At 41.2% G+C, this 249,334-nt stretch overlaps 2 protein-coding genes and 2 long non-coding RNA genes across 8 annotated transcripts; 2 read left to right on the plus strand and 2 right to left on the minus strand.

The window, feature by feature from the left end:
* Positions 1-455: 455 nt before the first annotated feature.
* LOC116787332 (sulfotransferase 6B1-like) lies at positions 456-8,669 on the minus strand. The gene is made up of 7 exons (XM_032688857.1): positions 8,423-8,669; positions 7,420-7,604; positions 6,228-6,354; positions 3,598-3,692; positions 2,350-2,536; positions 749-903; positions 456-515 (listed from the first exon to the last, which is right to left on the minus strand). The coding sequence occupies exons 1-6, from the start codon at positions 8,565-8,567 to the stop codon at positions 785-787; spliced, it is 858 nt and encodes a 285-aa protein (XP_032544748.1). The 5' UTR covers positions 8,568-8,669; the 3' UTR covers positions 456-515; positions 749-784.
* LOC116787333 lies at positions 6,951-47,659 on the plus strand. 5 transcript variants are annotated; one of them, XR_004357250.1, is made up of 7 exons: positions 6,951-7,069; positions 9,054-9,175; positions 10,009-10,279; positions 11,242-11,506; positions 12,366-12,501; positions 45,412-47,004; positions 47,223-47,659. It is a non-coding gene; the product is annotated as an uncharacterized LOC116787333 (long non-coding RNA). The 5 variants fall into 5 exon arrangements; XR_004357249.1 differs by having other exon boundaries at positions 45,412-46,136; positions 46,288-47,659; XR_004357248.1 differs by having other exon boundaries at positions 45,412-47,659.
* A 2,437-nt stretch (positions 47,660-50,096) lies between these two features.
* Positions 50,097-53,444, plus strand: LOC116787134. Its single transcript, XR_004357180.1, has 3 exons — positions 50,097-50,761; positions 50,926-51,067; positions 52,207-53,444. It is a non-coding gene; the product is annotated as an uncharacterized LOC116787134 (long non-coding RNA).
* A 58,541-nt stretch (positions 53,445-111,985) lies between these two features.
* ST8SIA1 (ST8 alpha-N-acetyl-neuraminide alpha-2,8-sialyltransferase 1) lies at positions 111,986-234,942 on the minus strand. Its single transcript, XM_032688244.1, has 5 exons — positions 234,698-234,942; positions 204,679-204,823; positions 170,665-170,774; positions 165,898-165,990; positions 111,986-121,136 (listed from the first exon to the last, which is right to left on the minus strand). Exons 1-5 carry the CDS (start codon positions 234,940-234,942, stop codon positions 120,650-120,652), a joined length of 1,080 nt encoding a protein of 359 aa, XP_032544135.1. The 3' UTR covers positions 111,986-120,649.
* Between the last annotated feature and the right edge of the window lie 14,392 nt (positions 234,943-249,334).

Genomic DNA, 249,334 nt, shown 5'->3' on the forward strand with positions numbered 1-249,334 from the left:
GGAGCTGTTGAGTTCTATTGCACAAGGACTGTGAAGCAAAATGGTTCTCATAAAAACACTGGAAACAGACATTTTGCAGAAAGAAAGTCAAATGGAAAAAACCACTTTTATAATTGTCCAACATATGCTGCAGAAATTTACTTGGATTTATATCAGCTGCATTTAAAACACAAACACTATACAGTATCTAACCCAGAAATAAGTTACGTCAAAGAACTACATATTGTAAAAAAAAAAAAAAAAGAAACATTTTTGTAAACAGACTTCACTATGGATTGTCAAATACACAGCTGCAGTTTTCAACTTCAGTGTCAATAACAATGTCCAGTAAGATAAGCAGTTCATAAATCATGGTGTATTACAGAAGGAGTGCGTCTGGGGTGAAAAATTTTGGTCATTTTCTTATGAAGTTTTTTAGACTTTTTCTATCTTGTTTTTTACAGGTTCCTGGTTTTTTTTCCATAACATCATGGGTAAAATTCCTAATTCGGATCTAAGAAGTCTGTTCATATCCCCTTGGAGCAAAAAAAAAAAAAAAGATTAAGTAAATTTCGTTGTCAAAAAATAGGTCTGACACCTGACTCTGTAAAACCATATACATCTGCCCGCTGAGAACTGAGTTCAGCTCTGTCATTGTGTCAGAATTTTCCTCTCCTCAAAATCCCATGTTTACAATCCTTTCTATTGGAAGCATTAAAAACTAAATGGGAGTGGCCATTCAGAATTTCCCACCAGTTGCTCTACATACATTTGTTGATAACTGCGTATTGTTCTTCACACGGAGTCAAACTTCATAGATGAAACATTTTGCCATTTTGCTGAGTTTCATTTTCTCGTTAAATATCTCCTCAAACCTCCTATTCTGCTTTGGAGTGAAATGGTTCTTCCAATCACCAACAGCACCTAGGAGAGCAGGAACAGAAAGAACAGTGAAGCTAGCAATATTTGAAGCAAAAAAATTGTTTAAAGGCAGCCCAGTTTTGTTAACGCTGTAGTTGGCACAGATTATTAATATATTCTTAACCACAGTCTCTGTGGTAGGTCATGACTGTGAGTTGTTTTACTGATCTGGCAAGACTCTGGTGAAAGCAGCTGGGTTGTCATCCATAAAGGCTGTTAAACCCTCAGCCTCGGAGTGGATTAGTGCCAACAAAAGTGGTGGATGAAGAGCAGAAGGTTTCCAAGGTGAAATTAGAGCTCCTGGTCATGTCAGCAGGGAGGCATCTTGCCATGCCTTAGTTGTATGTAGTTAAAGGCCTCTGCCTGGGTTTTTTCACAGTCAGTAGGGGAAATCATAGAATCATAGATCCCTGTTTGGGTTGGAAGGGACCTGTTCCAGTGCCTCCCTACCCCCACTGTAAAGAATTTCTTCCCTGCCCTCTTTCAGTTTAAAGCCGTTCCCCCTTGTCCTATTACTACCTGCCCTTGGAAGTGAAACTGTTGGGATTTTTCAAAATTTTCAACGTATCTTCATCAAAGTTCACTGACTTAAAAAAATGTATCTGTTTTTTTTCTTTTTTTTAATGACAGGTTGTATTTTGGCATTTCTTTCAGCTCATTGGTAAAAATGTTCTGAATTAACAGAAGGTACCATTTCCCTATTTATTAATTGAAACAACTCTTGGTTTTAAATTGTCAATTATTGTTCAAAAATCAAGTAAATAAATATAATCAAAATCCATGTAAACATGATGGATTTGGTTTTACTTATTATCCAAACCTGAGGAAGCTTCTGAAATGTCAGAAGCAAGAAAACAGCTCCTGCAGATATCTTAAAGTCACATCTGAACTAAACACTGTGGAAGATTTTCCTTGGATTCCAGCTTGCTCAGGGTCTGAAGGCTACCTGTGACCATTCTTTTGTTGTTGTCATTGTCAGCATATTCCTTTCTCAGGAATATTTCCATAAGATAGGAGGTGATAAGAGCAGTCTTATTCAGGAGGAATGTGTCTTGCTCTTTATTTTTCTAGTAAACTAAGTGACCTTTGCAGGTGGTGTCAGAGGAGACACATTGTAAAAGACTGAGGTGGTCAACTTCTAGATAAAAAACCCCATAGATAAAGAGTAATGCTGAGTGAACCTTTCCTTTTGGCTCAACAGCTCCCACTCCTTGGAGCAATATTAGTCAGGCTGTTGTTCTAGCTCCTCTGTGCTTCTCTAATATAAGTCTGCATTTGCAGACAGAGAACTTAGAAAGAAAGTGATTTTTAAGGGAGCTTCAAATTGAAGAATCCTGTCGTTGCTTCCTAGGGCTGACCCAAGCACCACGACACTCTGGGAAAGACCTGGTCCTTGGCCTCTGCCTGGATTTCCACTTCTTCTGCTGTGTTAAGAACAAAGGAACTTACCTTTTCGGAAAATCAGCTTCCTGTTGGATGTCAGAGCACACACAGTGTGACTGGGATCACTGTTCTCCTTTTCTGTGTCATTTTTCATCTCTGAGAATGAGGACTTACTGCAGATGTCTTGGATATCTTTGTCACTGGCGTTTAAACTCAAGAACAAAGCAATTTTCTTTACAACCTTAGGGAGATCCTGAGGTACAAGAAAAATAAAGCTTTTATATTTCTAAGCAGATTATCAGACTTTTAGCTAATTTGAAAAGGATCCTTTTTATTAGATAACAAGTTTGTCACACATTTATTTGCTTTCAAGCAAGCCAAGTATGTAATTGGACTGTGCAGATGACAGGTACAGTAAACCTGATTCCCCTCATACCCATACTCACAGAAATGAATAAATACTGGGTATGTCATACCAAACACAGTTATATTCCCAAATTTACTTCCAGTTCAGATAAAATGTTCTCCTGTCTCTCAGAATTATTTCACTAGGAATAGAGAAATACTCAAAGCTCAGCTTCTGTGTAAGTAGCTTATTTCAGTGGAGGTGACGTATCTAGAGATCTAACAGGTGACTCAGAATACAAAATAGTTTGTTTATATTCCTCATCTTGGAATTTTCGTGTTCCCAAAAAATGAACAAACCTATTTTAATAGAAACACTAGAGAGTGTTTTCTATTCACTCAAAAATTCATTCTTTGAAAGCTAAGGTCTTTTACTTTCTTTTTTTTTTTTTTTTTTTACTAAGAACAGCAAAGCAGTGTCTGCATAATTTCCTTTCACCAAACTGTTTTCCTACCCTTTCAGTCTTTAATTTTCTTGTTTATTGGGAATACAAGTACCACAAGACTGTGAGTAGTTCTGTTGTCTTACATCACTTTTTGAAAATTTCACTGGAAATGTCAGACATAGCATAGTTAATGTGTGGCCCTCAACAGATGTCCTTGGTCTTTCCATAGGACCAAGAAAGAGGAACTTAAAATTTTCCCTTATAGCCTGGAGAAAATTATGTAATATGAGTCTCATTCCTGCATGTAAGAAAAGTAACTCTCACAGGATTTGATATTTATATAACTTGTGCAGTCAGAATTAGTTCACTAATATAAAATTCTATGCAAATACAAAATATGCCCAAAGACATACATTCACATTTTCCTTCTTTCTCCTTTTTCATTGTAATTTCGTCTTTGATATTTTAATGATGCTAATTTACAAGTAATGCATTCTGAACCAAGTGCAGAGAGCATATTTACCTTCTTCATGTCTTCATAGAACAAAAATAGGATGTTTTTGTCATCTTCATGTTCTTCCCAGCTTAGGAAATGATCAAACCAGGATCCACAGACAACTGAAAAGAAAACCCATGTAAAATTCATTCAGATAAACTTCATTCATAAATAACTGTGGTGGTACCTCACACATTTAGGGGAATGATCCCTTCATAATATGTATCCCACATCCCTCTAAAACAAATGCAATTCTTTGCGCCAGGTGACTCAAACTTACAAAAGTGACATCCAAAGAGGTTACCATTCTTGTTGGAATTCTGAGATACAATTCTGTAGTAGAAACAGACTCCAAATCTAAGGAAAGGCCAATAATGAAGGAAAATGTACCCGCCTAACAAGATCTGAGCATCTCAGCAAATGACTGCGTGTCTGTGGTCACAGCTAGAAATATAATCACTTCACCAGGAAGTGAAATAAGGACTCTCTTAAATGGAGCACACTGTTGTCAGCTCTCTTTTGTCTCAGCAGAAGGGAATCTGTATAATTTTTAAACACCAAAGGAGGATTATGTAAAGAACTTATGCAAATACATCATGCAGCCAATAAAACAGATAAAATGGTTTTATAACTGAGTCACAGTGCTTGTTTTGCCTGAATGCTCCTTTTCCTGGACCATGGGAGGACAGCTAAATTTCATCTTTCTTCTACAAAACAACATTCTGACCTTTCCAGCTGAAAGGGAAGATGAAAGCCTCTTTGTAGGGCAATGAGAAGAGGCCTCGACAGAGCAATCACAGCCTGTGATTCTCCCAGACTGTGACTTTGCTTTTTTAAGCACCACCACAACAGCATAATCTTGTAATGACCAACATTTTGGTTGCAAACTGTGAGTTATAATTAAGCATTAATTATAACTAATAATTAAGCTGAATGCTCCAGTCTGTACCCCTCTCCAGCACATAAAGCAGCTTCTGAGTGCAAGGCACTCCACTCTGTGCAATTAGACCCTGCTCTCCTGGTCAACTACCCTGGGCATGTGGCCAACAATAGCATAGCCCTGTTGGATTCAGGAGTACAGCATACAGCCTTGGAGACTCCAGGGATGGCACCACAGTTGTCTCTCTGTGCCCTAACCCTTGTTTTCAGTTGATATTATGCAAGAGTACTGCAGGGTTTGAATCAAGCAGCACAACAGTCTTATGTTTTTATTAGAAGTGAAAATGACATTCAGAGTGAAATTAGAAGTGAAAATGACCTTTTCCTCCACATCGCCTCTTACCTAAATTTCTGATGTAACAAACATAATTATTTATGCCATGGGCAAGGACTCAGAAAATAGAAGGTGGCTAATAATTTGGAGGTAAATGGGAGATGCTTTTATAATTTAATCATAAAATCACAGAATGATTTGGGTTGGAAGGGACTTTAAAGATCATTTAATTCCAACCCCCCCACCATAGGCACAGACATCTTCCACTAGACCAGGCTGCTCAAAGCCCCATCCAACTTGGCCCTGAATACAATCCTCTTTTCTTTTTTTCCACTATTGTATGTTCAGAGTTCATACTAAACAAGCCAAGATCCTGCAAATCACTGAAGAACACGCCTTAGGCCTGCTCTGATCTAGGAACACAAGATCCAAGCCCAAGCCCAGAGAAGGCAGTGAGCAAATTGACTTCTGGAGCTCTGATGTGAGCCCATGATGACTGCAGTGGCACTTCTCTTTCAAAGTTTTCAAGCTGATCAATCATTACTGCTGTTATCATCACTAGGGTGACACTTTACTCCTCAAAGGACTAATAAAACACTAAAAATGGGAGTGGATAAAGTGAACAAGGTCCTGTTGTTAACTTCCATCCCACCACTCATAAAAATCTCCCTCCTGTCCTTGATCTTCGGACCCTGCTACTGAGACAACACATCAGGCAGAGTTGTGTGCAGGAGGGCTTTATGAACACGTCCAGACTCCTTTGAAGGGCTGCCCAGGGCCGGCTTCAAGACTGGGGAAGACACTAGACTATTGGTGCAGCCTGGTAGACTGTGCCCTCCCATGCCCTTTTCCTGCACTTGGGCACATGTAGGGCCGGCTGAGCTCCTTGTAAGAGAGCACCCGCCCCGCCCAGGACAGGGGCGGGCTGTAGACAGCTCAGCTACGCTGCATCTGCTCGGAGGAGCTGGGTACACATACCTCCCCTATCATAGCTTACACGTAAATTATTGGGGGGAAGCAGTCTGCTACTGAGGTTCACAAGTCAAGGCTGGAAAACTTTTGACACGGGGCAAATCCGCATTGGAATCAACAAATAGTCAGGGGTTGCAGGGTGGTCATGGAAAGAAAAGAAATCAGAGTCTTTTCTGGGAGAATAGGGTTTTTTTAGCAGGTGTGTAAAGAACAGCAAGAACCTGCAAAGAGCACTCGTGCTGAAATGATGCAGCTGCTTATCAAAATGTCTCATTGCAGGGCTGAAGAGAGCATCCTATTATTTGCTCTTGTTTGGTTTGGCATTAGAATTTATCCTGACACTCCCAGTCCCCTCACTAATGCCACATGAATAAGGAGTTCAATAAGGAGTTTTCACACAGTTCACATTTCTTAACTCTTTCTGTGCATAATAAGCTAATGTAAAATGCAAGGAGAAAACATTTATTCTTACCATTCCCTTTTAAGAACATGTCAAAGAAAGTAGTCCAGGTATCTACAGTGGGAAGGTTTGGGTTATCTCTGTAGTAATGATACATGGAAACAGCAGTGTCTTTTGGATTTCTGCTGATGTAGATCATCTGCAAATGAAGATGATATATTTATTAATGATAATATCCTTCCTTTGTTTTAGAGAAGCTCTGTGTGTAAATATTGCATTTTCACAGGCAGTTGGCAGTGTCAAACCCCTTTCCTTTAGGATTCCTCCTTCAGTGACCATGCCATTAAATTAGAAGTGTATTTGTCTCTTCTTAGGCAGGAGTCTGTAGTGGTTAGTAAACAATTCCATGTGGAAAGAGGTGTGTTTGCCACAGCTGGGTAATGTTTACATTTTATGAAAGAGCCTGGGTTAACTTTAACTCATGAGTCAGTTTACTATCTCATACATCTCATGTATGAAAGCATTTACTAATTAACATTCACAGGACAGCTGCAAAACATAAATTTTGGCTTTTCATTCAAATTTGCTTTGTCCCAAAAGTCTGTATCTGAGTTACCCTGAAATTTTAGATTTTCATTAAAAAAATCTGAGACCCAGAGCTTATTTTTAAAGACCTCCCACATTAGCATGGGAGGAACTGGTCTAGTGGAAGGTGTCCCTGCCCACAGCATGGGGGTTGGAACTAGATGATCTTTAAGGTCCCTCCCAACCCAGGTGATGCTATGATTCTGTGAACTCAAAACTGTGATCTGAGTCTGCCTCCCATGTTTCAATTCTCTTTTGTTCTCCCAAAATCTTTATGGGTTCTTCATAAAGCTTCAGCAGGAGGTGCATTTTCAACTCCAGTACAGCCTGTAAGTACCCAAGATAACTATTTTCTAAGACACTAGGAAATGAGGCCATGAGAAACCCTCCATCCCTAATGAGAGATTTATGATTGAAAGGTGTTGATGTTCTATTTTGTATGGTGCCTGGTATACAAATCACCCCATGAGAGCAGTGGGGCAGGAGCAGAACCCAGTCCCTAGTCCAAGTCTCTGCTCATGCTGCCTTCGACTGCTGATCAGCTGTGTCTCCAAAATTCACAGCAAACCACTTCTGGAAACTGTAAATCATTCAAAAATTATTAAGGATCAACAGGACAAGATATACTCCTAATAGACACTTAACATGTCTTACAGCTTTTATGTAACTTTTGCCTTACCTTGCATTTCTTTTTCTTAAAATTTGGAGGTAACATGTTGTAGTCTAAGTGTGTTGGAATGATTCTCTTTGTTGAGAGATTATTCAGCTCCTCCAGTTTGGAAATGTCTCCAAATTCAATGGGAGATGTTATTGTAACTTCAGTATCGTAAAGCTTTGTTATAACTCCTGCAAGCCAGTGGGTGCCTGCAAAAAAGTAATTTTAAGAAAAATAACAAACAAGAAGAAAAAAATATTTATTATCGAGAGGATATACAAGACATGTATTTTTCATATGGAAGCAGATTGCTAGTGAACAAATGATACCTCTACTCCCCCAGATTCAAGAAACTTTACATGACTGAATAATTCCATTGGCTCCAAATAAATAAACACTTGAAAAATTAGGGTTATAGCTGAAGTACAAAGTAACTCTGTGAGAAGTATTAATAACAGTACCAAAAACAACCTCATTAGATAAACTGCTTGTCAGCTGAGAGGTGGTTATATTATTTTTATCATTTATTTTAAAATAACTTGTTTTGTTTGATTGGTTTTTTTCTTATGGTAACTTGAGTCTATATATTTGGAAAGTACTGATTAAGCTTCCCCTTTGGTATGTGCTTCTCTGTGCAAGAGAGGCAGGTGGAGAGGAGATAAGAAATTAATAAATCTACAACCAAGAGCCATACAAATAACTTAATACAACTCTTGACTTGCTCATAATTGAATATAGGAAGTCCTCAGGAAAATCTTTTGAGTACTGGTGTTGCTTACAAGTAAGGAATATTTATTTGCATTCCAATATGAAAACATCTGAGATTATTTTCAATTACAGAATCAAAATGCAGGTAAATGGCCCGTATTTCTTGTAATTTTAACATTTACTGACAGCATAATATATTCACACACTCAAACATCCTTTCCTGTTTCTTCTACACAGATATTTCCCAAATAGTTTAAGCAGAGAACATGAAACACACAACTGAGACTTACTGCAACTAACATTTAAAACTAGAACTTACCTGATTTGGGATAGGAAACCAAAAGGACATCATCTTCTCTAGCATCAAAAGTATCCAAGGATTTTAAAAGTTCTGGAGAAGACCTGGTGGTAAAGGGAATTCCCTTAAACATGTGTATGAGTTCTGCCTCAGTGGAGTTGGACATGGTTGCTTAAGTCTTGGATTCCTGCAAATCAGATAACAAGGAAATGATGAGGATTTAAGAGGCACTTCTTAGTCAGATGGTCTGAAGTGACAAATTGAGACTGAGCAATATAAACCTCATGCTTATATACTTCGCTACACGCCGTGAAGTCCTATCAGATATTGATTTTTCCAGTAGTTGATAAAGGCAACTGACATATTAGAGACAACTTAATAAATAACTGAAATGCAGAGTCATGAAAAATGCACGTCGTTTGCAATTTATTGGCTGTCCAGATAAAGTTATGAGGTAATAGTTAAAAAATAATTCTGGAAAATAACAAGAATGGATATTATATGTTGCCTTAAAATATGCTTAATATGATTATACTGTAAGTTATACTTTGTTGGAAGCTGTATCTTAAAATACTTTTTATTAATACAAAAACAATGTCTTATTTTATGTGAATGAAGTATTTTTTGTTTTATTCTGTCAAATATACAACAGCCTGAAATTTCAAACCTGCAAATCAATTCCAAATGCTTGGATCTTGTGAAGTTAAGCAGCCAGTGTTTTGAAGATTTTTCTAATTTCAGTCTGAGGAATCTTAAAACCAGAGGCCCTTAGAGGTAATACAATTTTTTAAGATGTCATATGTCTCCATAAGAAAATATAGACAGCAAAAGTCACAAACTTAAAATAGATATTTAACATTGGCTTGAATCCTGCTTATTTCATGCCTAGAAGTAGTTGGAGACTTTTAAATCTTTCCCCAGAATATGCAGATTCATAAAAATAGAAGCCACTTTCAGGAAAGAGGCAATTCTCCATTAATTACCTGGTTTCAAATGGCTGGGGATATTTTTGAAAAAGTTTGAATCTGTGGAAATTGTCATTAATGTTTTAAACTGAAAGGTCCATTTTTATTTAACCTGACCTTAAGCATTGTGAATGCATCACAGTAAAATAAATAGCTTAGTTTTGAATCAAAACATTTTACAATGCTTAGTATTTTTAATTTTCCTTTCAATGGCCACAATTTAGTTTATTCTTTTTCACATTCTTTTCCCCAAACACCAAGTGGCTTCACTATTCCTACTGAAAGCCTCCTACGATGTATTCAGCTGAGACCCTTCAATATCTTCAACTTCATGCAAATCTTGCTTTAAAATGAAGCAAACTTTCAGGAATTTCCCGAGTTTACCAATGTTCCAGTTCTTTTTTTTTACCATAAATAACAACTTGGGTTTGGTCATTGGAGCTGACTACCAGATGTATTCCCACAATACCTGGTAAGAAGTTAATAAATAGACATACACTTCCAAGAAACACCTGAGCAGTGAGGATTACTCACAAGGAGTAAGGGTAGTTACCATCTTCTGTACTTGCTTCTTTCTAATCCAATGTCCCGAAAAGCCAGACATATAAGATTGATTTTTCCCCTTCTTTCTTTTATCTGCAGTATTGACAGCCTGCCATCAAAGAGAAGTGATCTTCTTGCCTGTATTGCCTGTAAAGTTGCCCTTAGACAGTTGTCACCTGCAAAATGTGCCCTGTGCCATCAGCAAACTGAGTTCCAGTTGCGCAGGGCCAGGGGGGGTTGAAATCATGGAAAATATGCTGCAGAGAAATGTTCCCTATCACTGGGGGTGAGAGGAGATGGAGGAGTCTTTCCAGGAGGTGATCAAGTGAGTCAGTGAGGGTACAAGAAACACTTGGATACTGGTGATCAGGTAGGAGTTCTGGAATCTCTCAGTGCTGAGGAGCTCAACATTTTCCTCTCACTCCCAGACTGAACACCTAAGCCATTGCTTCACACCTGAAGGCGTAAGTCCTTGAAAATCTATGCTCTGTCAACAGATTTCACTTGGGTCACTTCAGGTGTGCCAAGCATGTTCAAAGACATAAAGACACCTGTTTCCATGTTATCCTGAGTGTCTGTATTAATCTGAATACAGAGACTTCCAAGGTTTATTTTGACGTCATCATTCCTGCCATATCCGTGTCGCCCAAGCTAGTAAAACTTTATTACCTTGACCTGGTAGAAATAATCTTATTGTAAAATGTTTTGCATATTTACTATGCTTATTCCCTTTCATTTCCTCCTGCATTCCTGTTATATTTTTAGTCAGCACATTTGCCTAATCTAATGACTTGGACCTGAATTAATCATTCACAATAGAAATTGCTAAGGTGTAAAACAGAAGTGATACAGTAGCCAAGAAAATTGCAATTGTTTTAACTCATCTCAATTACTTTCTGTACTAGCTTATCTTTTCGGCATGTATAATGGTAATCCAGGGGAATGAAGTTGAAATTTCTCCTTCTCAAATGCTACCTATACCTGAAAAATAAGGCCCATCCCTGCAAGGGGACGGTATCCTGAATTGCAACAACTTATGGAAAAAGAGAGTATTCAGTATTTTGCAGGAAAAAGCTATTATTAAAAATATGCTAACTACATTGCCATAAAAACCACATAGCTACATTATCCAAAAGGAGCACAGTTTTAAAGAAGACCATGCCAAATTCTTCGTGCAACTTTGATTTTCTTCCTTATTGGTATCTATATCTATGTATCGCTATATATCTATTTATACATGTATATATATATATGTAAATATATACACACACACACGGATTCCGGTATATAGTGCCTGATATATATGTATATATCTCCTTATTTCTGCAACAGGTTCTGAGGAGGTTCTTCCAACCTCAAGCTGTCCTTGTCCTGGTTTCTGGCTTGCTATCCTCATCAATGGAGTACACATGTTAGCAGCAGGTCTCACAGGTATTTTCTGGCAAGACAGTCAGTGCTAAACCCAGAGTTTGGGGGTTCTCCATGATTTGAACAAAATACAACTGGGCAGTTGGACTCTGCACTCCTGGGCTGCTTCAGTCCAGCTCCTCCTGTCTCCACGTCTGACTTACCTTCTCCCATCCATATCTTTGTCTGGGTAAGTAACTCATTTCTGTTGCTTTAAATGACTGAAAAATTTGACTGTTCTCTTCCTGCTTCTAACCTGCAACCTCCAATTCAGGATCACCATCCTGAGGCCAATCTGTGTTCCCCTCCAAACACATCTTGTTGCCCAAATCATCTGAAATCATCAGGTTAACTAAAACCCTCTAACACTGCCTTTTTAGTGTTAATCAGTGAGGCATTACTTTATTCTTAGTCAGGAGGTGTGTGTGTGGCCGACAAAATTCTGGCCTCCACACAGACACTGATAAAAAACTTGTTAACCTATTTATACATTTTTAGCAAACAAATTAATGTTCAATGGTTAAAGAGAGTTCGTTTATCAAAACTTAAAGTTTCAGTAATTTTCCCAAGCTGTGTTCCCACAATAGCAGCTTATGACAACTTTGCTAAATGCTAACTAGAAGTGACTTAAGACTTAACGCACTACTTATGATTAATTAAAACAACTACTTAAAAAATTAAAAAAATAGAAAAATTATATCATTTCAAGCAGTCTCAGGCAGCACATACTAAAAGATATTGTGTCATTGTGGAAAATATGCAGACAAAGTCATATGTGTTGGCTACACAAGTCAAAATTTGGATGTACATCCACCGGGTTCTGAATGTTTTTAGCTAACACTGTCAAGCATCAGGTTTATCATTTTTTGAAATGTCCTAAAGCTATGAAATATTTCAGTCTTGTCATAATGAATGGAGAGGTAAAATTGACATGGCCAGTCATAGGGTTTTATTGCTCCAATGCTCCACCAGATAGAGCAGATACCTGAAATTAATAGAAGTTATGTGTACAAAGATTGTCCTCGTGCATCTGTGTAAAATTTATACAGAGGCTCTGCAGCCGTGATGACAGAGCAACATCTTTCAAGACCATTTCAGAGCAGAATATCAAATATAGCTGCTGTTACAGAGGATGCAGGACCGATCTCTGAGACAGAAGTTCACCTGGGAAATCCATGGTTACAGGTAAGCTGTGTAGTCCCCCAGTCTCTTTTCAATGCCTCCACTGTGATCTGAACACAACAATCTTTTCTGTAGGGATCACACTGTCCAACCTTTGCATTCACAGGATCACAGAATGGTTTGGGTTGGAAGGGACCTTAAAGATAACTCATTCCATGCCCCTGCTGTGGGCAGGGACAACTTTCACTAGACCAGGTTGCTCAGAGCCACATCCAACCTGGCCTTGAACATTTCCAGGGATGGGGTAGCCACAGCTTATGGAACTGTTCACATCCCTAGATACCTTTTTGTTCTCTGCTTTGGTGCAGTGACTCTTCCTGCGCCCCACAACTCCTCATTCCGTGGAGAGGGATGATGTGATTGCTGGTCCTGACACATACACTGAGACCCCACCCTTACCTTGGTGCACATCTCGGGCCACCTCCAGAATCATCCCCTGAGTCATTTTCTCTTTGGGATGTGCTACCATTTTAAACCACTTCTGAGATTTTCTGGGAGTCTTACCGCCCCACTGCAGACATCATAGTGTACTGTGGGGAAAAGGGTGATGGCTAAGAACTGAAATGACTCCAATTTGTGGTTGTTCCAGGTGAACTGACATGTCAGTTCCAGGTTGTCTGGTGAACTGACATGTCCTTAAATGATAAAGAGAAAGCATTTAGCTTTACCTGGGAGAACTGAAGAATTTCACTTCAAGGATTTCAATGAAGTCCCTACTTATTTTAATGTTACAACTGCAGTGTCTCACCTAAGTTTATGATCAAGAGCTATTTAATAGAGACAGCCTGCAAAATGGTTGGATGCAGCATGAGTGCTCAGATTGTTTGGGAAGTTAGGGCACCTCAGTGTCTGGATGCTGACAGTTTAGGAACCTAACCCTGGGCTTCTATGTGGTTCTGAAAAAAATCTGTTTGCAAACTGGGTGTAGAGCTCACAAACACATCAAGATTCATAGTAACTCTACCTCGGTGTACTGTGAGCTGGTCCCAGCTATCAGGTGGTGTGACTCAGCCAAAACTGCTTCACTGGAATTGGCACTGGATTGCTTTACACTTCCAACAGCAGTTCTCTTCCTGGTAAGCTTTGTTGCAGTGTCTCAGTGCTTTCAGAGAGGCCTCTCTTCATTAACCCGTAGCTCAACACTAATCAAGCCGTACGAGCTAACAACTCTGATTTCAGAAATCTCTGACTTCACAGGCACTGCAACCTGTGGCACCTGTGCCTGTGTTTAATACTCTGGGGGAAGTCAACAGTATGTGCAGAGTCATGTTGCATTTATGGCATGTCAGACTGTAAAGTTCTGTGACCTGCCTTTATCCCTCTCACAACAAATCATCGCCTGCAGATATTCTGTGCCACGTCCACGGCTGATGCAGCCAATCATAACCATCCCAGAGCTGTGCCCCTTGGAGAGCTGGCAGGCAATTGCCACCTCTGAGGTCACTGATATCTCCCCAACGTCTGACCTGCACATTATGACACCTTCAGGGCGTTCACACATATTTAATGAAGACATGAAGGGGTGGCAGGGGGAGAAGTGGCAAAACATAAAATCGAATGAGGATTTTAACCTTCATTGGTCTAAAAAAGATGATGCTGCATGCATGCAGGAGGGCTCAGCTGGGTAGGCCCTCTCCCTAGTAAGTGTGTCAGGGTGGGGTTGCCTAGGGACATTCCTAGGTCTCCAAGGTGAGAGGAGAGGCCATGGAGGCCTGAATTATTCTCTGCTTATCTTTATTGGCACAGCTAATGTGGAGGCTTATTGGCATGACAAAAACCGATGAGTCACTAGCTTGTGCTGGGGCACCAACACTTCAAGTGATTCTGGGAATTTCATTGGTGGCTTGAAATGGTTCCACCTTGTTTTAATTTGTTAGGATAACTGGATAGAAATTGTCTGATATTTTGAAGCATACAGACAACAAAAGGCTAAGGTATTCTGTAGGGAGCCAGGTAAATTCCAGAAAAAAAAAGCCTTTTGATATGTATGTCCTTCAGAGATCTACACTGTGTGGGACATCACTGGATGATGCTATCCTGTCAGTCTATACACTGCTTTTAAATCCAGCACCTAGCTAGCCACAGCTACCTCTGGGAAGGCTTGTGGGCCACAACCAGTGGAAGCGTACCAAGGGGAAGAGGAGCATAGGTGTCCATACGCAGTGAGACAGTGCCCAGCATGCGGTGGCTGAGTGGCTCCTATCTGCAGTGGAAAGGTCAAAGGAAGTGTCTAAATGTCCTGTTCTTAAGAAGCCCCTCCACAGCAGCTGAGAGGAGTCTGAGATAAACACAGACACGGCATATCAGACTATCAAGGACTTGTTATCTTACCTATGTCATTGTGGAGAGGTAGGGTTGTTTCCTTGTGCCCAAGATATGGTTTGCAGCACCCACCACCCTGAGTTACAAATGCATTCTGCAGTCCCAACCCCACCTTCAGTCTCTCCTCCACAGAAGAGAGCTGAACCCCACAGGTTGGGATGCCCCCCTCCATCTCTACCTTCCCACCTTGCCTTGGTCCTAGTTTATTTTAAGGTCCTAGATTATTTTAAGGTCCTATCTTATCTTAAGGTCTTATATTAATGTTCCTTATTTCAAGGTTCTTTAAGGTCTCTCTGTCATAAGTTATTAGGCTTGAGCTGTAAAATGCTACAGGAAAATCAGAAGATGATAGAGAGGAACTGGGAAGCACCGGGAAGAAAGGTAACTCCTTCCCAGCCAGCATCAGTACAGCCCAACCTTCCCCATAACTGTTAGTCAGTCCTGGACAAACAAATTAACTCCCAAGTCCAAATAGAACTTACCTATCTGGTATTTATAACAGCTTTCTGTCATTTGGAATGGAAACAGCAATTGAAACACAGGCCAGATCCAGACTGGATAAGTGAAACACGTATTTCATGCCAATTGTCTGATTTTTTATCATTCAGTGGCAGTGCAATATTCTGCAAAGTTTATATTTCGCCTCTCTTCTTATAAGTTTGTTTGTTTGTTTTTTTTTTTAGTACGTTCTTGTGTTATATGAACTCTTTAAGCACAGATGTTTTATACAGGAAAGAGAATTCCTTCTGCACACTTGTCCTCTCTGGCAGAGTCAGATGTAGTTCAGAACAAGGGAAGAACAAGTCAGGATTCTCTGCCAACACAGCGTTTTACTCAATACTGGACAGAGTGAAAAAAACCCAACACCTTTTCGTGGTTCTAATGAAAGCTTTCAAAACAGATGTTTTGCAGTTGCCCAGATCTTTTTCTAGGATGGAGCACAGCTCATGACACTTTCTTCCCATCATGTGAGATATCATTTTGGTTTAGACTAAAAGGTACAAATAGCTCCATAGTTCCTGTAGTCTAACCACAAGTGTAACATACTATACAATTTCATCCAGTTGTACCTGGTCACATGTCAACAGCCTGTTGCACACAATTATATTTTCCATCTAGTCATGTTTGAAGTCTTCATTCAAAAGAACAGAGAAGTTCACTTCAACCATTTCTTTCCTGGGAGATAATTGCTATCACTGTTATACCTGTCTCACTGCTAACTTAAAAAAGGGATTTTTCCAAATGCGAACAATCATGAATCAATCTACCTTGTTTTTTCTACACCTTTCTGGGAGGTGCTGAAATATAAATGGCTTAAAATTCTTCATCTTACCTGAATTTTTCATACACGCCATCGTCCTAAGAGAAAGCATTACAACCAAGACTTGCAACATACAGTGCAGAAGACTGAATGGGTTCCAGCCTCCCTGGGATTCATTTCCATCATAACACTTGCACAAAGCAGGGACAAAGGGGGAGGATGTCTGTGTGTTTGGGCAGCAGGTTGCCATGGGGAGTGGGCTGCCAATAGTCCAGGTCCAGGGGCTAAAAGCCTGCTGCACTCAGATACCCCAGATGTGATCAGGATCCTTCTGGGCTAATGGAGTGCATGAATCAGGACTTGCACCAGTCTAGCCATGCTCCAGAGCATGCACTGTCTAGGATAGAACTACCCTGGGAACTACTTGCTGGAGTGTGTCCAAAGAGGCTGGAGCATGTCCAAAGAAGAGCAATGGAGCTGTTGAAGAGCAGAAGTCCTTTGAGGAGCAGCTGAGGGTCCTGGGGCTATTTAGCCTGGAGAAAAGGAGCCCCAGGGGGACCTTATTGCTTTCTACAACTATCTGAAAGGATGTTGGAGCAAGGTGGGTGTTGGTTTCTTCTCCCAGGTAAGAAGTGACAGGACAAGGGGAAGTGGCCTCAAGTTGTGCCGTGGGAGGTTTAGATTAAATTAGTATTTTAGGTGCTCAGAGCAGAGATAGATGCTCTCATGAGTTTCCTTCCTACCTGAATTGTTCTGTGGTTCTGTATTTCAGAACTCAGTGGTAGGACCACTGTTGAAACACACTCCTTGTTTGTGTAAATCCAAAACAGGTGTTTTCACCTGATGAATGTTGTCTTGATATATACAGTGTTCTGTGGACAGCAGGATAATGTAAGTGCAAAACTTCAGTAAAATAAATGGAGTTAAGGGATATTGATGGGATGACTGACACTGCAAGATCATATCTTTCTGAGTCAGTCTTAAATGCAAAATTTCACCTAAATAAGCAATAAAAGAATAGTTACCCCCAAATCCAACTACTGTTCTACTTAGGTTAGTTTTTGTTTTCACTATCAACTACTTTTTTTCCTGCAGAGTACCAGAAAATCCAAAAAGTTAACTGATGTGGAGTGGAGCTGTCTTCCCCATCACCACTAATGAATGATCATTTTCAGCTCTAAAAATGTTGGGTAAGGCCTCCAAGACCTTATAAAATTGAATATAATTGAGGAATACTGTATTATTTGCAATAACACCATAAAACCCATGATGTAACTTAGCCGAAATAGTTATTCTTGTCTTAACATGATTAAGAGATCAGGATCCAAACCAGATTAAATAGGAAGAAAACCTTTAAACACTGCTGGGCCCAAACTCACATCAATCTTTAAATTCGTGGATCCACATTAAGACCTCCTAGATGTCATTTGGGTCCCCAGGATTAGCATTTCACATTGACTGTCTCTCTTCCTCCAGAGTTATCTTGCCATAAAAAATTGTGTGATTAAGATGTAGCATGGGGTTACCTGTTAGTTCTTTATTATATTATTCTCCTTGTTGACTCACTGGCTTCCACACAGCTAGCCAGCTTCCATAACTTCTATTCACAACAACACCTTAATTACCTCCCTGAGTGCATAATTTCTTCAGATGCACTTTAATCAGCAAACTTTTTAAAAATTCTCTCATGCTGTCAGCCTAGTAATAACTTCATGAGCTATTTTATTGTTTTCTGACGAAAAGCAAATGCTTTTGAAGACTGACAGGTTAAATGCAAAATTGAGCAAATTGGGCAATACATGTTTAGAATTCCAGCTGCTTTTCACAAAATTGCCCTCAATTTCCTGCATTTGCAGATCATTATTTCTTATACTTCTAGTGTTCTGTTATTATTTTTATACAAAGAGAAGAAAATGTAGCTGGTTGAAGGATAAAAAAGAAAAGTTAATGGAAGAGAAAGAGCATGCAGTTTATTTCTCTATATGGGATTGCAGACAAATTCCTAAAATGATCTTTAAAATAAAATACAGACAGCAAATATAAATATCAAAATATAGACTCATATTTCTTCATGTTTCAGGCATATCCAACATTTTCCCTCAAATCCTTATACCTAATTAAAAAACGTCTCTTCCTTTTTTGCATGAATGTAACTCCAGGATCAGTCCTGTGTTTTGTCTTTAGAAAATAGGAAATAATGTTGAGTTTACTGGGAATAGTGTGTTTATCCATGGATGGCAGGATCTGGATTTTTCAAAACTAGATCTAACTGAGAGAAAAAGAGGTTTTTTAGGGTAGAAATAAAAATACTAAATGTTATCAGCTGCATAAATGTGACTTTGCAAAAATTCTTGATGGCTGAATGTAAAATGAAATAATTATGTGCATGACTTATTTAAATGTGTATGTAGAAGTCACGCACATATATGAAAGACATGACTTTAGAAGGTGGAAATGAATATATAAATATGTGAAATGAATATATGTAAATGTAATCTGAATTTTCTTTTGTTCTTAAAATCAGAGAGCTCTTCAAATGAATATTTATGATGTGTGCAAAACATCTTACGAAGTTATTAGGTTTATTTCTTTCCTTTATGCTTGTAAAGTGATTAATCCTGCTGACAGTGAAAGTCTTAACATCATAGGTCTGCCCTCATTATCAGGCAGCACAACAAGCAGTGACTACACCACTCTCATCTGATGAAGATACTCTCAAATCTTCAAGCTATTTTTCAATTACTTTGGTTGCTCTTTTGATGGAATGTGAAAGAGAAGTGCAGCAGAAAAATGGTGCAGCCAGCCAGTGTCCTGCACCTTAATGCAGAATTAATGTTTATGAAATTTTGAGATATGAGTCTAGAGGTGTACCTTTTGTGCTGGGCATTGTGGCCCTGTTTGGCTTTAAATGAGTAGATAAGATTTTGATTGGTTTGAATTATTTCTAAATGGACACTGGATTTGATTTATGGTATTTACTTGTTTAGTGAACAGAGGCCAGTTCTACCATTTAGGCATATTTCTACTGATCAGCAACAAATAGGGTAATAGACATTCCTTCTTTTATAAACATATAAATTAAGGTGTGGCAAACACTGGGGCTTCAGTGCAGTTCCTAGTCTCCCAGTTTTTAGCTCTGCAATGTGATAATCCTAGTTTTAGATAACAAACATTATGAACAAATAAATACCAAATAATATGAATAACAAACCCAGTCTGTTTAAAATTCATAAACATGTGTTCGTCTTCTGAGGCTGAGCAAGTGAAGTTCTCCCTCTGGCCTGAAGCTGCCTGCCAAGATTTATTGTGACTACCTGACACAGGTAGTTCTCTTAGAGAACATCAGTAGACTTTAGCTTTGCATCTCAGTCTCAGCTTTTGGTATGGAGCAGTGCAAAGAACAGCAAACCCTCTTGCCCCAAGCCATCTGACACGTGTTCGGGGCCTCACAGGGCCTCTGGTCTTGTCTGCTCTGAGGGAAAAAGGAGGATGGGTCTGCACAGAGACACCCAAGTTCTTCTGGGAATGTGCTTCTGATTCTGGTCTGCAGGCAGCCTGGGAGTCAGCTGGGGAAAACTGTCACTTCTTCCTTGTTCTACAGTAATTTCCCCTCAACACACACTTCTCCTTCTCTTCCTCCTTCCAGCACTTCTTCCACCGCTCCCTTGCTGGTCTGGGCTATTGAGCTATTAGTACTAATAGTAAAGACATTAAAAAAAAAGCTGATCTTTGCTGACTGACACTCCTTGCTGCTGTATAGGCAGGTCACAGCCAGTGGGTTAGTAGAGGGTACAAAATCAGGCACTTAATAGCTGCTGCATCTCTCCTTCTGCTGACTACTGCTCTCTCCCTTCCCTCAACACTTCTGAAAGATTAAAGACCTTGTATTCTTTCTCATGTGAGGGAGGTAATGAGAGGTGTAAGACCCAAAGACATACAAGACAGTTAAAATTTGTCTGGAGGTCTCAGAGAGGTGTCCAAGACCCCAAGGCTAAATGTCCCAGCCTATTTATCCACGAGCAGGTCCAGAGTCACTGGAGGTCTCCCCCAGATGTCAGGCAACAGCACACACAGGCTGTGGGCTTCTCTAGGTAGCAGCACATGTGCTGTGGGCAACGAAATGGGATCAGTCTACCTCCTTTCTAGCCAGGAGACCTCCAGATTTCTGATTGGCAGAGAAAGGGAAAAGAATGGTTAAGCCATGCCCCTACCTTGGGCAGATGCTTCCAGTCCCTTTCTCACACTTGAGACTCTCCCCACCAGCTCATGCAAGATCTCCCTTTCAGATCCACCAGTAGCTTTCCCCTCATTCTCATGTCCACATCAAGCTCAGCCATACCTATTCTCTCCTGCCTTCTCTTTCTGGTTAGCTGCAGTTCTCTCTCCCAGCTATTTTTTTCCCTAATCCTTTGCCAATAAAAGTACACCAGTGCCATCTTTATTTTTTTAAATGTTTTGTGTAGTTGAAGGCATCTGGACCTGACAGCATTTATGGCCCTTTCAAACAATACTGAAGATTATACAGTATTGAAAATAATACAGAAGCAGCTCTATCTGGTTTCTACCTATCATGCTCAATGTTACCCAAGTGCAATTTACATCTGATAACATGACTTAGCCCTTTGAACTATTCAAATCATATGTAAAACAGCCTAACCAAAACCCCCTTAAAAAGTCTTCCTGCACACATGCAACGTGAGCATTTTGCACGCACGTACCCAGGCAGCTTCGGTCTTTTTGGATGTCACTATATTGGTAATGCCTCAAATGTGCAGAAAATAAGAAAATTGTGAGTGTCTTAGATTTGGGGACCATCATAAAAACTCTGGAGAATAAGAAACATTGAAAAAATGCTTTTTTTTTTTCCTTTTTTTTTTTAAAGCGGAGGGATTGTATTGGAGAAACCTCTAATTTAAATGACCCCATTTTTGGCTTGTTAGCTTTACTCTACAAGCCATTAATATGCAAGCAAACGTCAAGAGAATGAAGGATTTAAAATATTTAGAATTGATCTTTAAATTGTCTTTTTGTCATATGCTGTTAATATTAATGATTCTCCCCTGTGATACAGGGTCATAGGTAGGATGATTCTGTGCTCGAAAAGAGCAAGACACTTTTAGGACCTGTGTCTCATACAGAACATAAATCCTGTGATCTGGGCTGCTTATTTATAGTTTATCACCTACACTCTGGCATGCACAGGAGGCAGCCCACAGGAAAGTCTTAAATTCACCTGCAACCTGACAGATGATTTGCTGTAGTTGGTATTTTATTAAACCAAAACTGAGAGCAGCCGCATGACAAGACAAATTCTCCTCTCATGTCTGCTTCTACAACCTTATTATCCTCTCTTGGCCAGTTGTGTTTAAACAAACCAAAGGAAACAAGGGAAGTAAAATGAGCATCTAAGCAACATTATTTCGATGGATTTGCCACAGATCACATATTAAATTAGTTCCTGGAGGATGCTGCAGCTGCTACATAGAAGATCAATCACTTGACTTGCATTAGATTTGACAGCTATAAATTCTTTTAGATGCATGGTCTGATGGACTTAGATTAGTCTCCTTACAAGTGAAACATCAGACATCAATGCAAGATTAGGATAATTGTCCTAGTCGGCAATTACAGGGGACTAAGAGAAAAATGTTCATATTGGGTAAGTGGGTATATTTGAAAAAGAAGGAAAAAACCAAAGTTAAATATTGAAAAGCAAAAATACAAATATCTGAGTTACTCCTTCTGCCGTGATAGACCACAGCATGATCAGACTCAGAAATCCAGATTTCTTTGCTATTAATTTTTGTTTGTTTGTTTGTTTGTTTGTTTTCAGGGGGCTTCATTTGTTTTCTTACTTATCTGAAATGCATTAAAAGCTTTTTGAGAAGCCAACTGATCAACTGTACTAGGCAGATTTCCAAAGCAGAGGCATCTTCTAAAGCCTATTGAAATCAAAAGAAAGGCCCTCATATTCATCTGGTCCGATGTAAACACATTTTATTTGGAGACCATCCCCTATAATTAGCTGACTCAGGCTGTCTGGTCCTTTAAGTGCTCAGTCCCATTGAGCTTAATTCTCTTCCCACATAACTGTAGAACCATGGAATGGCTTGGGTTGGAAGGGACCTTAAAGATCATCCAGTTCCAACGCCCTGCCATGGGCAGGGGCACCTTCCACTAGACCAGGTTGCTCAGAGCCCCATCCAAACTGACCTTGAACACTTCCAGGGATGGGGCATCCACAGCTTCTCCGGGCAACCTGTACCAGGGCCTCGCCACCCTCACAATTCTTATTTCCGGTAGAAATTGTTCAAAGCTTCTAATAGCTCTTTCAGGAAAGAATCCAGCCACTGAGTTTTGGGTAATAATAAGGGCTGCGGAGAAAATAAACTGTTTAATGAAAAAAAGAAAAAGAAAATGAGAGATAATTCTTACCCTGGTGTTTTTTTTAATATCCTTTAAAAAAAAAAAAAAAAAAAAAAAAGAACCATTACAAATTTTTCTCTGAAAAAAAATGTGAACTCCAACCACTTACTTGCCAACAGCTGGGTCAGGCTTATATTCACATGAATGTGGAGTAAAACTTCTTCAGCTTCTTAAAAATTGGTTCAGATCTTTAAGTAGATTGGCCACTCTCTTACAGTCTGATGACATTTATACTGGAAAGTGCATATTTCTCTGGACTGTTTGGGTTTTGACATGTGAGGCAGAATTTTCTAGCAGAAAAAAGTCTTCAATTATCTAGCCAGCTCCATTAACATCTCCAGCACTTCTGCCTGATCACTTAACAGCATCCCCAGCTGTGACCAGTATGTACTCACACTACTTAGCACAAATGGTACTCACAGTGCTTTATAAACGCTGAGCTCGTGAGGAATGAGGGTGTTTGGAGTCTGGGCCATTATCTAGTCAATCTCTGCACAACCTTGTGGGAAGGTCTGTGTGTCTTTTTCTCTGTTGGTGATGTTCATTCTGTTCTATTAGAGCTTGATTCTGGTCCCAGAGAAGTCTGTGGGTGTCTGTAATCCTCTCTGTGGCTGTGTGATCCCACTGGTGCTATTTCACACAGCTCAGAGGCCATGGGATGCTGCCACAGGGTAGTTGAGCTTGCTTAAACTGGATGAACTGAGGTGTAGTGAGGTAACAGCAGAAAAAGGCACAGGTGGGATTTACACAGTGAATTTCATGAAGAAATGTTAAAAATGCATGGAATCTTAAAGAGATTATTGCCCAGGTGTCTTCACTAAGTGAAATCTCCTAACAACAACCCTAGACAAGAGACTGAATTTATTTAGACATTGACTGAAGGGTGGAACTTGTTATTAACCTGTACTGCGTGTGAGCCATTGGTTGAGATGTGCAAATCCATTAATCCCTTAGACTGTTCAGTCCTTCTGGATGTATTTTTGATTTGTTTTCTAGTGAGATTTGTTGCTTAAGAATTCAGCACCTGTTGTTTGGCTTTTTCGGTATCTCTAGATCAAATCTCTACCAACCATCAGAAACCTGTTTAACTAAGTTTGGCAGAAGAATTTCCACTGAGAAAAGAGAGAAAGTGCAATCTTTTAACGAGTGGGTATTTTAGTAGGGACTGTATTCCAAGAAAATTAATAAACCCAACCCAAAACTATAAAAAATTTCAGGTGCAACATTCTCCATTCCCTGGGTAGTTACCTCTTAAAGATGCCAGGAGGTGCATTAATTAAGGTTTTATCCCAGATCATAAATAAAATTTAGCCTGAGGATGGGGAAAGGACACAGAGCCCTTTCAGCAGCTTAATCCCATCTCAGCACTGGTGAGGCCACACCTTGAATACTGTGTCCAGTTTTGGGCCCTTAAAATCAGGAAACACATCGAGGTGCTGGAGCTTGTCCAGAGAAGGGTGATGAAGCTGGGGAAGGGTTTAGACATGAAGCCATGTGAGGAGAGGCTGAGGGAGCTGTGGGTGTTCAGCCTGCAGAAAAGGAGGCTTGGGGGGACCTTATTGCTCTCTACAACTACCTGAAAGGAGGTTGTAGTCAAGCAGGGATTGGCCTCCTCTCCCAGGCAACAGGCAATAGGACAGGAGGAAATGGCCTCAAACTGCACCAGGGGAGGTTTGGGTTGGACATCAGGAAGAATTTCTTCACTGAAAGGGTTAAGCATTGGAAGGGGCTGCTCAGGGAGGTGTTGGAATCACCATCCCTGGAAGGGTTCAAGGAATGACTGGCACTTAGTGTTATGGTCTAGCTGAAAAGGTGGTGATCAGTCAAAGGTTGGACTTGATGATCCTGGAGGTATTTTCCAACCTTAATGATTCTGTGATTCTATTTCAGTCTTCTCCCTCTGCCCATCATAATGTTCCCACTCACTTCTCTAGCACCTCCAAGGCAAAGCCAACTTGGCAAATACGGAACAACGACTGCAGCAATCAGAATGCATTTACAGTGGTGTTTTAAAGCAATTATTGAACAGACACTTTGCCAAGACCGACTTTCACATAAAAGGATAAAGCTAATGTATGTTGGTCAGTTTTTGTGGCTCTTACTGTAAGCATCCCGTGACTTAGTCTCTTGATTTTTTGGACTTTGTTATTGATTTGACTAACAAAGGGTTTTGGAGCTGATCCATTACTCCTTAAAACAAGGCATAATTACTAAATCCCAACTCACAGCCTGTTTCTTGTTCTTAGTTTTCTGTCCCCCCACTGCCACCAGTGTACCTTTTGTGTTCAGGCAAATGAGAAGACAATTCCTACTGAAAGTGCAAATGTTTCTCCTTGCCAGTTCCCCAAAATGTGCCAGTACTGAGTTCCAGCAAGGAAGTTACCAGATTTTCCTAACCCGACTGAATAATTTTAAAATATATTATGTGTATCTGCCTATCTATTTTTTTCTTAGGACTGAGACATAATGGAGACTAGGAATGAGGGGAGGATATTTTGACTGATAGAACTGAAGAAAGCGTCGTGATAATAATGGAGGTGTTAGGGAAAGGTATAGAAAGTAAAGAAAAAATAGGTTAGAATAACAACTGAATAAAAGTGTTACTGGCAGAGGATGTGTGCAGAGAGAAGAACATGAAAACAGGCATGAAACAGAAGTACCTGGGAGAGGAGAATGACCTGGGGGAAACCATGCCTCTGAGGAAGAACTAGCCTAATCAGATAGATTACATTAAAGCACAGCAAATCTGGATTTGCCACCAATCCTTTCATGTAAGTTCTGTCTACTTACATGGTACTTTTTGAGGTTATTATCTTTATTATGTGTGCAGTGGGTAACACTGTAGTATTCCAGTTGCAGCTGGAGCTGCTGTGTGCAGCTGTGGCATATAAATGGCAGAGGGTATAAAGCTGGCAGAGGGTTTGGGAGATGTATAAGGAAAAGAGAGAGCAGTCAGCAGTGGGCAAGAGGAATGCTTTCAGCAGGCAACATGCTCAGAGGGCTTGCAAAATGCCATGAAAATAAAAATTCTGAGGTGTGCTCAGCCCTAGCCACAGGGGAATACAGTGTCAGTGATATGATGGAAGACAAATGTGTGATTCCCATTAACATTACCAAAATACATGCAGCTAAGCGCCCCACCTAGAGCTCCAACAGCTGGGGCTAACAACATGGATAATTTCCTCTGTCTGTTCTCATATGGTCCTGTTTGGTTGACCTGCTAGAAATTCCTAATTGAGACATCATCTCTGTAAGTAGATGGAGCATTTGTGGGCACAAATGTCAGATGTGTTATTATTCATGCAAAATCACTGCTGGAGGTAAGTCATTGCAAGCAAAGGAATTACAGCAGGGAGGAATTAGCCCTGCAGTAGTTAAAATATCTATTTATACAGCTGTTTTAGGTAGCTGTGCATTATGTAAAATTTTGTAAGTGACAGTGATGGTGACATTATAGTGAGAGATGAAAGGAACAATACAGGCAATTTAGCTGTATTTATGACCACAGGCATATGGGTCTCATTAGCTAAAGTGCAGTGAGATTTCCCTCCATTTAAAAAAAAAACCCAGTAAAGTCAAAATTATAGAGGGGACTATTTCCTGTTGTAATTGTCAAACCAACTAAAACAACACCAATACATAATTTATGAACATACAAACATTTACTTTTCTGGCAAAAACTTAGCTGAGTCAGTTTTTTTTTTTTATTTTGGGGAATATCACAGTAGTTTTCTTGAGGAAAAGGATTGATTCTGTAATCTGCTATGGTGAAAAGGGCCATTTTCAAATGAAGAGCAAGGAAAGTCCTTCTCCTCACCTTTATCTAGTCACTGCCCAAGCAAAACATTTTGGAGAATATTTGAGTTTTTTGCATTCAAGTCGAACAACCTCCCAGTCAGCCCCATGTGCAGCTGTGAACTGGTAGGTTTAGCAGTCATCTCAAAGATAGATTGTCATTAAAACATTAATACCTCTTTTCTCTTTTTGAGCTACTGTACATACCTGCCCTCTGAACTGGGATGGCTTTTCCTTTGAGGCACATTTCGAGAGAAGTACCTGCAGTGACAGTGTGCATTGCTCAGCCTTGCAAAGGGAATTGAAAGCAATCAGAGAAGCACTCCTCCTACAGTAATCCAATTCCTTTAGTCACAGCATCCTGGAGGTACCCTGATGGCTAAAGAGACACTTCTCTTCCCGGCTCTCACCTTGGAAAGGTTTTTGGAAGGGCAGTGCCATCTGGTGCCCTCAGAGTAGGTAAATGGGCATCACAACTCTGTCAAATCTGTGGTACAACTTGCAAAGCTCATCCCTGAGCTGCAGACACTGAACCAGCCACGCTGGGCTGACAGTGAATTTGAGGACCCCTTTCAGGATGCCATCAGTCTGTGATACCAGCTATGAACTGCTGACCAAGGCTATGGCCACACAGAGCAAAGCTCTGGATGGAGGATTTGCTCAAATGAAGAAGTGTTTGATAGTTACCAGGTCATTGGCAAAAGCAGATGAAATTTCCATTGAGGTTTCTCAGAAGAAAATTAAAATTTATGTTCATATTCATCGGGACAATATCTTCAGCATATAATTTTCATACAGCCCTTGGAAGTATGGAAAAGGTCACCTTCCATCCACATTTTTTCTGCAGAAGCTCTACATGGAGATAATATTTTAATGATTCTTATCTTGTTGACCGTAGGCCTCCAGGAGAAACACTTTTTGCTTACTCAGACTGACTACAAAGTGAACTAAAAGGAATCAAAAAATATTGATTCCTGAGCAGGAAATATTGGCAGCTTGCCCACATCTCGCAGCTACACCTTCAACACGCTCATTGTAACCTTCATTTTACCTTGTGCAGAAACAAATGTATAGCCTGTCTCTCTCTATTTGAGAGAGCAGTGAGGATGCCAGTCTGGAGAAACAAATATCCTGGTTACACAGCCAGCAGCAAGGACTGCACATTCTCTAAAACAAATTGGGATTTGAATAATCAGGGTTGCTCAAAAGGGAAAGAAAATGAGAGGGAAAAAAAGTAAAAATGTGATGTGGAAAATGGGGTGTGGGATAACGTGCAAAATATATGTAAGCAAAAGGAGGCCATACAAATGGACTGACGTGAAGAGAGGGAGGTGCAGAAGCTCAAAGCCTTTTGCAGCAGTTCTGCAAGCTCCCTTCTCAGAATTTAGCAGGTAGACAGACATAGGAGAAGCAGCATTGTAACATGAAATTCGACAGGCAGCTGCAGAAAAACAGGTGATGGGTTGGTAAGAGTCGGAGTGAGTCCAGAGGAAGCCAACAAGATGATTACAGGGTTGAAGTATCTCTCCTATGAGGAAAGCCTGAGAGAACTTGATATGTTAACCCTGGAAAAGAGAAGGGTTCGGGGTGACCTGATTGCAGCCTCAGGTATCTGAAGGGAGCCTACAAGACAGATGGAGAGGGACTATTTACAAGATGACAGGACAGGGGGGAATGGCTTCAAACTGAGAGTAAGTTTAGATTAATTATTAGGAAGAAATTCTTTACTGTGAGGGTGGTGAGACACAGGCACATGTTGCCCAGAGACGCTGTGGATGCCCCATCCCTGGAAGTGTTTGGATGGGGCTCTGAGCAACCTGGTCTAGTGGGAGGTGTCTCTGCCCACAGCAGGGCAGTTGGAATTAGTTGATCTTTAAGGTCCCTTCCATCCCAAGCCATTCTATGATTCCAATTGTATCAGCCACTTTGTAAGAGTGGCTGTACATTATGTATTTTTGTAAAGCGGTTTTGATAATGTGCTGGTGGTACTGTCACAGGTGCTAATAACAAACACTTACCAAAAGATTATATAAATTTCCTAAGCGACCATTATCATGTAAGCTGAACTATCAATGATCCTAAAATAAGAATATATAGAGTGAACTCTTACAGGAGGATTGGAGAGGTTTTGAGTATCCAGGTAAAGGATGAAATCGGTGGCCCCAAGGCTATAAATGGACATTTTGGGTAGCTGAGTGCTCATCACTAAAGGAATACAACTATGAGAGGGACCAGACTGAGAGCCTAACAAAACAAATAACCCTGTAGCAAAGAGGTGTGCATGGCTAGACTATGTTAATGAAGCCATTAGTCATGCTATGAGGATGTTACATCTCAAAGGCTGTGGAAGGAGAACAGAGACCTTGTGGTGAATAATTGTATACATATCCTGTAACTAGAATGTATAAAACCATATTACATATGCCCATAACCATTTATTTTGAACAAAGACATCTCTTAAAGTGTATAAAGACTGCAGCTGTAACAACTAGTCAAGCAAGCATCAATTCTTCAGGATCAGGTGTGCAGAAATGAACGCTCAGGCACCCTGCAGCACTGTATGTTTAAGTATTATCTTACTACCGCTGAAGGGAATTATATCTCTAGTTTAGTAACCAGAGGTTTGGCTGCAGTTTGGATGTAGCAGTATGAGTGAGTAACAAAGTGAAGCAAGAGGAGGTATTACATACACATAAGGATGATGAGCCAATTCATTGAAGAGATTATTTTTTTTTGGTAAGGGAGCAATCTGGGGATGCAACACTACATAAACTTCTGCCACCCAGCCACCTGGGCTGGGCTGGGGCAGTCAGAAACCTGGGCTTGGAGGCCTAATGGAGCCTTGAAATGAAACCTGCCACTTTCTGGGTCTGTAAGAGTCTTGCTTATTTGGATAAGCTAGCATTGACTTAGCTGGGCTGTGAATTTGCTTGTAAATCCATCTTATCCTGAGCTAGCTTCCAGGATGGACTGTGAAGTTGTGCTCAAAAGCTTAGAGGTGTTTGGATTGGAACATACGGACTCTGTAGGTAGAAAACTGAAAAAAAAACCCACTGTGTAAAAAAGTTGGGAGAAGTTATTCCAAAGTCAATATACTTGTGGTGGGTCATATTTCTTAGACTTCTGTCATGTCAATATAATCACATCAGCACCAGTTGCTGCAAAATAATGTAAAACCTACTCAAGCAATTTTTCTTCAGGACCCCCAGAGGCATAAACACTACATTCCTCCCAAAGTAGAGCAGAATTTAATATTTTAATTTGAGGCAGCATTAAAATTTTCAAAGCAAATTGTGCAGGAAAAAAGCACATTTCAGCCCCATAGGACAACTTCCTCCATGTGTTTTGAACATAGGAATTGAAATTCTTTGTTTACAGCATTTTTTGATTTACAGAATTTACAGAATCTTTTGATTCACATTTGAGCAGTAGTACTAACACACCCTGGTTTCTCCTCCATCTGCTATTTGAAAGAGGAAAGGGGGCTCTGGCAAACTCAAGTAAACTACAGACTGCCTCATCTTTGGGGACACTGGTATTAAAATTTTTCCTCTAAGAACCATTTTGCTACTGTTTGGTTAAACATAATTCTAATTCTAACAGACATTTCATTATTTTTGTCAAAAGTTTCTTACCATCCTTGATACTGCTACCATGCTTAGCAGGTCTGCTCTGACCTCAGGAGAGTGTATACAATTCCCCAAAGCTTTTATTACTGAATTGTGGCCTCCCTCCATCCAGGGCCTATCTCTCCCTCCAGAAAGAGGATAAACATCTTCTTCATTGACAGCAGTTCAGGCGCCAAGAGATGATCAGCCATGCACCAGAGTTTTACCCCTCAGAAATATTCCCTGGCTGCCCACACAGCAGATTTATTTGTCGACATTGAACCTCATTGTTTGTGCTTTGGGGCACCCAGCGAGTGCCAGAGAAGTTGAGGACATTTCAATTTCACATCTATCTGTCTCCTGCAGAGACAAAGATTTCAGCAGGAAAACCACTCAGCATTGAAAGAATTAATTCAGATTCTCTCCTATGCGAGCCCTGAGCAAAACAATAGCACGTTTCCTGTAGACAGTGTTTCGTCATGCTGTGGATTTTACATTGGACTAATGCTCAGGGATCCCGAGTTCAGTTCTTGACTCAGCAATTGCTGGGTGACCGTGGCCTTCCCTCTGTTTGCACAGCAGAGGTGATGTGCGGATATCGGCACAGATCTCCTCTCCAATCTGGAGTCAAAGCCACTGCAGAAGGTCATGTGTTATTCACTTCAAAGCAGTGGTTAATGGCAACATGTTATGTCCTTTTGCAGTTAGACAAAGTTGAATTTGGGAGGTTAATTTGGGAGATGGAAGTTTGTTTTGATAACAACAAGGTGAGAGCTTTGCAGTCCTTGCTCCCTCCCCTTTTCCCTACTCCTTATAGAAAGCTCTGTGTATTTTAACTAGATGTAGCACTGATCTAATAAGACACAGAATAAAACCCTGACAAAATAATCAAGTGGAGAGAAGAGAAAGGAAAGAAAAGTAGCCTGAAACTGCTTATAAGTACCTGTCATATTTCTAATGTTTTATAGAGTTCAGTCTTCGCTAACTCAAAGAATAATTCTGTCCTTCATTCTCTTGCAAATTGTTTTCAATATCCCAGTAAGGATGCATTTATTTGGTAAAAATCAGTTACCTAAATATCATTTTAAGCTAAAGCGAGGCCAAGGTGAGAAGAAAACAAAGCATATGTGAAAAGCAGACAACATAGTTTGCAAATTCTTCTGAAAACACGGGAACAAACAGCGCGGTGCACTGAGGTTCATCTTGCCCAACTTTAGTGTCCACCTGAGGGGACACTAAAGCTCCCTCTGTGATAACTGAGAGTCAGCCAACAAGGGTTGTACAGAGGAAATCCAGCATAGTAGCTCTCAGCTGACTTTGTCCATGGAAAGACACAGGCATTTAAGGATGCTGCTCACTTAATCTAGAAGTTGACAACAGACTGAGATATATTGTGCCCTAGAAATGCTAATTTGTCTTTGCTGACCAGGATGGGAACTTGGGGAACAGTCCAGATAGGGACATCTCTAGGTTTAGATTAGACGTTAGGAAGAAATTCTTTGGTGTAAAGGCACTGGAGCAGGTTGCCCAGAGAAGATGTGGCTGCCCCATCCCTGGAAGTGTTCAAGACCAGGTTGCATGGGGCTCTGAGCAACCCGGTCTAGTGGAAAGTTTCCCTGCCCATGGGAGGGGAGTTCAAAGTAGCTGATCTTTAAGGTCCCCTCTAACCCAGACCATTCAATGATTCTACGGTCTCAGCCAGAAAAAAATATGTTGTGTCAGATAATTCCAGCAAGGCCTTCCTGTTGGGCTAGGAACCATTTGAACAATACAGTGAAGCCTCTTTATATTTTACCCTTTGTAGTTCATTCACTCCCAAGAAGAACATACAGGTAATTACTTATAAATGGGACATTATTGTAGGATGACAGAGAAGTGACCACTCCCTAAGGGCAAAAAAAGTCCTCAGCCATATCTTTGACAAATGTTGTGGCACAAACTTCGTGTCATGCAATCTGAATGATGCCTCATGTCACAAGAGTGCTCCTAGTTATAAATCCTGCAAACAGGCTGCTCTGTAAAGAGACACTGGAGCAAGGCCCAAAGAGGTATTTCACAACAGCAGGTCGCCAACTCATTAAGCATATGTAGTTCCAGCTCACTGCTAATGAGCATTTGTAGCTAACAAATGGTTTCTACTTTATTTGAAGTGGCCAATTTAACAGAGAAAGTGCACAAACAGCGCTCACCCCATCATCCTAGTCTTAGGTGATCTTTGAGGTCCCTTCCAACCCAAACCATTCTACGATTCCATGGTCTTTGATAAAGCTGTTTGAAGTAGGAATGCCTAGCTGAGGCAGTTGTGGCAGTGGAGGAAGAGGCAGTGTAGCACACAAATCTGTAGGAAATCTGACTTAATTGGTTCTGTTGCTCTTTTGCACGTTTGTTTTAATCTGCAGACTGTCAAGGGAAGAAGTGGTATCACTAGGGTCAAAGAGAATTAAACTCATTAAGTAGTAGCCCTGGCAGTGCTGCTGCCTCTGCACTCATCTCCTTTTGCTGAAAATAAATTCTTTATAGACAAAAAACACTTCCTAGAAGAGCCTTTGTCTCAGCCACATTATTATAAAATAACCCTTTAGCTCAAGAAAGATTACTTACATCTTCTTCTTGACTACCCTGAAATCCCCAGAGAATTTTCCTTTCTCTTTTGTGGGTGAGAATAAGTAGTTAATGACATGATTTTTACCATACATGAAAAAAAGGATAGTCTTCTGCTTAAGGCATGATAAAAACAGCCCATGTTTCAGGTCCTAATTTGCTTCAGATTTTACTACATGTGAGAAAAGAATGAACAGTAAGGGATGCTTGCACCAGGTAATCTTGTGTTTTTCTTTCATAGCAATATCTACATGTTTAATTTCATATAGGAGTTATATGTCTGGATGTGTATGAAATTAAGTTGTGTTTCTGTTATGAATCTATTTATAGCTGAGACATTCAGGATACACTGCTGGATTCTGATCACTCACACAGTCACGTTACATTGTTTGTGCTCCAGGGCTAAAGGAGCATAACTCTAGCTTTAGGAAATATCTCACATGATGGCTCATAGAAAATGTTAATTAGCTTCCTGCAAATACATTGACTTGAAAAGTCTGGGGAAAACTTGCTATCCAGAATTGTGTCCCAGTCTCCTGCATTTCACAGTGTTTGTCTCTCCAGGGTAGTCTCATGAGAGGAGATACATTTGTAACCGAGTCATTAGCAGGGACAGTGACAGATCCCAGCTAGGAAAGCAATCCTATTATTAGGGGAAAAAAATACTCGAAAATACCTTTTTTTTCTAGGTGAAAACAAATACTGCCTGAGTCCATATCTTAGAATCATAGAATCATAGCATGACTTGGGTTGGAAGGGACCTTAAAGATCATCTAGTTACAACCCCCCTGCTATGCACATGGATACCTTTTACTACACCAGGTCTCTCAGAGCTCCATTCGACCTGGCCTTAAACACTTCCAGGGATGGAGCATCCATAGCCTCTCTGAGCAGCTTTTTCTAGCGTCCTACCCCCCAGTCCTCTTGGTACTCCTGAGAAGATGACAATTCCTGTAATGTGCTTGGTATAAGCTCGTTTGTTAAAAGGCATGAGAGGAGGCACAGATGAAAAGGAGATAAGCACCTAAATGAATTGGAAAAAGCTGTTTTCCCATGAATTGCTCTACTGCTTCTTAACACAACATGATATCATCTTGTTTTTATTGGCTTTTGAAGCAATTAGGAACACTGTCTGCTTGTACTAGTTACAGCATATTCTGAAAAGAAACAATATTCCTTTCTGGAAGTGAAGACATCATGTGGATATGAGAAAATCCTGCACTAAATCTGCAGTTTGAACATAAGTTCTGCATTAAATTAATTTATGGTCATAAATGAATGGCTTTAACCCTGAAATGAAAGCAAGAAGCAAAGAATCCCTGTCACTGCATGAACAAAATCAAACTTAAAGTGGACTGATAGGAAATGATACAGGTAAATAATACAGACAAATTACCTGACCTGGATCCTAGAAAATCAGAATTTTATCCCACTGTTTACCACAACATTGCTACAGGATTTGTGGTAAGACTCCAGAGTACAATGTCTATGTAGATTTAGGGGAAGAAGTCCCATTTTAGGCATTGATGTGACTCCAGTTCTTGCCACAGAAATTTCTGTTGTCAGTGTTTCCCAAGCATGTAAATGTAAATGTCAGACGTGCCTGACCATCTCCTCAGTAGGCTTTTGCATTCCCCACTCCATCAGCTCTACATGTTTAGTGAAGCAGGACATACATATCATCCTAAAGGTAGGTGAGTCCTGTACTTTTTAGTCTCTGATTCCACATTTGACAGTATATTTACATATACAGATTTTTGGGACATCAGACTTGTTGCACATGTCCTGTACTTGTTCCCAGAAGGGATGGCACTATCTGCTGAGTCAGTCATGCTGCCTCTACGTACATGAGTAATTGATGGCAGAGGAGAAGGAGAACAACACCAATTTATGGGAGGAGAAATGAGAAGAGTCATGAAAGAAGCAGAGAAACTATCATTTCCACACGCTACGAGGTGGATATACAGGATACAAACCACTAACAATTGCCTTGGAAATCCCACTACTTGTTTTTATTCTGGAACTGGAATAAATGAAGTATCAGGACATGTGGGAATTGCTGGGAATAAAATAGACTCTTTTCTTTCTTTCCCACACTGCTGTTCCCAGATGTTCTTCTCTTTGCTGTTGAAAACTTTAGATGTTTGCACTTGTATTCTTCACCACCACTCAAAAATAATCCTCTGCTGAGGAAACCATCTGTCCTGTTAGGAGGATGGAAACACTGGCCTGATTCTGTGGAGATGGAAACACTAAGTTTCTCTCCATGGATGCACTACATTTCATGCAGTCTTAAGGAAACATGCAATAATTGTCTGAGATCCCCATTTAGTTAAGGCAGGTTTTAAACCATTGATGTAAGATGAATGTTGATGAGTCCATGGGAGGAGAATTAATTCTTAAATTATTCAAACTGACGTTTCATTTAATACACGTTTCTCCCCAGAAGAGCCACATGACTTGTCTCAAACTATCAAACCAATTATCTTCAGAAGAGCCAGAGGTGTCCACTTTTTAAAAAACACATTTTCTCGGCTGGCACCATCCTGTTACAGTCCACTGGCTGATTTAACAGTGTAGGTTCTTCTCCTGTGAAAATACATTATAATTTTAGATATACAACACAGGCAGGACTAAAATGGATGAGCATATGTTTCCTTGAAGGCTGTTTGCTAACAGTAATTGCTTTTGCTTCCAAGAAATTTGTCAGGAACTCCTCTAACACTTATCTTGCAGAGTTATACGGAAAGTGAAAACAACTTTCAGAGATTAGTTTTTCAAAAATGGCATGAAATTCATCAAGTAAATTATTTAGTCACCCAACCAGTCTTAATTATTAGGTTCAAAGCTGGTGGCGAGGAAATCTTGCTGCAATTTATCACACTCAGAAGATAGGTAATATGGATCAGCACCAAACCAGAAAAGCCCCAGTCAAATCAAACCTGATTTAAATGAACATTGTACTTTACTTCTGGATCCAAGTTTTCTAAGGTTCAGGCTTGTCTTCAGTACTACATGGATAGGGGATTGGAGCAGTTGGGTCTGACCTCTGGAAATCCATGTCCATGGCTTTTGGCTCTCTTGAGGGCACTGAGTGAGAGACAGATGAGTCTGGCTGGAGGAGAAGGAGGCCTTTCAGTGCACTGGTACTAAGTCATTTCTAGCTCTGCTTTTCTGTCCTTTTACACACTCACCTTCCACCTTACTATCTGGTAGACATAGTCCATCAGAACAAGAGCCCTCAATCAATGCCTGTAGGAACCTGTAGACAAACCAGATAACTTTAAAAGTTCTTTAGATAAACACAGGTTGTAAAAACATACAGTAGACAGAAGATAAAATACAAATGAGAAGTAGCAACTCTGTAGTAAGGCAAGTACAGACACCAACTGAAAGGAAATATTCATCCTCACTCAATCCTTAAATTGTGATATGATGGCTTCAGAAAGACACATTTCAATATAACTGAAATTTGTCAGATTCCAACATGGTTCTCTTGCTTAGGAGATAGAATTATTTTCATCTATGGGTGGAATTACAGAGGGAAAGTCTGCAGTTTATGCCGTGCAAAAGACTCAGTTATTATTTGCTTAAAAAACCCCAAATGCTCCCTGTATCAGGTCATGTAAGGTGCCAGCTCTCTGTCTCCTGCTCTTCTCCTGCAGATGTGGGAAGGGTAAGTTCTCAGAGCTGTGGGAAAGGGGCAGAAGAGAAATCTACATCCACATGAAATCACAGGAAACTCTGGTGTCTGGTTTTAGATGTCACAAAAGTTCCAGACCGGTAGTCACCAGTTGCTAATTTTCCTCTGTGTTTAGAAATCTCTGTGAGCAGTTTCCCTGAAGAAGGAAGGTCAGGTTACTGTTATCAGCAAAGGGGACCTTGACCACTCTGTGTGAAACAACCACATCACAGCTCAGATAGGAAAGATAACACATTTTCAGTCAATTCCTCTTGTTCAGAAGGCCCTTTACTTTTTGTGCTGTACACGTTGTATAAATAGAATGAAGCGAAAGACTGTGTCCCACATAGGGATGGACTGCAGAGGCAGTGAGTTTAATGAGAGACAGAACAAATGATCACAAATCAAGGAGGGCTGTGCTGACCTGCAGGTGCTCCACTGTTACGAAAACATTTGTCCTTGAAATAAACCAGAGAAATAAACTGTGCTTTTACCTGTTGCCATCTGACACATATAGCTCAATCATAAATAATTAGCTGACGCACCCACTGAACTGCTGTTTTCAGGTCGGAGTTTCTTTCCCTGCTCCCAGGAAAAGCAACGTCAGCATAGTTTTCCAGACTCATGGAAAAGTTAATCCAATGTGTCCCTGTGGGCCTCACATAGTTGTTTCTCTGTATCTTTATTTCTTCATTTTACTAGGTGTCTGGCCCTCCTTCAGGTGTGAATTACAATGGAAAGCACACAAGTGGCAGCACTGAAGCCTGTCACATGAGCTTGGGTATGTGGAGTATATTTTCCCTCTTGTGATGGCCAAGCCATGGCTGTTTTCCCCCGTGTTCTGCAGAAAAGGGAGCTGAATATGAGGGTATCTGAAAGGAGAACAAGAAATAGTTGTAGCCTGACAGAGAAGAGGAAATTAGATAGTTGTTTTTAATTCTTCTGAGGAATGAAAAGCTACCCCCGTGAAGAAATTTCCTATTTCAGAATAGTATAGAAACTCAACAACAAATAACAGACATAGATTAGAAGTCTAAAATCTCTGCCATTTTCTTCTGGAAAGAAACAAGTTTTAAAATAACAAGGAAGGCTTAATTCCCACTTCACTAATAACACACAACAAATCAGCATTCTGTGGTTTCAGTCCAGTCTATTCCACTTCTTCTTCTTACCTTTCTGTAGTAAATTTTCATGCAACACTGCAGATCACTGCTGATCACATATTTTGCTGTATCCTCTTGTTGGGTGAGACAATCACAGTGCTTCAACTTTTTTCAGTGCACAAAGTACTTTCCATGTCTGACTTCGATTAACAGCTGCCCTCTCCACTTTTTTTTTTTTTTTCCAGAAGAACTAAACCTTGTCTGTTTTGTTTACGGAGTGGTTTCCCTCACTAATGACTGAAGGACTCTTTCTCCATTGCACAAACAGTTGGGTAGCCAGAGAAGGCTAATTGAAAACCAGCCAGGAAGAACTCTGCATGAGAAGGCATTTGCTACGACAGGAAATTAGGAAGCTGGCAAGAGGGGGACTGACTTGTTCTGAGATAAAATCCTGTTTATATTCCGAAGTGCAGCTTGGCCTAACAGTTTGACAGCTGTAATTTTCTGCAAGGGAGAAATGTCAGAAAAAAAGCATTGTACCATCTTCAGCTTCAAATCTGAATTTCTGTGCATGGCTGCTCTTGTTCAAGAGGACAAAATCAGAATGAAAGGACTTCTTACTCAAAAACAATACCTACTGAGTAATCAAAATTTGTCATGGCTTTTTATTGCTTCAGAGTCAGTAAATGCTCAGAAGCAAAATGCTCATGTTTTGAAATGGCCTTTGAATCACTGTGTCCTGGGTTTTTCAGTATAAAATCTATGACTGTATGAAACTGTAGATATAATCTGCATATCTATATGATCCTCCAGATTTTTGCATTTATGATTACCCCACTGGACTAGCAATTAGGGAGATTTGGTACAATTAAAATGTGAATGCAATTAGTAAGGATGCAGCTGCTACAGAAACAGATATATCTTCAGTAAATAAACCAAGCAACCTGAACTTTCCCACTATGGGGTTCCACCCACACTGTTTATCAATTTGTTACAGCATCTGCAATAATCCTCAGCAGCTGCAAGTACTGTGGAAACTGGAAATAAACTGGATATTTCCAAGAAAACATAGACACTCTTGCATTACAGAAGCATCAAGATAGCGTTTTCCTTGCCTTCTTCAAGACTGTGGGTTAGATCCAGAAAGTTTTGGCCCTAAAGTTGAAATAGCTGAAAAACCTGAACCTCTGACCATCTCTTCTTTTGTGACCCATTTGGTCTCCTTGACCTCCTGTGATTTTAAGAATGTTCTGAACATAGAATCATAGAATGGTCCAGGTTGGAAGTGACCCCAAAGATCATCCAGTTCCAATCCCGTGTCATGGGCAGGGGCACCTACCACTAGACCAAGCTGTTCAGTACTCCATCCAACCTGGCCTTGAACACTTCCAGGATGGGGCATCCATAGCTTCTCTGGACAATCTGTTCCAGTGCATCCCCATCCTCATAGTAAAGAATTTTTTCCTAATACCCATCCACTGAGCCTCACTTTTTCTTCTATCTGCATTAGTTGCCAAGTGCCTCAGTTCTCCTACCACCTGCTTTTTACCAGGCTTATTCCATTTCTGTCCAGCTCAGATAGGAAGTCTAAAATGGTGCTGACAGAACCGTTTACCAGGGAAGAGCTGCAGGGATTCATTTTAAACTCAGGAGTCAAACATTTACACAAATTGAAACTGAAACTTACTGAGATACATCCTTGTGATTTGTCATCTAGTCATTTACTTGTGTGGAGGGTGCTTATTTTGACATCTGAAGCATAGAGCTTTTCCATCAGGATACTGTACTTCAGTGATCTGAGATTAACCTCCCATGGCCAGGGAAAAAAGCCCCTCAAGGAAATCATCTCTAAGCATCTCCATTTCCCTAAAAGTGCTGTCTGCATGAAGTCAATAGCTGTGCCATTTACTGTATCAAGTACTGAAGGGAGGAAAGAAATGAGTAATGTCTTAATAGCTGCTATCGATGTGGGCTGTTACAAACCATTTTAGCTGCTTGGTGGACTGCAGAGAGAGTAATTTTCTGCAAGGAAACCACAGGATACAGAGCTTTAGGAAAGCATGTTCAAACTCTATAAACTAAACAGAAATGTACCACTGCATCTCCACTGGACAGGTCTAGGAAATGTGAGCCAGTGAGCAGTTTTCTTTTCTCAGTAATTTTTAATTACAACAGCAAATTCTTCAAGTGTTTGACTTACACCACCTAAAGTCTCTCTGCCCACTGACTTTCGTCTGCTCACCCAGGCTGCTGGGTTTAGTTGTTTATATTTACAAGAGAGTTTATACGTTTATTTGCTAAAGTGAGTGGATTTAAGGCTCTGAGTGGAACTGAGGGTACTTGAGCTTCTGAAGGAGTTGTGCTCTTCACTGACTGTTCCCACCTCAGCCTGGTAGTGAAGGGACCTCACAAATCTCCTACCAACAAAAGAGCTTCTCCCATGTTGGTAGAGGATGAAGTTTCTTTGGTTTTTCCTGTGCTAAATGCAATAAGTAAAGACTTACATTAGACATTGAAGAATTAAAAACTGAAAATTAGTCTTTTAACCTGAAAACAGAAGTAGCATATTTAAGGTTTCATGGGTGGCAAAACAAATACACCTTCATAAAAACCAGGATAACAGAATGGTTAATGAGAGTCAGTATGTGGACAGAAGAACAGACACAGCTTGAACTAACGCATTAGATTTTTTTAATTAGACTGAAAGTATGCACATCACTGCTTATGGAAGCTCAGATGCTTGATAGAGACTTGCTAAGCCATATGATATTTAAAAATAAATGTTTGACTATGTACCAAATTTTAATTTTATTTTTCTGCCAGTAATAAATATGAGTAAAAGCCTTATGCAGATCCTGCAGTTGAGTGTTGAATACAACAGTGGTATAGTTTAGCTCACTATATACCAGTCCACCCAAATTAATCTTTTATACATCCAAAAGAAAGCACTTAGCAAGAGATTTTGCAATTAGTATGCCCTATAAACACACAAAACCACTGACAAATTGTATTCCACATCCACTATATTGCAAAATGTTATCACCACAATAGCAATGTAAATGCAGTTTTGGGTCATTCTGATACTGGCAAGTCTATGAACCACTGACTAAATAATTCTTCCCCTGCAGTTCAATGATCCATTAGCCTGTCTGTCCTCAGACAAGAATGAAAAATATACACACAAGGGAACCTGTAGCTTGACCTGGAAAGCTAATAATTACCCTGTATTTGCCAAGCCTATTTTATAGTGTATAAAGATCTACTACTGAAATAACTGTCTTGAGGGAAGGATGGAGAAAGATTAAGTATTATGATCTGTTAAAAAGTTAGGATGGATTTTAAACGATGTTGATGGAAACCAATGATATTAATAAAGCTTCACATTTCAGATATAACTTATCTTTCCCATGGTCTCTAATGCATTGGCTTTGTCACATAATAAAAGGATTGTAACTCTCTGGATTATGAAGTAAACTGAATAATTCATATGAATGTCACTGAGATATTTTCACCACTAATTGTGGTGATCCAATCCTATTTTCTTCTGTCCTGCTATCAAACAGTCATCAGCTAATGGATTAAAATATATGCAGCAAATTAAAATGGTGATGTTACAGACTGTGCACCTAAATTAAAATAAAATGTCTGTAAGGGTATTAAGGAATTACATGTAAGATTAATAACCATGATGACAAAGAGGATAATGTGCTAGTACAAACATAGAGATCAGCCTTCAGTTATGCATGACCAAGGCTATAATAGCATGGCAGCCTGAATTCGCAACAGATATGCCCAAATTTTATTTTGAGGTGTGCTCCAAACCCATCTTTAAAACCAGATTTGGCTTCTTCCCAGACAGCAAGCCATGGCCTACAGGCACAGGACACCACTAGAAGGTGTGTTTTTGAGCTCTAAAGGCCCTTCATGCCCAAAATTGCCACTAGACACAGTAAAATATGTCGCTCCATGTGTGGAGAGAGGCAGCCCAGGAGGCACTTCTGGAGGCTGCCCTTTCAGAGTGGTGGAGAATGAGATCCCCAGTACCATATTGGGACTGGGACTCACCACACAGGCATTGCACAGCTGCCCTGAGGCCGTGGCTGCACACGTGGGTGTGAAATGATTGGGAACAGCATCTGCTGCTTGCTGCTAACAGGAACAAAAGGTTGATGGCTGGGCTGGCCAAATTCTCTAGGTGTTGATTAAAGAGATTTAGAACCCAATTAATCAGATGTGAATTACCAAACTGGGGGAATTTCTGAAGCTGCAACAATTCAAGTGGAAAAGCTTTGATGTATCTTCGCAATACTGCTGTGTCTCCATCTCTCTCTTTATAACAAAAGAGACCAATAAAATTCCTGAACACCATCACAGCCAGGGAAGTCAATTTTCCCCAGCTTTTTATTTTCTTTGGAACATAATATTCAACATAACCAATTCTAAGAACATCCTGTTCTGTCCAGCTCCTGGTGTGTCAGGCTTGCTGGGTAGCAGATATCAACAGGATCATCTTGTCCCTTCTGTTTGGTATTTTTGCCTAAGACATGCGGTGTTATCGTTTAGTGCTTTTTCATAAATCACAAGTACACTACTTAGTTCAAGTGGAAAACATACCCTGCCATGCACTTTGTAGGCTACCACAAAACCTTAATAAAGAGGATTCCTAAGAGCCATGCAATTGCAGTTACAGCTGTAACAGGAGATAGGATGGTCTGTTCACAGGATTTCATAAGGCGAAACAGATTTTAATTCTTACACTGCTTACTGAGTCTGACAGACACACACACAGACAGACTGTGGCTCCCCCTCCTTACATCTTGCCCACTTAGCTACCCTGAATCTTAATTGTATTAGGCTGAGGCTCAACATTTCTGAAAGGAATTTTCTTCAGAGAAAAAGCCAGACATTGATGGCACTTGAGGGCCAGATTCAGACCAGAATGTAGCAGCACAAAGAATAGGCTCTTGGCTTTAACACAATGATTCCTGTTATCTTGTTTGGAATTAAGTTTTTCTCATTTGTCTTTTTTCATCAGTATCTCCTGTTCCTGAGCTACAAATCTCTTGTTTACTCTCCTTCCATCCCTCTGGACACAGAGGTCCCTCCTGAATGCAGTCAGCCACCAGCAAAGACCTGTCCCAGAGCACTGGCATTTAAGCAACCAGGGAACTCAGCAGAGGCAAAAGGTGGCACTACTTGATGGAAACACTTCCAAAAATAGGTAGGCTAAAGAAGGTAAATTGAGAGTAAGGTTAGGACAAAATCACTGAGATTTTCTTACAGCCCAGGCTTAGGCTGGCTTAGTTTTCCATGGTGGAATATTTTCAATACCAACTTGATGTTTGGAAATGCATCCATCACATACAATTCTATGTCATTTAATCAACCTAACAATCTTCTTAACTAGTGGGAAATTTTGCTTCAGCTATTTACTTGAGTTGCCAATTGCATCCTCTCACTTGGTGTTTTATCCCTTTCCTGACTGGCTGAAACATCTAAAACCAGGAAAAAAAAGATTTAGCAAAAATTAGCTTTTATACTGAACTGTCATATATAATCCTGGATATTGGAATCTGTAATTTACACTTAGTTTCGTTGCAGATTATCCAATATTGAGAGGTAACTAAGAATTCAGCTCTGAATGTTTGGCTCATTTTAATGGTCAAGTCTGATCACCTTGAAGGCAAGATGAGTGAGAATAAGCTTCAGATATGACAGCAGCCCGTATTATCCTTGCAAAGCATTCTCTTAAATATAGAAATATTCAAAAGACTTTTCACTTGTGCCACAAACACCAGGATGCACATGCCCACTCATCTGTCTACATGGAATCCCACCCTTATGGATGAGCTAGCAATGAATATATACAACCCTGCACTCTGACTTTTCAGGATTCTTGGACACTGGCACATGCAATCACTTCACATTGGCTGGTGTGGATAAAACTCAGCTCATTAGTCTCCAGTCCGTATGAAACTGCACTTGTTTTCATCAGTTTGCACTAGCTGCTGTCTTTCTTTTTTGGTACTATGCCAGGTGACTATACTACTTGCTTTCCTTTATGTTATGTGGCTGAATCAAAGGAATTAGCATAACATGGCATTACTTCAGTATCAAACATGAAAGGAAAGAACCACTCTCCAAGATTGAAAACAGTCTAATCAGGGAAAAACCTGCAGGTCAGCTTCACATGTGCTTTATCATGATGACCACAGTCATCAAAATACGTCCTGGCTTCAAACTTCTATCTCCATCTCAGTGGATGGTGTGCCATGACTCTCCCTATAGTAACTTACCTTTCCTGAGCAAATCTTGCTGCATCTCTCTCTTGCATCCTGAGGGCAAATATCAGACACTCAAGTTCCTTCCAGGTAGGTGCACAGACACTGCTGCTCTACACAACAGAGTCCTGATGTTATTTGCAGTGTTTTCTGAAGGTGTCCCTTTCTCTATTTGTTTTTCCCCACAGCTTAACTGAATTTCAAATTCCTGCAAACCTCTCCCAGTAAAGGGGATTCAGAGACGTTCAAAGAGGAGTTGGGTCCTGGGAAAAGGAGAACTGGGGTCCTTCTTCACCCCTTGCATGACAAAACTCACATGGCTATAATTTTGGGGGTGGCTTTGCTCTGTGTGAGCATATCACAACAGCAGTGTTGCCACAGCACAGTCCCTGGCCAGAGGATCTTCTCCTACAGTGGTCTCCATAGTGTTTTCCAGCACAGTGCTGTCCTGGGGACCTTCTGTGGGGCACATCAGCTCCAAGTGCCCTGAAATGATCCACTTGACAAAATCGCACTTCAGATATGTAGCACTCCCCTGAGAAGTATTTTAACACAGTTAATTAGTAGTGCTCATTAGTAATAAATGCAAAGCACAGAGATAAACTGTGGCATACATGGATAGGAGATATTTCATCTTCTATATGTTTCCCTAAAGAAAGTACATATCAGTCATATCTGTTCACCAGTGGCAGTAACACACTGTTCTCCCATGCAAGGAAGCTTTAATTGCTTAATGCCTGGGAAATTAAAGAGATGGTCTTATTCATTCTGACATACTGCAGGCAGGTTTGATTTAGTAGGGAAGGGATATCTGATTATTCTGCTGAGAAACGAAAATAGATAACAGCAGAATTAATTAACTAGCATATTAATTGAACAAGTGGCTCTAACATTAGTCTGAGATCTAAATTGAAGTGTATGTGGATGGGTGCTTGAATGAACATCAATTGTCAGGTTTAAGTCTCAAGTGAGATTGGTGGTTCTTTAGTCATCATGATCTGGGGAAACTTCCTTTTCTTTGACTGATGGGGAAATAAGTCTCCTTCCCTTTGTATAAATCCAGTTCTCTGGGTCACGTGCTTATGTGAGGTGGATCAGCCTTTTCGTGCAGAGCAGCCAGAGTGACCCCACTCAAATCAGTGACATTAACTTGTTAATACACAAGGAAAACAGTGAGCCAGAAGGCAGTCCAAATAGGACTGGATGCACACTGTGAAAAAGGACCCCCACTCTATAAAGGTAATTCTGCCTTGAAAACTAAAGCACTCCGATGCTTCTCTCACGAACTGATTGCCTCAGACAAAAAAACAATCAAAAATTATTTGGATCAGGACCAGATTCAGCCCTTGCCTAGTTGACACTTGCATGGAGTAACACAGATTTATGCAAGTAAAGGATTCAGGCCAGCTCCTTGGATTTTGAGAAGGGCTGTGCTTGGAAACTGCTAAGGTTATACCAAACATAGCTATTGCAAATGAAGATAGAGAGTGTAAGGAACAAGACATTCATGTCAAGAGCTTGGGAGCTAGCAAATCTGCTGTTCTCTCATCTTTGGGGTACAAAGGTTGTATTTCTGTCCTATTCTTTGTGATAATTGAAAATGGTCAATTAAGTCTTGTACTGAAACCATTGGTTGAATTTTTCCAGCAAGTTCTTGAGATTACAGAGGTTTTCTTTACCTCCCTGCAGGAATTACCTCCCACACACCCTTATACACTGCAGAGAAAACTTGGTGGCAGAGCTGTTCTTACAGCTTACTTGAATTTAAAAGGCTCTAACAACACTTTTCCCCCATTTTTTTTGCCCCCCCCGTTTTTGTTTTTTTTTTTTTTAGAACTTACCACAGGGAAACAGTAACAGGGCATATCTGGATCTCTGTGTTTGTTAGTGAAGAGCTTTCATGTTCTAAAGTAAGTAATTACAACAGGGTGAGTGTGTGTTTTTTTGCATATAGGGATAAGGCTTTCTTAATAGACAAACAGGAGAAGGATGCACAGCCTAGAGAACTTGGTTCTCTATCAATATCTATGCCAGACTATTTTAGTGACTAATCAGAGACCTGCATATTTAAGGCTGGAGAACACACCTCATTCTGATGAAAATGAAACATGGATATTTTTAATCTGGTTTATACTGAGTTTATTTCAAAGATTAGTTGACTGGGGTTTGTTTCAGGCTCCCTTGAGATTATGTAAGCACTTCAAGTTGCATCCAGATGTGCTATACTGTCATGAAATCTTCATAGAGACAAATAATGGGTATTTCTGTTACATCTTGTGTGCAGGTCACAGGGAGGAATGAATGCCTGTTCAACACTGGAACAGACAACAGAACTCAAGAGATTTTTCCAGTTTACAACTGTCTGTATTTCTCAGAGGCTTTGATCTTCACATAATGTTTGTTTACTCCTGCAGGCACATGTATGTCATATCATAATGGCTCCTATCTGTAAAGACATGTGTCTGTCACTGTCTGATTTTATTCCTGATGAGTGACCACAAGAAGTACTGAGATAGGTGGATTGGCAGGACACATGTGAGCAAACAGCTCAAAGATGAGGTGAGCTTTGTGTGCCCCGCTTTTCAATTCTGCTTAGGAAACAGCACCCAGGCTGACCACGATACCACATGTGGTGAGACACTGTGGCTTGACTCCAAACATGATTTTCCTTGGTGTTTGTTACTAATATTGAGGGTTTTTTTCACTGCAGCTGCAGGTCCCAACCTCACCTGGACATCTCCTGGCAGATGGCCCCACAAGTCACACCACAGGGAAGATATCTGCATGCAAGGATGCCACCTTGCATGTACAGTAAATGTGCTGGGGGTAAGCAGAGCCCTTACTTTGCAAAGGTCACAGTCAGAGGTTCCTTGCAAGGGCTGAATTCACCAGCAGTTCCTGAAAAGCAAGACTTGATTATTGACTGTGCTTTGCCAAGAATTACGTATCATTATGTTGATTCATGTTGCTATTCTCTTTGCAGCCCATGAGGTCCTGAGAGTCACCCTCCCTCTCAGTAAGAGCAGGGGGGAGGCTCACCTGAATGCCCAGCTGCTGGTCTGCCATGTCTTAGAAGGGATCATTTCCATTCCACCAGAGTCCTGAGTCCCTGAAGGAGGTGCCAGACCCACATGCCTGCCTGCAAGGCTCACAGCAGCATCTTTTAGATGAGAGAAAGGGAAAGGACAGCTAACACTCCCCCACATCAGCACAGCGTGTCCCAGAAACCTCTAAAGGAGTTGCTGTTAATTTTCCCTCCCACAGTCCCCCTGGATAGTGTGGGCACAAGAGTGTGGAAAAAGCTTTCAAAGCTGTGACTTGCGATTTCCCCACGGAGGCTCACATAGGAAGGTTAGGGACAACGGAGGGAAGTGCGCGAGAAGAGACCCTTGCCTGCTCCTTGCAAATTGCTCTCCCATGCAGTTAAGTAAGTATCCCTCTCACGCTCCCCCAGAACAGGGAGGCTATGACATTTTATTTAGTGTAAAGTCACCTGAAGACTTGCCAGCACCTTGCTCCTGCCTCACGTGGCACATTGCTGCCTCTGGTTGTAGGGCTGTGCTGGGAATGCAGAGGTGAGGCATTTAAATTCAGAAAATAAACTTCCCAGGGAGAGGTGAGTGATGCTTTCCCCGGTGATTTCAGAGTTGGCCTTGCCATGCACCCCAGGAAGAGTTGCCACGGGAGCGGTGAAGAGACCACATAGGGAGTGAGAGGCTGGGATCGGGACAGTACCCGGGCACGGGAAGGGGATGAGTGGGCAGTGGTGGAAGAGGGACCTCTTCTGGCAGCTTGTCCACTACTGAGAACCTGGACTCTACAAGGAAAAAAGTGTGCAGCATTTCAGCACACAGCCCTTACTGATAGAGAAAGAAAGAAGCAGCATCTCTTTTGGGACGGTCCCTCCCACTAATGCGCATTTCATGTCCAGGCTGTGCCTGCAGTAAGCCCAGCGGGCAGGTAGGGATGTCTTCTGGCCAAGAAGGGAACCAGTTATCCTGGTGCAAGTGGCCTGTTTCATTGCTGCATGCTCCAAAGAGCTGCTTGCTGTTAATGGAGAAAAGACAGAGGCATTTCCTCACAGAAGGATTAGACTGATTTTTCCTCATGCTCTGCATCCCAGAGCGGTCCAGGGTTAGGGAATGCCCTACAGGAAGGTGTCTGGGAACACTTGATTAGTGGAGAAAATGGCACCATGGCCGAATGACTGCAGCACCTCCTCAGACTGACCCCAAAATCAGAGCGTACCCAGCTGTACCTGGGTGCACCAAGACTCCTGCATGTGCTGAATGGCACCTGCACATCTTCAGCATCAGCAGGCCCCTGGTAACCCCACAAATGCACAGGGTCCCACCTGGTGCATCTGCCATAAATCCAACAAGGACAGGAACAAGCCAAGAGGAAGAGGTGCTTGGTGAGTTCTGGGGATTCAGTATTTTCACACAAAAATGCAAGTGGTGAAGCCAGTTGAAACAGGGAGGAGCCTGGAGGTGTTATATTCTGGCGTGAGGGATAGTCTTAAAATCTCCTTTCTCTCATTCCAGAAGTTTGTTTTTCTGTGACGTGTATATACACATGCACATAGGAGGAACAGAGGTCCTTATGGGTAAAAAGAGCATCATGAATAGAACTGGTCAAAAATCCAAAGTGTACCTCATACATGGGACTTATTTCAATCCTTTTCTTTTCTTTTCTTTTCTTCCCTTTCCTTTTTTTTTTTAATATTTTAATTAATCAGCAGGAGTTATTTGTCAATGGATATTTGTGTGTACAAGCTTGGAATTTATCCTAAATCTATTTTGTGTGCATGAATAAATGTTGTATATACTCCAACATTAATAGCAAGAGGCCTTTAACAACTTTTAAGAAAGATAAGCAAAATTAAAACTTAAGAGAAGACAAAGTATATGTGATTTTTAAGTCATTTCTTTCAGCAGTATTTTATGTTGAAGGCAAAGAAAGTGTTGTGGAATCCTGCTAAAATGCAAAGCTGCCATGTAAAATGCTACATTATTTTTACACCTCATGCCTCCAAAACCTTGCAATTTTTTACAACATGCTGAGTACAATTTAATTAAGAATCTTCATGCAGGGACTGTTGTCAAAGAATGTGCTTTTCTCTGCACGCAGTTGCTAACAGTAAAAAAAGAAAAAAAAAGTATGATCCAACAGCAAGTGGAAAATCTGCAGCCAGATTCCTGCAAAGCCTCTGAGATGCCAATTAAAGAAGATTAAATAAAACAGAATGCAATTTTGAGTTATTATTTCAGAAAGCACATCCGTGAATTATAAAAGTGTCGTTTCCCACCGGAAAGCTGTGGAAGCTGCGTGCCTAATGCAGGCACATTAATGCACTGGTGCCTTCACCAGGGATTGCAGAGCATGAAATAATATTGTTCTGGAATAAAAAAAAACACATTAAGCAAAACCCACCAAAATGATTTAAGAGCAGAGTGAATTAAGCTGAAGGGTGCTGTGTTGAGAAAGAGAAATGCCATGTTGCCCCATAGCACAGGTACAGGGTTGGCCCTGCCTCCCCAACTCTGCCCATTTTTAACTTTGCTTGGTGTGTTTGAGCCCCCCAAACTTGTTAACCACAAGGGTTTGAAAAATCAGCTTCTCACCTGTCCAAAATAGGGCTTACACTCTGAAATTATTAATCCATGTTGCTGAGAGAGAGAATCGGGAGCCAGAAAGAGAGACAGGCATAGAAACAGAAGAAAGGACAGAGGAACATTTTCTGGACAAGTAAACTCAATCTTCCAACACTGGGATCTCAAATAAGGAAGCAAAATCGAAATGAAAGCTTTCCAGTGCTGTTGGAGCACTGAATTCTCTTCCACAAAACTGTAATTGCTGATTTTCATTAACTTGCCATTGGCATTTAAGCACTTTCATCCTATCTTAGGACATCCCTGATAGAACTGACTTTAAACGTGTGACTTTTTAATTGTGTCTTAGCATTAATACTAATTATTATAAAAATACAAACAATAGTTTGTAAAACTGGTAAATACTACCTCATCTAAACCCATTTCTTCAGCACCTGTTTAAGAAAGGGCACGTTAAGAATAGCAAAATTGTTATGACACTGAATTCAGAGGTGAATTTTGATACCTGATGGCACAGGGGACACTGCAGCATTTCATCAGTTTGAATGTCTTTCAGATCTTGCTGATTCTACATTTAAATTTTGACATATTCAGAATTATCCAATGGACCCAGAATGCTACATTACAAAATGCAGGAGAAATCTGTGCAGTGAATGTGCTTTGCTCTGTGGTGGCAAATTTATGGTGCTATATAAATGGTTGATAATTATTTCGTAAGCTACAGAAGCAAAACGTAAAATATTCACACTTCATAGCATACACAATTAAAAAAAAAAATCTAAACACAGGTTGGTGTGAGGATATGCTTTTCAATGTTTGGATTTATGGAAGCACCTCTTTATTTTACACATTACCTGCCTATATGGTGCTCTGGGTGTCTCTGAGAAATTTTTATTTAAAGCATAGGTTATAGGATACCTCACATCTAGAGTTTTAGAACCACCGTTAATTTATTATTGGATCTCAGAGAAAATAACTCCCAAAAAAACATGTACAGATCCCTTAACATCTAAAGATGGCTTATAACCAATACGAATGTTGTACTGAACTTCCACTTGAGAGAGAAAAAAATTCATTTGTAGTCTTGGTATAAAGATAGAGCAATTGCAGACATCCCAAGAGACTTCAGACCAGACATTCAGCAGTTATGAAGTGATGTAGTTTTATATGTGCAGTATGTTGTCCACCATGGAAATTTTCTAACACAAAGAATGACAGGACTCAACTCACTGTGATATGAATAATTCAGTACATGAATCTGAAGGAGCATCTGCTCTGAAGGAAAGGCAAATTAGGCTTATGTTACTTCTCGCTTTTCTTATGAGTAAGACTATTAGGTATGTAAATGTGTGAATTCAAGATCTTGTATCTGTTTGAATACTCACTTCTGTGCCAGAACAATAAGGAACCAGATTTTTGGCCTAAATCTATGCTGATCTGTTTTGATATTGTTCTATCTGGATATAGTAGAGACAAGTGTATAACTCACACATTTTGTTTAAAATAGGAGGAGGTGGGCCAAATTCTGGCTCCCTCCAAATGATCTGGCTGGTACTGAGGCGTATAAATGGGGTACGTTGACTTTTCTATCCTGTATCTTGATGATTTGAATTCTTACTCATCCCATCCAATTATCCTGCCTCCCAGTCATAGGCAGTGACATGTTCAGAATATGTGAATCCAGCCAAAGAACTGTATAGAAAATACGTGGTTTGGCCTTTTTTCTTCTTGCACAGAACACGAGTGGGACACCTCTATGACAGTGCTGCAATGTGCAGGATCCAGTGAGACACGACAACTTGATGCTTAAATGGTAATTGAAAATGGATGAAAACATGAGGATAAAGGACCCTCATCATCAGTCTGACTTCAGGGGAGGTAGGCGGCAATAACATCATCTGACGATTCACTTCATGGGTTTTTAATAGAGCAGCCTATTACACAGTACTCTTATAAAGTACTTACCTCTCTCTATTACAGTAATGTCTCTGTGATTCTGAGTGTTAAAAATACATCTACCCTCATAAACTGGTAGAGAATGTCCCTTGGATAAAGCTTGCTACAAGTCAGGCGCCATACAGTGAAAGTTTTGGTAACTTCAGAAAATACAGACATCAAATGCCAACCACTGTAGAAACCAACAGATGCCAGTGGTCCTGCTCATCAGTAACAAGGAAGACTTTGTTCCATTGCATGGCGTGTACATCAGTCATCACAGCAGCTTCCAGATTACAGAAATGCTTCAGAAGAGAGAGCTGACATCTGTCTCAACGTTCCCTCATCCACAAGTCTCAAACTGCATCCATCACACTAATAAAGCAGTCCACAAGCTGGAAAAAATAACCCCAGAGAACAACACCAAATACATCTGTGCAGCTGAGATCTGGCAAAACCCCAAAAGTCTTGTTCTCCTCACAAATCCAAGAGAGCAGCCACAGGTTCAAAACGATTTCCAATGCTAAGACACAGAGGCCATAAAATCTGAGACTCCTTCAAAAGTGACTGAAACAAAGTTTTCACTCTGTAAGATTTATAATTTGGAAAACCAATAAATTTCAGATTGATTTTAACTTTCAGATTGACCCATAGGGAGAATCCACATAGTCTAAATGCTGTGTCTGATACAAACCATTGGGCAGCTGTGGCAAACACCCATTGAAAAACACCCTGTGATAGATGAGATAGATGGGAAAGAAATCCACAGACTTCATAGAATCATAGAATGGTTTGTGTTGGAAGGGACTTAAAAGATCATCTTGTTCCAAGCCCCCTGCCATGGGCAGGGACACCTTCCACTAGACTAGCTTGCTCAGAGCTCCATCCAACCTGGCCTTGAACACTGCCAGGGGTGGGACATCCACAACTTATCTGGGCAACCTGTTGCAGTGCCTCATCATCCTCACAGTAAATATTTTTTTTCTGATATGTAATCTTAAACCTACTCTCTGCAAGTTTGGAGCCATTCCCCCTTGTCCTTACCTGCTCTTGTAAATAGTCTCTCTCCATCTTTCTTGTAGGATCCCCTCAGGTACTGGAAGGCTCTGATTAGGTCACCCTGAAGCCTTCTCTTCTCTCAGCTGCTCCAGCATTCCTTGTTAGCAAATGCTCTCATGCACCCCGACATGGAGTCAGGATGTCAGATCTGAAACATCTTAAATGAAGACATGGTATTTGCAACACATGGCCCTATTTGGCATCCTGGGTTACATCTGTGCATTTTCTCTGACTCTAAAGGAAAGGGTGAAAGGATGATCTGTGAGGCTGTGTTGTGATCTTCAGTCCCAATCTGTCCCCCTCTCTGTGCTGTCACCATTCCATTTGGACGTGAAGCTGAAGGGATGTATGTGCCTATTAACAGGCAGGCAGAAGCCAGGCTGCACTTTGAACATATGGGACCCATTAGCTTTTAAATCTCTCCCAGAGATTGTCCATATTTATGATGTCCACAAAAGAAAACCCGTGTGCTTGGACATATTGAGTGAAATTGAGACTAGCAAATATGTTTACACAACGGTGGAAGACAAGTAATTGAGAAAAATGTTTAGATAAACGTTTATTGCTCTGACAACTATCACCAACGTTTTTGTACAGAAACCTGGTTTTTATCAATATGTTTAATACTTTCGCTTGTCATTTTAACCAAGGGGTTAAGCAGAGGGCATTTGTTTTGTATGGCATTTAAACAAGATTCTGAGCAATGCTGGAGGATGGATGACCAGAAGGTAAAGTAATGTTGCCCAGTATAACCCTTAAAATAACTCAAACTCAAGAGTTCATAGTCTGAGGCACAGTGGCTCACTAACCTCCAATAAATATCTTGTGGGAGTGCAACATGTGTCTTACAATTATAGAGCAACACCAAGAGAGATCTGTGTCCTAGTTTCAGCTGAGGTGGAGATAGTTTTCTTCCTAGTAGCTGATACAGTGCTGGGTTTTGAATTTAGGATGAGAATAAATTGATAACACACTGATCTTTTGGTTGTTGCTAAATAGCTTTTACCCTACATTAAGGGCTTTTCAGTCTCCCATAGTCTGCTAATGAGCAGGTGTACAAAATGCTGGGATAAATGAGCCAAACTAGCCAAAGGGACATTCTATGCCAGCATATAAACTTGAGAATTTGGCCATGAGCTTCTGGTGGCCACTTGTGCATGGGCTGGGCATCAGTCAGTGGGGAGTGGGAAGTTGTGCTGTGTCATCATTTGTCTTTCCTGGATTTTATTCTTCTCTTTCTTTCCTTTTCCTTACTATTATAATAGCTATTAAACTGTTCTTATCTCAACCCATGAGATTTTTTTTTTTTCCCTGATTCTCTTCCTCATCCTGTGGAGTCAGTGAGGGGGAAGTAAGTGAGTGGCTGTGTGGTACTTAGTTGCTGACTGAGGTTATACCACGACAGTCTGCTGAACACTTTTACTAACTCTGCCTTCCTCTTGGCATGTCTGAAAGGACCAGAGTGGAAACTGGCACCAGGTAATACCTGCACCCAAACACGGTGACATTTCAGTTTTGTATTCTCATTTAATAAGTAATAGCTGCACTCAGTATACCGAGTGACACTTAGAATTCCCTTTGCACCAATCTTGTGTTTCTCTCCCATGACAAGTATCACGTGGAAAATCCTAGGGCATGGATAACCCTCTTGAGCCCAAGTTTTAATTTACACATTGCTTCTAAGGTACTGATGAATGCTTTTCTTCACTGCAGCCTCTTGGTGGCAACAGCATAAGGCAACATTTCTGAAAGTGTACCAAAGTCTACATCTTCCTGTGTTTTGTGGCGGGTAAGACTCTTCACTGGCAGGTCTGGAAGAGAAGGCAATATTAAAATTCTAGCTCCTTGTGCTTTACCACAATGACATATTCTTTTAGTTTTGCCAAACTTCCTTCTATCAAACATACAAACTCTAAGGTTTGCAAGAAATGAGATCTTGGGGCAAAAAAAAAAAAAAAAAAAAAAAAAAGATTATTGTATCCTCATTAATTCTGAAGGCTTTTTAATTATGGTGTTAATTAACCTCCTGTGGATGACCAAAGAAAGTCAGGTTTTCTGTTTAGTTACTAGACCCCCTTTCCTTCTGCTCCCACCTTCACATCCCTGACACCAGTGCCTGGCTTTGACTGTACATGCAGTGTTCCAAAGGAGTTCTTCTGAATGTGGTTGAGGGAATCCCAGATCCTCACCCACACATCCTGGGCAGCTGTGTCAGACAAGGACCGGTGTTCAAGTTGGACAAAGCCATCATTTTGTTTACTGAAGCACAAGCTCTCAGCCCATGTATGAGAGTAACACCAGTGTTAAATGCACACACAACCGTGCTGACAGAGGGTGTATTCAGGCACATAAGTACACTCATTAATATTTCGGGACTGGATTGTTAGTCGCAGTGACCTCTGTCTGAGAGATTGGAGAGCCATCTAAGATGCTGCAGCAATTACTGAACCTCATGTACATTACAAAGCAGCACCTACCTTCGCCCCTTTAATGATGGAGGTAATTACACCTAAAACTACAACAGTATGCCCTGTCAAGCTACAAGAACCTGAGGTTTGTCCCACCCTTACCAAAATATCCCAGTTGTCAGTCCCGACCATTTCCCCCTGTCACCCCCGACAGCAATTGCTACCACAAGCCAAATGAGCTGCCTGGGCAGGGCTGGGATGTGTAAGAGCAGAGCTGATGAGAACCTTTTATTTGACGAGTGGTCTTCACTTGAGAAATAATTTTACAGCACAGTATGAGATTAAATCTCTTGCCAGTTAACTCGTTTCCTACTCCATTTTGCTTGTGGTTGTACAGGCACATTCATGACTTATTTCCTGAACCTTTCAAGAAAAGTGCACTCGTGGAAAGTGGCAGCTTGTGGACTTGAACTCCTTCCAGTGTTCACCAGCCTATTTCAGTTGTGACATTTACACTTAGTTGAAACAGTAAATTGCTATTGATCAGGAAGCATTACCAGCTTTTCCAAAGTGGAATGAACACTCTGGCAGTAAGTTTTTACCTCTGTATTCCAAGGGTGTTACATATAGACATATAGATTGACTGCAAACTCTAAAAAGAAGTTTAACAGAAAACATAAGCTGTATTTTTACTTTAAATTTCTTTTCTAGAAAGACATTAAGATCATAACTTGGTTAGGATTTAGCAGCTAAGACATTTTTATTGGCATGTTTCCAGAGACTTAGAATTTATTTTCATGTTATTTGATTAAACTCCATGCAAGGAATACTTAGTGCTTAGTGAAGACAAAATAATATTTAAAACTTACGGCCTTTTTTCTCGCCTTTCTAGCATAATTTATGTTTTTAAAGCAGAAAAATCCTGAAATACAATTTACTTTTGATTGCATGGACTTCTAGATGTCTATGAGGACACCCAAGCAAAGCTCACTAGTTTCAACTTGGTATACTGCCAAATTGGCACAATTTCTAATTAACGTATTGCACATGGAAAACCAAGCATCCATAACACCTTCTGTAGCTTTATAATCATCAGAGAAATTACTTAAAACTATTGGCAATTAAGTTATTTGAAATTACTTTAATAGCCTTTTCCCCTACAGCTCTCCTATTTGTAGAAACATGAATTTATCACAGTCTTTAGGTGAACTAAAAAAAAAAAATCTTTCCTCAAGACCGGGCTTGAATTTTCCTCCTGGGGGCAATGGGAGCATTTTGTCCAGCTAGGAGTGAGCAGCAAAAGGAGCCCCATGTTTAAGTGACTGGGCTCAACAGTCAGTAAGGAAATCAGCTGTGATACTCTAAATAGCAATTTACCTTCAACTGGCTGAGATTTGGTTGGCCTCTTCCTCTTGGTGCATTGCATCATTACTGACTTCAGTTTATCCCTGCCAGACACTAAAGATGTGGGTTTGGCTCCCCATCTTTTAATTATCTCCCACATGGCTAAATTTGGATTGTGTCATACCCACATACAATCTGCAGTGTGCTGAAAGCTCCTGGTTATTCACATCACCTCTTAATAACAAAGTCAACTGCATCAAACCCTTTCAAGGTGAAGCTTTGACATAGCAGAAACACAGTGCTACAGTACAAAAACTTACCAGGATTCTTCATTACTCTGCATTTGTATCCTTTATGGACACTGATTATTTTTGGCCAGACAGGACTGTAATGGTCACAGCTATGTGTCACCACCCAAGACATCTTACCTAATAATTCCTATTCCAAGCTCAGGTTGAGAAATACTCATGTCTTTCAAAAAAAGCACCTGATCTTGATTTAAAGATGGCAAATGGTAAAAAAACCCGTCCCCTTCCCTTTGCATGTTGTTCCAGTTCACAGTGACCCATACAATTTTAAAATGTACCTTGTGAACAGAACTTTTCTCTCTCAGTTCTAGACACCTGCACGTGGTCTAGACTCTTTATTTAACAGACAGTGGAAAAAAAGAGGTATTGCCAAAGCACAGTTCATCTGACCTATTTTAGATAGCTAAATATTGGCCTAGACAAATCACTTCCTTTTCCTCCATTGGCTAAAAGAAGGTCTAGTTCAGGTGTATCTGCCAGAGGTATATTTACCAAACATACGTTATTGCTATACCTGAATGCCAAGATATACAGCCTCAAGTATATTTTTGCACTGTATGAGTCTACACCTGGAAAGGTGAGTCCCCCTCTTACCTCTGCCTGGACTCTGATTCTGACATGGTTTTAACCAAAGACAATAATTTTGTTTCAGACCACAACCAGCTAATGTCCTCATGCTCTCTCTCCAATGAGCTAAATCAAAGGAATTACTAAACCTCCAGTATAGTTCAGATTTTCAAGCCTTGAAGTCACTCTGGAAGTGTTTTATGAAGCCCTCCCCAGTTTTTCAGCATTTTGGGGGATGATTACTGATATGTGATGGCACTGTGCAAGCCTGATCCCAGTGTATTTGGGTACAGAGACGCTGGCAGTAGGCACCTTGCTGTGGTACTGTGCCTGAGCTAAACAGTCAGGTGACTCAGCCACTTAGTTCAGGAAAATTGTCATGCTGGTGTGACCATAATCATTCACAAGTGACACCATTATCTCTGCATTGCCTTGCCTTGCACAGCTCAGACATAAGTGGATTTAGAAAAGTGTCATTCTGATTTGGATATCACCAAGAAGCAGGACAGAAATAAATTTAGCTTAATACAGCAAATGATGAATAAAAGAGAAATTACAATAGGGAAACAAAACGCTGGACCCTTGATAAACTGTATAATGGGTATTTTTCAATCTGAAGTGTTCCTTAGATATCAAGTGAAGGAGAACACCTTACTAGCTGTAGTTCAAATATTACCTGTAGTCATGTTACTTGGAATACATTTTATGTAGGAAAACTTTTAAACAGCTAAATCTGGAAACATATCAATATCAATTGAGCAACCTGGTACAGTGGAAGGTATTTCTACCCATGGCAGGGGGGTTGAAATGAGATGATCTTTGAGGTCCTTTCCAACCTGAACCGTTCCATGATTCTATGACTCTATGATCAATAAAACTGCAATTACATGATCTGTGTTTATGCAGCAGCTGATATTTCAGCCCTGTACAATAATTACTTATTTGCCTTAAGCAAAATGAATCACGTTCACAATTAAGGTTCACCAGAATGCCAAGGTAAAAGTATTTGGCTTCGATGGGTGTGTTTTATGTGTATATTTGTGGCTCTTAGCATCAGAGGGAGCAAATTCACACCCTGGTAAACTTGATGATTAGGGAATTTGCAGCTCTCCAAACCCGCACATGCCACTAGCAGATGAAATTACACAGAGGGTTGCAGCTGCTGCTTAATTAGCAGGATGATAAATCTCAGGGAAATGTTTGCCCTCTGTATGACAAAACAGCAGAGGCGTGAGGTGGCTGGGGGGGGAAAGTCAATCCATTCTATTAGTGCTTAAATCCTCACTGTCTTCCCAAACTCCTGCTAATGCCTCAATCCCGATGCCTGCCCTGCAGCCTTAGAGACTGCACTGGAGAGATGATGGGGAAAACAGGAAACACTGCAGAACGCTTGAAACAGCTTATTTTGAGCAGAATTGGACTAACAAGATACTTTTTTCCCTTTAAATTGACACACCTTTCCTTTACAGACCTATTTTATTGTGCAACAAAGAGAGAGAAATGAGTGCTCCAGACCTCCTACCCAAACTAGCTCAAACTCTAAGAGCTTAGATCTCATCCTGCAGAGGCCTGACAGCTGCAGAAAAGACAGACAGGAAAACACTCAACAGTGTTTCACTGCAGTATTTACACTTGAGTCACCAACAGTATTCTTCTTCCTTGCCTTATTTCTTTAGAAACCCTGTTGCCTATACAATCATTTCACTCCTTTTAACTTTTCCAGATCATTCATTTAGTCATTGGAAAAGGTTTGCCTTCCATCTCTGCAGAATGAATGGCATTTCCTTGTGAAGAAATTTTTCCTCATCATAATAAGGATGCCCCTGTCAGCACAATTCACTCTTAATGACCACCTGAAACCAGAAGGTACAGAGATAGCTGAGATGTGCAGCAATCTGAGAGACTAATAATTAGTGGCCCCTGCACTCAGTCATTTCTCAGGAAATACTGCTCTGTAACTGCTTAGATGTCTGCATGGGAAGAAATCAGTCTAATCTCATTGTCTGGCTGAGTTTCAGTGGGAAAACCAATTTAGGGTGGGGCTTAAATGATTTTGGAGAGGGCCTTAACTCTTCATTTTTTCATGCTTGATATCTGGAATTCTTTAAGAAAACAACTCAGGTAAGTAACATTTTTCTGTTTTTAGGAGACACTGAGGCCATAAATTGGACTCTGTACCACAGATTTTTTTTTCCTATTATCTCTAATTGAATGGTTTCTCTTTTTGTTTTATGACCTCCAGCTTTTTTCAAGGTCAAAGGTAAACTGTCTCACAACATGAGATTAGTGAGAGTGGCTGAAAGCTGGAGCTAACACCCTTCCTATTACTTTTCTCAAAGGTGCCACACGATACAGGCTTATTCTTTTTTTTTTTCCAACCACCAGCAATAAAGAAATATGTTACATTAGCAGAAGCAGTCACTCATTTTTATATCTGGAGAACAGGGAGACAACATAATATATAACATCCCACACATGTCCTCCTGCTGATGATAATCTTGGCTTGCTCCCATACAGATTGATGTGAATGTTGTGTAGCCCTTTTCAGAGATTAACTAATCTAGAAATGGAGAGAGAGCTGAGTGAGCACCTCAGAAGTCATAATTTATTTGACAAACAGCAGCTCTCTTTCCATTCCTAGTACCCTGCACTCCTGTTGGCATAAAGGGGCAAGTGGTATTGCAAGAATGAACCGAAAATGGAGTCCCTCCACTGCTCTGCTTTCTCCACAGAAGAAGAAGGAAGGAGTAATACCAAAAGAGCAAAACAAGAGGTGTGTTGCCATGACAGCTCGGCTCTCCTATCCACTTAGTAGGCACATGGAGCCAAAGCTCCATGTCATTACTGTCACAAGCTAATGACATCATCAGCCTAACCCCATATTTTGGCAGCCCTCAGAAACCTCTAAGAGAAGAAGTACTTACTTGCACGTATGTCTTTGCATTGCTGTATAATCCACATCACGTCCTTTAGCCCTTTTCTTACTTTTGTTGAGGTGCTGAGATGTTTCATTTCACAGCCATGCAACATCCAAACCAGAACTCAAACCAATGTGCCAAGCTGGCCGTGTTGGTGGCTCCCTAAAAATGCCAGAAAACACCTAATGGAATAGCAGCCTTACTTGTCCTCAGTGGTGTCAGTGGAAATTTTCACTGTGAGAAAATGAAACTACCAACCCACGGATCACAAGTGATTTTTAAAACTCTGAGTTGTTGTTAGAAGTCGTGGTGCTTCCTTGGCTTGTGTATGAGCTCCTGTGAATGGCTGCTACTGATTGAAAATGAGTGAGTGACAAATCCACGAGATGAGCTGAGGTAACGCCAGACAGCTGCAAGGGACCACTTCATGAATAATGTAATTTCATCCCTCCATACAGAGAGTTAAAATGCTTCTAATTGTTACTGCACAGATGGGACCAAGATCCTCTGTGGTTGGTTTGCTGCTCCCTGGAGAGGCAGATCTCCATTAGACAGGGATGTAAGCCTAATAAAAAAAAAAAACAGAATTGATGGCTATTAAAAGAAAATATGTTTTTTCCTTTTCTTATATTGTAATCACCCGAATGATGGGTTGGGTAGCAAAAAATTTAGGGTAATGAAGAAACATTTACCAGAAATGTGCTGCAGTATTTCTAAGGACACCAGCAGGTGCTGCTGAATAATTAATTTTGAATGCATTCATTCTGTGTTACTGCTAACATTGACAGCCATTAGCAACATAAATAACAGCAGATTCTCTTTTGTGGACCAGTCTCTTGTCAATGTTCATTTTAAAAAAGAGTAGGACAGAATATTTTCCATAAAAAAGAGGAAATGCATATATTTCATATTCAAATGTAAGTACACACAGTGGCTTTTTTTTCAGACAGTAATCTTGTACCGTCAGAGAAAATCAGACTCCATAGCTTAACATCTCTTTGCCCTCTCTGACCTCGGTTTTTAGTTTGCATTTAAAAGGCATATCTTCCTATTCAGCCTCTCTCGAGACTCAGGATTGTGACATGTATTGTGCAGCACAGATTAACATGCTAAGCAAGTTTGTTGAAACAAAATTATTAAAGCTCTTTAGAGAAAATAAGTGTGTGAGACAGGGATTGATGTATTGACAGAGCTATCAGCACATGTACAATAACAAAGAGCAGTTAAACCAGAAAATCAACCAGTAAATAGTAGGTTATTTACTGATGTCAAGAAAGTGATCCTTTTCTGTTCCACTGATAAATCACAGATATTTTTCCATCCGGTTAACTGAAGCCCACTGTAAACAAAGAGGGTAAATGTGCTGCCTCAGCAGCACACAGTGATGTATCTCTAAATAGAAAGCAAGGTTGTCCCCTTTAACTACTGTCCCTTATTAACACGCTACGGGGTGCAAGAATTTCTCCCAAAGTCTCTGAGACTGTTTCAGCACAAAATGAAAGGAAAAGTGCAAATTCTCTTGCCCATGTGAAATAAGGAGTGTTTGTTGTTTGATGGAAACATTTTGAGGTTTCTGTGGAGTTGTGCTGAACACCCTGAGACCTATTTCAGGCCATTTTGTTGTATCTTCACAGAATCACAGAAAGGGCGAAGTTGGATGGGACCACAGTGGATTATCTGCTCCAACCTCTCTACTCAAGTAGGGTCATCCTAGAACACATTGCACAGGATTGTGTCCAGACAGTTCTGCAATATCTCCAGTAAGGGACACCCCACACTCTCTCTGGACAATCTGTTCCAGTGCTCGGTCACCCGCACAGTAAATAAGTTCTTCCTTGTGTTTGAGTGGAACTTCCTGTGCATCCATTTCTGCCCATTGTCTCTTGTCCTATTGCTTGGATTATTATTGCTTGGATTAGATATGAAACAAGATTATTATTATCTTGTTTCATATAGAAAGTGGAGAAACCAGGGGAGTAGTTCGTGCAACCATCATCCGCTCAGCTAACCCAGACTATGTCTGACAGATGCCCTAAACCTGGCAAATCTCCTCTGGGTTTCAAAATGGAAAGTTTAGGGCATCTCTACAAGTATATGAGAGGGTGATGCTCCTGCACATCACAGTTGTTCCACTTGCCCTCTGGGTGCCACTTCAAAACCAGCATTTTGCTGCCGCTTGGTGGAAAGCCCCGGTGCCGAGCAGGTGTGTAATGTGTCACTCAGCCAGACAAGAGACTCACATTTCCTCTGGAATGGCTACACTCTCCTCCATTCAAATCTGTCGATGTCAAATCTGTAAATGGTCATTTAAACATTTAATGAATGCATATTAACACAAGATCACAAGATGGCCAGGTCTAACCTTTGACTATGAATGTAGAGATTGACTAAACACAGACCTTTTTGACACGGATCATTGCTTAGGAAAAGCATTAGCAATTCTCAAGGATAGCTAAACTCCACTTTATCTTTCTAACAAAGTTAGGTACAATTTTCTGAATTCTTCCATTCAAAATGGAGACTGGAATTCTCAGGAGAGCAGCAGTGATGTGAATTTGGAGCATTTCAGCTGCCCACAAGGCTGGCACACCAGGACCTGGATTTGCCTTGCTATTTCCTAGCAATAAATATATGAAATAGTCTGCAGCACAGAGAAGAATAAAGGTTTTCAGGACAATCCAATAAATTTGACATTCATCTTATCAAAGCCTCCAGTCCTCAAACATCCATTGGCCTATTGCAGAAGGATTTGACCACAGAGCCAAATCCCAGATGTGAGCATGGTCTGTGTTTGAGATATCTCCTTCTCCTCATCTCCTATAAAAGATCCCAGCTGTCTGCTGAGATCCAGTTAGCAACTCTCTGATTGATTCTTTCTTATAACTCTTATGCATTTCAAGAGAACTGCCACAGGTGTTTTGCTGGTGTGATTAAGTGGTATTTCGTAGCATTATTTTCTGCTTTCTTCCAAGAGAAAGCACAACATAAAATGTTTGGCTTCAATTGAGAAAAACCCTGTGAGTTGAAATAAAACATATTTATACAAACCCCTTGGGAAGCCACCAGCTTTCATGAATTCTTTGTGTCAGTAAACTCTGCAGAAACAAAAGCTTGTAGAATGTTTTCTTAAATATATTGGGAGAGAGGCATTTCTTCTTTTATTAAATAACAGAGCACTACAAGCCCTTGCACCACAAACTAACTGCTAGACAAGAAGAACTCAAAAAAGCTATCAGGGAACATTAGGAAAGAGAAATGAAGTTATGATCAGACCCAACTGAAATGATTAACTTCACAATATTCAGGGGAAAACATTCCCACTGAAGAGCTGGAGATTAATGTTCACCTCAACAGTGCTGTGAAATTAGAAGGGCTATTAATCGAACCTCAGAGGACATTTATGTAGTTTTCTGGAAATAATGCAGTCAAAGGAGTGCAAAGTTCTTCAAAAGTAAAGTTCTACCGTGTCAAAATTGCTCAAAGTGCTTTTTGTGATGCTGGTGGCCCATCTCCCACTCCAACCTAACAGAGAAGGAAGAAATCTAGAGGTGGTGTGTAGGGACCTTCCACCTAGAATTTTAAGGTGATCTTGAAGGCAGGGCTTATAACAGTGATGGTTTGCATTCCAAAAACAACTCCCACAGCAGATATCCAGAAGCTATAGCTGGAATATCTCTGCTGGAGGAAGAAAATAAGAGAATATGAAATTTGCAGGGAAGTTCATTTTTGGTTTTGTATAGGTGAACACACAGGGAACTGGCAGAACTGGCAAACGGAGGCATTCAATGAGCACATGCTGTTGTTTATACTCCAGATTACTCTTCCTAAAAATTATTTGGACCAAGAGGAGCAGGCAGGCTTTGTGGAAAGCTGAAAGAGCATGGAGAAGGGCACAGGGAATAAGATGATTGAGCTGAAAATTAAATTCTAGAAACAGAGCTCGTGGGTCTGATAAACTTCTGTAATTTTAAGACGTAGGCTGCATATGGAAAGGTGAATCCATTGCCATCTGTGCCACACCACATGGACAAATAAGGAACTAGAAAAAGATGAGTCAGCCAGAGAAGAAGTCACTGGGCACATCAACACAGTGAGGAGTCAAATCAAGGCCCCAGCCCCCAAACAGGGCAGCTTCCATCTCAGATGTGTTCCTGCCTCAAAGGGAACAGTGGTAAACCTACTGGGGAGAACTTGTGACAGAGAGGGAAGAGCAATTCAACAGATTAAAAAAAATCCCGTTTTGATTGTTTTCTTATTGATAATGCAAGGACCATTTGTGATGCTTCACAATCCTGGGGAAAAATCTGCAAGATATGTGGCAGAATTGCTTCAACTGCAGGTACAGCTGATCTCACAAACACCTTTAGCCAAGAAGGACTTCCATTTGGAGGAATGGGCATGGATAGATGAGAAAAAGGAGTAAAAAATTCAATGTTTCTGTTTTCAGACTTCTTGACAAAGGATTTTATAAGACAATTTGCCTAAATTTAGTATTTGAAGGATCTTGGTAAAGATAATTAAACAAAATATCAGAAGATAGAAAATATTTTGGCCAACTAAACCCAGTATTTGAAGAAAAATATTCTTTTTCTTTTATCAAGAAAATAATATAATTCCAACTGGAGGAAGAGAATGGGCTTTGTTAAGGCTCCACAGACAAAGCAAACCCTCAGTTTTTCATGCCTTTTTTACTCTCAGTGTGTTGTTATTTTTAAGATATAATATTCTAGTATCCTGCCCTACTTTTGTGCAGAGCATAGTGTTGTAGAATCATTTGGGTTGGAAAAGACCTCTAGGATCATTGAGTCCAACTGTTAATTTAGCACTGACAAGCCCATCACTAAACTCTCAGATCTGCTCTTATAAAACAGAACAGAAACATAATCCTAAAGTTCACAGGCAGGGCTTTCTTCCCATTTTATAATCTCAAATGGAAACTCATAAATGGAGTAGGAGGGCAAGAAAAATTAAAACAGCTGTGAAACACTGTTAGAAAAAGAGCCAGTACAGTTAGTTGTATTTGAAAAACTCATCCAGGATGCTGCCTCCAATTTCTGTTCATCTTCTGAGACAGATTTTAACAATATTTACTTACATAACTGTCGTCCCTTAGGGCACCAGCTGCACTGCTGATTCATGTGAGGCCAAGGTTCACTGAGCATTAGATAGACCCATAATGAGAAGGAAAGATAAATTGAGCCTAATGCTAAGTCGGGAGTGACACGTTGAAAACCACCACTGCCTCCCCAGGGGAGTCATGCTGCCCTACCACGGGTATCCTGCATGAGACACAAAGATGTCACAGCTTAAAAAAATTCCACTTTCACCAGAGCAGGTCTGTCAGCCTGGGGTAAGCTTTACCAAGGAAACCTGCTGCCACCAGCCCCAGAGTTCTCGGCCTCACGTTCCAGGTCATTAGTGAGGGATTTTCTGTGTGCAGCATCAATGACTTTATTCAACTGGTGCTGCATATGGCGAATGTTTCCTAAAGAATCATAGAAGCACAGAGTGGTTTGAGTTGGAAGAGGCCTTAAAATCATTTAGTTCCAACCCCCCTGCCATGGGCAGGGACACCATCCACTATCCCAGGTTGCTCAGAGCCTCATCCAACCTGGCCTTGAACACTTCCAGGGATGGGGCATCCACAGCTTCTCTGGGCAACCTGTGCCAGTGCCTCACCACCCACACGGGAAGGAACTTCTTCTGCTCAGCTAACCTCATTTTTCATTTTTTTTTCAGGAAAGAAAAGGTAAGTGTGTAAACCAAAAGGCTTGCGCAACACTGGGCACAACACTACCCAGATGACACTGAGGGAAGAGGCATTGCAGGTTTATGAAATTCTTCTCTCTTATCTCATTTAAAGTGAGCCTTAGCAAAAGCCCAGTGAAGGGATCAGGAGGTTTTCTATTACCTTTAGAGTGCTGTATCATTCCCTCCAGAGGTTTTAGATGAATGCAGGTGAACGAGACAGTTAAAAACCTCACATTCATAGTAGTAAAGTCAGGGCAAGCAAAGGCTCTCACCCTGATCTAACATGCACAGTGAGGTAATGTAAAAAGGAAGAAGAGACTAGTAAGTCTTAAATCAGAAGTTGAAGGAGAGTGTACACTAATTTCGACTTTAACTTGTTTCTTCAATCTTTTTCCAGGTTAGGGATTGCTCATTAATAAAATGACAATGAAATATCTTTACAGACTTTGAAGAAAACACCGTTCTTTAATCTTAAAAAGTTATTTCCCAAAGATTCCTCTAGCTTAGGGAGGCAAACTCTCCTGGCTTCCCCCATCATAACAAGATCCTCTCTGGGGGCTATTCAAAGCAATTAAAGCCCAGCTCTGATCTGATGTTGACTATAACAGGAATTTAGGAGGTGAGCTTTTGAAAATGCCCTCCTCAGATCTCATCTGGCTGGAGTGTGGAGTTGAATAGACTGTGAAATAGGAGGGATAAACAGAAAATTTTCCCTTGTAAGAGTCCCAAAGGGATTCTTTTATTCCTGGGGGAGAAAGGGGAAAAGGGGGAGAAGAAAAATAAATCAGATTAAAAACCTCACAGAATTGGAGGCATCATATGCAGTGCTTGCCTGGTTATTTCTGGGGATTATTCTCTACTTCAGAACTCAATAGACATTCAAATCAGCTGTAACCAGATTAGTCTTCTCAAAGATTTGTATTACAACTACACCTGGGGGCTCCATCTGTGATTATAATTGATGTAGACACTCTAAAGCTGAAGCATAAAAGAACATTAGACATACACACAAAAAAAAGTTTATTGTCTTAAGAGAGAAACCAGACAAAGGGAAAGAGAAGAAAAAAGGATGAAGAGGGCAAGGATGCACCACAGAATGGGACAGGAGAGTGAAGTTCCCCAGTGCCAGCTCATTGTCTTGACCAGTGGTCTATATGCTGCGTATGTTGGCAAGAACAGTCCCAAGAAATGCTATGTTAAATAAATTACTAATATTTGTCCTAGAGCATTTTCATTAAGGCTGAAGGATATGGGAAATCAGGTTTGGAAGGTAGCATAGGGATAAGGCAGAAGCCTTCATCCATGTGACTCAGAAAACCAATTTCAAAGGATTGAAACTGTCATAGTTCAGGAAACTGGTCAAACAGTAGTCCAAAAATAAAGTAGTCACATGGAGAAATAAGAAACAAAAGGGGAGGGAGGAGCAGAAGTAGCCAGAGAAGCCCTCAACTCCAGTTTCTCCAAAATGTGATAGTACACAAACACATTTTGCTGCTGTGTGGCAGCAACAGCTTTGTTTTTCAAACCCTTTCACTCTCCAGTTCCAACAGATATTGAAAAATGACTGGGAAAAACAAAAATTGAAGAAATACCAGCTAGCTAGGAAAAACTGAAAAATACCAGCTTGCTAGGAATTGAGGGCTTGAAAAATGTCTACATCTCAAAGGCCTTTGACATTCCCCCCTCAGTGTCCCAAATGAAAATGAACCAGAAACTGGACTCCTAACTCAGCTTGGAAATTTTGCCCAAAGACAGTAGATATGAATAGAGCCAGCAGGCTGATGAGTCATTTGGGTCAGCAAGTCTCCATGCAGAGGAAATTAGATGTCAGCAAAGTCATAGTTTTCGACATAGGCTCATTTAAAACCAGATATCAGTCCTAAAAGCTGAAAAAACCCCGTTTTCTGAATAAGCAATAGGTGTCACTGTATAAATAGCTGAAGTCTTTTGAACATGCAAGAATGTGAATAGAGTAGATAAGAGTAATTAACTTATATCAAATCTGTAACAGCATTCAGATGAACATAAGCTTCAACATTACTTCACTCAAACATTCCCCCAGATAAGTCACTTAATGGTTGAGTTAGGGAAATAAAAATTAAAGATGAGACTAAGAGCAATAAAGGCAGCAGACAACTCCTCAGAAGTAAGACATAAGAGAGCACATGAATGAATGGAACACATTTATCTGCAGGCAGGGAAGGCAAAGCAGTCAAATAAGAACACTTGGACAACCAAGTAATACAAAGCAGTGAGCAGACACAGGGCGAGGAAATTCAGAATAAAAAGCCTAGGAAAATACATAGCACAAAGAAAGAGAATGCAGTTGAGATTCTCATGCAGAGGGGCATGTCACAGTAATTGTCTATCATTATGTACAGTAATTTCTTCCCTGAAGAAAAGATTAAGTCAACATAGATGTAAAATAAGAATTTAGCAGCTGGCTCAGACAATACCTGACAAAGTGGTTATAAAGGATTTTTTAAATACCTTACTAGTAAATTATACAACCCACCCAAATACATGGAGGAACAACAAATGTTAAATAAAAGTCATCACAACATGCATTTATCAGCTTGTTTAAGTTGAATTTGGACAAAATAAACAAAGTTTACTCTTTTACAACAAGGAAATTCACTGGAACAAGCTGCCATGCCAGCAGTGGGTAGGGATGTAAAACATGCAAATCCTGTTACCACGACTGCTTCCACCTTCATTGTTCAGCTTTTAAATGATTTGTTGTCTGGCTTGTAACTACCACACCCTCAGGCCCTGTTTGTATCAAGCTTACTGGGACCTGGTGTCCTACTGCCCTGCCCTGAGACAGTACCTTCTTGTCAAATCAGACAGCAAAGCAGCACAGTGCCCCATTTCCAGGAGCAATTAACATTCCTAAACCAGCTGGCTTTCCATGGGAGAAAGGGATGCTTTCCATGCACAGGTGAAAAGATTCACTGCTCCTTTCCATGGTGCTCCTTGCACCTTGAACTATGTTGGCACCATCCAACTAATTGCTAAACTGAGTGAATAGCAACGTCTAGCAAGTATCAACTCTGCTACCCAAGATGGAGTATTTAACATGTGGAAGAGCAGCTTTGCAATATCCCTGCAGTGGACTGTTTTCCAGGCACATAGGGAAAAAACTTAATCCAGCAAACTGCTGCTGTCATTAAAGTCCACAGCAGCTGAACCCAAAGATCAAGGGACACAGGGTTTTCCAAACCAGGGCAAATAAAGTCCCAAGACCTTTATATAACATCAGTTATTTTCTCAATGGCTGGAGAAAAGCAAGATGCTAAGCTTCTTCCTTATGTGCAGATCCACAGCCTAAATGTCTAACTGGTTATCCCTTTCTGCACATCATTGCTGCAATGTGGGAGTTTGAAGTTCAAGCCCCTGGTCTGATTAATCTGAAACAGATATTAGATAATTTCTGAGGAGTCCCTTAGCCAACAGCCTGTAGTGTGAAGATATCCTACATACTTTTTCTTTTATCTTTCTTTTTTTTTTTAATTTATCTTTCTTTATTCTTAAAAAAAAATTCATTACTATGCAAAAAATGGCACACACTGAGATCTCAAGAAAATCCTTTTTTTGGCAAAATATATTGATGACACATTTAAGTTCATTATCAGAATTCATTGGAATTTTAATGTAGCTAACAGTATTCAATCTCTACTGATGTTTAAACGTGTATCATGTAAATATACATGCTAAGTGTATATTTATGAGTGGTTTGAATGCAGTTTTGGCCTATATAAACAATGACACAGATTATTCTGAGACTGGGTGCATAATGAAAAACCAAACTTGGTCTCACAGGCTATATAATATTGGTAGTATTATGAGAAAAATGTTACAAACAAGGAGTTTCCTGCTGAGGTATCCATGCTTAACAATCGTTCATTTACAATGGAGTAGGAAGAAAACATGGGAGAACATTCTACTAACTCCTGGTAGCTAATGCCAAGCTGTTCACTGACAGCAGAGACATGTAACCTGCAGACACAGAGCTCTGCACTGACACAGTACCCAGAGTACGTTGAAGAATCCATCCATTCAGGAGTACAGGACCCAAATGCAGAAAACTATCTCAGTCTGCATATAAACGAGGGCCTTTCAGCTTTTATTAAAGCTGTTTTACTAACCATACCTAAACCAGACAATAGGTACAAATAGCTGCCATGTGGGTAGTGGAATTTCACACTAGTAATGTATCACTGGGAAAAAAGCTCTGGCAAGTGTTGATCAACAAGATGTTTTGTGTTGCTTGTGCAGGAAGATCAGCTATTGTGAACAGCAGCAGCTGCAACAGGAGTCTAGACAATTATTCAGAAATGCTGATTTGTCTTAGAGAGAATAGCTAATCAGAAAAAAATTGCAAGTAACAAATTACTGAAAATAAACAGCAAACTGACACAAATTCATTGTAAGCAGAGGTATCTGAGTGGTGACTCATCTCTTGAGAAAATCTACAGAAACAGGTGTTTTGAAGATACTTCTCATAGACAGCTGATCACAAAATGATAATCAAGAATCTGACATTTCCAATTTTCTCCATCCAAGATCCATGTATGTTTCTATTTAGTGTACTTTCAGTGTTGTTTGCAACACTTTTTTCACTTAGTCTGAGTAAATGACTACAACGAAAAGACTAACTGCAGGTGATGTGAGTGTGGTGTCAACTCTCAGCTTCACACACCATCAGTTACAATATCAGCATATTCATCATCTAAAAGACATTCTTGGGCTTCATCACACACTCCAGTTAACTCTCTATGAATACAAAATCAGCACATAAATGGCTTATCTCAAAAAGCAATAAAATCTATAGGTAGCATTAGAAATAGAGATGATGAACAGCTTTTTATAAGTGATAAATTACTCAAAGTGAGTAACAAACACAATCTGTGTTACCACAATTTTTTAAACCAGCTGGGAATTAGAAACTTTAGTGAAGAGTATATTTTTCCAGGTCACCATTATCATCATTTACTAGAGCAACTGAAACTCCTGTGGTAGCTATAAAATATGCCTGATTTCAGTATTTCAGAAATGTTATGTAAAGCAGCTATTAATATTATGTAACCATTTCAATGGTGCAATGTGATGGAAAAAAACAGTTAGCAGGAAGCTCAATAATGAGTAGTTCATATCTTAAATAATTAAGAAAGCTCAGTAGCAGAAAAACAAACAGGTTTTTGTTTCCAGTGCAAAACATCAAATAGCTTGGAATTTTCATTAAATACCCCCCTCCAAAAAAAAAAAAAAAAAAAACAAAAAAAAAAAAAACCAAAAAAAAAACCAAGAAAGAAAGAAAGAAAGAAAGAAAGAAAGAAAGAAAGAAAGAAAGAAAGAAAGAAAGAAAGAAAAATCACCTCCTGGGAGTAGCACAGAGTTCCTCTCCAAAGTTATGTATTACTTAACCAGATGTTCTATGCGCGATTCAGTAGGTTTATTCTGGGGCTTATTGAAAGAAAATCTGGAAAAACAAGGCTAACAAGGTGCTACACTCCATTCAGGCAGGGCAAAGGTACAGTTTCAGCTTGTGGCTGTCCCCTTGCCCAAGAGCTCCTTTTTGTAGCCACCTCCTCGAGCCCGGACTGCAGATCCACATCTGGGTGTGGGATTCTGCCTGGGCTCTCCAGACCTGCACAGGAGCCACCTCAGTGTCGTGGTGGGACCAAAGCTACACGTCATTCCTCCTCCCCAGCTCCTCAGGACCCCACATGGGAGATGCTGTTTCCACATGGCACTGTAGAGAAGTAGCCACACTGAGCGTGTCTTGAGGGAAGCAGAGCCCAGGGCCAAAGGCCATGTACCTCAAATGGGGGTCACCATCTCACTCTGCCCCACCAAAAACCTGGTAGAGACCTTCAAATGCCCTATATTTTTCTCTCCCATCCAAATACACTCACTCTTAATCTCCAAATGAACCTCTAAGTACAAAATATCCCCCAACACGGCACCTCTAATGGTTTACATATCTTATCCCCTTATTACACTTTTTTTTCTTACATAATAACCTCTAGGTTTTTGAACCATTCTTCTAGACCTACTTTTGCTGGCACATGAATATTTTATCATATTTTTTCCCACTCAGGATATACCTATATGAACCTCTTTAAATAGAGGGGCCCATTCCTTCCTGAAGTATTTTGTTGACACAGTTGTCAATGTCACTTAAGTCAGAGAAAAATGGAAACAGAAAACATCAGAGGTTTAAAATTCTGGGAGGTAAAAAATGCCAGCAACCTGTGGAAAGGAGGCATGTTAAAATATATAGGAAGAAAGGGCACTGGGTATTTGAAAACATAATGAGATCCTACTGGAAAACTTTGCTGACTGCTACTTACAGTGTAAATACACTTCTAGTGATCAACTTACAGCGATCCTATTATATAGTAGACACCTGTCACTGCCCACCCTATACTCATTTTTGTTGCAAGCTTTTTTGCCATCCCAATATTGCCTGAAATGGCCCTCAGTTGCTACACAGCTTTAAACTTAAAAGGTGAACACATAATACTGAAAATCACAGCTCTGCTATATTCAACAGGGATGTGGTTTTCACCCAGACTTCAAAAGATTTTGTGGCACTGTTCCTCTAAAATATAGATATCTCCACAGTCATGGCTAACATGGCCAATACCTATACCAATATCAACACCAACAAACTAATTTAATGAGCCCAACGTTAATATTCATTTCCATTTCTGGGTTTTTCCATTTTCAGGCAGCACTTACTTATTTCCAGATCCCATCGGATGCTTTGGATGCTTTCTTTTTCAGGCATGAGGTCTGAAGAAAAGCATTGCAGCCAGTGATAAAATATCTTGCTAGTCTGTTAAGAAGATGTATTACCTCTGGAAATACAATGGAGTTGAGATGTTGTCTGCTACCCCAACGTTCCTGGAATGGACTTTGGAAAGGGCAGGTGGGACTAAAGGTTTGACATGATCACTTTTCTTCCATGTACTGCAGTAACCTTGACATACAAAAGGCATTTTGCTGATAAACACAGATTGAGCTTTTCCCTGAGCAGAGAGAAGAGCATGGTTATTCTCAGAAGGTGGGCCAGGCCTTAAATTCCAATACCCTTTAGGTCTAAATAAGATGTGCCCTTAAGGAAAAGTTCCCAGAATCTGTCACCCTTGGGGGGATGTTGTTCAGCTTTTCCCACAACTTCTGAGTGCACCTCCCACATCTATTTCTGTCTTCTGTCAAAGTCAGCGCCACTGGGGAACAGCAAAGCAGTCTCTGAAGAGCTGGAGTGCTTTCTAAAAGCACTTCCCAGGCATGCTTCATGAAAGTGATCCAGAAGAAGCCAATTAAGTAAATAAAAATAGTATTGGATCTAAGTTAAGTTAATCATAGCTTTCTCATTGACTTAAAGGAAGAAAGATCAGACACCCACTTGCAATTATCATACAGAATACAAGCGGTGTTTCACACCATCTTCTTTTTAAATCCTCCTTATTAGACACTGCTAAATGTCAATAAGCAGTTTCAGCAGTGTTTTCTCTCATCAGGTAATGTCAACATCAGTACAAAATGATCCATCATGAAATGCACCCTGTTCTTTTAGCCTGACGCTTTGCAAGATCTTACAAAATAGTCACTTGGAACGGCAAGGCAGAACAAGCACAAAATCAATGTAGGAGTGTGTGGCTTGGTACTATGGAGTTTTCTTTTTTTCTTTCTCACAGTTCTGTCTAAATGAATTTTCCTTGGGTTTCCAGTTTTTGCTAACCCTGTTTTCTGGTGTGTTAGGAAACCACAAGTGGGAACAAAGATTTGGGCACTCCCATGTGTCCCAGTGAAAATCTATGAGAACAATGACAATTTAAGAAGAGGAGGAGGACAGGCTGGGGAAGCTGCTCTTTGGGACTGTGACATATTCTGAGTCAGCTCTGGTTGATCTTATCTGGAATAATCGCTCCAAAAGGTGTCAAAAGCCTTTGAAATTCAAACAGACTTTGTTGAAATATGATCTAGAAACTTAAAATAGAGAAAAATTCAGAGCAAGCATGAAGGGCAGAGCAGCCTCACTTCCAGGTCATGACCCCATGGCCTTTTAGGAGCACATAGAGGGCAGAAATGAAGTCAGTATCACTGGTCAAAGGGATGCTTCAAAACCTGGTAGTAGGTTCTGTTAAAAACATTTTCTGACTTCAGATTCATAGCTATCTCTCTGCTCCATCTTTTTCTCATCTGGAAGGGGATTTGTTGCAATTTGTATCCAACTTATGGACATACTCATATTTCTCAACCACTTCAGGAGGTCTCTTTTGTGCTTTCTGTTTATCCAGCAGTGATAAGGAAAAATGCAGGGAACAAAAATGAAAATACAATATTTTATTTTCTGCTTTCAGCTAGACTGTTTTCTACAGGTAACCTTGCTTAGATACTTCAAGCCAGCTTCACGGGGCTATTTCTAAGAGAAGACACTCTAGGTCTTCTAAGAAAGTTATTTCTCAGCTAAGCCTTCCAGAAAAGTTTCTTCTTTTCCCTATCACTCACATATTATAAGCAGAACAAGTAGGTGCAAATGTCTAAAAAGGGCTAATACTAATTAAAGTACAACTTTTGTACCTCTATTTAACTGCTGCCAGAATAAGTAATACACAGGACTCTCATTCTTGGAAGACCTGAATGGACACAGCAAGGTTTAGTAAAGCCAAAAGCTGATAAAATAACTGCAAAACCACTGAAATTCCACTATGCTGAGGAAAATAAATAATCATAATGGCTTCTAAATTTTAAATAACACTTGTTATGTACAGAACTCTGGAGAGGTTAATGTCACAATATTGATATCAGCTGTTACTTCATCAGAAGCCCATTACCAGATGGCAGTAGGAAGGGAATGTGGCTTGCTCAGTGCCCTGTAGCAGGGTATTAGCAGAGCTGCAAATAGGAGCATATCTGAAGTGTCCTAGTCAAAAACTGTACACACTTGGCTGCCCAGCAGCTCATAGAGCTAGGGTTCGTAATTCTGGTTTATCCTTTAATAAACAGAAGCTTTATCCCAGGATTACCAAGCACTATGACAGTAATTAAGAGAGGATTTCTTTAAAGGACAAATGTGAATTAGACACCTGTTAGTTTGCAATAGATGCTAAATGCCCAATTGCTCTCTTTGCCTTTGCAAATCCATTCCGATCCCACAAGCGATGGAATTTATGGTGCTATTTTTCAGCCGGGAAACAGAGTACAAAGCAGAACATGCCCAAAGTCAGCAAGTCTCTGACCTTTACCTGGGGAGGAATCACAGGGCTGGGAACAGCATCCCCTGCTTTACAGTTAGACAACACCTTGCTCCATTAATTTCATGTACTCTTTCCAATCCATTAACTAAAAGAGAGTCATTACCAAGAATGGAAAATAAATAACTTGCACTGCTACTTTGCTGGTTCTAATAGCAGACCTTTCCCAAATGACAAAGCATGATGAGCTGAAAATTATATGCAGAGGTAATATACCAAGAGTCCAGGGCTGGGCCAGATTATAAGGAGGGTACAGCACCATGCAATCTCTTAACAGTTTAGCATAATGCCACTTTTTAATACTGCCACTTTCTAATACCAACTGCTGTAAAGATAGTAATCTGACAAGATGACGAATTCTGTTGAAATGGAGAACACTTAAGCAGCATGATTAAGACATCTAATATGAACCTAATATATGTACATACTCAAACAGCCATATACATTGTCCAAAATCTTCACTTTGTGTAAACATCTGAAGACAAAAGCCAAATGATGCCAGATGGAAATGTAGCTCATGGTGTGGATTTGCAAAACCAGTGTATTCTCATCCCGCCTTACTTCTCCTCAAAACAAAGCAAAGCTCTCCTGATTTCAGGCTGCTCTTGCAGAGGTATTTCGTGCTGTGATCCCTATTTATCCACTGTACCAGCTGCCATGAGTCCGCTCCTTCAGCTGCCTCTTGGCTCTGCTCCAGGTGCTCATTTCCTCTGTCCTCCTTGTGATTTCTTCATGGAAAGGGTTGTCAAGCATTGGAACAGACTGCCCAGGGAAGTTGTGGAGTCACCATCCTTGGAAGTGTTCAGGAAATGACTGGATGTGGCACTGAGTGCTGTGGTTTAGTTGACAGGCTGATGATCCATCAAAGGTTGGACTCGGTGATCTCAGAGGTCTTTTCCAACCTCAGTGATTCTATGATTCTCCTGCCAGCCCCCTGAAGAGCCTCGTGCCAGGTCCCCAGGACACTCCCAAGGCCAGTCAGTGGGTCCCCACAAGGTCCCTTTTCTACCATGCAAGGGTGCAGAGGTTGGATTCTCACCTCCAGGTATTTTACTGCTCTAGAGCACAGCTCACCCTCATTCATGTAATTAAAGATGGTCTGATTTATGTCCTTGAGCGCTGGACAAAATCTACTCTTTCAACCTCAGTTGAAACAACAAACAATCAATACTCATGATTAAAACCAGTCATATATAAAGCATGTTCTGGTCAGCAGATGGCCAACTGTACCATGGTAGGATCTCATTATCCCACCAGATAACCACAGGCAGGTTAACACTGTCACATGAGACAAAAGAACTCTGCTCTGCTGCCTGGACAGAAGTGTTTAAAAACTAAGGGAGAACATATTTCTCTGTGGTACTGACTCACTTCCATTCGGGAGTGCTGCTCTTTGCTTAAAGAGGGACAAATTGAAGACTTAAAGCAGAGAAACAAAACACCTGGAAAAGGCCCAGCAATGTCAAGGATTGATTATTTTCAGCAGAGAGGAGGCATTAATATTTTACTAATGGACAAAAAGATGCTTGAAAGACAACCAGGATGAAAAATTTTCGCATTAGCACTGAATATAGAGCGAGCAGTAATGAGCTTAAACAGCAGTTCCAAAAATTTAGCTTAAACAAGATGAAAAATTTCATATCCATTAGAATAAGCAGCTAAGGGAGGTTATGAAACCAGGGACCATGAAGGTACTTAAAGCTAAATAAATAAGCATATATTAGAGAGAATTTACTGCCACTCTGCTCTGATTTTACTGCCCTGCAATATGCTGGTAAAATAGGATTGAACCTAATTTGTAAATATGAGATCTCCTTAAGTAAAAATAACTCTATCTATCCATGGACTCTAATTGTAGTGGTTATTCCCACAATGGTTTTCATGGAAATAACAGAGATTTTACTGGCATTGGCTTCACATTTCACCTTCCAAAAGAGGAGCCTGCCAGGGACATCGATGGCAGTTTCAGAATCCAGGTGTCTAGTTTACCTTTGGAAGACTCCAACATGCTCATCTTCCCAAAGGCAGGCAGGAATCTGCACCTCTAGACAATCCTGTAGGTGGTGGAAGAGATCAAGACTCTGTCCAGCTCTGTGGGGTTTTAGGTTCGCTTTTGTTGAACTGTGTATACACTACTAAATATTTGCATTACTTCTGGCCTGACAAACTCTCTTCTAGCTGGACAGTTGATAATTGAAACTCTCTGAGGATAATGGAGAGAAAGGTGCAACTCAATCATGAAAATCTCCTGGGGTTTGAACCCTGCCAACAAATCTACCTTAAAATGCAGTGTTATTCCAGGCAGGAATTGGTACTTTTTGGACAAAGAAGAAACAACTGAAGGGAGGTGTAATGGCAGCATTCAAATAAAAAAAAAACAACCCTGCAGCCAATAAGAAGGTAATGGGTTCTCTAAGTCCAGGGGACTTGTTTAAGTCAGGATTCAGAAGCAATGAGCTTACATTACAACAAGGGAGATTTAGGGTAGTGAATATAAAAAATAATTAATCGTGCAAAAAGGAAATCACCAGAATAGATTCAGCAGAGGTGATTGTGGAGCCTGCCTGCCTCAGCAGGCTTTCTAAAGACAGATTAAATAAATGTGCTTTTATATGGAATCATCTAGTTCCAAGACCATCTAGTTCCAAGCCCCCTCCCATGGGCAGGGACATCTTTCACTAGACCAGGTTCCACTAATCCTACCTCTCAGTAATTTACATCAGACTTAACCAAGTTTAGGCACAGGAGGAAAGACTTGTCTCTTCAGATTCCTTTCCTAATACTAACCACAACTTTTTTTTCCTCTCCAAAGCTTTCGGACTGCAATTCTCGCTGTCAAGCCCAAAGAATGTGATTTATAACCCTTGTGTATCCATTATCACACCCACAAAGAATTCAGCAAACTAACATCCAACCTATGAACAAAAGGATGGCATCAGCAACACACACAAACACTGACAGCCCAGTGTGGCTAGAGTGTGCTTGAAGGAAACCCACTGCTAATGCTGACCTGTGCTCCTTGAGTTATCTTCTGGATTAGGATGCACCTGGACTAACTGTTCTTTTTGTGCTGGCTTCAAATGAGCACAGAATTGGCGAGGCAATAATTGGTGAACTTATGCCACTGTCATTTGTTCTCAGCCACACTAGGGCATCTGTGATGATTTGTTTCCTACCTTACACTCCTTTTTTGCTTATCTTCATTAGGAAAGTGCCTGATGGTGGCTCATTAAAACATATTACTTTGATACATGCTGCAGAGATGTTGAACAGCTACATCCATCTTCCCTGGAGACTGCTTCTCCAGCAAGGTTGGAAGACCTTCCTCAAGGTGATAATAGAATTATTGTAATTTTTCAAGGGGATGGGGAGGCAATGTTGTTCCAAGCTAGTCATCACATTCCTTGTTTCATCTGCTCCTGCCTCCCTGCTGCTGCTGGCATTGCCGCCTTCCCTCATCCAGCTGTTTCTGCTTGTGACCCCCAGCAGGCTCCATTCACATCCTTGTCAATCACCATTAGGGAAGCACTAAAAAGCCACCAGGATAAGAGCCCATCATTAGGACTAAGTGTGGTAACTGAAGAGGAAGCTGGAGTGTGGGATATCTCTAAGATGGGACTGCAGGAATGTGTTTTGGAGTTCTGTTTCTTTAATTTACGCTAGATCTGAGGCACCTCCTGGAAAAATGGTGGAAATGAGGGTGGATAAGACTTGAAAGCAACACCAAGCAGAGAGTTGCTGCTGATATGGCCCTTGGGGATAGTTATTCTCATCACACTTAGTGAAGCCAAGTTCTCTGCTGTAGGTGTGTGTGGTAGTGCTTTCCCTGGAGCTACTCCTGCTCTTGGGAAAGTGCAGTGCCTTGGCTAGGAGCACACTGGAGACCTCTGGGGGTTTGGAAAGAGGCAAAACACTATCTGATGATTGTGTGTAATCACAGTAAAAGCTGAGAGATGCTTTTACTGCTTAGCAACGTGAACTAAGGTACCCAAGTCCTCCAGAGTGTAGTAATAGGCATGTGTGAGTGGCACTAGGTACATTATTTGAGTGCAAACAGGGCCAGCACAGGTTCAGTGCAGTGATTAAATATCTTCTTGGATCTAAACCAAAATGTGTATAGGACAGATCAATATTCTCCATCTCAAAGCGTTCACATGCCATTCACAGCTGTTAAAAGAATTTTTATCGGAGAGATGATATAGATGGAAGAAGTATGGTTTGGGTTTTTTTTTCCAAAACACCATTAGCTTGTTTTGATTTGCAATTTTCCATCCATTTGATATGTATAATAAACTCCATATTACCCAGTCGGAAATTGGGACCATACTTTTCTGGCTATCCCCTCCTCTATGAAATCATGGTTCTTTCAGAGGTAATGTAATGGATAGAACTCACAATTCTCCAGCATTTCTATCTTTTTTTTTTTTTTTTTTTTTTTTTAATTAAAGACCTTGATATCCAGTTTCAAACTGGCCTACAGACTTTTATACATCATATTCCTGGTAAGTGAGGGGCTGTTTAGTAACACGATACTAACGGAATTTTCATTTTTTGTATTACATCCATACATAATGGAATTAAACCTTGAAACAATCAGTCAATTTGTTCAGAAGTGACTCTTGGAAATGAAGGGGGGTTTCAGATATTGCTTTCATATTTGACAGTACCATAGTTTTAGTCTCAGTGATTCTGCTTAGAAAAGACAGAATAAGAATCGATAGCTAGGAAAAAAAGCCAGAAAATTTCAAATTAGAAGGAGGGTGAAACTTTGCAAATATTTTCAATAAAAATGACCATCAATTAGAAAGAAATCACTGAGGAAAGTGACAAAATAATTAAAACAATTTCTGGACAGTCCTGAATGCTTCTCTGGAGGGTAAAATTAGCTAAACACATGTTATTTAGGTCAACTCAGATCTCTAATAGACAAAATTTTGCCCTACATTATTCATAAGATCAGATTATGTGAAAAACATTGTAAGGACAGAATATATTATTGATATCATTTACAGATTACAGCTGTTTCATTTACTAAAAATGAAAATTCAGCAACCAGAAGCTAGATCTTGGGGCTGCATTGGAGCGTGTGGTGGGGTGTGTGTGTGTAAGTGAAGCATATAAAATTCCTGTTTCTATTATCTTTCCCTTTGTCTGAAAAGAAACTTGCCTCCTAAATGCCTACACATGCATGTGCTGTTCCTGCTTATTCCTGCAGCTTTATTCTTTTGGCAGCTTTGTTTTGCTCTAGTTGTGACAATAATCTCCTGCCTACATGAAATACGTATTCTGCTTATTGTTAAAATTGTCAGATGTTGAGAAAGGTCCAGCAGCAGTGTATCAAAAAAACCATGCTCCTTGGATATTCAATTGTGTTCTCTTTCCTGGGGTGTTCAAATGCCATATAATGAACTGTCCAAGAAACGCCAGAGTTCATAGGAACGACATTTTAAAAGAAATATGATTCCTTGCATATTTTGGATGAATAGTTCACAGAAAAGAAAAGATAGGATGAGTGCAAAGCTTCCTATTGTAATCAAACAAGTAAAAATTATAGATCACTTTGTTATGCAGCTAAAAGATTGTCTTGTCCCACGCATTTACAGAGGAATGTTTTTCCTACTTGCCTGTGAACATCAGGTTCCTCAGCCTTCTACATTTTGACATGAAGAGGAACATCCTTGTTGATAAACTCTACTAGTTTTCTAATAATCACTCTTAAAGGGTACAAATTTAGTATTGATTTCACTATTCATTTAAATGGGACCAAAAATTCATACAACGGGACTAATCCTCTGACCTATTAAGCTGTAAGAGACAAGGTGATGTTGAATGCTTTCCTGTTCTGGACACCATTTGAAACCAGGGAAAACCTGTTTTTAAATATGGTGAGTTTGGTTTTATTTTGGTTTGGTTTTTCTCCATTTGGAAAAATTGAAGGTTTTTGTCAAACTTGCTTAGTTTGAGAGTAAGAAAAATTGATGAGTATAGATTACTGTAAGGAAAAACCGAAATGACACTTTCTGAATTGTATTATGAATTTCCTTATTTCTCTTTCATTTTCGTTATCTTAACTCTTAAAACTGAGTTATGTAAGTAGCTGTGCATAATAAGCTACTGATAAATCAAAATGGCAACAGGATGTGCTTTAACCAATTAATGTCTTGGACCTCTGTAGAAAAAAAAGAGCCTCATCTGCCTAAATATCAGCAACCCAGAGTGAAAGGTAGGTTGACTTCTCTGCTCCCCCTCCATAAACACAGTTTAAGTGTTAGTGTTTGCCATGCATCAGTTCAGTCATTCTATTATCATCTCTTTAAAATTGTGAAGGTGGCTAATTTGCAATGACTGAAGTTTCGCTTCCTACATCAAAGCCTCCTGTTTGTATCATGATTGAAATATTCTGCTCCTGTACAACACTGTTTTCAAATCATGCTTCAAGGACTTCAGATTACAAAAAAAAGGGCACATTTTGTTCCCTCCAGGGATATTAAAGACTTCATGCCCTGTTACTGCTGTACAACATCCACTCCTATAACAAGTTCCATATGTACCACGCGCATTCCCTGTGACTCAGAGGTTTGAGACCTACAGAAACAATCATTTTACTTTATGAGCTACACAAACACTCACAGTGAGTCCAGAGAGGGCCATCAAGTTGATTAGAGGGACGGAGTAGCTCTCCTACAGGGAAAGGCTGAGAGAATTGGGATTGTTCAGCTTGGAGAAGAGAAGGTTTTGGGGTGACCTAAACACAACCTTCCAGTACCTGAAGGGATCCCACAAGAGAGATGGAGAGAGACTATTTACAAGGGCCTGAAGTGATAAGACAAGGGGGAAAGGCTTCAAACTGAGAGAGAGCAGGTTTAGATTAGATATTAGGAATAAATTCTTTACTGTGAGGGTGATGAGGCACTGGAACAGGTTGCCCAGAGAGGGTGTGGATGCCTCATCCCTGGCAGTGTTCAAGGCTGGGTTGGATGAGACTCTGAGTAGTCTGGTCTAGTGGAAGGTGTCCCTGCTGGTGGCACGAAGGCTGGAACTAGATGATCTTCAAGGACTCTTCCAACCCATGCCATTCTGTGACTCTATGATAAAATTTAAAAATAATCTGACATATTCATTATATTCCATCTGTTATAAGTCTTAGGAAAGTTTAGAAAAATAACAGTGACTTTCTCACACTTCTGTGGTTCAAATCCCTGTTGCTTAATAACTTGCATAAAATAGCATGGAAGACTTATTTATTTTTAGTTAAACTAAAATAATTAAAAGTTATGATAAAGCAATAATTTCTGTGTAACATTAAATGTACTTTCCTGCACTGAGGAGAATGATTCATCTGCTCTGTATTTTTTTCTCTTTTAAGTAGTTTGTTCTATCACTAAATTAGACCTGCAGCTTACAGCCATTTGCAGTGTAATGCAAATCTGGGCTGTTGAAGGCAAGATTTATATGCATAATAATTAGATATCTCTCTCTTCCCTTGGTTTAATTTGGTTTAGTAGACAACTCATATTTTGGTGTCAGAGTAATTGAATCATTACTTCTATTTTAGAAAAAGCTAGTTCTTGCAAAGGAACACACTGATCATAAGGGTGGTACAGTATCTGTCTAGGGGTTTATTTTTACTCACTAATTTGACATCACAGTGCAGCTCTGGCTCTATACCAAGGACACATTAGCAACACATGAATCCCACCTACTGTTATTTCATCTGTACTTCGTCATGTGTCATCTTACCTCTTACTTCTCTTTTGGACACTGGGCACCAGGACCAAGCAAGAAGCCCAAGCAACACTGAAAATGCACCAACTCCCTTAGTAAAAACAAATTTTACACATAGGTCACACCACAGCTTAGTTTCATCTGATGCCAAACAAACAATGACGTTGCCAAAGGAAAGCAATGTGGGGATACAGTAGCAGTATGGAGCTGTTCCACCAGAAAAGCTTGCCAGGAGGACTCTAAACGAGGAACAGAAGATGAGGGGGGGAAAAAACCCAGCACTCATATATTTCTATCACAGGAAATTCCCTTCACTTTCTAACTGGAAAAACAAAACAAAAAAAAGAAGTTATTTCAGCACCTGTGCTGCAGTTTAGCCCCAGCTGGGAACTGAGGACCACACAGCTGCTCGCTCACTCCCCCATCACTGGGATCAGGGAGAGAATTGGAAGAGTAAAAGTGAGAAATCTTGTAGGCTGAGATAAAGACAGCTTAATAGGTAAAGCAAAAGCTGTGCATGCAAGCAAAGAACAAGGACTTAGTTCACTACTTCTCATCAGCAGGCAGGTGTTCAGCCATCCCCAGGAGAGCAGGACTCCATACGAGTTGAATAACATTAATAGACAGAAAGAAGCACTATTGCGCTATAATTGCCTTTCAGGAGCACAAAAACTCAGGAACGGTGGAAAAAAAGAACATTAAATGTGCCTTTGGAGGGGAGGGCATGTGAGGGAACTCTTCAGAAGGCTTTCCTTAGCACAGGGAAGTGCTAAAGAGGTGGTGCAAGATCTCATCATGCAGACCAAAGAGAAAAAAAGGGGGAAGTGGTCAGAAGTAGGGTTTTTTTCCTAAGTGTTTTTAATCTGAAAATGATATCACCAGACTATATTACTGTCCCCTGGATCAGGTCCCCCTTCACTTGCCATTGGAATCACCTTGGACTCCTCATGATCCATGTCAGCCCACTCTTTCATACCTCTCTCTTGCTGCACTATAGCACGTGTACATTTTATCTTCCCCAAATATTTCAGTACCAGTGTTGGGTTCCAAAATATGATATCTGCAGAAAGAAATTTGAGTGGTCTCTGCAGAAAGCCATGGGCTACAGAAGCTGGGAAAACCCCTCTTCACTAACCTTGTCTCTGTGGATTCTTCCTGCCTTCTTCAGCAGGATGTAAAGAGACTCCTTACATGATGTTATCACATGCCCCGCCCGAGCCAGAGAGTCCACATCCTGATCTCATCAGACCTCTGCATAAAACCCATTGTATTCCCCCCTTTGCATGTGTATTCTCTGTATCCCGTGCATTTTGCAGTCCTGAATACCTAATCCCCTCTGTAAAATCCCCTAAGATAAAATGGGGTTTTCCCGTGAGGTAATTCCTAAGACCCCAGGATGCGTCAGCCTGGGTTTTTCACTATTCCTTCATCCTTGCAAAACCCCCCAATTCCAATAGAGTGGATATGCAAACCCCCCAATAAATATGTAAACCCCCTGCTGAATATGTAAACTCTAAACTCTTTAAATATGAAACTGGAAGTCCAATAAACGATTCCAGTTTTCTGCCTCCCCTGGGATCATCTTAGCTTCACTGACCTCCACATACCAGAGACTCGAAGAAGACTTCTGAGAGTTAACTGTAATTTTTCACTGACTATCAGACTTTCAGTTTTGTTTTTAATTGTTAAATTGAAACAATAGTTAGTGGTTAATTCCTTACAAACTTATTCAAGCTTGTCCATGAAAACAAAGACAGATTGGCTGGAGGTTGTCTCCTGAATCAGAACAGCTATAATCATCTGAACCAACAATTCTTTTTTTTTCAGTCTTGTATGTTTTCTCCTGACATGTAAATTCACAAAATACTGATGCTATACTCTCTCTAAAGGAGAGCTTTCATAAGGAACTTTCTGATTTGGAAAATTTCCCACTTCAATTACTGGATTACTGCTACAAAATTTAAATCCCATGCTTGCAACCGTGATTAACAAAGACAGGAAGTTGGGAGCCTTATCACCCTACTGCCTGCTGTCATCTGTGGGGGATCAAAAGACATTATCCTCGCTCAGGATTTCACCATCTGATTAGCTTTCCTTCTCTTGCAGGTCTGTTAAATGACCAGCTAATCAGAACATCAACCAGTGAAAAAGCTATTGACTGGGAGAAGGCAGAAAGGTAATAACAGGATGAAGAAAATATAGCAACAACAATTTATTAGAATTTATTAGAACTGGTGTATATGCAGTAGGAATAACATCAGCATGGGGAATTTCAGGCTTTGTTGAGTGGTGTTAGTTAAATGTTTGATATGTTTCCCAAGTATGTTTTTCACTTGAAATGACAATTAATTTGTGCCTGTTGTTTCCATCACCAAGTGTTTGCTTTTCACAACAGCAAAACATCTGCATTGCTCTAGGCCAAACTAATATGAATTACCAAAAGAATTGTAATTTACCCATTTAGACAATTGCTGTCAACTGTTTGACAGTTGAAAAATTCCCTGGTTTTGACTATCCCAGTAGTCAGTCTTGCACAGCTGACTAATTGCTCCACAAATGATGTGTTCACACTGCATGAAAAAGAGGGGGCATCAAAGAGAGCTTGATTAGCCAAAAAGTAATAGCCAAATACCCCCCATGGGAACAATCAAACCAGCCAAGTCAAAATGTGTCTTTCTGCTTCATCACTGACTCTGTGTAAATATACCATGACTCTGTGTGTGAACATATAAATTCTTGGACAGAATGTCCAGTAGACATTAAAAGAGTACAAAATTGCTTGTGCTGAAGCACAGGCTGCTTTCCAACCTGTGATTTGTGTCTATACTATATGTGTGTCTGCTGTGGCCACGCAGCACAAACTGGATCTAACTTTACACTGAGAAAGAAACAAGCTCAGAGTAACTGTCTGTATTTTTACTTAGTATCTTGATGAGGTTTTGAAGCCTAGTCTTAGTCTATGGAACAATGCTGTGCTCTAAACATACCCATTACAGTGGAGATGACATATGAAATCTATAAGAATATTACTATCACCATATAAAAATAATTTATTAACCATAAGAAGAAGGAAAGAAAAAAAGACTTTTTCTTGAATTGATGTAATTAAGTTGTAACTTTCTGCTAGGATAGAATCCAGACAGTTATGGTTCATACTCTATTAATTCTGAATTTATTACTGGTACAAATGCTTTTGGAATACTTCAAGCTGCTTTGCTGCCCACATTTCAAGCAAGTGAAAATGTAGAAGACTGAGAAAAGCAATCTGGGAGTTGCTGAAGTATTACAACACATTCTGCACATGGTCTTGAGGAGATCACATTTAACATGAGTGAGGCAGCCAGGGCATGATGATCCTAGGTCTGCAGGTATTTCTGTGAAGGAAAATATGTGCAAATGTAGCTTTCTTCAATCTAACAGGCAGGCACAAGAAGATCTGATGAGCTTTCTATTGTCAGATGATGTGAGAGTAGAAATGATGTACACACAGTTTTCAGTGAAATTATTGGAATCATTGGAGTTATTTTCAAGAATTAGTATGGCTCTCACTACCAGACCATCTTTAAAAAGTAAACGTTTTAATACTTCTGCACTATCAGGAACACCAGCTGCCTGCTTTGGTTCCCTTCCAGACTATGAAAGATTCCCTGTGTAACCTTCCCTGACTTGGTCAGTTCTGTCAGCTTTTGAGAGTACAGAGCAACCACTTCCTGGCTGACATTCCCAGTCGACAGCGAGGACTATGTGCTGTTAGGGTAAGTGTAACTCACCTGCTGACCAGGTACCAACCAGCTGGACAAGAGGAAACTTCTGTGTTTTGGGAAAGGCTGATCATTGAGTTGCTTATGGTTCTGGGTGTTTTTTTTTCTTCCCTAGGATTTTGCACCATTTCATGTCAGTGGTCCTCTTTCGAATCCTGTAGCTGCTAATGTCATGAATGCAACAATTTTACTCCACCATTTCACTTTTCTAATCTTGCACAGCTTTAGCCCATGTACTTTTTCACAACGCAAACCCAGTTTTCTCAGTAAGTGTGATCGTGGCCTCACAGCTCTGCTGACCCAAACTGGGCCTCAGCTCACCACCAGCTAGACCTCCAGGGGAGAGGTTTTGCTTCTGCTGGGAGAACATCTTATTCTAGATGGATCCTGGAGAGGAGCTTCACGTGCTGAAGGCTGTTACAAACCACACTTAAGCAAAACATCAAAAGCAGGACTGTACATTGGTCATTACAAGATCCCTGCTAGAGATCTCAGATATTCCTGGTACCTTAGGGTCAGTCCTGGAGAAGCAGAGAACCATGCAAGCACGGGGCGCTAAGAAAACTGAAGAAGCTAATGTGCAGGTGTTATAAAATTCTTAAACTCAGTTAGCCCTTAGGTAGGCAGAAAATCAAGAATTCAAGTGGGGTGTGAACTGTGCTGCTGAGGGATTGAAGAGCCCTGACCTGTTCTGTGGAGCCTGATACAAAGAGCCTGGCCTGTCAGGGGGAAAATTTTAATTGATCTTTCCCCTCTAGCAGAGCTGCAGTGTCACCAGTACAGTGAGGAGCACTGCTCACAACACTTGCACACAGCCTCCACCTCAGATGACACCACTAAAAACCTTTGCCCTCTTATAATCACAGTTTCCCAGGATGAGGTGTGAGACCATTTCCATGACCCTGGAGTAATTACTTAGCGAAATTACTTGCTGAGGCTTCGGTGCATCGACTTTGCAGGTCAGAAATATTGCATAGCAAAGCAGCAGAACACATTCCATAACCAGATGATCAACTTTTGGCTGCTGAGGTGTCACAGGCTGTTCCACTCTGATGAAGGTAGCATGCAAACTGATCCTGAATTTTTATTCCAGCATTGACCTTGGTTCTTACATGGCTCGGACAAGCCAAGCACATAATTTTCCTCCTCTGGGTAATTGTCTCTTCAGTAAAACATTAGTAAGGGTCATCCTAATAAGGTTTGTGGGATTTATCCAGAAGACTTCAGGCTCCTCCTTGGGAAAACTCTCAGGGAGATAGCATGGTTAATGCGGTGTTGCATTTCCCATGCTGTGTTTACAGACGCCCAGGACAGTTCCTAGTTAAGAAATGGCTGTGGCTGGAGATGCAGGCACCCAAATGAACCTCCTCTTCCATCACTTGTGTGACACCAGGACATCCCTCATCCTTGCCCAGTGTATGGCACACAGAGGCTGAATGGGGCACACCAAGGAGGGGCTGAGAACAGCCCTTCCCTGGCAGGCTCCCTACGTGCACTCACCATCCCCAGGAGGGACTGTGGGATTAGGATGGGAGAGAGAAGGATCATGACTCTCTTGATCCTTCCTAATGGGTGAGTGGCCAACAGGGTGAGCAGCCAACAAGGGTCATAGCAAAGACTGATGTAGCCACCACATTCCTCTTGAACACAAGGACTTGTGACCCTCCTGAAGTGTTTTTTCTCCTCCAACTGCCTCCCTCAAAGACCTGCCATGGTCTTGCTCTTTGATCATGTCAGATATTGTCAGCTCTAAGGTCAGCACTTTTGGTACTTCTCTGTGAACAGACACAAAAGGAAAATGTGTTCATTTGACACATCAGATGCATCAGAAACAGTCTCTTTCTTTCATGTGACCTCTGAAAGGTGGAGGAGGTGACCTCTAAAAGCAATTGGCTGAATACATTGAGATCAGTCAACCCTTCTCAAGACCTCTTAAAAAATTTATTTACTTATTATAGTAAAGTGCACTAGAAGTGCCCAAGTTCTTAAACTGTCAATTGATTCTCAAAAATGTTAGATTGATACACTGATTCACAGTGCCCGAGATAGAGTATCTAGAATATATTTTTTATAAGTAAACATCAGTTCCAAGTCATTCTGTCACTACAGTTAAGGAAACATTTCTGCAAGATTCCTTGTTAATCTACAGCCCCATATTTTGCACACAGGTCTCTGCTTATTAGATTTCTGATTTTATTGTAATATATTAGTTTAATATATTTTTTGGTATTAACTGATAATACATACAGGCAGGATTTACAGCCTCAACTTCTATCATTTGAGCATTCAGAAATCCTCAGAGAGGACAGAAATCTACCTCTTCTGCTATTTACAGCTACAGCAAAGAAACCCGAGAGCTCGAAAATTACCAGCAGACAGTCCAATTTCTTTGCAGACTTCTGGGTCAGAAAAATTTAATACTTTACCAAATCAAAAATTCCCTCTTTGCAGGGAGTGCAGAAGCAGGCAGGAAGATTGGGGCCAGCTGGCCCTCCTTGCCCACAAAGGGACCTGTTGGTGTAGTCATACAAGAGCATGTAGGCTGAGAGCAGAGGATTTTGGCACTGGCAGTGGGAGAGGGGGAGATCTCACTTCCCCAAGGAACAGATTCTGAGGATGGAAGATATTGTTTGACATGACTATGGTAACTATGTAATTGTTAATTGCTGTAAGGAGCAAAAAGGGAGTCCAGACTCCGTATACCCCAGCAAAACATTGCCAGTAGAGGTGGCCTAGGTCTACTGGTGAAAATCCCTTACACCAACACCTGTATTTCAGGATAAGAGTCAGGGCACTATCTTACTTTCCTTCAGACCTGTTTGGAAACAACACTCAATGAACCAGAAGAGATTCAAACGCCTGTGTCGGAGACTGTCTTTGCATACAAGACTAAACGTATGTGCCAACTTATTCTGGAAATGAAACCAACAAAACCCCAAGAAACCAAGAAAAAGGAGTGAGATGTGGGGGGGAAGAAAAGAGATGAATGGCAAGACTCCAGGGAGCTGTAAAAATCTATTTTCTCAAAAGTTGTGTCTTGGCTACAGAACAGAGCATGTGGAGGCATGGCATCTATCCTGTAATATATATCACTGTTTGTTGGAAACCAGGAACTAGGTGCTTCTCTCATCCTACCAGCAATGCCTTAAAAAACAATAATGGTTTTCCTTTATAAATTGTGTTTACAGCCTCAAAGTACCCTGGAGCCCCCAAAATACAGCATTAATGGGGTCCTACCCAGCCACCAGCCTCCCACAGAAGTGTTAGTATGTGTATCTGTATGATTTTTCTGCGCAGTGGGCAGGTTGGATGGAGCTCTGAGCAACCTGGTCTAGTGGAAGGTGTCCCTGACCATGGCAGGGGGGTTGGAACTTGGTGATCTTTAAGGTCCCTTCCAACCCAGACCATTCTATGATTCTCTTTGCCTGGCTGTTGTGCTTACCATGTACAACATGAGGAGGGCACTGAACATCTTTCTGTTCATGGAAAGCCAACAAAGCAGCCCTGGGGTCTGTAATTGCCCTCACAAGGCTGCTCTATGGCCACTGTCACATATTTAGAACCATGGTTTAGAGGGAAAAGTAGAACAAATGCTGCAGAAAGTCATTGCTGTGGGGATTCTGTTGCACAGCTCCTATGCAAGAGATAAGGTTTCGGTCTCAGCAGAATAACCTCATAATAGCCTCAAATAAATAAAAGCAATTTGGACCTGGGGGTAGCTTTGATTTCACTCAGCTGTACTGAGGTTACACCAAAATAACTCTTTGCTATTGTTTTCTCCACTTCTGCCAACCCAAAAAAATCAAGGAAGGAAATACAAAGGCTTAGTTGCCCTTTAAAAGAACAAAACACTGCCACTCACATGTCTGCATTCCAGGACTCCTTCAGAGCAGAGGTGGGTTGCTCCAATTCACCTCTTTCCATGCCTCCTGCAGTCCCACATAAGATGCTTCTCGCTGGCAGAAGATGCTGGTGTTGGCAAATGTTCCCCAGAAAGCTGTGTTTTGGCAAAGATCTCCACTGCTCCGTGTGGGAACAGGGCTCTGGCAAGGGCACCGGCGGCTGGCACATGTCAAGAGTTGTAACAGGGCTTGCCAGCTTTGAACAATATCTGGGCACTTATCACCAAGTCAATGTCTGTGCTCTAAACAGCTGGGAAAAAAAAATAAAAGTGACCTGGCTGAGCACAACTGCTGGGTTTGGATTCAGACCAGCAAAACTCATCCCATCTGCAACATGGGAGGGCAGTGTTTCCTTGGGAGCATCGTGGCTGAGGGGAAAATCAAGCTGTGGATAACCAAGAGGTGAGTAGATGTGGAGATACTTTATTCTTATGCTAAGGGCCATTTGACTTCATTAAAGGTGGCAGCTAATTTAGGAACTGGAAGAAGGTAAATTGCAATTTTTGTCACAAAATAAATCACTCCAGTAGTACCCACAGATGAATAGTCATGACAAGCTGCAAAGGCATCTTATGAACAGAATAGGCTTAATGTAGATTAGGCCCCCTCAAAATCCATAGGCAAGAAAAAAGTAACTGAAAAAGTAATTAGTGTTGAAAAGCTTTAAATATGGGAAAATGAAACAAAAATCAGCAACAGCATAAGGAAAGCTTTCTAAAAGTGAAGTGAGAGCAACGACTACACCAGATGCAATGGGACAGGTGCAGGAGCAAAAATACCCACAAATCTGCAAACCAATGTGGAATCATTAAGGAAGGCAACCTGCTAATGCCAGAAACAACAGATCTACTGTTCCTAGTGCGAACCTGGATTGTGCTGGTGCATTGGTGGCCTCTGGGTCATCTGTACACCAGTGGGCACTCACAGTTCCAGCCACACAGAGACTCCAATGCCGACCACGGCGCCTGCGAGACAGTTCGAACCGAGAGCTGTGGCTGCCAGATGGGCTTTCTGGAGACCTGCTAAGAAGTGAGCTGCAGGCTCCAGCCCAGTTCCCAGTAAGCAGCTGTCAACCCTGTTAAATGCCACAGGAGAGGCTGCCAACAGCCAGAGTGTGCACTCTGGGCAGCAAAGCCAAGGACTGGCTGCGACACTGCCGAGACCGTCGAGTTCTCGGAGCACTGTACAGCCTCAGCTTCTCTGCTGCCTTTGGACCAGCTCTCACAGGCTGCTGTTCTGGCATTTTAACAGAAGAGAGGAAAAAAATGGTTACAAAAATTAAGCCACACCTGAAGCGGATTAAAAAAAAAAAAAAAGGGAAAGAAAATAGTAAAAAAAAAACAAACAATTAAAGAGTCTATATAAAAAATAAGCTGCAAAGTGTCAGACTAAATCAAAGACAGATCATGACAGTTCATCTTGGCTCCACAGTAGCGTGACTTTAAAAGAGAAAATGAGTGCAGGGAGTTTTCAGCTTCTCTTTTACTTCCTTAAAAGTTCATCTAAAAGAAGCAAAATCATTCACTAATTTACTTCCACTGATTTTCCCCTGATCTCCTCATGGGAAGGGAATATTCTGCTACATGTTTTACCCTGTTTTGCAAAAAATATTTCAGAGGAGCTCAAATTTATGTGTTGTTTTCAACAGTCTGACATTTCCAAGTCAGTCATTAGGAAAAAATTTCCATCTCAAGTGGATCTCTGTCTTTGAGCCAGCCCCAAGCTGAAGATACTGACTGAAACTTAGAGTCTGATCTGAGAGCCCAGCTGGCTCAGAGGGGGATGTGGAAGAAGGGTGGATCCCTACCTTGCTTCTTTGCTCCAGCTAGGACACCCTTCAACTTTTGCTGAAAGTTACCCTCCTGAGGTTTTCAATCTGTTTTTCATGGAAAAAAAGAAAAGCTACTAGTTAGACAAAACACATTCCTTACTCTAAATCAAAGTAGCAAGCTTGTCTATTCCTCTCAATTTGTAAATTTTACTAATGCTCTTCCTCCCCCTAGTCTAGTACACATCTGCCCCAGAGAGAACAGGATTTACTCATAGTGTTTTTCCTCTTAAATTTTTATCCATGTCCTTTTTTAGAGCATCTATAACTGTATTTTCCATGTCTGCAACTACACGGACTGTAGGAGCTGCTTCCTGACTGCTACTGTGAGTGTGAACAGCATGACTGCTCTAGGAAACCCACGATATTCCCACTGCACCAAAATAGACTACCAGTTGTAGTAACAACTACACACTGCAAGAGATTGCCTTCATCTATCAGGATGTGTTAGATGAATGCCTGTGCAATCCTTGCATATCTAATTGCTCTGCAGAGGTCATCTTAATTGCTGCAGAGAAAGCTTCTCTCTTGTGACAGTTCCTATTTTAATGACTTGTTTACACACTGGAGTCAGTGACTAATGTGCATTTTTCAAAGAGCTTGGTGTCCTATGCTCTGCCCTGGATCCCCCTGGGCAGGGTGGAGCAGGACGTTTAAAAGCCGCTAAAATCCCTTGTTCGCTGACTCTGGTAAGGCAGGGGGTTGTGGATAAACTCTGCACTGACCCAGTTCAAACCAGGTGAATTGGGTGCTGTTCTTCACACCCTGTCTTGCTGGGCACACCTCTGTCTGATGGAGAAAAGCAGGAACAGCTTCAACCCACACTGGTGGATTTCTCCACCTTGTCTCCAGCTCCCCAGGTGCTGAGGTACACGGGCAGGCAAAAGGGCTGTGCTTGCTGCAGTACTAGGGCTTAGCAAGGCACCTTTCTGCACTGTCAGCTCTAACACTGCTACTGAGAGACCTACCAATAGCAGCCTAATTGTGGCCTTCCAGCACCTGAAGGGAGCCTATAAGAAATATGGACAAGGACTTTTTACAGGAGCATGTAGTGACAGGGCAAGGGGGAACAGGCTCAAACTGAAAAAAGGTAGGTTTAGATGGGATGTTAGGAGGAAATTCTTTCCTGTGAGGGTGGTGAGGCACTGGAACAGGTTGACCAGAGAAGCTGTGGATGTCCTGTCCATGGCAGTGTTCAAGGCCAGGTTGGATGGGGCTTTGAGAAACCTGGTCTAGTGGGAGGTGTCCCTGCCCACGGCAGCAGGGTTGGAACTCCGTGATCCTTAAGGTCCCTTCTAACCAAAACTATTCTATGATTCTATGATATACCAGAGACAACAGTAGCAAAGGGGGGTGATTTGGGTAGAATGTATAATCAACTAGTTAAACACTGTATGTAGGACAGCACAGCCGAATTTGCTCTCAGACTCACAACGTTACCTTGCTGTGTCTGAGGTCCATAAAGAGAAAGCCCACAAGGCACAAGAACCCCATGAGTGGGAGCCTATGAAAATACTGAGTCAGCTCTCATGGCTGAGATTGTGGTGCTCCACATCATATCAAGAGGATGTCAAAAGTCAGGCTTTTGACAACCAAAAATGAGAAAACTCCAACCACTCTATTGCTCTTTCCTCCCACACAAACCCCAAATTACTTCACCTCATTTTATCAATGACCCAGTTCCCAAATCTAGATCCATAAGAGCATGAGAGCTTTGCAGATGCTTTTGGTTCACTTTTATCTACCATAGCTACCGGTAACAATTTTCTTCACATTTGCAAAGCAAAAGCTAAAAGCATGATCCATTTCCAAAAACTTGTCTCAACAGATGGACCCAGACACTACACCTATACCAATAAATCATGCCCAGTGATTTCTTCAGGACCCGTGCCAGTGTTGTCCACATCCACAATTAATATAAACTCCTGTCTAAAATGAGAGAGTGGCACACAGAGTACCTTTGGCAATGGTCCCTGGATTATCCTGATCCCTAAACTGTACCTGGCAAACATTTGGGAGACCCCCAGATGGCAAAGGCACAGGATCATGCTGACAGTTTACTTGCTAAATGATTGTGTTCCTGTGCCTGGTAGCCAACCCAGACACAGAGGAGTTTACCAGAAGAGATGCAGCCATGAAGTCTCTGACAATGACAAATAGCGGATCGTAACTCGTCCTCATTTCTCCACTGCATGGGAATCCACTGAGGACAATCCAAAACACCAGGAGCCACTCTGTTACACTACTTTTAGACCCACCTCCTCCTACTGAAACCCAATGCTCCTACTGTAACATTTACTGCTACAATCAAGTCATTATCAGCCAACAAATAGCCTCGCATGTGTTTAGACAAAGAGATTTCTGCATGGCCCTCTGAGTGCTACACAAACTCCCCTCCAGCATTCAGATGTCTGCCAGTGTCAATAACTGTGGATGTTGGTTCCATTAATCACTTTCATGGGATTTGCCCTCCCAGCCCCCTGCATTTGCCAATATACCTCTCTCCTGCAGAATGATAGGAGAGCTCTGCAAGGCATATTTACCTCTTTCAGGAAATCAAAACAAACAGTCATCCCCCCAGACAGCTGTATTTTCAGTAAGTTTGGAAGGATCGATTTTTGCAAGTTTAAGTGGAAGAGCCTGTCCAAGAGCAGCACTGTTCTTAAAAAGTGTAAAGCAGACAGCTGCTGACAACCAGGACCCAGACATGCCCCGGGCTGAATTTGGGAACCGCCCGGAATTTAGCTAAACCACCACTGGTTGCATTTAAAAATTCAGTCCTTAATCTTTTGTTGTCATAACAAAAAGTCAAAATTAGGTATTTAGCATTCAGATTCTCACATCTGAAAAAGGAGATGCCTAGAGAGTGTCATTAACTTTCAACTCTGAACTCAGTAGATGATTTCTATTTCAGACGTGCTTCTACAACACTGCTCAGGTAGCACTTGAGTACAGTTTAATCTTCCTCTGAAAGTCTGTCTTTGAATGCGTAACTGTATAGTAACCATTTATAAACAACAATCTGAGTGTGACAGCAATATTAAAGGCTTACAGAGATGTTGACAATTCCCAACAATTTTAGCAGAAATGTAAATTTCTAGCAAATTCGTTCAATATATATTTCTGGGCAGTTTCATTTCTGCTCTTTTCAAGTCAAACTGAAGTAGGGTTTCTAATTCTTTTGCCTTGAGATTTTTACTGAACTGATCTTGAACTCAGCTTACATTTTTATTAATCCTGTGTAATTTTTCCAGAAATCCCTCTACTCTTCTCTTTAAATCCAAACCATCTGTCCACAAGCCTTAACACAGAATTGAACTTTTCCCTTTACACATCAGATTTATATGGTTCACCATCAATCTGAAATCAGAAAAGTCTGGATCATATTCTGTTTCATTAATTGCATGGCAAAAGCCTTATGAACTATTGGAAATGGATTAAAATGGGAACATGTACCTTCTAATTGCATTATATTTTTGAGACAGACTTCAACAATCATTTCTTAATGAGAAGCAGAAGGGAACAAGGAAATATTGCTCTGGCAAGTTACAAAATAGTAAACGCCCTGCTCTGTAAGCAAACTGCAAAAAGGGGTCCATGTGAGGAACATTTCCAGCAATGCAATTGGTCCTATATTTGTCCATTAGTGAGGCTAAATGCATGTGCACATCCACACGTAGGTAGCAAGAAAACAGAAAGAAGAAAAGAAACAAAAATCTAAAGATGTTGCCCAAATTGTTTCCATACTGGCAAAACACTTCTGATACAATGTCCACAAAAGGCTCTTCCTATGTGGAATTGGCCAGTGACAGGAACCTGTCCAAGCAAATGCTGTCAGTTGCTGGTTATTCAGTTATTCAAGAGGTGAAAGAGAAATTATTATTTAATTTGAACCAAACAGAGTAATTCAAACCAGAAAATCAGCTAGCTGAGACAAAAAAAAAAAAAAAACCAAACAAGTCCCAGTGCAGATACCTTCCCTAACTGCCTACTAATCAAAACTATTCCACTACCAATTTTATGCTGGAGATGATTGTCTATTTAACACCCTCCATAAATCTCATCCTCATTAGCATCTCGATATTGGCCTGCTGGCTCCAGGGAATATGAATAAAGTCTGGCACCTGGGAAAACATAATCCAGCAGTGCAGCAAAGGCTGGGAACTATGTGGCAGGGAAGTCGCTCTGTGCAAAGGGACCTGGGGATCCTCATGGACAACAAGCAAAAAAGCCAACAGCATGCTGAGTTGCATCAACAAGGACATCACCAGAAGAGATAAAGAAGCCACTCTCACACTCTGTGCATTGCTTGTCAGACCACACCCAATACTGTGTTCAGTTTTGGTTCCCACTATACAAAAATGATGTGGACCTTCTCGGGAGGATGCAGAGAAGGGCCACAAAGGTGATCAAAGGGCTGGGAAGTCTGCCATGTGAGGAAAGGCTGAGAAATGGGTTTGTAAGGCCTTGAGAGAGTAAGGCTTAGGGAAGACCTTAGGACCATGTTCTAGTATTAAAGGGTGGCTACAAAGAAGACAGAGACTCCCTTTTTACAGAGAGTCACATGGAAAAGACAAGGGGTAATGGAGAGATTCTGATTAGACACAGGAAGAAAATTTTTTACAATTAGAACAATAAGCCACTGGTGGATTCATCAATGTTAGACATGTATAAGATTCACCTGGACAGGCTGTTGGGCCATCTTGTCTAGACCATGCTTTTACCAAGAGAAGTTGGACCAGATGATCTTTGAGGTTACTTCAAACCTGGTATTCTATGATTCTGATTCTATGAATTAATTCTACTTCTTGGAATCTACAGTATGATCAGATAATGCTGATACAGTAAGCCCTTTTACGTGAGGGCTTTGCAGCTTACTTAGCTGGATGGTGATCAAAATTATGAGGCTTTTTTTGATGTACACAAGAGAAATGGAAGAGTTCTGCTCTACTTTTCAAGTGCCCTGCCTGTATCTCTGCCCACTGAAATTTTCCAAGTGTATTATGACATATATAATTCCTATGTGTGCACACAAGACATTCCTGTGACCAGAAAATCCCAACTCTCATGGTTTTTTTCCTTCTTCTTGAACCTTTCCAGCCCTTATGGGCTTGCAGACCCTTTGCTGGAGTAGTCAGAGTAGCACCAGTGGGAGTCAATAACAACCTCCAGTAGTGGACACAATAGATCAATCTTTTGAAGGCTAATGATGTTATAAAAATACTACTTGTTCAACAAGGCCAGACTCAAAGCCACACACTGAGATTCCTGGGTCTTATCCAAAGTTGCTTCTCAAACTATCCTTGTGTTTACAGCATCTGCTTGAAGTGGAAAAGCACTGACATCAAGATGGGGAGAGCAGCGAAGAAAGAACTCTGGCATGGTGAAGGCAGCACTGTAATTCCTGTACATAACACTTGCTATTCAAGTAATTTGCATTGATTCTTCCAGGCTTCACACAACAAGCTTTGTGCTGTGTTGTGCTCTGCACAGCCTGGTTAGATCCCACCCTGCAGAACCCCACTGCTCCCACCATGTCCTTGGCCTTCCATCCCTCCCTGAGGCCGTGGTAAAGCATTCACAAAGTTACACGGTGAACAAAGCTCAGGGCTGGGATATACCCTCGCTTCTCTATGTACAGTTTATGGCACTCTTCCCTCTTCTCTGTTAAATCCAGATGAGAAAAACTTCCTACTCATAAAAGCTAATGTTTATGCCCTATCTGTACTAAGTTACCACTGTGCTTTGTACTGCTGCACACCAGTGGGACCTGTAAACCTCACCCCCACCCTGGATTTTAAAGTGGTTCCTAAAGCAGCTGAACACCAGGGAATGGTGCAGCTATGCCAGTGAGGGCATTTGTGACATGCCCTTCAGATACACTGCTTTAGGGATGTCCTAAGAGAGGACACACCAGTTCACAGGCTTCTCTCGTGATACCAAACAACAACAAATTTAATTTTCAAGGCTTCTTTTTCTGCACAGAGTATTTTAGATCATCCATCCCTCCCTGTTCCTTGGTTTCGTGTTACTGTCAGTAAATACTGTAGATGGCCAGCCTGTGCCAGGCATTTGTGAAAAAGGTTGCATAATATTTGTTTCCATTTTCTAGGTACATCTGTTCTGAGCTCTGCCTGGTGCCAGCAGGGTTTGCAGAATTAAGCCCTGGGGATCTATAAACTCAGAATTGCACATGCTTTTATAAATATTAAGTTTCATAACAGGCTTATGCAGTAGATAATACCCATCTGAATTATGGATGGATATCAGTATTTGTCAGAAGGGCGATGTTGGCATCATCTACAAAAGCACTTTTTCATCAGTATTGTCTTTCTGTGCTCCTCTTTCTCTCTCCACTGCTCAGTGCACTTGTGTACATGACTTACACCCCTGATTTATTCAGGGTTGCTGATATCAGAAGTTACAGAGCACTAGGATAAAGTGGAGCAATGCACAGTGTAGCACAGACACAGGATAGTGGTAAATCTGAAACTGTGTTGCTTTTCCCTTTTAAGTCAATTTCCTGCATGCCTTATATAGAGGTATTAACTTGAAACTGTTTTGGAGACTTTGCAATCAGACTTACAAATGCAGAAGAGCTCTAAAAAGCCATGAAGGAGCAGCATCTCTATGTGTAAATGTCTGGTTTGCCCAGGAATGAGAAAGAAGACGCCTGAATGTTTGCAGAGGAAGCAAGGGATGGAGATCAGACACCAGAGTTTTAGAACACCAGGCCTCCAGCAGCAGCAGCTGCTTTCCCTCCCCATCCTTGCAGCACTGAGAGGATTTAAGATGCAAAGTCGCTTGGAATAACACATGGGGAGTTTTTGAGGAGGGAATTGTTGGCTGAGGTTGTTTCCAATGTGTTCAGAAGGGCAGGAATTCAGGTACACCATTTTAAAATGAGGAAGATGACACTAAAGAAACATAGTCTGTCCATTTTGTCATGATTTTGTCCTCTTTGTGTTTACTGCTCTCAGGAAAATGGGGAGACATCTATCAGTTTCCTGAGGAAGCCCTAAGAAAAGATAAAATGTGGACTAACCATTGCAGGGCAGGGAGGACAGGCTTGCCAACTCCTTTGACATGCACAGGACCCAGGACCACCCTATGAACACCCAGTGACATAAGGCTGCTTCCAAAAGACAAGGAGCAAAGCCTGTCCAGCACATCCATCAACAGCTCAGAACAATAGTTCTTAATATGGCAGGCCTTGGGTGCTTAGGAGAGCACCACTAATAGAACAGAGGATGGTTTTAGACATTCATTTGCCTTCAGTCACAAAGATCCTAACATGGCACAGGAACCTTCCCTACCCAAAAGTGTTTCACAGTGTGATATCTGACTCTTGTATTGGGAAAAGCAATGGATCTTTTTATCAACAGAAAAAAATACAAACACCAAAACAAAAACCCACATCAAAAAAACCTAAACAAGAGAAAGAGTCCCTAGAATAGCAGAAGAATGATGATAGATAAGATACTGCCTCAGAAAGACACCAAAATCCAAGTCAAGAAGATGAAGCTGAGGCATGATCCTCAACAAAATGAACCTCACTCTAAGTGCTGAGGTGTTGCTGCCAGAGGAGCTCAGACACATATGCTTTCCTGTGCTCTTTATTATCACTACTACTTCACTATCTTTAATTTCTACTGATAGCAATTGATTGTGAGAGACACAGCAGGACTGCAAAAATCAGCTGGATTGTGGTCAGTCCCAGTTACGTGCTATTATGAGGCACCTAAATTGTCAAGTGTCTGTGAAGAAGTTGAATTAAATTGTGTTTCTAAGCTCAGGATCTTGTCAGCCATTGTTATAATATAAAACTGGGAGCAATATATTTTGAAATATGCAATATATGGGATGGGTTTCTTTTGGTGGCTGGGTTTTATTTTTTTTTGGAGGAAGAAGGGAGCAGACTGTCTTCTAAGAGGTCATATTGAATTTCTGCAATTTCTGGCAGTAACAGATCTGCTTTTCATTGGATGATCATTCATTATGAGTTGTATGAATATGAACCATGTGTTAGAAGATAAGGCACTAATGTGTGTGCAACATGATTGCTCTAAACATTGATTTTGATGCACTATATCGTACAATGCTGAAAATTATTTCTGTGCTTTAGATGGATAACTGCTTTAAGAAGCAGCAACAGTGTAAAAGGAATAAAATCAAAGGGACAGGATCACCCATTGTGTTATTTTATGGTTATGTTATCTTTATATTGTTACACAATAATATTTGTATTGTGGTTTCACCTGAACATTCTGGATGAGGTTAAAACACGATCAGGCTAAGTCTAAGGGAAGAACTTTACAGGCAGAAAACAGAAGCACAAAGGGACCTCTTCAGCTCCAGAGGTAAGAATTCAGCACAGACCCTTGGAAGTGCAAAGAAGTGCCCTTGGTAATAAAGAAAGGAATAAGCACTTCAAGGGAGTAGCTCACCTGATCTACTTTAGGACACTCACTGCACTTTTCTCCTCACTGACTTCAAGTGGGTAATCTCAGGGGCTACAGCAGGATCTGGTGAGCTGGCAAGGCAGCTCCAAACCTGCACAAACTCACAGTGCAGCATGAGCATCAAAATTAGTCTTATTTGGCTTAACACCCTCATATACTTGTGGCTGCCTGCTCCAGTTTGCTTGTTCTCTCTCTGTATTTCTGTCCAAAGATCTGAGTACAGACTGTGTCAGAGCAGAGCACACCCTGACAAAATGCTGCTAAACTTCAATATTAACACTCAGATTAGACTCACAACCAGCTTCCAGGCAGGTGCCTGTACAAGTACCTGTGAAAGTTTGCTTAGATGCAGCCAGCAGATAACACCAAGCTAAAGTTACTCATTTACTCCAGCTTTTTAGTTACTCTTTCTCCCTCACCAACAGGTATTGAAAATCATTACATAACATAAATATCAGAGGAAATATACATAGAATTAGATCCAAAAGAACATTCAAAGCACAGTAAATCATGAGGCCAAGGACTTCAGAATTAGAAAAGAAAAGAATTATGTTTGTCTGTGCAACATTCAGCTGCTTTCACTTCCCTTGTACTCCTGCACTGAGTTACACACTTTTTGTTTGTTTTTTTTTTTTTTGCTAAACAGGAATCTCTTCTTTTTACACTAAATAAATAGTTATTTATATTTCTTTTATATTCAGTGCTGTTGCCGTGAGCTTTCTAGAGTTCAGACCAACAAAATAAGCACTGATGAAAGAGTATTTGCTTCCTCCAGGCTACTTTTGTGGCGTTTTTCCCTACAGCATCTGCCTCAGTCTGTCAAATGTTTTTGATGCAGAGCAGCAGCTTTAGCAATGCCTGTAGGAACCTGAGTGGGAACAAGTGCAGGGTGACAGGATGCAAACCCTGTGACCAGTGTGGGGGAAGTGGGCAGGAAGCATCCATAAATGGCAGGGCCCTGAAGGGAGGTAGAAGTTTGGGGTCCAGAAAGGGAGCAAGAGGTAGGAGATGTAATGGACGAAAGGAAGGAGAAATGTGGAGTACTCAAAAAATTGGGAAAGATGAAAGGTCTGAGAGGGATTGGCCAGAGCAGATAGGAGCAGAAAGGGATCTCTAAGGCAAAGGGAAAACTAGCCTCCACCCACTGTGCCCCAATCCCACAAAAACCTGAAGGGAGATGCTCCATCCCTCTGATATCAGTCACCCTCACGCTGTCCCACCAGCTTGTGCCATCAACTGCCCACAGAGGTGATACACACCTGTGCACTGCCTGGTTGTCCTTCTGCATATCAGGCTTGAGCAGGAGAAAATTCGGACTTGCAAAAGGCAACAACGAGGTTCCTCAGGTAGCTGAACAGCCCCACTGAAGAAACAGCAGCATTCTCACCAGGTAACTTGTTTCCTGGCAGGCAGGCCCACAGTATCAAACAAAGTGCACTTACAGGAGTCCACCTGGAATGGAAAAGAGATTTAGGAAGATGTTCTGCCCTCTCTTGTAATGACGCTGGCGTGATGTAGTTGTTCTAATCTCCTGCAGTTCATGGAAAAGAAAATGCAAGCCCTTCTCTTGGCAGTCCCATGTCACAGGGGTGAAGAAACAGAGCTTCACATCTTGTGACAGCATCCTACATCCAGACAAGTTTTAGGATTGACCCTCTGGGACCCACTCTGTCACACAGCAGTATTATTGAGTATTATGCTACTACTCATAGCATAGCTCAGGTTGGAAGGGATGTCTGTAAGTCAGACCTAACTTCAAGGTTTGGACAGGTTGCTTGGGCCTTGTCCAGTCCTGTTCTCCTGGTGGAGATCTCCAAGGCTGAAGACCTCACAGCATGCCTGGGTGCCTCATCTGGTGTTCAGTGACTCTCACAGCAGAATGTTTTCCTTATACCTAACAAGAGGCTTCTCTTCTGCAACCTGTGGCTATTGCCTCTCATCCTTTATGTATTTACCTCTGCTGACTCTCACTCACCTGGCAGGAAGTCGAAGAGCACCTGCATCTTCTTTTGTTCAGGCTGAACAAAGGGGCAGCTGCCCCCGTTCTCTTCGGGTGCTCCCCGTGGCCATACCACTTTTCTCTGGAGTCACTCCAGTTTTTCAGTATCTCTGTTGTACCAGGACATCCAACACAGAATTGTGGAATGGCAGAGTAGTTTGGGTTGGGAGGGACTTTTAAAAGTCATCTAGCCCAAGCTCAACACCAGATGTAGTACTCCAGATGCTGACTCACAATTATTCCACACGGGAAGATCCCCTACCTCGGCCTCCTGGACACCCTACATGACCACTGGCCCTCATCCCAACCACGTGCTGTTGACTTGACACTCAACGTGCTGCCCCGCCGGAGTCCAGGCCCTCTTGCCACAAGGACTATACCCTCGCCTGTCCCTCATAAAACACTTTGTACTCGTCTTTTTCTATCAGCCATGAGCTCTGCTGATGGCTGATACCTCTAACAAATATTCATCCAGACAGTTAATGATTCCAAGAGCTAAACCACAACTGACAGGCCACATGCAATCTAAGACAAAAGTGCCTTGTCACTCAGCAGATCTAAGGCCATGCAGCTGCCACTCATGATTTCTTTTGTTGTCATGTTTTTGTCACTCTTTCCCTGTCCCCAGACATGTCTGGTATGTCACCAAAGGTGTTTTCTCACATTGAGCATTTCTCAGTAGCCAGCCAGCATTTGCAATGCCAATGGGTGGTGGATTTGGAGATGAGGAGCATGAAGAAAGCAAGGGACTAGCGCTGAATGGCAAAGCTCTTGAGTTACCATGGATGGGTTATCAGGTTTCATTAACTGTTTTTGCTAATGATGCATGTTAAAACTGTTGAAGCCTTCAAATTAAATCTTGTTTTTAATAACTTGAACTAAACAACTTTTGAGAGATCTAGATTCTAAAAGGGACTCTGAAAAACACATTAATCCAAGATAAAAAGTGCTCAGTTACGGCACAAGATTGTAAAAGAGAATGCAACAGAACTATTTGAAACTTTGTGTTGTCTCTCCCATGAATATTTCCAGTCTCATCTCCTTACTGGAAAATGTTACAGTCATTTGATTTCCAAGCACTTTATTTTAAAACACTTCTTTTTAAATTTAAACACCACACACAGAGTCTGAGGATGATTCGGCATACACAGTTGTATTTTATTTTTAGTATCATGACAGATAATAGGGATTCTGAATAGCTTTTCCTCATCATCTATAATGTTTTTCTTGTAGTGAGGCTGCATAACACAGTAAAAGAATGTTCCCTTTTTGGGAAAGTATTCTATGTCTTATGAAATATTTTTGCATAATAACATGGGTATATATTAATTTCAACAGGTACATGTGTAAGAATCATCAGTTGTAATTCTAAATAGTGACTACAAAGTTCCAAGAAATAGATGCATATATCCTGCCTGAAAATTATCTAGAATATTTTTATTGTGGTCCTGAATTGTAATTTGGCAGTATATACATGTACTTGACTTTTTTTTTAACCATTTTATAAGATGTTTACATTGCTGGTACTGATTATGAAAACCCTAGTTTTTTTGCTCATTTATGGGTACATAATAAAGGAAAAGTACAAAGTGGATCAAAATATTGAAAATACCATGGTGATCTTTTTGAGAACTGGATCAAATTGTGTTGACAGGGACTAAACCACATTACAGTCTTATCCCTGTTAAATGCCTACAGAATAAAAGAAGTCTGTAGCAGAGTGGACCAGAGCCAATGATTCCATCTCACAGTATATTTCAAGATAATTAAGTTAGTTCTTTTTCTTCTTTACAAAAGAAGCCCATGCAGATCTTTTCACAGAAAGTAGTTGTGTCCTGACATTCTTTCTTTAAAATATCCAAATGGATAGGGCTTGCATTTAAATCTCTCTTTAGTCAGAAGTCTACTTTAGCAATCTGAAGCCATCTCATCAAACCCCAGGGTGTATACAGAAATCAAATAGAACTACTACATTGAAGAGAATGCAAAAACATTCTAATTTTAAATTTTATATTCAGTGGCTTAGGCCACCAGAATTGCAGATCTTGAGGTTGCCAGGGAAGAGGCTAAAAGCTGGAGATGAGCAAGGCCTGATTTGACAACCACTGAAAATAACGAAAAGAAACCTTGTAATTCAGATTCCATGGAATTCTAAGCATTTTATCTCAAAAAAAGAAAGAAGTAGGACCAGAAAAGACTGCAGGGAAGAGCAACAGGGATAATCACAGCCACTGGATGCTTTAATTAAAAGCAACAGCTAAATAGGCTAGGGAGTCCTATCTGGAGAAGGCTCAAAGCCTTTGGGCTTGATAGATGGAGAAAAAGCCACACTGTATGATGGCAAGTTAACTACCACACTGAATGGGCAATACAGGAGGATGCTTTATGAAGTATCAGTTTAATCAAGATGAACATAATGCAGCCTCTCATGGTTGTGGTGCACTTAAAATATTCTCTAACCCGCTATGGCAACACAAAATGTCATAGTGACCTGTGATTAGCACTCAACTGGATGAAGTTTTATGGGCAGGACAATTTTCCCTGCCAGCATTTTTCAAAGTACATTAAAAATATTTTACTTTAATATCTGAGAGACTGGGAAGAATTGGTCCTTTCTGACTGATAGAAGCAATTTGACAAAAAGTGGTTAATCAGTTTGAGAGGATAAGTAGGCAATCTGTAGCAGCAATCACAATGTTTTTGAACAAAGTCCCAATGTGTCTACTCCTGAAATCCTCGACTTGAAGTCATTACTCATGTTACACATAAAAAAATTTCATGGTCATTAGGAAGACAGCACATGCTGTACATCATCTGCTGCCTGATGGAGGGTAAAATCTCTTTGTTGCTGAACAGGTTTAAGCAAACATGCCACAGCCAGCTGGTAGATCCCAGTGTGCAGAAGTCTGATACATCAACTCCATAAAACCTCTGAACAGAGCTAGGTAAAATTGGGCCAGATGGGAATACCTCCATTAACCCATACTCATTAACATCATGATACTTACACTGCAGTTCCCTCTGCCAGCTGGCCTTTTCATTTAGGAGTGTATTTTCTACCAGTCATCCAGATCAAATAACAGAAGATGTGTAGCACTTCTGCTAAAACACCATGAGGACATGAACTGGAAAAGCACATAAAGGAAATAGATACTCAGAAGCCAAAAAGTAACAGCCTCACCAAGGTGTCCAAGCTGGATGTGTGACAGTGGGTTGGATATCTGGGTGGAAAAGGATTTAAAGTGAGATACCAATTTCCTGCATTGGATATACTCCTTTTGTCCCAGCAATGACCTTCCCTATGACACTGAAGCATCTTCTGTCAAAGCCAGATGGAGGAAGTCTGAGGCACTGATACTGTCAACATTTTGCCTTTTCACAGAACATTTTCATACAAGGAATGAATATTAGTGTATCAAGGTTAAAGGGTTAGGAGGAAGAGGCACAGGTCTAAACAAAATACCTGGGATCAGTGCCACAGTTAAGGTCTAACAGTAGCTGCAAGACATCACTCTCAAGTAGCACTTCATCAGCTGAAAGTAAAATGTACCTCCAAGGACTTGGAGATTTGAGCTAGATTCTCCACCTTCCCAAGTAGTATTGCCAATGTGAAAATGTGCTTGCACACAAGCAAGCACCCCCAGCGAGATCTTGCACAGAAACTTCTGCTCACAGAGAGCTGACCTGGCAGAAATCCTCAGAGGCAAGGAGTTCTCATTTTCCGAGCCCCCGTTGACCTCTGTCCCTTCTTGCAACAGGAAGAAATCTAGGGAGTGACCCAGATGAAGATGGTATATTCTGAAAACTAAGAAATATTAAGTGAGATGAACGAGGAACTCTCATTTACTCATTGTGTAGGAACATGACAGGTTCAAATGGCAGGTTTTGGAAAAAGAACCATCATGACTAAAAGAATGGGAGCTTCCATTTTCCCCTTTTCCCTTATCAGAGACCATATTTGCTATGGATAATTATTGTAATAAAATGAAGAGAGAGATGTTTGTTTACTTGGATCTACCAGGCTAAGGAACCCTACTCCAGCTGTCCCTGGAATGCTGAGGACCGTTTCATCCTATATCCTCCATTGATTTTAAAGGGACCTGGGGCAGGGAGGTTTAAAGTCAGAAAGGAAATTTTCATAATCTCAAAAGGAACATAGTGTCAAGCTCCAGCTATCTTGAAGAGGCTTGTGCACAGAAAATCTGCATGTGGAAAATCCAGCTTGAAAAATCTAAAGACATCCAGGCTAGGTCCATCAGATATTCAGATACTAGAACTATCATTTGCTTTAGAAAGTGTACTCAAGGACTCCTACATGGGTTTCAGACTGAGCACTAGAATGTTCCAGCCAAGCAAATGCTGATTGAAGTACAGAATGGGAACCTCTCTTACAAAATACCTGTGTTTCCTTGGGATTTCTATGTGCACCCAAAGTTGTGTTTCTGGGTTGTTCTGGGAAGGGAAAAAGGTACAGGTTCAGGCCCAAACTGGGGCTGAATTCTCAGGCTAACATTAGGTAAACTTGTGTCACTGAGTAGGCTACAAAAGGAAAGGAATTGAGTAAGCAGAATAATCAGAAATATCAGATGAGGGCAATGGATGCAAATCTCAACACGACAACAGACCACACAGGCAATGTAAAGAGGAAGAGGAAACTACTTTGATTGTTTGAACATACTGAGTTTGAGAGCGGGGAAAAAAGAAGAAAAAGAAGCCCCACAAATACTATTTTCATTTCTTAAAATGGAGATATTTATTTGTTAAGGTAATTAAATCCAAATAATAAATAACATAATAGTTATCTTTGAAAATTTCCATCAAAATTAAATGAAACAATGAGCCTGTCCCTTCTGATCATGCTCATTAAGACTCTGCAGCTATGAAAAAAGGCATGGGCTACTATAAAATTGTTATTTGTTTCCATCCACTTGCACAAACATTATAAATAAGACTTTCCTTATAAAAAATCACATGAGATGATTGTGGTATATTTTGTAAAATGTGACTAGAAAAAGACGAGATACTGTTAATAAATAATACATTCAATAACAAAGCAATTTTTGCTATTGAGAGACATCTAGACATTTTGGGGTACAGTCACCATGAAACCACCTGAAAAGGAGACATTCTTCAAAGGAGCACTACACACTACTTGAAAATGAACAAATTCTACTGACATAAGAGAAAATACATTATTGCAGGGCAAAGAAAGATAAACCCTTAGATCTTGTAACAGTGTTAGCCGACAGCAAACATTTGCTACATTGGAGAGTGAATTAGATCGAAGCCCTAATCACAAGACTCTGAACAACAACACACTTTGTGATGTTTTACACACTCCACACAAGTACCTTTGCCCCTGAGCGTGCCAAAATAATGATGATTCAAGATGTTCACCCAAGTGCTCATGTCATTTTGACACAACATCCAGCCTGTAAAGCTTACACACATCATAAATGGTACAATAAATATTACATGCCAGTCACTGGAGGTAAGACAAATCCATGGAATCACGCAACCTCAGAGGCATAATGATTTTCTTATCTACTTCAAAATCACCTCAAGACATCGAACTACCACATTACCATCACATTTTTCAATAAACTGGGCAAGAGAAGAAGGAGCACAAATGAAAGTACTAGAATTCACCAGCTAACACTGACATCTCACATCACATTGCTCCTTTGGAAATACTGTGTGAGAGAGCAAAAATGGCAATTATGCCCAGTCCCTAAAGATACAGGAGACATCTTGCACCTGTCCTACTTGGGCTTTGTATATCAGCATTACTGTAAACCACAGGCTGATCCCAAGTCAGCTTGTTTTATCCAAACACTGAGCTCCTTCCAAACATAGGTTTATGGTTTGGTATCACCACTGATTCAAGCATCACTTGCTTGAGCACTGTACCAGGAGGAAGGCTTGTCCCCTCTCATAGCTTGTCCCCTGGAGACAGGGTCAGCTACAAAGCAGGAGGTCTGAGATGTACAGATGGCATGACAGGGAAGGTGAGAGAAGGGACCTTGCAACTACAGGTAGAGGTAAGTAGAAGCTTTAAAGCAACGCTTCCTAGGCTGCTTGCCTTCAAATCACCTACTTTGTTCCCAAAGCAAAACATCAGGGAGTTGGGATAATCCCAGAGATGAACCAGCTGTGGGTTCCCTGGTCACCTATGGCTGGGCAGATATTCTGGATGCCTGCAGCTCCAACAATGAATGCTGGTCCCTCCTGAAATCACTGACCTCTCATAAATACCTCAATGAGGTAAAAGCAAAATTAATAATTTCGAAAAATCTTTGCCTGGTCCATTTCTGTTCCAGTCAAGCACAAAACTTCCTCAAGTTGAGGCTGTGCCTGCAAGAAATGGAAGGGAGCTCACAGCATTTTAGTTTGCACTTCAGCTTCCAGCCATAAGCAAGCAGCAAACTGTACCAAACTACAGTCACTTATCTCCTGGCACAGGAACAGACTATTGGATTCTGTGGGCAGCAAACATATGGTATGGCATCATCAGTGAGCCTGACTGATCTCCCAGCCAGTGCTGCCCAGTGAGCCCATGCCTGGGAAGAAGTCTGATCTGCTGGAAATGCAAATAGATTTTCCCTTATGGTGCTGGAAAGAAGTATATTTAACTTTAGGAAGAGAGCAGTTTGTCTGCTACCATCCTTATGGTAAAGCTCACATTACCAAAATCTGAGTCTAGTTTTGAAAAGGGAAATAGTTGAAAGAGGACGTGGTTCACTGCAAAACCTGCTAGAAATATCTTCTTTCCATTTCTTTTCCCTTTTCAGTATTTTTACACTACAGAGCTCATACTAATAATCCATGTCATGGACACAACATTCAAATAAAAACACATGCAGGCTTTTACATTCATCATCATCCACATGCTACATTTCACAGTTCATTATCAGAGCAATGTACCACTCTATAAAAACATCACATTGAGGCACCTTAAATCTCCTTCATGTATTTGTTTTCTTTTCTCTTGAACTTTCAGAAACCAGCACTAACACAGGCTAAAGCTAGGTGTCCAGTACGAGTAAGAAACAGAAAGGCAGAATTGCCATGTCACCTTGAACTTGCCAAAACTGGAGAAGATGAAAATGACTCTACAATATTTCAGTTGGTAACTTAGATACATAATTGTCCTTCAACACACCGTATAAAAACAATAATCTAGGTCTCTAAGTAAAAACAGAAGACATTTCTATCCTATGCTCAGGGTGAAATATCAGAATTTACAGCAAACTGCACATTCAAACTTCTAGCTCTTGACCTGGAAGTGGCTAAAGCATGGCACAAAAATGCTTTGCACTGTGTTTCCTTCCACAACAAAGGAAAAAGAACCTTGTTGCTATTTGATTGCTATAGCTGTTGCACTTGGAAGTTTCTTCCCCTTTCAAGAGTGCCCAGACGCTTGCTGGCTTATCCCTCAGTTGATGTCTTGGCTTTGCTGTGGCACCAGGAGGCTGCAACGTGGAGCTCCCAGCTCTGGTGCTGAGCTGCTCCAGACCAGGAGAGGCAGGGCAGGGGATGACATACCCATGCTCCATGCGTTTCCAGCTAGGAGACTACTTCTCAGGTTGAAAACTCCTTCCCAGCAGGGTCAGCAAGGCTGGCTGTGTCTGAGCACCAGGCACCCATTGCCACATCCCAGGGAGGGAGGAGGCAGCAGGAAGCAGAGGGCAGTGGCTGCTGCTCAGCCCCCACCAAGAGATGGCCGGGGCTCGTATCCCCTTCTGCTGCCCTGATGGATCTCCTCTTGTCTGGACTGTGAGTAATTCCAAGGACCACCCCAAACCCCTGTGCCAGCCTGGCCCCACAGCTCAGCACAAGATACAGCCCCAGAGCATCTCCCAAAGCCCCAAGAGGTTCAGGAGCCAGAGGCTGCCCTCTGCCCCCAGCACAGGTACTCAGCACAAGCAAGATGAGATCCAGGCAGTGGTTTTTAATGCCTTGCTTTCTCATCCAAACAGTTTTCTCTCAAGAAGAGTATAAACCCTACTTCATTTAAAATGCAACTACTACTAAACTCTTCAGTGGAACAGAATCTTTACTTAGAAACCAATTCCTGTACATGACACATAGTAATAATTTAGGTATTGGATGAGAGAACCTGAGAGATATTCACTAAGATGCAAATAAAATAAAAAATAAAAAATAGTAAGGTCAAAACTTTCATGTACCAAAACCAACAGGACAACTGGACTGATACTGATTCGAGTTGTTCACGTCCTTGCCTGAGCTTGTAACTTCCATTACACATAAAATGAAAATGAAAGATATTTTTATCACTACGGTAGTTACAGGCCATTACTAAAAAGGTTTATTAAAGCCCCCTTGTTTTTCACTGGGGTTGAAAGCAATTTTGAAAATTAATTTCTATTTTATTGACGCCTCATTGATTATGAGTGCACTAAGACATTCCAAAGACTCAAGATTTGACTGCATGCAATTTAGGCTGAAACCCAAAGACACTTACAGCCAGACTGGGTTTTAAGAAAGCCAGAAAATTTTTCAGTTCATAAAGACTTTTAATGGTTAAAAAGAAGATAATTTGCTGAGATATCATTGAAAAGAAGATACTATGCATAACACAGGAAAAAAGCATAAGACCAACATTTTTAAGAAAAGCAACATCTGACAGACATAAATTGTCATTAAAAAAAAAAATAATAAAGAAAGATTTCTTCCCTGCAAACACTATCAGAAAAGAAGAATTGCAGTCGAAAAGCAGAGGGGAAAGATCATACCATTCCATCAATAAAGTCTAACAAAATTATTTGACAATGAGTGGGAACACTGGCAGGTATCAGATCCATCAAGGATAATAAATTGAGGATATCTAATTCCCAGATACAGCCAGTGAGGCTTCACACTGTAGAAAAATCCTCTTTTCATTTTCTCTTGGCTCATACAATACACTTGACAGATGGAGCAGCACATGGATCTCTTCTATGCAACTTGCTGAAACAAGGACATGACACAGATCATGATTTGATTTCAGACTGTGACACCTTAGCACAGCATAAGTTTGAAATGCAGTAAGATATCTGCCTTATAAAACCAACCAACACATAGCATAAACTGCTCATGATCTACACTTGTGGGGAAAAAAAAATCAATAGCTTACAGAATAGCTCTGACTAAATCCCATAATCTGGCATTGTCTTAAAATTAGCTTAATTTAATTTTTTCACAGGGTGAATTCCCTCAGGTTTGAGAACAGACAACTAGCTAAAATCTAGACAATTCTATTGATTTGAGAGTGAGAATAGAGAATAGTAAAAGAGAGTAGAGAATTTGGCTCAGAAATTGAAGGGCAGGGCAGAGAGGAGAAAACCTTCTTTTCCAATTAAAAATGCATGGCTTTTCACTTTCCTACACTCCAGGTGTTCCCTGAAGGTAGTGTTTTTATTTACTTATTAACAATGTGGGTGGATTTCAACACAAAAGCATAAATTCAGTTAGATAGAAAGGGTGGTTCATTTGCTTGTTTTCACTGTCCAAAACAGATAAAGTTTCATATTTTATAAAATTTCTGTGTTTTTTTTTTCCCACTTAACTTTCCAAGCATGAGTTAACTAACTCTTACAACACCTAAGCTAAGCACAATCTCCATTCACCTGACAGAGAAATCACCACAGGAAGAAGGACTGGAAATACACTGGACTAAGTGGTATTGGAAATAAGAAAGTCTTCCTTTTAATTCTGAGTTAATACAGTAAATAGTACTAGGAGGATGTGAAATGCTGCATAGAAACTTGCTTGCACTCAGTATTGATAAACCTGAAGCAGTGTGTGTCTGTCAATTTTTTAGGTTTATAGCCCAGAGGAAAGTTCACTTTAGTGCAGAAAAAATTTTAAACAACTCGGGAACACAGGCTTCACCCCAGTACAACAAGAACTGAGGGAAAGAGAAGCAAAAGAGTATAGAGCCAGTATCTGTTAATAACTGTAGGTCCCAATTATGAGAAAGACTGAGTCATCTTGTGTATTTATCTCCTTTCTGATCTTTGTCTGGTTCTTTGGACACCACGACTAAATGGCAGCGCATAAACGGTATCAGACTTTAGAATATCTGAACCTCTGCCGTGAATTTGTTTTTCCTTTTTCTTTTGACTAAATTTAGAGTACAACGTTTACTTTCTTATCTAAGGACACCACACAGAGTAGTCTAAATTTCCAGATTTGGACTTTTTATTTAGACAGCTTTGCGGAGGTGTGGACTTGAATACGAAGCCAGAGGTGTAGAAGAACTTGAAACCCAAGGGAAAACTCTTGCATAACTCTAACATAGTTTGTTCAGTTATTTTAGGAGAAAATAATGTTCATCATTTTAGGAGAACAAAAGGAAAAAAAAAAAAAGGATCTTTTTCACATGTAAAATTTGTGTAATTTTTTTCCCACTAAATTATTTGAAAGTAATTCTTCAAGATACCTACCAGTGTTTGAGCTATAAACTTCAGGCTATCAGCTATTTTGTTTATGTAACTGTGTGCCTATAGATTATTTAGGTAGCCTACAGAGGCGTCTGAAAAGGGTAAGATCTCTGATTGACACTTCCTTCTGTTTTCAATGCAAGGTGATGTGCATGAACAATAAAAAAAAATCTACTGTTTCTGTCTGTGCACGAGTAATTCTTGGAAATGCTTATGATGTGGGAGTTTCAAGAGCACTGAAAGCTGACCTGATCCAATATTGGCTCAATGGGGATTTCATTATTGATATAAATAAAACCACAGTGTTTTTTGGAAGTCCTTGCTCTATGCAGCATCAGGCATTCACCTTCCAGTGACCTCCTCACATATACAAGTCACATACTCAGATAAAATGGCTTTTGGATATGGAGAGGTCTGTTTTGTAAAAGGCCAAACCATGCAGTGTGACCAAACAACACACTAAAGGACACAATTTCCAGGCATTTCCATGCTCATTGCAATTTTCAGTACAAAGTTCAGGCCTTTAAAGCTAGTCAGCCCATGATCTGCAGGATCAAAATCCACGCTTGAAGAGCCCTCACAGAACAAAGAAATACCCCTCTGCATAAGGGAGACATCAAGCAGTCAGAGCTGCAGCTACAATTCCTTTTTTCACTGTCAGTGCAGCACACTCCGTATCAGCTGCTCGACCTCTACAGCTCAAGAGGCAGTAATCAACTCATGAGTCCGCAGGAGTCCTGCCAGACTACTCCAAAATAGCGTCTTCCTGAAAACTGGACATCTTCTGTAGGTTTTGCTCTGCATACTAAATGCTCTGGGTACCCAACAGAAAAACTTGCACTCTTGAAGAAGGACTATTTACTTTCAGCGCATGTAGGGATTATAAAAAAAAGTGTTCAAGCATTTTCTACAAAAATACATGCACAGCAGAAAAAGAAATCGTGATTATGGTACTTCTACAGGACAGCAAGATCCTAGTTGGAGACATCTGAGTAGAGACTCAAATTTGGGTCTCAGTACTCCAGATTATGCTGTTCTAATCAAAAGGGCTTTTCCTCTGTGCATTTATTTTCAGTGAAATTTTTTCATTTCCTATCAAGATAATCACATAATAACAAAGCTTCCTGCAGAATATGTAAATGCCTTACCTTGTTCATAAGAATTTAGCTTAAAATATATTATGCATCTGTAATTTCTCCCTTCCAATAAACAGAAAATGATGCAACTCATCTTTGCTATGGGCCCCATCTGAGCAAAACAATTCATTGAATATACAATTAGAAATCAGCAGGAACCATCCAAAAGGTACTTTAGTGTTTTATTGAACACCAGCTTATTCATAAACCCAGAGATCAACTACTGCTGGTGCTGCTTTCATAAACTCACTCTGGATTCACTCACAGTAGTTAAATCCAGGCTAAAAGAGAAAAAAAAGGGGGTTAAACTGGAAGGTGAAGACACCAAATAACACAATATATTCCAGGTGGTCTGAGTGCTAAAGGTTCACTTGCCTTGGAGGATCCCAAATAGGATAAACATTCAGCTCAGCAGAAAGCTGACCCACTCCAGAGCAGCCAGGACTACACATACATTAATTTAAGATGCAGTTTTAATAGGCTCTTCTGAGACTTGCCAGGGATTTAAAGTGTTTCAGTGCAAGGAGCAGGCTGGTCTCCAACGGGATGAGCTGCCATCATTTCCACTAAGGCCAGCACTTCTGACTGTGGAGCAGGAGCAGGAGAGGGCTAAACACACCATGGGTAATTATCTGGGATCTGGTCTGCAATCCAGGAGCTGGTCACTGAACTGCATCCCCTGGTCCTGAGCCCCAGTCAGGGCAGCACCAGTGGGTCCTGGGCAAAGCCACAGCAGAGAGGTCACAGCCAAACAACCCACTACCAGGGAAAAGGCTCAAACTTCTGCTCTGCCCTACACAGCTTAACACTACAGACACAGCTGGAGTATTTTCACAGTCCTGCAGAGACCTCAAAATGGCCAGAAAAATCCTGAATCTGGTGGTGCCTGTCTCTCCTGATTGTTGAGAACCTACCCAACCATTTTCAATTAGCAACACTTATTTTTCTTTTTTTTTTTTTAATTTTAGTAACAGCTGAGAAGCCAGAATGTGATTCATTTTAAAGTATATGCATTAAGCTGAAGAGGCTGAATACACTAGGGCTCAACCTGCTGCAATAAAAACTGATGAAAATGAATAACCAGGGAGGAATGAGTAGCTGTTTAAGTTCTCATTGCTGCCAAAGAAATATCAGCTAGGGAGGACAGGCTAAGCCTCCTGTCAGGTATTTGCATTACAGTTAGGAAAATCAGTTTGCTAATATTCAACAAAGAGACTACTAAGTCTTTTACTAATTGTTCTGTTAAAAAACTACAAAAAGTCAAATATATGATAGATTCCAAGAGACAGAATATGGGAATTCAAGGAAACATGTTATTTTACAACCACCACTTTGAAAAATGCGTCCTTTGTCCATCCTCTTTCTCTTCTCCAGTGATGGAATTACCAACACCTAAATGAAGTAGTATTCCATTTGAAGCTAAGTGTTGTTGGATTTACCAACACTTTAGAAGAAAAGATGGTTCAAATGACAAAGTGTATTAGCTACCTTACAGCTGACTTTTTAAAATCCCAGTTCTATCCCCAAGGTGAATGGTCATCAGGAAGAACAGAGCAGAGATCCTTCATGAAAATGTCTTGGGGCAAAATACAAGTCCAGATGATTCTAGAAGGAAATCAAATGGAATCACGTGACAATAGGAGCAAGTCCCATTAGGAAGGTCACAGCACACCAGGACAGTCACAGCACTAAGAACTTCCCTCAAACAGCCATGGAGATGGGGAATAGGCATTTCTGGACAATTAATTTTGCTTACTTGGAAGTATCAGCAAATGGAAACTTCACCATACCATTTCATTAAAAACACAGTGACTAAAGATAATAGCTGGTTAGTCCATTTAATGTATGTGTTTAGGGAGAGTGGCAGGAGAGTAGGGAAAGACAGATTCTTCATCATCATTCTTTGTTCCACTGTATTTCCTCTTCTGTTTAATCAGCTTCCCCTCCTCATTGCATTTTGCTTTGCTGCCATCCTGTAGAAAAGCATCAGTAAGTCCCAGGGAGTCCCTTTTTCACAGACACTGCCAGATGAAAATGTCCTACAGTTGCTAAGCACTGAGGATCTTCATAAAGAACTGACACACTCCAATTTTTTTCACCACTAATTTGATCCTCCTTTTTTTTCTGTCAGCATCCAACTCTTCAAGAACTGCCTGTCCTTCATATAACCTGAACTTCTTCCAATACTTACTAAACCATCAAGCTGAAGAAGTCAGAGCAGGCAGCAAATGGTGAGACAGCATTCACCTCCTTCAATATCCTCACTTCCAGATCACTCCTTATTAATTACAGGCAAGAGTGAGCCAGATCTTAAGCTAGTTTTCTTGAAGATGTATAAAGGAAGGGTTTTACCTCACTACCACAGTCCAGGACATAGAGTTTATAAAAGCAGATGTTTTACTTAGTTTCGGCTCTCACAGAGGTGCTAACTCAGCAGTGTATCTTACAACATCATTCTGAGGAAACTAGCAAAAAGACAAAAGCAGTCAAGTCAAAAAAACAGCCAATATTTCTATATTCTATAAAACTTAAGCTGTAACAAAGGCTCAGTCCTATGTCTTTAGTAGCTGGTTCACCCCAAATTTGGTCCCTTCACTTCAGCAAAAATACAATGTTCATGAATAGGAGTCCTTAGCACTGTAGCAAGGTTTGTGGCAAAATTATAGGTTTTTTATACTCATGAACACATGCACATTTTCTCTATGATTTAATTTGCTGGTTTCTGTTTGCTTGTCTGTTTCAGAAGGAGCTCCAAAGGCTTCATAATCAACAAGAAGGAAAAGTTTTACATAGTTTTGTTCCAAGTTCAAAAACTGATCTCGATTTACTCAAAAACATACACAGCCCCAAAAATATTGTATGTAGAGTGATTTCAGTACCAGTTATCTTTCATGTACAGCTCTTACAGAGGTATTTAATTTATTCTACTCGTAAATGGGGGGCAATGCTTCCTATGCAGGTGGAGAAAAGACTCTAGCACTTCTGTCTCCTGTCAGCTCTATGATAAAATTAATACGTAGGAACATTAGCATATCACTTGGCCAATCTGAATTAGTTTTTATTGAAGATGAATTGCAGCAGCTTTCAACCTGGCAAAGATTTGTGCAGCTTTAGCTACACTATCAGAGAATTCGGGACTGACAGAGGAAACAGAGAAACTAGAGTAGGGAATTTCACTAACAAAGTAAACATTAAGATTCCCATTTACTTCAAAGAAAATACAGCAACACAAGCAGTAAGATTTGATTAAGGACACCGCCATCAATGGACTGGAATCAATTGATAGCCAAATGCTGGATGGATACAATCCCTCGCACCAAAGTTTGCCATGACTGTGAGATGTTGATTCCTCATGGTTCACACTTAACAGCTACCCTCCTGGATTTGCTTGTGCCTATCCTTAAGCAGAACCATGGTCCTATTCCATGGCGTGACCTCATCTTTGCGCTCCTGCATGCAATGCCATATTTCACATCAATGATCTCACACATGGATTGCCCTCCTCCTGGATTTAGGCAAGACAAGCCTCACACTGGGCATGAATGGAGCATATTGACTTCACCATTTCTGTCAGGTAGTAGCCACTCATGTTCACAGCTGCTTGGTTTGTCTTTTTGGCTGCTCTTGCCATGAAAGACTTGCAGTGCTCTCCTGCATCCCTTTTTATTCGCTGGGCAAAGACCGACTGCTGGCCAGTGTTTCCACGGACTGACAAGTCAGCAGCTAAAACAGATTTTGCTCTCTCAATAGGGGCATTATTTATCTTATTTCCTCAACTTCCAGTTTCCTGGAAGTAAAAGAAAAATATATACCCTTGAATCCTTTACTTCCTCATCTGCCTTTGTAAGATGCAGTTATATTCACTATACATACATGTGAATAGAGCCAGAATTATCAATTTCTCCAACAGCAGTCACACATCACACACAGCCTGGGTCTCTCCTGTTCCCATAATTTCTAGGAAGCTATCTCCTTGCAAACATCAGGATTGCAGACAGGGACTCACAAAGACCGCAGGCTACAGATTCGGTTTTACAGAATTGGGGAATACAACATCTTCAGATACCCAGGACACTGGTTCATCCTGAACAAGCCAGATATTATGAAACACTGGACAGAATTTTCCTACAAAAATACATGTTTTTCCCTTGTTCTTCTAATCCAATTATTTTCTCAAGACATGGAAAAAAGGATTACCAAAGGGCTGGAGAACTGGTAGAGAGTTTCAGAACTGAATTCCTAAGTATTGATAAAAATACCAAAAAATGTCCAGCAAAGAGGCAGTTCCCCTCTACTCTACTCGTTCCCTGCCACCTCTGAGGAATGTGGCATCCTGCTGAAGTGCCATTTTAGCACATCATATTTCAACTGTTGTTCTCACAGATAATTCTCACCTATAAAGCATAAAAAGTGTAAAACTTGATGTGTACAATAAAACCATACAGGCACCTCTTCTTCTCCAAGAAGGTAGCTCAGTAAAATTCTGCCATAACAAGCAGTAAGGAAAATAATTTACTTTCAATCCTTCTTCACCAAATACCCACATCAAAGATAAACAAACATAACGAAAGGGAATGAATTATCAAGTGATGTTCCATCAGTGCTTGACTGTACTTTTAACACAAACGTGGACAAAGATAACATGGGCTATAAAGGTACATTCAGATTTTATCAGAACAATATCTAGAACACTATTTAATCCAATCTGCCACGTTACCCTTAGCATTGCCTTGTAATCCTATGAAACAGTGCCCGCTTTATGCTTGGAATATCCATATTCCAATTTTATTATGAAACACAGCTTTAAAAAGCAAAACATGATTTTTTTCCCCCCAGTCTCCTATATCAACAGTTGAATTATTCACATTTAAAGAAGAGCCATGGATTTTACCTTTTTTCTTTTTTTTTTAATTATGTCTATATAACTTGCAGCTGGTAGTCTACAAGGAGAGACATTATCAACATATGACAGGACATATGCCCCAAAATACTGGCACTTTGGAGCTAAAACAGCACAGTAAGTTGTTGGGGAAACCTGATGAGATTTGTTGTTTCAACACCTTGACTAGATTTTCAGCTACTAATGATGGAGGGATAAGAAAGAGAACACTGATCTGGATTTTTTAAGTTAATGGTGATAACACCTTGCAGCTGAAATTGCACCATGGACTGAGCTGGTATTCTCTTCTTGTCCTACAGGGCTAAACAAAAGCAAACAAACAAAAACATTTCTCATTTACATGGCGATCACAGGACCATCTGCTGCCCAAGCAACAACCCAAAATAAAACAGTCCTTCAGGCGCTGTGCAGGCTGGAGCAGTGTGTGTGCAATGCGCACACTGACATAATTCACCCACTGCGAGGAGAGAGGCTGACTTATGTAAGGGCAGGCCATCCTCTTTTTTTCCTTTTTTTCTTGCTGGCTATGCAGCTTTTCAGTGCTCCCAAAGGCTGTTTTATTTTTCAGACTCTCTTTAACCAGAGACAATCTTGCGCGAAAAGTACAAGTCTTTAAGGCTAACGTAACAATCCGAGCAGAAGAGCTAGTCACACACAGAGAAACGATTTTCAAAGCTTCAACTCATTTTAAATGACACTTACATTCATTTCTGCAATTTTCCTGCTATAAGCAAATGAAGAACCTCATTCTGCATTCCACTGAACCCCTCAAATCCCCTTGACAGTCAATAAACACCTGGAGTGCAAATGAATACTGAATTAATCCCTAAGGCTGGACAGTAAAACAGGTCAGGAACCATCCCCACTACAAAAGTCACTGTGGAAATCTTGCAGCAGGTCATCTGAAACCAGGCTGCACTTTACTGGTTTTGTAACACGTTTTATTTTCAGACCAATTTGCCTTATCCAGCTCTTGCCCACAGTACAACATTAGCACGGCTGTAAGTGCAATGAACTAAAGTATCCTGATAAAACCTACAGCAGGTAGGTCTATCCATGCCCACTAGCAGGGCATTCCTAGGACATTCTTTTCACTAGATTCTTAGCTCTTTCACTCTCCCAAGAGTCTTCAGAGCCGATGGTCCTCAGCTCTTGGGGCTTTTAAGCCTTTCCTTTTCCTTCCATTGGGAAAACAAAAAAAAAAAAAGAAAAAAAAAGAAAAAAAGGACAAAAAAAAGGAAAAGAAACAAAGAAAGTCAACAACACACACATGCTCTCCTACACACACCCACACCCACACACAAACAGAGGGGGAAAAGAAAGGAAAAAAGGTAAGTTAAACAGGGTGCTGATCTGGAATGAAATGGATTTTTGAACAGACAGTCATATTTGGCACTGTCAGCAAAAGCTTGTGAGTGGCCCTGTGTCTCCCCGAGCCTTAATGCCCTTTTTACATCGGTCATTTAAAAACGTCCCCGGAAAGTTCAGCTGTGCTACTTCTGACATTGTTTTCACACTGCTGCTGAATGGACTCGATGGAAAGACACACTTCGTCCCATCCCAGTTCCATAAAGCACTAAACATTAAGGACGTATTCCATTTGGCCTTCAAGTAACATTTTTATGGTCCATGCAGATCCACAATTACTTTCCCTTTAAAAACAACCAACATAAAACAGAACTCTCTGTTGGAGAGCATGGAAATTAAAAACTATTGGATCTTCCAAACCGACTCCTACAATCCTCAGGCAGAAGGCTGGATTAAAGGGTCCTCACATGGTTCTAGCTGCATTCTCAGTACACCACTTTTATGAAGAAACCAAAGCTGTAGAAATTCCTCCGGCATGGCGTGGAATCCAGAATCAGGCAAGACATTGTCATAGTAATGATGGCTAATAAACCTCCCGTGCAGGTCCACCGAGAACGGCCAGAAGCCATAAATTGTTACTTCTTCACACAGACCAAGGGCGGCACTGACCAGGAAGAGTCCCGTGGAAAGCCGTTTGCCATGGATGCCTTTGCTCTTCCAGAACTTGCCAATGTCACGCAGGAAATTGGGGTTGGCAAAAAGAACCGTCTGCTTGGCACCGAAGTCCGCCAGGGTGTAATAGACACGCAGGGAGGGTCCCGTCCCTGTCTTCATGGAGAAGGCTGGCATGTAGATGTAGCTGTGGTTATACACCTTCACGCTGTCCACAAACGCCTTTCGAGACCACAGCAGATTCTGGAACCTGTAAAACCACAGGGGAAAAAGGAGTTGGTCATACAGAGGATTCCCTAATCGTCTCATAACCCACCTAAGAACAGCTCTTCATATGTATATTTACAATTAATCGCACACTTTTTCCGAGCCCAGAGAAAGTCCAGGCAAACTTCTGACTGTCTGACACTGCCCTACTTCTGAGAACAGAAACCTGAATAGACAGCTGGAAACTATCTAACTCCTCCTGGTTCCAAAACCTTCCTGATTTCATCTTTTGAAAAAACTTTGAATGAACACTGGTAACATTCTAGAAAACTCAATTCTTTTTAGTGACATTTTTCCTTTGTCCAAAAACCAACTTAGATTTTCAGGCACAGGAATTTTTTTAAAAGAAATTTTAAAGTCTGTGTTGTTCTTGTTTCTGAAAGACATACTAACAAAGAACCCAAGTTATAAGCTGGACAAGCAATATTTAAATAGAAACTTTGGACTTACAAACCTTGCAAGACTTGTCAGAATTGCTTTTACTATGCCTCTATAGAGATTTAGATTGTGCTACCATAGTAGTAAATTCTTGTTCTGGAACTGAGAGAAATCTCATAGAACATACTTAGTTGCAAACAATAAAACAAATCAGTGAATTAGGGTAAGTGACAGGCACCATGAAAATTTAGCACAAGGCACCAAATAATATTCAGAGCTGGTGTTTAAGATGGGACAATTTACACACTGAGTAGGTTTAAAAGAATGTGGTATTTGTAGCGTGCAAGTTACAGGAGAGACTTGTTGACAACCATGACAAGGGCAATGAATATGCACAGATTATTTCTCTGATATGATAATCATCTCATCTCTTGTTATAAAATCTACAACAGGTTACAATTTGTTAAATTGCCAGTAGCTATTTGCTGATGTCTATTTTATCCCTGATATGTTAGACTTACATACTATTCCACAACCAGTATCCTGTCAAGACTATAGCCTTTCCTTGCCATATGCTTCTGGATATGCCAAGATTGAACGAGAAATACAGCAGGAAATCCTAGGCCAGTCAAATACAACAAAAACTTGCACCAATGTTTGAGCTGTTCTGATGTCTTATACCAATGAAATCACGTTTCAGAAAAATACTGAAGTATCCCAAATACGTATCACTGAATGTAGCTGGTAAGGAGGTCGGAGTCATGGTAAAATGCAGTACTTAAAGCACAAAATTTCTAAGTAACAGGAACACTTGCTGTTTGGGGTGCTGGGTACCTTTGCATGAGAAAGTCAGTATGATACACTCTTGATACTCTACTTGCTTTCCAGAGTCCACACAGTCTGAAGAGCACCAGTATTCCACCTTTACCACTTGACAGTGACTGTAGCCTTCAGCATGCAGGCAAAGCTTACTGCACTGAAAGCCACTTCTGCACAAGCCTCACACACTCCTTCCATTGCAGCTGGGTTGTTCCCCAGCATGTGATCCCTAGTTCTTTTCTCAGCTCCCAAATGCCCAGTTTGCTGTTGTTGCTGCCCCCTCTCTCTATTTCCTGCAGCTAAGGCAAACGTGTCATGACTGATTTCTCACAGCAAAGGAGTCAGAACAAAAATGTTAAGTCAGGAGCACTGGATTTCTTTTCCTTTCTCTAGTATTGGCAGAAAGATAGGTATAAGAATACCTTTTTAAATTGTTATGAAGGTATCAGTTTTATGTATAGACCTCTTTGAAACAAAAACAAGAATTGCACACACAGCAACATACACAGGTTTAAGAAGAATGCCAGATGACCTCAAGAAGCATCAAACAAAATTTCATCTGAAACAATTGCCAACAAGAAACTTAACACCTTCAGCAGCATTGATATGACTCATGACAGTTTTTTTGAAGTCTTTATTTTGGCAAAAAAAAATTAGTAAGTAGAAAGTCAACATTTTCAACATACAGTATTTTGTCTCCTGGTTTGCTACAAGCTTCTTGCAAAATTTCCTTCATGTGGGATTAGAATGAAGCTGTGTTGAAGGAACCCCCCCTGAAATGTGACCTGGGTCTTCACTGCCTTTTTGCTCTACAGATCTGCTCTTACTGCATGGTGCTACTTGCCACTGGCTTCCAAGTGAGAAATCAAATCAACACAAATGTACAAAACAAAACAATAATTTCATAACTTATTGCATTTGGCATTCTTTTCTGTAGAAACAGCCAAGACACAGCTGAGTATAGAAGGCCAGCCAAGACCAAGGTGCCCTGGCAGAAATTCATTGTCTGGCTGTACCTTCTCACATGGGCCCTCTCACTCCATTACTATCAGACCTATAACTAAGCATTCCCCAAAATAAGCTTTGCCATCTTCTTCCCAATAAGCAGCAAGACAACATGACATTATAAGGACAGGACTTGGATCCATCCTATCAAGCTTCTTCCATTTTCATCAGGGCACAGTCACTGAGTGCAAAAAAAAAAAAAAAAAATCCCAAGGTTAATACTTTCAATATTCATAAAATCACAGAATGGTTTGGGTTGGAAGGGACATTAAAGATCACCTATTTCCAATCTCCCTGCCATGGGCAGGGACACCTTCCACTAGATCAGGTCGCTCAGTGCCCCATCCAACTTGACTTCAATGAGCACTTTGTGCTCAGAGCCCCAGTACCCAAATATTGTTCTAATAACCCTAATCACTTTTAAAAGGTAATAAGACCAGCATCAGGCTTTCAGACTATTGACCTTATCAGAATTTGGCAAGAGGTGGGCATTGCAGGCTCAAAATTCCTTTCACAGTAAAGAGATCGTGAGCTCACAGCTTGATGCGATGGGGTCCTTGCACCTTGGCTAAGGAGAAGGCAGAGACAGGTTCACTGTCACTCCTGAAGTCAGTTGCACAACATCCTTTCCCTCTTAAAGCAAATCCACAAATTTCACTCCAGAGGGTAAATAGTTGTGGTTATTCTAAAACTGCATTTTCCAGCAAATTTACCATTCATAGAAAAGCAGTGCGCAGCTCTGAGTTGAACACATTAAAATTGCTCACTCTCAGAGGGCCAGAGACTCTCTCTGAATATTCATTTGCTATCATTGCCACAACATGTTTACAATTCTTCTAGATGAATCTCCCCAAGTGCCTTAAAGTGAACAGCACTGCCATGAGAGTGGTGCATGGGAGGGACTCCATGCAGAAGGGACAGCATTTGTCATGCTACTGCACACTGTCCTTCAGGAACATCATCACCTCCTGGAAACCCACGCCTCATTCAAATGATCTGGATCGCAGTGTTGGTAGGCATCCCGCCCAGTTCAACAGATGGACATTATACAGGTGGCCAGGAGCCCGTGCAGAAACATAAAACATGATGATTATGGCTGGTCTGATGGTCTAACAGCCAAAAAGCTGCTGCCCATCTTGCACTCCTTGTGAGCGGAGATATTAGAAGCAAATGAAAATTTCTGTTCCCCGTTTGTAAAAACAGCAGCGCTCTCCAGCTTTCTGACACTTCCCAGGATGGTTAGAGCCTGAGAAATCTGGGGACAAATGCTGTATGTAAGCAAGTTTCTAGAGGTGGTGCCAGAAGCTCAAGTGTAACTCCCAATCCAGACAGGGAGTCCTGCAGGCAACTCCATCCAGCAGTAGCTTTGAGGGTACCATACCACATCTGTCCCAGCAGACAGTGAGCAGGCTACTCCATGCCTGACAGAGAGACCAGGAGGGCTCTTCCCCTGCAGCTGACCAGCTCTGTAGTGCATGCCTGAGCAAGATGATATGTTTTTCTCCTGCTTGTCCTGTCATGAACCAGAACAAGCAATGAATCCACCAGCCTGATGCAGTCCTTGCATCCATATGGATGCACAAATGCCCTCCCTTGTGTCGATCCTCACCCAGAACGAGGAGCTGCTGATTCCCGCTTAGTGCGTGTCTCTACCCGACAAGCTGTGAACATTCAGTACTCTCAGGGCACAGCCCAGCAGCTGTGCAGCTCCTACACACGCACACACACACACACACACAGAGCTCAAAAAAAATGTATCATACTCCAGCCCCTCATAGAAGAGTGCATCTCAGGCGATGCTGTCTACTCAGCACAGCTCTGACCAAGGAACAGCCGAATGGCTTTCAGGGTCCTCCCCTGACCTTCTGCAGTCAAGCTTGCACAAACACATGGCAGGTTGCCAGCATTTTGATAAAACTGGGGCTGGAATCTCCCAAGCCCTGAGCAGCACCTGAAGACTCCAAGGACTGCACGAGTTGCTCAGTGATTTGCAGTAATGCATCCCGGCAGCTTGACGGCAGCCCAGAGAGGCACCGACAACGGTGAACGCTGGAGAGTCACGACAGCTTCAGCCCAGGTACTTTCTTTACACTGCACTCATTAGTAGACAGTGAACAAGTAAAATCATCAGCAACACATTTTTGCTGTCAGGTCCATATGAAAGATCAACTTAAAACCCCCAACTTTCAACAGCGTGTGTAAGCGCAGCTGCGCAGATATCAGAGAAATAATTTCCCTGCTACCAGCTGTAGAGTTCCGTCAAATACGCTGCTCTACTTTTCCAGGGAGAAAAATTCATCCAAGAGAAAACTGCCACAGCACATTGTCGTGACAGTACAATCAAAGATTAAGAGCATTAAGTGTTTTGGGTTTTGTTTTTAATCTGTTTTTAATGTCCTTATTGATGTTCTTTAGCAGATATTCAGGGACAGGACTGCTCTCTGGTACGGAGAGACCACTTCCAGTAACCACACAGAATTTGCTGCAGTGACATTGAGCTAACCCACTTGCAGATAATTATGGCAGCATTTTCTTGCATCTTGGTTTCTTTTTGATCTCCCCAGAGAGTCACTATCTCATGCCTATGACGATATCCCAGGCACTTACTCTGTTGGCATCTGCAAAGTCACAAATTCAGCATTCTGGATTAATTGCAAGTTGACTTATCGGAGGGAAAAAATAAAATTAAGTAATGAGGGGAACAGCTCAGATGCCAAATAAAATGTGTATTATTTTAAAATTAAGACAAACAGAGCTCAAGGGAATAGAGCAAAAAGCATAAAGACATGCATTTGTCCCTGTGACAAATAATAACCTCACAAAAATTATTTAGATAATTTGATGTCAGCATTAGCTAAGAATGATTTAGCAATTTGCTGCAGCTGTTGGAATATGCTTACAGCTGGGGTCACAACAAGTCAGCTTGCAACCACACATCTGAGCCTCCACCGCTGCGACAGACGGGTTTTACTGCACTCGTTTCTCAGAGTGCTTTTCAAAGAGCAATGCCCTCCTTAATGCCCTGTGCTCTCATTCATATCATGCTCTTCTCGATTATCTGCCCCTCTGGGGCTTGTGCAGCCAATCTTACCGAAACACAGACTGTGTCTCAACAGCACACTGGTTTCCATGTGCTCATTCTCCACGCTGGCACTTTTAGCATGCATTAGGTGCAAGGCAGACTATTCTACTTGTCCACACAGGGAGTCAGAAATGAGCACTTAAAGCACGATAAATGGACCCCCTTCCCTGTTTTATGCCAGCTTCCCCAACTACACGGGCTACTGTTTACTTAGCCTAAGGACAGCTACCTGACTTGGGATTCAATTTTAATCCCATTAAAGACGATGGCAAAACCAATCTAAACCCAGCCTAATCTCATTTCAAACACCTTCATCAGGAAGGATTCTCCCAATCTCACTGTGGGTCCCTCCACACGCAACATGATCACCCAGCTGAGAGCTCGTGGAATGGGTGGGGTGATGTTAATCCCACCTATTCCTTCCCATTTGCCCTCCTCCCTTTCCACCTGACTGGCCTTTATGAACCCAAAGACATCAAATCTTCCACTCGGAAGCAAAGACTCAGTCTTTGGGAGCAACTGACTCCCAACTCACTTTAGCTCATCCCATACTTACTGCCTGCAGCATGCTGAGACCCCCACACTGCCATCTCCTACTTATGGATGGGGGCTTCTAACCTCAAAGAGCCTGTACTTTCCTCTCCTCTCTGGTACCAAAGATTAAAGACAAATTAACTTCATTCTCCTTTTAATGTACTTTTTCAATGGTGTTTTCCAGCTCAGGGATTCTGCTTACTCTCACCATTAGCTCCAAAGACCCAAAAGCAAAGAAATACACACTTTCCACAGTGACTGCAGACTACATCTTTTTCTGTTTTTTAACGACACACTGTCCTTAGCAGATGACCTCCAGAATAATTTGATGCACTCAGAAAGTCCAGCTATACATGGCAGAGGTAGGCTCTAATCCCCATGAAGAGGTAGGCTCCTTTTGTGACCGAATTAAGTATTAATTAAGGCTTTTTTTAAACCTCCACCCATTACTGCTCTTACACTGTGGCCCTGGGAATACTATATATAGTGCCAAGGGAAAGCTGACTCTCTGTTTTTCAATGGAACACAGAGCTATCCTATGCACCAAAGCAATGAAACATTAAAATCAGTGTTCACTGATATTTTGGGACTGTGTGTGATCCTTATTCTGCCAACTCAAATTAGAATGTGCTTTTAATAGCTTCTCTTTCCAAAACCAGCAGAGCTAAACATCAATCCTTTCTGTTATCTGACAGCTTGAATCTTAGCTTTCAGAAGATGAGCTGCTCATCTTAGTTTGACTCTTTGAAAATTGCGGCTGCTGAAGTCACTCCCAAGTGAAAATAATATAAAAGGACAGGCAGAACAGTATGGCTGTAAACTACTTGTATTATTAAAATGAAATTGCTACCTAGTATTTCTAAGTCTTCTGAGTACTTTCAGTTCTTACACTGAAAGTCGGGAGGATGGGAAAACAAGAGAACCAAGGAAATCAGCTAGGAAAAGCCTCAAACCAACACAGAACTAAGTCTGATATCCCTGGCATTTAATTTCACTGGACTGCACGCCAGAGTGAGCAGGTGAGAGGAAACATAACCAAATCACACATTTTCTCAGGTTTTAATGGGAAAAAAAGAACCGCAACAAAGCCCAGATGCAGGCTTCAGGAGATTTACCTTAGATTAACACAGGCACTCTAAGACAGTCTGTTGTGCCTTTGGGACAGCAATGAAATAGGAACAGAGCAGTGCAGCACTTCCTGCACATCTAGACCTTTCAGCTGACTACAGTCCAGACACAGGTCCCTGTGGATCATTGCTCACAGTACCACTGCAGCAAACACAAAGCTTATAATGTTATGCCTTTCTGTCGTTTGTGCTGGCCCTGTATGCTTTGTAACCCAAACGTAAAACATACCCAGTGATTACAGCCATGAAAGACCTTTTCCTAGCTGAGAACGCTTTTACTCTTTTGAGTTTTCTCTTTAACATCATGACATCCTTCACACATTAACGATTTGCAAGTGTCAGCAGTGACATTCAGCTCTGACATATCCTCCCTTCAACCTCTAAGAGCTCTTTCCAAAGACAACTGGATAGAGAGAGAAAACAGCAATAGCAATGTACGAGTGTGTTTTCTTTTAAAAGATGCTCTGTGCTACCAAAAAAAAAAAAAAAGTGTAGAATGAAGAGAAATTATTTAAAACAGTAAATACTGGAAAAGGCATTATGGCTAAACAACTAGGACAGGCTCTTTTTTAAGTATGTGAGCACATTTTTAAAACTATAGTACATGAATCACTGGTGGTCTCTGAGATCATGCCACATGGCCTGCAGCTGCAGCACAAACCCCTCTTAAACAACACTGTTAACTAGACATTTGGCAACAAAATCAGAAGTTCAGAACCCATAGGATTAAGGAGTGAATCTAAAATATTTTAAATGGGGTAAAATAAACTCACACAACTCTAAAATACACAAAAGAAGACCTCTATTTTCTCTGTAGGCTGCTCCCACTGGGCAACCTCACCTGTTTTGAACCCCTAGGGTGTTGAGCATTGCAACTGAGCAATGAACTAGTGGCCACCTGAGTATAATTAGAGGAGGTGATAAATTGTTCTGGAGCAGTTAGATTATCAGAAGCCAAACATTAGGTTAAAAAGATGGAAAAAAGAGAGAAACAAACAGCAGTTCAACCGACAAGGAAGTCCCTTCCAGTCCTTGGCACAAGAGCTCAAGCCATTAGTAAAATCCTAGGAAATAAGCCAAGAGAATTCAAGCCAGCCCAAGGACTGCAGCTGTAGACCTGGAAGATACTACCTTCAGTGAGCTCTCAAAATGTCCCTTCAGAACAAAAAGACTTTACTGTCATCTAACATCAGTTTACAGCAATGTCTCTCAGCAATTCTGGTGCTGTTCAGTTATGCCTAGGAGCATTAGCAAATGCTTCTCAAGGCTTTCAACAGTGTCTGAGCTGTGTTGATTTGCTGCACACTAGATATTTGAGAGAGACCATTCCCTCACAAACAACTCACATAGACAATCTAGGGAAGAGCAAGAACAAGACCAGTGTATTATAAATGGCACATCCAAGTGTTTTCAGCTCAGAAGATTTCCTGATACTGGTGTAGTTTGTCAATCCAGTAAACCCAGTGAATCTTACTTCCAAATATTTGCCTAATCTCTCCCACATCCTTCTAACCAACTGTTTAACCGATACTTCCCCCCTTACTTCATGATTGCCTTGAACCCTTTGTCAAAAGCCTTTTAAAAATTCAAATAGACTTTATCTGCTGGATAGCAACACGGATCTATTCAAAGAACTCCAAAAGTTTTAAAAGGTAGAATTTCCCTTGAACTTAACAGTGCTGCCTCTTCACAAGGGAACACACATTTATCCATGTGCTCGCTAATGTTATCTTATACTATAGTCACTACCAAATCAGCTGCAAGAGATGTCAGGCTTACAGATCTACTTGAACTACTTTTAATTTGAACTATATTTAAACACTGATCCCATTTCAAACACCCTCCAGTGTTCAAGCACCAAGGCAGTTTTCAGTGAGGAAGTACACACACTACTGTTCTTTCACGAGTGAGTCCAGTTCTGCCCATAATTTCACATCTATTCTGTATCTATAACATAAATTCTCTCAGTTTCAGCCTGATGAGTCTCCCCACGGGCACAGGGAATGTTCTCAGTGTCTTCCACAGTGAACAAAGAAGCAAATAATTCATACAGCCTCCCTGTGTCTTCCCTGAGCCCTTCTTTTATACCTGGTCATACACTGACCACACACACAGAGCAGATGTGTGGTGGGTGTTTTCTGCTCTTTTTTGGCTTATGCTGTTGCTGGAAAAAGGACGTAGCACTAAGTTTTCATTCCTCTAGATAGTTCTTCCTGGAAACTTTTTCTACCTGATATTTCATCAGCTAGAGATTATAATAGATTCAATTTCATTTGGAAACAACTCCAGCTTTTAGTAGGATGTTTCTGTGTTTCCATTAATCTCCCTTCTCTTTGCCCTTTAGTGATCCCAACTTCCTGTTACCTTTTCTTACGTCTTGATAGATGGTTGCAGCACTGTGTGTCCAGTATGATACCCTTAGAAGAGACCACTATTTTGAGCAGATCATCCAGATGTATTTTCCAAGATGCATGGTGTTTTTATGCTGAGAATGACACTTAAACTTCTTTTCAACATGATTAAACTGCCAAGGTTTCTCCTCAGCTGTTAGTAAAGCCTGTACTCAATTTAAATTGCTATAGCTGGAACACTCTTGATCAAAAAAATAAAATCACACTGAAGTTTTTTCTAATCTCTTCAACTATTTTGGTATCTGGGAAAGTGCTGGAGTACCTTCACCTTTTTCCCCCTCATTACCTTCATTCAAAGGAGATAAAGTGTAAAAGAAGTAAAAAACAACCTTTTTCTAATGTAGCAGGAAAGAAATGCTATTTGCCAGGATGCAGTAATACCATTGAAAGGCAATGTGTGTCACTGAGTACTTCAGAGCCCTCCATTCACCGCCTGAGGAAAGTGGAGCAGAATGTCCAAGTCCTTATTTCTCTTAGTTTATAATGCCAAAGAAGGGTCAGTGGCATTGATATTACATCATATAGGAGCAACTTTGTAACTGTGGTTGGTGTTTTTTCCCCTGTCACACATCTTTATTTATATAATACACCATAACTCAGATGTGGTTCCACCTTCTCACATTCTGAAATACTAGGGAAAAAATACTTTCTCCTTATCTCAGGGAATGGCCAAACCCAATGAATTGTCAGAACTGCGTGGAGCTTGACTCCAGAAGACAGTATTGGCATTGGATATTCACTTGGGCAAATATCAGCAATGAGTGAAGAAGGGTCTTTCAATCCCTCTTGTTAAAGCTAATTTTATTGGACATAGAATATTCATTAAATCAGAGGGGAAGACAAGAAGGCGGTGACCACCTCTCATAAAATTTTGCATATGTCTTGGCCAGTTTCTGGAACCAAGCTCTATGTTGATTAGCTGAAACCACTCAACCTGGTTTTGTAAATGGCTTGGCTTAAATCATATTATCTGGAAGTTTTAGTCGGCACAAATATTGCACCCAGCCCTATCTTCATTTCTTTTTGTTTGACTCAGGTCTTTGCACCAATCCCTTTCATGAAAGTACCGAAAGATGACCACAGCAGGAGTCAGACTGAGGTGACCCTCTGACACCACATGGGTTGTGAGGTGATGGTAAGCACCTTACCAACAACTGCTGTATGTGACACTATGGTCCAGCTATACACTCCTAGATTTGTACTCCTTTGAGCTACCTTTTCTCTCCGAAACCCAAAGAACATCAGCTTTTACAGATGTTCACATTTAAAAAAACTAAGGAAAGCAGGTTGCCATCTCCTACAGAATTAAGATTTCTTTCAAATTCAGCCAGCGTAAAAAATAAGCTCCTTTTCTTCAATGCTCAGAGTAATTAATACTGAATTAGAGTAGAAATTCTATCAAAAGACTTCTGAAAAATCACATTAATACTACATCATTTCCACATGCTTTATGGGATTACAGCAGACACCAAAGATATGAACACAGATTATTTTAAAGTATTACTGACTAATCAAACAGGAACAAAAGCTGCCATTCATGGCTTGGCTCCCTGGAGCAGCATGAACACATTACCTGAAAAAACCTTAAGATTTGGACCTAAAAACCAGGCTAAAGGGCATTTTTGAGTGAGGAGGAAGGTACAGTTTGGGGTCTACAGCACAACTAAGAAACAGGAAAACAGGACACCTTAAGGGCATCCATCTGATAAGGCCAAAGTATTTTTCAGATAAGGCCAAATTATAGGTTTGAAAGTAGCTGTAAATGTCAAGTCTGTCAGCAGCTCTGAAGAGCCTGAGGTTGGCCACGAATCACACAGGACAAACAACAGCCACGGCCATAAAGTCCCCCATGAAGAATCAGTTACACTCCCAAAAGGTTTCCAAATGCCAGGAGGATCATTCAGGGATCAGTTGCTTTGTCTGAGAGACCTTTACATCCCTAGCAGCTCAGTACACATATTGCTAAAACAGCTAATCTAACAGTACAAGTGGTGAAATTCAGCTCTGTGTTTTTACAGACGGGGGCCAGAATAGCTTGTAGGGTGATGAGCAATGCTGGGAAGCTATTGTTGAGGTTTTTATCCACAGGCTTTATCCAGATAACACTATGGAAAACAAATACAGTTTTTAACAAGCAACATATCTTTATCTGAATTTGTCTCAAGGCCAAAATTTCCCTTCCATAACCTGTTACTCTAGCAAGCCACAGTGCTGCTTTGCTTTGCCAAGTTAGTCAGTAATCTTACATGCTCCAGTAAATCTAGCACCTTGCTTGCAATACCAAGTCCTCTTCAGACTGGTCCAGCTTGTTATAAAAATGAGACTATTTCTTCTATCTCCTCCCACACCTGTAGTTTTTATGTTAAAAAGAACCTAAGGAATGATGTAAAACCTGACAAATCCTCTATTCTGAATATACTGTGATATGAAGTAGAAATAAGATCATTAAGATCCTGTCTTGATTCTTTAAATTGTTACAATTCCCCTGATATAATGGATTTACACTTTCATCAAGTAAGTACATATCTCAGTCTATATGATATCATATGTCAGATATTTAAAGTTTCAGAAACCACCAGTACACTGCATTATTCAAGAAGCACGCTGTGAACATACAACTAAAAACAATGATATTATCTGGATGCACAAGGCTATGGAGATTATTCATTCAGCATAATCATTTGCATTCCTGAACCAGGTTTAATGTACCAGGAAAAATGAGGGATGGCAGCAACTGTGCTGGAGCATGAAGTGAGAAAAATAAACGAAGCACACTGCACTGATGCTCTGACAAAAAAGTCCCATGTGTTCTGCTCCAGAAGCCATTCCCAGTTCCATTTCCAGCTTAATGGGCCTAGGAGTGTGGAGTGAAAAGCATAAACAATTTGCACGAGAGCATGCTAGTGTGCCTAATGAATTTCCTTTCAGAAAGCCAGTCAGCAAAAACAGTTCAGACAATACATGCCAGCCAGTTCTCTGGTTTATTTTTCCCCACACCATTCTCTGCATTCCCAAATGCTGGAGCAGTAAGGTAAGCACAGGGCAGATGATGACCCAGCTTAGCTACAATACACCAACCACCCTGGATCCCTTGGGACAGCCCAGCAGCCGTATCTTTTCCAGCACAATCTGACTCCAATTGTTCGTGAACAACTCGTTCGCATGTAGCACCATGTACAAATTTCCCCAACAGTCAGGGGAACAAAGGACGGGGGGATCAACTGGATTTATGGTTTCTGCTGAGGTTGGGTCAGGGACATGCTGAAGACATTCTGGCAGAGGTGAGATGCCACAAGGGAACCTAAGCAGGAACACAGAAGATGCAGAGCAAGAACTTGTTGGAAATTCGGCAGTGTCAGCACTGTAAGAGATGCTGACTTCAGAAGGCTCTTTAGGAGCGTCCAGTAGCCCTGGAATGCTTCATAATATCCTGTAACTAACACGAAACCTGTGATAAAGAATCAAATGCTAACCTGTCAGATGCTGAAAAAAAATAAAAATAGCACAAGAAATCAGGGACACCACCAGTGTCCTCTTGTCTCCAAACTGTGATGATACTTGCTATAAAAAAAAGCTCACAACTGATCTTAAAAAGCCCTTGGCTTATACTGCAAAGTCTACAAGCAGACCCACAGTTCACAGTAGTGACATGGAGAAAAAACTTCTTGCTCAGCCCGGATTCATGGATCGTTTTTCTGCCAAAGCTTTCTGCAAATTATTGCTCCTTTTCAGCTCAGGATGCCCAAGCTCCAGCTCCCAAACCCCACCCAACACAGTTCCAAACTCAGTGGTTTCAGTTTGTAAGGCCAGGAAGGATCAGATCTGCACAAAATGAGACACACAAAGTCAAATGTACAGGCAATTGAGTGCAGTCACACCATCTTCACTGTCTAAGCCTTGTTCTAAAAATTCTTCTACCTGAGAGAACAGCAAGAACTTGTGCAAGCTTCCATTTTCAGGACAGCAGTTTTGCACGGCCAACCCTTTTAACTGCTGGGGACACAGTGCTGTAATACTGCTGAGAAATTCACTGTCTCTTTTAAATTAAAAAGCACCCTGAAGCCAGCAGAAAAACTGGATTGCCACAGCTTAATGATGTTAGCTGACCCTTTGACTCTGCTCCAGGTGCCCCAGCTAGTGTTCGCCAAGGCAACTACGCTAGGGGGACTCAACATCCTCGTCAGTCAGTCTGTGATGCTTGGCATTGGAGCCATGGACTGGCCCCTAGTCCTCTATTTGTCAGTGTAGCACATCAGGTAAGGGAAGTGCCCTTGGAGGGCAAGGGAGAGAAGGAATAAGCCCCACTTTGCCATTGTCACAAGCCAACTCTGCGACTACAACTGGGAGGTCAGGGCAGCACAGGCAGGCAGCCAGTGGGCCTGTCTTTAGGCTGTGTAGCTTTATTAGCCAGGAATAAACAACAAGGTTCTTAGTGATGTCCATACAAGCCAGTCAGGAATCTTGCAAAGGAAATACAAGCAAAGCCCTGAACACTTTGTTGCTGTGAGTCCCCACGCTGGTAAAAGCTTCATGACCCCACAGGGCTCCAACACCTACGAGCTGACTGATCTGAACCCACCTAGGGCAGTGCTTCGCTTTCCTGCCAGGTTCACATCTGGAACTGGGAGCAAACTCCATGTTCCGGGTACTGCCTGCAGGAAAAAACCTAGTGGAAGGCCACCAAAGACAAGGGATGGGGTAGAGCAGTGGGCTGTACCCAGCTGTTATCTCAGGGAGAAAGGACCTGAGGAAGGACAGTAACTAAGTGCCTCCCTTTGAAGGATCACAGTAATGTATTCCCAGCTCTCACAGAAGGGGATGAAGTATTGCATAATACCCTTTATAGCACAATCTGTGCGCTGTCAACAGTTTTTTACTTTATTTTTACTTTATGCTGAGTATGGTGCTATCCGCTTTTACATGCTTTCCACTTCCATATGCGTTCAAGCTCCCACTTAAAATATCCTGCTTGTCATCTTCCCAAATTTAATTTCCTTTGGGAAAGCTCCTGCAAGATTCAAGTAGCTGCCTTCTGATTTATTGTCCTGAATCATTAAAAAACCCGCTCAACTTTCTTCCAAGACAACATTCTGAAACTTCACAGCATACTATGTTTTCTGATATAAATGTGATAATCAGCAGCCCACACCCTCCACATAAAAACCTCATGAAAAGAAAAACCACCACATTTGAAAACCAATGATGATAAAGAACAAAATTCTAGGATCACAAAACTCCAGCTCACAAACTCATAATTTAAAAAGTTGTAACCAGTTTCACATTTCTAAATATACAGCAATACTTTAAATAAAACTACCAAATAACTTAAAAAAAATGTATTAGAAAGCTCCCTATTTACATTTCTTTAACATTATCCTTGAGCATTCACAACTAAACCATAACTTACCAAGAAATCTAGTACATAAGAGCTTATTACAACCACAATAGAAGAAGTTACTGGCTCATTTTCCATTCACAAATCCTCATATTTCAGTGCCATAAAACTTTTAAGCATCTGCACTGCTATTTGTGTGTTTGGTGAAAGATTATTGACTGTCCTTAGTGAAGTACATATTAGCTAAAAAAGTAATTAAAGCTGAACTTTAATTACTAAATTTACTAAAAAAATTACTAATTTACTAAAAAACCCTTTTGCTAAGGGTTTTTCAGCTAGTATACTAGGAAAATTTTCCCTGTGACCCACATGCCAGAAACTGGATCTAGTAAATAAATTCTGTCCAATCTAACTTTTCCAAGTTCCTCTATTCTCAGAGCCACTTGAAACTGCTGTAATTTTTTAATTGCTACTAAAATAAGATGCATATATTCAAATTCTACTTTTTATTCATTCTGGGGCAATTTTTCTGCCATGAGGACTGCATTATTCTCTGCACTGTTAAACTTCACTATACATACTGACAGCTTGGTTTTCTCCATCCTGCTTTATCTTTCAGAACTACCATTTGGTTCTCTCTCAGCACAATGACAGGTTTTGGCAGGTTTCCGTTTCCTCTTCCAACAAACCAGCTATTGTGGAAAAACAATGAAAGTAAGATGAAAAATTCCAGTGGATCAGCTTTAACCTACCAAAGTGATCCTTGTATCTTGAAAACCACTGTGCTTTCACTATTTACTCTTTCAAAACAGAAATTTAAAAACCATCTTTGCCAAGGGAAAAAAAAAAAGAGAAAGGAGGCAGGGAATAGAAACTAAGTATTAGGGTGGCACATTTCTCATTTAATTAACTAATTCTGCAGAAGTTCTTGCCTGTAATACATTCCGAACCAGATGGCAGAAAACTGCCATGAAAAACTGATTAAAACAAACTTCCTCAAAAAGAGAGTGACTGAACTTAGCACAAAATCAGTCTGTGCCATTTGCTATAATACCCAAATAAGACAGCCAGAACTAATTTCAACCATTCAACTTAAACCCCAAAAGCTACTCATAACATAGAAATTCAGTTGTTCAGTTTGAATGTGTCTAACTGAGCAGGGGAGATTTATGTGGGAAGGATCCCATTCCTTTCCTCTTAAAGACAAGTGCATTTCATAGCATAAAATGTAACGGCCAAAACCCTGAGAGGATTTATTTTATTGATTGAAAACTGTTTACCTCAAAAATAACATACAGGAATCATAATCTATTGGTTTTGTAAGCATATCTACTCCCTTTACAGAAAAGTAACTTTTTTACTGCTTTTTCTTCCTGTTAGTTTTGAAAAGCCAAGAAAGACAAGGAGTAAACTGACTTTTCTTACATCTTACACATCACCAGCTCGGTGTCTTCGTAAGGACTGCAACCACCTCCCATTTGGCTGTTTCTGGGCAATCGATGTGAGCTCAGCTGAAGTCTATTCTATTTCTTGCAGAGTATCAGAAGAAGATAAAAACAAGATTGCCAACATTTTTCAATCACTCTGCATAGGCTGGAGATCGCAGGATGCTTTTCTCAAAGGATTTTTTCAATTTCCTACCGTGATGAAGCAATGAAATAATCTAATTGGCAAAGACAGGAGGCACGCTCTGAAAGGCAGGATTAAGCACATATGAATGCCACCTGCACTGGGAGTTAAGTCTGGACAGGTTCATCAAGGCAGAGAGAAAAATGAGGACGGGCTGGCTTGAGTGGCAAACACAAAAGAAACAATTCATCATGAACTTCGCATTTAGAGGTATTTTCATCTTGGTAGAAAGCACTGATTTCCGGTACACTTCCCCCATTCTTTAGAATGTTCCTGCCAGGGCCTTTGGTTATCTTAGTCTGCATAAGATATTATTTCCTCTCTCTACTCCAACCTACTGTTTTCAGCTGCTATCCCTTTTTTTTCCAGTGTTGTTGGAAAAACCTCATAAATCTTTCTACCCTGCCTGTGCTCCTCTCTCCCTTAACATACATCCATCTGGTTCTTACATACTCCTTCACTAAATGCTTCAACAACCAGTTTTATAACAGATTCTTATTCTTTACAGTTTTTATATAAAGAAAAGATACTTCAGGGTTTTATTTCTTTTTAAAATTGCTTTTTAGTTCCTAGAAAAAAAACAGAGGGAAATAGAAGATGAAAGGGTATGTGGAAGGAGACTGTCCGCTTCTTTAAAAATAATAATAATTAAAAAGGATAGTAAGGAAAGGAGAAATCCATAAACAAGAACACGTAGATGCAAACCTGAACAACAAATAATAAGGGAGGCAGCAAGGAGAACCAAACATGGTCTCCAACAGCCAAGGCAGGATGGCCCTGGCCAGGGCTGTGGGAGGCGGCTGCTGCTCCTAACACCCCTTAACAGGGAAAATATTTTTCTTGCCTTGGAAACAAAAGAATAAAATGTTATTCTTTCATTTTCACCTAACCCAATAGAAAATATTCGGTTTGCATTTGTTACCCTGCAGGTCATGCTTATCTACAGATGCATCTTCGAAACATCCCAGAGAGGGCTCTTATCAGGTTCTGCAATAAAAAAAAATCACTTCCTGACCTGAGATCTCCTGATTGACGCACTTTTTTTGTCTTTATACTTGGATCTTATTTTATGTTTTGCTTCTGGACTTTCAGTTGTCATCATTGCTGACCATTCAGCAAAGGTAAAAATTAACTGATTTTTTAAATCGGAAAAAATGCCATCTCGAAAAGAACTTGTAAACTGCTTTTGAAAATGCAAGAAATGTAAATTATATTTTTCAATTAATAAATTATTCATCTGGAAAATGTACCCCAGAGCTAGGCAGAAGTTGCAGCCATCAAGGCATGGGAGTTTTTTATAATCAAAAAATGCTAAGTTATGGATCTCGACCCTACTTCCTATCCTGTGAAGGTCAATAATAATCCAGGTTCTGGAAATCCTTTCAAGACAGCTATGTGGAAAATTATGCTCATGATATATTAATGTTTTATAATCACACGCATCGGAAAGACAAGAGATTCCCTGATGAACAACGAAAACAACCTCAGAGCTCAGATCAAAAATCAAACCTTCATCTTTTGTCCTTGCCCACACACCCTCTCCAAATCACAAACATTATATCAAAAGAAAACACAAAGAAAACCAGTGTGGCTTAAACTCCAAGGACACTGGGAATGGACAGCCCCAGAAGAGCACTGAACTGAGAAAATCAGAGCAAGAAGGAGGCAAGATTGGCTGGTGATTAGGACACAGCTGTCCCGATCTGTGAACAGACACCGTCAGGAAAGGAGGCTCCAAAACAAACCACTGCTGCCCTAAATAACAGGTGCTGTAATAGCCAGAACAAGCCTCTCAGCACGCACATGGTGGGTGTCGATGAAGGGTAATGAGAAGGAAGGGCAGCAAGACACGTTGAGATACTGGAGAGGTAACAGTCTTCCTCATAGGCTCCTGCAAATCCCTGTGAATCAGAGGCAGAAACTGTGTGCAAACTTAAAACACCTTTAAATGTAGATTTTGCTGTATTAAGGCTGTCTCAGATGCAAACCACATGCTCATTTGTGATGAACAGGATGTAAACAGGTTAGTGAGCAAGCATTCCTTGTAACCCTTTGGAATTGCTGATCCCAGATGCAAGCTCACTCGTTCTGGCTGTAAGGTGGGGAGTCTACAGCCAAATATATCCTCCTAAATATGTTGTATCTTTCAGTGAGACTGAGTGAAAAAACACTGCAAAACCCCCACGTCTCATCAGCAAAATTGGAGATCCAAAAAGCTATAATGAGACCAAGGGAAAACAGCCAGAAGCAGAGACATTAAAATGCATGTAGAAACAAACAGCTCAGAGACGGTGAAACACGGAAAACCCCGACGTGTTCTACAAACAGATGTCATCGAGGAAAAAAGACAACTTCTTTCAAACCGAATGGTCTGATACCACTCCAACAGAGCCCCAAACTAAATTCCTGTTGCATTCAGCACACAGGAACACACTGCACAAATCAAATGGAGTAAGAATTATCTGAGTGAAGCTGTCATCACTTGATGAAAGAGGACTTACTATCCAGCTGCATCATTGTCATTCCAAGAAATACACTGGGATGAATCTATCTAAATCTAACAAAGATTAATTCAGTATCATCCTGATATATATGCCAGGTGAATGTACTTTTGATACGATATACATCAGCTTGAGAGATTGCATTTATCCTTGTAAACGTAAGGGATGATGGATCAGTATATTAAGCGCCAGCAGTGCACCCTGAACACGTTATGACAAGTAATTTGCTTGCCAGTAAAGAATAATTCCTTACCTAATGCCAGGATCTTACACTGAACGTGCTGGTTGGACAACAGAATCATTGAAAACGACAAAACGTCTGACAGTGCAAACACTGACCACATCCAAATCCCCGTGCTGTGCCTAAAGTGCTGAGGCTGCACCTCCTATTGAAAGATGTCAGGCATTTGACATGGTTACACCATCCCGATTCGGGACTAGGGAAGTGTGCCGTGGAACAGGAACAATGGTGCCTGGGCAATGTCGCTGATGTCATGTCTGACTCTGGTGGAGTCGCTCCAGGACTTTTCTCAATTAGGGCACAAGTAGTCCAGCAGCATCATTTTGAAACATGCAGGCTCAGGGGAAGGAGTAAAGGGACTTCCTCCAAGCTTTTTGGAATCAACAACTGTCCATCAGCTTCAGCAGACCCGTGCAAGAAATGAGCCACAATCCCTTAAGGGTGACCACTTAAAAAAACCTCCTTGGTCTTTAACTACTTAGACATATAAATAAATAATGAAAGGACGAGTGGAGATACTTATCAGGCAGGAAGCACCCGGAGTGATGAAAACAAACAATTTCCCCACCAGCTCAGTGAACACACTGCAGCTGCAATCATGAATAAAAACAAAGCCCCATCAGCACAACCTGAAAGCCTGCTTGTACAGCACAAGTGCAGGTGGCCAAACATCACCTATTTAAATCCCCAAGGCATTTTTAACTCCCCAAGGCAATGTCTTGCCCAGCAGATGGCCCATCCTTTTGCCTTTTGTTAACACGTATCTTGAGCAGAATCACCTCTACCTTGGAGCACTTTTGAAGCCTGTTAGGAAATGAGGTGGCTGCACAGAGTAACATCAGTGAGCAGATGCCTACTATTTAAACGGCTAATCATGCCTCTGTTGCAAAGCTGGGATTGCAATATAATAAGACAAGCAAAGGCAGAGATAAAAAAGATGAGAAGGTCACACAGATCACCTAGGAACAGGCTGAGGTCAGAGCCATAGGAATGATGCTTTGAGAGATGCAGCCTAAAAGCAGAGTAAGCAAATTCCCAATAAAACATCGAAAGGCAATGACGTGGAAAGAAATTTTTTAAAACTAGCAATGTGCAAACCACAAAGGAGTCACAGGTTGAGTTCAGTTTATGAGAGGGTGAGAAAGACAAAGGTCATCTAAAATGACACAGATATATAGGTAAGTATAAATGCTTTTCAAAAGTCTTTCCATTGCTTCTCCAGGCTATGGTTCATGTCCCAAAGGCTCTAAACATGGCAGGGGTTTCATGCTTTGCTAGTATCTGTTAGCAAATCTTTTCTCTCTCTTCCACCACTGTCCCTACAAACTACATGCTGACCCAACACAGAACAGTTAGCTCCATCATCCAGCCTATTTCCTTATTTCCAGAATTACAGGACCAGTGAGCTGACAGCTTAATTAATAAAAGGATGTGCTGTTGCCTATAATTCTGTAAACATTTTTCATGATGGATTACAACATTCCCCTTGTTTTCTACTTTTATCACTATTATCATGCCAAATAAGTGGTGTCTGAGATGGTTAGTATGGTATGTCCCCAATACAGGCTCTGCAGTGTAAAGGTTACAGTTTAGGAAGGAAAACAAGGTAGACAGATAGACACTATTGAGACACAAAATAATATAGAAGAAACACATCTCACACAGCTGTAACTAAAGCCTCCAAGAATATGAGGCACGTCAAGTATTTATACACTCTTTTACTGACCCAGTAAAAATTAAAGCCAAGGGAAATCTACATAAAGGAATTAAACCCTCTAAAATATTGCAACTACAGAGACAGGTGAAAGTATATTTTTAGGAGATTTTGCAAAGAGTTGCTCATACCACAGCTCAAGTGTGTAGCACAACAGTTTTACCCCAGCTGTGGATCTGCTGTTTGTGCATGCAGACATTTGTGTATTTGCTGTGATAGTGTAGCTTAATGATTACAGATGGGGATGTGGCTCAGCCTGTGTTGTTACACATTCTCTACTCCCATTAATCTCTAAAATTGCTGGGTGGATGGCGGGAAGAAAAAAGACAGACGAGAAGGAAGGAAATATGTGGCACATCATAGGGTGTGCTCAGCTCCTCAGAGGAGGGGCCCATACAGTAACAAGGAAGAGAAGCCAAAAGAAATGCACACAGGGAACAAAACCCTCTCAAGGAAGGGCAGTGTGTTTTAAACACTGCATGTGGAAAAGGAGAAGACTAACCAGGAGGAGGTCATGAGTGTCTGACAGGTCATCACCAAAGACAAGGACAAGGCAACTGGAATGGCAAACCAAAGGAGAAGCAGAGCTCACTGGCTCACTGCATTGTTTTTAAATACTTACTTAAAGGGCAGAAACAAGGAAGAAAAAAAATCAGTCTGTTTCTGATATGCAGTGAATGGGACTCACCTGCCATTTTAAACTTGTTTTGTCACCCAAGGAAAGCTGTTGTTTCATGGAACTAGGTGGTTCCTGCTAACAGGAGAATTTAGCAAGAAGTAAAAACATCCATTGAAGCAGCTCCTGAGGATCCTGGAAGTCCCTTTACCACATCTGTGAGAGCACCCAAAGCTGCAAGTGCAGAGAGTGTGTCTGCCTGACCTGCATCCCTCATGCTGGAGGGAAACCAAGCAAACCAAAAACTGGAGAAAGAGAGAGAATCTACTGCCTGGTCAGTACTGCAGAGCTTTTCTGATCATGGTTTTAATAGCACAGTAACAATTAATCACCCCTTTGATCCAGCCACTATTTCTCCATATCACAAAACCTCTCAATGCCTTCATAACGGGTGACTGTGAGGGCTTCTTCTCATCAAAGGCCAGGCAAGCTGAGGACATCCTTTATTGTTAGGCTGACAAGGAGACACCTTTGCAAACTATTTTATAGCCTGATGAGGATAGACTGATTTTTGGGGGTTTGTTAGAGGCTTCAGGTTTTGATGAGCAAATGGCATTGAATCTGCAAGGGCTGCTCCCATTTCCCATTTCAAACCTTGCAGGTTAACTAGCAGGCTCATATCCTGCAGAGCATTGAAACTCAGATCTGCATCCATGTTCAAACAGATGATGGGCTTGTGCAGGTTTAAAATTCTGGAATAATCATTTTCAAAATGAGGAAAGCTCCGGGGAAGAAAAAGCAAACCTAACCATTACCTCAGATGCCTAATTCTGCAGGACTTAGATTTATAAACACATAAATAAATACTCTGATTTCATTTCTCACATTTCATTCCGTTGGAAATGGAAGTTGCACCCATGACACAAAAGCATTTATTTTGCTTATGGGAATGCTAGCAAAGTAATAATTAAACTAAGGCAGGTCAGTAACATGCTCTCTATCCCATAAACCTCTTTGGAGGACCCCTGTCAATTGACTTATAGCACAATGTAAAATCCCATAATGTTTTCTGATAAATTCTTTTTGTAGCAAGTACTTACACTGCACAGTATTTTTCCACATCTCTCCCTCCTTCTTTCCTGTATCTGCCTTTCCTCTCTTCCCAAGAGCATCACATGAACTCTCAGATGTCACCAAACGAGCCTGTTCACCAGGGCTTCCTCTTCCCCTCATTTATCTTTTAACATCATTTATCCTCTTCTCTTTGTTTATCTTTTAACATCCTCCACAATACAGTAATACACAGGTGGTTTTTACCACAAAAATAATACTCAGCAACATACACAATATTTGCATCAACTGATGGCACTGACTGCCTGGAAGCAAGGCCTCCGAGAACAAGGAACTGCCTTATTCCCTGTGGAGCCAAGGGTATTTCTGCCTTTGCTTCCCAGGAAGCAATGCCCAACAGGAACCAAAATCTAATGTTGTAATTGAGTCAAAGATCAGTGAGGAAATAAGCTTTAATCATCTTTGGGATTTCAAACCACAGCTTTCGCTCTCAGATCTCTTGAGCACATATTTATAGAACTTCTTTCATTTAATTTGTACTGAGATAAAGGAAAAGCGAGTGCAGAAGAGCATGTAAAGGCCAAGTAGTTTTACTGCTTTCACCTTCATCACTGAACCACTGTTTAAAATATTTCTTTCCTGGGGGCAGATCTATACCAGAAGCCAGGCAGACACACCGTCCCTTTCTTTGTGACTCTGCTAAATGTGCCAGACTTATTACTCTGGTCTGGAGCTGGGGAAAGAAAGGGCTGCTTGTAACAGAGAAGGAAATAATTAAGGACCTTGACTCCTCTTTCAGTCCTGAAGCACTCTGAATCATATGTTTGTCTCAGCTTATCAGGGCAACAAAAAAAAAAAATTATTTTCATTTTCGTGAATGAGAGAACATTTTTGGTTATCTGGGGAGAAACCCCATGATATTGAAAACAGCTGTTTCTGATCCATTTTCAGCTAGTATGGCTCTTGTGTAATTCAGGGATCAACTTCCCCTTTTTGCTGATTTAAAAAAAGCTTTACTGTAAGCTTTCGGTCTCATTCTACAACAGGGAACTCTTAGCAAGAGCATCTAAGCTTTTGCAGCGCTGAAGCAAACAGGCTGATGCCACTTACTGAAAAACAGAGACCCTCTCTGTGGACATTCAGAATTGTGGACTATAATGTTCCCTTCAGATATCACTGTATGGCTTACTCCATCTGTCCTTTTATCTATCACAACTGTAAATTCCCCGCACCTCTGTGGTTTTTTTTCCTAAGCACTGTATACCCATCACAAATCACTGCTTATTTCTCACTTTTAAATGCACGTCAGGGGTGATTCTTCTTAAAATATGTGGGTTAAGTTAGGACATTAAGAGACACTGAGGCTGGCAGATGTGAATGACTGTCAGCCACACAACAACAACACTCCCAGGTTTGATGACCTACAGCAAGGACAAGGAAAAAGGATGCATATTTAAAAGGGGTCACAATTCACAGTCCACAGCCAAACAGGAACAGTTGGATGGATTTGCAGAATTGCTTCAGGCTTTGACTCACATTCATTGCGATGATTTAAAATGTAATGACCTGTTCTCCCAACTGTTTGTTCTTGCCTCCTGCTAGGGGTTACTACCTCCAAGGAAAGTCAGGACAATGAAACTTTTGAAGGCTGTTTCCATGCAAAACTTGCAACTTTGCTGAACGTACTCTCAGAGGTACAGCCATGAAGTATGCACCAAACTCCACAAATTCTGCCTCAAATCAGTAGCAAGCAGCTAGGAATGGGGCACAGATAGCACTTAAATCCACCTCCACTGTTGGCTAAGTAAATACATACTTAAGGCACAAGGCCCTTGTGTCTAAGCCTGTGAGTCTATGCAAAGGGGCCAGAAATTCAAAGGTTACCTGAAGGATAATCACTCTGAGGAATTTCACCGACTGGTGTAAAGATGCTTTTATCTAAGGAAATAATTCATCATCCATAAATTAGCTGATTCTCTTTTAATAAGTGGTTTTTTAAACATCAAGAGTTAAAGATATAACACTTTACTCAATACCTTAAAATGGTGAATAATTCATTACTACTCAATACATTAAAATGGTGAATAAACAGGAAAAAAATTATTTTCTTAGTTCACAGCAGAACCGAATCAGGAGATTAGGAGATTAGGATCTCCTGATCTACAGAGGGGATATAAAATTGTGTTTCACTTCTGCTAAAGCAGGATGAAGCAGGAGGCACTGCTGCCACGTGGGCGCTGTCTGTCCAGCTCAGCCACCAGCTCTATGGCTTCACACGTTTGCTTGGTCTGAGCCTACAATTCTCAGGTGCTACTTTCAGTTCTCAGTGCTTAGCTAAAAAGACTTGTATCTTTTCCCTCACATTTTGACGAGTTAAACTGTTCTTATTAACAGTGAAGTTGTGAAACTGCACCCACGCTGGACATTTACATCCAAGGAAAAGTAAAGGAGCTTTTTCTCATACTCAAACGGCTCAAAGTGTCTCCCAGCAAAAACAAAATCAAGATGCAATGTTGTGCAAAAATGCAGAGAAACTGGTCTGCAGTGAGGTGCAGAATAGATGGTACCTGTATCTATATCAGAGACTGGCTTTGGAGGTGATAAACATATTGGTAATTAACTTCAGTTGCAGGAGAAATACATAAACCATAAGGGGCAACACCAACTACACTGTTGCTACAGTCATGGGGCTGCTTCTTGGTTTTATCAGTCCCATATTGTAACTGCTGCATGCACAACACTTAAAAATATTAGCCCAAAATAGGAGGTACTCCTCTTTCTGTAGGACTGCAAAGATATACCTAAAAATGAACACTACTTCACTAGAATCTAACTCCTATCTATCTTCTAACCTGTTAGAAAAAACGTACATTATGACTTAAAGCTTTTATGGAAGTCTGTACATGCAGTACAGTAAATTAAAAATGGGATAACATAGTCTTTTTTTTTATACTGCACTGCTGCTGCCACACGTATTACCGGCTGGCTGATTCCTAGAGAAAGGAATGTTAGTGTTCTGGTGGCCAAAAGCAGACTGCTTTTGTTTTATGGGTAGTCATCATAATGTCATGTTGCAAAATATTAGACAGCCTTCCCAGCTATACACAATAAAAATATCTAGTTATAGTCTCTAGAGAAATCACATTAATTTAAAGGTACAGGCACCAGAAAATACTCAGGAATTGAGCGTGACAGCCTTTTGGAAGCACTGAGATTTCTATCAATATTAATCATTGCCAGAAGGGCAGTCTTAGTCATTCTGTAGTTCATAATTTAATAAAAACAACGTCACATTACAGTTCCAGCTAATAACCAGTAGCTTCTGGTTCCTAATAAGTTTAGGTTTCCTGCAAAACAAACCCAAATTCTGCTTTTAATTACATAATTGTAAATTGAGATTAACTGATTTGGGAGACAGAATGCTACCGTGAGAATAAAAGGCTACTTAGAGTTTGATTCAGAGTTTTCCAGGTTTTACTGACCTTAAGTGATGGGAACTAGGCAACATTTTTGGTGGAGCCTTCCATTCAATATGTTTAGATGCAAATCTAATCATCAAAGATGCTTTTAAAGTGCGACACAGCAGCTGTAAATGTTGTTCACCAGGTAAGGCAACTTCTCTTCTCTTTGAGGGATTTGGAGAGGACTGGATTTGGAGGAAAGCTAACCCACGTTCCAACCTAAGCAGGTCATTTTAACTACTCCTGTCACCAGCTCGGAGCAATAAGCACTTTCAGAGGGCACTTCACAAGGTGTTCCTCTCTCCCCAGTAACCACAGAAGCCTGGAGGAAACCCTGGACTCTGAGATGCACCCACAGTTAGGTGAGATGATTTGCAGCACAGCTGGATCTGAAGCTCTACAGCTGTCCCAAGTGAACAGCTGCACTTGCAATAACGAGTTCTATATTTTGTCACATGGAAATACAAGGTTACTACATTTCATCCAAACCAGTGCTTCATTTGTCCATGTTACTTCAATCCTACTCCTTTTAACAAATTTGATCGGAATCACAAATTGTCGTTTTCTGTACTGAAAATTTTTCCAAGGCCTAGGGAAAAATATTCAGAAATTATTGGTCTATGTCTTTAAGAACTACCGGCTTGTTTATGTTACAGATTTCTGTAATAATTTGTATTTGTTTATGCTTCATTGTGGACATCTGGAAAGCAGACACATAAGTGAAAATAATTTAAGTGGTAAAGGAAATGGGGTATCTGTCTCTGACTAATTAAGGGTTACAGTATGAAATGGTCTTATGGATTGCTAATCTAAATAACAAGCCTTAGTTCAGTGCTACCTGAAGAGTATAGTAAAAATTATAAGTCCCTCACAAGTGACCTAAATCTGGTCCTCCAGAAGTGCTGCATAAACCCCAATTTTGAGGAAAGGCAAAGGAGGCTCCCAGCGTTAACATCAGCAATTCACAACAAAGCCAATATTGTTTATAGGGCACTCTGCTCCATTCAGGCACAAGGGATATCATTAAGTTCTGTTGGAGAAGCACAAAGGTCCAAACATAAGCTTTGGCAGCTGAAAGAAAGAGAGCAATTGCAGGAGCTGTAGTTGTTCAGATGGTGAGAATTAGTGTAGCTCCCCTGGCTTTACTAGAATTATATGGCTGTAATACACCAGCTGAGGATGTTATCCATTATCTGTAACTCCAGCTGTGCCTGAATGGCTAATCCAGTCAGATCTTTGAGTCAAGACTTATACAGCATGAAGCAGACTGCTTAATGTAATATAATATAATACAATAAAATACAATTTAAATATCAAGAAGAGACTCATAATATAATTTGTGCTTCAACTCACAAAGACTCAGAGCTAATTGAATATGGCAGAGCAAATAAACCAACACCAGAGTTACTGAGAGGGCTACTAAACAGTCCACTGAGTGGTCCGTGCACGGACCAAAAAGCCATTGAAAATTATTTAATTGTTGAAATTACCTGTGTTTTGCAATTAGTAAGCAATTTCTTATAAGCACTGACCACTCCATATTCAAGTTGTTCTCACTCAGAGTTCATAGCTGCTGCAAGATGGAAGATAGGCTTCCTACCTTATAAACAGTTTGCTCTTAAAATTCTTTATTTAACCAACCTTTTTTTTCCCCCCTCCCCTTAATATCTCATAGAATTCAGGGCGAATGTACAGATTTGGCAAATATTTTAAAAAAGAAACGTGCTTATCTGTTGTGAGCAAATGTAAAAAGGGAGGAAAAATCTAGGTTTGAACAAATTTTACTGAGCAAGTTAAAGGATACGCACAGAAAAACAGTGACAACACATGCCTGGCTCTATTAGTGAGCCACCATCCTGAAAGCAGTCAGTTCATCACGTACTAGGATGTCCTCTTTCTTCAGGCTGCTGCTGTCAGAGCTGCCTGAACAGCTTGCACTTCACGATTACAGTCGATGCACGCAACCACTCAGTCACTTCGCCCGGCTCCAAACTGCTGGCAAACTGCGCAAAAGGAAGTTGCAAAGAACCTTCCGAGCGAGTCACAAAGGAGTCCTTGCCAGCAGGCCCCTGAAGGACGTTCATGATTAGTCTGCCTGCAGCACAGAGGGAGCACGTGCCTTGTTAAGGGCACACGTTGCCCCCGCATCAGTCAGGTACATGACTGTGTCCAGCTCTCCTATGGCACTGACATAGTTTTGCTTCCAGCCACACCGGTCTGGTGTTACACGTTTAGTGAGGAAAGGGAAAAACACAGCGCAAGAAAGATGAGGAGCAGATTTAGGGCCCAGATCTTTGTATCTGCCAACCTTCCCCACACACCAAGCTCTTCCTCCACTTTGTCTGTACCATGCAGTAGCTGCCAGTCCCTCCCATACTTCTCTGGTTTCAGCAATAGCAGCAGCAATTTTCACATAGGTGGGCTGTGAGGAGGCTCTGAAGGAGTCACTTGGATAGTCAGTGTTTGCTGCTCGACCAGCTATTCCTCATCTCCTCCACAGAAAGAGATACAGACTGGGCAGAAGCTTTCTAAAGGCTAGATTCAAGCCCCACACACACACTCAGGTAGGCAATCCTACTATACACAGAAAGCCAGATTAAATAGTTGAATAAAGCATAAAATAGAAAATGGGAATTAGATTATCTAATATCCCAGCTCAACTCACTTAAGTACTTTACCCTGCTTAGAAAGGCAAAAAGCAGCCTCACTTCAGTTTTAAGCACAGGATGTTATTTGAGTTCTAGGCAAGGAACTCCACATCTACTCTAAAAATCAACCTCTTCTTTGCCAGTGAGTAACATTACAGCCAATTTCTCAAACAAATGATCTAAAGCAAAAGATCTTTCCTGACGTACGAAAGTTAGCACACAACATAAATGCTGCTTCCCGTTCCTGCTCTGACCACTGGAATGCTGCTGCCCCTACAAACACTAAGGTGTCCTCCAGGGAACAAGAAGCCTTTCTGAACAGCAAAATTCATACTGAAAATTCTGGGTCAGGGCTTTAGCTGTCATACCTCTGTTATCTTAACATAGCCACCAGATCCTCAGCAGAGCCACCTGAAGACAATAAAATACAATTTGGAGGCTGTCAAGCATGAATGCCCTTCTCCATGTGAAGAAGGAATTAGTTCTTAAAAGGCAGCTCACTCTATAGGACAGAATCTTCCTTTGCAACTAGTGAGCATACAAATGAAAAAAAAAATTAATATCTCACACCCACCTTATTCCAAGTAAGTAAACAACATTCATCACCACCACCAACTAATTTATTATTTTTTTACTTTGTGTTTCCAGGACTAATGGTGGTTATTTAAGGCTTCATTTCACAGAGACACATTTTCAGGCAAGGTTGCAAAGAGCTAAATGAGAGGAAGGGTAAACAGTTCTCTGAAACTGAGCTGACCCAGCAACATCCAGGAACACTACCAAAATAAAAGGAGGATGTTGAAGATCCTTCTGTGCTGTGACTGCTCAGTGCTTGTGAAAAACTAACAGGAAGGGGCACATCCTGAACAACTGATGGATATCATCCTCTCTGTAGGAAAGTGGGATGCTCCCAGCAGACTGTGCCAGAGGAAAATTCCTTGTACAGTAAGTCTGTCGCTTGCTGTGCACCTCTGTATCTGAGGAAGAAGAGTCAGAGATGAGAACTCGAACCTGCAATATTCTGACAGTGTGTGAACGGCAATTAGCAACTCTGTAGACAGAAACAGGTTCTCTGGCAGGTCCCATTAATCTCTTTATGCAGATTTAATATTCGTGAAAGAGACTGCACGAGCAGCCAAGAATGTTAAGTCTGTTCTTCACTCCAGGTATCTCAACAAACACCTATGATTAAGGACTGGGCAAAGAGCCAGGAATAAGTTGCTCTGGACTTCACTCTGACTCAGTGTTGGTCTGTGATGGCTCCATAATGTTTCTTGTATTCTGTCTGAAAATGAGAGACAATGATATTTCATCTGCCTTGCTAAATACTTAACTCCATGACAGTCTGTAAACAGCAGCTTGACTTAAACTTATTCCATTCACAAAAAAATGCACCTTCTGATGTGGGATGGAGATCAAATCTTTTATATCACACCCCACAAACAAGCCTTTCGGTCCTTGTTCTGCACTGCAGTTCACAACCAACAGCCAGAGACCCTTCCTAAAGGGCAAACTGCAAACCCTGCAGCTGGCTGTCAAACATGCTTTCGTACCACCCACACTCTGCAGCTTTTCTGAAGTCTCCTTCCTGCCTGACACAGAAGGATGAGAACAAGTTCAGCCATCATTCCCGGGGAGGCTGACTGGGACAAGGTGGGAGTGGACTCGAGCCAGCAGACAACCCGTGAAGGAACCGCAGTTCTGAACTGGCTCCTGTTCCACTTGTCAGCGGCATCCAGGCACCTTTGTGCCAACACGAACACTCGGGTTTAGTGCTGTTCTACTTCCAAGAAGCTCCCACTTGGAGATCCAACCCTGTTCTGCACTCGCATGAACTTCTACCGGCCTAGCCCACAGCACGGTGAAAATCAGCATGACCAGGGGGTCAGAGCAAGCAGCATGACCTCAGGGGCACAACTAGGACTCCCGGGATATTCCTGCTAAAGCCCCAGCTGGGTCACCCCAGAGTAAACTGAGCTCACCCGACCCTTTTAGGGCTGATGGGAAGAGTGTGACCAGACGATGAGATGCCAACCTCCTGCTATGAATCACTTAGAGAGTAATGAGCTTTCCTGGCTCACAGAGCTGTGCTTTACATCCATGAAAAGGCCTGGATCTGTACATGCCGCATGATCATATTCTGATCAGCAAAGAAGCTCCACCTTAGCTCCTAGAATGACTTAAATTTACAAGGATTTCCTCTGGCTATTCATCCTTCCTATCTTCCACAAACAACGTGAGCCTACAACAAACCTGGCACTGATGCAAGGTCTTCACTGTATTTTAGTTGGCAACCTCTGATGTATGTCTGACTAAATTTGTATATTCTGTTATAAAGCCCAGGTCTCACAAAACAGAGCACTGCAACTGGTGTGTTTGGTTGTGGGGTTTCTTTCTTTTGTTGTATAAGTAATTTGCTTTCTGAAAAAATGAAGCTTAACTCTTACTGTTTTGCTGTGACTACTGCTTAAGAAGTCTGCTGTCAAGATAGAAATCTTGGATTGTTATTTCCCCCAAAGAATAGTCTGGCACAACCATAATGGAAGGTAGGACACAGATTGGTCAGAAATATCTGAAAAACAACTCTTCACCACATCAAGAGCAAGCCAAAGTGTTTAATTAGTCTAATGAATCTAAAAACCACCCCCTTTTATCTTGTATAGTGTAACTAGAGCTTTCAGTTACTGAACTTTTCTTTATAAAAAGAAAAGATAATTAAGTTAATAATTAAGTTATGTTTCTTCCTTTTATCTTGCTTATTACATTTTGTCTTTTGCTAATTTTGCAAGGTTTTCTTTCTAGCTGGTTTTGATTTACTCCAGATAGGACAAAGCAGAGAAGTGCCACTCAGTTTGCTGCTTCACAGCTCAGTCTTTAATATAGCAACTGGGAGTTGAGTGGAAGAAGTGATATGAGTCTTTCTGTATGTGTTAGACTAAATTTTGATTTAAAAAAAAAAAAATCTTTAAAACTGAGTACATCACCTAAGGTATCAGTTACTAGCAGAATGCCACCTTCATATGAGTTGGCATGCAAAATGGAAGAGCAAGTACAAAGAGCTACTAAACAGGAACAGAGGGAGAGAAAAAAAAAGTTGAAATCTCATTATACATAAGATGTGGTTATATCACAGGGCTTCAGCTCAAGCTCTAGCAACTACAGATTGCACTCTCAGCTATGGATATCTAAGCAGACCTTCCAAAACAGACATCTCAAAGTGACCAGGCACCTGGTGTGTGAAACTAGGAAATTCTGTTTAAACACAGGGAAAAGCTTATTTTCTGTCAGGGTGCTCAAACACTGGAACAGGCAGCCTAGAGAGGTGGTGGTATCTGTTCCTGGAGAACATAAAAACCCAACTGGAAGTGGTCCTGGACCACCAGATGCAGGTGATCCTGCTTGAGCAGAGGGTTGGAGCAGGTGATCTCCAGGGGTCCCTTGCAAATTCTGCGATTCTGTGAATTGTCATCAAGCTTAGCTGTAAAAAAGATTTGAGCTCAATCCTGCCAAGATGGTGCCTGCTTTGGTTGTGTATTTGCAGCATTGCCAAGACTTGGGTAAGTCACCTCAGCTATGAAAATCTGTATCCATTTGGTCTCTCCAGAGAGCAAGAATAATTTTACAAATTATGTGCTTATACTTGGGTATGTAAAAATCTACGCACAGGGTTCAGCCAGTCTCTGCCTGAAATGGTAGGTAACATTAGTTTCTTTTTTAGCTGGATAGTAAACACAACCATCTGGTTTACAATACTACAGTACTTCATAACAAGTTAATACACGAGAACAGAGACAGAAGCTTTTAAGAGTTTGATCAGAACGAGGAACAAAATCTTGACTGAAGTTTTCAATGAGCCATGATCTTTTAAAACACAGAATGAACTTTTGTCATAGAAACAGTGACAGGTTCAGCTCTCTGTTCTACACTGTGCTTCAGATCAGTCTTACTCCATGATGCCAACCTGCTGTACGAAACAGGCATGGCACTGAAAAACTGAGCCAAGACTATTCTGAGAACAGTCCATATTCACCACTGCTACCAATTAGAAACATTTCTCTGGGCATAAATCCAGGCAGAAACTCTGTCTTGTTTGTAAGTGAGGCCTGCCAATAGTAGCAGAAGTAATAATTATCACAGAAGAATTGACACTCTCCCACCATGTAATAGGATAAATTAATTAGAAACACAATAATGCATATTTTTTCATAGAATCACAGAATGGTTTGCGTTGGAAGGGACCTTAAAGACCACTCAGTTCCAACTCCCCTGCCATGGGCAGGGACATCTTTCACTAGACCACGGTGCCATTTTGCACATTGTTTGCTATCCTTCCAGACAGAGTAAAGCAAAAAAGGTAGGAAAGTCACAGTGGAACATTCTAGCCTGAAAAATTAATTTCTTTTTCCTTCTAAAGCACAAAGAATCCATACCCCCATACACAAGCCAACTAGAGGGGCTGGCATAGATGAAGTTAAAAACAATTTCATGTACAAAACATTTATCAAGTAGCTAAAAATTCGCATTCTAAGACACTTGAGAAATCTCTTGTGTATTGTTTCAAAACTCATGTGAAATGAACACTTAATTTTAGTGTGCAATTTGACCTAAAGAGTTAGAACCTTAAGGGTCTGATTTTAGCATCCTTCCTGCCTCAGTGAGAAGTACACAAGTTATTCAAAAGCACAGACAGCTGCCAAAATCAGCAATGCCAAACCTTACAACTGTATATTCACATACTCAAGGGAGAGTTTTAAAATTACTCTACTGCAGATCTTTTATACTGGCACTTTATAGTTCCATCTTTTATTAGCTGTTAATAATACAGTTCAACATTATAAGCTGTCTTAACACTCTGACCTATCTTTCTATCCTAATTCATCAAATTTAAACTAATGCAAGCCTGAGCTTATTTTATGATTACTGTCCAGGTATTCAAGCTTTGATTTTTTTACTATGATGTCATAGACTTTTTCTTTGGAAAGTCTCATTGTAACTGGGTGTTTGCTATTTAAGTGCAATGTCAAAGAAGAGAAAGTGAACACTGTGTACAGATCAGACAGACTGTAAGAAATGGACTTTGGTGGAACTTGCTCTGAAGCACTCAAGATAAGGCTTCAAGATAAGGCTTCCATTAATGCAAACACAAGTTTTTTGCTTTAGAAATGGCACCAAATTCAAAGAGGTAACTCTTCTTATTTCTTGCCATATGTCCAATAAGAAGGAGGTTTTTTCATAAGAACAGCAAATGCAAAGGTAAGAAATTGAATCCAGCCCATGCACTGGTTAAGTGGCTTTATGAAAAAGGAGCACTCAAGCAATGCAGAGGCTGCTGCTAGTCATGCCAAACCATATGGCTTTGTTGAACTCATCCATGCCTCTGTACTGTTATTTTTTGCCCCTCTCTACCACCACAAGTTCTTTGGAGCTGTCCTGCTCCATCTTTATTGTTCTTTTTCAGACAACATCTAGCCCTGCGCTACAGGGATCCCTAATTAACACATGTAAATGCACTGAAAACTTTCAGTCTTACAGGCTTGACAAAACTGACAGGAGGTAGAGTTCAAATTGCCACACCATCCCTTGGTATGTCCTATGTGCTGACGGAAATCAGAAGTCTTTGTGGTTCAGTTTAAGCACATAGATATGTTACCACACTTAGTCACCACTGCATGGGGAAAGGACAAGAAGCCAGATGGAGCACAGGAGGAGAACCTCTGCCCAGTCAGATGGCCAGTGCCATATATTCAGAGCATTTCCCAACTTACACCGTGGCCTTTGGCCCAAATCACCTCCTTGCTCTCCTCTAGTTTTGTCTTTCTTACTGGTCCAAAATAGATCGTTCACTTGGAATATCCCACTCACTTGGAGCCCAAGGAGCAAAGCAGTTCACACGTCCTTCCTATGTGGTATTTCTGGCTTAGTCAGAAAACAAAACCATAAATGGATAAAACAGTCCTACATGCCTGTAAATAATCATGACAGCCTCTCACATCACATCCTGAAATGCAGATACTTCTCCTGTATGTTTACTCCATTTACGTTTGGGAGAATCAAAACCACACTGGGGCATCTCAGATACTTCCATCAGATTTCTTTCATCACTAAACTGTCTCCCCTGTCACTACCATCCACCTTTTGAGGTCCTCTTACCCTCTTGCAGAGGAATTCCTGCTGCTAAGCTCTCTAGTGGAAGATGCAGATGAACTGATGCCACTGTAGGCCACAAATTACACTTTATTTGAGTCCCTCTGCACCATCGAATCCCTCCTCTGAGACCCAGGGAAACCATTTGAGGAACTCTCTGCAATCACAACTCACTGTCTTCTAGGCTACTCTGGGACCACCTTCAAAAACAGGCTTGTTTTTCTTCTATGGTACGAACCTGTAAGTCCAGCTTCAGGTGTTACCAAAATATGTCCTTTGGCCCAAATCAGGCTTGCATTACTAAAGACATACAGGAAGGAAAAGCCCCAGGCAGGCTGCCAGAAGAACTGAGGCAGTACCCTGGCTCCCATCTGCTCTGGAAGCAGGTCTTTCCCGGCATATAGGTCTGAGGCCAACACTTGAGAGTGATCCTACACTGCCAGAGTATGGATGGAGAACTTCCAGGATGACTGGAAGAAGACTTTACCTCCCTGGCAGATAAACAAAGCAAGATCTACAGGGAGAAGCCGTGTCTTAGATCAGCTGATTCATTGTAAAAAACAGAAACAGTTCTCAAAATTGCTGGTGTTTAATTTGGTACCTTTTCTTGTTTACGTTTTGTGGCAGGGCTTCTGTGTGCTTAGATGTTTGGCTGTATTTTATTGAACATGCTCTTTCTCTACACACCTCATCTTTTGCATCCCTAAACACATATAGGTACAAGAAAATGACTGCTGCTTTTTGGAAAATGCTGGACATGCTCCTGGAGCAACAAAGGAAGGAAAACTCTTCCTAGACATGATGAGTAAAGAGGAAATTACTTGTTGTATCATCTTGTTCACATTGCTCCTCCTGGAAGGTCTTCGAAGAGCTTTCTGGAAATTAGTCATGACTTGGTCATATATTAACTGAATTCTTCAGTTTTGACTTTATGTTTCTTCAGAAATTCAACTAACTCAGAAGAGAAAAACAAGGTAAAAAAACCCTACACTTTGTCTTTTTATCTCTGCTATTTCATTTTGAAATGCTGGCTTCCATAAATATTCTACCCGTTTTGCATATACACGGTTACCTAATTGTTCATTCTGTCAGCCTGCATACAAATGAAACACAGACATCTCTACAATAAAATCAACGTTTCCTCCAAAGATCTCCTAATGAACAGTAATGAGTCCGTGGGCAGAGCTGCTCGACACTTTCTTCTCCCTCTCCTCTGCCTCCGAGTTTAAAAACACATTCTAGACTTGTCAGAACTGAGCTATTTACAAGACTTCTTACAGAACATAAATCAATCAATATCAGCAGCAGCTCACAACTTTCTGAGACAGACTTGGAAAATTAACTTTCATACCTTGCACATCCTGGCTTTGAAAATACGTTTTAAACTCTGACGATACTTTTTCCTCAGTGATGACGACATTAAACTTCTTTGTTACCTCCTGTGGAAGGCCTTCTGAATATTTTGATAATTCCTTCAGTGTTTAACCATTTCCACTCTCTTTCCATGAACTAAACTAAGCCGAAGCAACCGATTCCTTGTGTCCTTCAATTCTTTTCCCCCACTCTTTTAATACAGGTAGAATCATAGAATCATTAAGGTTGGAAAAGACTTCTAAGATCATCAAGTCCAGCCATCAATCACCAGCATGTTCACCATTAAACCCTGTCCTCAAGTGCCATATCCATATGTTTTTTTTAACACTTCCAGGCATGGTGACTCCACCACTTCCCTGGGCAGTCTGCTCCAATGCTTTACAACCCTTTCAATGAAAAAAATTCTCCTAGTATCTAATTTAACCTCCCCCAAGGTACTACTCTTTTACCATTTTCTGAGAACATGTGAAAAAACAGCCCCAAAAATTCTTCCTTAGTGGTTCTAAGTATAAATAGTATATCTATTTATAAATAAATAGCTCTGGCTATTTATTTATAAACTCCTGAAAAAAATTTCTCCAGATCCCCCTAACTTCTAGTTTACTTAAAAAGCCCTTAATCTGTTTGTTCTCCATTCTCACTTCTGTTCTGAAGCCTTTGTCAAGACTAAATGTTTACCTTTGCTATACTGACTCCTTCACTGTCATCCACTAGACTTGCTCTAGCCCACGTCATCTTCTTCCCTTGAATGTGTTAGACTCTTAAATACTAGTTTCCTCAATGATAACAGAGTATTCTTTTGCAGGTGTTGTTCTGACTTAAGCCAACCATCCCTTTAATCAAATCTTTATAAAAAACATTTCCTGAGTCATAACCTCACACTCCTAAGATTTTAAGCTGCACATCCAGCTTCAGGAGGAGCGCAATAGTTTGAAAAACAACAAATGTCAACAAATTCTTGTATTTCCCAGGGAAGTAACAGGATTTTCACCAGCACTGGTACCTAGAGCTGAAAACTCTCCCGTTAAAAACTACACCAAATGGCTTAGCTATGAAGCATCAGCTTCTCCCATGCCTGTACTAGCAGTCCAGTATCGATGCTTTCCAACCGATCAACTTGCCCATGTCTACAGGACAGGCTTTTGGTAACAAACAAGCAAATCTTTCCAGACATCATATAAACAGAAATATCGCCTACAAACACCAAAGTGTCCACAGAAAAACATTTCAAATATTTTTCATTCATTATAACAAATTCTGAGAATGACTGGCCAGATCTTGAACTCCCCAGTTCAGAGTGCAAAAATAAAAGCAGGGAGAAGGCTTCTAGGGCACAGCTCTTGCTGACCAACCCAGCTACTTGTTTCCCAACCTACCTTGCTGTTAGACTGACGACTGCTGGAATAACCCACCACACAGATTGTCATCCTCTACCCAAGACCAGCAGCCCTGGCACCTCACAGGCCTGCACAAACCAGCAGAAATTAGCAGAGGAAAAAAACCTACCAGCCTTCTCAACTGCATTATCTCATTCCCAGCAACCCCCTCCACTGTTTAGTGAGAAAACAGATACCAATTAACGCCTCTGGCTCTCTGACATCTATGCTTAACCTAAAGCTTCTGGCCTGTTATCCATAAGGATAATTTCTAGGCTCCTGTGACCATGTCGTGAATTTGCAGTTTTCTTTGAAGTTTGTGGGATCACATGGCTGCAGATGCTGCAAAGAGTGAAAGATATTTAGAGACAGGGACAAAAGAAAAAGTGGGAATGTCACAATTTGACAGACTGTAGAGAAGTAGCAGTTTTCTGTGTTCTCATTATGTTTCAGACTGTAAGATGCCGTGTATCTTCATTTAAAATAAATAAATAATTCTTTTTAATATGTATGTGTATTTGCTTTCCAGTCAGTGTCTGAAAAAATCCAAGACATGCTACAGTGGTAAGAAAAAATCCAAGTTAAAGTCAAAGACTGTAAAGAAAGATTAGTTACCTAAACATGGATTAGGCACTTAAAAATCTTTGGGGGTGTTACCCTGAAGAAACTTGGGTTGTCCACACAAGACACTAAATTTCTTGATCCAACAAAGTACATGTAAGTTATTCCACTGATTTCAAAGACATTACTTCTATACTTAAACATAAGGTACTTGAGTACACTATTCCACATACTGGTAGTAGGATTTAGAAGCTCTTATATCAAGGCCTACTGCAGCAATATAAGGACGGAAAAATAAAACCCACCTTAATTAAAAGCATTATTTGCTCAAGGACATATATAGCTTTCGCATTTCACAAATCTAATAATGGAAAATCAGACAGCTGGTTGTCTTTCTGTTTGGTACTGCTGGCAGACTCTTTGATACAGTGGTCTTAAGAAGACACCAGGAGGTGGGAGAGGGGGGAGGAATGAAAAGCAAGTCTTCCTGCAGTGGCTTGCCAAGAAAATGAAAATGTGTGAGACAACGTGTTAATGAATATCCTCACATATGGGCATGCACTGGTGATTCTGGTAAGGGAAAGATTTGCAATTAGAATGTCATTCACAACAGAGATAACTATGATTATCATCAAAATCTCAGTTTAAGACAGGAGACACAAATGTGTGTGTACGGTAACGCATCCTATTCCTCTCCAGTTCTGCAGTAAACACACATTAGAACTGTAAGTACATTTCCATCAGAAATCCAAATGAATAATTTTAATCTTAGTATTTTCTATCTCTGTTTTATGACAACTACTAATAAAACATTTATTTTTGTTTGAGAGCAAGCATCAAACCACGATTTCATGACATCTCATTTAAAATTTCCCATTTCATCCCCATATCAATATGCCCTTTAAATTACTGTAACATGGAGACTTTTATACGTTCTCTGGGAAGGTCTTCCTAACATCTTACAATTGCTTTTACTGATGAGGTAACATCCTCACTTCCACCATCTTAGCCAAATGTACCCCCAGGAAACTCTTACCACTCTCCTCAGGCTTTCCTTCTCCCTTCTTTTCTCCTACCAGATTAAATAACTTTTCCTCACAGTTCCCATTTTCCTAACCCAGAATTTCATCCCATTGTTTCTCATGTCATCAACATATTCTGTTCATTTTCTGTTCATCACCTGATAAAAACACAAAAGCCACTCAAATTCTGAATTTTTTTTCCCTGGCTCTGCCTTTGGGCTGGTGGTGACACTGGCAAGTCCTCTGCACCACCACACTTCATCACCAAGAGAAACTATGTCAGTTATTTGTAAGTTTAAAGCTTCTAAAGGAACTTTGTATTAAAGGAGAGAAAAAAACTGATTACCAACAAATCAAGCAACCTCCATATACAGAAGGGTTTCTTACAGTCTTGCCTCTAATGACGTGCTTCCCAGAAATTTTATTCCCTTGCTGTTGGCACAGATGTTCACAGGTTCTGGCAGAAGAACATAAAAGGGCAGTTTTGTAATGTGAATGAAAATAATTTTTCTTATAACTTTGGACTTCTTCTCAATGAAATAATCTGAGATATATTTAGACAGCAGTTAGGATATCAGGAATAACCTCTATGTGAAGCATTTAAAATCTGGTGACTAATTGACTTTACAGGGAAAGATCTCATCATCTGACTTCTAAAGCAAGGACAAGATGAGCATGAAGGGTTTTCCTTCAATAACATGTTTTATGAGTAGTTTTCTGTCTTTATTTTTATGATCTTTAGCAATTACTAAATTATAATGTAACTACCTAGGAAGAGAATATATAGCTTTACATGGAGACATAGTCAAGAGGAATTCTCTTTTTCATGAGTGTCAGCAAGAGGCATAATATTGTACAATTGTTAATCAGAGATGAAGGAAGCTTTTATTAAATTAAGTTATTGCCTCAGTTCCATCTTTTTATTCATAATGGTGTAAGTCAGTAGGATTCAAAGATGTCTTGAGGACTGAATCCAGGAAAGATTATTAGTTGTCTCTAGGATGCAGGGAACACCGGAAAGCAAATTTAATCCCACTCAAAATCCATGGGAACCTAATAAACAGCAGCGATATTTAACTGACATTTTAAAGCTCAGAGGCAGAATCATTGCATTTGTTAGCCTTTAGTCTCATTCCTTCATCATGCTTTAGTGCAAGAAACTGGATGCAGAAAAAACTTGTCAAATATCACAGAGATCAAAAAAGGGAATTAATTTACTGAAAGAAAAATGTTTACATTCAATGATGGAAGTTCATATTGAGCTGCAGAGTGTAACAGCTGATCCTAAATTTGGTTATCCCAGTTTCAGTCAGACTATTTCCATTGGTAATGTTACACAACTGCTGGGAGACTTCACTGTAAAGACCTAAATAAAAACATGCACGTTTCAAAGAATGAAGATGGATATCACTTCAACTAACCCTTCACTTATTTCTATACTCAAAGCAACAAGGCACACTCTGGTCGAATCACTGTAGTAGCAGAAATATGGATTCACCTACACCCTCACTCTGTCTCTGGCAGGGGTATTTCACAGAAATCTTCACAATTAATCTAACTAGGGTAACCTCCAAAGCCCTAGACACACACAGGAATGACTGGTCCTCATCCAAGCGGATTTATTGATGAGGGGAGAGGACATGAAACAGGAGTGGCAGAGCTCTGCCTCAGAGCTCAGCTCTGCAGGCACAAAGCTCTTGCTTTGAGGGATTAACGTTTCAAAGATGGTGTAGGGAGGTGTGTGTTAATACCTCGAGGACTTCTGTCAGTTACACCAATGCTGGACTACGGTGAATAAAGAATGCTGCGAGTCACCGTGCCATTTTCTAGCGGGATTATTTCTACACAGGCCAGAAAAACTCTCACAACTTGTGGATAAAATACTCACCGACAAACATCAGTTGATGTGAAACTCACTGAATGCTGGGAAACAATCTATTTGGACTACTGCTGATGATATAAGTGTGCCTGGGTTAGACAGAGTAAGCAGATGTGACAACTAGAAAGGAATATTGCTGCAAACAACATTTGTTTGCAGATTAAAAGTTTAGACAAAAGAGTATAATTGCATGACATTTGCAAGAGTTGCTGAAGATGATAGCAGGTTCACAGAATTTGCTTCTCCTAAACAGCCCAGATCCAGTGACTCTAGAAACATATAATAATCCACATTCCAAATAGTACCTCTTTGTATTTCTTAGTTAAAAATCTCATGCCAGTGGTCGACTATCATCACTACCCACAAAGCATTTTTACCTTCACATGCTACCTGCTGACTAGTCCCTCTTCACAGCTGTAGATAAGTGTTCAGAATATAGAAACAATCGCTGTGAGAGACACGACCTCGTTGATTTTTTCCCAGAATCTAAGAACAGCTGCAGGCACATCACAGGTCTTGCTACTGCACTGCCTCTTTCCTGGCAGGGACTTAGAGCAGCTACTCATGGAAAGAAGATAAAAACCAGGACAAATACAGAATAATCTTCTGCCTACAAAGTTGTTCCCTGCAGATAAGGCCAAGCTGACTAGGATGGTAGGGGAATGAACTGGAAACATCAATGATGCCAACCTTTTTGCAGTCCCACAACAATACTGGGGGATAGAGGGGGGGAGAGGTCACATTGGCCCCAGGAGTAGCTTTATGCAACATTTCCATCCCAACTGCCACCTCAAGCCAAGGTTTGACGGAAAAGGAAGTTTTGAATACAAAGGGGAAAAAGGAGTTTTCCACGGGCTTGAAGGACTGCGAGTTCCAATATTAATTGAAGGGAGATGTCTGTGAAATATTTTAGATGAAAAGAGAAACTGGGACAGTCATCACACGTCCTCTTAGTCAGATGGGAAAATTTCTACCATAATACATCTATTGTCAGTTCTCCTGTATTATACTAAGTGAAGTTAGGGTAGGGAATTCCCCATCATTTTTCAAACCCAAATAAGGACTGTGAAAAACATTTCATAAGTGAAAACTGTACTACCTGCACAGTTACACTTCCTGCTGAAAACAGAGTAGGAACTTGACCTCTAAGTTTTGCAAAAGGCAATGTTTAGAAGGTATCTCCAGATACATACCAATGTACTCCCAGATTAAAATCTTGACTCTCCCATCCTTAGGCTCTAAGTCTGGAGGGAAATGGTGGCATCTCTGCAATAATTACTGCCAACAATTTGATTTTCTAAAGGCACTAATTCTGATTTTAGAACCACACAGAAAATTGCCTCTCCATCCCTGGCATGAAAACTTCGCCCTATGCAACATGCCTCATCATCAATTATCCGGCAAGGATAAATCTTTTAGAAGCCATGAATGGTGTTGCCGGACCAATTCACTAAACCTGCCATAACACACTTGAGAGATAATTGAGATGTCAAGCCTCATCAATATCAACCTACTTCAAGTAAGGACAAGAGGAGAGGAGAAGAATGAAAATGAATGATACCATTATGTGACTCTAGTTAACTTACAGCTTAGAAACAGGCACATATCAGCCACCAATCTGAACATCTTTGAATTTCATGAAAGTCTGGACTTAAAAACAGTCTTAATTCCTTAAAAAACTTCTTTCCATAGAAATTGATGACAGAATGGTAGTCTTTGTTTCTATTTTTACTCCCAAAATGTAACTTTTTTTCCCCTCCACTCTATCTTAACACACAGGAGGTAAAATAATGAGTTTGGAGAGCACACTGGAAACATCAGTCAACTATTATTTAAAAAAAAAAAAAAATCCCTTCTGGACCAGGCAGAGGAAGCAAAGTGTCAAATCTTTCAAGAGCTTCAAGCCTCAGAGGAGGTTTCTGCCAATTTTCAGCACTATAAATTTGTTCCCTGAGTCATTCTCAGTTCCTGGTTGTAGATTTCCTCCTAATCAATACACATGCATATGCACTCCACACTACTTTCTCATCAAAGGTCTTGCATTGCAGTTATTGTTCACTCACTTTGAAAACTACATTGATCACAATCCTGTTTCCTTCCTCCCTTTCTTTTTTCCCCATTTCTCAACCCCATCCCCCCCGCCATTCCTTGTGATACCCACCTCTCACAAAGTAGCACCTCGCTCTCTCCATCTGGTTCTTCAACCATCTGCTCACTCCTTCCTTTCTCTCTCGCTGGATAACTCTAAGGTCTCTCTAGTGTAGTTCCACATTCTCCTTGTAGCATCACTAAAACACTTTCCCTTTTCTGTTCAAAAATACTAAGTACAGTGAGCTTTCTACTCTAGGGCTTGAAGGCGGGGAGGGTGCAAAACAAATATCCCTGAGTTAAATAATCCTCTGCCTTGAAAACTGTAAAATCTTTTGCAAGCTTTATGTTTCATACTGCTCCTCTTCATTTCATCCAAAATGCCAGGGCCAAACTGACCTCCTTTCCTTGATGGGATATTCTGGCCATTTCATTCCACTTCATAAATGAACCTCATCCACCATCTACATCCCACAGGATTTTCAGATTCCCTGTCTTCACGTCCACTGCCCCTCTTCTTGCCTGGCACCTGGTGCCACCCCCTGACAATTTTGCTTGGTTTGCTTTGATCTCATCCCACAAGCACTTCTGTGCCTTTCCCTATTCAGGCACTCTCTGCCTGGAATCAGCTCTTGAAGATGATTACTACTCCATTTCCCTCTTGCTCGCCCTCTCTTTTCTACTTTGTCAAAGACTGACATCTTTTCCACACACAAAACTAGAGAACCCTTCAATTCTGCTGGAGAGGAAAAATACTACATTTAAGTGCCATCAAACATCAATTTCCAAACCAGTGCCTTTCTTCTTTCTAAAACACCTGGCTTTCTATTATGTATTTTATTTCCCTGCTTTGCTTCCTTTCACAATCCTTCACCTCGCAGTGCTCCCATTATACATTTCTTTATGCCTAATCATTTCCTGTTCATCCCCTTGGTTTATGCCTTTTCTCTTGTGTTCTTCAGTGAACATGGCAGGTTACTACCAGATCTTTTTCTGCCTGAGAACAGTCTACCTCATGCCAGGGGATAAACAAAAAATATAGCAATTAAAATTCAGGAAGGCAAAATCAGAGAGATGGCATTGACTTTTATTTTTTTCACTCTCTCTCATCAGCTACTGACATTTGGAAAATTTCAACCGATTCTAATAAACAACAAACATCTGTCCCAGTTTCCTAAGAAAGCAAAGCTTGTATGATCACAGCCTGTCAAGGAGTTCCATCCTAACCTTTTGTACTCTGTAAGTCATTATCAAACAAAGAATATGAAAACAGTGAAGACCCAGAGATTATCAGTGTTGAAGCAAAGAGAAACCCAAATTAGCATCTTCAGTAACTGTGGGATGCATCAGCCAGCTGGCCTGACCAGCAGAGTAGCTTGGGACGCCCATCAGTAGGTGCCTGGCTTGGGAGCAGCCAAGGTACCTCAGGTACATGCCCAGCACATGGAAAAGGGAAGGAGCTGGAAGCACTGAGGGAAGTCTGGTAAATGAAATAACTCTGTAAAAGCCAACCTTCCTTAGTTTCCCTGCTTATAGTGAAAGGATCGGGGTTTTAGTCTTTAATTATTTCACCTAGCACCAAGCCATTGCCTATTTCACCTTTTTTAAATCCCCTTCCAGGATCAGACCATCATTAAGAACACAACTCTGATGCACTGATATCTATAACACAGATGAAGCACTTTTCTTTTTGTTTCCCCCCAACCAGAAAAGGAATATGCTGTCTACCTTTTCTGAATTATACTTGGATTTGCAGTCACCAGCTGGGTTTTTGATCCAACGTCCTTGCTGTATTCACTGGATAGAGGAGGAAGGTTGCACCTGTGCACAGAAAGACAGTCAAGATTTTAAATGACATTCAGGATTGACAGGCTTCATAAAATGTAAAAGTGATGTATAAATACCAGACCAAACGTTCCCTACTGCACCAGACCTACAAACACAATAGGACACTTTTGCACCAGACTGTGGGGAAATACAGAAATAAAACCTTTTGCAGACGTGATATCTATCTATCTGCTAAGCAAAAACAAAGGCACACATTTGGCATTTCTGACAGGCTGAAAGGCAGTGGAAGAGGCTGTTATTATCTCTAGAAATTTTTTATCCAAACTCTTTTAAAGTTCTGCTTTGCACTCTGGTCTGCCTCATCTACCAGTATCAGGCTTCAGACTCCTACCACTCTGTGGTATTACAAGCATTACATGGCAAGCAAAATTGTCATTTTGAATATTTCACTATGGGGTACCTTCAGTGTACAGAATTTACCAAGAAAGCACAGAGGAAAAAAAAAATCAAGTGGAATTTGGAATTTTTCCCAGAGAAACACTTTTAGTTGTTTATGTTGTTGGGTTTGGGGGTTTCGCTGGGGATTTCTAAAGAAAAAAAAAAACAAAACCCAGTTTTGAACTCTACCATAACCAAATTTGACCTCCACTTTTGAAGTTCAACCACCAAATCAAGACATCTCCATTTGCACACGCTGGTTTGTTTTTTCTGCAGGAGGCTGGGAAAGTACAGCACGGAGAGGGAGCACATGAGGTACAGGAAGACAAGGGGCATGCTTGGAGGCCAGCTCCTGTCTCTTCCTGCCCCACTGAGAGCATGTGCTGAGCAAACACTGACCCTAAAGAAGGGGCTCAAGCAGCCCCTGGTTGCTTTAAGCTCTGCAGACAGTCACCCTCACACAGGGTGAGACCCCAGCTTTGGAAGAGGGCAGGCAACGGCTCAGAGAGGAATTGTTCCACATTCACGACTTCTCCTCTCAGTACCAGAGAGACATGGGCTCCTTTGATGCATTCGTTACACCTGTGAAGAGCCACATCATTTTTCTCACCATCTTTTGCATTAACCTCTCTGTAGCTTTCCAGTTCTGCGTGCATCCTCCAGACAGTCCACATCAGTAATGAAACCCTTGACTCCAACAACAACAAGTTGCTTCTCTGATTTTTTTCTTTTTAATCTTAACAACTCAGAGGCCTCTTTTCAACACTAGTGAGAGGCAGGAGCTGGGGCAGTGAGCTATGGCTCAGTTTTTACAGCAGTTTCCGGGGGCTACTGCAGAAACTGTTGGGCTGTTGTATTTATTACGGGTTGCTGTTCGCATCTGCCACGTTGGGAAAAAATCAGTCTCGTCACGAGGAAAGCCCTTGCTTCCACAGCAGTCACTGCCTCTGAGCATTTTCACTGACCTCTGCAGTGCCTGGAGAAGGCATCCAGGTGCTTGTGACAGCAGAATGAGGCTGCATAAATTCCCGGCTGCACCTCCACGTGTTACAGCTTTGCGCAGTGTCAGTGCCCAGAGAGGGCACCAGTGCCCACACAGCACACTCTGCAATTCTGGCTAATGCAAAATACCCCACATTCCATAAGAAAAAAACCACACTAATGCTATATCTGCATGTATTTGCATGCAAATACCAGCTCTCAGTATCATATTCTTCATTCCACATCATCAGGAAATGCCAAGAAGGACAGTGATGTTCGGCCTACGTGGAACATGGATGAATTCAACCACGTTCACCAAGAAACATAAGTTTTCCAGGAACATTTTCTCCTTTTCATGACTATATTTGTTAAAATGTGCACAATTACAGTTACAAAACAGCTTCCAGTTTGGTCTACCACAATTTAAGAGAAGCTAGACAACTTCAAAAGAAGCCAGAAAAGAGGAACCAAAATAAGAGGTTGCAGGAACTGCAACCATTGACAAGAAAGAAAAAAAATAAAAGCATAATGGAAGCTTAATTCTCAGACATAAAGAATGATAAAATCTTAAGAATCGAAAAAGATTTACATAAAATAAAGTAATATAAAAAACGAAGTAAAGTAATATAAAAAACTAAGTAAAGTAAAATAAAATAAAAACATATCAAATCAAATCAAATCTGGCAATAGGTTGCTTCCTGCCTCAGCACTGGGTAGGATACAAATTAATCAGATCAATACTATTTGGAGAGATTGTACAAACTCTCTCAGCAGCAGTTTTCAATGGCAAGTCAAACAAATATTTGTGAAGAAACATATATATAGGTGATTTGCCTCAGGGCAGCAAGATGGCATAAATGCCTCTGCCAGATTACAGTTTAATGCTCTCCAATTTGCATAAACACTAACTCATAGGGCAAGCTTTTAAGAAAGTGCTTTTGATTAAAGTTTCTTTAAAAGCACTATGAAGGACTAAGATCTCACCCTGGTTTTTATCATCTCAGCATCAATTTTCATCAATAATGAAAATTCTTTCATAAGGAAGTCCCAGATGAATTGTTTAAACATATCTAATTCCTTTCATCAGTAAGTCTCATTCCCACCTTTTTGTGCATTAAATATTAAGAAAAGCCCTGAGTATCCAGAGAAAGCTGTAAGAAATCAGCTGGTTAACAGAAACTTCTTGGCCTTTCTAATTATTTTCTTGAATATGCCAGCAGAGTGCCAAGTGTTGTGCTGGTGAGGAGCACATCAAGAAATAAAATATTCATCCTAAGAAACTTCTTTTTAATTCTCTTACTGTTACATCTGGTAATGAGGAGTGAGTATGTGAACACGCAGAAAAGAAGGAAACATCATCAAAACAGAGACAAAACCATGGCTTTGGGTGAGTACCCAACATTTTTCTCATAAAATAAGCATTAGCAGGAGGCGGAAAACCAAATTTTTTTCTTAGAAATAAGGATTACGAACTTGAAAAACAGCCAGATATCAGAAGATAACCACACTAATAACCACACTATGAAACATGTAAACCATATGCCATGCACCTTTTTCATTGCAGATGCAGCATGCTGTGCCTTAGAGGCTGAAAACTGCTGCTCTTTTCATCTCTGTGGAAAAACTGTGTTTGTAGAAGATGCTCAGCAATGATTTTAAACTCATTAAATAACCTTAGTGATTACAACATATGAGAGAAGATGGCAAATACTCATAAGTGAAATCAAAACCCATGTGGGTGGAATAAAAGAACAAGGAGAAAACCTGGCATGACATTTTGCACTGAAGAAATACTTTGAAGATATTACACAAATTTCTTTTCAAAAAATGAAAAATGTTATGCAGGTTACCACTGTGCTCTTTCTCTCTCAGCTCTGCGATTATAGAAATCAGATTTATAAAAGATCAACCAAATCCTGTCTTTCCCCTGCTGCAAAAATATTTTCTCTCAGGGGTGTATTAGTTTCTAATCCAAAAGAATTGACACACAAATATGACTGCATATCAGTAACACAATATAGCCTGCAGATTTTTGCAGAAAACTGCCTATCCTTTATTCCCAATTCAAAACAAGTTTTGCCCAGATAGTGGTTGCTTTACCCTCCCTGGAGAGAAAAAGGGTTTTTTCCTCATCAAGCTACAATAACTGCTGTTTTGTTTTTTTTTTTTAAATTTCTATTGTTTTTGCAACTGATTGCTCCTACAGCATTTCAGTTTCCCATTGCATCTAGGTAATATTACCATGGTATACACCCTGCAGTTTCTGATATTTATTCTGTGGAACACCTAGGGAGCTTTGCAGTAATGGCAATCAGCGTGCTGCCTTTCTCCCCTGTGCCTTGCATCTTCTGTTCTATGTTTCCTTTTGCCTTTATTTTGTTTTATTTCTTTAACATAGAAGGCATTTTTGGTCTTTGAGATGCAAACTAGAAATTACAGTAATACTGTTTGATTTGCACCAAATTTGTACAGCTTTACAAATAAGCCATCAGGATCTAATAAGGAGACTCGCTAAAGTGGGTGTTCATTATGCACTCATGTCAAAACCCAAAAAACCTCCATTTCTCATCTCTTTGGGAGCATTCCTCCAGTTTCTCCTTCACAGTGTTTCTCTTGTTCATGTTTAACAGGGAGGAACTAATTTCTGTCTTTCTTCCTTAAAGATTGCAGAGCTAGAAAGTGTCAAATTCAATCACGAAAGCAGTAGCTGGTTCAACATCCCTCCTGACAGGTTCTTATAACTTCAGGAAGGCTGGAAGGGAAGGAAATGTGAGGAATCCCAAAAACTCTGCATCAAGGAAAGAGGTCTGGCCTTCCCTCAGACAGTCAGCCAGAGGGAAGAAAAATACGGGAAGATTTCAGCTTGTACCAACTTAGATCTTAAGCCCTGCCTCAAAATCAACACCTACTCATCTTGAGTTCAATGTGTTGCAGAGATGGCATTTAGAGTTTCAGAGGACATTTCTCAGGATGAGACCTTGCCTATCATTACCAAAATAATGAGAAAAGTAGCTCCTCAGTACCTCCCTGAGACACTGCACCATCTGTCACAACCTTAACCACTGGCAGATTGTCCCCACACCACACACACCCATTTTCAGAAGCCAGTCACAACTCTTTTTTTTTTTTTTTTGCCTCTCCTCACACACCCAAGTTGCCTGTACAAAGCATCCTGCAAAGGCAACAAGGCAAAATTGTACTTGATTAATCGCAACTGAATAGCTTTGAAAACTCTGAGACTTAGCAGGGGGAAGGAGGGACAATGTGGCATTGAGGTTTCTGTCTTACCGCATGACAAAATCTGCTTGATCTATTTGTTTGCCGCAGCCGCTCTTTTTCAGGATCCCACCGTTTCCCACCACGGAGCATTTCTTCAATGGCAGCTGGAAGGGAGTAGCCTAGCAACACAAAACAAGGGCCGGTTTTACAGAGGAGAACACACACATCTTTGTAGCAGCCACTCCTGGAGAACCCGGGGAGCTGGCAGGGCTCAAAGTGACGAAAGGAAAAGGATAATTAGGAGCTAAGGAAAAAAAATAAAAGGGCAGAAATTAGCTGGTAAGTAGATGTAGGACAGGTCTTATCCCCACTCCCCAAACCAGAATGCAACAAATGTGATATAGAAGATAAAAGATATTTCTGCAAAACCAAAACTGCCTGAAGTCCTGATGCAGATATTGACCATGAGCCTACTAGGCAAGCTGCAAGGACACAGGGGAAATATGACAACCAGAAAAAAATGAAAAGAAAAAAAGAATCCATGCAAGTGACCTTCCTGAGCTGATATACAATAGATACCTCTGGGGAAGAAAGGAATAGGGAACAAGGTGATGACAGAAACACACTGAGAATCTGGAGTCACCCTGGCTCCCTCCATGGTTGTGTCACTGGGAAGGGTCAGTCCAAAGCCTTAGGCAAAGATATTTGTAGCCTCACAGCAGCTCCTTAAACTGTCAGCTGCCCAGACACAGAATAAATTAAAATTAGAAAGGGACTATTTCAGCTAAGAAGCTCTTGTAGTCACTTAGCAGGGCATAAAATTGCAAGGTCAAATTGTCCTGCTCTCCTGTGCATCAAACACAGTAATAAATTAGATCTGCACAGTCTTCATTCCAGAGGATCTCAAAACTATGAGTGGGACATCTTCCTGTAAACCCCAGGTCATTCACCTTTAGTGAGGCTGGGACAATCACTTAAGCAGCACACAGGGCATCAGTGCAGCACAGCATAAAAAATAAAAGTGATGAAGAGACAGGTGAATTTAAAGCAGTGTGATTTTGATACAGAATGGGATTTGTCTACAATGCAAGAGTTAATATTCTCCTCATGCAAACAGCAGTGCAGGGCTTTTTATTTGTCAAACCTGTCAAAAGCTGACTTTGCAGCAGAGACAGAAGGTACTGCACAGGCCTCTGAGAATGCAGATGCCACGGTGACAGGATGCAGCACCACAGAACTCTCCGGGAGGACGAGGCAGAGTGGCAGCAGCACTTGGCCTCACTTACACGTACAGAGCAACGTCTGACTTTACATCATGTATTCACCAGGCATTGCAACACAGTATGTGGTCCAGAAAACAGACCCGGTGTTATGGCACAAACTCTGCACTTGTTAGAACTCATTCCTGCTGTCTCATTTCTTTACTTCCTAATATTTATTTGCTTTGTCTTCTTTTCTCAGCAAATTAAGACTCTGTTCAGCTAGTATAAAGTCACAACCTGCTTTCTAATGAAAAACATTAAAACGTGTTTGTTATCCTAACTGTGGATTAAGATATGCTAAAGCAGAAAAATAAATTTTAGTTTCCTGAGGCCCAGCCACAGTTAGGAACCCACTAACAGCACAGTCGAGCAGTACTAAGTGTGCAGCTGCACTCTTGTCCTGCATCTGCCTTCTCAAGAACATTTTTTAATTTACAGTTATTGAACTAGGAGCATATCTTGAGATTCAAAGGCCTTGAGATTCATCTCTGAGGTGACCCTGACCAAATGAGAGCTCACATACTCAGCAAAGGAAGGATGTGGGGGTGGCGATTAAAGGAAATGTAGAAGAGACATATTTTATAAATAACAGTTTCTTTCTCATTCAAGATATATCAAAGCTCCTTCCAAGACAGGTAGTTATACAAAGTCAAGGCTGTGACAAACCACAGACAAAGGCAGCAGCCATTTAACTCTTGCTTTTAAGAGTAGTGAACACTGTCACATAAATTCTGTGCCTGTAGTACATGTTGTGTGGCTTTAGACCCCCAAAATAAACACTCAGGAGTTACTAAATTCTTTGAGTTGCAAAGAACCTTTGATATTGCTTGAGATGACTTGCTGTCCTTCAAGTGAGGTTTATATCCTGTTATGCTCAAAAATTATAATATCAGTTGTCACTTGCATACATGCTTTGGTTTCCAAAAGCATGTGAAGCTTTGAAACCCTTGTCCTTCTGTTATCCTGAACACTGGCTTCTTACCTGGTGTGCATGGTCAATTCACACACCAAGGAGAGGTATTTCTATTTTTTCTCCAGTTTGTGCAAAGTAGGGAGCTGAGTGGTAACCCAGAAAACACCAATCATCAAAACTTCACACAATTTATACATTTTAACAAACAAAAGCATCAACATATCCTTTTCATTAATTAGTACTCAAATCTACTCCAATCCTTATTTGCTAACTATATCTCTTGCTTCTCATGCTAATTAGTCTGCATGTACAGTTCTTCTCTCCGTTTTTAGAAGGTGGTCAATGGGTTGGTGGTTGCAATCCCCCACTGCCAGAATTATGTTTCTCCCATTTACTGCTCAGTCCTGCTGACTTCACTCCCAGTGGCTCTTTTCCAAACAGCCCATTCATCTTGGGATTGTGTTCCCTTTTCTTTAAAACAAAGGTTTAACCAAGCCTCTGAGTTTCACAATGCAACTGCTTAATCACATCTGCCTAGTTATAGCTACTGGTTAACAACAAAATAACCGCCAAGTTTGGATCAAATCTTGAGGGATTAGATACCACTTCAGAGAGTCTAAAAAGCAAAAGAACAAGATAAGGGCTGAGAAGGTGGTGTGAAGGAGCCAGAGGAAAGCAGAAGGGACAGATAAAATCACCATGCTGGTTGTCCCTCTGCCTAACTTGTGGAGAAATCTACTTGCTCTCTGGACACAGGAGAAAAAACATGCTGAATACAGTTCTCTGTGAAAAGCCACGATGCCCACAGGAGCCCTCAGACACTTTTGCCTCACCTAGCAAAGTACTGAAAATTCAGGACATGGCACAGACATTAGACAGAGTCTACACGCCACCATTTAGCTTAAAATGTTCAACAGATCCGTTTTGCCAAAGACCACACTCATAAACTTTCCATACACATAAAGCAAAATACACAGTCCAGTGATGGGGTGTGGAGGGTTGTAAGGCCAAAGGATTAAGTGTCCCTGCTGCTTGGTGGCATTTCAGCTGCTTTGAGCTTAATGAAGAGCAAGCAATTGCTTGGGATGACCTGGGAGAAACCTGCATTTATCTTGCCCGTGACTCTTCTTCAGACATTTAAATCACAGATCTGTATTATTGCTGAGACTGCAGGATCATTTCAGGAACTCTTTGTCCAACCAAACACAAACTGACTGGTCACACAGAAATCATACAAGTCTGAAACTAAAGTGCTGCCCATAAGCAAGTATAAAACATATGGCTTCTTTTTTTCTCTCCACAGAAGGCATTTCTCCTTTCCCTCTTTCAGAGGGACAGACTCCAGGGCTTTTAAATTTTTGGAAAATCACCATCCTGTAATCAAGTTAGCAGCAGCATAGCCAGCCCACTGCAGGACCTTGGTGCTATGGCACACTTCCCTCCCCTCCACATCCAAAGGATGCTCCTGGGACAGATGGCACTTAGAGGTTCTTCAAAGCTAAAATGCTGTGGGCTTCACTCTGTGACTTCCCATAAGCACTCAGCTCATTCCTTCCTTTGGGCTGTCCAAAATAGGCAGTGCAAACAGCTTAAGCAAAATCACAACACAATTAACCAAACAGTAGTTTTAGCCCTCAGACACAGTAGAATTACTCAGCTTGTGGAAATACATCACCACTGGGCTTTCAAGATGTTACCCTGCATCCTCTAGCTGTTCCAACTCCCTGTTTGTCAGGGTGTGCACTGTGGGTTTAAGGCTGGATTTAATACTTAATTAATTATCAAAACCTGGAGTTATTTTTTTTCCTGTAAGGGTAAATAACATTAAAGATGAACTCCAACAACGACTTGTTTCCTCATACCAAGTGATCTCACACTGTCTTCATGGTGTAGGTGTGGGTGATCTGTCTTCAGATTTTTTTAATGTTGTTGGGGTCAAAGGTTATAATAATTGTATAACTTGTTCTGGAATTAAACTGGTTTTACTTTGGGTTTTTTGGTGGTTTTTTTTTGTTTTTGTTTTTGTTTTTGTTTTTGTTTTTTTTTTTGTAAAATAGATTTGGACATTGTAATTTCAATAAGAGCCAATTTTCAGTTTTAAGGAGATAATACTATATAGTAAAGCCAAGTTGGCTTCTAGGTTTCTATTACCAGCAAAATCTATTCTACAGGACTCACAAAAACCTTCTCATGCTTTTCTTCTTAACCTCCCACAGCACAACTCTTTGCTAGGCAAATTGTCAGTTCATATTGACAGCGTGAAAGTTCTCACATTGTAGGGATCCAGCTGTCATTTATGCTAAATGCTCAAGAAAACTCAGTTGTTTTTCTCCTTAGAACTGTAAGCTGGCCTAATGAATGCTGGCTTTGGACAGTAAAGTTGTTACAAAAGCATTTCCACTAATATTAGCTTCCTGAAACTCTGTTATTTTCATTGTCAACACATTCATTATTTTCTTCATTCATAGAATTTTCATGAATGGCTGGAGTCTTGTGGGTGGACTAATAAAAACAGTGCAGCATTGGTTTATCTAGTGTAATAGAGAAAATGTACAAATAAATCACCAACTCTTCTTGATTTTTAACAAATCATTACCACAGAATTTGCAAATACTCTTAATTAAAAGCACCTTGCATATTGGAAATAAGCGGAGTGAATTCCCTTTAAAAGTAAGTCAAGTAATTTTAAAAGGATTGCATAAAGTGATTTTTTAAAGGCATCTCCAAACAAAACCAAAGACAGAAAGGCCCCACTGTCTCATTTTCCCTGGTTTAAAACAATGAAATTCCATTGATAATCAAAGAAGATGTTCTATTTCATATTCATGTAAACAAAAGAAGAACCTGTACATCCCCCTGTGAATTCAATGACAAATAAGCACACAGAGCAATAGATTAAAGACTCCCAATTGAATATGGGACTAATTTAACAAAGCATCTCTCCAGCAATTCACTGATTAGTTTAATCATTCATCGAAGTAGAAATAAATCATTGTCATCTGTTAAAAGAACATTACACAGTACTAACAAAAAATAATTTCTTTTAGATAATGCTACACTAAATCACTTTGATTTCATTGTTAGGTTGTTAATGCATTAATTTTTGCCTACTCCCTGCCAAAGACTTTAATCAGCAACCAAGTTCTTACTGGAAAAATAGGAAAAATTACAGTATTCAGCCTCTGATTTAATGCTTGAGACATCAAAATCATTGAAAACACTGAGAGCATAAATTAGAAAAAATTCTTTCTAAAATAAGCGTTTTGAATTTGCAGTACATGCTGTGGTTTTACTGTCCCTTTTGTGAAGGCAGCATCCTGATGAGAAGGGTGTTGTTCTACTGAATTTTCTGAGGAGCCAGCAAAACCTTGAGAGTTCACAAGCAGTCAAATTCAGCTCTTAATAACACAGTTTCTTGCACTTTTGCATAAGGATGCAGCTGACACTTGAAAGGACAGCTCTCTGTGTGACAGCCTCAGGTAATGTGGCCTTGGTTTTTCACACTGTCAGACATGGCAGGGTGGCAAATGCTCCTTCTTCACTGTTTACAAGTCATCTTCAGTCTGATGGGTCCTTTTCTTCCGCCTGCAGAGCTGTCAAGACATGACAGCTTGATTGCAAGTGGCCCCAACAAAACATCAGCATCAGGGATGGTGTATTCCCTGTAGGGGACTGGGGAGCTGGCTGTGGTTCCTTGCATTTCACTCAATCCTACCCTGACCTGGCTCCAGGACCCCAGAGCAAGGAGTAACCACTGGCAGCAAGGTAACAGAAAAATTCATAGAGTCATAGAATGGTTTGGGTTGGAAGGGACATTAAAGACCCCATCCAGTTGCAACCCCCCTGCCACTCTCCCCGTCATGGGCAGGGACATGTTCCACTCGACCAGGTTGCTCAGAGCCCCATCTGACCTGGCCTTGAACACTTCCAGGGCTGGGGCAGCCACAACTTTTCTGGGCAACCTGTGCCAGTGCCTCATCACCCTCACAGTAAACAATTTCTCCTGTATATCTAATTTAAACCTCTCTCTCACTGGAACAGGTAGGGCTCTGATTACCAAATGATTATTAGAAGAAGAGACTGCGACAGCGACTATGAAATCCCTCTAGAAAATAAGGAAGAGATCCTACAATGGACCTCCAGCTACCTTCTTCAGTTCACTTTGGCACTGCCAACTAACACATTTTGAAACCTCAAGCTCATTGCTCATACAAAAGAGAAGTTGTCTGAGTGGGACGAGCTTCTCTGCAGGTCCATGTAAGCATGTCTCAGTCATGACAGCAGTGTCTTTATTCAGAACTAAAGCAGAACTAAACAGACAGTCGAGCTTATGTAAACTTCGTGCTCTTCACAAATATGTACTTAAGGCAATATTGTTTTTCATGAGATTAGTACGTCAGGAAATATTTATACAGGGACACAGGACTGCAAAGGACCCCTCGGGAGACTGAACGCAGCGCTGTGCTACTACAGGAAATTTCCTTCTATCCAAAAGGGTATTAACTGCAGAGCAACCACACACAAAAGAGAGAACACTTTGCAACATACTGCATGTTCACATAAGCCACAGAGTACCAGTGACTAGCTGGCAGTCACTTTTAGTTCAAGATGTATTTTAAGCAGGAACTTCAAAACCTTGTGCTCTCTAATAGCTTTCCACTCAGCATGAAGGCACTGCAAGGGAGTACTTGCCGTGAATTAAAAGAACATTTCAAATTGCTACTGTGGCATTTAATTCAATGGAGTCGGCCTTCATACAGTGAGTGGGGATTATGGAAAAAAAAAAAAAAGCACATTTGGAGATTGCAATAGTTTATTTTAGAAAACAGATATTGACAGTATATCGTGTATAGTATTTTAAACCATGAATTCTCTGGGAATGTCAAGGGAATTCTCCCTGACAAGACAAAGAGATATGAATGCGTGAGAAATTCTGAAGTTCTGAAAGACTTCTGGATCCAAACTTAATGACCTACAACACATTAGGACCCCAAACTTCAGATTAAAAATTATAAAAAGTAAATATCATTTCATGATTAATGGAAAAAAATGAACTCAGCCTACTGGGGGTGAGAAGGGTGTCTCTTCTTCTGGATGAGTTATAGTTTCCAACACTTCCACAATAGGGAGGCCTCATGAAGGACTTGAGCTGCCTTCCAAATATCTGCATTTAAATGTTCTGTGGAGTCACCCAGCCCTGTGTAAAGTGTGCAGAATGGAAAAATAACATACAAATTCCCTGAGAAACAGCTTGACCAGAATTCATAAATAACTGCCTCTGTTGGCTACCCTCAACACTGTCTCGTACACTTGAGTAACTCAATTTTTTCTTTTTAAATCCTGTGTGATAAGGATGAACTTTGAGTCACAGGTCAAATCACTAAACTCTGCCAACATCCCAAGAAATAGTCAGCAAATCCTTCCTTTTCCCTGACCACCTGACACCACCAGATGCCACAACAAGCTCAGAGGAAAACACCATCCAGTGTGTGGGATTCTCAGCCCTGCTCTGCTTTGTCAGCACCTTTGGAGGTAGGTACACAAGACTCTCCCACTTAATTTCAGCTGATTCTGACTTAAATGGTGGCTCTGTGCAATATTTACACAACCTCCTAGTTCACTGGTACTCGGTGGTAGAAAGACACGTAGGTAGAGCACGTATTTCAGCATTAACTCATACTGCACAATGCTGAATGCTCGGCAGCAACCCCCCATCTTTTGAGTTTAGAGACATAACTTGCAGGTGCTGCTTTTGAACAGTTTGCCCATTCTTCACTTTTCCCCTGTGTCTTTCTTAATCTGCTCCAAGTCTGAGCAGAAGAGAAAAAGCTGTCTATCAACCTGTATACACCACGATTGCATCGATACAATGCTCTAAGCTTAAGCCAAAAAAAGGGCATCAAAACCTTTTTGGGCTTTTATTAGATGTTTCATGGAGACAAGGGGGAGCACAAACAATCACTTCATGGGGAAAAACTAATTTTTAATACCATGTAAGTCTATTAAACAACAACAGTAGTTATCATTTTATAGCAGTTTAATGGGTTATTCTGCAGGCATGGGGAAATGCAGTATAAACTTTTTAACTAATCTCCTGCACTGCATTTCACAATGCCCTAGCTGAGGAAGTTACACTGTGTAGGCACACAATACCACTTTTATGCACAAAGGTCTTTGTAAAAGTAAATAACTACTACACTACAGGCAGAGAAATGTAGAGTGAAAACAAGTAATACAACTGTAATACAACTGTAATACAACAAGTAATACAAGTGACAAAGTCCTCCAACTCTGCCTGTACTTTCTCCCTTGGTGATTTCAGGATGGACAGTTTCTGTAACAAGCTTTCAGTAACAAAAGAGAATAGGGAAAATTGCAGGGGATCTGCTTACTTATGTCTGGTGTAGGAATAAGTAGACAATGCACTCCCATGTTGAATTATTCTCTTGTGACAGTGTGGGATAACACATAGGAAAGATGGAAAATATCTGGAAATTTTGCAAGACCAGCTATTGCTCAGTAAAGGGAACTACTCACTTTTCCCAGCTTTACAAAGGATTTCTCAACACAGTTTCATATACGTGCAAGGTTATTGCCAGGACCAATCCACAATCAAATGCACAGTTCCCAAGCATTTTAAGAGCAATCCTAACGCTGCAGAATTGATGCAGGATGAATGTTTCCACAGTCACATGAGCAGAATACAAATAACTGTGAAAGGCAACAATAGCCTGCACTGAACATGGGAGAGGGTAGGAAAGACAGCACACAGGAGGACTCTGAAGGTGTCAGGAGACCCATCTGCATGTATGTGGTGGATTTACCAGAGAGCTCATACAGCTGTAGAAACAGAGTTCTCTAAAATCTTATTAGTAGGACATAGTATATGCAATAAATAAGGTTTGTTTCAGCTCATAAAAAAATATAAAGGGCTTCCAATTCTACTTGTATAAAGAACAGTGACACTTATGTAAAGGAGTGGCTTTCCAAGTTCCTGATCCCACTGATATGAATAATAAAGGAAATCGATCAACATATACAGGTACCAAAATATGGATTTAGGTATCATGTGGGATACCTAAGTTAAAGCTTTGGCTTTCATTTTTTAGGCTGTCTTAAAAGCAATACACTTCCATTTCACTAGTATATTAAACAATGAACTTCTACAAGGAAAAGACTCTCTAATCAACAAGTGTTCTTTGCCTTTGCTTTACCTCTAAATAGTTCAGATGAATCAATGACGTTTACTGAGATTCACTGGTTAAAAAGACATCAAAGACAACTAGTAAGGATTGATCTCTCCAGGAAATTTGCAATTAGAGCTTGAGTGGAGTTTAAGCACTGAGATTGGTTTCTGGCAGCATGGAAGCACTGACTATGTTTAATACTTGCAGATTTCATTTTTTTCTCTTCTATTAATAAGAAAAATTAAGCCTCTTAAGAAAGCTTCACTTACCTTATAGACAAGGAGGAAACACATAACTATTTTAAGACAAATTTTAGACTTTAAAAATTCAAATTTTACAATACATATGGAGATTTATTTACCAACCTATGCTGGTAAAAACCAAATAATTCCTTCTGATTCCAATTAAGTACGTGTAGATAAACAGCAAAAGGAACGACAACACAGAAAGGTTACCTAGGAAACATTTTAGGGGCTCTCTGGTGTTTCAGGTGTTTAGAATAGTTTATGGGCAGACTTTGGATGGAGAAGCCTTATGATTTGGGCTGCCTAGAAACATTTTTAAAAATGCAACATGTAAAATCAACTTACAGAGAGAGAGGGTTCATTTAAATGCACTCCTGAGTTGGACGAAACAATGGCATGAATCCAGAGAAGTGAGCAATCACTTTTCCCACTGCCCCCATGACACACAGTCAAACCAAATGCATAAAACACACTAAGAAGCAAGAAACAGTTTGAGAAATCAATAAATGTATCAAGCACCATTATATCTGGGCCAGGGCAGGAGCCTGTATCAATCTGTATCTTACATCTTTAGTCTGTCCTTCACCCAGAAAACTTGGTTGCACACTGTTTGGCTCATGTAACTAACAACACAAGAAAAGTTGATACCTAAGAGTCAGAAGTCACATAAGAAAAGCAAATAATAGAAAACAACACAAAGAATTCTAAGGGCTGCACATAAATCAAGGGTATAACTCTTCATTTAGAGCATTATCTTTCTTCAGGGCAGTCTTTCTGCAGAGATGTAGAGCCAAGGTCAAAAGACCTTGTTGAAAAGTAAAAAAAGGATGCCAGCAGCATAATAGGATTTACATATAATGAGTCACTAACAAACTGTTTAAAAAGGCATGTTTATCAAACAATGAAGCAATTAGAGGGAAGTGCAGTGCCATGTAATGTCATGTCTGAAGGTTATGAAAACAGAAGTTTAGAAGTCCAAGGAGGTTGAGGGGAATAGCTACTGCAATTACAGAATCAATGCAGTTTACAGTAGCTACTTATTTTTTCCGGTAATGAAAACAAGACTCCTTAAAATATATTTTCATATAGAGGCACAAGAGTAATTAATGAATAATTTATCATAACTGATTTGAATAAACAACGGTCATTTCTATATAAATCATAAAACACTTAGTGACATAAGCTTAAAATCGGGAAAAGTGTAATTTCATTATATAAGGGTGTAGGTTCCCTAAAAGGCAAATAAAATGTCATTTGTTGCAAGTCTACACGAAGCCTTATCCAGAGAAGAGCAACAGAGATGGTGAAGGGTCTGGAGCACAAGTCCTGTGAGGAGCAGCTGAGGGAGCTGGGGATGTTTAGACTGGAGAAAAGGAGGCTCAGGGAAGACCTTATTGCTCTCTACAACTACCCAAAAGGAGGATGTAGCCAGGTGGGGGTCAGCCTCTTCTCCCAGGTAACCAGTGACAGGACAAGAGGAAATGGCCTCAAGCTGTGCCAGGGGAGGTTCAGGCTGGACATTAGGATGAATTTCTTCACTCATAGGGTTGTGAGGCATTGGAATGGACTGCCCAGGGAGGTAGAAGTGTTGAAGTAATGACTGGATGTGGCACTTAGTGCTCTGGTTTAGTTGACAAGGAGGTGGTCAATCAGAGGTTGGACGTGATGATCCTGGAGGTCTTTGCCAACCTAAATGATTCTGTGAAAATTCATTTGGGGCTAGCTCCTCTACTGAGAGCACAACCAAACAGGCTGGGCTTCAGGGACCCAACCCAACCCAAGACTGAAGTAGCACAGTGTACACATCAGAATTTGAAAAATAATTTCGCACAAAGGCATGCCCTTTCTCACTGACTTGGTGCCTCCCTTGCTTTTAGCATCATATAATTCACGTTATCTAGTCCAACTCCTGCCCTAGGCAGGGCCAGCCATGACACTTGGTCACTGTGTCCCATTTCTTACATGCTTCAATGCAGGGTTCAGTGGGTCAGGACCCTGGACAGCTCCAGGCATCCACCCGGACCCTCAGCTTCTCCAGCCGTCCTTTTAGATGTGTAATTATTCCTGAGCAAAGAGTTAAAAAAAAAAAAATTACACGTTGCCCTGTTAGAGGCTCCAGTTTGGAGAACATGGTCTTGAACACTTCCAGGGATGGGGAGTCAAGCTCTGGGTAATCTGTTTCAGTGCCTTGCCACCCTCACAGTAAAGCATTTCTTCCTAATATCTAATCTAAACATACTCTCTTTCATTTTGAACTCATTCCCCCTTGTCCTGTCACTACACATAACAGTCCTCTAGTTTCATCTTCCCACAGTATCTCCAAGTTTATTTTTAGAGCTATCTCAGTCAATTAAAGATACAGTTCTAATTAAAGAGAGACATGGGGTGCTCTCCACCCATGTCTGGATAGCCTTTAAAGGGCAGTCTCAGAAAAAAATGATTGGAAAATGACATTGTGTTGTAGATTACATTCCTTCTCAACTACATCCAGCTAAAAAATGTCACACCTAAAGAAAAGGCTTTTCCCCCTAGAGATATAATCTGGGATTGGAAAGATAGATTAGGTTCTTTTCTGGTTTTTTGTATCACTACTAAAGATTCTGCACAAGCAGATTGCTTAGATCTTCCATTTTTGTGCTGGTCTCTTGACAATGCCATTCAGGATATCTGAAAGGTATCAGACCATCCCACTGCTAACAAACAAGTCAGCAACAACACTGTGTGCTTTTTTCCCCAGTAAATGAGAGTGTAATGACTTCAGAATGTGCAGAGAACTGCTAGATTAAACATTCTTTTTAACAGCATCCCTCTTGTACTCTTAATTACATTTTCATACCCTTCAACATAAATCTTACTCTTTCCATCTCTTTTCTCCACAAACAAATGGGACTCTGTTGGACTGCCACAGCCTACATATTCTCACTTTTTTTACTCAGCTTCTCCCTTGCTTTAGGAAAGCAATGAAACGTTTGGGTATTTACCTTCACTGTTTCTACCATCAACACAGATGAGCTGGCATGCTGTATGTAAAACATCCCTAATAAAGCTTGTCCATAATAAAGTTTATCCATCTGGTACATCTCCAAGGTCGACAGTCCAAAACACAGCACTGTACTGCTAAGAAGAGGAAAATAACCTCTATTTCACCTGAAACCAGGACATTTTCCCTTCAGATTCATATTGGTTCGTTTTAGAGCTAAATCCCAATGCAAAAAAACCTTACCAGAACTACCAAGTTTCATTGAGTTTTTGTATGAAAATCTTGGAAGCCTGTGAAGTTTGTAAACTTCCATCAATTTAATTAACATTCATCTGAAAAGTTTATGGATATTAATGAATTAATGGTCTGCATTTTTCATTCACAAAATAGTCTAGTGGCAAAGCTTCCATTTAAGCAGTGAAAATTTTCACCAAGATTTCATTAAGCCTGAAGAGGATACTTGTAGATACAAGTGACTGGCAGATTCTGCACTCCAAATATTGCACTGAAGTGAAGAGGAGGCTGTTTTACAACACCATGCTAAAGATAAATTAGCAATGCTTCTACATTAAAATTCAAAATGGGCAAGCCTTTCACAACAAGTTTGGCAAAGTGGTGGGTCACAGGCTACAGCATTTTGTTTAAATCACTTCTCCCACTCCTACTTAAAATTCAGACATCCAAATTCACTACATCAAAGAAACGCTACAGCTCCACTGAACTTGCGGTAATTTGTATGTAACAGGAGTCTACACAGACCTATGAGCTTGCTACATACCCACAGACTTCATCCCACTATAGAACAAGAAAAAACCCCATGTGCTTCAGGGCAGGAGCTGTACTCTGTCAGGTCAGCCAGGAGTTGAGATGAAACACATCCTCGGATGCTACGGATGTGACTCATCGCCAGCAACACATTCCTCCACTATGGTGCCATCAAGATACCAGTCATCAATACACAAGTCAACCATTCCCTCCTGCTTTAGGACTTTTTATCCCAAGTGCACTTGCCTGCTAAGCACACAGGTTGTTAAAGAGACAGAAGCTGCAGTGTGACTCCTGTCAGTCTCACGCCCAGAGAAACCCCATGAAGTGCCATTCCACCCTGGACTGTAGCCTCGCCTCCCAGAAACCTCTCACAGTCACACCCACTACCTCACAGTACAGTTAACTTCTCCACAAGCACCTCTCTGCCTCTTCCCATTGAGTGGCCCGGGGAATAGCTCTACAGAGTTTCATATGATGGGTCAGTAAAAGGTGAATATCCTTTCCAAAAGCATAACACAGGAGGATGCAAGACTTCAGGCAGCCAGCACTCAGCATTTCTCCCTTTATCTGTGCTGCCACACACAAGAATGTAGTCCAAAAATGAAGGCACACAGGCAGACAGATTAAAAAAAGAAATGGTTTTAGCCAAAGCCTGTAGATCTGGTTGATATGATGGACTCTAATGCAAAAGCTCACACCTGAGTCAGATAAAAAAAATCAGTAACTCCTAACAAAAAGTACATGTACATATGAAGAAATATCAAGCTGTAACATGGAGAGTTTTCAACAGATTTCCTTGGTAGATACAATATTGTCAGTTACTTCCAAAGTGCTGAATGATGTAATATTGTATTCATATATATCATACACATACATCTACAAAGTGAGAGCATAGCAACAAAAATGCAGTTACAGACTGTAATGGCTGGGAATAAGCAGTAAATAGGGAAAACAACAAACTCCATGAATTAATGAAAAAAATACTGCCATGATTTTGCAATAATATAAGAGAAGAGCGAGTGCTCAGTGTTCACCCAGCAGATGAGGTAATAGCCTGCACAGCTGACTGGACACCCTAGAGATCCCGACTTTCATTGTCTCTACACACTGATGTAATTTATATCCATTTGCACAGCCACAGCGGTGCCTTAAAGAAACTAAAGCACAAAAGTAAAGCTCAATCATCCAATTAACTGCCCAAGCAGCTGTGGGGATAGAAATTAAATTATTTGCTCCATAAAAATCTATACTTTCTACAGTGAATTTTAAATTTAGGTTATTTTATTTATGAATTTTAAATTTAGGATAATGGCTAGCACTTCTCAGGATTCTGACTGCACTCAGGATGTATGTTATATTTAATTTCTGTTTCAATTGTTCACGCAATTCAATGATTTGGTAAGGTAATATATTTTATGTCTTGTCTGCATTGTAGACCCAGGCAGCAAATTTGCTGAAAATCAATTTTTTAAGCTACAGTGATGTATTTTGGTATTGTACAGCTTGACAGGACAAGTCAGCAGTTCTATTCCCACCTTTATACTTCCAGGGATGGTAGAAATCAGATATATTTGAGATGCAACAATGAATTACCACAACTCATTACTGGGGTATCGTAAATGCTTCATCGTAAGGGGTCCTTTGTATGCAGAGGTAGTAACTGTTGTAGGCTGGTGACTGCAGCCTTGTAGCACTGACATGCTGCAGCTGAAGCCCCAATGCTGGAGCAGGCTGAGAAATCACCCCATGCAACCCTGCAGCCTTCAAGCCTGAAGCACTGGAGACACTGACACAGAGCACTTGGTACCTGCAGGTGTCAAAATACCCGAAGAAAGATGTTAAGTGAGTGTGGCCGATGGAATTATAACCATCATCATACAAACACCTGGGATCTGATCAGCAAAAACAGCCTTTCCATGGCACTCCAAGCACAGGCAATGGGGATTCCGAACTCCAGAGAACCCACAGGCTGAAACACAGCCTCTACTGCTACTGATTTATTTTCCGTTCCTTCCCTCAAATTAAAGTTCCTCTTCTCCATTCAAAGGAAACTACTGCAAGTCCCAAAAGAGTGGGAAGAATATCAAAGCACAGTGCAAATTGCTCTTAACACACCGCCAAAGTAAAAAATCATTTTCACTCAGCTCATCATTCTTGCAGAGACAGCTTTTTTTCTCCCTCGAATAAGTAGTTAGACATCCACTGAAGGCAAAACATAAAGACATGGCAATCAAAAGACAAATTTTAAAGTACAAACCCCTGTTTTTTAAATTTACTCTTTCTGACAGAAATTTAGAGTGCACTGCCAGTAAGTGGTAGTTAGGTGTATGCTAGTGAGATGAAAAAGACTCTGGGAGCATAATTTCAGAGAAAATGCTTTTTGAAAGAGAAATTCCATGAATTGTGGTGGAAAGGTTACTCAAAGCCACATGCATACCTGTCACATTTCTGCAAGTTGTACAGTATTTAGCTTCCTTGAAAGTACAAGAGGATGTTAACCTATTTGACAGAAGACAGAAAAAACGTTCTTAAATTTACAGAGAAAGGGGCTGTGAATTGACTGATTTGGACTGCTGTCAAATCAGGACTACTGCACATCACAGATTTTCTCTATCTACTCAAGTTTAAAGGAGGTTTCAAAAAATGAGCCACACCTGGACTGTTAATGAGCTATTTAACAAAATAATTTCATACAGTTTCCAAATATCTGATCTGTAGAGCTTTAAAATAATACCAAATTAACTTTAAAATGCCACAGACAAACATCATCACAACATGTTAACTGAGAGTGGAATCAAGGTATTTTTGTGATCTAAAAAAGATCAAAAAAAAAGACACAAAAACAAAAGGAGAGAGCAAAAGAAAGAAACATAATGTGTTCATACTTCTAAATAATGGGCTGGGGAGAAGTCTAACAAGAGGGGATGCTGCATGTTCAGACAGGCAAGGAAAACACTGTTACAAAAATACTGCAAGGCCATAATGGAGAACTTCCCACTGCAGGAAAATTCAGAAAGTAAGTATGAACAAGATTCTAATTATGAAGGATTAAAGAAAATAAAAGCATAATCCAGCTGAAGTTAAGTAAACATCATATTGCCTGTGATTGGTATATATACCCTGCCTGTTTTGACTACATTGCTTGCTAAAATTTAGCAACTACCCAGTTAAATTTCAGAAGTTAGTGCATTGAGTGTAGGATATGAGCTTAAAGTCCAGCAATCTAAAAGATGAAAAAAAAGACCTTTTTAGGCCAGTGAACCTTCTGAAGTCCTCTTTCACCACTGAGTCATACTGGAGAGGACTGGAAGCTCGGTGGCTTAGATCAGGGAAATACAGAATGTACCAAAACTTCATACAGGTATTTTAAACTTTAAAGAATTGTACATTTTTCCCTTCAGATGTGGCAAACCAAGCATATAGTGCATATCATATGTTATTTGCACTGGAGTTCTGCTCTACATTACAGAATAGCAGGCTGGGCAAGGTTGGAAGGGAACACAGTGGGTCATCTGGTCCAATCTCCCTGCTCAAGCAGGGTCATCCTAAAGCACATGGCACAGGATTGTGTCCAGACAGTTCTGCAATATCTCCAGTGAGGGAGACTCCACATCCTCTCTGGGCAATCTGTTCCAGTGTCTGGTCACCCACACAGCAAAGAAGTGCTTCCTCATGTTCAGGTGGAACTTCCTGTGCATCAGTTTCTGCCCTTTTCCTCTTGTCCCATTGCTTGGCACCACTGAGCAGAGCCTGGTCCATCCTCTGACACCTTCCCTTCAGATACTGATAGATATTAATGACGTCCCTCCTCACTTGCCTCTTCTCAAGGCTGAACAGGACCAGCTCCCTCAGCCTCTCCTTGTAAGAGAGATGCTCCAGTCCCCTAATCATCTTTGTCACCCTCTGCTGGACCTGCTCCAGGAGCTCCATGTCTCTCTTGTACTGAGAAGTTCAGAACTGGAGGCAGCACTCCAGATGTGGCCTCACCAGGACTGAGCAGAGCAGTAGGATCACCTCCCCCAGTCTGTTGGCAATGCTCTTCCCAGTGCACCCCAGGATCTCCTCGGCCTTTTTGGCCACAAGGACACAACGCTGGCTCATGGACAGCTGGTTGTCCACCAGGACCCCCAGATCCTTTCCTGCAGAACTGCTTCCCAGTAGGTCAGACCCTAGCCTTTGCTGGTGCCCGGGGTTATGCCTCTCCAGGTGCAGGACCCTGCACTTGCCTTTATTGAACTTCAGACAGTTCTTCTCAGCCCATCTCCCCAGCCTGACGAGTTTCTTCTGAAGGGTATCAGCCCCTGCCCCCAGCTTTGTGTCATCAGCAAACTTAGGTTCTGCTAATCACCTTAGGTGACTCCTTGCTTCCCCATCCACACAACAGAGAACAGTGAAACCTGTCTTGTGGGATCAGCAGGAAAGGAGCACGCTGCAAGAGCCAAGCTTACCTTGCTTTAATAAAAAATATTACCTCTCCTGACAAAGCTTGTTTTATCTGTGTTCTTATACCTTCAAAGTCACAACAAAGCTATCAGAATAGCAGCAAAACATTAGTACACAGTATTACTACAGGGAGGAAAAAAGCCATCTAGACAGCAAATGAATACACAGCAGCAAAGCAACTGCACCTCCTACCTGACACCGATCACGAGCAAAAATTGACCACGTAAACTTGTAATTCATTTCCAGACCACTCTGAATTTCACTCCAGGTGTGCAAATTATGCCAGTATCAGACTAATGGAGTAGCACTTACATGGAAGGGGGTTGTCTCATCTTTATGCAGGATTCAAATCCCCACAGCGGGATAAAGCAGAGAAGCCAGAGGCGTTACACTGCTGTGAAGCAGGTGCAAAACGAGACCTGTGCTCACCTGCGTCGCTGTAATGACTCTCTGTCTCTAAGGTCTGTGCTAAGCTGTGTGAACTCCACACAACATGAACATGACAGCAGCCAAGGAAGTATTAATGGGGGAGTCAACTGATCCCCTAACAGCGATTAAAAGGCCAACTAGAAAGAGACGCTAACAAAGACTGAAGAATAGCAGCAGTAGGTGGGGAGGCCTGGGGACTACATGGGGAAGATCTCAGAGACAAAAATGCAGTCGGAAAAGCAGGATAAAGAACTGAAGTGGCAGGCTGGGGAGCTGTCATCATTCTCCACGTGAGAAGGGGACACTGATCCAAAGGGATGCTGTGGGTAGCAGATGTCTTTGACAAGAGCCAACACAGAAGTACAGAGTAATGAGTGAGTTTTGAAAAAACACTGATTTCCTCTCACCCTCTTAACCGTAACAGGGTTAATCACAAATACACCTTTAGTGTACGTGCTAGTTCACAGTTCTTCTGTATTATCAAAATACCTGTTGCTATCAACAAATGGTCTATTTACTGTGGTTTTACATTTTCTCCTCAGTCAGACACTCAGCTCAGATTTCAGCTTAGGCACAGAAAGATCCTGTCCCAACTGACAAGCCAGAGTTTTGCTCTTACAGATTTAAAGACAAAGTGCCTACTATGAGAATATGTAACTTCTGAAATCAAGACCTCTGTCAGCTCTCTTAGCAAATCTGGTTTGATTTTGTACAGGTTTGATTTCGCCTTGTATATTGCCAGCTCTATGGAGAAGAAAGGATAACAGAGTCATGTAAAATATTAACTTGTGACAAATGTATCATAAAAATCCAATTAAGCTGGTGATGCTAGTCAGGAGCAAGACAACACACAATCCCACTTGCTTTTCTGTAGCTGAAGGTGCTCTGAAGGAATGAAAACTTGCGTCCTTCAGTGGGGAGATAAACCTTGGGGATACGGAAGAAACAGCTCTGCTAAGTAAAAATTGTGATATTTTTGCAAGTGCACATTTCTATAAATAACTTCAAGTTAAGTGACTTGATAGAGGTACTCAGAGACAGCCTGTTACACCAGATCCCCTTTGCTCCAGCTCCCCCCAGCACTTTGCTGCAATCACCAAACCAGAGTGGGTAACATCTATCCCATTAAGGTCCCTGCCACGTCAAGCTGACCTTTCAGGTCACCTCTCCCAAGGCAAATAGTACCCTCAACTAAAGCTGGTAAAGAGAACGAAGCGCAACGTTCCCTAAAGCGCAGACCCAGCAAATATTCACAAGTAGGGGAAAGGAAAGAAAAAGGATAGCAGGGACATAGTTATTAACATGCATTTTACAAACCAAATCAGTGTGAAAATCAAGTTTACATGGTTAGGAAGAGTAATATTGCATGGAGGTAATTGCCATATCAAACTTCAGGGTGCAGGAAGAATGGAAAGAAGGGTTGAAACCTTATATTTAAAAGAATAAAACTAGATATTATATCTTGCATAGCTAATTACTGTGAATGAGTAGTTTCCCAGCTATGCTCCTTGCAGGATCAAAATGCTAATAATGAAGCAAGCAGGAAGAATCTAATTTACACTGGAACAGAACCAGCCTGAACACTTTCTAACTCTGCATCTACACTTTTCATCTCGGAGGAACGAAGACCCTTTGAAATTACAAAAAGCAAGTTTCTGATCTACGCTGAAGAAGTTATTTATTTTGCAGGCTTCTTCTAACAGCAGGTTTCAGAAAACTATTCAGCCTTATAAGTGCTCCATGGTAGCAGATATCAAACTCTAAAGAGAAGACACTGTTGCTAATTATCACTATATAGGTTTTCTCTACAACTTCTTCATCCCTCGGATGGTCTGTTCTCAAGCGACCAGACATTCAATTTGAAATTCGCAAAACACAGGGACTATCCAGGCACCCTGCTGACAATTTGGGGTAAATTCATACCTGAAGTTGATTGGATCTGATCCTCTCTCAAGAAAAAGTTGCAGAACATAAGAGTTCCTATTACCACATCTGGAAACCAGCACACACACACCTCCACACTTCGTCCATTGGGTCATCCTGTCTGAGTGGCTGTTTCAAATTTGCCTTGCCTTTTCACTCAGAGTCTGTCTTAAGGGGTACAATTAAGTATTTCTCAGTCAAACCAGATGAAGAAGATAACTCATTCAACTCATGAAAACAACGGTTAATACAGGCTGAGAAACTGAAAAAAAAAAAAAAAAAAAAAAAATTCTTTGTTACCCAAGAAGTCACAATACCCAAATTATGAGTCCCTGGCAGAACTACACTCAGCAAGAGGGTAGTGTTGGCTAAATCCTGACCGTGCTCAAGTCAACTGGAACACTGCCACTGACGTGGGTGTCACCAGGCTTCATTTCACCTATTTTACCACAGAGCTCGTTGTCATTTCCCCACCACAGATTCTTTCGGTGCATCCACATTTTCCTGCTTAGTGGCCACTGTGAAAAGATGAATGCAACCACTGTGTCAACCGCAGCCACAGCCTGGCTAGGATGAGGGTATGCCAGTCCTGGGTATCCCTTGGAAGACAGATCCTAAACTGGGGAATTGGAACCACATAATATCCGCCAAGACCAGAGCCAGGAAAGCAGTGCTGGTGAGCTTAAATGAGATAGTCCCAGTTTTCAAAGGCCCTGCTCAATGCCACAGGGTGGAGAAGAGCTCCTCTCTGCTGTATTCATATACTGCCCCAAATACCGCAGGGGCTCTTTAGGTCTCTTCCAATTCTTTGTCTGTGAAGCAAAAGGAATAATGGTTCGGCATCTCTATCTGTTTATTGAGTGGGAAAAAGGGGTTTTGCAGTATTTCTTCTCCACAAACTCCCCATGCAGAAATCTGCATTTTAATTGTCTCCTGAGATTTCTAGGCATAGACTTAGCTGTGCAGTAACACCATACATTGAATTTGAATTACTGTAAAGTGCTTGAGGGAATTGTTATAAAGAGCATCATACTCATAACAAGGATTATTCATCTTTGGCTTTCCCATTTTTTCTGGCATAATACTGGATCACAGAATTGATCTGTGTAGGCTTTGCATTTATTGTCTCCTTTTACCTAAACTGTCTCCTATTGAGCCTAGTCCCAACACTGAAATTTGCAGCATTGCTCCTGAATAACAAGCTACACTGTGCATATTCCAAGCCCTGCCGCAAGGGAAGGGAAGCAGGACAACACAGGAGGTCTTAGGTTAAGGAAAAGGCTGGAGATGGTCTGGATGAAGGAATGTCTATTAATGAATTAGCCTATAAATATGTTAGCCAGCCTACAATCCAGAATGCATTACACATTATCCGTTCAAGTCACAGTCACCATCTTGTTAAAAACCATCAACAGAGAGCAAGGGTTGCTTGGTATTACTTCATGCCCTGCAGGCAGGGCTAACTCAGCTTGGCTCTGTACACTGAGAAATAAAGATGTACAATAGCAGCTCCGTGCAATCTCCACTGGGCACCCTGGAGAGAGAGAGAGCTCACCACTGTCCATCTGTCTGTCTCCAGCTACATGAAGTACATTCAGTTTACTGAGGCAGAAAGATGGGCAAGATTAGCTGAAGCAGACTGTCAGAGCTGTGAATGCGGCACACAGAGGTCTCACTCCGGGAAGGAGATCCCTGAGTTTTGTTCCCTGTTCAGTCCTCAGTGCACATGATCAGGGAGAAAAGACAAGCGTGTTTGTTGGGATACTAAGTTTGCCTCATTAATAGCGGCATCCAGTGATCTCCTGGCTACAGAAATAACGAGCAACTCTAAATACCAGCTTGTTCACGCCGAAAGGCAACATTAAGCTCTGCCTTCTAAAGGATATGGCATTGATGCCACCTCCAAAAGGGAAGTCTGAATATACATTTCAGAGGGCACCACATAGTCAGTTGTCACATATCTTCCTTGCAGAGCATTAGAAAAACAAAAATATTCAGAAGTCTGGAAAAAACTATTTTACTAAAAGACTTGTGGTTGTTTAGCCTAGAGAAAAAGACTGTGGGGAGACTTGATAGCAGTTATATGCAGAAAAGATGAGAAGAAAACATCTCTTAAATTATAGCCAAGGGGGAATTTCAAGTTAGATGTCAGGAAATATATCTTATGCATAAAGGCAGCAATGTATTAGACTGGTCTGCCCAGTGGGCCACGGAATTTCCATTACTGGAAGCTGTAAAAAATTATTAGACAAATATGTCTGATAAAACCTGAAAGAGAGTAGATTTAGATTAGATATTAGAAAGAAATTTTTTACTGTGAGGGTGGTAGACCCTGGAAGAGGATGCTCAGAGAAGCTGTGGATGCCCCATATTTGGAAGTGTTCTAGGTCAGGCTGGATGGGGCTTTAAGCAACCTGGTCTAGAGGAAGGCACCCCTACCCCTAGCAGGGGGGTTGGAACTAGGTGATTTTTAAGGTCCCTTCCAAAATGAACCATTCAATGATGTTTGGTACAGCCCAGGTGGAGCTGTCTGCCATGAGGCAGAGACAAGAGGGCAGTGCCCTCTGAGCATCCTCTCCAGACAATGACTTGGCACAGGTTTCACTAAGATACCACCAGAATAAACTGACAGTGCCCCCGTGTTTTGGTGTAGTGTTGCCTAGTGAATCCCCCTAGGAAGGTGCACGGCTGTTTCCCCTAAAAGCCTGACTGTGTAAAAGTAAAATCATAAATAGTGTGGTACCTCTGGATTATGTGGTGTGATTTAATACATTTCTTCATGCAGCCTTATGAGTGGAAAGGGAACTGTGTGAAAACAGGTGTTTATTTTACTTTGGTGTTGTTCAATGGAGGGGCTACAGTGGAAACTTTTTGTCTTGAAGCTGGAACTTCTTGTCCAAGTACAGCAGGTAAAGGCTGGAGCTAACATACACACCCGAAAGGAGGTTGTAGGAAGGTGGGGGTCAGCCTCTTCTCCCAGGCAACTAGTGACAGGACAAGAGGAAATGCTCTCAAGCTATGCCAGGGGAGGTTCAGGTTGGACATCAGGAAGATTTTCTTCACTGTAAGGGTGGTTAAGCATTTTAACAGGCTGCCCAGGGAGGTGGTGGAGTCACCATCCCTGGAAGTGTTCAAGGAATGACTAGACATGGCACTTAGTGCTATGGTTTAGTTGGCAAGGTGGTGGTCAGTCAAAAGTTGGATTCAATGACCTTGGAGGTCTTATCCAACAGTAATGATTCTATGATACTCCCAGTCACCACGTGTGGGTGCTGGGCATTCCCCAGCATATCTGCAGCTAGTTAGGATGTATTTTTAACTAGACAGAACAGAATCAGTGAGATGATACAGCAAAGATGAGTGAGGAGGGATCTCCAGGGAGCTGCCTGCCTGTGCACACCACCAAAGGCTGCACTAACACCAGTGTCACCATGATCACCTTCACTGCACTGACTTCTTCCCTTTGGTCGCTGTGGGAAAGCCTCATTACCATGGGTCTTAATAGGTTGCAAACACTTTGGTCACACCCCATAAAACCATAAGTAAGGAGATGTTATACACATGAGAAATTGGTCTATCAGTGTTAAAAAGTACATTTATCCCTACCTGACTGACTCACCAGATAGCTCCATCACAAGGCATGTGATAGCCCTCCCAGGAGGCAGCAATACACCCACATTTCAGTGCAATATACCTGCATTTAAATTGCTCCATGAATCTAGACCTTGTCTTAAAACAAACCCCCTAATCCCACACTTTTCAAGCATAGGATGTGAGGAATTATGGACTTTATTTGTTCATACTTAGCCATACAGATCTTATGCTAGAAGTTAGGACAGCAGTAGGTGGACAACAGTGCTACTCTATTAATTAAGGCAGTTGACTTCCAAGAGCTGGTTCACAACAAGCTAATTAGATCACAACCTTTACTTCTTCACACTGAGATGGATAATTTACTCATAAAAAAAACTTCTAACCAAATCAAAAGGGGTAAAGGGAAAAGCTATGTGTAACATCACATGTTGCATTACCAAGTTACATCATGTCTAACTTTTTGCTCTTCACCTATCACACAATTGCCATGCCAGAGAATGAAGACAACCAGATGCAGCTGCGTGACTTGGGAGCTTCTAAAAAACATTTCGGGTCTCACAGAGCTAATATGTGTTATAAAATGTGGGTAATTCCCTCCTGAACAAATGATCATCCGGATCCAGTGTCCTCCATCCAGACGTTCTAAAATTGGAGACCATTACACCAGTGAATTCTACACTGAGAAAAATACAGCCATTGGAGTCTGTGCTTCCATGAGGCAATATTAAGACAGCTCTACTGCAGCCACCAAACTGGCATGCAGAAACCTTAAAACTTCCACCCTCACCCTGCTCACAGGTTTTTATAACTGACTTTCAACTTAGAGATCAAGGGCTCACTTAGATAAGTGTGCAGAACTGTGCTGGCAATACTGTACCCTACACAAAAATATCCTGCCAATTTAAGCAGCAGTCTTCATGGGATTGATGGACTGGACTAAAGCCAATGAGCCTAAGCCACCAGCACTGCCAAATGTCCCCAGCCCCACCAACTGTCCCCAGCCCCAAATGCCGACAGTTCACATAAGTGTCTGAAACAGTCTTTAAAAAGGAAATTACAGATGAAGAAGGTAAAAAAAAAGACACCATCTCTGCACTGGAACAATGTTTCTTTCTGCATTTGGGTTTCACAGTTATATTACACAACTCCAAGTTCACAAACCCATTAAATGTTGTATTTTGGCTCATTTCAGCTGTAAAGATGCCACTATTTTCAGTTATCTTGCCTTTGCCTGACACTACAGACTAACCCTTTAGCTGCCACACGCTGAAGTCACCTCAGATTGGTAGCGACTGGCCAGTAGACAATCTGCACCACAGATTTTATTGTCAAATTTCTCCTTAAAGACCCTAAGAAAGCATAAGCTCGGTAGATCAAGAAGGAAAAAACAGCATAGATTCTTGATCTGAGCAACCTGCACATCCTGCATCACAGGATTTGTCTGATGCCTCGTGATGGACGAAAAGCACTACTGTGTTATTTTTCCAATGTCCAAAATGTCATTTGGAAGCCAATGCCTGCCTCGTGGGAATGATTCAGATGATAGAAGTTATTGCAGAAGAGAACCACAGACCTTCCCTTCCATGCCTTATCAGGTTATAAGGGCTCTAAATAAACCATGCCTGGCTATGTAAGTTAATTCCTGAACTGTAATACATCAGAGTTCTCATTAAATATAAAACTGGGCTTATACTCCCCCCTAAGCAAGAAGACATAAAGGATCTATTGAAAGTCACTATTTAATCCTCCTACAAGATTTGTAACTGTGCTAACCCTTCTTAATAGCTTCTGCAGTGGCATAACCTTCCCTGACTTTCTCCAAGCCTGCAGACTTCACTAAGTCACACTTCCACCTATATTTAGGAATACGTGGGAGAAAGTGGGGCTATATCTTTGCTACACATGAAATACCTTCTGAACATAGCTGAATATCCTGTCTCACTCCAGTAAAATTTACATGAGCCATATCAAGAAACCAAACAACTGTATGAAAAATAGAAGTATGTAATATTCCATCAATTTCTACTCATTCTTCTGCCACGTGGTAAGAGCCAGGCATGAAATGCAACTAAACCTATGCCTTAAAGAAACCAGTATGGGTATTAAGCCTATTTTAAGAAGTATCTCACCAAATAAGCTAACTACTGCATAGAGAAAATTAATGTAATGCACTGTGATCATTGAATGATTCAAATATATAGTCGCATGTACAGTAAAAAGTCTTTAAACTCAACAAGATGAATTTTAATAATAGAATTCATAGATAATATGAAAGGCCAACAAGTGGCCAGGATATAAAGGATAAAGTTTACTCAAGAAGCAAAGGTATCACTGTACCTGTAGGCAGAAGTAGGTAGAAGGTATAGAAACGAGTTCACTACCAGAAAAACCCCTGCATGGAGAAACAATCTCCTTTTAGTATCTTATCAGTTACATAAAACTACAACAAAATAAACCAAACAAACTTGTGTTGACTTTGGGTGGACTAGATCCCACTCTTATTTCTACTTTTATACCCTCAGCCAGGCAGCTCCTATGCCCTGTAGTTACTTGTAGCCATCAGAAGTCTGCTGTCCCTGTAGCTTCTCATCTGTGACCACTTCCTTTAATTATCCTTTTGCTTACAACAGTTCTTGCTTCTAAAGCAGCAATTTTATGTACCCATAAGCAGAGGAACGTTGACTAAAAAGCCCGTAAAATTCCCAGGGCAGAAGTAGAGCCTCTCTGTCCATCTTTGCTGCGCTGTCCACTTCTTCTTTGAGTTCAGCCTTTTTGCTCTGTACTTTACAATCCCACAGCACAACATCTGTAGCTGTGACTTCTAGGTACTGTAAGAATGTTACTTGAGGCAGAACATTTCAGTTGTGCAGCTAATGAGTAGAAATGTGCACATGCATCCACTGTGCCGTGAGATCCTCCCTGTCTCTGCCCTTCCACAGTGCCCCTTCCCTCCCTCCCTCCCTGGGACAGCACCACTGCCACATTGCTCAGCCTTTTCCCTGTCTCCAGCCCTGCCATGGTCACTTCACAGCCAGCAGCTGCTCAGTGCACAGGCTTCCATTTTACCTGTCAGTAACTCTACGGCCCCAAGTACCAACAAGAATTAAATAAGATCTTTGAAAGCGCTTTCCAAATATAAAAGTCAATGCAAGCTGCAACACCCTCATGGTTGAATTATCCCCTTGAAAACACCCCATGTTCCTTCTGTCTCAGGTGGCTCCACAACAATCCCACAGGATTTCACACTTCTTTTTGTACAGCTCCGTATCCATAACGTGGCAGAAGCTGGACCACAATTGCTCTTCCACGATCTCCTATCCTCAAAGCCCCAAACAGAGGTGGGATTGATCTGTATGAGGGGGAGTTCTGAGTGCACAAAGTCATAAGGGTTTGTCTGGCAAAGGCACCGGATCAGCTCTTGCATTACCTAGTAAAGAGAGTGATGGATGCTCAGTCAGTTTAGATTTGAAATAGAAAGGTTGAGTTAGGGCAGCCGCTCCTCTTTCTCTGCCTGCGGGCCAAACTGACACTTTGCAGCCAGATCTAGTCCTTCCCTTTCTCTCTGTTACATTTGGAAAGGTCAGCATCTATTTCTGTATTTGCACCGACTGATATAAAGCCAATTTGGCATGTGCATTATTGCAGATAAACTCCAGAAAAATTAGGCTCACCCAAGACAGCCTGGTCTGGCATCTTGGTTGAAGAAATTTCAACAAGCCCAGAGAGACCAAGGCCCACATCCAGTGATGATCAACAGGGACAGAAAGCAACTCCTTGGTCTGTCTCAACTCACTTCAACAAGGGCACGTTGCTCATCCTTTAGTTAATTACTTCAAACCATACACATTCTATCTCAGGTTTTTTAGCATAATTTTGATTTTCACCATCAGGCATGTTTGCATCTCGTCTCTATGGAGCAGTTTCAGATGGACTATGGCTTTTGTTTAACTGACCAGCTAGAACAGATGATGCCCTATTCCAGTTTGCTTACAGGCTGCACAAAATGGCCCAATTACACGATTTGGAATTAGTCAGCATGGAATCAAAGTGAGGGTTGGGGTTTCACTTAACTAAATATTAAGCCACATTTTTTTATTTCAATCACCCCCATGCCAATGGCTAGAGATTATCTAGGACTGAAGGGAAGACTCAAGCTCCAAAAGATCATAGTTTGTCAGGTCTCTACAGACAGTATTTCATCTCCCGGTTTACAAAAGGCACTATATGATACAATTGCTTAAATAATTAAAAAGATCTCTTATTAGTTGTTTTCCTTGTGAAGTGTTACTTCACAAGATTTAACTATCTCTTCACCTTATAGTATACAGTACGTTTTCCATGTTTGCAATAATTAATGTTTATTAATGGTTATTTGTATTAATGTTTATTAATTACAGTTTCAGTTTGAATGAATAAAAGTAGCCTCAATCAAGAACAGAGTTTGCATTATAGTATGCATGGGGGCATGGGGGAAAATGAAGAAAAAAAAGGAAGACATGGGACAGCACCAAAAAGTTCCCCCAAATCCTAATTAAATACAACTCAAATGCAATCAGAGAGCTATTATTTAGACAGTAGAATTAACAGAAACAGATAAAAAAGATGTTCAATAAATGTTAAGTCTACAGGTACTTTATGTCCCTATCTAAGACATAAAGAAAAAATACCAGGACACATATGACAGCCAATATTTCAATGTATTTCTCCAAGCAGTTACTAGATAAAGAGCATTACTGAGAGCAGAGGACTTCCATAAGTTAGATTGCTAGCAAAAAATTAATAGAGCTCTTCCAAAGTCAACACCAAAGGCAATAATTCCTGGCAGCACCACAGTCCATCAGATCCTAGCCCACTTCGCTTCAGGTGGCTTCTCATTTTACACACAATTTCTGGATCGCCTGCGTCTAAAATCAGTCCAACAACACAGAGCGTTGGCAAAGCAAGGTAACATGGTCCTCTTAAAGGGGTTCATGTTCTTCACACAGCTGTAGCTTCACATTCCACCCTGCACCTGCAGAGCAGCTGTGCTCCCACCTAACCCTTTCCAGAAGGTGTTGCTCCTAGACCTCACCTTTTGCTGGAACCAAACAGTCATTTTCTTCCTCAGGATGAGAATGTTTTTCCTGTTATTTTCAGCATGCAGTAAGGGATAAAGCCTGCAGACTCTACACCAAACTCCCTTTCCAAATCTGAATTCTTTCCCTGAAATAATTACAAATTATTCTACTAGCTGTGGGCTATAACTATAAGAGCAGGGAATTCACTTTGAAACAGCACCAGTAGCTCCATCAGAGAAGGACGCTACAATCTCTGCCCAAATGAAGAATGTTGTGAGTAACCAAGAAAAAAATAAAAAAGTTCCCAGAATCTACCAGGCACCTTGAATGAAAACCACAAATCTCACAGCATGATCATAAAATAATTCACTGTTACCCAATACACCATTCATTCTGACAGAAAATGTCAGAGAATGTCTCCATCTTACAGCTGCAATTAGGGCAACTAACTTTTTCCCTGCCTTTATATTAAGGGTAAGAATTTGAACTTCAAATAAATACCTATATTATATATGCAATTTGAAAAATATCACCTTTCTCCTGATCACAAGGTATCCAGAAACTGATGTCACCTTTCCCAGACTTGTTTTTCCCCTTGGATTTCTCCAACACCATTTCTGATGACTATTCATGAGAAGCTCCATGCAAGTAGCCCCTCTTCTAGCTGACAGCATACTGCAGGTGAAACTTTAGAAGGGATTTGATCAGCTATGGAACCATATTTTAGTAATTTGACATAATTTATTGGTACCAAATGTGTCTAACTGCTTCAGGTGAAATACAATGAAACAGAATATTTTTCAATTTGTTAAATTAAAAAGCTGAAGTATAACATTTGAAATGTCTTTTGAAATGTATTCAACTCCTCTACCCTCCAAACCAACACTCTGCATGGCAGAGGGAAAAGTTACATTTGATTTAACTATTTTTTAACCCTTTGGGGGATGGGGAAAGGAGATCTCAAAAATTCACCTCAGTTCTTCCTTGCTATAGGCTTTAGCCAACGAGCAACAAAAATCAATTATTTGCATTAACAACTAAATACTAGGGTGAGGGTTTTTTCCCCTCTAATGCTAAAGATAGTCTGAATTTTGCTTTTGAAACTCTGAGGAAGAAAAAGACAGGAAGGAGTGAAAAAATATCCCCCAAAAAACATATGAAACTGGGGCTTGTTCTATTTTGTAACTCAAAAGCAGATGAGTGTTAGCTCACGTTTCTCTCACATGGTTTTGAGTTACATCCCAGCTACTCCTGTGGTTACATCACACTTACTCATAGTATCTAAAAATTACTGGAGGAATATATGGAAGCCTGGTTTCTTCCATTCTAGTCAGATGGCAAAGGGTGGAAAATGCTAGTCATGCCTTCTGTCGTGCCTCGATGCAACACAACAGGACCAGAGCTGCATGGCTAAACTTCCAGACTGGAGAGCAAGGAGGGTGTATGTCTCTGTCCCATCAGGGACACTCCCCAACACACAGTTCTCTGTTCTGTATAACAGTTGGTCCACAATGGAGAGGAAACACATCAAGAAGTTCCCATGACCTTTAGTGGCCAACGTGAGATGTGGCAGCCTGGCTGCTGAAACGTTTATCCAACCAAGACTGTAGTAGGGTCACCTGCATCTCTGAACTCTCAGTGCCTCCAGACACATACCAAAATTACTGGCTAATATTGAAACTCTAAGTCTGAATTAAAAGGTTTAGAGAAGTGGTAGGTAGGCCGCAGGAATAACCTCTCGCTGTTAAGATTAAACTACACCTACAGTGATATGCAGACTCTATTCTTCTTGTCTCCTAAGAGTGGGAAATAATGCTGTAGATCACAGCAAGTAACACAACAAAGCTGCTGTCAAGAAATATCTGATTTTAATTGAAGTGACACTCCATTATCCAACAGCTCCAGGTCACTCAGCTTAGTCTATGCTGGGAGATGGGCTGTAGGTGGGCACCCTCACTGCATGCTAGTCTGTCTTCTCTGATGAGCCACATCCTGAGCTGCACCTTCTCCTGACCTTTAGGTATTGACAATGAGCCATTAGCAGTTTCTCTCCAGGATGGAAAAGATGGTGCAGTCTGTGTAACATTTCATTTCTGCTTCAAAAAAATTTAATTCTTGATATCGGGGCGAAATGACACAGAGAGGGGTAGACTAAGAGGAGCTACTTCCAGCAGCTGGAATTATGGGTTCACACAAAAGTCTGCAACTTCAAATTTTGTTCTCATGAACTGAAATGAAACACTGAATGACTATTTCCACATAAAAGCTTTTTTCTTTTGCAATTTTCTCCCTTGGCCTCTCAAAAACTTGAAAAAATAAAAAGGAGAATAATATAATCATGCAAGGTCTGAGGAATAAAAGGCTAGCAAAGGACTTGATTAAAAAAAAGAAATCTAACAGTTGAAATATTACATTAAAAAAATGGTACAATGAAATAATATAATACCACCAAAACCTTTTAACCTTTTCATTTCAAAGAAAAACTGAAAAACCAATGAACTGATATTAAATTTATATTTTCATGAAACAGTATTTTTACTGGAAAAGCACTCTATCAGAAAATGTTGGCCCAGCTGTAAGAACTTTAAATGTAGAGTGCTCAGAAGAAAAAAATATTCTATTTTGTATTGTTGCCATTCAAGAGACATTTTACATATTAAGTTTCTGACATACTTATTTATTCCTGTAAAAGGCTCCATTGATGCATTAGCCAGCTCACTCTATGCCATGAAATATGGCAAGTTTCCTATTCAGTTTTGAGTTACATTATCGTATAAGTTAGTAACTGGTTCAGGACTGAGAAATCTCCTGCAAGCACAAAATTGCTTAAGCCCAGCAGATTGATGTGGATGGAGCCAGTTTTATTTATTCCAGAGGAAATATTTTTTCGATTATATCAACATAGCTGCAGCCCTTTACATTCCTGTTACATCCCCTGGGCATTTCAGAGTATTAACTGTATTTTATGAGAGGTTTTAAGCTTCTGGATACTTTTGAAAGGAATATTCATCTTCACAAAACTCGCCTGCCAGTCGCTAGCAAGCTAATAGACACCATTCTTCAAAGAGGGAGCCTGAAAAATTTAGGTGAGTATTTTTCTTGAAACAAAAAGAGAAGCAGAGAAATACTTCACTTAAAATTTACTGCAAATAAATCTTCCTAAGCTTTTAAGCCTACCGGGATTTCATCTGATAAAGGCCTACGAAATTCCTCTGGGCAAAATACACAGGAATAACACATCAAATTAGAGGCAGTGGTACTTGCAAGGAAAGAAGGAGTAGTAGCGAGCAGCATTTGTCAGAAATAAACTGCCCATCGATTCATTAAAGGGACAGCATTTCTGGCATCACTCCCAGAGCTGCTTTCTAGCATTGTTCCACAGTTGGAACATCAGAAAAATTCACCTTTTCCACCACCACCAGCAGCATCTACCCATCCTCTTCACAGACCACTTGGCAAGCCTAAGGGACACTGAAGTCCCAGTCCCACAGCTCATCTTGTCCCTCAGGAGTTTATCTTTCCAGGACTTCCCAGATCCTTACTCTTGATCCAGACAACTGACAAACTTTGAGGATGGGGCTTGGGAGCCTGGGAACCACTGGAGTTCCTGAGATCACGATTTCTCTCTAACCAGCAATGACCTCTCCAAAGGAGTCCGTCCAGCACTCTGCTCTTTTCTATGAGAGGAGGTAGGACACCTCTGCAGCCAAGCAGAATGCTAGGTTTTAATACAAAGAAAATCAAATCTAAAATCCCAAATTCATCACAGAACAGTGACCTCCCTGTGCCAGCCCAGGTGGGGTTTTTCTGAAACCCTAGAAAGGTCTTACACATTTTGAGCCGCTGTTGCCAGTATCTTTGTGTGGTAAAAATTTCACAGCTCTGACAAGGGTTTCTGTTCTCTCCAATAAATGATGCAATATTGTAGCAACAAATCACACTCATAATCACAGAAAAAGACTTAGAGCCACTACTCTGCAACACATCATAAACTTTTTGCCAGTCTCCAGAAATTCACTCAAGGTGGGCAGCCCCTTTCCAGCTGTACTGCAGGAAAAAATCCCACTTGCCATGCAGGTTTCAGCATCTACTTGTTTGCTGAGCTTGCAGGGACACAGCAGCTGGGAGCAGTCTGAGGGAAGCCAAGGTCCATTGTCTGGATCGTGGCAACAGGCACAAGTGACAAGACAGGAGACTGGTAGCCTGAAGAAGACACAGCTGTAAAACCACTCCTCAGAATGATGTCTCAACATAGGAAGTGGCTGTTCCTACCTCCTCTGCCCTGCACTACAGTTTCCCCTCACACTTCTCCATTAAAAGAAACTCCTTCAAAGTCATAACTCTGTTTTTGAGATCTTGGGAACTACCTTAAAAAAAAACAAAATCAAATCACCAAACCAACTTTTTCATGCTTTATTGGCAGGATGAGGTTAATAAGTAAGAACTCTGCTACATGTTTAACTGAAACAGCAACAAATGAAAAGCCCAGTGTGAATGATTCAACATTTACTGGGAGGCTTAACAAATTTGTATGTCTTCAGTTTGAGAAATTAAAGCAACATGTAAATCAATTAATACATCCAGACGTTTGGTTTTCTTTAAGTGTGTAGCCACATAAAACATCTCTCCTTCCACATACAAAATTCAATGTAACAACCTCGTTATTTAACATCAGTTCATATATTAATTAAATAAACAAGAAGCAGCTTAGTTCAGTACCACAAACTGCCATCACTCAAAAACCCTGTACTTAACCCAAAACACCTTTGCTGAACAATAATCACTTCTAACGTTCAAAACCAGCAAGAATCAACAAAGTCAAGTTGTTGGCTTCTGTTGTTGGGCTCACATTGATTGTCACCAACAAACTTCATTAACTTGTAACACCTTCACACAAAGTACTGTCGCATGTGATCTGTACAGATCTCAACTGAAGCAATCCTAGGTGAGGGATCAGGCTCACTGTTGAGTGTGATCCTTGACTGAAATGCAGAAATCACCTACTTAAAACAGACAGAATTTCAGCATTTTAAGAATCAAGATGGGTGACCCAATTTCACCAGCCCTTGTGTACATCTGCACACCCAAAAAGCAGCCAAGGAAATATTAACATGCATACCAACAAAATTTTCAGTAAAAAAAAAAACAAACCAGGAGATTGTTTTGTACCAAGAAAAGAAGACTCAATTTCTTGACAAGCCTTTAGCTTATTCATGCTCCTTTGTATCATGTTACCATTTAGTATATTAATACTTAAAATGGCAATAAAACCAGTTACTAACCTGTGGGAAGAGAGAGTAAGTTGCATTGTCGATTGTAACAGAATATAAAAATTCCCCGTCGAACCAGAGGTTCTTTCCCATCGGGGAGTTCAGCTTTGTCATGGCAAAGAGCTGCCCGGGGTCACAGCATTCTTCCAGCAGCTTCCTAGAGAAGGCAATCAAAAGAGAAAGTGTGGTATTAATTAGAGCCTTGGCACGCCTTCGTTAACGATCACCCCTCACATCTGAGATCCTGCCACTCTCAGATGCTCTAAAAGTCAACCTTCCCAGCCAGCAGATGAACCAGGGGTGACTCTTTTTTACTTACAGAAAGGTTAGAAAAGCTGCTTTTATTTCAGAAAATCTTAGAAATAGATAGTAAAAAAATTTAAGTTTCCAGTCAGGGTGGCACAGAAATAAAACCAAGATTCAGCAAAAGAAACTCCGTCCTGTACAACACATTTTAATGGATAAAAAACTGGTCTCCAACACATGCAGAAATCAGTGAAGCTCCTTTGAAAATTAAATCTAAGGTATATCAAAATTCAGTACCAAACCTTATTCGTGAAGAGTAGGTTTCCTCAAACCCCATAGTTACATAACTTACGGATGGAAAAATTTGGCATCCCTCTCCAGTTACTGAATGTCCTTGTATATATTCCCAGCAGTATTAGGGCCTGCCTTCTAACTCGAGTCCAACTTGAGTCATCTCAGTATGATAGATATATATAGAGAGAGACTGAATATTATACCTCAGTTTCCTTGCTGAAACTGCATATCCTCTTACACATTCATTTCCCAAAAATACTTACTATTCGGCTTGAGTAGAAATTTGAGAGCTGGTGAGCTGGTTGAAGGTTATATTGAGCAAAAGTTCTATATCACAGCAAACCCAGCAATTAATATCCTAAAATACAGAATAATGAAAAGGACTAAAGGTCCAGAATATCCCATCTTTCCATAGCCTGCATGGCAGCAGAAAGGGTGACACTCATACTGTTTTTTATATGTAATAGATGTATTTAAAACACATATTGCAGAACTATGCCATTAGAGTATATTTTCATGTTATTATATACATTTTTCATATATTCTAAAGGGAATCCTAAAGAGATTGGCACCATTTCCAGTGGTTGCATAAGTCAAAAAACATCAATTATTAGTGACTACTAGAATGCTTGATGTAGCTGTTCTCCTTTGAGAAAGAGGAGATTTTATTCAAAACCATGAAGTCACTAATGGAAATTTAATTTTTTTTTAGCATTTTTTAAAGTTTTACAGCTACTTTTCATTTCTAAAAACTAATACTCGAAAAAAAAAAAACCCAACATTATTTTTCCCTGAAGTTCATTGCTTTCTGCAACTCTGTATTACTTTTCAGACATACTTCCAACTGAAAATCTGATGAAAACTGGAAAACTGTAGAGTAGATTTGTGATAACCTCAGCAAAAGAGGAAATAGCTTAAAAGTGAACTCCTCCATCTGCATAAATATTTTAGGAAAGATATAAATCACTATGCTCCAGTGTGTAAGTCAATTCCAAATTAATGATGTCTAGCACAATACTGTGTCTAGTTCTAGATCCCAAGGTCCTAGAAGATCAAAGAAGATGCAGACAGACTGGAGAGGGTCCAAAAGAGGGTCACCACAATGATCAAAGGGCTTGAAAACCTGCCCTATGAGGAAGGACTGAAGAAGTCAGGTCTCTTCTCCCTGGAGAACACAGGACTCAGGGGGGACCTCATTGCAATTTTCCAGTACTTTCCGAAATTAAAATTTCCAAGTGAAATCCTACAACTCACATCTTCTCTGGAAATCTGCAAGAAGCAGAACAAAAAATCCCAGATAATTTAGTGTAAAATTATCCAGGGAGTGTTTTATATTAACGAATCTTTCCTTAGCCAGGGTAAACTGATAAGGAACGGTTCTTCTTACAACTCCCTCCCTATTACACTACATATATATACCTACTCTTTCCTGTTCCCAAAAAAGCATTATTTCAGTTCCCACTGAATCCTTCATTAATAAACCTATTATGAAAAGCAGCAGATGTATCCTGTAAGGTCCACAGATAGTCACTAGTTCAAGTATGTATCTGTATGTACTAGCACAAAAATCTTGGGCACTCATATGTGCTTTCTGTCAGAAAAGAATAATTATTAAAAGTCTCACATTATTCAGTCTCTGTTTCTGATCTAAATCCCAAAATTAGAAAGAAAGAAAAGCTTCATAGGAAAATGTCCATTAAAAAGCAGAATGGATTCAAAGGCAAACCTAAAGCAGGATACTTTGCAGGGTCAGGGAGACTGAACTGATTTGCTGAGCTTGATTAAAATGCACAACTAAAATGTTACGACAGAATTTGCAAAATTGCAGCAGCTTTTAGCCAAGAATCTCAATTCCTTGCAAACATTTCTCCACTAGCAGGACACAAACAACATGCTTTTGTCTCAAAGTTATCTCCAGTTCAGAGGAGACCTGCGTATGAGAGGACTTAGAGAATATTGGTATTGAAAAGGCACTGGAGGCCCTCAGGTCTGAGAGCACTTAAGGGACAAATCCCTACTAGTGAGAGAAGAGGGAGAAGAGTCACTCTGACAATCTCACTTCAGGCCTCTCAGATTTCAGCTGGAATTGGGCACCGAGCAGGTCATTAAGTACAAGGCAGCATCGGCACTGAAGTGGCTCCGCACATCAACTCAAGCAGCAACCTGTGCACGAGGAGGGAGCTGAGCAGCAGTTTTGAGCCGTGTCCCAGCCGTGCTCCCACAGCGTAACTGGCTGGGGTGAAATAAAGACAAGACAAAATAAAATAAAAATTTAGCTATGTTAGTGTGACTTTGCAAAATTGTAACTGCTTGAAAGAAGGTTGCTGCCCAAATTGTGGGCAATTAAGACAAAGCTACCTTACCTAAACAAAAGGGACTGTCGGGGAAAGCGGGAAAGACTTTTAGCACATAGCATTGCAAGGGAGACAGAAGAGGGGTGGGGGGAACCTAAGCTGTCTGAAATGATAAAACTTTATGTAACTACTCTGTAATAATAAGAATAGGAGTTAGGCAACCAAATGTCTATTTAGATAAGGCAGACTTTGTAAAGAGTGTATATGATAGATAATTTTTGAAACTCGCTGTATAGAAAGCCGTTGTGTTTCTTTTCTCAGCGGACATGCACAGGGGGGGTGAAACCCCCCTGCATCTCCCTGGCCGTAATAAAAGTGTGCTTTATGTATATTGTTTAAGGATTTCTTTGAATCAGGGGTTACACCAGCAGACACTGCACACTGACAGAGGCACAGTGGTACCAAAGATCCTACAGCCACAGTACCTTATTTTCATGGGTTTTACTCCAGGCTAAGTCTGGTCTGATTCCATAAAGATCTTGTGAGTGGCTACAGCAATGGAGTGCATTACTGGGATGCAGTGAAATCTGGGGACAACTAGATTTGCCTCCAAAGCCCACCTCTAATGAAAGGGCTAATATGGGTGTACCCTTCTCCACCTTAAAACAGAGAGGAAGCCAGACCTCCTTGCCTAAATCCATAGATAGTCAGTGAGAAAGCTTACATTAAAATCTGAAACTACTTGTTCTTCATCTTAAGCTTATGAACTTCTCAGTTTGATTTCAGTTTGCAGCTAGGCAATGCTTAACCTCACTCTGGTTTGAGCAAAGTCCCAGTCAATAATGACTTAGAGAAGCTCCTTCAAACATCCCAAATGACAGCAAATATAACACCTAAAACCAGAAATGGGCAATTCCATAGTACGGGTGTTCAGCCAGGAAGTTACAGCCCTTTATGTATCTCTTCTGCACAGGTGTCCTGCCTTCCCAGCACACCCACCACTTCTCCAGCTGCTTTTGCTGCCCTACATGAAGTGCTAAGTGCCACCAGCACTGTGCAAGGGAGGGTGAGCAAAATCATTCCTCTCAACTTTTTCCTTTTCAACCCATGCAAGGGAGAGGTAGCACACCAATGAGGAGAAGGTCAGATTGACAGGGAGAGCCACTTGTCAAGCAGCAACAACAGCAAGGCAGCTTCATGAAGCTTTCCCCAGGGAAGTGGTGGAGTGGTGGAGTCACCATCCCCAGAAGTGTTCAAAAAACAAGAAGACATGGCACTTCACAATATGGTTTAGTGGGTACGGTGGTATTTTGTTGCAGGTTGGACTTTCGTGGAGGATTTAATGATTCAATGATTCTGTGAAGGAGGACTGAAGGCTTAAGCCTGATCTGAACAGGACTCCAAACAAGTCTGCAGAAGAGTTCCCCATGAAGGATGATCCAGTGTACATGGGATGGGGAGAGGGCAAGAACAGCTACAGCCTGATGCTGCTCTTGCAGGTCCCAGCTAGTGTCAGCAGTCCTCCCACTAAATAAGGGCAGCATGGCTTTAACAGAAGCAATAAAATAATGACTCAGGTTCAGGTTCAAGTTTGAGACAAAAACAATTTGTCAAATGAATTGCTTTAGTCAGACTCTGCTCAGCTGCCTGGATTTATCTGATGTCACATTAACCTTTGTCCAGCAACTGCAAAACAGAACCTGGATCTGAGGTACAACCCTGCAGTATTTGGGCTGGCATAAACCTCCTTTTCTTTACACTGCAATTCACATTCACCTCAACTTCACATGTTTTGCTTTGAGATCAAATGACTGAAGGCTCAGAGAAAAAAAATTAATCTGCCTTCGGAGTTTCAGCTGGTGTCAAGCCAAAACCATCAGGTCTTCACTCACAACCAGGGATTTGTGGCACTGCTGAAATCCAGGGTACGAGTGGTCGCTTGGGTTCACTAGGGAATATTTGCACAGCTCCATTTCAGTGCAATTGCTTAAGTGCTTCCATTCATGTATCCCCCAGTAGAGGCAGGAGGACCTACCAAGAACCTCACGGAGTCCTCAAACTAAACCAACACCTATTCCCCAGCATCTGCATGCTTAGGGATCCTGAGCTAACATCCCTATTGGAAATACTTCAGGGATTAATACCAATAGTGGCTCTGAAACACAACCGGTCTGAGCACCTCCAACATTGTGAGTCTCAAAATCTAACTGTCAAATTCTCCTAATTAGGTCTTTGGTGTAGTGCTTCCATAAGAATAACACATTCAGATGTTTTTGCAAGAAGTTTTGGTGGCAGGGGAGATGCCAAAATCACTGCTTAACAAAATATTACCTTTAATAAATTTGCACCCAGTTCAGGGCCTGATTTTTTGGCACTTCAGATTTTGGCTGAGTTTTTAATTATTCTTCCCCACTCCTTTAATAGATCCCTGGCTTCTGAAATTTCAGTTTCCCCTCTGATGATCAAAAAAGCTGAAGTTTTCCTCAATTTCTCGCTTTGAACAAAGTTTTTTACTCCTTCCATAATTCCTGTGGCTATTCTGTCTTTTACAAGACCCACCTCTAAATATTCCATTCTAAATAAAGCCTGGAAATACTATTTCTAGTGCAGTCACCCCCTGCCAACTACAGGGACAAACTGACCTTTGTTCTTACCCACACACATCATGTCCAAGGCCAAAGTACAGTCAACTATTAACTATTTAGCACTATTTTTGGTGTCAATGCTTCCCAGGTTGGGAACATCCATCTGTAACTGCAATCTGAACTTTGGTTTCTTAAATATAAGATTTCATATATGATTCTATTGACAATCAGGATGCTTAGCAGGAGACTCAGGTTGCTCTGCCCCCTGGACCATTTGCTGCCCTGCTTCTTTTCTCATCTGAGAAACTTATCAATAATATTTTAATAAGTTGTCTTGCACCGATGAAAAGAAACACAGAGGATCAAGAACTAATCTGAGCAAGTTCATACCTGGACACATCCTGAATTCATCCATACAATGACCATTACCATCCAGGAACAGACAAAAAGTCCAGGCCTATACCCATCTCCAACAGCAGGCAGTAGCTAATGCTTACAGCTGTCAGAGAGTCCTCTCATATAGCCATGTAATGGCTCTACTTGAGGCCATTTTTTGGTCCAAGATGGCAGTTTGAGAATTTTATTGCTCTACAAAAGCCATTCAATAACAGCAGAATCACTGATTCAATTACAACCAATGTGGTCGCATGAGTTTGTAGCTGCAGTTGGTATTTGGCTTCTGAATATCCTGTGAAAACAGCGTTAGTTGGGTTTGGTCACATACACTGAATTTCTGTTTCCTAAAGAGCTCAATATAATACTTGTAACTGGGGGTTAGTTTGAGGCTTTGAGTTTTTCATGGTGTTTAAAGTACCTTACTATCCAAGGCATACTACCCTGCACCGTAGGCAGGGCAGAAGACAGCAGGCATAAGGAAAAAAGTGGAATGTAATGTTCTTATTTTATCAGGGCAGATATCACACACATCAAACTCTTGCTCCAAACGCCTAACTGCCCCTGCATCAAAGCTGTGGGTAAACATGATATGAATTTATTAGGGAGAATGAGGGAAAAGGCTGTCGCCGTAATGCCGTCGCCAGATGCCAAGGGACACACTGAATGAACTCCAAGTCACACAACACAGAGCCACATGGTCTTTTCTCCTTCCCAACAAAATCAAAGCTGGCTTCAGCCTTAACAAGTATTTTGGCACCATTCCTCTCTACAGCAGACTCCACCTCACCTGAGATGAAATTTAAAATTACCCTCAGCACAACTATCAGGGAAGATGATCTCAAAATTGCCCTCCTAAGAACACCATGGACACGTATCAAACAAGTAAGAGAATGGCCAATAAAAATGTTTTTGATATTCAGAAAAGCATATAAAATTGGTTTTTTTGGACAGCAGTAGTAGTTTAAGCTCTAACTAAAATTAAGACTTTTGCCAAAACCAACATCTAAATCAAGAATACATTGCTCTGCACAGGTTCATTTTTGAAAATACCCCAGTTACCTAAGCTTGAAGAATAGGCCTAAATGCAATGAAAAAGAAATACGAAAAATGGATACCACAGAGCAGAACAAAGAGATAATCTGATTTACTTCCCAGGCAAGCTTTCTGTAATATGATAAGATTTTATGAAGACTAAAGTCATGACTGTTTTCCTCCTCACATTTATTACTGTATTTTTTCTTGATATGAAACTTTCTGCCTATTTCAATGCCCCCTGCAGCAATTTCTGGTGTCTGGACTCTACACGGACCATGTAATATTTCCCCCATCTTCCTCAAGAGAGGAAAGATATCAGGACAATAAAAAGGTTGCAAACAGAAGCAAATCACGTACTGAACTTCCTGGCACCGACACCTGCATGAAGGGAAAGAGATTGAAGAGACCACAGACACTTCTCAGAACAAGGGAGTTCATGAAAACCACATTCATTATCTTAGCAGTAGAGCTGTATGCTACTTTTTAAGTAAGAAATTAAACTATAAATTAAAGATAATTTGTTAAAAATTACCAAATTAATAGTTGTGGGGGAGGAGAATTATGAAATCAAGCATTGCTATCTTTTCTGCATCATCAGTATCTTTCCTTTTAGAACTTTCTTCCAGGCTTTTTTGAGGTGCCCAAAAAGGAAAAAAAGTATTTTATTTAACCTGAGAATATTGTTTTCACTCCCTGTTTTTAATTTAACCTGAGATTATTTGGGTTTTCACTGCCTATTTTAAAATCACTGAACAAAAAAATCTGGTGCCTCCCACGCAGTATAGTTCACAGTTCTGTTTCCCAGACTGCAAAAGAAACATAAAAAACTCTTTTTCCATCCTCTGTGTTGGGTTACCCTATCCTTGCTTCCCTGGCCCTGTGCAAACAAACCCTGCTGTCCTGCAGGAGGTAAAATCTGAGCTGTCAGGCATTGCAGCACATCATCCAAATCTCTGACTGATTTTATCCAAGTCTTTTTTTCCTTTTTTGTTGAAATGTACAAGTGATATCCTTTTTTTTCCCTGGAAGTGTTCATAATATCATGGAAAATGTGTGGCTCTTTTTCCTCTACTCTCCTTCCAAACAAAGACAGATTAGTGCTTAAAATTTCAAGGATCTAAAGTCTTTTATCCACTTTCAGAAGACAGCAGTAGCAACAGTATTACATGGTGCACCTTGTAATTCCCCAAACTTGCCTAAATTCTGTTCTCATAAAATTTAACTGTGGCTTAGCTCAATCTTTGAATCTGCAGATGACTTTGGATTATCTAATCTCTATCAGGTTCTCCTTTGAATTTAAATTCGAATTTCAGATAGCATGATAAAGATATGCAGTCGCTTCAGTTGATTATGCATTCCCTCTTTGATCAAAACTCTGCATTTTAAGAAAAGTAATTGAAAGGATACACTTTTCTATCACTGTAAAGAGACATTATTCCTCTAATAGCATCACACCATTATATTCCATACCTTCATTATTATTGCAAGTGCAAAGGAGGACTGAGTAGTACAAGGTTTAGATTGTAGAAGTACAGATGAGGCCAAAATTTGCCAGGGACTATCTTTGTTATTAAACAATGTCTGTGAACTAGAAGAAATCAGGATATACCTCAGTGAATAGAAGTCTACCTGAACATCTGACAAGTCTTAAGTTTACCTTTCCTCCTGCAAATTATTTTCTTTAAAAATGGAGCAGATTTGATCCGGAAAGCTATTGAAAGACAGAATTGTTCACCTCTTTTCAGAGAAAATATATTTTGATTCACACAAACTTGCTTCAAACTCCTATGCACAAAGCCTGCTTATAAGCTTTGAAATGCAAATTATAATGTATGAACTATAATATATGAATTACAGAGTTTAAATTCTAGTATTTGGGTAGATGAAGTTTTTCTAAGACTCTCATACCAGATGTATAAAGAGGCATATTATAAGGAAGCCACCACAAGTTGTGACTTGCAATAGCAAAAATAGAACTTTATTACTCATGCAGTAAAATCTATTGAAATGCAGGATGTCTCTGAGTTGTCTGTATTGTTCCCAACCACATCTAGGACAGACAGCAGCAGTGACTCAACATCTCACCTAGGAACTGCCACGAACAGCCACATCCCTTCGAGAAGTGATGAATCTGAGCATGAGCTCAAATGATGGTTTCTGGACAGCAGCCAGCAGCTCAAGAGAAGTGACCTCACACAGTGTTGGAATTCACTGGCACTGCACCAGACTGCTCCTCTGCTTTGCTAATGACACCACCACCAGCCCCCATATATGACAACTGTGTCTGAGGGCCCATCCCAGAGAAGACACAGGGTTCATCTCACTTCATTTAAAGTATTTGAAATGCAAACACTTCCAAGGCTTCTCTGTAGCAGACAAAGCATCCTTTTGGGTGTGATTCATCTCAAAGCAGACACCTATTTCCTCTCTAATGACCATAAAATGACTGCCTTAGACAGAGACGTCTACATTTGGTAGCTCAATTCCAATCCATGAAGCCAGACCTCCTGATCCAGACCCTAGAAAGCCTATGGAGGCTTTTGCAGTTAACATGAGCTGCAAGGGATGGACTGTAGGTCCTCTGCCTGTCTACAGCATCTCACAGAAAGATCCTATCTGCCAGCAGCCTCATCTGATGGTCTTCTCTGCTCACACAGCCCTCACAGTGGGCTGTCAGAAAGATGAGCTGGCACAACTGCACGAACGGGTAGTTTTGTCAAAGAGAATTCAAAGGCAAAGGAGAGTGGGGAAGGGAAAGAGATTAATTGCTTCATGTACTATTCTTTTTTTTTTTTAATCTTACAAACCTCCAGGAGGAGAGCAGCTTTCACAGACACGAGGTGAAATCAATGAATAGCTGTCTTGCAAAAAACAGCAGAGCCATCAGCTAAGACAGGAAGTTATACTACATGATGGTGCTGCTGCAGAGGGGGGAAATGAGTTGTTCTTGCCACTTCCCTCGTTACTTTCAGCAAAACTGCTGCTTGCTTTGTGCCGCCACGAGCACAAAGAAATGCTCGGCTTCAACAAGGGCACAGGATGGCCGTATTCTTTCAGGAGAAGGAGATTCACTAAAAATAAATCGAGCAGCTCTAAGCTTGCATTTGAGCTTGCACTATCTAGAGTGATGATACATACCACCTAGATCTAAGCAGTCAATTATCACACTACAGTGACTTCTCCACCTGCTTCTGCAACCCAGATAAAAGCCCTGTAAGTATTACATAATGCTCCTCGCAAAAAAGTGCCCCCACGCTCCAATCCAAAAAAGTCCATAGGGAGTTCTTCACTAATTTGATAGTTAAAGTCATGCCCCTTCCTAGAAGGTGAACTGGACCAGAAAAAAAGAAAAAAAAATTCCTCCAGTACACAGATTTAAGCATCTTGAAATGCCTAAAAATTGAAACCACAGAAATGAAGTGGAAAGGAATGCTCCTGCATGGTCATTTTTGATGCAAAAAGTGTAGGTAGCCAGGCAGCCATTGCCTATATATATATGACAGAGACAAGAGCATGTAAAAGTATCACATGAAAAGGCATGAAAGAGAAACATATTTTCAAAGGCCTATGAAGCCGTACATTCGGAAAAAAGTTTTAACCCATCAAAGACATATGAATAGATCTGAAGGAACAGACCGAAGGGAAGCCCTGTTTTAAAGAGAAACTTGTTCCTCTCACTTCTCAGGAACTGCTTCCCACATCTCACATCTATCAGTTGTTTGGGAGATGGCAAAGGAACAAGCCTTGTCTGGTTGGGAAGCATCCATCGGATGCCCTGCCAGCTAGCAGGATGAGCTGATCTGCCAAACAAAATAGGAAACCTTGGGTTTGATTTCTCTCTTTCACCCAGTTTTTCATGAAACTGCTAGGAACTCACTACCTCTAAGACTTCTGTTATTCTGTTTAATCTGGACAAAATTAGCCAGTGAGACAAATTTCTTAAAGGGGGTGGATTATGATTAAGATTCCAGTCATATGTATCACATTTCCTACTGACTGAGAGGGGGGAAAAAAAAAATCCAATAAATGCCAAATAACGCCTTGCTTTAGCTTCCTTGAAACGGACACTGGCAAAACTCTGTACTCTTTGTTGCTTCTTTACACCCGGAATTATACACCAGTTAAGTTCTAATAGTCCTATTTTGGATGGAAGCCATGATTTAATGCACTGCCAAGCACCGACACTGGACTTACAGCCCGAGCTGCTGCAACCATCAACGAACGTCACTTTTGTAAACAGCTGACGATCAGCTGGCCAAGCATCCAGAGATATTTCTGAACTGAGTTCAGTGATCCTTCTATGTGCTGACAGATGGCTTCCAACAGATGAAAATGAATGGTAAAATTACCACAGATTAAAACACAGCCATTTAACTGAAACTTGATAAATATATACCTTGAACTTGCAATTCCCCAGTTTGCGGTTAAAAGCCTCATTTTTGAAGTTTTGCTAATGTGTTTTAAACCTTGCCTGAGTACCTGGTGCTATAAAATCAGTTTCACTGATGCAAATGCTTTGTTAAATGCACTAAGTGGATTAAAATAAAGGAAAAGACATATCCAAGTTGGAACCTTTTTTTTTTACCAGAAACTCCAATGCCAAGTATTTTAAAGTATTTTTTCTTCTGGTGAAGACACAGAAAAAAAGTCAAGTGGCAAACATTTTGCACTCAACTTTAACTCCAGCATATTTGAATTTTGGCTATTTCCTGTTTTACAGATGTAGTGAAATCAGAGGGGACCTCACCAGCTCTGATTTGAAATGAGTCTGTTCTTATGGCTGTGATGCTTTCACTAGTCATCTCCAAACACCTGTCCCAGGAACAAGAGGTAAATGTACTCTGTTTGTCTTCACAGCTTGCTCTCCTGTAGGCCCAGCAATAAACAAAATCAAGTTTATTGGTGATCATCAGGGTATACTGGAGAACTGGAACTCTGGTATGATAAGGCAGAAGCTGCCTGCTGCTGGACCACAGGATTTCTTTTTGCTACTCTCCTACTTCCATTCTCAGCATCTGAGTGACAGCTCTGTGTTGTATTAATTGATTTGTGATGGTCAAAGCTCCATTTTGCACTCATGTAACAGTCTATGTGTGTGCCTCAGGTGTGTGTTCTTCCTAAGATGCTCAGGAAGCCCAGCCACCACACATTTACCACCTATTTTCTGCTGGTCACCTGGACTTTCCTCAGTCAACAGAAGGACACTTACCCTACCCTAACACAGGTATCTAAACCAGAATAGAGCTGTCAGTATCTGCAAGCACCTCTGTCTGTTCATTACTTCTAGTGGGGGAAACTATGGCAGGAGTACTAACAGAGAAATGTAATTTTTAGATAGTTAAAGTAAGTGTGTTGAACCTCACTCTCCTATATCCACAGGTGACTATATATCATTAAAACCTGTTGCTTATCTCCTGGCCTACACAACAAGAACACAAACACAGGAAAGTGATTTTTTTTTTTCTTTCTCAGTAGCAAACACTGCTGCATACCTTATTCCCTCTAGCACCTCCTCAGAAAGAATGCAGAAGTAAACTTGTGCCATTTGGTCTCAACGGTGCTGCCAACTTACTTACAACTCTCTGTAAAATACCTCTTGTGATGACTTAAAGCATTCTCAGACCTCTGCTCTCTCCGGCACTCACTACAGCAAAGTAATCTCACCAGTACCTAACAGGAGGTGTGGAAGAGTCCAGTATAGACATTTCCTCACTTTCTACCCACATCATCTCATTTCTGACCCACTCCATTCCTTCACTGGCAACCTAACCTGAGCCAAATCCCTTTGGCTAGAGTCACAACATCAGTTCACTGCTCGCCACCACAACTATCCGCTTTGATTCCAGGGTGTACAAAACACTGGGAATTTCCTGGGTCAGACTTAAGTAGTGGGGATCCAAGCACTCCCTGTTTCGTCTAAACATGTAATCTACATTTCTTTTAGTCAACAGCTGCTTCCAAAGGACATGCAGAGGCTTATCATCTGAGCTATTCCAGACCATAAGGAGAGCTGGCAGGATTCCCCTGAACACTTCCCCCAGCTCGCTAGAAAGAATTTGCCAGTGTAATCAGGGAATGTAAACCTGGCCTTTCAGGACAAATATTCACATGGCGCTGAAACATAGTTTCCAAAACTCACTTCCAAAGCTCACAGAACTTCACAGGCACACTACTACATCTTGTCAGAGCTCTGAAACAATCCTTATTCATTATGTAATCCAACCAGCTCTGGTCATCAAGGTCATCACATATTTAACACTCTGGCTTCCAACTCATTGCATGCTGCTTTACCATTACCATTAAACAAATTTTTGGCAGCACTCACTACGAAAAAGGAGTTTCACAACACACCACAATGTTTAGTGGTTTGGGTGTGGTTTTGGGGTGGGGACTGTGCTACACAGGCACAGAAAAAAGCAGCAGAAGCAAAACCCGGCAGTTGTTTATCAATGAAAAAGAAGAGGTGAGGAGGAGACAGGAAGCATGTCTGAGTCTATCCTGATCTAACTAGTTTACTGCACTATGCTCTGCGCTGCTGGGAATAAATCAGGAATTCACAAACCCCATTACCCAGAGCAATCAAACAGCTTCCCGGGGGATAAACGTGATTTATGTACTAAGCTCTTACAGGCCTGAAGTCCTGGCAGAAAATGCAACGTATCCAACTTCAACCTCTGCCCAATCTGGTGGCCTTTAACAAGCTAACACTACATGTGAGATTATAATTCCTAAAAGCCTGTCAAACGTAAAACCGCAGAGATTACTAGATGCTATGACTCCTGCCTAGCTTTGCCAAGATGTTTATTTTCCATCTACCTCTCCTGCCTCTGCCATCTGTCGGACCTGCCCCCAGCTATACCATCACACCTCCTCTGCACAAGCACACACACCAAGCAGGCGGTTTTGGGAAAACCCTAGGCTTCCAGTGCTGCAAAAGAGCTTCCCTACAAAAGAGCTATGGGAAATGTTCCTGTCAGAATTCAAGTCTGGAGTTTTACTTTCCCTCCTCTTTCTGCTCCGCTGGTTGAGAGTTTTTCATCCTTCGTAGGCTGCTTTACTGCCAGAAAACCCAGTTACATTAGAGTAAAGGTCGTAAATAGGAGACCTGATGCTGTTTAGAGAGCTGCCTGGCATACTACAGCAATGCAAAACATGCTAGCTTGTAATGCCTGCAAGAGTTTTATATAGCGCAACATGATGAAAATCTAAATAAAAGGAAAACCTGAAGAGTTTGACATACACAGCCAAACACATCACAGAAAACTATTTTTGCTTGAAGGACTGTTGAAATGCTACACTTAATTAGTTGCTGTGCTCTAGTTTTAACAGTCTACCCATAATCCAAAGAAATCTCAAAAATAAAAAATACTGGCAGTAGGTTCTCACAGTCATGCAGTCTCTCAGGCTACCACGTGCAAGCGATCCCACTGAACAGGAAAGGGGAAGAGGAGCTGTACGGCTCCTAAGAAATTATGCAAATGCTGCATAGCTGGAGCTCCCACAATCAGGATCCCCCTCCACAGTGAACAGGCAGCAAGCTGAAGTGTAGTGACTCTGGTCAGACCTTCTACTTTCATTTTCCACTAGGTAATCACTGTGGGGAACAACTATTTCAAGACAGCAGAGACATCCTTTAACCACTCCCAGGCAGCGCTTTGCTGCCCAAGCGAGGAACCTTCCTGTTTCCCATCCACCTTCAGCCTGTCATACTCTGTTGCTTCACCTCCAGTTGCAGGTGGTCCTGAGCAACTCTCCATCTCTCCAACATACAGATCAGTAACCTGAGTTTACTTTTACCCAGACATCCAGGTTGCCAGTTCCAGAAGAGGCATAGTTTCTGGTAGCAGAAACCTCCTTTAAACAACTCGAGGAAGTCTCTGGATCACAAACTCTGGGTCCACCAGGAGACTTACATCTATCTCCCTGGCACCTATAGGAAGGCCAAGACAGAGTTATGCAAGCAACCTGGAAGATTTCCAGATTGAGTCAGGGATAATTTTTGATACAAGTATTGATGGATCAGCTTACAGCTGGATCGACTATTCACTAAGAAGGAAGCACTGGCTGGGAATATATAATCAACAAAAGCCTTGGCCTGTGAAATAGTGGCATTCAAGATCCTGAAGAGAGTGAGGAAAGAGGGGAACAGGTTCTGTAATTTATTGGTTGGTCTTGAACTCATGAGTTTGGACTGGAAGTGGCTCATAAGCATTTAGGAGCCTTGTGGAAACTGCATATTAGAAACAAGAATCCCATAGCAGAGACATGGAGCAGAGGCAGTCCTGGTGTCAGGAGAGGGCCACCCAGGATGCTCACTCTCCCTGATCCCTTCCTCCCCAACTTCTCAGGGCAGCACTGGACTGATTTCACCATGAACCGACATAGATTCCAATACAATTGCTGGGTTTGTGGTTTTCTTTCCTGCTACTGGGTGAAAATGAGAAATGTGCCCTGTCAGGCAGATAAATGTTAGTCTCCGTGGCCTGCACGAGAAGACTTCCATGTTCACACCCACAGGATGTATACTACACGAAAGTTAATCCAATATTTGCTTTCTTTGACAGAGCCTTTCCTGACGTTGAGAGCTCCCAGGCCTGAATCCAGCTGGTTCGAGAGAAGCCAGCAACTGGGCAGTCCAACTGCCAGCTTTTGAGATCGCATAGTCATCTTTAAAATTCACTTTGCAGCTCAAGAATGCATGACAAGCTACAGAGCCCTATTGAATCATGGCCAGTTCATCTATGTATTATTCATCTCAAGAAATAAAAGCAGTGAATTACTTAGGAAAACAAAAGAAATGTATTTAAGAAGTAACAACTGAACAATTTTAAAGAGCAATAGTTCAGTTTTCGCAGTGGTTAAACTGTTTACTACAAGGTTGAAGATAAGCTATGTAGTTTTCAACAGCACAATGACATTTTGCTTTCTGGTACATTGTCACAATCTAAAAAGAAACCATTTATCTGGCCTATTTTTAAAGCAAATTAGTACAAAAAGGGTATATGAGCCAAAGAGGAAATATATATTTTTTAAATCAATTAAGCAGCATTCTAAGAACAAGACATAAATATATTAGAATTAACCATCCTGAGAACACCTGCATTTCCTAAACTAGGCATAATGAAGGTTAAGAAGGGATTGGTTGTTTATGTATGCACCAAGAATATGGAAGGTTGTTATAATTAACAACAGTAATTTTGAATGAGGTGTTAAACTAAGTTAATGAAGGGTAAATGTAGTCTCAAAACTCTAAGAATTCGAAATGCTGATTTATTTGGGAGATTATACTACTATCTATTGCATGACTTCCTCTGCACCATTTGGTGTCAGGCCTTGACAGAGATAGGAAACTAAACTAAATAGACCCGATCTAGTAATCTGTCCTACTAGAGACATTTCTGTGTTCTTATGTACTGTAATAAAAGTCCATTATCAATTGATTTATGCTGCACACCTCTCACAAATCTGCCCTGCAGATCCCCGAAGGTGTATTTCTACAGCCACTGGGAAGCAGGCGTATTTGGAGCAGAAGCCAGACGATGAAAATGTTGCAGAACAAGAAAGTGAGAGAAAGAGAACACCCAAGAAATAGAATTTCACCACTTTCCACTCTGCTTCTTGCATGGTGACATCAGTCTGGAGAAGGTGCTGGCATTTGACAACCAGAAGTGCAGAAGCTCCACGTCTGCCCCCACAAATCCCTCACCTTCCCAGAGCTATTCCACAGTTCAGAACCATAACTAGCCAAGTGCCTGGGGCCAAGGAGATCTGGAGTAGCTGACTATCCTCAGCACAGGTTTGAGTCTCTGTTTCCAAATACATTATCTATACATCATAATGCCAATCATGTGTACAATCCTACTAGAACACCCAGTGAGAAGTCACCTCAGCAGAAATGCTATGGATGGCATCCAGACAGAACAAAGCATGCCTTTGCTTTAAAGCCTCACCCCAAAACCCTAGTAACCAACCCCAGCTTTAGATATGAGAAGTCAAAGAATTGCCCTCTGTAATTCATCATCCCTAAGCCTGAGCTGCTGGTGTACCAGAGGACAGTCTAATCCTCAGCAAACAAAGTTCATTAGATGTCAAGTCTGTGGATTGTCTAGTTGGCAAGATGCAATCACAGAATGAAAAAAAAAAAAAAAACCAGCAACAAATGTTGTTTTCCTGTCTTATTGCTAACCATATGGACATTTTCCCTACCACAGCTCTTAAGTAGGACAGGTACCAGAGATAGCTGCAGTGAGTGGGCTGTACTCCACATATTTCATCACTCTACTTCCAAATCTCACCATTTGAACAGTCATCTCTAGAGCAAAATGATTCTCCTATCTTGTGGCATGAAAATGCCCTCTCCTATTACAGTTTCATAGCCTCTCTTATTCCTCACATTGGCCATTGAAACTGGACCTTCAATTTACTCAAGAGATCTGCTTCCATCTGATATTTGAACTTCTTCACTGAGATTATAATTTAGCCCATATTGTTTTAATTGTTACTTCTTTGGGTTATCCTGCCTAACAAACTGAGCTGTTCTTAAACTGTCCAATTAATGTTTAATTCTTATTAGATTGCCCTTCTGATTTATCCACATACTCATTCTCAAATTTCCTACCTACAATCTTTCTTTCTCCACTATTCTGCTTCACATAAATGTCTCTTTATTCTCTGCTCTTAGTATTTCTTCTTCTTCAGCATCCCTGCTGCTACAATCTACTTGCCTGTATTTTGTTAAACCCTTCCAATCTTTCACCTCCCAACCTCCCAAAGCCCCTCCATCTCACCACGTTACCATCACCCCCTCCCATCCTCCCTCCAAGTGCATGTATTTTCTTTCCTTCTGGAGTACCCCACTGGGCAATCCTTTCCTCTAAGCTGATTAGGGGGTTCTGACATTTTTCCCAATAGAAAACTCAGTTTTCAAGTAAGAATAAGAATATATGAAGGAAGACAACCTGAGAACAGCCAGCAAGCAGGACAAGGCTAAATGCCAGCAGGGCTGTGCACCCTGCCCCGCCTCTCACCCCACGGTCCTGTCACAGGGGACAGAAGTGGAGCCTAATTAGCACCACTATTTATAGAACATCTTCCTCTTTGAAGTGGGAAGAGGTGCTGGTGACAGCTGAGGTAGTTCTGGAGATGATCCAAAGTGTTAAGGTAATCCGCTTCAAAAAACACCGGGGGCATAAGTTATTCTTCAGCTGGCACACCTGCAATGTCACCTGTGAGTAAGTTTTCAATGGGCAGCATGCCCAGCCACCACCAGGCAGGGAGGGATGCAAGGACAGGACCAGGAAAAGAAGGTAAGAAATTCCAAGGTTACCCCTCCACTACTCTTTTGAGAGGAGGTGTACCAGCTTCCTCAAGCGAAGGATAAGCCCAGAGGACCCAAAGTACTTTTCATTATGAATCAACTTTCTGAAGTTTTATGGTCTTTTACAGTATCAATATTTAAGAGATGCTGCTAAAAAGAGCAAGGAAAAATCCCAAACAAACCTTCAAGAAATTAATGCAAGAAATCTACTCAGTGTGAGGATAAAAGTAAAAATTCACTAAATAAATCATCCAACCTACTTAGTCCTTCAACAAGGCATCTTAAGAGAGGACGCTGCCTGAGAGTTGGTTTAAAAATACTTTTAAATCTCATTTATTTGTGCTCGTTGCCTAGTCCAGAGCAAATGTGTTTTATGAGATCTTCCTCCCCGGTACATTCAACCCATTTACTTTAGACCTAAAAAGGTGATGATGAAGGGACAAAGCCTAGCCATTTCTTCCTTCAAACTTGTTGAAAACTAATCTGTTCTTAGCAGTTACCCAACAGTTTAAGAAATACTGTAGACAGCCAGCATTTCAGGAGTTGAAACAAGTCCTCAAGGATTTCAGGATTCTTTTTTATTTCTCTGAGGCAAAGTAAGTTATCAATCTTAAACGGAGAGGAATAAGAGTCTCACAAGACAGACCGCACAGCCACAAAAGACATCACCTGAAACCAAATGATCAGGTTAAATTTGGGAAAGAATTTACTAAGCTCTACAGTCCTGAGCAAGCTCATATTCACCTAGGCTGATCCATGTTTTCAAGTGAAAACACACTACACACGTGCTCTTGGCTGTGCTACAGAGAAGAGAGCCCACACCCCAATGGAAACCCCAGAGCCCATTTGCCTCCATGTCACCAGAGAGAACTTTGCTTTTCTCCACAATGATGCAGCAGATGAGAAAACAGAATTTGTACTAAACTTGTAAAACCAACTGAGAGCATAACAACTCGGGCCAGTGAATACATTTCTCCACAGATTAGGAGGGGAAGAACAACAAAGTCGACCCTCTTAGTGCAAGACTTTCACTAGCAATGGCCTGTTTGACACTTGAAACACAAACCAGGTTTTTTAAAACAAAATCAGAGAAAGCATCAAAGACACAAGGCAAAACCAAACATGTTATCACATGCTGGACCTCATTAGCATTTACTGAACTACACTAGATAAGCGTTTTCACTTGTTCTGTTGTCTAAACAGAACTATCAAAACACATGATTTCTCTAATGATAGGTTTACTTTTTTGTTGTCATTACCATTTTTGGATCAGCAAAGCTGAAGTTCCACACTCTGCTGTTCCCTTCTGGATATGCTTAAACATTTAAAGGCAACGGCTGGAACAGGACAGAAAGAATAAATATCTCATGTGCATTTTTACTGCCTCATCCAACTGGGCATACAAAAACCTGGAGATGTTCAGCATTTGTCCATAAGGCTTAGCAAGTGTGTTTGTGCTAGATGCTTGCTGGGTGCCAAGACAAAATGTTCAATAATATGACCTATAAAGGAATGCCCAGATTGGTCTTGTTTCTCCTATTCCCTTCACTGTTGCAGTTTCCTTAGTTAAAAAATGCATCTAATTATAGGCTGATATGTAATTCTCACTACAGCAATCCCTAGCAGTTAAAAATCATGAGTCAGGCCCCCAAAATTTTGATTAAGGCACAGAAAAAGGCACCTGAAGAACAACAACCCACAATGAATTTTATTTGCCTTTTGGGGGCCGAGCCACCATTCACATTTACAAGCACTTCACTTTAGCTATGAGGACTGAAAAATTCCTTTTCATTTTTATTCCATGAAACCAAGACTATCACAAATTCACCTGACTGCAGGAGCTGGCACAAGTATTCCAAGGGTGGGGAACAGCAGACTTTGTAGCCTTCCCCAAGTCACACTAACTGCCCCTAACCACAAACATCTGCAGTTCAGCATCTGTTCCTGCTTTGCTCTGGGAGAGGAGTAAGCATCACCAAGCCAGCTGGAATTTCACAGGTGGACACCCCCTGGACTGCTGATCCTCAGAGCTCCAGAGCCTGAAAACAGCCAGGGTCATGGCCCTTGAGGGTCTCCTAATACTTCATAATTAAGACCACCACAGTGATAAATGTTAAACCCCTCTCTCCACATAACCAAGGAATAGTGGCTGATGTATAAACTTTCTGAGAACTTAACAGGTGAGCTCTCTGCTTTACAGATAATTCTTCAGAAGAGCAGGACAGACGCGTGTAAAGAGACTTAAGTTTCTCATCCCATTTCTTAATTAATATCATAAAAATTACAGAGGTCTAAAAGCTAACAAAAATTAAATACAGCATGTATTTCTTTAAAAAATGTTTTTTGAATCGATCTTAGGCAAGCTGTAGCAAGAGACTTCACCCCATTGTTCCCATTCTCATCTGATCCAACAGCATTCCTCTGCTCCTGCATCGTGAATATTGTGTTTCCTTTCTATCCCATACTATGGCCATACCCTGTATGGATTTATTCTCACGGCTTTTACATTCTCATTAAGTAGTAAATGGCACAACACAGGAGACTGCAAAGAGTCTGAACCTTGTCAGACAAACAAGAACCTAATGCTGCCTGAGTGGATGGCAGTAAATCACCCACAACGAGCAAGGGTAATCTAAAGATTACAGTTTAATTAGGGATGTCTACTGCAGCACTCACTGCTGCTGCTGCCTAGTGACAGAGCCCACAGATCAAGCAGCTCCCACCTTTCCTAGGGCTCCCACCTTTCTTGCTCCCACCAGGCATTCATGTGACCTAGAGACTGAACACTAAGCTGATGACTTGCATGGGTCAGGTACAACCATTAAAGAACATGACCATCAGCTGAAAAGATGCTTCAAGAAGAAAGCAACAAATACCTGTGCTCAACTCCCTGAGTAGCCTGATACCTCCTTTCTTTTCTTTGCCTTTCTCTGGATCCTGATTTGCTCCCGTTCCACATCAGCAGCTCTCACTGTGCTCTGAGCTGCTTTTCACCAAATATCATTTCACCCTCTGACTCCCATGACTGCAGCAGAAACCTTGAGGAGCACCCAAGGATGACATGGAGGTGCTGCCATGGTGCAGAGGGGACCAAAAGATCCCTGTGCTGTGGGGCGGGTGGATCTGAGACGTGGGGCAAAGAAGGGCCCAAAGCACAACATCACGTGGGGCATCACACAAAGAATTAGGGAACATCACTGCCAGCAAATGCAATGTGAGGGCACAAAAAGCCAAGAGGTGCACTGCTGACCAGTAGTGCTGCTCAGCAGATGAGAGGAAACAGAGACTGAAAAGTCAAGATACAGCAGGAGGGGGAAGAAAACACACAGGCAGCCAACAGCACACAAGCTCTATGAGGGCTATTTCTTTTCTCCCCAGATGGGTCTAAGGTAGAAGATAAGATACATGGAAAGAATAGGGAACAAAAAAGAGCAGCTAAAGAGGAAGGACAGTGGTTAAAGCAGTCAGTTACTTAGCCCGAGGAGTAAAAATTTTGGTCAAAAGTAAGAATCTGAATTGCCTCGCTAGATGAAGATACATTCTTTGACTTCTTTGTTAATGTCAGACTCTGGTTAATCCTTCCCTGTGTTTTTTTTTCTCCTCACAAAGGCACATGCCTGATTCCACACACATGTTTTTAAACACTAAGCCAAACAGAGCATACAACCTATTACAAATGGTAACATATCATCATTTAAATACTGGTGAGGATTTGCAAGAATGTAAGAGTGTGAAATGTAATGAAAATATTTATCCATCACTAATCAAAAGTTTATCAACATTTTAAAAAAAAAAGCACTGCTAAATGGCAACTCAATAGGGAATACAAAGTGAAACTGTAAGGTACTATCCAGGAACAGTGATTCATTTCCCAAGTGAATGCTATACATGGAAAAAAAAGCTCTTCTATTCCCTTCTGAATAGATAAATGCTTTAGTGAAAGCCATAGAAAGAAGATAAAAATTTACATGAAAGCATTACACACTTCACAAGTAGCAAGCTGGTGTCTCCAGGTACCAGCAGCAAGAAGAGTCAGTACCCACCAAACCATCACCACAAGTGAAGGATCACTCCTCCAGAGAATACTCAGGCAGCCTGTCACTTGCCCAGGTATTTCTTCACACTGAAAATTGAACTAACAGGCGGAAAACCCACTCCATTAATCAAAATTCCTAATCTGCATAGCTGGGACAAATCTCACTACACGCATTCTTGGAACAAAAATCCTTCAGAGTAGCTGAGTAACCAGAGAGTCTTCATCCCATTTGTCATTAAGCCTAAGTCTTACCAATTCACTGAGAGAGGCAGGCATCAGAGAGCCTTGGATTCAGCATCACCCTCCCTCGTTGCATATTTCAGTGCTTTTTGAACTGGTTCTCCCAACCATTGTAGCAGCAGATACCTCATCACCCTGCACTGGGACACACCACACTGCAGGGCCATCGGCACACGGAAAACATCCTTCATGATGGAACCTCCAAACATTGAAGCAGACAAAACAGAATTCCCAGAGCTGTCATTTGGCCAAGACAGAACACATAGGAAAACATTAAAACCTTTTCACTGGGGGAAAATAATAAAAATTATGTTTTGTTTGTTTTTCATCTTTGACAGGAAATACAAAGCTTTTATCCTCTATTACAGCAGTGGCCACTCCAGGCATTCCAGAAATAGGCAGAGCAAGTTTTTCCCACAAGAAAGCAAGCAAAATAGCTGTTCTGTTTTCCTAGTGCTCCTGAAAATACAGGCTAGCTACACAGTAGCTTTTAAATTAAAGCTGGCTGTGCATCCTCAGAGCAGAGGCGACCTGACGAGTAGAGACTTTATCTTGCTAATACATGAAGGCAAAGTCTGCAGTTTACCTGGAAAGCCTGATAGCCAACAATTGGGATGCCAAATATGGAAAATGACAAATGCCCCAAGCATCAATGCTGAGCTGCAAGACTCTGAAGAAGATGACTGGTAACTCAGTAGGGGAGGGAGATAAAGGAGTAAATAATTTCACACAGGTTCTTCATATCACTGCTATGAATGTTGATTGGATAATTATAAAAGGAGCCATCCAAAAAGTCTGGGGCTCCCCTGAAAGCTGAGAAGAGCATCAAGCAGCTTAAGAATAGGAAAAGACTGAAGAGGTGAAGCAAAAAATAAAAAGGAAAAATATAAACAAGGTGGTTGTTTGAGAAATTAAGTGATGCTGACAGCAAACATGGAAGACAAAAAAGTTAACCATTTCTAGTATTCAGCTGTTCCCAGCAGCTTTAAAAGCCTCATTGTAGCCACATCTCCACTTGAAAAGAAAAACTCTAAACCAAGAAATTCAGGAACGCATTTTCCTGGCAGATGAAACAGTAGAAGTCAAAATAATCCAATCTGTTTTGATTTAATACAGCATCAACAAAAAAACCCACCACTGTGCTGGCCGTAAAATATTTTATAACAATCTGATTTCAACAGAGCAGTGGGAAAGTGACCTTCAGAATCCTGGTCAAAGCCAGGATGTTGTTCTCCATGGTTTAATTCACCTTGTTAAAAATTTCAGCTATCACTAAGGTCAAGGCGACAGGCACAACTTCTTCATGAAGCCCAGAGCTTCCGTAGCAATTACTTTAAAAGACTTTGCCAGGGCCAAATGACTTATCAGTGCCTCATCCCACCCTCTGTTTATCAAAGATTAAAAGACTTGGCAGAAGAATTGTCTCTGGTCTTCTATATGTAAAAATTGTGACATGACAAAACCTGAACGTGCACTGAGGTTTACAAATACTACTTAACATGGATTAATGTGCTTCAGTATGAATTTAACTCCATGCAGCTATTTTAAAATGATTTAATGTTAGGAGGAATTTTCTCGTATTTTGAGGACCCCATGCAGCATACAGGAAAAGATTAATAGTTATAAAGGGATTTAAAATTTAAGCATTTTTTGGTGCTTACAAAACTGGAACAATAGAAAACTGCAGTCCAAACAGACTCTTCATTTCAGTGAGGTTCATGCACATTGTGGGAGGATAAATTCTAAAGGGGGAAAGACAACTCATTTTCCATAGGTCTTTTAATATATATCACTGAACACACGTCAGATGGGAGCAACACTCTCAGCTGCTCTGAAGATGAAAATTACAACTAGAAGAATAAATCACCAGTGACTGTATTGTATGGACAAGTCAGTGCCCATTCCATCCACTCTACGGCATTAAAAAGGAAAGCACAGATGTAAAAATACACAAATCCAGCAGTGTCTGTGTATGTACATACCAGACTTTTGGGGCCCTAGTTGGGTAACCTAAATTCCAGTAAAGTCTCTGCTCCTCCTGTTCCCCAGTGCCTGGCTCTGGGCCTTTGGATGCTCCCGGCTAACAGGAAAAGAGCCTCAGGGAGTTGGCTACATCTTTGCAAGACATTAGAAACAGGGATCTCAACTGACTGCTTCATGGGGATCACGGACCAAGTCTGTAAGAAAATGCTACTTAGGGTCAAGGAAGGAGGATATCAGGAGCTGGAACTTCGGAATTTAAGTCAATTCCTATCTTGCCAGCACAGCTCTCATCTGCAAAGACACAGTGAGCTAACTCAGATAACTAATTCTCATAGTTTTCATGTCATCCAGGTATCCAAAGACGCCTAAAGATCTTAAAGATATGGAGCCAAAACCCTCTACAGCTTGCTTTCTTCATCACAGCCTTCAAATAATAACTTGGAATAAGAACGTTTCTTTCCTCTCATCCTTAACCTGCTCTTCAAATTGTACCTTTTCACCAAAACAACTTCCCACCTCAGCTACAGATACTAAGAAACCACAAATTACAACACACTTATCACCAATGAAGCAAATACAACCAGAAAAAAAAAATCAAGCAAAATGTTGATAAAAACACAGCCAGGTGGTAGCAGAACCTACTCAGGAGAGAAAAATCAACTGGATTATGCCACTGCACAGCATGTGAGCGTATCCACTAGTTTCAGGGCAGGGCATCACAGGCCACAGAGGCAGAACTAACCTAAGCCAGTACCTCCTAGCTCTACTCCTAAGTTCATCCTTCACATGTCTCAGTGAGAGAAGCAGGCATAATTCTGCATCTGATAAAGCTGTTTAAGCAGGGCAAAACTCTTATCTAACTCTCACTTGAGCAACATGAAGTTTAATCTCAGATTTGTCTTGAAATACTCCACTGAGGATTGCAACACATCAAAAGAGAAGACAAAAAAAGCCATCTGAACTAAAGAAACCCTTGCTGACTAGGCAGAACCATTCATCTCACCCAGATGGGGAAGTGACCTGGAACTGTGTGTTAACACAGTCCAGGATGAAAAAAGGATTTGCACACGGGGAAGCTCCTTGGCGCCCGTTGTGATTGCGCTCAAGGTACAGACAAGGAACAGCTGGCAGAGAGCAGCTGGCAGGGAAGGTTACAGTCGGAAGAGCCCCTCCGGCACAGCACACAGAGGCAACAGAGCATTCTTTTTGCAAGGCACGCGAAAGGCTCCACACAGTCTGTCCACATCCACACTGCAAGCACCAGAGAGCCTGCCATGTCCGGATATCCCGTCCAGTTCGGCCACTGATCCCGTTGTGTGATTTCAGGGCAGTAGCTTCTCCACTCTGTCCGTGGAAAATGGACAAGAGGCCAAACCTGATGAAAAGGAGGGAAGAAGCCACCTGCCAAGGTGAGCATGGCCTGCTTGGCTCGAGGGACAGAGGGGACATCATGGAAGAGCAGAGTCAAGTTGTAGCAGATGCTTTGGACTGGAGGCAGGTCACAAACAGTGAGTTCACAGGGGACATCTTCCCCCAGCTTAACCAAGTCACTCCCAGATTAAACCCTGGGTGATCTTTCAGCCTCACACAAAATTGATGCAGCAGAAGCAAGATCACAATCTGAATCTCAAGGGAAGCCTTTCTGTTGCCATGCAGAGATTGTTCTGTCTCTTCCTGAAGAACCTCTAAGTCACTAATCACCACTGAACCCCTTTGGTGGGACTCCTGACAGTCAAAAGCCCACTGGCCCCAAGCAAAGTCACTCTTCAGAGGAGGTCCACCCCAATCAAAAGTGTCATATAAACACATATAAACAGCACTTGGAATTTGTGGTTGTATGGAGCTTGTAAGGCGGACGAAAAGATCCAGCTATGCCTTTAATGAATTGCAACATTTAAAATAAAACCATCCTAAAGGTATTATTGTATGTCATTTACTTCAACAAATAACAGACAACAATTAACAACATTTTTGCCTAAGTAATTTCAGCAGCCCCAGGCTCTTAAAAAAACCCCTGAGCAATCTGTAAAAACAATTAGGGCGCAATAACATTAACCACCTCAGAGGATGACAAGCCATTATATTGTAGGCAAATTAGCCATGTTAGCTATTAGTGACTGTAATGACAATCTCATTCCTATTCTGACCACTTTGTAGTTCAAGCAGTTTACCATCTGACTGACAGACTATTCAGCATTTGTCGGACAGGAGATGTTTCCACAGCGGAGAGTTTGACTACCCTTGGCCACTCCTGAGTTGAAATTTAAAGGATGCCACTAGCGATAGATGTCTGGTAGGCTGTGCTCACAATGGCAAATGCCCTGAATTTGAGGACTTTAAAGGAACCTACTGTCAGCTGAGGAAAGGATTTGGACCAATAGCTCTTTTAATCAACTTTTAATGCAACTTCAGTTGCATCTTCAGGCTTTTCAACACATGTCCTTCCATCAAAGAACGCAGGCAGTTCTCGTGCTGACACCCACTGCACTGCTGGCAGCACGACTCGGTGCACTTGTAGAATCACAGAATGGTTTGGGGTGTAAGGGACCTTAACAATCATCAAGCAACCCCACAGCCACGGGCAGGGGCAGCTTCCACTGAACCAGGTTGCTCAGGGCCCCATCCAACATGCCAGGACCTCTCACAAAAGCCATGCATGCAGAGTCTAGGCTGAGAGCATGCTTTAAACACAGTGTCACACACAAAGGCTTAATCCTGCTCATTCTGTTACTCCCACAAACTATCCTTCGTCACAGCTGCAGCAAGACACCACACACTTCAAAAGAGCAATCCATGGCTATTTACACAGGTATTTTTATTTGAAAACCAGCTCTGGGAATCCTTATTCGAACACAAAACCCTCATCGAATTATTCCACAAGGACCAGGACAGTCTGTGTTCTTGCATTAGCAAGAGTTTACACGGATCTGATCTTTACATAAGGTTTCTGGCTGTTCAGAGAGGAGGAAGGAGAAGTGAAGACTGAGGAGCTACTGGCACTTGGTTGCCAGAATTCAACTCAAACTACTCCAAATTACCCAGATGCTTTCATTGACCTTGCTAAGTCACTTAATGATGATGTCTTTGATCCAGGTACAGAAGGCAAAGAGGTAGTAGCCCTTCTGAGGTTTGAAAAATATTATTTGATCAAGTTAATTACCCAGCATCTACTTCAACAATACTTATCTACTTCAACAGTAGGAATCCACAAAGGAGCAGAAACCCATCAGGTGTTGACTCTGTGCAGCAAGGACCTGGCTATTCAAACACCTGTACAATACCACAAATGCCACCACATTACACAAAGCAGTAATGTGAAAGTTTGCATATAGATTTTTAGCACAGACTAATTCAAAATTTATGCTTCAAAAACTGAGTAAAACTAAAATTGTTTGGTAACTAGAATCTGGCAGGAGACTAGGGAGAATGGCAATTGACACTGTTCTTAAATAATACATTAACAATACATTAAAGCCCACTTAATATTAGACTATTATGGAAATACACATGACTTGAAAGTCCACATGCAGGTTTTCTGTGAAGCTCTATCCCTCCTTTCCTGTTCAGAGACTCACATTCACAGGCAGTTTCCAGCAGAAAGTTAAATTTGGAGGTTTTACAGCAAGCTTGCTTAGAGACAGCAGGACCAGAGCAAAGACTGAGACAGTGTTTCTGTTAATCACCTCAAATATACAGCAGCCCGCCAGACATGGACTTCAATTTCGAAACATTCTATCGTGATAAGAAGCAAATTTATGCAGCAAAAAGAGAGCTCTATGTCACAACTATTTCAATCATATAGTATACTATACTCACTACGTATCTCCAGTGTACAATTTCTCTTAAAAACTTGATTTTTTGAAAGAGATTGATTTAAAGCTCATTGTATTTAGCACTGCACCAACTCATCAACAGACACAGATAAGAAACAATAGGTCCTATTACTGCATGAGACTCTCTTCAGTAGCATCTCTGAGATTATCACTATGCCTGGAGAGTGGAGAAACATATGGGCAAGTGGAATAGCTGATGAACCACACAGAGTTTTTGTTACTAAACCACGTGGTGGAAATGGTCTAAAACTGCTTTGTAAACTGAAGCTGCAGCAGCACTACGAATCTTCAAACAATATTTGATTTACAAACATGAAAAATAATAGACCAAACTCCTTCCTACATCATCTATCAGGGTAATTTTTTAAAAATCTGGATTCTTCTACCCCCTAAATGGGGATCTGTAGCACAACAGGATTAATTAGTATGCAAGAAGACCAAGCTAGTTTCTAGTGTTAGTTAGATGTTCTAGGAAAAGGGTCACGCATCCATATCTTATTGCTAGTTCTGTATTAAAGACAGGACTTCAACCAGGCCTGCCCAATGAGATAATATTAACACATCCCTGCTTATCACCTATCATTGTGTATGTCTCCTGCAGGCTTGGAAGAACTGTAAAGTTTCTGTTATCCCAGCAGGCAAGACATTAAGCGATCACATGTCAGTTCCCGTTCATGGCTAATGCAAATACATTCAAAAAAATACTGAAGAACATAAAACTGTACATCACTTAAAAACAAAGGAAAAAAAATAAAAAAGGGCAATACGGCCCTTGGAATTTGGGTCTGATTCATTCTAGCTTTTACTAAAGAGGGTTGGGAGGGGGTTTTGTGGGGGTTTGTTTGTTTTCCAGTTTACCACTTACACTGATCTTTAATTTTCTACTCGGAGGACAGGGAGAAACCCCAGCTTCCCTCCGGGAAAAGGAGGGAAATCTGCCTCTCTTCCACTTGTCTGCATTTTATCCAGACACATGTGAAATTTTTGCGAGGATGAGAATCCCCACTGCACACGCTTTTAAGGCAGGGCCATTCAAAAAAATCCTCCCCGCTGCAGAGACCCGGTTCTCCACCGCTATCAGCGGCACCCTGACTGCAACATTCCTCCTCTCCGGTGCAGCTGGGTAAGGTGAAATGGGCTCCAAGGATTATCGCCATTTCCCAGCCACGTCAAAAGAAAAGAGAAAAAAAGGTGCCTTTTCACGTGGTTTCTATAATAAACCGCAGAGTCAAGGACCAGCGCGGTGCTTCTCAAGTGCTCCTCGGAGCGGGGATGCTGACAGGAATGCACATCCACGCAGACCTTCCCTTACGCATCCCAAGGAAGCTCCACAAGCCGAGCTTTCCCTGGCAGCAACCTGGCAGTGCCCACCTCTGAGGGAAGCCGGGCTCCCAGCCCCGGGCTTTGTTAGCAGCCACAGGGGCTGCCGGTGCATCTGCTATCCGGGAAGCGAGAAGCATCCTATTGTGCGGGCAAAGCCGCAAGCCTCGGAAGCCTCAGCCCCCTCGGAAAGGCATCCCTGCGAGAATAAGCCTCCATCCCCCGCGCCGAGCCCCTTCTCCTCCCCGCAGCAAACGGAGCCACCCAAAAAAAAGTTTTGCTGGGCAAGAGGGGCGGGCAGGGCTGGAGAAAAAAACAAAGGGTCGGGGAGGAAAGAATAAAGTTTGGGGTTCGGCGGGGCGGGGAGGGCGCCCGGGAGAGCTCCGGCAGCCACCCGCCTGCCCGCGGCTCCGCGCCCGTCCCCGCTGCCCTTGGGCCGCGCACGGCGGTACCTGAACAGGGCGACCGCAGTCTGGTTCCTCCTCCACGCCTTGCCCTGCTGCAGCAGCACCCCCTGCACGATCTCCTTCTCGTCGGGCAGCCGGTACACGGGGAAGACGTAGAGCCAGCAGAGGACGAAGACGCCCAGGGCGCTGGCGCCCACGGGCAGGCGGGTGCGCGGCCACTTCCACGGCAGCCCCGCCATCCTCATCCTCCTCCCGCAGCACCGCCGCGGCTCCGGGCCGCGCTCCGGCATCAGGCCCGCGCCATGCGGCGCCCGCGGGCTCAGCCCGGCTCAGCTCAGCCCGGCTCAGCTCAGCCCGGCTCAGCTCAGCCCCGCCGCCGCCCGCGCCCCGAGCCCGGCGGGCCGCCCGCCGCCATCGCCGCCCAGCCGGCCGGGGGGGTCGGGGCTGCTGCCGGCGCTGCTGCCGCTGCGCCGCGGCTCGCTCCTGTCTCGGCGGTGGCGGCTGCCGCCCGTCCTCACAGTCATTTGGTCCCTCGCGTTCCCCGCCAGACGATGCTCCGCCGCTCCCCGCCCTCCCTCCGCCTCCCGCCGAGCTCCTCGCTCGCTCCCTCGCTAAGGACGGACCCGGTAAATTTCCACCCCGCCCCGGCCCGGGGGGTGCCCCGGCCCCTCCGCCCGCCCCCCAGACGCGGAGGGGGGAGGGAGAGAGGGAGGGGAGCGGCGCCGGCAGCCCGAGTGCTGCGGGGATCTGCTCCGGCGCCGCGGCCGCTCCCGCTCGACCCGCGGGCACCGGCCGAGCGGAGCGGAGGGAGGGGACGAGGGGTGAAAGAGAGAGAGGGAGGTCCCACTCCGGGCAGCGCCGCCGGCACGCACCGAGCCTCCCTCTCTCCCGGCGCCGGTCTTTTTCCCCCAGCACCGGCCGCGCCGATCTCCAGCGCGCCCTGGTGGGCACCGACCCCCGCCCGGCCTCCTGCATCCCGCCCTGCCTTCCACTCGTGACTCCCCGCGGAGCCCCCCGAGCGCCCCGTGTCTGGGGGTCCCCCGGGGTCAAGCCAAGGAGCCCCGGAGCCGGGATCACCGTGCCAGTCAAAGTGCATTCTGCACAAAGTACGTCCTCTGCGAAGTACGCGCAGAAATGTTGGACTCGGGGTAGCAAACTCGAGGTGGGGAGAGGTGTGTTCAGCAAACCCAAAAGCAGAGCGTACCCCAGCCAGCAGCGACGTTCCCAAAGCAGCAGCTTCGTATCAGCATGTGTGCAGCATCACCGGCCGGCCGAAGGAGATCATTGTCTCACTCTGCTCTGCTGCGGCCTCACCTCCAGTCCTGTGTGCCGTTTGGGCAACACAATATAAAGATAGATATAAAGCTATTGGAGTGTGTCCAAAGGAGGACTATGGAGATGGTGAAGGGTCTAGAGGGGAAGCCATACGAGGAGTGGCTGAGGTCACTTGGCTTGTTCAGCCTGGAGAAGAGGAGACTGGGGAGAGACCTCACAGCAGTCTACAGCCTCCTCTTCAGGAGAAGTAGAGGAGCAGGCTCTGGTCTCTGCTTTCTGGTGACCAGGGACAGGACCTGAGGGAACGACATAAAGCTGTATCAGGGAAGGTTTACTTTGGACATAAGGAAAAGGGTCTTCACCCAGCAGGAGTTGCACACTGGAACAGGCTCCTCAGGGAAGCAGTTACAGCACCAAGCCTGACAGAGTTCAAAAAGCATTTGAACAACTCTCTCAGGCACGAGGTGTGATTCTTGGGGTGTCCCGTGCAGAGCCAGGAGCTGAATTTTGATGATCCTTGTGGGTCCCTTCCAATTCAGGATATTCTATGGTTCTGTGTATCCACACACAGAACATGTGTGCTTGGCTCTTTGAAGAAAACACATTGGGGTTTATACCCCCTGGTGGGACATGGGCAGTTGGTGGGGTGTCCAGTCTCTACTTCCTCGCATAAAAAGCAGATTCAGCCTGGGCTGGTACCATCAGTGTGTGTTCAGCATCTCCAGACACCTTTCAGACCCACTGAGAAACACTACAGACTCCCACATAACCCTAGAAAGAGTTTTATGTGAGTTAGTAGCCAGTTCCTTTCCAGACTTTTCAGCACACGGAGACTTGGCTACTTCAGGCACTTTCAGGGTTGAGTGGTAACCAAGGGATGGGTTTGAACGCTCAAAACTTGGGAGGCTTGAGGTAGCAAGGACATGTTGACAGCCTTGAAAGACAAGGATTAGCCTGACTCAAAGCATGTCAGCACAGAACATCTTGCAGAGTTATGTTGATCATGGTGGGTGATGGGGGGGAAAGTAAAACTGAATTCATCTGCTGAAATTGTCTGGAGCACAGTGATGAATGGCTGCTGTTAGTCACCTAGCAAAGGGTGGCAAAAGAACAATCCATGGGGCAAGATTCTAACCAAAGCAATTAGAGATTTGGTCAAACAAATTCTGAGCTTGAAAACAGGCAACCCCAAATTCTACAGCTCTTTCTGCAAATGTCTTGACCTTACCCTGGATTCATGATTGAAGGAAGCTTTGAAAAAAATTGGGTCAAGGAAGGAAAGCAAGGAGGAAGTTTGACACAGTTTGTTTAGCATCTCCTGGCCATAAGGCAGCAATAAAATAATCATAAATACCAGCTGGGTGTTTAAACAGCATTTACAGCTAGAGATCCCAACAGATACTACTCAGTTCTCAGTAAAAAAACCAACTTGGAAATCTCAGTGCACTTTCAGTGCTTGAGAGAAGGAAAAACATTCTCTTTCATAGTGTGTTGCCATGTAGAAATATACACTGACAAACAGCAAACAGTACATTAACATCACGATACCTAATTAACACAAAAATGCCAGAAACACGTAATTGCATAAGAAATACTCTTTTCATTCATATCTGATATGCTAGAGCTGTCTAGAGCATTATAGCTGTTTTCTCTGGACAAAAATGGGAAAAGAAACTGAGGAAGGCATTTTGGTTAACGTCTGGAAAAAAAATATTTAGAGCAGGATAAGTATTTTCATTTTGGTGAAGAAACTATTTACCAACAGCAAAACAAGCCAAAACCTGTTCAGTCACCTCTATTAAAAATGAACCATTAAACCTCTGGAGACTAATTCAAAACATAGTTAGCTAGACTCATAATAAGTAAAAAAAAAAAAAAAAATAGGGTTTGAAATGTACAAAACTGTATCCCAGATTAAATCCTGACTCTTTGCTCACCTTTAATTGAGAAGACAAACAAACCAGAGGCTCAGTGTTGCTTGGGAAACCAGAAAGTGGAAAAGAACAAGAGAAAATAGGAGTGACTTATTCTTTCACCGTCCAAACTGCTTGCAGTGAACTGAGTTAAAACACCACCAATTCACACAAGATTTTTGGGGTGTGTTTTATTTGTGAGTTATTCCTAAGCCTTTCCTCTCCTTTTTCCGAAGCTATTTCAGCATGAAGCCCCGAGGCTGTTCACTGAATTCATAACAGTCCATGGTCTGTCTAGTGCCGTCACCGTGTCCTGCCTGCTGCCCGCAAGGAACTGGGTGCATCGAGACAGAGATGAGGCAGAGCTTGTTATGTTGCTACTGGCTTGCCATGGGGAACTGAAAACGCCTGGCCTTGTTCTGCTCTTGCACAGGTGGGAATTACAGATACACCAGGACAAGCTCAAACCCAGGTTTTTTACTCTAGAGTCAGATCTGTTTCTAGGCAGCGTTATCAGTTGCTGTCCTTTACCTCCATCAGTGAGCCCTGAAGAGAAGTGCACCAGTGCTTTCTGCTGAGGATGACAGCTTCAGGTGGAGAATAAAGAGAAGGCAAGAATAAACTGCCAAAAATGAATCTTGTTTACAAGCAAATAGTCTGAAGTACCTCAGTGACACTTTGCAATCGTGGCGAAGATGTATAGATGTAGTGATCAACAACCCATGTCTTGAAATCAAAGCAGAAAATTGATATTCAGGCATGATCCTACTCTGCTGAACTCAACTCCATTTTAGTGATAATTGAGTGGCAAGATTTGACCTTACCTCCATTACTTTGGTTCCAGGTATCCTGAGCAGGGTCCATCCTCTACAGCAAAAAAAAAAAAAAAAAAAGAAAAGTTGTTCTTGAGAGGTGCCTTTAAAAATCAGCACAGAGGAAAGCAACAACTGAGAGCACGAAATAACATGTCTTCTAAACACTCAGAAGAAATAGTGTGACTATCCACTGATCAGAAAGAAAAGGCAGTTATGTGATTTTCCCGGTTTCCCTCCAAAAAAGCACGGGCAAAATCCCCTCTGTTCCCTGTTGCACTGCCCTCCTGCCCCTGCGGGTGGAGCTGACACTCTGCTCAGCCAACACCTTTCTCAAGCGTTAGAATCCAGGTTCTCTTTCCCTTGCTCCCAGGCCAAACCACACACGAAGATCAGAACTGCATCCTTCAAAAAAATCCAGGGTTTGCCTGCTTTCATTTGGAGAATCTTCTACTCCTACAGGCATCGCTCTCTTTCAGCTCTCTCACTTCCAAAATAACAGGGATTCCCCCTTCACTTCAGCATCCCACACACTTTCCTCTCTGCGGAATTTAGCAGAGGAGTTGCATTGGAATCAGCTTTCAGGCTATGGTATCCTTTTAGTTGATGAAATTGTTATCATGACATATACCTGGTAAATCCATTGTCTTCCAAATGCGCTCAGTTACCACCTGACTAAATTCCTTGCTCTGCACCGTGCCATCAGCTCTGCAAGTATTTCATGCTTCATTAGCAGAGTCTATGTGAAGGTTGGATTTGTTTTCTAAGGGAGAAAGAAGCTGAAAAAGGTAGGTATTCTATGTCTAACCCCAGCTGTTATTCCCCGCTGCCATAAATCCTCAGTGTTACATTTTTTGACCCAATGTACAGGAGCAAAATGTTCAGAAATCATCTCCCATCTGAGCTATTATTGTAGGCCAGCTTTTGTGTGCTGTTGCCTGTGAACGAACTGATTTCTCTGCATTCCAGCTGTTGATACAGTTAAAAAAACTGGGATCTGAATCTCACTCTGTAAGAATAACAAAACCACTGTGAACTCCATGAATGGACACACAGTTGCCCATACAAAAACCTGTTGGCAAATTCCTGTTATGCTTCTCCCTATCAGAACTTAGTCTGCAGCTCTGTTAAAACCACCCACAAATATGTATTCTCACTGATAAAGCATTTTAAGCCACTGATATGACAGACAGTTTTATATAATCCTGTTGGAGGGGAGAATTGTAACTACAATATCAAATTAACATTCGAATTGTAGGATGGAAATTATAAGTTAAATATGTGGAAGAAATTCTGTACTGTGAGGGTGGAGGGCACTGGCACAGGTTGCCCAGAGAAATTGTGGCTGCCCCATCCCTCGAAGTGTTCAAGGCCAGGTTGGATGGGGCTCTGAGCAACATGATCTAGTAGAAGATGTCTCTGCCCATGGAACTAAGTGATGTTTAAGGTCTCTTCCAACCCAAACCATTCTATGATTCTCTGTGCTAGAACTGTCATGCCAAATGTATTGTGGCTACAGGGGTTCTGTTGTATTATGCACCATTTATAAAAGAAATAAAATGAATTTAAATGAACAGTGGCACATGTGCATGCACACAGACTCCAAGTACATCTCTAAAGCAAGCAGGCTCTTCCCTTGTTAGTGTAGTTCCTTTTCCTCAGGGACTCAAATGGATGCTGACCTCATGTCTGACATTTGCTGAAATTTCGATCTGAGCAGTTGCTGTCAGGAAGCCATCATTCATAATTTAGTGTTGTTTAAGAATCCTGTTCATGAGAAGGTCGTCTCTGACATAGAGGGAGACATAATAAATTTGGTCTTGCAAGAAGTAATCCCTCTAGAATAGGATGAAGGGGATGGGAAAAAAGCAGAGGAGAAGAAAAAGCTTGTTAACATTGTTGCTCTATCTTTTCTTCCTATAACAAATGATCCTTAAGTTCTTATTAGGAAGAAACACACGAATGCGTGTGAGGCATCAGGAAGCCCCTCTGCTTTCGAGACCAGCTGAGAATTAACAGTAGATCCAGATGATGTGATTTGTTCAGTTGTCCACCCTGGAAAAGATGATGCAGAAATGTGTTTAAAGAGAAGGTTCAGCAAGGATGGCTGGGACCCTCAGCCATCCTCTCCCTTTCCTCACAGGAAAGGTGCTCCATCTCTCTGATCATCTTGGTGGCCTCCTCTGGACTCGCTCCAACAGGTCTGTGTCCTTTCCGTGCTGGGATCCCCAGCACTGCAGGGGGGGGTCTCACCAGTGCAGAGCAGAGGGGCAGAGTCCCCCCCTCACCTGCTGGCCACGCTGCTTTGGGTGCAGCCCAGGACACTGCTGGTTTCCTGGCTGCCTGAGCACACAGACTTGCACACAGTGAGTTACGTGGTTTCCAGGGAAGGGCAGCCTCCCACAGGGATCTGCAGTATCCCCCAAGGAGGACGTCAACACTGTCACTAAAAACTTAAGTGGTCAAGGACTTAGGACCAACCTGCACATTCCTTTGCTGAACTTCAGCCCTACTTTGCATCTCAGACCACAGCAGCTCCTTCAGAGCTGTCAGTTAATGTGATCCCACCGCTGCTACCCAGGGTACACGGACTCTGGACACACAGACATCTTTAGCTCTGGAGCTTCATCATGCTTACTTTTCTCAAGTTACTTATTCAAATGTGAATCCCTTTAAAAACAAATGTTTTGGGTTCACCCTGTTTCAAGCTTAGTCCTGCAAACTGTTTGAAAGGCAAGGAAATAACAGTTTTCTGTCTTGAGAAGACAGGAGATGGATGACTTTGTCTTACTAAACATCACACTGTGATGTCTGTCATCTAGAAGGAAAGCTTCACAAGTCATTAATTCAAACAGCTGGTGAGGCAGAGTCTAATAGATAACATAAGCTGGCTGGGAACATAAATATCAACAAAGCTCTTTTTTTTTTTTAGAGACAACGTATTTTCCAACCTACCTATTCACTTTGTGGGAAATATGACATTATCAGTTTATTATATTTAAACACTGTTTCACAAAGTATAACTTTTGGGGGGCACAGAAAGGGTAACATAAAATTGATGGTATATCAGAAATGAAGCAAAGAACAAAAATTTTGACTTGAAATTAATCAGTCATCTGTTAATGTGTCCCCTTACACCAAGATGGCAAGTGCAATTGTACCATCATTAACATGATTTCTGCTGAACTGTAAGGGCCAAAACATAGGTTGGAATGTAAAACATAGAGTCTGAAAGTCAAGCCAATTGAGATAACACATTATTGAATGTCTTTCAAAAATCAATTATTACAATAAGCTAAGTCCTTACCTGCATAGTACAATGTCTTTTGCGGACTTGAAGATTCAAACAGACCCAATATTCTTGAAAAAATGCTGGGAAAAAAAATGCCTAATGAAGTGCCATGTAAAATCTGTTCCACAAGTGAATACAATGTCTCTTTCTCCTGACTGCCATACTCAGCCTGAGCTACAAAAAGGAAGAGAAATGACTATCCATAAGGTCTGCATATTAATACCTAGTGTAAGAAGCTTAGAAAAATACAACAGAAAGACAAAGTGGACTGAGAAAGTTAACTGAACTTCCATTTTCCCTCTTTTCCACGTTCCTCAGTTGCAGCAGGGCAGACACAATTTCTCAATCACCACAGGAGAGTCTGTGTTCATGAGATTCCCAACCTATCAGTGCTTGGAAAACCTTTGAAATGTAGGTCATTTAAACAAACTGCATGAAACCACTAAGCTTCTTCATGTCAGGACACGAGGAAGCTCTAAATTGCAGTGAAAGCTGCTATTTATAGCCACCATAACCACAAACTGAGAGGAAAAAAAGAGATCGGTATCTCTCTCTAGAATTTTGTCTTCAGAGAGGGAAATGGAAATTAAAACATTATCTATGAGTCCTCAAACAGTAGCTACCTGTACTCTGAAGAGTATAAAAGCAAAGGAGCCTGTGACTCTGAGTGAACAGGGAGCCCATGGTTTGCAAGGGTGGATTTCTCGAAGCTGATACTGGATTCTTCAGATTCTTGCCTTCAACTTCTTCTAGGTTTGAACTGGATTTAGATTTGACTTCTGTTTCTAGGTCATGAGTGTAACCAGGAGCTCTCACACATCTCGCAGTGATGGTTTGGTGGTGCCTGTGTGGGATGCCAGCACATCATCACCTACTTTCTGTTCCCAAACAAGAGGGAAGGTCTGTCAGGGAGGTTCTTATTACAATACTAGGTTGTTAGGGTGCTCTCCCCATTCCAGGGGTCATGATTTACATCATGATGGATGGAACCTGCCCTTGGAAAGGCCCAAGACAAGCTCGGTGCCTGAGCTGCCAGCATCCGAAGGGGCCTGGGAGACGGAAGGGGTGTGCAGGCGACTCACTGGCTCCAGGCTTAGAGGGGAATTTTATCTTAAGTCCCAGCTGTCACAGCTTTGTGACAGTAAGCTGTATTTGACATTGCAGTGTCCCACTAATAGCAGAGGAAGCGTTTCCAGAGAGTGATACTATTAAGCACAAATGTGGATATCAACAACTTCCCTCCCTCGGAAGGGAAGGAGAGCGTAAGAAAGGATTTTAGTGGGAAAATGTGCTCAAATGCCCGAGAACTGTGGCAAACTTGAAAGTCTCTCTTCAGCAGCAAAAAGAAAACACAACTCTGCCCACATGTAGTTAAATACTGTGGATCCAACTGTCAAAATACTTCCCACAGCTGAGACCTGGAGGAGGGGCAAACACTCTATTGCTGCAGAGACCTATTATTGGAACAAATAATGTGCTGTGTTTTGCAGTTATAATAATTATAAACGTCAAAGATCTTGCAAAGTCTGCTTTTTTTTTCTTCTTCTGCAGATTTTCAAAATCCATAAATGCTGAATAAGCAGATAAGTCCTCAGATGGAATGTTGGGAGCTTTGTTGCCATATGTTGAATATGACTTCATGATTTTTTTTAACTGTCAAAAAGTTCTAGCTAATGTTTGGAGATGACCCAGCAACTGCTGAAGAGGAACAACTGGTTGTTCCTTGAAGAGGAATGGGGACTGAATAAGCAGATAAATCCTCAGAAGGAAAGTTGGGAGCTTTGTTCGTAGTTTGTATGTATGTTTGTATGGATGTGTGTTTGTAGTTTAACAAAGGTAAGTTAGTTACTGGAGGATGAAGAGGAAATGAGTGTGGAAGAACAGCTGAGTACATCTGCAAGTGCTGCTTTGCATCAGCACGTAATTGTAACAAAGGATGCTCTGTACTTTGGGGACAGAGGCTTTATGATTGCTAAGTTTGGAGCATAGATAAGGGCTGCAGTCTGGAAAAATGTCAGTCCTAGGATTTAACTATATAGCTTTTTCTGCTCTGCCTTGAGTGCCATCTAGATTAATTCAAATATTGTTTCTTCTGCATGGCACAGATTGCAGGAGCAGATACACTTGGGGTTTGAGTCAGTATCTGTTCAAACAATGACTCCAAATTTTTGGGTGATCAGCTCAAAATATTCCCACGTCTAATTCCAGTGATTCATTTTATGATTATTCAACATGAGACATCCTCAGGAGCCAGATTTCCAGAGGGGTTAATTACTCACAACTCAAATGATTCACAGTAGCTCTAAAGTACCATTATAAAACCATAGGGCAGAGTATATTAAACCCAGTAAAACTCAGCAAGACATTTCTGAGCTGATTACCTATCATCCCTTCTAATAAAACAAGGATCTTGTAGACCAAATTCTACTGAGTGTATTATCTAATTTCATAGGGAACTGAAACTTTATTACAGGGTGGAAAAAAAATTATTGAGGAGCTTACAGAGTTTGAATTGATTTTCAGTGGGTCTGTTAAGAAGCAGCATACTAACCTATTCACTTAACTCAATTTTCTAACAAGATACGAATTAACCCAAGCATAAGTTTAAACGTTTCAGAAATAATGTAATTACCATGATATCAGTGACTCACTGTTTTATTGGCTTCCATGTTATCTCTGTGTCAGACCAGTGTTTAATTTCCAGTGTCTTCCTTAAATTTTGTAATCCGTTTTTCAGGAGCAGCATGTTTTGTCCCCGTTCCTCTTCAAGGAACATCCAGTTGTTCCTCTTGAGTAGTTGCTGGGTCATCTCCAAACATTAGCTAGAATTTTTTGACAGTTAAAAAAAAAATCATGAAGTCAGCTGCGTATTTTTGCATCTCTAGGTAAGAATTCCCACAGCACCAATATGTTTGCACATGCTCAGGTATTTTCATAGGTGTTATGATTATATGGATCCAGAAATAACACAAATATATTTGATAGAATCACAGAATTGTGGAATCACAGAATGGTTTGGGTTGGAAGAGACCTTAAAGCTCATCCAATTCCAACCCCCCTGCTGTGGGCAGGGACACCTTTCACTAGACCAGGTTGTTCAGAGCCCCATCCAACCTGGCCTTGAACATTCCAGGGATGGAGCATCCACAGTTTCTCTGGGCAACCTGTTCCAGTGCCTCACCACCCCTACAGGGAAGAATTACTTTCTAAAATCTAATCTAGCCTCCTCTCTGTCAGGTTGAAGTCATTCCACCTTGCCCTGTCACTCCAGGTCCTTGTAAATAATCTCTCTCCATCTTTCCTGTAGGCTCCTTTCAGATACTGGAAGGCTGCAATTAGGTCACCCTAAAGGTTCCTCTTCTCCAGGCTGAACAATCCCAGTTCTCTCAGCCTTTCCTCACAGGAAAGGTGCTTCATCCCTCTATTCACCTTGATGGCCTCCTCTGGACTTGCTCTAACAGGTCCATGTCCTCCCTGTGCTGGGGACCCCAGAGCTGGATGCAGCACTGCAGGTGGGGCCTCACCAGAGTGGAACAGAGGGGTAGAATCACATCCCTTGATAAACTGGAAAGCTGAGGAAGAAAAGAGATGTAATGAATATTTCACTGCCTCATCCATCCAAGACTGAGAGTTAATTTTCAGAAGTTTCCTTAGTCCCACAAATAACAATTCTCTTTTGTAGGTTTTTGAAGGCTAACAGCTAAAATATCACTACTCAGAAGCTGTGTCAGTGCTTGGGTGTTTCCTCACTTCATTCCAGCCATACATGCTTCTATCCATCCTTTGAATGACTCTACATTCTTTTCACCAGTTCATTGGTCTTACAACTATTTTGAACAGTCCCCACTTACCTACAACGGCAGGATTTTTAGCAACTGAAGAATTTTTTTTGACATTATACCAGAGGATGGTCAAAAATATTTGAATTCCCCATCATTAAGGTTGTCAGGGCTAATATAATATGAGATTTTCTTGGGGGGAAAGTAAGCAGAGCTGGTAAAATGCAATACAAGTGAAATTTGTATTTCATTTGATTTCTTGTCATCTCCATATATCATATTTTCCTTCTCTCTTGCTGCTTTACTCCCACTCATTCTCATAATCTGTAAATTACTTTAGTCTAAAATATTTCCTGTGTGTTAACTGCATTTCATTGGTTGCCAATTCAGTCTTCTGTTTCTGGCACTTGCATTTGTATTTAGGCAACATGATGAAAATTAATATCATAATTATACCATTCAAGCAAATCACATGAATTAGATCTCTGTCTAGCCAGCCAAAAATATCTTTGGTTGTCATTGGAGTGTACTTTTTTTTCCCCTTTTCAAGTAGCATCACAAGATAGTGTTGTGGTTTAACCCCAGACAGCAACTAAATACCAGCAACCACTCGCTCATTCCCCCATCCCACTGGTAACTCTATCCCAGCTGAAACCAGGGGAAGACAGTGGAAAAACTGCTCCTCTGTGCTTAAGTTCTGTGGACAATTACTCTGCAAAGGAAGAGCAACACTCAGACTGTTCTCCTCTTTAAATACCATCTTTTAACTTTCCTGTTATTTCTTGCAAACATTTATTCTGATTTCCTTGAAGCTCTTGCAGGAAAATGCGACACTGTTCATTTTGAACAAACTTCTAACCAAAGCAAGTTACCAAACCCACACACCTTCTTTTGTATTTGCCCAGTTGCAGTATCCTTTTAACTCGAACCTCCCATATGGCCTCCCATATTTCCTTAAAAGTTCTACATTGTTCTGTAGCTTGTACCCCCATGTTTTATTGACTGGGCTTGAACTATGGTCTTCAATGCTGTCAAAAAAACCTCTCACCTGAGGGCTTCAAAGGAAGCAGACTGATCACACAAGCAACTGATAGGATCCAACACACATTCTACACTAGACTTGCTTTACAGTAGGTATTTGAGAACAGTTGACAATGCAAGTTTGCAATAGAATGAGCTGCAGAGAAATTAATGACACACTGTTAGTGTCTTTCACAGACTGGCTGTTTGATATCAAACAATTCTATGGTTAACCCACAGAACTCATTAATCACTCAAAGCCTCTAATGTCAGATTCCTAATGGCTTGGACAACTGCTTTGAAAAGTCTCACATCATTTCCTGTCAAATTTGTCTCTAAAGTACAGCCAGGGTGCTTGGGAGACCAGCTGCTTGTCCCATACACCTTTTTAATGGCAAAAACTAACGACTTTGTGGTTCATTAAATTAAATGAGACAATGAAATTGTTTTATTGCAGAATATCAGATTAAATTTATGCACATGTATTTGAATTATCGTTATCGCTGGGATCTGAGCAAACTTCTGTCCATTCCCATTTAACATAAGTGATCTGGATGCTGATTTAATTGCTGTAGTACAAACCCCTTTTGTTTCTGAGGGGTCTGGTTGCATTTTTTTGAGTTTAAACTCTATGATGAGTTCAGACAAATCATAATAAACCTTTCTTCCTAGGAAGGGAACAACAACTACATTGGATTTCATGCCACTCTAATTACATTATTAAAATAATATCAGTTTCTTTATAGGAAAGGCAGCTGTAAAAAGCAATGCCTGTTTCTCCCCGTGTATAATTAAATTTGTTGCTTCCTGCCAGGAAGTTACCAGAACATGGGTTAGGAGAAGCAGCTCAGGCCAGACCCAAGTCCTTGGAAAGCTGGATCTTTTTCTCAGTTCAAAACTGAATTCATGTAAACCCATAGGAGGAAGAAGGATCTTGGGAAGTCATACAGTTCTCCTCCTGCTCAGAGGCACACATGCAAGTGCTAAAAGATGCTCATCTGCCCAGCTCTCCAAGACATTTGATGGAGCCTCCCCAGGGCAATAAGTTCAGTGCTTCCTGCTCCTCATGACTGCAAACCTGTGAGTGTAGCCTGAACCTTTCCTGTTCTACCTTAAGGCCATACCTTCTTCTGCTACCTGCTGCAAGTGTAGGAAACAGCCCTTGAAGATGGTAGCCAGGTCATTATTTTGCTCCAGCTGAGTCAACCTTTCCTCACAGATCATGTTTTCTGGGCTCTCCGCTCTCTGGAGTGACAGTGACCTTCTCCAAGACAAAAGGGCAGAGAACTGGACTCTGTTCTGTGGCAATTAACTCACTGAAACTGTGAATCCCAAGCGTAGAAGTGCAGTGGTGACACCTCAGACCATCAGTCCTGCTTTTTACTGTGGTAAACGTAGGTCATTAAACACGGTGACTGTGGTAAAACATTGTAACTCTCAAAGTGGGATTCAAAGAGTTGATTCCCGTGGGTCAGTCTTGTTGCCCCTCACTGTAAGTCTGGACATATCTTGGCAGCAGGATTCAAGCCCTAATAATAAAAAGTTTCACATAAGAGCAAGACATTACTGTAGCAATTGCTGAAATAACACATTATCCTACTTTATTTTCAGTATTTCTTGCTCATTTTGGGTGGGGAGTCATCATTCATTTGTGTCTCCAATTACCTATTTTCCTTCCTGTCATTTTTTGCTGGTAGACACTCAACTTCATGTTATGCTCTTTCCTTGTTTCTCCTGCCCACATTACCTTCTTTTATCTATCCTATCACCTGCCTTTCCCTTCTTTGTCTCATCCCCTCTTATTCTACAGAGGCAATAGGGAAATAATCCAGTGACACCGAACTCTTCCGGACTGTGAGATGGCCTGCAGACTTGCTTGCTGCTCATTGTGGAGGCAGCCAAAACCATCAGTGGTATCAGACACACCAAGAGCATTTCACCTTCAACAAATAGTGCTCCAACACTGTCAACAAGAAACGACGGCGAGAACACATCATTGCTGAATTTCATTCCCTTCACATGGCCTCCGGGTGAGTTTAACAGCTGATATATGTAAAGTCGAAGTGACAATTTAAAAGCCTGTTTGCAGGTTTCTGACATGAACAAGAGATCCCTCCAGACCAGCGTGCTCTGATCACTCTGCACACAGAACTCCAGCTGACAGAGTGAATTGGTGACGAAGCTCGCTGTACGCGGTGCAAGGGCAGGAGCTGAGCACCAGGGAAGACAGAGGAAGGACATTATGACGATTTAATAACAAGTGACTCTTCATTTCACCTCCTCTCAGCTGTTTCCACTCCTGCAAACAGCACCTGGACTGAGAGCTGCACTTGGACTGAGCCCAAAGAATAAATAGATCACCAATTTCAGTAAAAGCTTGGAAATTGAATTACAGCTCTGCAATACAGACAGAGAGGTGTGAACAGAACCTGCCATGGCCCGTTTCAAACACAGCGGCCTCTTCTCCTCTGTGCTGAGCAAATGCAGAAGGTAAGAGCACGTGTTGTTGCCTACTTCTGTTTGAGTAAACTCTCCAGAGACAGGGCAGGGAGAGGAGGAGTGGAAATGGGAAGTGCAACCCAGGGCAAGAC

This window comes from Chiroxiphia lanceolata, chromosome 5 (assembly GCF_009829145.1).
Source record: "Chiroxiphia lanceolata isolate bChiLan1 chromosome 5, bChiLan1.pri, whole genome shotgun sequence".
Lineage (NCBI taxonomy): Eukaryota > Metazoa > Chordata > Aves > Passeriformes > Pipridae > Chiroxiphia > Chiroxiphia lanceolata.

What these genes read in the sequence shown, in the direction of transcription:
- ST8SIA1 (XM_032688244.1), bottom strand. Translation starts at nt 234,942, where the DNA reads ATGCCGGAGCGCGGCCCGGAGCCGCGGCGGTGCTGCGGGAGGAGGATG. An exon ending in CTTACTCTCTCTTCCCACAG is followed by an intron (nt 170,775 to 204,678) that starts GTTAGTAACTGG and finishes TTGTGTTGCTAG; the next exon opens with GCTACTCCCTTCCAGCTGCC. An exon ending in CCAAGTATAATTCAGAAAAG is followed by an intron (nt 121,137 to 165,897) that starts GTAGACAGCATA and finishes GTGGTTTTACAG; the next exon opens with GTTCCAGAATCTGCTGTGGT.
- LOC116787332 (XM_032688857.1), bottom strand. Translation starts at nt 8,567, where the DNA reads ATGTCCAACTCCACTGAGGCAGAACTCATACACATGTTTAAGGGAATT. An exon ending in GGTTTCCTATCCCAAATCAG is followed by an intron (nt 7,605 to 8,422) that starts GTAAGTTCTAGT and finishes ACTTTTTTGCAG; the next exon opens with GCACCCACTGGCTTGCAGGA. An exon ending in TTAAGAAAAAGAAATGCAAG is followed by an intron (nt 6,355 to 7,419) that starts GTAAGGCAAAAG and finishes CTTCATTTGCAG; the next exon opens with ATGATCTACATCAGCAGAAA.